This window comes from Trichosurus vulpecula, chromosome 2 (assembly GCF_011100635.1).
Source record: "Trichosurus vulpecula isolate mTriVul1 chromosome 2, mTriVul1.pri, whole genome shotgun sequence".
Classification (NCBI taxonomy): Eukaryota; Metazoa; Chordata; class Mammalia; order Diprotodontia; family Phalangeridae; genus Trichosurus; species Trichosurus vulpecula.
Genome location: NC_050574.1, coordinates 67,739,378 through 68,027,735, shown reverse-complemented (window position 1 = coordinate 68,027,735; position 288,358 = coordinate 67,739,378). Strand labels below are relative to the sequence as shown.

The 288,358-nt window shown below is 40.5% G+C and overlaps 5 protein-coding genes across 11 annotated transcripts; 4 read left to right on the top strand and 1 right to left on the bottom strand.

The window, feature by feature from the left end:
* Nucleotides 1-3,098: 3,098 nt before the first annotated feature.
* On the bottom strand, nucleotides 3,099-34,998 carry ZMYND12 (zinc finger MYND-type containing 12). The gene is made up of 8 exons (XM_036743751.1): nucleotides 34,889-34,998; nucleotides 26,059-26,200; nucleotides 25,143-25,314; nucleotides 18,816-18,985; nucleotides 15,218-15,340; nucleotides 8,296-8,407; nucleotides 4,067-4,212; nucleotides 3,099-3,245 (listed from the first exon to the last, which is right to left on the bottom strand). Exons 1-8 carry the CDS (start codon nucleotides 34,996-34,998, stop codon nucleotides 3,099-3,101), a joined length of 1,122 nt encoding a protein of 373 aa, XP_036599646.1.
* A 1,929-nt stretch (nucleotides 34,999-36,927) lies between these two features.
* PPCS (phosphopantothenoylcysteine synthetase) lies at nucleotides 36,928-47,928 on the top strand. Its single transcript, XM_036744657.1, has 3 exons — nucleotides 36,928-37,489; nucleotides 37,914-38,017; nucleotides 41,771-47,928. The coding sequence occupies exons 1-3, from the start codon at nucleotides 36,973-36,975 to the stop codon at nucleotides 42,092-42,094; spliced, it is 945 nt and encodes a 314-aa protein (XP_036600552.1). The 5' UTR covers nucleotides 36,928-36,972; the 3' UTR covers nucleotides 42,095-47,928.
* A 20,417-nt stretch (nucleotides 47,929-68,345) lies between these two features.
* CCDC30 (coiled-coil domain containing 30) lies at nucleotides 68,346-213,977 on the top strand. Its single transcript, XM_036745742.1, is given in 16 exon segments — nucleotides 68,346-68,425; nucleotides 82,747-82,984; nucleotides 87,257-87,328; nucleotides 92,197-92,309; nucleotides 97,132-97,211; nucleotides 100,903-101,095; nucleotides 158,168-158,347; nucleotides 164,060-164,269; nucleotides 168,191-168,342; nucleotides 171,143-171,305; nucleotides 172,371-172,483; nucleotides 184,276-184,417; nucleotides 189,115-189,251; nucleotides 191,429-191,543; nucleotides 213,296-213,363; nucleotides 213,740-213,977. Coding segments are annotated over 15 exon segments (2,181 nt in total). The 5' UTR covers nucleotides 68,346-68,425; nucleotides 82,747-82,779.
* Nucleotides 213,978-222,279: 8,302 nt separating this feature from the next.
* Nucleotides 222,280-236,511, top strand: PPIH (peptidylprolyl isomerase H). Of its 5 annotated transcripts, XM_036747504.1 has the most exons (10): nucleotides 222,280-222,418; nucleotides 222,885-222,949; nucleotides 224,578-224,601; nucleotides 224,885-224,929; nucleotides 225,039-225,081; nucleotides 226,614-226,706; nucleotides 229,812-229,899; nucleotides 230,121-230,161; nucleotides 230,419-230,508; nucleotides 236,336-236,511. In XM_036747504.1, the coding sequence occupies exons 1-9, from the start codon at nucleotides 222,353-222,355 to the stop codon at nucleotides 230,485-230,487; spliced, it is 534 nt and encodes a 177-aa protein (XP_036603399.1). In that variant the 5' UTR covers nucleotides 222,280-222,352; the 3' UTR covers nucleotides 230,488-230,508; nucleotides 236,336-236,511. The 5 variants fall into 5 exon arrangements, with proteins under 5 accessions (XP_036603399.1, XP_036603402.1, XP_036603401.1 ...); XM_036747507.1 differs by lacking the exon at nucleotides 222,885-222,949 and having other exon boundaries at nucleotides 222,323-222,418; XM_036747503.1 differs by having other exon boundaries at nucleotides 222,336-222,418; nucleotides 222,885-224,601.
* Nucleotides 236,512-238,123: 1,612 nt separating this feature from the next.
* On the top strand, nucleotides 238,124-267,822 carry YBX1 (Y-box binding protein 1). 3 transcript variants are annotated; one of them, XM_036747501.1, is made up of 8 exons: nucleotides 238,124-238,649; nucleotides 239,331-239,394; nucleotides 251,596-251,629; nucleotides 254,898-254,987; nucleotides 255,314-255,616; nucleotides 256,272-256,354; nucleotides 266,353-266,618; nucleotides 267,459-267,822. In XM_036747501.1, the coding sequence occupies exons 1-7, from the start codon at nucleotides 238,484-238,486 to the stop codon at nucleotides 266,585-266,587; spliced, it is 975 nt and encodes a 324-aa protein (XP_036603396.1). In that variant the 5' UTR covers nucleotides 238,124-238,483; the 3' UTR covers nucleotides 266,588-266,618; nucleotides 267,459-267,822. The 3 variants fall into 3 exon arrangements, with proteins under 3 accessions (XP_036603396.1, XP_036603395.1, XP_036603397.1); XM_036747500.1 differs by having other exon boundaries at nucleotides 267,454-267,822; XM_036747502.1 differs by lacking the exon at nucleotides 254,898-254,987 and having other exon boundaries at nucleotides 238,336-238,649; nucleotides 267,454-267,822.
* The last annotated feature ends 20,536 nt before the right edge of the window (nucleotides 267,823-288,358 follow it).

Below are 288,358 nucleotides of genomic sequence, written 5' to 3'. Positions count from 1 at the left end.
ATGACCATGACTGTAGTCCCCAAGTTTAAGGTGCCCATTGGACTGAACATGATTAGGCTCACATGGTGATGAAGCTCAGACTCTCAGGAAAGCAGCACATAAGGCCAATTTGGCAGAGGCATGTGTTCTAGTCCATTATGCAATTTTTATATATGCAACTTGAAGCAAAGAATAACACTGGAAACTCATGTGCTTCCCTGCCTGTTTCTGAACTTCGGGTTTTTCATATCGGGGGGGAAAATCTTAGTTTTGAATCTCAGTTTCTGAACCTACTGAGAAAAGCAACTTGAAGAGTCCAACCTGGGGCCTATGCTACAGTTGAGTTCTCCTTAGGAAAGTTTGAGTTTTGTTATTGAAATACAAACTAAGGAATATGTTTTACCTGGACACTAGAATATCTAATTTCCGAATGGCTTATGCAGCAATAACTTGGTTAACTTCCTTGCAGAGATCGGTTACAAATGATGGCTTGTTTTTTGTTGCTTTTTATTAAAACCACTGCTATGAAACACAACTTTTGTTTTGTCTTTGTTGCCAAAGATGTAGCTGTCTTTCTGTTGCTATTTTTAAATAAGCCTCATAAGCCAAATCTACACTTATTATTCTCATATCACGAGAAGGGGGGAATGCCAAGCAAACTCATGTTTGATGAGTTGCATACCAGCTGCTCTTTGAAAAACAATCATTTTCCATTCAGAGCATGGGTGCACAGGGAATTCAAATAGCTTTCAATTATCTGAACTAATGAAGGTGGGGGAGCATCATTCAAATGATGATAGCCAATGATGACCTGCTCAGGGTACAGCTCCAGAGGACCATTAAAGAGAAGGATATCACAAGAGGGGCCAATGACAGTCTCTGGATAGTATGGTGGTAAGTCCCTTTGTCTACTTGAAAGAATGGCCCCCTTTCAATTCTCTTTTGTACAAGTGGTAATAGCAGAAGGAAGATGCAGACTTTTGACTGATAAGGTGTTTCTGGCCTACATGGGAACATCTGCCCAAGAGACATAAGTGGGTAGGGGAAAAGGATATTACACTAGCTAAGCAGTAATGGAGAGCTCGTGACAAGTCCATAATGTGGATTAATTGTATGTAGACAATCAATGCAGTGGTCACAAAATGGTAGAAACGTGGTACCATGGATGTAAAAGAAACCTTTTATCCAAAAAATTGGTACTGCAAAGATATAGATGGAGACGGTCATGAGCTGACCCATTGGATTCCCCCATTGTCCCGTTGGCTTGTCATTCTCTCCTTTAGCTATATTTGATCCACTGTCCTGGGTTAACCTTGGAAACAACAGGAGCTCATTTAGCCACCACCACCGACTTTGTGTCTTTAGCAAAGTCACAGGAGAGAACAGATTCCAGAAGGCAATGATGCCAGTTGGAGAGAATGGCAGTCTCCCAAAGTTAGCTTTTCATGTCCCTACATTTGAATACAAGATGGGAGAGGGTTTAAGGCTCTTCTTTCTTGCAGCTCTTCCTTCTGATTCTCAAGTGACTTCTGGCTCTAACTGAAGTCACAGGATCACAGTATTTAGAGCTGGAAAAGGGAACTTAAAGATCTATTGTAGTCTGTTTGTTGTACTTGCCCAAGGTCACAATGAGTAGTGGCAAAGCTAAGGATGGCACCCTGGTCTTCTGACTTCCAGTCCAGGGCTCATTCTGTTGTATTGTGCTAAGCTACTCTACGACATCCCTGGCTGGATTAGTGTCCTAGAACTTTGAAGTTCTCCACACTTGCTTCCCAAACAGTCCTCTCTTTACTCTGGGGTCAGTGATCAATCAATCCATATTTATTGAGTGCCAATCACATTTAAGCCACTGCAGGGATGCAAAGATGGGAAAAGACACAAGTTCTAATCCTCATATGCTCTTGGAAAGCTCTGTGTAAAGTGAAATTTGAGGTTGATTCTAATCATCCTTGTACATTGAGGTTTTGGGTTAGGCGGGGGTGGAGAACCTGCTGCCAAACTTGAAGTTTGGATTGGAAATTCAAATTTCCAAGGATCATACTTGAGGACCTTGAGGGCCACATGTGGTCATGAGGCCACAAGTTCCCCACCCCTGGTTAGAGGATAATTTTTTGCTTGGATCACCAACCCTATGAATGCACCTGTGGCTCTTAGCTATGGATCACTGACCTGTAAGAAAAAATACACCCTGCAACACCTAACATTCAAGCAGTGTTGGGAATGGTGCTGCTTTAACAGAAAGTTAAACCTTCAGTATAAACAAAATCCCTGAAATTGCGATGACGGTCATTATCAGGGATTTGTTTAGCTCTTTGAGAGCAGCATCACAGTTCAGAGGCCTCACAAGTAACTCCATCCAAGCCCCATCCATGCAGAATGTCTCGACGATTTCCCTGACTAGTGGTCCTCCAGTGTCTGCACTGCGATAAGGAAGCCCATAGAGAAGGGAAAGTCTCTGTAGAGCCTCTGAAGTATCTTTGGGCTCAGGTCTGCAGCTTACAGAGCTGAGATAGCCACTTGTCAGGGACTTGCCAAGAACCCATAAAATGTGTATGGGAACAATGCTGGTAATGGAATAATGATAATACGTGTGTCATCATCAGCACTTTAAGGTTTACCAATCGCTTCCCTTGTGATACCTCCCTCTCTCACCCCCTAGAAGACTTTGCCATTTTATAGATGAAGAAACTGAGGCCCAGAGAAGTTAGTGACTTGCCTGAATCATACATCTAGTGAATGTCAAAGGCAAACCATTTCCCTAATTTATTGGTTGCATTAACTTGAAATTGCACTCACACTAATGCACAAAATGAGGTATAGCTAGGGGTGTACCCCTAGCCAAATGCCCCATTTTCCTATGATAATGGAATTTACATAAAAGCATGAAAACAAAAGCATAACAATATGCCAATATCCTGACATCCTGTCACACAAATCAAGGCATGGTAGGATTTCTACACCCTCTGCACAAAGTCCAACTTTCCCTCACAATGGGCATTGTCAAGACACATTTGTAGAAGGTAAGATTTCAAAGCTGAATCTCCTAGGCTGAAACAGCAGCTACAATATAGTATGTTATCAGCCCGTCTTCAGCATCCATTCCTGTTCCTCTGATGGCCCTAGTTGGCGAAGAACTTGGACGCTTTCAAGGTCACTGGGTTTTTGGAAGCAATGAGGCCTAGCAGCTCTCGAAGGGCTTCAGATTCATCTTTCTTGTTGGGTAGATCTTTAGATAAAAGGTAGGCTTTCACTGCAAGTTCATGAGCCTGAAAGGAAATGGAAAAAAAATGAAAGAAAATTGTCACAGGACTAGAAAAGCCCATTAAGCTCCTTGAGGGCAAGGAACTATTTTTGGACTCTTTTTGTATTGCCAATGATTAGCATAGTGCCTGGCACATAGTACACACTTAAGTGTTTATTGAATTAAAATTTTAAGATGAGATAGAGAGGGGAACAAGATCGTAGCTGTAGAGCTCCTGTCTCAGAAGGAAAATGGTCCAGAGAGGAACCCGTGTCTCCTTACCCTTCAACCTGCTCCATCTCCAACCCTGGGCCATCTCGTCCCTCCTTACTCAGCCGGGTAGCCCCCAGGGGCTCACCATTCTATACTGGTGTTGGGCTTTAGTCCAGCTTCAGTTCAGAACTTCTGAACTCAAACGATCCACCAGCCTCAGACTGCCCCAGCAATAGTGACAACAGTGTGAACCAAAGCACTTTCCTTTAAGGCAGCCATACTTCTAGCTCTAGGATCTGATTCTGTGATTTTCCAGCCTCCCTTCAAGGTGAAATATCAATGCCCTGCTCTTCAGATGACTCTGCAGAAGTAGGATCACCTCTAACAAGGTACCCAGGCACACCCACTCACCCATATTTTCCCCCAACTAACTCATAACAGACTTTCTCTGTGAGACCAATCCTGAGGTTGAAATAACTGCAGTTGCTTTGAATCTAGGATGTGTGTGTGTGTGTGTGTCTGTCTGTCTCTGTGAGCACACACATGCACAAATTCTAATGCAATTGGGAAGACTGAGACTGAATTTCAAGTTTTCCCTACCCTTCTATATATTATGATGCCATGGAAACTTGCCTCAGATAAATTCATCATTAGGTAATGAAGCATTGCCACCGTTTTCTTGATTTTAAGAATGACCTCTGGCTTTTCATTCTGTGTGTGTTCTCGGATTTCCAAGATGGTTTCCAGGGTGTGAACTGCTTCTGCTTCCTGGGGTTCATCTGCATGGAAAGTGGATTGGTTATGAAAAGCTCTAAAGTAAGGCTCCAGGCACCCCATCCTGGTCCCTGCCACTGAGAAGGATTTTTACTAGTTGTTTGACAGCTCCAAGACCACCGCCCTCTCCAACACCCTAACCTCCTAGGTCCCTCTGTCTCTTCCGTTCCTTTCAGCTACACACAGTGTTGTACACACGCACCCCTTTGATCTTGTCATCACCCACAAATGGTCCACTTCTGTGATCAAGAATTCTGAAATTATTTTACCCAATCATAACTTCCTGTCATTCTGCCTCTATATCTTAATCTTCTTGGACTTACTTTCTTTCTCATTGGGACTTCCAGTCTCTCTAGCCCTCAGACTTGCTTAAGCCATCATCTCTGCTCTGGCTCTATCCCCTAGTTGAACCTGGACAACTCTATACTAAAGATACTGTATTATACTATGCTATACTCTCCTCTACATATACTATACTACATATATTCTCGGTTCCCTGGCTCCCTTGTTCTTTGACTGCTCAGGCCTGGACAAATCCCACCATCTCTCTCTTCCAATCCTGCAGAATGAATGAATGAATAAAGCATTTATTAAATGCTTACTATATGCAAAACACTGTGCTTTGTGTTGGTGATACAAATAGAAAAGCAAGACCATCCCTGTTCTCAGAGAGCTCACATTGGGAAGACATGACATATGGCAGATTTCAGCTGCAAGTCAGATGGAAATGTCCCATTGTACTTAGGGCCCAGTGACAAAGCAAATGGTAATGCTTGTTCTTTTATGTCATTTTCACTGATAAAATCATATCCATTTCTGATGTTGAGCCACTGGATAGTGCCAAGGACTTTGGTGGCATAAATGTTTTTTTTCTGGGTCTTTGATAGCTGTGGCTGCTTCCCTGGATAATGGCTGTGAGGGCTGGGCTAGAAGCAGGGCTGCAGGCTTGCGGGGAGAGGGGGGCGCTGTGCCTACTTGGACAAAGCTGGAGAAGGTCACCACTGTGGTGATTATCACCACCACAAATTTGTTTTATACTCTCAACTGGGCCCTCAATTTAGCAAGGTGATCCTTTTATGCCTTCCAGATTGATTCTTTATCTCATTCCCCACAGAAGCTCTTCCAATCCTTCTATTCTTAAGCCTTCCATGCCATTCCCTTGGCCTGTCCTCAGAGCTGAAGATACCACCTCTTCTCTTCTTCTTTGTATGATATAATCCCTCGACATCATCCTCCACTCTCTCCTTTATTCCAGTAGCTGATAGATGGCTCTTCATACTGAGGCCAATGCTTCTATACACAACTTCTATCCCAACCCTTCCAATCTTCTCCAGCAGACTGCCTCGCTTATCTTTATTTCCTCCCCTATCTACTGGTTCTATCCCTGCCACCTATAAATATGGTCAGATCTCTCCTATCCTTAAAAAGCTGTCACTATTCCCTGCCGTCTCCTCTTCAAGCTATCATCCTATGTTTCTTTTCCCTTTGTCAGCTGAACTCTTAGAAAAAACCATCTATTCTTGTTGCTTCCATTTCCTCTCCTTTCCCTCACATTTCAGCCCTTTGCGTTCTGGCTTCCATGCTCATCCCTCACCTGAATCTCCAAGTGACCACTGATCTCTTCACAGCCAAATCTAAAAGCTCTTGTCAGTCCACATCCTTCTAGACCTCTCTACAGTCTTGCATGCTGTGGACTCCTGAACATTTCTTCCTGTATTTTCATGACACTGTTTTTTCTTGGTTCTCCTCCTGTGTGTCTAATGATTTCTTTTCAGTTTTCTTTGCTCGATCTTATGCAGATCCCCACCCCTCAAATATGGATATCCCATCAGGCTCTGTCCTGAGTGATTTTTTCTTGACTTTCTCCATTCTTTCTCTTGGAGACTTCATTAGCTCATGTGGAGTTAATTACCACCTCTCTGCTGGTGAAACCCAGATCCATTATGCCCAGATCTAGTCTCTCTCCAGAGCTGCAGTTCTATATGACAAACTGCCTTTTCACATTTCAAATGCAACATGTCCGAGATGGAACTCATTACCTTTCCTCCAAAATTTATTTCTCTTTCAAATTTTCCTGTTTCTGCCTAGGCTAGCACTATCCTTCCAGTTACCAAGGTTAGCGGCCTCAGTGTCATCCTCAACTTTTCACTTTCATTCACTCTGCATATTCAGGTGGTTGCCAAATCTTGTCATTTCTATCCCCATGACACTTCTTACATATGTCCCCTTCTCTCTACTCATACATCTGCTACATCTTATCTTTCAGGCCCTCATCACCTGTTACCAGGACCCCCGCATTAACCTCCTAACTGGACTTCCTGCCTTGTGTCCTCTCCAGCCCACTCAGCTGACAAAGTGATTTTCCTAAACCACAGGTCTGACTGCATCATTATGCTATGCAATAAACTACAATATCTCCCCATCACCTCTGGAATCAAATACAAGCTGCCATTTGGCATTTAGAGTACTTCACAACCTGACCCCAACATACCTTCTAGCCTTATTATACATTACTCCCCTTCATAAACTGAATGGTCCAGTTAATAGGGCCTTCTTACTGTTACCTCATACTCAGCTCTCCCTCTCCTGTCTCCATGAATGCCTTGGACTCTGCCCTTGGACCTGCCCTAGGCTCAGATACATGGCCCTTTGCTTTATCTTGTCTGGAACCTTCCCATGCATCACTTCCTGGACAACATTTCCAAACCATATTCTGCATGCATGACCTCCAGATCCCCTATTGTATCTCCCTATTAGAATATAAGATCTTTGAGGACAGGGGCTGTCTTGCTTACTTATATCTGTATCCCTAGCACTTACCATAGTGCCTAGCATCTAGTAAGTACTTTATAAATGCCTTATCTATCTACCTACCTATCTATCAATCTATCTATCTGTAATGGGGTATTGGTGCATGTTCAGATCACCTAACATGGTGTCATTCATGTGGAAGATACCAGGAACCTACTTTCAAGAGACTGGAGTACGTGTGGCCATTCTGCATTGGCCTGCCAAATGGTTGGGGGCAGCCTTTTCCATTGGTTGCATAGCTGGGACTGTTTGAGTAATATCAGGGCAAAGGTGACACCACACCTGACATTTGCCTCCTTCCCCTTTTCCACTGGGCACTGCCCTCTCAGCTTCATTTGCCATAGGGCCTTGAGCAGTGCGCATTAGCTATGCCCTCTTGGGACTGGAATGACCAAAAGGATCAATCCAGGAGAGATGCATTACTGCCTCAGAGCCCACAGCTGCTTAGCAATCTCTTCCCATTGCTCCCCTTCTTCCTGCCAGGACATGGTATTTATAGAACTGCCCATAGACTAACTTCAAGTTTAGGGGTTGACTTACATCAGCCTTGCAAACTCATCCAGGTAAGTAACCAGCCTGCTGTCCCAGCCAGAGGGAGCACCAGCCCTGGGCACAGCCCAGAGGCTGGTGGCCAAGTCCTTCCAGTTCTAAGAAGCTACCATGGCCTGTCTAGAGGCCATGATTCTGTCCCATTTGTGTTTCATCAACTCCCCTCTTCCCTCAGCACCCTGGCCAGCACAGCGCCCCCTGACTCCAGCCAAGCAGACCTACTTACTACCCCTCACAAAGTATTCATTCCTACTGCTAAAGGAACATCTGTGGCTCTGCCACTCCCTCAGCCTGGCTTGCCTTCTGCATTCTCTTTTGTCAATCCATGTCCCTCCCCTCCAGCTCAAAATTCATTCTCTCCAGGCAGCCTTCCTTGATCGTAGCCATCAGGACATCATGAATGCTCAATAAATGCTACTGGGCTGATTGCCTCTGGCTTCAGGAAGGTAGTTTCATTAAAATGTCCAGGATCAACCAATTCCTGGGTTGATCCTTGGCAGACATACTCTGTGGGTCAGTGAGCTATGTAAAATAGACTAGGGTTCTGAGTTCCAGTCTAGATATTGGAAAACTCTATTGACTTCCTGTGCTTCAGTATCCTCATCAATGAAATGGAGGAAATAATCAATATGACTAAACAGTATATTCAGCACAATACTTGTCTTGTTCTCACATCAGCTGAGAATACAATGAATGACATCATTGCTATTTTAACAAAGAGTATTTACCTAAACCAGTGTCATTTTCCAATTCCTTGGCCAAGATATCTGCTGGTTTCTTGCGAGCATGCAGCTGATTTTGAATATGTTGATCTAAAAATGTATGCCAGATATCAGTTACCTGTGAAGAGAAAAAACAGAGATAAGCTATGTAACCATGCCACTTGCCCTTCACCAGTGAATTCTGGACAGCCAGGGAGTTAGTTTTGTATACATCAGCTGCTAGTCACATCTTCTTACAGAGTGGAGATAGCTTTATCCTTAGAAGCTTGAAACTACTGTGCCTGCCCATGCCAGATCAAAGCAGGCATGACTTTGTGTGGGTATCAACAGGCAGTGTAAGCTGCTGATTTAATTTGGGAGTAGCCTAAACTGGGGACAGGGTAGAGGTTCTGGTCCATTTTGTGGTAATCCCAAGGGATTCCCTGGCATCCTGGGGCAACCTGATGTGGCTTGAAGCACTCCTAGGAAGACCTGAAAAGACCAGTGTAGGGGCAGGAAATGGAAAGAGGGGACCTGACTTGGTCATATGTTATAACGCTAAGAATGACAGATGCTTTCTTCATCTGATATTGTTGGGTAATGAACTGTCCCACAAAACTGAATTTTCTAGGTGACAGAACTTTGCACCTTTAAACAAACAAAGTACTTTCATTTTAGAGATTTCTTGTGGAAATCTTTCTAAAAAGTATTACTGACTTCCTTGCCTTCTTTTTTTTGTTTGTTTTTTGTCAGGGCAATTGGGGTTAAGTGACTTGCCCAAGGTCACACAGCTAGTGTCAAGTGTCTGAGTCTCGATTTGAACTCAGGTCCTCCTGACTCCAGGGCCAGTACTTTACTCACTGTGCCACCTAGCTGCCCCATTCCTTGCCTTCTTAGAAGATCTAAGCCTCCCTATTCCTACTGAGGGCATCACTAGCCTCTAGGCCACCCAGGTATCATGATCTTACTTATTAATAAATATTGAGAAGCAAGATGGTGGAGTAAAGCAGGGACTTGCCTGATCTCTCTCCCAAACTCCTCCAAACATTTTTAAAGAATGCCTCAAAACAAATTCTAGAGCAGCAGAAGGATAAAATGAAACGCTTTTCCAGCCCAAGACAACTTATAAGGCCAGCAGGAAAGATTTGTTGCACCAGGGTGAAAATGGAGCGCAGTCCAACAGAGGCTGCGCCAGCACAGACTGAGCCCCAACAAACCAGGAACAGGCCTCGAGGCTGACTGAATCAGTGGGAGTTGTGGCGGTTTCCAGACTTCTCAGCCCACAGAAGGTAAGGGAGTTGGACAGCTGGTCAGAAGGAGATTCAGGAGTCCCTTTGCTAACACCAGAGGCAGGACTCTATTGCTTTGCCCGTACTTGGATCTGGGTCACAATCCTGGGTCTCAGTCCCAGGAAGAGGCAGAGCACTAGCACACCAGAGCTTGCAGTCACAGAGAAGCTGGGACCCTGGTCACAGTTCCAGGGTGGGAAAGTGCTTGTAGTCATTCGCAGACTAGTGCATAGTACAGAGTAGTAAACACACCCCTCCCTAGATCATACCACCTTAGAAGAACCAAAAACTTATAGGTCCCCAGAATTATCTCTGAAAACAGCTGCAAAAAACCCCTGAAGCTTGGGATGGTCCCCCCTCCACTCCAGAAACAGAATCCCATTTTAGCACAGAGTTAAAAGTCAAGAAATGGGCTGGAAATGAGCAAACAGTAGAAAAATATCCTGACTATCGAAAGTTACTGTGGCGACAGGGAAGATCAAAACAAACTCAGAAAACAACAAAGTCAACACTCCTACATTCAAAGCCTCAAAGAAAAAATATAAATTGGCCCCAGGCCATGGAAGAGCTCAAAAAGGATTTTTAAAATCAAGTAAGAGAGGTAGAGGAAAAATTGGAAAGGAAAATGAGAGTGATGTGAGAAAATCATAAAAAAAGAGTCAACAGCTCAGTAAAGGTGGCACAAAAAATACTGAAGAAAACAACAACTTAAAAAACAGAATAGGCCAAATGGTAATAAAAGAGACACAAAAATTCTATGATGAGAAGAATGCCTTGAAAAGCATAATTGGCCAAATGGAAAAAGATATACAAAAATTCACTGAAGAGAGCTCCTTAAAAAGTAGAAGTGGCCAAATGGAAAAAAAATAGGTACAAAAATCCACTGAAGAAAAGAACTCCTTAAAAATTAGAATTGAGCAAGTGGAAGCTAATGACTCAGTGAGACATCAAGAAACAGTAAAACAAAGTGGAAAGAATGAAAAAAATGTGAAGTATCTCACTGGAAAAACAATTTACCTGGAAAACGGATCCAGGAGAGATAATTTAATAATTATTGGACTACCTGAAAGCCATGATCAAAAAATGTGCCTAGATCATTCAAGAAATTATCAAGGAAAATTGCCTTGATATTCTAGAACCTGATGGTAAAATAGAAATTAAAAGAATCCACTCATCATCTCCTGAGATTCCAAAATGAAAACTCCCAGGAATATTAAAGCCAAATTCCAGAGCTTCCAGATCAAGGAGAAAATATTGGAAGCAGCCAAAAAGAAACAATTCAAATATTGTGGCACCATAGTCAAGGTAACACAATATTTACCAGTTTCTACATTAAAGGATTAGAGGGCTTGGAATGTGATATTCTGAAGGGCAAAAGAACTAGGATTACAACCAAGAATCACCTATCCAGGAAAACTGAGTATAATCTTTTGGGGCAGAGCATGGATATTCAAAGAAATAGAGGACTTCTAAGCATTCCTGATGAAAATTCCAGAGCTGAATAGAAAATTTGACTTTCATATAGAAGACTCAAGAGAAGAATAAAAAGGTAAACAGAAAAAAGAAATCATAAGGGACTCAGGAAGGTTAAATTGTTTACATTCCTACATGGGAAAATGATACTTGTAACTCCTAAAAACTTTCACATTATTAGGGCAGTTAGAAGGAGTATGTATAGACAGAGGACATGAGTGTGAATTGAATATGAAGGGATGATATCTAAAAAAATAAAATTAAGGGGAGAGAAATAAGAATGTGCTGGGAGAAGGGGAAAGTGAGAGGTAGAATGATCTCACATAAAAGAGGTGCAAAAGAGCATTGACAGTGGAGAGGAAGATGGGGGAAGTGGCCAGAGTAGGGGGTGGGAAGCACGTGAACCTTACTCACATAGGAATTTGTTCAAAGAGGGAATAACATACACACTCAGTTGGGTCTTACCCTACAGGAAAATAGGAGGGGACGGGAATAAGATAAGGGGGAGGGACAGTGCTAATAGAAGGGAGGACAGATTGGGGGAGGTAAAAGTAAGAAGCAAAACACTTTTGAGAATGGACAGAGTGAAAGGAAAAGAGAAAGTAAGATAAATGGGCAAAATAGGATGGAGGGAAATACATAGAAGTCATTACTGTGAAAAAAATTTATAGTAAGTTTCTCTGATAAAGACCTCATTTCTCAAATATATAGAAAACTGAGTCAAATTTATAGAAATAAGAGCTATTCCTCAACTGATAAATGGTCAAGGGATATAAACAGGCAGTTTTCAGACAAAGTAATCAAAGTTATCTATAGACATATGAAAAAATGCTCTAAATCACTATTAATTAAAGAAATGCAAATTAAAGCAATTCTGGACTGCTACCTCATACCTGTCAGATTGGCTAATATGACAGAAAGGAAAATGACAAATGTTGGAAGGAACGTGGGAAAATTAAAATACTAATGCACTTCTGGTGAAGTTATATACTGATTCAACCATTCTGGAGAGCAATTTGGAACTATTCTCAAGGGGCTATAAAACCATGCATAGCCTTTGACCAAACAATACCACTACTAGCTCTGTGTCTCAAAGAGATAAAAAACAAAAAAGAAAAGGACCTGTATGTACAAAAATATTTGCAGCAGCTCTTTAAGTGGTGGCAAAGAATTGGAAATTGAGGGGATGTCCATCAATTGGGGAAAGGCTGAACAAGTTGTTGTATACGATTATGATGAATGGTGAGCAGGATGCACTCAGAGAAACCTGGAGTTACTGATGCAAAATGAAATGAACAGAACCAGAACATTGTACACAGTAGCAGTAATACTGTATGATGATCTACTGTGAATAATTTAGCCATTCTCAGCAATACAATGATCTAAGACGATTATGAAGGACTTATGATGAAAAGTATTGTTCATCTCCAAGAACTGGTAGAACCTGAATCCATATTGAAGACACTTTACTTTCTTTTATTTTTCTTGGGTTTTTTTGTCTGTTTTCTTTCACAGCATGACTTACAGCATGTTTTGCATGACTACATATGTGTAACCTTTGTCAAATTGCTTGCCTTCTCAATTAAGGGGAAAAGAGGAGAGAGGGAGAGAGTTTGGAACTCAAAATTTGAAAAAAAAATGTTAAAATTGTTTTTACGCATAAATTGGGGAAAAATAAAATATTAAATTTAAAAAATATTGAGAAGTAATATAGCATATTGTATAGAGTACTGGACATGGAGTCAGGAAGACCTGGGTTCACTTCTCACTTCTAACATGTATTCAACTCGCAGGGCAGCTAGATGGCACAGTGGACAGAACAATGACCTTGGAGTCAGGAGGACCTGAGTTCAAATCTGACACTTACTAGCTGTGTGATTCTGGGCAAGTCACTTAATCCCGATTGCCCCGAAAAAAAAAGTGTAGTCATTGGCCAGTCACAAAACCTGAGTCTCAGTTTCCTCATCTGTAAAAAGTGGATAATGCTATCTGTAGTAGCTATCTCCTATGGTTGTTACAAGGATCAAATGAGGTAACACATGTGAAATGCTTCAGAAACTAGAATATAAATACCAGCAATTATTATTTATTTGAATAATGAGTATAATTAAATTAATAAATGCTCTTCATTATCCTGGGCTATAATACAGTCATTCTCTCAGGCACTATGGAGGGGCATGCCACTGTTGACCAGTATAATGAGCCCAGATTTCTGTGTTTTGTGAGCTCTTATCAATTTTTTAAAATAATTATCCCCTTCATGCTATCCATTCTTTTTGCTATGTGCCTATAGAAGGCCTTCTCTTTTCCAAATGTGTTGCTTTCACTTTGATCAAGAGACGAGACGACTCATTTTGTTAGATACTTAAGTAAACTACAAGTCAGCAGATTCTGAATGAGGGCCTAAGGGACATTCTTATAGATGTATGAGCTTTATTTAACATACACAAAATGTGACCCTTGGTGACATTTATTTTTGACAAACTATAGGTCTTTTTGAGCTTACTTCTGAGTAAACATTAATTCATTCAATAAACATTTATTGACTATAGTGTGTTTGGTCCTAGAAGGTTAGAAATATAAATGACATGGTTCCTGGCCTCAATGCACTTATAATCTAATGCAAAGCATTAAAGAGGTTCATAGATAGTAGACAACAGTTGAGATTTCTGGATAAGTAACTTCCAGGTAAGTGATATTATTATAATAAACATTATCTGTATTTTAATATATTATTTTAAAAATTATTATAATATCTTTAATTAAAGGGGCCATCCCTTGACTCACTTCTTAAAGAGGCCTAATCACTAAATGGGCATTACCTCACTCACGGCGAGAACCTGAAAAGACCTTAGCCTGAAAGGGCCAGGGTCTCCCAATGCATCCTGGACCATCTACAATAATCCTGATGAATATCAGGCCACTGGACCCAGATGGCTCTGGAGGAGAAAGTGAGGCTGGTGACCTTGCTCAGCCCTTCCTCACTCAAATCAAAGTCAACTGCAAGTCATGTCATCATTTCCCTGATGTCATGGTCCTCTTGGAGAACAAAGGACAAACACAATTATGATATCTTAAATGTAATATTTCAACATGTAAAAATATCTTGTATTCAAAGAAAGAGAGGGAAATTTGAGCCCTTTCCATTTTTCTTTATCCTTAACAGTTTATATCAGCAATCCTGTTGTTGTTCAGTCATGTCCAACTCTTTGTGACCCCATTTAGGGTTTTCTTGGCAAAGATACTGGAGTGATTTGCCATTTCCTTCTCCAGTTCATTTTACAGATGAGGAAACTAAGGCAAACTGGGTTAAGTGACTTGCCCAGGGTCACACAGCTAGTGTCTGAGGCTGAATTTTAACTCAGGAAGATTCATCTTCCTGACTTCAGGCCTGGCACTCTATCTACTGTGCCATTCATCTACTCCCTATCTGCAATTAGCTACCCCCCAGATTCCTTTCTTCCTCCTAATAGTGGACTCCAACATAATTTAATTACCTTGCTCCTAGGACTGTGACAGGATATGCAACACTGCATTTGGCTAGGATTAATGCTAATCAATCAGGAACATATCGAGTGCCTTCTATTTACCCAATAATCTAACTTTGGTGAGTGGATTTTGAGTAGAATAGCAGTGGAGTCTTGAGATATGAACATGACTAGAGAAATGCCACCTCCACACACATACCTTTCTAGTCTTCTTATACCCCCATCCATGTAATCTTGGACCCAGTGACGTGGGCCTCCTGGCTATTCCTCAAACCAGATGCACCTTCTGTCATCTCTGGGCATTTCCTCTGGCTGTCCCCCATGCCCAGGGGACTCCCTCCTCAGCTCTGCCTACTGACTTTCCTGGCTTCCTTTAAGTCCCAACTAAACATACTTCTTCTACAGGAAGCCCTTCCCAACCCCTCTTAATTCCAGTGCGTTTCCCTCTCTTCTTTCCTGTTTATCCTGTAAATAGCTTATTTGTACATATATGTTTGAATGCAATCTCCTCCATTAGACAGTGAACTCTCAGAGGGCAAGGACTGTCTTTTTTTGTATCCCCAGCCCTTAGCACAGGGCCTGGCACACAGTAGGCACTTAATAAATGCTTGCTGACAAGCTGATCCAAATGATATGAATGCAAATGGATGATGGTGGAACAGGCTCATCAGGACCCAGTGTTTGTCTGTGCTCACTCACCTTTGTGTACAGCGAGTCTGCTATATCCAGCTTCTTCTGGTGAAAGAAAACATTCGCCATGAGGAAGTATGCTCCTGAGGTTCTGATGTCATCTGATCCATAGATACAGCTGGCAAAATAAATCTGAAGAGGGGAGGATAGACAGCAGTTTGGGCAGGGCATCTAGGGGGTTACTGAAGCCTTTGGCTGCTAACATCTTCACTCAGTGACAAAGTGAATCAGTAAGTCTTTCCCGATTCCCTGGACCTAAGCAGGGTGCTCTAGGAACACACACATTAAAAAGTCCTTTAAGACACGGTCTTGGCCTTGAGTGAATCTGACTGAAGATACAAGTCACAGAAAATAATGAGGAAATCATAGCTTGCATTGTCATGTGTCGCTGTGGCCAGAAAGTGGTGGAAAAGACATTAACAAGGACTTTTATGATTAAAAAAAAGAGTGGGCTGGGCTGGTAGCCTGAATGAGAGATGGAGAGCCTCTGAACAAAGACCTGGGTGCATCCTTTATAGAGGTTTTATGGGATGACTTAGACAAACATCAAACTGCTGTGGAAGGACAGTAGAGGAGTGCTGGCTTCAGAGAGAATACAGGTCTTTATAAATAGGTATGATACAGTCAGTCAAAAACCAAGCTTTGTATCAGGGATGGGGAAATGGTAGGGGAGGGATGCTGTCAGCTGCCCTTCCTCCTTTCCCTACTGAGAGCCTGGAACACAGTGGAGATGGCAACCAGACACACGCTTGAGTCCAGAAGTGTCTGCTAGGCAGGTAAGAGATCAGCAGCTAGGGAGCTATAAAAAGATAGTCAGCCTCCTCAGCAACTAACATTATAAATTATACACAAGACATTTTCTGGCAACCAGGTTCCCTTTAAGAGCTGTATTATGGACAGCAGTCCTTCGCTACAGTCCTGTCTTTCCCTTTTGCCGCCTTCCCCTCTCCCAGCACTTTGATATTGTTCTCTCTCCCTGGCATGGGAGCCTCTGAGTCCTATTCTTGGCTAAAGACATAGGCCCCTGGCTCTGGGCAAAGATGCTGTGCCAGGGGTCCTACCGGCCTGCCAATATTCTACAGTGTAGAGGGCAGGTGAATCAGTCAGTTGGAGAAGGAGCCCCCATGAGGGGCTCCTGCTACAGGCTGAGGGTTGAGGTAGTAGCTCCTGACTGTCCCACATGGCATGGGACCTCTGGGCTAGTGCTTGGACAGCAGGGGGAAAGCACTGAGCGTGGGGCCAGGGGCACCTGAGACCCACCTCCGATGCCTGACAGCTGTGGGCCCATGCACAGGACGCTGCCGCTTTCTGAGCCTCCCCTCCTTATATACTTCCATTCTCTACCTCATGGGGTTGGTGTGCAGAAGGCACTTTGTAAACCTCAAAGCGCTACAGAATTGTGAGTTATTGTGATCACTTTTATTAGCTTTAGATCATGGAAATGTTAGACTGGATGATCATACAGAAGAGCCCCACTTCCAGAAAGAATGTCACAAGACTAGCTAGCAGAAGTTTGGTAAGGAGAAGCAGGTGAGTACGTTTGGGAAGATGGTTTTGTTGAGCCTGTAGACACGACAGTCTGGAGCAGGATCACAGATCAAACGAGGGCAGAAGAAGTTTGGAGAAAGGGGAATGGCCTTTGGTTTCTCATTGTAGGAAGGGGTGATTGGGGTTACACTGAGACCATGTTCTGAGACCTGGGACATTAGAGGAGGAGGAGGAGAATGAGATCTGATTTGTGCTAGTGGCCCAACTCATGCATTTTGAGGGAAAATTGGGAAAGGAACTAAAAAGCTGAAGGGGTTCCCTGCCCAGAGAGAATAGAGTGCTAACAGAAATGCCCAGTGACCAAACTACAGCTGGACAATTCCAGCTACTTCCCTGTACCACCTGTAAAAGCCTAGAGGACAGGTGAGGAAATCACTAAGACATGAGACCTGGCCACACGGAAGGAAAGCAACTATGGTGTGTACCCCTGGGTGAAAGTGGAGACTCTCTGCCCTAGGGAGCTTGGTCCAGTGACCTAACCTGACCTCCTGGGATTAAGCCAGGCCAGTTAGCAAAGCGTCTTCCCTCAAGCTTGAGAAGAGGTCTCTACGTTGGGTCGGGGGACTGGAGCAGAAGAAAGGGGAGCAGGAGCGTCGTCCGTGCTTGTGAAATAATAATAGTAACGATAATGAGAGCTGATTTTTTAGGGTGCTTTTAAAATTTACATTTTTGCTGACATTATCTTTTTCCACTTTACAGATGAGGAAGCTGAACCTCAGGGAGGGCGTTTGCTCACGTTCACAGAGCGAGTGTTGAAGGCAAAATTCAAACCCAGGTCTCTCCTGACCCCAAATCATTAACCCTTCTTCTTACTATATAACAGGCCTGCACAACCTGCAGCCCCGCTAAGGATTTCGAGGAGCCTGTGAAAATGGAGAGCATGTTTTCCTACATTTCCGACATCCTACACAGAGGAGGTTTTCCTCTCCATTGTTCGTAGGCTGCCCGAAATCCTTAGGTGGGCCACAGCTTGTGCAGGCCTGCTTTATAACATACTGGCTGTTCCTTTTGGGGAGAAGGTAGAGGGAGGGCTGAGATTTGGAGGAAGGAAGAAGAAAACTGAGTGGGTTAGAAGTGAGGCTCATAAATAATAGATATTTGTTCATTTATTGGATCCCTAAATAGACTGTAACATCCTTCCAATATTCAAGAGATAACAGCTCATACATCTGTAGAGTTTTCAAAACACGTTCTTAAACACAATCCTGTGCAATAGGAAGGACAGGATCTGTTATCCTCATTTTACAGGTGAGGAAACTGAGGCTCAGAGAGGTTGTTTTAACTGGTCATGGTTATATAGCTAGTAAATCTCAGAGCTAGGATTCACACTCAGGTCTTCTGATGCATAATCCATACCTCTGAATGATACTGCCTTCATGCAGATAAGGTATTTTCTCCCATTTAGCAGAAAGGCAACTGAACCCCAGAGGTTTCACTGTGTGGCTTGTCTGAGATCATAGGAACCTACATAGATTTAGAACTGGAAAGGTCCTTAGACATCACTTAACCCAACCCCCTCTCATCCTACAGGAAGCTGAGGCACAAAAAGTTTAGGTGACTTACCCAAGATCATACAGCTAGTAAGTGGGCAAGGCAGGATTTGAACACAGGTCTTCCTACCTCCAACTCTAGGCCCTATACACTATGCCGTGCTGCCTTTCTACTCAGTGAGTCCATGGTGAAGGGGCAGTAATTTCCCTTCTATCCAGATCTCTTCTTATGACTCCAAATTCAAGGCCAGCAGCCACTAGAAGGCTCCTCTGTCCTGGAGGCAACTTTGAATAAAGTAATGAGCCCAGAATTGTACCCCAGATCTTGGCATGAGGACTATGTCCCCTGCTGAACCCTGGACCTTCAAAGAGCACCAGACTGGGAATGAGGAGACCCAAGTTCTATTCTGCAGCTTTGCTCCTAACACCCTGTGTGACCTAGGATGGGGTACTTCCCCCCATCTGGGCCTAAGTGTAGCTAACTCTGAAACAAGGAGATTGAATTCAATGATAGATAGGGTTCCTCCCAGTTCTGACATTCTTAAGGCTTGGCCCACATCTTAACTTACATCATTGGCCAAATGATAGCGTGCGTCTTCATAGTTTTCTTTGGCTGTGTAGAGGATCCCCAGGTTCCGATGTAGGAGAGAACGAATTTCATCAGTGCAATCAGTCGACTTGAGAACAGTCCACTGGGCTTGGGAGAGGTATTCCTCTGCCTGGACAATGTGGCCAAGACCTGACACAAGAAAAAGAAGGCCATGGTATACTTGCTGGCCAATGTATTTATGCGGAATTATGAAATACATCCCTTTACAGTGAATTCATACATCTACAAGCCTTAGTTAGTGAATATTTGTGCAGGAAACATTCGCTTCTATGTGCCTTTGCCCTTTTAATAGAGAAGAACTAGCTGGTCCATGGGAGGCATTATAATGCTATGCACAAAACACAGACGGAGAGTTAGGACATCTAGACTTTAGTTCTGGCTTTGCCATTAACTCATGGTGTTTTCTTCCCCTTGCAGACTTCAGTTTCCCCATCTATAAAATGAGAGGGTTGGGCTAGGTTAGTCTCTATGGTTCTTTCCAGCTTTGAGATTCTATTATTCAATTAAATGCCAAAGACAAGACAAATCTCAATAGAGGAGGATTTAATCCAATTCAGAAAGTGGGAAAGGTTGGCTACCCAGGCCTCACTGTAAGCCATGCCTGAAAGGCCCCTGAATTACTCACGTCAATACAGCAGAAGAGGCCCAATCTCTGCTACTTAGCTGTCTAGTCTATAGTTAACAAGGGCAAAGAAACCCTTTCTGGGACTCTTGGATGACTCAAAATTCACTTCCAGAGCTAGACAAATTCTATCTTGCACTTCTGATGATAAAACATCTCTGGACTTTACTTCAAAAGTGCCACTTATCAGCATTCTTCTATACCTTAGTAGAGATAACATTCACTTTAGAAAAACCCTTATGTGTCCAGCACTTGAGCAGGTTAAAGCATTCTCACAAGCATCATTTCATCTTATTCTCACAGCAGACTGATGAGGGTGGGCTCGTGTGACTGATAGCACTGTTCCCTTTTAACAAATGAGGAAGCTAAGGCTTAGAGGGAAAAGTAACTAGCCCAAGGTCACAGAGAAGCTAGTTAGAAGCCTAGTAGAACCAGCTTTCCTCAGAGGCCCGAAGAGGGCCTCTCAGAACCATTCTGCCAGGTTACATACAACTCTACAGAAAGGTGGCTAGAATCCTTGCCCCTGAAAGGAAAGGTAGAGCAGATAATATCATTCCTATGTTACAGATACAAATTTACAGATAAGGTTCATGAAGCATACATGGCTTGCACAGTCACACAGTGCTAGAACCAGAACTGGAATCTAGGTTTTCTGACTCTAGTTTGGTCCCCTGGCCCAGGCTGCCAAAATGTCTATTTTCTAATGAATGCAGACCAATCAGATGCTCTCTTTAGACTCTGACCCTCCCCTGCCCCTGCCACTTTTATTTCCCTCCATAAACTTCTTGCTTCTTTCTGTGCATGCATGCTTCCTATTTTTCTTATAATCAGAAGATCTCAGAATTGGAGGTGGCCTCAGGAGCTGCCCAGTGCAAAACACAGCTGAGTAAAAATCGGAACCAGAATATGCCTGGCAAGTGGCCACACAGCTTTGGTTTGTAGACCTACAATGAGATTGTAGCCCATTGTAGCCCACTGTTCCCAGAGGCTGCCTGTTCCACTTCTGTTTTGTCATCTGCTGCATTCTCAAAGAGGACCATGACATCATGGAGGTAATGCCATGTAAGTGAATTGGATTTAAGTTAGGGAATGCAAAGTCACCAGCCTCACTCTCTCCTCCAGAGCCATCTGGGTCCAGTGGCCAGAAATAGATCAGGAGGACTGGAGATGGCCCAGGATGCAGTGGGGGACTTTGGCCTTTTTTAAGCTAAGGTCTTTAACGGGTCTTAGTTTGACTTATCTAGAGGGAGAGGGAGAGGGAGAGGGAGAGGGAGAGGGAGAGGGAGAGACGTGTTCTCTACAGCAAAGCTGAACAAGTCTATTGAGAACCCTTCAAATACTTGAAGACAGTAATCATATGTTCCCTCTCCCATGGCTCCTCCAGGCTAAACCTCCTGGATTCCTTCTGCTGATCCTCATAGCTTTTTCTCCATCTTGGCTGTCTTCCTTGGCATGCTGCCCAGCTTATTACTGTCTTTCCTAAAATGAGATACCTAGAACATGAAATGACATTCTAGGTACAGTCTGACCAGTGCAGAATGAGGGATTCTTGCCTCTGCATGCTCTGCCTCTCCTGATACACCCCAAAATTGTTTGTTTTTCTGGCATCACACTATTGATTCCTATTAAACTTGTGGTGGTTCCCCCCCCACCCCCACCCCCACCCCTACATATACGTACAATTTCCCAGTGCTTCTTCAGACTAGTAGCTGTCTGTCCACCCTTTCCCTCATCTTGTAATTGTGATTTTAATATTCTGAACTCAAATCTAAAAGTTTATCTCCACAGAATTTCACAATGTTAAATTTATCCCAGTAAGATCTATCCTTTCAAGATCTTTTTGGATCTTCACTCTCTCATCCAGTATGTTAGCACCCAGTTTTGCATCGCTTACGAATCTGATAAACATGTCATTTATACCTTGATCCAAGTTGTTACTCAGAAACAGCAGAGAATCAAGCACAGAACACTGGGGCATCCCACTAGAAACTTCCCAGTCAAACTATTAATGACTATTCTTTTAGTTTGTCCATTCAACCATTTCCCTGTCCATCTATTTACACTCTTATTGAGCCCACATCTCTCCATCTTTTCCACAAGCATAGCGGGAGACTGCCAAATACCGGGCTAAAATCTAGATAAGCTACCTTTACAGCCTTCCTCTGGTCTACCATTCCAGCAGCCATGTGAGAAAAAAAGGAAACCATCCCAAGGATAGGTATTAAGGTAGCACTTTAAATTTTGTTAGCCACTTCACACCAATTAGCTCACTGAGGCCTCACAACAGCTACAGGTGAGGCAGCTGCTACAGGTACCTCATTTACATACCTTCATTTACAGATGGGGAAACTGAGGCTCAGAGAGACTAAAGTATCCCATCCCCATCAGTCACACAGCTCCAAAGCACCAGAGTCAGAATTTCAACCTCCTCTTCCCGGCTCCAAGCCCAGATATCCATCTACTACAGCACATTGCTAAGGTTAGTCTGGTATGGCTATTCTACTGTCTCTTTGTTATCACCACCTTCCTTTTCTGGATGTTCATTACTATAGGAAACAATAAGAAGAATGTTGTTTCCACAGGATTAAAAGTAGTCCTCCTAGCTTTGAGTGATGGCAGGATATAAGTGAGAGGTGACTGGTTCTAATCAGAGCTATGATCTAGGAGAACCAGGCTTCTGATCAGGTAGAGGGTTAGAGGCTTGTACACATGTTTAACAAGCTGCTGGAGGGGAGCATGACATGGGCAGTTCAGGAGGTTGCCAACAGAGAGCAGGGCAGGAAATTTGAATTGGGAGCAGCACAAAAGGGCTCACATTTGTCTGAGTCCCTATGCTCCACTAAGGGGGCTACCCATTTATTCAGAAAGAATAAATGTAAAATATAATGAAAACCTTCGTGGCTTTCCAATGAGTACTGTTTATTGCTAGACTAAGTATGTTTCTTTTTTGTTGTTGTTTTGGAAGGGGGAGGGTCAGGCAAGTGGGGTTAAGTGACTTGCCCAAGGTCACACAGCTAGCACGTCAAGTGTCTGAGGCTGGATTTGAACCCAGAGCCTTCTGACTGCACCACCTAGCTGCCCCTAAGTATGTTTCTCACAATTACCCATCCTTTAGTGATAAGCCCTAGAATTCTGTCAGGAATCAAAATTAAGATCATGGGTTTATAGTGTTCAGACTCCATTCTCTTTCTGTTTTTTAAATGTAAATTTGGACATTTCTCTTCCTTAGGCCCTGTTTTCCATGATCTCTCAGTATCCCTGACAGTAATCCCAGCAAGGTCATCTGCCTGCTTTTATACGTGAAGACATAATTCTCCTGAGCCTGGAGACCTGAAGGTATTTATAATGGACCTATTTATAATGGATATCACCTCCCTATTAACCATTTTATTTTGTCTTTTCCAGTACAAAAATTGCTTTTCTTGAAAGAAAAAAATGAAGCAAAATCAGCTTAAAAGATTCACTGAATATCCACTATGCAGAGATGAGCACTTGGTGCTATTGAGGGACTTAAAAGATGATTAATTCCTAACTGAAAAAGGCTTTCAGTCTATTAGACGGCAGGACAGACATGGAAAAAATATCCATTCAAAAAATCATGTAAAGGAATAAATAACCAGAATTTGACATACACATAGTTATTTACAGGGGTTGTTTGTGAGAATCAAATGAGATCATGAGTGTGAAAACATTTTGTAAATTATAAAGCACTGTATGCATGTGAATAAATGTTATTTTACTAATGATAAACCTGTTCTGTGCAAGTAGGAATAAATACTGACCAATATGGGGTTGCATCACTTTAAGGTACTCTCCTCTCTTCAGGGTGCTCTGCCCAAAGAAAGGTACATTTCAGGACTGAAAGCTGCCTGGTCAACTTCCGGTTTACTGGCTATAGATTTCTTTCTCAAAGACCAATCCAATCCATTCTGGAGCACATAGATTGGACAATAGGTCCCTGCCCTCCTAGCACAGAGTGAATGTAAATACTACATAGTGACTGTTTCTCTTTTAGCCAGGAATCCTGAGGGGCTTCCCCTCCCAGTTTGATTTTTTTGGGGGGGCGGGGGATTAAAGTGGCCACCCTTGATTAACTTCTTAAAGAGGCCTATTCACTAAATGGGCATTACCTCACTCAAACTGAGAACCTGAAAAGACCTTAGCCTAAAAGGGCTAGGGTCTCCCAATGCATCCTGGGCCAAGAATATCTGGTCACTGGATCCAGATGGTTCTGGGGGAGAAAGTGAGGCTGGTGACCTTGCACAGCCCTCCCTCATTCAAATCAAAGTCAACTGCAAGTGATGTCATCATTTCCCTGATGTCATGGTCCTCGAGAACAAAGGACAAACACACAACTTTAAGGTACTAATGTTTATAATCATTCTGATTTATTTGCCAGGGCCACTGTTTGAGGTAGTGAGAGAATAAAGTGTGAAGGCTTCACAGAGAATATGTGTGTATATATATACATATGTATATATAAAATATTTGAGAATCAATATTTAGAGAAAAAGGAAATGGGATAAATTTGAGTCTGTGGGAATCTTTTTATTTAACCTTTAGGAATGTCTTTCTCCCCCTCCTTCTTTAGATTTATAGATGTCACCTCAGCTGTGAGTGGAATACAAGATTGTGAAAGCTTCCCTATGAATAACTCAGGCAAGGTAATATTCAAATAGAGATAGTATAAATTTAGTTAGGATGTGAACCTCACCAGGCCTAAGTTTCGTTTTCCTGTAAATCATATGATTTCGGGGAAACCAGCTGATATTCCCCTCTCCCCCTCCCCTAGCCTACTTATAAACTGCCAATCTTAGCATTGAAGTTTCTCTATAAGGTAATTCTGTAGTTTCTGTGCTTGTATTGGGTAAAAACTTATTCCTGGTTAGATTGTGAGGCCACTCGTCTCCGCAAATGGGGATGGGGGTCCAGCCTCTGGGGTGGGATTTCTTAGAATTGTTTGTACAAGGGTATATATCTCCCTGCTTGCCTTCCCCACCCCCCCTTGCCTCTCTTCATTGCTATCTCTGCCCTGGTAGTGAGAGATGCCCAATTCTTGAGACTTGATCAAATAAAGCTTCTGGTTTTTTTTCTGCCTTGAGAAACCCAGACACCTCTGTTTTTTGTTTTTTTTTTTAACTTGAGTCAGTGGTCTTTTGACCCACACAGCCACTGAGACAGAATCCTAACATTAGAGCTGAAAGGGACCCTAGGCATTTTACAGAAAAAGAAAATTGAGGCCCAGGTAGGGTCACACAGTGGCTGCTCTCAGGAATTGTTTGTCTTGACATGATTTCAGAAATATGGTAAAAAGACCTATGCAAGTTTCATAAGAGGGTTGAATGGTAACCACAACTGGTATGGTCCTACATGTTGTTTGTTTCCTAATTCTGGTACAATGAACCTGTGATTCCTAGCACTCAGCTATAACCTCCACTGTTATAGATGCCACCCTCATGGATTATTGGGGGAAAATGACCATGCCCAGCAATGTGTCCTTCTCACAAAAGGTACCTTGGTGCTGCTGTTAGAGTTGGAATCCTGGCCTCGAAGTACCATTGGTTTGAACCAATAACATGCTTCTTGTGGATATAGACAATGACACACTAGTCATAACTTTCATTGTTCAGGCCCCAGCTCTGACTTTAAATCTTAAGCACTTACCAATACTGGCCTCAGATAACAGCAGGTAAGCAGGCACTAACTGGACTGAATTCAGGCCATACACATTAATGCGGAAACGCAGTGAATGCAAAGCTGCAGGGACAGATTCTTCATGTTTTCCTTCAAAGAGATATTTCTGAGCTACTTTATAACACAGCTCAATTAAATGCTTCTGTAGAAGAAATAAATACAACATCTCAGAGAAACAGAGAACCTTTTGTTGCAATCAAGTAAAGACCTGAGGCAGACCTGTTCTGGGCAGAGTAAAAGCCCCACTGCCTGGGATCCCTGGTCCAGATAATGATTCTAGGTAACTAAATTTTCTGGATAGTTGAAGGCTTGGTCAGACAAATGCCAAGAACTTAAAAAAACTTAACCATTATGGATTAATGAATATTAATAATTTAACCATTTTGGATGAAAATCTTTCCCAAAATGGATTGCATACGTCTCTGATTTTTTTTGGCAAATACTATCTAATCTTTTCTTGAGAGAGGTGATGTGGTGTAATAAAGTTGGCATCATTCAGAAAATCATATTGACTGAGTTACACTTTATCTTCTTGGTGCCCCAGGCAACTTCCTAAGATAACTCTTTTCTGAGCAGTTTCTAATCTGGGTTTCTGGAATTCCCTACATCTGTGAAATCACAGTTCTGGTTAAAAAAGAAAGAAAGAAAGAAAAAGAAAAGAAAAAAAGATGAGAACCTTTGTCAAATGGACCACATACTTCTATATCTTCTTCTTAACAAGATACTGTGAGCTTCATTTAACCTTTTCTTGATGACAAAGTATCCTCATTGTAAAGGCCTTTTACTGTCCTGTGCTATAACTCAGGGCTGTCTCAAGATAGGTAGGGCTGTTAGCCCCTATCCTCCAGGGCACCGATCTTCCAGAGTGCTAAGGACGCACACACACCTGCCTCTGCAGTAGCTGCTCCCGACCATGCCTCCGTTCTTCTTCTGAATTGTAAAAGGGCATCGTTGTGCGCAAGGGGATCAGGAGCTGGCATATTTTTTCATGAATGCTGGCCCAATCAGCTCTCTGATGCGCAACATCACTGACGAGGAAGAGAAAAACAGACTTCATCCTTCATTCGGTTGTTGAACACATAAAGGCTTTGGTACCTAGCAGGTACATGATAGAGCAGGGCCCCATCAGCTGACCTGACAACACACAGCCTAAGCCTAAAGCAAACCAAACATATACCAGGCCAAAGCAACGGGTTTGAGCCCACTGCCCTTCCTTACTGGTCATGGAAGACTTAAAGTTGATGGCTCAGTACCCCACTGTGGTGGGGAGGAATGAACCATTTCTTGACAACAGCCTGGGGCATACTAAGAACACGAAAGGATCTGCCAGGGTACAGAGACAAAGAGCCACTTCCAAGAAAGAGGCATTATTTACTAGCAATTTGTCATGAAGTGGCAAACCCTTTGAAATCTGGAGGTCTTAAGACAACTAATGTGTCCATGCTTTTGCCCATAGCTAGCCTCTCTGGCTAGGGGTCTCACTGGCCAACACACTAAATTTTTAAATTTTAAATTCTTCATCTGGAAAACGGGGATAACAATATTTGTTGCACTAACTACCTAACACAAGGTTATTGTGAGTCTTCAATGAGGTGAGAGCTGTAAAACCAATAAAATTTTCAATTATAAGGATTCATTTTTTTTAATTCAGTCTAAGAATTCCTTGTTGTACCAGAAGCGAGTGAGACACACCACAGAGTATAAGTTTTAAGTGGAGAATTTATTAGCCGGCAGCCATTGGGGTACGGCACCACAAATCAATGGCAATGTGTTGGGGTGACAGCTTGGCTTATATAGGATATGTGGGGGTACAGGGTGGGGGGGAACAGGAACAAAGGTCCTGGTTGATCAAAAGATTCAGTCAGGTTATTGTACTAGTGGGATAATCTCATTTACATTCCTTGGTGGAGTCACGGAGCCCCAGGGATATCTGCTAGAAAGGGTCTGCCAGGTTATCCTTCAGTGGGATGGTCCTATCTATTGACATTCCTTGGTGGAGTCATGGAGTCCCAGGGGGTTTGCTAAATGCCAAAGATATCTGAGTCCATTCTTTCTGGGGGTGCTTGTCAGTAGCTAGGGGTTTCTCAGGGGTTCCTAATTTTCCCTGTATTACACCTTATATGTTCTTTGTTTATTGGCATGAGACCTGAAAGATGCTTCATTTATGCATCACACCAACCTTTGTAAAGTAGGGACTTTAGGCATTTATCCACATTTTACAGATGAGCAAGTCGAGGCTTTCAGTTAAATGGCTAATGATCACATAGCTCTGAGCCAAGGTCAGCCTGACCGCAGAGGAGGCATGCTGTCCACCACCTCCTTGCTGTCTCTTGCTTACAAGACGCCCCAGGAGACCTGTGTTCTAACCCAGGCTCTGCTGCTCGCTAACCAGCTGTATACATCCCTTCTGATACTCAGATTCCTCTTCTGTAAAATGAGGGCATTTGCGGAACTAGATGATCTCTGAGATTTCTTCCAGGTCTAAAATGCTATGATTTTTGTAACATGGGAAACATTACACTGCCCCCTAGTGGCCACCTTAATCCTCTCTTGCTTTCTCTCCCCTCTTCCCCCACCCCGCAATGTGTTTAAGTCCAAGGAGAACATTGCTAGTGAGGAAAGCCTCTATGATGCCAAGTTTTGGATGGTGGAGGTGGCATGGAGGAAGACGGAAGGGCACCTATAAGCTTCAGCCCTTGATACTGCCTCTCCACGATGAATTAGCAAGTTGAATGAAGTATATTTAACTTGGAAAGGACAAGATCCTCTACGAAAAACATGCTTTGGTGCCTCATTATAGAACGGAGGGCATCATGAATTTTCCAAGGCTATGCCCAAAGAGCTAAAGCTCTGGCAATGAGTCATGAAGACTTCCAGTCCACATCTGGCCAAACATTTTATGCCTATGGTCTGAGGACCAGCCAAGCTAAATGTAGAGTCAGGGTGCCCCAAACCCTAGAACACAGTCTGTGAGCATTTGGGGGCTGTGGTCTGTGTCATAGAGGGAGAAACTAAGCCAACACAACTTTGGATCTTTGGAGCTGGAAAGCAGGATGGAAGCAGCTAACTGTGCCAAAGCCCTGCTACCTATCCCTCCTCTTCTCTCACCCCTCCCCCCAACCCAAATTACCACTTGGATTTTTTGTACTTGTATCTTGTATCTGAAGAGCTTTGGTGGTTTTTGTTGCTTTGGGTTTGGAGGTTATTGGGTTGTTTAAAGTTGAAAGGAGTTCATCTTTTTTTAATGGCAGAACAAAGAACTGTAAATAACCCGATTCTAGTTGACCTTAGTTCAGAACTCTCTTCTCTTCCCCATTTCACCTTTGTCCCCTGTCCCCTCAACACTCACATACTTCTCACAACCCTTCCATATCAGAGGGGTCCCCCGAGGTTATCACCAACCTCTCATTGAATAAATGAGGAAAATGAGGCCCAGAGAGATTGAGTGACTTGCCCAGGGTCATAGAATAAATGGCAGACACAGGATTCAAACTTGGGTTCTCTCATTCTAAGGCCACACTGCTTCCACCATACCGGGATCCGAACACTAACTGAGAGTAGACTTACCCCTGGCCATGTCTCATATACCCTTCTCCAATGTTGGCTGCTTCTCTTCTCTCACTACTTCTGACTCATGAATATTATCTTTACAAATTAATCTCCTCATTAGATCATCACAATATGTAAAACTCTCCCAGACAGCTAGGTGATATAGTGGATAGAGTGAGAGGCCTGGAGTCAAGAAGATTTGAGTTCAAATCTGGCCTCGGACACTTACTAGCTGCATGGGCAAGTTAACCTCTGTCTGCCTCAGTTTCCTCAAGATGTAATATGGAGATAATAATATGGCACCTAACTTGCAAGGTTGTTGTGAGCATCAAATGGGACAATATTTGTAGAGTACCTTGTACATAATAGGTATGTGATATAAATGCTTATCACTCTACCTCTCCCTCCTTCATAGGACAAGGAAAAAGAGTTGCCTGCCATACTTCTTTTTCTCCACTCTAAATTCCATGCTCTTCCTCACTCAGCAAAATCTCCTCCTTTGAAGTTCATTCAGCCCAACCATATGTAGTTGTCACTGTGCACCTCTAGATCAAGTGTCAAACACACAATTGTGGGCCCTGCCCCCTGAAACAATCCTGAGTGTACGTGACTAGATTAAAATGTAATTGGGAAATATTTAACAAAATAAATAAACATACAATAAAATATAGGTAATGTTACATTTTAAAATTGTCACTGTGGCTGCAGGGATCCTTATGTATGTATTTGTGTCTCCCATTTCCGTTTGTGTTTGATACCAGTGGGCTAGATCATAGTACGTTTAAGTTGATTAGAAACTACGTGAATAATTGACTCAAACAGTGGTGGGCTACTCAACTTAACTCAATGAACTTTTATTAAATGTTTAGTATGTACAAGGCACAGTGTCAGATGCTAAGACAAAATTGAAACAATTCCTGTCTTCAAGGAGTTAGCAATCATCTAGCAGATTTGACATGAATATGTGTAAGATAGACGTCATTTGAGTAGGAAGGCTAGCAGCATCTAGGGGGAGTCAGGGAGGAGCTTCAAGCAGGAGAGCTCACCTGGGTTAGGTCTCAAAGGAAGCTAAGATTCTATGGGGTAGAGGTGAGGAAGAAGTGTACTGAAGACACGGAGATGAAAGATGGAATGCTGAGTTTGGGGACAGCTGGTAGACCACTGTGACAGGCACCTTGAGTGCATGAAAGGAAGTAATATGAAATAAAGCTCTAGAAGGATGGTGGAACCAGGTTATAGAATGCTTTAAATGCTAAAATTAGGAGTTTCTATTTTAAGCTTAAGCATGCATATTTTTTTAACAGGGGAAAGACATCGATGAATCAATATTAATTAAGTGCCTATTATATGCCATGTAGGGGCAGCTAGGTGGTAAAGTGGGGATGATAGGGTGATGGGACCTGGACCCCTAAAAGGAAAAGACCATGTCTTTGAAAGCAACCCAGTCTCACACAGTCCAGTCCTTGATGCTGGCCCACCCCACCTTGATACTCAATAATTCTTTTAACAGCCCTTTCACTGTGGTTCTCCAACCACTTAACTCCTTTCATTGTCTGCACCTGGCTACTTACCACTCCTTAATCCCATCAAGATTTTTTCACTGACCCTTTTTCCCTTTTTTATATGTAAATATCAGTCCCATCCTCATCAAATTTGCAGATTCACTAGGAAATATGCCCACCATACTAGTGTTACAATAAACCTCGCAACTTTGACTGAAAGAAGGCTTGAGTGGCTGAATTCTTTCCAGGCATACCACTCCCCCACCCTTACCCTTATATTTTGGGGTTTCAAGCACTCCAAACCACAACAGAGAGAGTGCTGGGCCTGAAGCCAGGAAGACTCATCTTCCTGAGTTCACATTTGGCCTTAGACATTTACTGTGTGACCCTAGTCAAGTCACTTCACCCTGTTTGTCTCAGTTTTCTCATCTGTCAAATGAGCTGGAAAAGGAAATGGTAAACCACTCCATTATCTCTGCCAAGAAAACCCCAAATGGGTTCACAAACAGTTGGAAATGACTGAACAATAAGTGTGCCATGCACTATGCTAACTGGTAGGGATACAAAAAGAGGCAAAAGATGGTCCCTAACCTCAAGAGCTTACACTCTAAGGGAAGAAAAAAAGCAAATGAATATATAGAAAACATACTACATAAAGAATAAATGGGAAATAATTAACAGAAGGCACTAGGATTAAGAGGAGTTGAGAAAGACTTACTGTAAAAGATGGGATTTTAGTTGGAATTTAAAGGAAGCTAGGGAGGTCAGTAGTCAGAGCAAAGGAGGAAGAGGTTTCCAGGCATAGGGGACAAAGAAAATGTCCAGAACTGAGAAATGGAGTGTTCTGTTTCTGAAAGAGCCAGGAGGCCAGTTCTCACTGGATCAAAGATTATGTGTCCAAGAGTAATGTGTAAGAAGACTAGAAAGGTAGGAGGTGGATAGTTTGAAGGGTTTTGAATGCCAGACAGACTATTTTGTATTTGTTTCTGGAGGCAATAAGGAGCCACTGGAGTTTATTGAAGGAGGGGAGAGGGAGGAGTGACATGGTTAGACCTGTGTTTTCGGAAATCATTTTGGTAGCTCAATGGAGGATGGAATGGAGTAGGGAGAAAACTGAGGCAGGCTAACCCTTTAGCAGGCTATTGCAGTTTTCAAGGTATGAGGTGATGACGGCTTCCACCGGCAGGATGGCAGTGCCAAAGGAGAGAAGGGGGTGTGTTTGAGAGATGTTGCACAGGTGAAATGGACAGGCCTTGGCAACAGCTTGGAAATGGGGGGTAAGAGAGTGTGAAGAGTCCAAGATTACTCCTAGGTCATGAGCCTAAGGGACTGGAAGGGTGGTATTGCCTTCTACATTAGGGCTGTCCAACCTTAGGTTTATATTGAAACAATAGACAATATATTTTGATTTGCCATTTCAGTCAGAGCTCTGCGGTAGCTTGGCTTTGTTTACTAAAGCATTTATGTAAAATTCTATGCTTGTAGATGGGTTGCATACTGTGATGGGCCACATTATGGACAGCCCTGTTCTACAGGAAAAAAAGAAAGGGGTGGGAAGGGTTTAGGGGGAAAGATGATGAGTTCTGTTTTGGACAAGTTTAGTTTAAGATATCTGCTGGGCATCTACTTTGTGATGTATGAAAGGCAACTGGAGATGTAAGACTGAAGGTCAGTAGAAAGGCTGAAGCAGGAGAAGTAGATTTGAGAATCATCAGCACAGAGATGGTGATTAAATCTATGGAAGCTGATGAGATCACCAAAAGAAGAGGTATAGTGGGACAGGAGAAGAGGTCCGGGACAACCTTGAAGGACACCTAAGGTTATAGGGTGTGATCTGGATGAGGATCCAGCAAAGGATACAGAAAAGTAGTTAGACAGGACAAGAACTAGGAGTAAATGGTGTCCCAAAAACCCAAAGAGAAGAGAGAGGAGGTGATCAACAGTGTCAAATGTTGCAAAAAGGTGAAGGAGAATAAAGAGTGAGAATAGGTCCTTGGATCTGGTAACTAAGAGATCATTGGTAACTCTGGAAAGAGCAGTTTTGGTGGAAGAGTTTAGGACAGAATGAGAAGGCACCTGTTCTAGGGGCACTTAGAGTAGATAGCCTTTTCTAGTTTAGCTACAAAGGTCAGAAGAGATATTCAACAACAGTGCAGAAGTGGGGATCAAGTGAGAGTTTTTTCAGGATGACTGAGACATTGGCATGTTTGTAGGCAGCTGGGAATGAGCAAGCAGACAGGAAGAGATTGAATAGGTGACAGAATGGGCATGACAGCAGACAGGAAGAGATTGAATAAGTGACAGAATGGGGATGACAGAGCAGTTTGTTGGATTCCTCCAAAGGGAATGGAATGGGATTGCTTGAACATGTAGAGAGCTTAGTTAGATTTGGTAAGAAATAAGACAACTCCATCATGTGAGTCAGAGATTAAGAAGGTGAGTGGCAGAAGGCATCTAAGTGGTAGGAGATAAGAAAAGGGAGCGCACAGCAAATGCCTCAATTTTTCTGTAAAATAGGAGGCAAGGTTTTCGGCAGAGAGGATGGGGGAGGAAGAGCCATGGGAGGTTTGAAGAGGGATGAAAAGATGTGAAAGAGCTACTATGGAGATTGGGATAGTGAGTTGATAAGGGAGGAACAGAAAGATTGTCTAGCCACAGTTAAGGCTCAGTTAAGGTTGTGTAACATAAATTTGTGGCAGACCCAGTCAGAATGTTTGAGTGATTTCCTACTCCTTCATTCAGGAGCATGTGTGTAGAAGCAAAGGTAGCAAATGGTGGGAGTGAGTCAAGGCTGAGGCTTGGCAGGGCAAGCCATACAATAAGGAATCTAAGGATTCAATAGAGGAGGACAGTGTAGAGTTGAGTCAACTTACCAAGGGGTCAAGATGGGTGAGAGAGTAATTAGTTCAGGGGAGATGGTCTGGGAGAGAATTGAGGAGTCAAGGGATTGGAGGTCCCGGTGAGGACAAAGAGTAGGGTTTTGTAGGGGAAGGTAGAGAGAGACAAGGAAAGCCAACAGGTCATGGTTGGATTTCTTGAACATGGAGGTCGTACATTTAGGTTGTGACTATATGTGTGTGTAGCTAAGGTGGGGTAGAGGAGTAGCTCATGATAAGTAAGTTGAGGAGTATTTTACAGCAAGAAAATATTTATGTTAAAGTCTCCTAGTATAAGAGCTGGGGAGGAGAGCAAAATTGTGAGCCATGTACAGAACTCATTGAGGAAGGAAGGGGAGTAAAGGGGGGTGGTGTCTGTAGACAACAATTATCAGAATTTTGATTGGGTGGTAGATATGAATAGCATGATCCTCAAAGGAAGAGAGGTTACTGACTGATGAAGGTAGGGGGAGGACCTCAAAGTGGCAATGGGGAGCAAGGAGTATTTTAATTCCCCTGCCTCTACCAGTGTAAAAGTGAAGTTACATCCAGTTCTAGAAAAGGTGTCATGGGAGGAAGCTAGATTTCAGTAATAGCTAATAGATGTAAGAAGTGGGAAAGAAAAAGATTTAAGATGAAGGGATGTTGTCTATTTGGAATAGGCATTCCAGGCAGTATAGCGGAAGGGCTGAGTTGTGTTTTGGGTGGGAGAGGATGGGAATAAGGAATCAGGTGATGGGGGAGATGAGGAATGAGTGTTTGTATGCTGATCTACAGAGGTTCAGGATCACTGGAATGTGAAGGTATGACCAGGTGTGAGACTGTTCATCACTGACTGGAGGGCACAATTCCTCTTCCCAAGGGAAGTTGGAGATTGGGCTGGAGGCAAGTGCAGTATGAGATGGGAGGTATATGGTGGGAGGCCCTGTTTCACTATTCTGGTCATACTCGTGCCTTATGGAGATTATTTTTGCAGTTGTATTAAGGATGGTTTGGAGAAATGAAAGACTGGAAGGAGACTAATTAGGACTCTCTTATAATAGTCTGGAGACATGTTCTAAAATAAGGTAGGGAGAGTGGTGTAGTGGCAGAGGACTTAAAGAGCCAACCTCCTCTCTCTCTCTCTCTCTCTCCATATACTGTACCTATACACACATTTATTTATTTGTGTAGAAAATGAAAAGGGGAGGTAAGTGTCTTGCCCAGGATCTCTGACTCCTAAATAGAACCAGGTTTTTCTGACTGGCAAGTCCTAGGAGAGGAGTCAGCCTGAGAGGAAATTTCGGGTGAGGTAAGAGGGGGCAAGGCTGGGGTCTTAATGGCTACCACTGGCAGCTAGATGGCCCAGTGGGACATGGAGTCAGGAATATGTGAGTTAAATCCTGCCCCAGACACTAGCTGTGTGACCAGCAAGTCACTTAATTTCTGTCTCAGCTCCGCCATTTGTGAAATGGGGATAATAGCACCTCTCTCCCAGAGTTGTTTGGGGGGAGGGGCCAAATGAATTAACATATAAAGCGCTTTGTAAACCTTAAAGCCCTATGACACGTCGGTTATTATTTATCATTATTCCTTGGGGCCGACCTAAGTTCTCCAGGGGGTGAGGGGGGCGGTGAAGGGAGGGCTGGAGATAGAGGCAAGGCACCTTGGTACAGCAGGTTTGGAGTCTGAAGATCTGGGCTTAAATCTTGCCTCGGTAGTAGCTGGGTGACGCTGGGCAAGTTCCTTTCCCACCCTCCCTGTGCCTCAGTCTCCCCGCCTGCACAGGGAGGGGACCAGGCATCCTCACCAATAATAGGTGACCGTGCAGGCCCCACACACTCGCTCGGCCGGGGCTTCGCACACCTCGCACTTCAGTTTCCGCCCCTTGGGCACCGCCAGCGGGTAGATCTCGTTCATGGTTCCGGCAACACAGTGCCGCCGCCTGCGCGTCCGTTGTCAGGAAATGGAGAGGGCGGTTGCCGAGAATTAAAACCCTCGGCCCGCCCCTTCCCGTCACGTGACAGGCAACTCCCAATCCAATGCTTAAACCAGCAGAGCTTGAAGTGAGCACGCGCTCTTTGCAGACACGCGCAACTGAGCCCAGGACAGCAGGGGGCGCTCTCAGTCTGTCGCTGCCGGTTCTCTCTCGTGCTCTCTCTCCACGTGCGCCAAGGGAAAGAGGTGGTTTCCGAAAGGAGCACTTGCGCTTCAGCATGGGTCTTGCTTCTGGCAACAGGCATGACCTTCAGCGAGTCCCTCCTCCTCCCTGTGCCACAATTTCCTCTGTCAAATGAAGGTGTTGGCCCAGATAATCTGCTTTCACTCCTAGGAACCTTGTTAACCAGAGCTCCAGGAGCACCATGGTGTCCAAAAAAGTTAAGGGGCTTTCCTAGGTCTGGTTGGAGGAACTGGGGACATGTTTGGCCTGGAGAAAAGAAGACAGAGAGGGGAAATCAAATGTGCGAAGGGCTGTTGTGTGAAAGAGGGATTAGATTTGTCCCACTTGGTCCTGGAAAGCAGAACCAGGAACAGTGGATAGAAATTGCAAAGACACTGATTTAGGCTTGAGGTTGTTGAGGGGGAAAAAACCAGGGATTTGGGAATCCCAAAACTAAAGTTCCCAGGACTAGAGTTCCCGGTTGAGGGGGAGTACCCCCTCATGGACCCCAGTACTGGAGAGGGTCAGGGCCGTCGGGAATGAAATCACGATCTCAAGCATTCTTTAAGTCAAATTAGCAAAAGTTTATTACACTTTACAGCAGGCAAGAGTTGTTAGGGTGCCTGCAACCGTTCAGGAATGCAGAGGAATTTTTTATAAAAGGTTTGGCAGGGGAACCGCCTGGTGTTTTGGGGCAGGATTAGGAAGTGGTTAAGGAGTGGTTAGTTCTTAAAGGAACATGCACATTTAGTATCTACTGCACAGGTGTATTACCCAGAGTTCACCAGGAAATAGTGGGGAGGAGTGTTGTTAGGAGGTGTGTTTTTTTTTTACTGTGAGTCACTAAGTTAACTATTGGTCAGGGCTAACAAGCAATCTCTATGTAGCTTCTCATCTAATGTCTTGTTAGACAAAATACTATGTCTAAGATACATATTAGAAAGGTCAGTAAGTAGCAAATATGGTAATAACTCAGTATGCAGTCAATTATCAGTACACTGGGAATCAGTCTGTAGAGAGGCACAGCTGCTTACCGAGGAAGGAGCAGACATAAGCTGGGGCACGCTGCCCTTTAGCTAGAGAGAAACTACCTGGGACAGAATGTGTTTTAGAACTGGGTGTAGTTTTGGAATTGGGGTTCAGGCACAGGCACCCAAGCAGAGGCTATTAGAATTAGGGTCCAAGCACAAGCACCCCATCAAGGTCAGGGGAAATTTCCAAACATTTAGAGCAATTCAAAAGTAGAATGGGCCAGGGCTGCCTGGAAAGATAGTGAGCTTCCTATCCCAGAGGTGTCTGAGCAGAGGCTGGGCGATCCCCTGTCAAATGTTAGGTAAAGAGGATTTTTGTCCAGTTCACTTCCATCCTGGCAGGAATGTAGTAACGAAATGAGGGGGAGAGTAGCACGGAGCTCAGGTACCCGCACAGCCTACCTAAGCTCTTTATAACACCTGACGGGTGTGTGATGGGGAAGAGGGGGTAGGCGGTGCTTCTCTAGGCTGAAATAAAAGGATCCTGGCTCCCTGCACCGCCACCGACTCTCTGGCCAAGAGCCTGGAGGAGTCCCCCGCCCGCTGCGCCTTTTTGGGATCCGGTCCTCAGGTGCCGCGCCGTTGCTAAGGCGACAGAGGCGTCTGCGGGCTCCTCCCCCTCGGCGGCTGCGCAGTAGCCGGGCTCAGGCTGATTGGCAGCGGCGCGCAGGCGGCGCAGGGCCGGTGAGAGTCTCAGGACCGATGGCGGAAAAGAGCCTAGGCACCGAGTTCCCGGAGCCTCCCGGCGTGGCGCGGAGTGCCGCGCTCATGCAGCACTTCGCCGCACGGCTGGGCGCCCAGGGCCGGCGGGTGGTGCTCATCACGTCGGGCGGCACCAAGGTGCCCCTGGAGGCGCGCCCCGTGCGCTTCCTGGACAACTTCAGCAGCGGGCGGCGCGGCGCGGCTTCGGCCGAGAGCTTTCTGCGCGCCGGCTATGGGGTGCTGTTCCTGTACCGCGCGCGCTCCGCCTTCCCCTTCGCGCACCACTTCCCGCCGCAGACCTGGCTCGCGGCGCTGCGGCCCGCCCGGGGCGAGACCGAGGGCCCCGAAGGCCGCCTGCTCTTAGAGGCCGAGGCCGCCGCGCTGCCGGGCTTCGCCGAAGCTCTGCTCAGCTACCAGGAGGCCGCCGAAGCCGGCACCTTCCTGGCCGTGGAGTTCGCCACCCTGAACGACTACCTGCACCTGCTGCAGGCCGCGGCCCAAGCGCTCAGCCCGCTCGGTGCGTGGGGAGGATCCAGAGCCAGCCCCGCGCCGCCTCCCCCGTGACCTTGACTCCCCGGGCCGGCGTGCTCCCTGCCCGCCGCCGCCAGCGAGCCCCCGGGGGGCCGTCCCCTGCCCGCCTCCTCCCTTCCCTGCCCCTCCTCTAGCCGCGCAGCTCCGGAGCTGGAAGGGACCTTGTAGGCCCCCCGGCCCGCTTAATAATAACCACAGCTAGCATTTATATAGCGCGTACTCGTGTGCCAAGCGCCGTAGGGACTGCCATCATCCACATTTTAGAGATGAGGAAACCGAGGTTAATCGGCCTGCCCAGCGTCACATAGCTAATACGTGTCCTAAAAGCAGAATTTGAACTCACACCTTGACACCCTCCCCCCCAGGTCAGGCCTTGTATCCACTGTGCTTCGTCACTGTTTTCTTTGCAGGCTCCTCTGCAATGTTTTACCTTGCTGCGGCTGTGTCGGATTTCTACGTGCCTGCCAATGAAATGCCTGAGCATAAGATCCAGTCCTCTGGAGGCGCTTTGCAGGTGTGTAAGACTTATTTTTGCCATCGAGACCATGGTCCCTGTGTCTGAGCATGGACCAGCTTGCTCTCTGCTTGAATTATATCTTTCTATGGTCAGACTGTGATATATAGGCCAAAGCAGTGTGGTCCAGGATGCTCATAAATCTAGAGACTCCAAAATAAACTATCTAAATCGGCTGTACATTGTGTTAGTCCATAATATGCGTGTATTTCTTTCAAATCTGGCTTATATAAAATCCAAGGACCATTTATAATTAGTGGTATTTTAAATAATATAACTGTCTTGTTTTATTTTAGGTGTGTGCTCTGTGTTTAGAATAATGTATTAACTTCTTTTGTGGAAAGATAATAAGAAAATTTTATCTATTCTTTTCACATAGACATATCTTTCTTCCCAAGCTTTAAATAAATTTATGTGTTAGAGTACCTCATGAATTAGAGAAGCATTTTCAGTTAAATAGCATTTATGAAGCACGTACTATGTGCCAGGCATTAAAGCTGACCTTTCTATCATACCAAAGTAATTTTTGCATACGACTTCCTATTTATCCGTTTCCTCAATGGTAGAATAAAGGACCAGGAAAAGGGAATAATCATTTATAAGTACCTGCTGTGTGCCAGGGGCTATGCTGAGCACTTTTCTACTTCCGCAGCTATCATTGTTTATTTTATCTGCCTGCCAAATCTCATTTTTAATGACTTTGGAAAATATAGTGGCTGTTGGCAATACTTAAAAGCCCATTCTGCCTCTTTTCCTGCCTTCATGCGCTTCAAGCAATGTGCCAACTATTGTGCTAGGTATTAAGATTACAGAGCCAAAAATGAACATCCCAGTGCTCAAGAAACTTGCATTCTGTTTGGGGGAAGACAAGGTGTATGATATACACGTATAATACATATGTAAGTACAAACAAGGTAACTTTGGCACTAGCAGCAGGGGGGATCTGGGAAAGCCTCATGTAACAGGTGGCATTTAAGCAGATAGTTGAAGGAAATTTGGGATCCTGAGAAACAGGTGAGTTCCTAGTGCCTTCCCTGCCTGGGGGACAGACAGCCAATTTGGCTGGACCAAAAATTGCATGGGGAGGAGGAATGTATGATAAAGAAGGAAAGAAAGATTGGGCTCAGGTTGTGAAAGACTTTAAAAATTACCAAATGAAGGTGTTTGTATTAGATTCTAGAGAGCTGTTGGAGTTTATCTGTCCAGCAGGAGAGTAACATGGTGAGACCTGTGGTTAAGGAATATTTTGGCAGCTGTGTGGAGGATGGATTGGAAAAGAAAGGGACGTGAAACAGGGAATCCAATTAAGAGGCTGTGGCAGGAGTCTGGGTGGGAGGGCTAAGGGCTAAATTAGAATGGTGGACGGGGAGGGGTGGGGAGGGAGAGTGGGGCATCAAGGGTGACTCTCAGGTTGTGAACCTGGGTGAGTGGTGGGGGAAGTTTATTAGAAAAGAGGTGTATGTAAAGAGAAAGCTGTTGAGTTTGAAATATCTGTTGTTCAGCCATGTCCAATTTTTCATGACCCCACTTCGGGTTTTCTTGACCAGGATGCTGGAGTGTTTGCAGTTTCCTTCTCCAGCTCATTGTACAGATGCAGGAACAGAGGCAAACAGGGTTAAGCGGCTTGCCCAGGGTCGCACACTAATAAGTGTCTGAGGCTGGATTTGGACTCATGAAGATGAGTCTTCCTGACTCCAGGCCTGTTGCTCTGTGCACTGTGACGCCACTCAACTGCCTACAGGATGTAGATTTCACAATGATGATCCATCAAGTGATGGTGCAGGATTGGAAACTTGGTAGAAGGACCACTGCTTGGTCTGTGTGTCATCTGGGAGTCATCCACACAGAAACGATAAATGAAACTCATGGGAACTGGTGGTTCTTTTAACAATGCTGAGTAGGAGACGAGTGCTTAGTGAGAAATAAAATAAGTACCTGAGTTCTTGGAAAGATGATTGGTTGGTTATAGAGGGAAACATGAGCTAAATTTGAATGCTAGCATGAAGTCTTATCTTAATCTATCCTTACGAACTTGAGATCTGGCAGATCCTACTTGGAAAAGCTCTTGGTAATTTAGTATGGCTCTAGAACAGACACTAGGCCTGTCATCCAAGAACATGCTTGACTAAACTTACAGCCATCACCAGGTTAGATTCCATGTGATGAATGTTTTTTCATGTGTAACTAGGGAAAACTATGTCAAGGTTATTTAGACATGTCAGGAGCAAGAGTAGTCATACCAGCAAGATCACAAATCTTTGAAGTAGTAGTCTACATAGTAGTCCTGTTTTCTTTTGAATGTTGGCCATTATCTGTTTTTTTTTTTTTGGAATAACCCCCTATGACATTAAAGAGCAATTAAGTTTAGGGAATCATGCTAATTAATTTAGTTTTCCCCTCATTGTTCTTTGACAGGTTTAAAATTCAGCCCAATCCACAAATATTTAGAAAGCACCTACTATTCAAGTCATGATGTTCAGCATTAGGGATATGAAGATAAATGGAAAACTGTCCCTGCCTGGTATAGTCTTACATACCGCAGAGGTGTATACCATGTGCCAACATAAGTTTATACATGATCACTTGAGAGTGAGTGAAAGCCTTTCCAGAGGAGGTAGCATACAGTGGGAGGCTTGATGTACAGTTTCTTCAAAGACTGGGGGTAAGAAGTGATACTGAGCTCAGTGAACCACTATTGGGCCAGTTTAGATAAAACTTTGCTTCCCAAACCTTAACGTACTTTTAACAAACTTAAAGGGGACCGTGGAATTAAAGAGCATGTGTTAATGTTTCATGTAGATGTTGGTAAAAAAAAAAAATTCTCAATTAAAAATAGAAATTTAATGTACTTTAAATTCCCCAGGAAAAGTTTTGTTGGTCAACGATGTCCATCTTGAAGGTTGCTACAAGGGGAAATTTTGAGGTTACCTTGGACATGGCCACTCTTTTAATTCAAGAAATCGAGGAATGATTGTACTAGAAGAGAGGTTAAAGCATGTCTGATATTCAGTTCATTGCCCACCTGCCAAAAATTGTGGTGTATTGATCAGTCTTCTGTAGTTAATTATAAAGCTAGATTAGAATACAAGGGTGAAAGTCTGGATAAATATAATAATGGAACCTCTCTCACGGGCTGGTGCTAGGAGGACAGGACTCACATTTATTGAATGTGTAACCTGACCTTGTATTGGGCTTATACAGACACAGACTTCAAGGCACATGATTGGCACAGACTATCAGCATCCTCACCATATACATCATAAAAGTTCTGCCGTACTTAGTCTTTTCAGCCAGACATCCAAACAGCTGCATTTTGAAAGAATGCTGTTATGACTTCAGTCTAGTGGGGAGGTGTTCAGCAAACCTGAACAGATGTGCGGGTGCAAATTAGCCAGTTACGCTGACAAAAACATGGACCTTATATGTGCCAGCCCTTGATGGTCTCATGTGACCTTATGCTCTTAATGGCATTTTCATTTCTCTTCAAATCTTACTGTAATGCTGGAGATACTAATCAGAAAACCATTTTCTCCCCTAGAAATACACTGATGAGATTAATAGGTGAGCTGCCTCATTTAAATGATGATATTCTGGAGGGTGAGGCTAGATGCCCTTGAAAGGCCCATCCAGTTCTAAGGATGGCTGAAATTGGCAGTGTCTTTATGAGCAGGAACCTCATTCCAGACGGCCTTGGTTGTTGTTGACAGGGAACATTTTTTTCCCCTTGTGTTAAACCTTTCTTTTCCATTGCAGATAACAATGAAGATGGTGCCAAAAATGCTTTCTCCTCTTGTTAAAGATTGGGCTCCCAAAGCATTTGTAATTTCCTTTAAGTTGGAGACAAACCCCTCCATTGTAATTGATCATGCCCGGAAGGCTCTGGAAACTTATCGTCATCAGGTTGTAGTGGCCAATATCCTCGAATCTCGGAGGTCCTGTGTGGTTATTGTAACCAAAGACTCAGAAACACAGTTGTCTCTTTCTGACGAAGAAATGGAAAAAGGTATGGAAATAGAAGAAAAGATTGTGAGTAACCTACAGTCCCGACACATAGCTTTTATAAATGAGAAAAACTGAGACAAAGAGTTTGTTTCCCAAATCCAAAGCTTGAATAACAGGGTGGTACAGAGAAATGGAAATCATTTCATTAGGAAAAGGAAAATCTGTAGGAAGGTGAAAAGAATGTTGGAATAGAAAGGGAATATTTAATTTCAAGACAATTTGATTTTTGTCTTTTGATGGTATTTGATGCTTATTAAAAATGAAAATTAAGGCAGACTAGTTCTGGTTTTATATGACTAAACTTGCCACTTCAAGTGGGAAAAGGAATAAAGGGGATATAGTTCTCATTTTCTATATAAAATATTTTACTGCAAGCTAAGTAACAGTCTCAACAAAAAAAAAATCCAAGGACAGAAGGAATAAAAGCCCAGATAAAACCATAAACTCCAAACTTTTTATATTTTGATTAAAACGTGTCCATGTACATAAACTTTAACAAAGTAATTTTTTTTGTTCTGTGTTCTTTTAGTGTCTTCCATCTGTGTAATTAAAAGTTTTGTTGCTTTTCAAATATGATAGTGATTGATATTTATTATATTAAAGTGAGGTGAGATACCACCTTATACCCATCAAAAATTGGCAAAAATAGTTTAAAATTATAAAACTCAATATTGGCACAACTGTGGGCAAACAAGTATGGCATTAAATTGTAGATATCACTGTCTGCTCTTTCCATGTTTCTTTGTATTCTTTAATTCCCGCTCCCTCTGGTCTCTTACCATGATTTATTCCACCATTTTCCATTTGGTTATAGAGGAGATTTTCAGTTAAAGTACAGTTATCCCTTCCACATTGAGACTTTCCCCATTGAGGTTTTGATATATTGGGGGTTGGCATAAGAAATTAAATGGGAATTTTGGGGGGAGTTTTGCAGAAGTCAGCAGATGACACAGAGCCTGTCACCAAATACTTAACCATATTTTACAGTAAGGTATTGTAAACACCCCATAAAAGAAAAAGAAAATATTCAAGTTTTTTATCTGCCATGAAGGGAGGGCCAACAATTCTTATGTGGATTTTCCAGATTGCAGGAATGCTGTCCCCTTACCCTCCACCTTCCTGCGTGTGGAAGGGATAGCTGTAGTTATGAATACTTTAAACACAACCATAATTTTTTTTTCCCTTTTAATAATGCCCTTAGGTATAGTTCTTGAAATGACACCACTTGATCAAGGGGTATGATCCCTTTTGTGAGTCATACTGTATATATTTTTAAAGTAGTATTTTATTTTTTCCAATTACACATAAAGACAATTTTTAATATTCATTTAAAAAAATTTTGAGTTCCAAATTTTTTTCCCTCCTTCTGTCACCTCCTCCCCCCTTAAAATGGTAAGCAGTTTGATATAGGTTATATGTGGCATCACATTGCAATTGTTTTTGCAATATTAAAACAAGATTGCACCAGTTCACAGCTCTGCCAACATTGTCAGTGTTTCATTTTCTCTGCAGCCCTACAAACATTGAATTTGGTAATTTTTAATGATCTTTGCTAATTTGTTGGGTACATGGTGGTATCCCTTTACACTTCTATTTTCAAAAAGGTTTAACTGGGAATCAATCGTTTCCCCTAAAAACACACTTTGTCCATCTTACAAACAAGGAAGCATTTGATTCATGAGTGGTCACAGTTTCATCAGTGTGTGCACAAAAGATAACCCAGTTGTAAGTGTGGCATTTGGCAGAGCTTGTTTCATAGAGCTATGATGTGAGAATTCACCAGTTATTGGACCTTTTTATTTTGAAAGTAACTTTTTCCGTCCCTGAATCCATCACTGAGCACAATGTCTCAAAAGCTATTGATGCTTTATGTTCAGTATGTCTCATGCACAGAAACTGTTAGCCAGCCAAGCAGGCAGCTGTGACATCAGTGCCCTTAGAGTTACACTTTCAGGATCCTTTAGCTTCAATCACTACATGCTGGAGTGTCTGGGGAGGAGGGGAGGCCCTACTAAAGTTATGGGGCTTTGGCCTGGGCCCTAACCGGGCCTGGAGCAGGGGTTTAGGATCATCAGACTTAAAGCATTCCCTATGTAATCCAGCTCACAGTAGTAGTCCCAAGTGCAAGGCTCCCAGAAACCTGAAACTATTGCCCTGATTTATAAATTGGGAAATTGAGGCTTCTGTGAGATGATTATGTAAGTGTATTTTTTTTTCTGTTCCTTAATTCAATTTTAATTGCAAAGCAGGATGATCAATTCTTAACTTTGGTTATACATTTAACCAATGACTTTGAAAGAAAGTAGTGCTCTACTGATAATCTTTCCATCCCTACCCACCTTACCCACCATTAAAAAGTTGGGAACGACTTGAGCACCTGGAGTTGGTCTGGTTACATCTGTGCCCAACCAAAACTGCAGTGTGGCCTAGAAGCAGGAAAGGATTCAGCAGGTACTAATCAGAGCCGAGAGGCTTCGTGTAATGGCTGGAGAGAGAGCTGGGTTCTGGTCTTGCCTCTGACACATGCACTTTGTGGTTTGGGACGAGTTATTTGGTCTCTCAATGCCCTGGGCCAGACTCCAAGACTATTTGCAGAGAAGGTGGAGGACAGTCAGGTGCTCCCTCTGCCAGTGAAATCACAGATACATTTTTTTTTAATTGATCACCTACTGTATGCAAGGCCTTATACCTGGTGCCATGTGTAATACAGGGTGGAGGGAGCCTAAAGCCTAATAGAAAAGAGAAGCCTTGATGTCAGAGTACATTGAGGCACAAAATGGGGTGGTTTCAGGAGAGGGACTGCTGGCTAGCTGGGGACTTCATAACTAATTGACAAGTTAGTTACAGGTTGCTAGGCTGCTGTTACAGGAGGGAAGGACAACACATTTCCCAGACCAGCATCTTCTTCTCTCTAGACCAGCTTGGGTCGGTAGTGTCTTATCCACATACCTAGTTTGTCTTATTAGTTTGCCTATGTTGCCCACTGTTGGCACAAGAATTAGAGGACCATTTCTGGCCACTACTTCTTCCAAAGTAGGGTTTTAACCCAGACTCTTAAAAAGTGAAGGCAGGCTCAAGTTAATTTTTACATTTTAAATTTGCTTGAGGTTGCAAAAGCTTGCACATAATTGAACCATGATTGCTTGGAACCTTAGCATTATTCCTTGGAACCTTGGAAAGGACCTTAAAGATGAACCAGCCCAAACCCCTCATTTTACAGATTAGGAAATTGGGGCCTAGAAAGGGAAAGAAACTCAGCACAGTGTTCATGTCAGATCTCCTAATTCCCACTTAAGTGTATGGTTTATACCGGCTACCTCCCCTAAGCTTTTATTGAGCTCTCCGAGGAAATGGATCCTGAAATTCTAAGACCTTCGGATGTAAAACCCTTCCCCAGGAATGTGGGCATGCACTGTCTTTTGCCATTGTTCCACCTATTTCCAACTTGGTTGCCATTGCCTCCAGGAAGCCTTCCCTGAACCCTGTCCTGTTATAACGAGACTTCCCACTTGGACTTTGAATAGCACTTTGCACCTCTATTATGCACTTTTTGTGTAATGTGTGTTGTAATTAATTACCTGTGTCCTCTACCTGCTAGACTCTGGTCATAGAATCTGAGTGTGAGTCTTGGCTCTGACGCTTTCATTTTGTGACCCCGGGCAAGTCACTCAACCCCTATGTGCCTGAGTTTCCTCTTTTTCTAAATGGGGATATTTGTATTACCTACCTCACAGGGTTGTTGTGAGGAAAGCCCTTTGTAAATCTTAAAGCATTATGTAAATTATTATTCTCATTACACACAGTACTACATGCTCTCGGGGCCAGGAAAGAGCCCCTTGGAGAATCCCCTGAGCACACTCATAGATTTTCTTCCCCTATCGGGGACTTAGCCAACTTGCAAGTATTTATTAAGCAACTACTCTGTGCCAGGCACTATTCCAGGTCTTAGAGATACCAATATTAAAATGAAAGCCTCACTCCCTGGGAGCCTTTTATTCTACATAGGAAACAACATGTATACATGTAAGAAAATAAAAACTACAAACCGAGTAGTTGGATGGCACGCCAGTTGCTGTTGCACATCAGGGAGAATTTTGAAGGGAGCTGGGGATTCTAAGTGGGAGATGAGAGGGGAATGCGTTCCAGGCGGGAGTGAGAACCTTTGCAAAGGCCAGGTCTGGACCTCACAGAACCAAATGACCCTCACTTGGGGTTTCCATAACCAAAGGGCCTTTGGCTCCTCCCGTTGCTTGCTGTCCCATCCCTTTTCCACCCACTCTACTAGAATCATCCCATACCAACTCCTCCAACTGCCCCTCACTATACTTCCTTTTATAGGCTCACATTTCTGCTCATGAGGCTGTTTGCTGGTCGCAGTTCTGTGAAACCAGCTCCTAAGCATCTCTATTCTCCTCTCTCCTCTTCCTAGTAATTACTATTTACTCCCCACCAGTTCTGACCCTGACCTCTTTGTAATCTCCTGCCCATTTACCAAAGGAGCAAGCAAGGCCAGGAAAAGAATTGGAAGGAGGCCCAGAGTTACTACCACTCCTTGATCCAGATGGATTACAATGCTGTAGCCACCCCTTTCTGCCTTCTTGTCCTATGCAATTTCTTCCCATGACCTTCTATAAATGCAACGTGCACCCAGAGCACTGGAGGCCTTTCTCTGTTAGGTTATTCCTCCTGTAGTATATCTGCTTATTGGACAAGGATATCACTTGTATACAGAACCACACAGTGTCATAGTTGGAAGGGACCCTGATGATTCTTACTTGAAAAAGAACTCCATGCAAAACCTGTCCCTCTAGTGGTCAGCTAGCCTTTCTTGGAGACCTCCAATGAAAGGGAACTTGCTGCCGCTGTGGGAAATGGCCCATTTCACTTTGGGATAGCTTTCTGTTGTGATGCCTACATTTGCCTTTCAGTGTCCACATGCTGCTCCTAATTCTGACCTCTGGAACAAGTCAAATCCCTGTTGTAGGTAACAGTACTTAAAATACTTCAGAACAGCCATTAAGACCCCCAAAGCCTTCTCTTCAAGATGACCAGTTTCATATTAAGTGCCTACTGTGTGCAACTCACCTTTATAATTCTTTACATCCCCTGCTGTAAAAAATTTCTTGATCTCAGTCCCCACACCCCAACTCTCCTATCCATTTAACCCACCATCATTCCTGTCCTGCGTTGTCTAATTACTATTTTTCCATTCTGTAGCTAGGTCCGTATCCAAGACTCCCAAGGTAACAGGAACAAGAAGGTAGACTATGAGTTTAATTTGTATTTAAGACAGTTGAAAAAAACTGGGCCTTATCACTGTATTGAATAGATAATTGGTTTGTAATAATGCTCATCGTGTGGTGCTGCTGTATGTATAACATGCTAAAAGTACAGCAGGAACTGTGGAGAAATGATTGAAACATGTTTGAAAGGACCAGGATGTTGGGTTCTAGAGAGACTCAACTTAGTAAATGTTTGTTGAATGAATGAATGAATGAATGTATTAGCTCCATAATGGCCCAGAAAAGTCACTCAGGCCAAGGTGGCAGCTTGTCCTGAAAGTCATTAAGTCCAAAGCAGATTGTACCTCAGGAGACAAGCAGATGGGTGTCTGTCTCTAGGTGGCTTTGTAGAAATCCTACCCAATGAACAGCCGAGGGACCAGTAGTCCAAATGGGAGAGCACCCACCTTTAAAATGCCACATAAACAATATCCTTTCAATGCTGCAAAAGCTTTGCAATCAATGCTGATGTGATAAAGCTGTCTATAGCTTTCCAGTGAAATGGCAGAATTCTTGTTATATTACTATAACCCATACTTGTATCAAAAGCTTTCCAGTGTCATGTGGATGATACATATATGCCTTGTCTTATTCTGAGTCTCTAATAAATGCCTTTGAGATTTGAAAGTGTTTGCATTTTTATTTTTGATAAGAGGAACCTCAGTAAGAAGTAACTACCAAGACAATCACGCTTTTTGCTATTACTGGAAATGAAAGGGGGTGGGGGATGGGTTCCCCAGTGGGTTACTCTAGGCAGTTTTGTACTTGTATCCCTTTCATTGGTCACCGTGGCCGGTTCATCTCGTGGGGGTCAGCCTTCTCCTGGCCAGTATGGCCCTATTTAGGCCTTTACAATTTGGTCAGCCAGCTCAACACTGGCAGGGCCTTCATTCATCCCGGCCTGAAATGAACTAAGCTTCTGGTCACTTTTGTGCTCGGAGGCCTTGTGAAAGGGTCGGCAGTGACCGGGCACTAGAATCACTCTGGCCTTATTCTGCCAACCTTCCCATCCTGTCACCTGCAGACTTGAAAATCACCATCTAGGTGATCGCCATCTAGGCTTTGCCCCAAGTTAAGGATTTTTAAAAACCCGTACGGGACAAAGGCTCCTTAAGGCATTTCATGATGACAAGAAGACAGCTGGAGTCAGAAGACCTGGGTTCTAATGCCGTCTCTGCCACTTACTACCTTGGGCAGGTCACAACCCCCCTGGGCATCTGCCAAAATGAGAGGTTGGATTAGAAACGGGGGATCTGAACGTTCACCCCTAAATCCTATAACCTAAAACCCTTCCAAAACCTCCAGATATCCGTGAGCCCGGATGGTGTCCCCCGCCCCCAGTGGGTTCCACCCACGCGAGAACGAAGACCGGGGCCCTTGGGCCAAAATTCTCTCCCGCTCCACCTGCTTTCTCAGCCTCCCCTCCCCCCCTCCTTCTAAGGGCAATGGTACGCTCCGTAACCATGGCTACCGCCAGCCGAGCCCCGGGACTGGAGCGGTTGCCATGACTCCCGCAGAGCCAGTCGGCCGCTGCAGTTTGGAGTCGCCGACAGTCCTCCGGGAAGCCTCTGCCGGACTTCGGTGAAGGGGGTGTTTTTCAGCCTTTCCGCAGAACCAGAGCCGCTCGCAGCCTCGACATCTGGGAGAGAGGCGCCTTCTCTTATCTCTTCCCCTTTCTTTCCCTCCCTTCCACCCTTTCTCTGGCCCCCAGCCCCTCCCCCCACCTGGTGGAGTGAATGAGTGCGTGAGGAGAGAGGCCTTCCAGGCTGCAGGGGTGTGCGCGCGTGCCCTCGAGCCGTGCGTGCGCGTCCCTGGCCCCGCGCGCGCCCCGAACTGTGTGTACGTGCGCGCGTGCCCCGAGCTCTGTGTGTGTTTGTGTGTGTGCGCGCGCGCCCCGAGCCCGCGCCTGCCCCTCGTCTGTGTGTGCGCGCGCGCCCGGCACCTCTCTGGTCAGACTGGGTGTCACCTCGGCCTGGGCGTCCTTACTAACTCCCCGCGGAGATGGGCGGCCGAAGCCGAGCAAGGGGAGGCCCTCTGAGGTCCTAGGTTCTCCGGCCACTGCCGTCCAGTAGGCTTTTAGCACTACCCCCTCTCGTCTAGCAAGCGAGGGACCCGTGGCCGCTTTGTCCTCCTCTTGGCCCTAGAAGCCATCCGGCCTTCTGCATTTTTCCAGGCCACCACCTTGTCCCTACGAAACTGTTTAATGGACGTCTTTTGTTTTTAGTCATTCCACGAATCTCCTCCCTCCCCCCAATCTTGTCTTCTCCCTGTGGAGTCCTCCTGGATCATTCTTCTCATCTGTAAAATGAACTTGGACTAGCTGGCTTCCGAGGTCCCTTCCAGCGCTAGAGCTGTGACCTCTTTGCAGGCCTTATTATCCATCTTATTGGGGGCTTTTCCCACCTCTCCTGGGCCATAGTACACTGTCAGTGTTTATTCATGGAACCTCAACCCGTAAAACTCATAGATTGTCTCACCCCGCTTTCCTGTGGCTGGGCTGTGGTTAGCGGTTTATTTATTTCCCAGGATTATTCGGAACAGTCAATCCATCTATTACTCTGCACCATCATGGTGATGCTGTGTTGGGTAAACTAGAGCCTAAAATGGAGAAGTCCACCCTGGTAAATACAAACATTAAATTACATCGAGTTAAACGAATTAGAAAAATATAGAAAAATAATCGCATTTTCTTGTTATTTAGGACTTGTGTTAAGAACTAAGTTTACTCCTCATGCAGAATATCTTATTGGGGTGTTTATTTAATTTTGAATGCTATTTTCATCACCTAGCACATTCAGTAAACTGGACGTAGAAATCATCTGAATGAGAATTGCAGCTAAGGGATAATACCTATGTTTAGTAATAATTAAACTTTATGTTTACTTTTAGAGACTAACACTACTTTCAGTGAACCAAGAGAGAAACTAGTAGGAGGCATATAAGAAAATGTATTCTCCTGGGCATCATAGCTCTGTTGAATATAGGCCAGGTCGATCTCAGTGAGGTTAGTAAGTAGGATACAGTAGGAAAGCTTTAATTTTTTTTTTCTACTAAAAGTGCTTTCCTGAAGTTTGTTAGAACCTTTATATGTAATCTTCACAGACCAAGGACTTAACTGTTTTTTGAAAGTACGTTTAAAAGCAATTGTTCCAGATTTCTTTAGTTTTCAAAAAATTGACAACTTGGTTATTTTAGTTTTCAGAGTCAGTTGTAATAGATACCTGTGAAGTCATGCTGAGTTTTAGCCAAGTTTACATGAAAAAAAAAATGGAATGTTGATTTTTGCAGCTTCCTCTTCTTAATCTTAGATTGGAGAAGGAAACTTTCTGCTTTTTCAGTTTCCAAATTAAATGCTCATCATTTGTAAGTTGAAAAAGCTGGAGTATGTAAGAGTATTGAATTTTAAAGCATTTATTAAATGCCTCCTTTGTGCCAAGAAGCATGCCAAGGACTAAAGATACAAATAGAAAATCCAGACAGTCCTTGTGCTCAGCAAGCTCGTGTTCTAATAGACTTTTAATGTTTGTGAAAGTTTTGAATTATATATTTGTGTCAGTGTCTGCCTCAAGGAGGCAGGATTGTGGAATGGAAAGGACACTGAATTAGTTAGAAGACCAAGGTCAAATCCCACTTCTGCCACTTTCAGTTTGGCCTTGAGCAAAGTCATTTAACCTAATTGGTCCTTAATTTTCTCATCTGTAAACTGGGGAGGGGTGGACAAGATAACCTTAAAAAGGGACTACCTTCAGTAAATTTGTGATCCCAGGGACTGTCAAAACTCTGATGCCTCTTTGACCCTTGGTTTGGTCCTTAGGACATGCTATTACAGTATTTGTTCCCTCTTTGACCACAGTATGTAGTACTGGGCAGCATATTCTCCTTCTCTTGGGCTTTGGTTTTCGAAGGAGAAATGGTGTCTAACGAGGTCTAACCCTGGCTGCCTCACTGCTGTTCAAAGTACAGTTGGGTTTTTTTAACCTTCATTACCCCTTTGCTTCCAGCCAGCCTTAGCTGTTTCTGTCACTTCCTTTCTTGCATCTCAGGAACCCTATACATACAGAAAACTAGTTGTCTGATTCGTAATTATTTTAGGGTCTTTATTTTCAGGGAGGTTATTTAGTTAATAAGCATTCATTTAGTAACTGCCATGTATAGAGCATGTACAAATGTACTTTGCTATGTAGAAACTACATATGAGAATTACACTATTAGAAAATTTGTCTCAGGACACTGATTTTGTTATATATTACTTGAAGATTCCTATTTCTAATTCCTTAAATCTTATGTTAGTTTACTTTTCAATTCAACAACTAAATATTAAACATTTGCCGTCAGCAAAGCTTCGTGCTATTTGTGGGAATTTTTGTTTATTTTGAAGGGACCTACGATTTTATTGGTGTAGGGAGCCCTGGGTGGGAAAACTTCTACCCATATGGATCAATGGATAGTCTTAGAGAGTTACCTGGAGCAGTCAAAAGGTAAGACATTTGCCCAAGGTCACCCAGCCATTTGTCATCACTGGTGGAATGAGAAACCAAGTCTTCCCGCCTTTGAGGCCAGCTCTCTGTGCTCTGTGCTTCTATGCTTCTTAGGCATAGAATAAGAAGCAGCCCTTGGCTTTGAGGAGATTTCCTTCTAATCCAGTAGATGAGGCATATCCTTAAAGCGAAGTTAAAATATAAGGAGAGGTCCAAGGGTCTTGAAAGATGGGAATAGGGGTGATTAGGACACACTCCATGGAGGAAGTGAGCTTGGAAAGATGATGCCAGTTAGTAGATGAAGGGGAAGGAGCTATGGGAAACTTCAGTGTGTGTTATTAGTTCAATTTAAAAAACAAACATTAAGTGCCCACTGTCTCATTTGTGTTTTATAGTTGCTAATTGTGCCCAATACAAAAATGCACTTAGAGTTCATTCTACAAAAATATATCTTATTGACAACTTTGCTTGAATTTATCAATTCTGTGAAGTTAAATATGCCTATACTAAATGCTTTGGTATAAGCTCCAGTGGACAAGAACTGTTTTCTTTGAACTGGTGTCTCCTTCAACACCTGTAATGGTGCTATTGGCACGTATTATTACATGTTTAACATTTGTTGAAAGAATGAGTGAATATATATAAGTTAGAGTGGGGGAGGAAGGAGAAAATGTTTTACCTTTCAAAAGAGAGAAAAAAATCTCCAGAAACTAGCACCATCCCCATTCTTTGAGGAGTTTACAATTCAGTGGAAAAAGGCAAAACTTATCCATAAAATGACTCAGGAACAGTTACAATAGGAGAAAACACTGGAAGATTAATTTAAAATAGTCCTTTGGAAGGCTGGTATGGAAAGTAGAGAATGGTCAATTGGCCAGTAGGTGCAAGGAGCCATTTAATAGTGTTATCCTTCCACAATCAAAAAAAAAAAAAGCAGACACTTCTGTACAAGCTTAGGACAGATAACAGAATGATTTAGAACAGGGCTGTCCAAAATATGGGGGGCTGCATGCGGCCCGCAGTGTGATTTTATGCGGCCCACCTGTAGGTTTTAATTTTCAAGAGCGAAAAAATAAAATAATAATTTGCATGGAATGCGATTTCAATTTTTAAACTCCATCACTAATAAATAATCTCGTTGTTGTTAATTTTCTTTGGTGTTTTTAAGCAGTATTACGGACGGACCATATCTCATGGAATTTTCAGTCAATCTGTAGGATGCAGACTAGTCAGTGTGCACCTACCTTTATACTGTTGTGTTGCCGCTTTGTTGTTTTGTATTTGCATTTGCACTTTGCGCCTTCACCTGTCGTATTGATGACGTGCGTCCCCCCACTTTCTGTTAGTGTACTGTATTTTTTATTCTGGGCGTGGCTCTTGAATAATTATTTTATTTTAATGTGGCCCTACGATAACCTAAGGTTGGACAGCCCTGATTTAGAAAGTCATTATGGTTATATAAAGCCAGAGTGCTATAATTGCCTGACAGTGATTAGGATGGAACAGGGTCTATGAGAATGAATAAAAAAACTCTAGCTTCTAGGTAGTTACGATGTATTACCCATTTTTGTATCCCTAGAACAACATCTTGCACACAGATGCTCAGAAGTTTGATGAATTGAATTATCTTTGTTTTTTTATTGGAGAGAGCGAAGAACTGAGGACCATAGATTTATACAAAGGAAACCTTGGTGATCAAGGCTAAGTAAACCCTTCAGCTGCAACTAACAATACCAGACACTATGCCAGGGATATAAATACTACCTTCCCTCCCCCACCCCTGCCCTACCCAACCCCCCCAAAAAAACCCAATCCTGTCCTTCATAAGTTTACATTCTAATAGTGAAAGACTTTACATATAGAGTATTTTCCAGGGAGGAGTGAAGTCATAGGGATAGTGAATTAGGGTCATAGGACAATGTAAACTTACCTTGTAGAAAGGATTATTGGAGTGTTTTCAGATCCTTAAAATAGTATTGTTCAGAGTTGGACATGTAGATTATGTGATAATTGAGTGGGTTATAATATGTAACATAATTTCATCAGTCAATTTAGTTGGCATTGTACAGCCTTTATTCAGCTGCTTATCAGCAGCTGTTCACATTTAGAGGGGGAGACAATTCCTGTGAATTTGTAACTGGTTAAGTGAAGGGTAAGTATGTAATGGTCTTTATGAACATTTAACAATCCGGAAATCGAACAATCTGGGGTGCATGCATTCAGGATTTCCTATAGCTTGAATTACTGTAACCTTTAAAAAAATCTTATTTGTTCTTTTGCTTTCCTCTCATTAAGGAAAATGTTCGGTTAGAAGACATACTTCATTTTCTTGAGAGAGAAGGAATTGATTCTCTTACTACTGCAGAAGATCAGCTTTGTTATGTCTGGCATTTATTCCAGCATAGTGAGGAGAGGCTGAGAACTGCTTCTAGAGACTTGGAGGAGCTCAGAGTAAAACACCTGGAAGAAATGAAAGAAGTAAGAGCAAATATAGAATTATTCCTTTATACAGACTTACTGTTTTCTATGAGCAATGTTTGTTTATAATTTGTTTAAACTGTTTTTGTTTACTCTTCTCCATTTTTCAAAACGACAGCTTCCAAGAAGAATACATGAAGGATTGTTTTCAGAATATCCCTCTGCCATCACAGACAAATCAATCTCATAGCAATTTCAGGAAGTATATTATTATTTTGATAGGGTTTACAGCTAGGCTCTTGTCAAGCATATTTGAAATGACCATTTTTTTAAGGCTATCAAAATTAACCAGAAACTACCAGAAAAGGAAGTCCATAACTTAAAATTTCATATTTTATAAACATTATTAACCTTGTACATTGGACAGACTCCTATATTTCGTGATAAGATTGAGTAGCATGATCCGCTTCATTGGTAAAGAAGGTAAGTCTCACAGCAGTGTGAAGGATGAGGTGGCGGCAGGAAGACCAGTCAGGAGATTATTACAGTGATCAAGGAGGTGGTCATATGAGCCTGCATTAAGAGGAGGGGCTCTGTCCAAGAAATGCTGTATTGAAGAAATAAACAGGACTCAGAGGCATTTGGGTCCACAGTCTTTCTGCTAACAGATTGTGTTTGTTCTTCATTTTGGAAGAGGACCATGGCATCAGGGAAATGATGACATGACTTGCAGTTGACTGATTTGAATGAGGGCACTTCTGATCAAGCCCTTGAGGTTTTTACTCTGTCTTTTTCTCTGCTCTCGTAGTAAAGAAATTCATGTCTCCATTGAATACTGCACTAATCTAATGACGTACTAAACCAGGGGTGGGGAACCTACAGCCTCAAGGCCATATGTAGCCCTCTAGGTCCTCAACTGCGGCCCTTTGACTGCATCCAAACTTCTGAAAGTGAAAATTGAAGTTTGCATTCAGTCAAAGGGCCTCACTTGAGGACCTAGAGGGCCACATGTGACCTCGAGGCTGCAGGTTCCCCACCCCTGAACTAAACATATAAACTGTACCTTTTATAAGTAACAGGTTACTTGATAGCTGACTGAATTTATTTCAACAGAATTTTCTATAATTCTCTCCACTGGTCATTATTATAACTGACATTTAAATGGTGCATTAAGGCTTGCATAGTGATTCATATACATTATCTCATTTGGTGCTCACAACTACAGGTTTTCTCTATAATTTGTATCTGATGAAATTGAGGCTCGGAAAGGCTGAGAGCTTTTTAGTGTTGGTGTTCCCAAGCTTGTTACTTGTCTCAGTTTGTTCCCTCAGTAACCTGTAAACATAGTGGGACTCCAAAGGGACAGTAGTCTCCCCATTTTAGGATGTGGGCATAGGTTAAGTGTTTTATCTCTGGTCATATAACTCATGTCAGAAGTGTAATTTGAACAAGGTCTTCTTGCCCTTATACATTATTCCATTCTATCAGAGTGTACTATTTCATGCAAAGTAGGACAGTATAAATATCACCAGTTTTTCTCTATTGACTTTTCACACTGCTGTTCTAGCCCTAGACCTGGTCCACTTGGAAGTCACCTACCAGGGGTAGAACAATATTCTGTGAAGTTTGGATTCAGTGAAAGGGCTGCATTTGAGGACCTAGAGGGCCATATGTGGCCTTGTGGCTGCAGGTTCCTCACCCCTGACCTAGACTGATCTATAAACTCTATAAACTTTCAGTGTTCAAGGATGTATAAAAGTGAGGGCTGATTGGTAGCACTTGGCTCAGGAAACCTTCAAAATCAAGGACAAGGTCTGATTAGCCACCCAAAATCTCTGCCCAGACAGCAGAGTGGTATAGAGGTGACCCTTGATTCTTAAAGGCTTTGCCAGTGGAGTGCCAACTCAGGATAGGTCCTACCTTGCTAGCCTACTCAATAGTTGGCATGTTCTTGATAAAAAGAAGACAATACAACTTTTTACCCTGTCATCTGACCCTACTAGTCTTCTGTTTTTTTGTAATTCCTACATATGGATGTTGTACCAGGACTATACATCCACTATGTCCCTGTATTTTTCTGGTGGTAATAAATTAGTAATGACAATTCATCATTAAGGAAGCTTTTGAGGATGACTTAGAAAAACTGAAGCCTCCCCAAATATCTTACTAGACTGAAAGGTCCAGTAAGGAAAGGACCTGTGATCCTATAACTTGCATAACCTAGAGCTGGTCAAAAAATTCCACCATTGCAACCCTGCCTGACCAGGAGAGACCCTCCGGGAATAGACTTGTCATCGTAACTGACTTGGTGTACAGCTGCAATGCATTAATAAGAAAGGGAAGGGGAGAGTGGTATGGCCATCCATCTTCAGTATAAGCAGATGCTGCTACTGACTCGCTAGTCCTTCAGACTTTCAGATCAGGCATCAGTGAATTCTTGGGGCTCTTACATCTGATTTTTTTGCCTCCAGTTTGAGGTAGCTAGGTGGTTTAATGGATAGAATGGTCGGCCTGGAGTCAAGAAGACCTGAGTTCAAATCCGGTCTCAGACAATCAATAGCTGTGTGACTGAACAAGTCACTCAACCTTTGTCTGCTTCAGTTTCCTCAGCTGTAAAATTGGGATAAGAATACCTCCTACTTCCCAGGGTTGTTGTGAAGATCAAATGAGATGATGTTTGTAAGGTGCTTAGTGTAGCACCTGACTCATAGTAGATGCTTAGTAAATGCTCCTTTCCTTCCTTCCACTCTGGTTAATTGCATTTGACTTTCTAATTGGTCATTAGTACTTTACCCTTGCTGCTATTTTTTTCCCCTGGGAAGGGGAAACCTACTTGGACTCAGACTGTACTAGGTTATTACTTCTGATTCATACCACAGGTAAGGATTGGATCCAGATCCCCTTTCCTATCCACCCGTTACGCCGATCTCTGGGAGCCACTCCACCCCTGAAACCTTGGCTTGGATCATTCTTGTTCCCAAGTCAAAGGGTCTGTCTTTGTACCTGGTGAGCCCAACCCGCTGGCGTAGGGCAGTATGATAGCCACAATTGCACTGTGCATGTCTAACAGATGAGCTGTGAGACTTAAGTGAGGTAATGGGTGGGAATGGGGGGATTCTTTTCACGGATGGACGGCCAAGTCCCTTTGATCTCTCAAATTCTGATCCTATGAAAATACTTCACAGAATGCCAGATATTGCTATCATCGTCACCCCCACTGAAATCGAATAGTAGAAGCCACCCAAAGCTCTTGAAAGCTTTGCTCATGAAACATGAGCTTGAGAAGGCAGTATTGCTTTATGGATAGAGCACTGGACTTGGGGTTAAGAATACTTGAGTTTGGGGGTGGAGCCAAGATGGCAGCTGTGAAGCAAGGACTAGCATGAGCTCCCCGCCAAGTCCCTCCAAAAACCTATAAAAATGGCTCTGAACCAATTCTAGATCTGCAGAACCCACAAAATAGCAGAGGGAAGCAGGGCTGCAGCCCAGGACAGCCTGGATGGTTGCTGGGTGAGGTATTTCGCGCACAGAGCTGGGATTGGAGTGGAGCGAAGCAGAGCCCAGCGTGGGCCATGCGGACCAACCAGACCAGGAGCCAGGCGGAGTGTGCCCTTGCGCCCTGAATCAGTGAGCTGCAGCAGTTACCAGACTTCTCAACCCACAAACACCAAAGACAACAGGGAAGGTTAGTGGGAAAAGCTGCTGGGGACAGGGTGATAGAGTTCATGATTCAGCCACCACCCCGGGGCAGCAGAGGTGGGGCAGCTACAGAAGTACAGCTGCAGTTGCTTCCGGCCCCAGGCCTACCTGGTGGGAGGAATTAAGTGGCAGATCAGAGCAGGAGTGTAGAGCCTGCTGAAGATCTAAGTCCAGTCCAGGTTGGGGGTTCTTGGGGAAGGAGGAGTGCTGGTGTGGCAGACCTGGCTGTAATAGCTCTGAAATCAACAACCCATCCCCCCAAGCTTGGAACATAGTACTCTTTACTCTACAAGCAGTCATGCCTCGCTGAAAAACTCAAGGTTAAAGTAAGTTGGCTGGGAACATGGCCAGGCAGTAAAAACACACCCAGATTCAGTCTCAGACTTTGGAATCTTTCTTTGGTGACAAAGAAGACCAAAACATACAGCCAGAAGAAGTCAACAAAGTCAAAGAGCCTACAACAAAAGCCTCCAAGAAAAACATGAACTCGTCTCAGGCCATGGAAGAGCTCAAAAAGGAGTTGAAAAAGCAAGTAAGAGAAGTAGAGGAAAAATTGGGAAGAGAAATGAGAAGGATGCGAGAAAACCATGAAAAACAAGTCAATGACTTGCTAAAGGAGACCCCAAAAAATACTGAAAAATATACTGAAGAAAAATAGACTAACTCAAATGGCAAAAGAGCTCCAAAAAGCCAATGAGGAGAAGAATGCCTTGAAAGGCAGAATTAGCCAAATGGAAAAGGAGGTCCAAAAGACCACTGAAGAAAATACTACCTTAAAAATTAGACTGGAGCAAGTGGAAGCTAGTGACTTTATGAGAAATCAAGATATTATCAAACAGAACCAAAGGAATGAAAAAGTGGAAGACAATGACATATATCTCATTGGAAAAACCACTGACCTGGAAAATAGATGCAGGAGAGATAATTTAAAAATTATTGGACTACCTGAGAGCCATGATCAGAAAAAGAGCCTAGATATCATCTTTCAAGAAATTATCAAGGAAACCTGCCCTGATATTCTAGAGCCACAGGGAAAAATAGAAATTGAAAGAATTGACCGATTGCCTCCTCAATTAGATCCCAAAAAGAAATCTCCTAGGAATATTGTTGCCAAATTCCAGAGCTCCCAGATCAAGGAGAAAATACTGCAAGCAGCCAGAAGGAAACAATTTGAGTGTTGTGGAAACATAATAAGAATAACCCAAGATCTAGCAGCTTCTACATAAAGGGATTGAAGGGCTTGGAATACGATATTCCGGAGGTCAATGGAGCTAGGATTAAAACCAAGAATCACCTACCCAGCAAAACTGAGTATCATGCTCCAAGGCAAAATATGGATTTTCAATAAAATAGAGGACTTTCAAGCTTTCAGTGAAAAGACCAGAGCTGAATAGAAAATTTGACTTTCAAACACAAGAATCAAGAGAAACATGAGAAGGTAATCAATAAAAAGAACAAGAAAAAGAAATCGCAAGGGACTTACTAAAGTTGAATTGTTTTGTTTACATTCCTACATGGAAAAATGATGTGTATGATTCATGAGACCTCAGTATTAGGGTAGCTGAAGGAAATATGCATGTATGTGTATGTGTGTATATATATATATATATATATATACATACACACATATATGTATGTGTATATATATGTATGTGTGTATGTGTGTGTATATATATGTATATATAGAGAGAGAGGGGGGGGGCACAGGGTGAGTTGAAGATGAAGGGATGATATCTAAAAGAAATAAAATAAAATTAAGGGATGAGAGAGGAATATATTGAGAGAGGGAGAAAGGCAGAGATAGAATGGGGTAAATTATCTCACATAAAAGTGGCAAGAAAAAGCAGTTCTGTAGGAAGAGAAGAGAAGGCAGGTGAGGGGGAATGAGTGAATCTTGCTCTCATGAGTTATGACCTGAGGAAGGAATACCATACACACTCAATTGGGTATCTTACCCCACAGGAAAGAAGGAAGAAGAAGATAAAAAGGGGTGTTAAACCTGAAAATTTGGTTGAAGGAAACAACAGAGCTAGGTGATAGAAAAATCCATGTTGTTTATTATTTTCCCTTAAAGCATAGCAGAGCTAGCTTACTTGTACGTACAAGGAGTCAGAGTATAAACTCTGGCTGCCTGAACAAAGCAATGAGAAAACTTATATACGTTATTTTAGCAGAGCTAGCAAGCCTGTATGACCTCATTTTTATGACCCCCATGTATATTTAACCATGATACAAGAAGAGGATTTTCCTTAATGGAATAGATTGTAAATACAACAAATTAGATAGTTGTCAAAGTGTCAATTGGATTTACAACCCCAGGATCTCTGTGTTTAATTGGCCATTAACATTCCACAACATAGTATACGCCCATAAAATATTAGGATAAGGAAAAGTCATATAATTCAAGATAGTGTCTGGGGTCAAGGTTTTCACCCTTAATGGCCATGGACAGAGCAAGAAATGCTCCATCTGGATTTGTTGATACAAGAGAACAAAGAGACTGTTAGGATCAGGCTTTTCTTCTGGTTAAGTAGTTCAGGCCCTGAGTCTTATTGAAATTACAAAAATGATATAAAATAGTATAATATTTTCCACAGGGGGGATGATAGAAGGGAGGACAGATGGGGGAGGAGGTAATCAAAAACACTTTTGAAAAGGGACAGGGTCAAGGGAGAAAACTGGATAAAGGGGGATAGGTTAGGAAGGAGCAAAATGTAGTTAGATAAGAATACTTGAGTTCAGATTTTAACATCGAATATGTATTAGCTGTGTGACAATCTCCCCAACCTTCATTCTCCTCACCTATAAGATGAAGGACTTGTTCACGTCCTCTGATGTATCTTACAACCTTAGTTCTGAGCTTTTAAAAGCTGGCAAAGCTTGGCATGGGCTCAACAAAGGACTTTGTTAACTGAGAACCAACCTAATAACCAAGTTTGGTGAGGCTTATCAATGGAAGGCTGTTTACTAGGTGATGAATTTTTTTGGATATTCCAGTCAAGGATGCCATCCACCAAAGTGTAGTGTGTGAAAGTGTTTGGAGTGCCACTTGACATAAGGAACAATAGTTGTCAAAACTTCTCTCTGCAGTTTGTTTGACTGCTTTATTCGAGATGTGTTCAATGGTGGCTGCCACTTCTGTTGCAGGTGGGACATTATATCACTCATGTGCGTCAGTTAACAGAAGAAAGAGAAGCCTTAACTCATGATGTGGAAAAGGAGAGTGAGCAGCTTCATCTTGAATTTAAGGAACTGCAGCTTCAACAGGGTAACTTTGATCTTTTATTTAAACGTTTCCAGTGGTTTGTTCTTTTAACTGCATCAGGTAAAAGTACATGGTGATCAAATGTGGGAGAACCCTGTGACTGTGGGATTTGTAGCTGTTTAGTCAGACTGCTTTAGAGCTCAGAGGTTACTGGCATCTCTTCAAATTATCAGAGGGTCTCCAAGTCTAGATACTCCAGATTCTGGAGTCAAGAGTGTAAACTCTTGATAAATATCATGGCAGTGTTTTTGAATCTCCAGTGCCTTATAGAGTGCCATATATGGAGTAGGCATTGAAAATGGCTTTTTGAACAAATCAGTGACCATGAGCAAGTCACTTAGCCTCTCTGAGCTTCAATTTTCTCATCTCTTAAGTGGGGATACTAATAACCATGATACTGTGTGATTGTGAGGATGAAATCAGATTTTATGTATATATGTATCTATATATATATATATATATATATGTAAACCTTAAAGCTGATATATAAATGTCATCTAATATTAGTAATAAGGGCATGAGATTAATATTTCTGTGATATTTAACAAGGTAAGGAAAGAGCAAAGACCTAAACTGGACATTAGGGCTGAGTTGGGCTGGATTCTAGGGTTGTCTGAAGGATATTATGGGAAAATAGAGAACAGTCAACAAGCACTTGGTCTGAGCAACTTAAGTGAGAGGTTACCTATACTTAGGAGGCAGAATCAGCTGCTTATTTTTTTTTGGAGGGGGGAAGGCAGGGCAATTGGGGTTAAGTGACTTGCCCGAGGTCACACAGCTAGTAAGTGTGTCAAGTGTCTGAGGCCAAATCTGAACTCAGGTCCTCCTGACTCCAGGGCCAGTGCTCTACTCACTGCGCCACTTAGCTGCCCCTGAGCTGCTTATTGAACTTGTAATTGCCAAAAGGTTATGTAACTCATTAAGAAAAATCTAGCAAGGAGCAGGGGCCCTGGGCACAGTTCCAGGGCAAAGAAGAGTGTTAGTGCTTGCAGTTGCAGGAGAACAGGGGCCCTTTCTGGTTAAAGACCAGAACAAATACCAGAAGAGCAATGACCACACCTCTCTTTGGATCACCCCACCTTCTAAGCACTGAAAATGTGCACACCCCCAGAACTAGCTCTGAAAACAGCATCATGAAAATGCAGTGCCTTCCCACCCCCAGGTGGGCAGAGCCCAACTTTTAACAAAGTCAAGAAATAGCCTGGAAAAATGAGCAAATGATGATAACAACAAAAAAACAAACTTGACCATAAAAAGTTATTACAGTGGTAGGGAAGACCAAGACACAAACTGAGAAGAATACAATAATGCAAAAAACAGCTACAACCAAAGTTTCAAGGAAAAATGCTAATGGGACACAAGTCCAACAAGAATGCCTGTGAGAGTTAAAGAAAGAGAAAAGATTGGTAGAGGAAAAATTGGAAAAAGAAATGAGAGTGATGCAAGAAAATTATAAAGAGAATTAACAGCTCGCTAGAAGAAGCACAAAAAATATTAAAGAAAATAACACTTTAAAAAACATAATTGGCTTAATGGAAAAGGAGGTACAAAAATTCTCTGAAGAAAGAACTCTTCAAAAAGCAGAATTAGCCAAATGGAAAAACAGGTACAAAAGCTCATTGAAAAAACTAATTCCTTGGGCAAGTGGAAGCTAATGACTTCATAAGACATCAGTGAACAATAAAATAAAGTCAAAAGGATGAAAAAATAGGAGAAAATGTGAAATACCTCATTGGAAATACAACTGACCTGGAAAATAGTTCAAGGAGAAATAATTTAAGAATTGTTGGGCTACCAGAAAGCCATGATTAAAAAAAGATCCCAGATATCATAATTCAAGAAATTATAAAGGAAAACTGCCCCCAAAATCTTAGATACAGAGGGTAAAATAGAAATGGAAAGAATCCACTGATCACCTCCTGAAAGAGATCCCAAAATGAAAACTCCCAGAAATATTATGGCCAAATTCTAGAGCTCCCAAGTCAAGGAGAAAATATTGCAAGCAGCCTGAAACAATTCAAATGTCGTGGAGTCACAATAAGCATCACGCAAGATTTAGCAGCTTCCACATTAAAGGAACAGAGGGCTTGGGATATGATATTCTAGAAGGTGAAGGACATAGGATTATAACCAGGAATAACCTACTTAGCAAACTGAGTATAATCCTTCTGGGAGGGGAGGAATGGATATTTAATGAAATAGAGGACTTTCAGGCATTCGTGATGAAAGGACCAGAGCTGAATAGAAAATTTGACATCCAAACACAAGACTCAAGGAAAGCATAAAAAGGTAAACATGAAAGGGAAATTAAGGAACTCAGTAAGGTTAAACTGTTTACATTCCTATATGGGAAGATGATTCATGTAACTCCTAAGACCTTTATCATTATTAAGGCAGTTAAAAGGAGTTTACACAGACATAGGGCATGGCTATGAGTCTATTATATTGGGATGATCTCTAAAAAAGAAATGAAGGGGTAAGAAAGAGGAATGTACTGGGAGAAAGGAGAGATAAAATGGGGAAAGTGTGCCCACATAAGAGTTACACAAAGAAGAGCTTTGAACCTCCCTCTTATCTATCTTACCCAATAGGGAACTAGGAGGGAAAGGGGATAAGAGAAAGGGGGGATGATAAAAGGGAGGGTAAATTAATGTTAGTTAGAAGCAAAATAGACTTTTGAGGAAGGTCAGGATAAAAAAGAGAAGAATTAACAGAAGAAAATGGGTTGAAGGAAATACACAGTAATCATAAAACAGAAACAGATAGCAGAATGGATTGGAATTCAGAATCCAACAATATGTTGTTTATAAGAGACACACTTGATACAGAAACACACACAGTTAACCTGAGAAATGCTCTAAATCACAATTGATTAGAGAAATGCAAATTAAAATAACTCTGAGGTACCACCTCACACCTCCTGACACATTCAGGAGACGATGAGGGAAAATAGGTACACTAATACACTGTTGGTGCAGTAGTGAACTGGTCCAGCTCTTCTGGAGAACAATTTTGAAATGTGCCCAAAGGGCTATAATACTTTAACCCAGCAATACCACTAATAGGTCTTTACCCCAAAGAGATCAAAGGAAAAGGATCTGTAGGTACAAACATATTTACATAGCATCTCTTTTTGTGGTGGCAAAGAATTGGAAATTGAGGGGATGCTTATCAATTGGGGAATGGCTGACCAAGATGTGGCATATGATTGTGATGGAGTACTATTGTGCTGTAAGAAATGACAAGGAGAGTGGTTTCAGAAAAACATGGCAAGACTTATATGAACTGATGCAAAGTTGAAGCGAGAAGAACCAGGGGATCATTGTGCATAGTAATAGCAATGTGGTAATGATGATCAGCTGTGAAAGACTTGGCTACCTCTGATTAATACAGTGATCCAAGACAGTTCCAAAGGATTCATGATGAAAAAATGCTATTCACCTCCAGAGAGAGAACTGATGAACTGAGTGCAAACTGAAGTATAATTTTCTTCCTGTCTTTATTTTTCATTGCTTTTTTTTTCAATATGGCTATATGTTTTGCCTGATTTCACATATATAATTGATATATTGCTTGACTTCTCAGTGGGTATGGGAGGAGGTGGGAGAGAGGGAGAAAATTTGAAACTCAAAATTTTAAAAGAAAAGAATGTTTAAATAAATAAATGAATGAATGGATGGATGAAAAATCTAGTAAACCACCACTTTGCTACAGAGAATATTTGAGGAATAGAACACCTTGTGCCTTGAATCAAATGCATCATTCCCCCAGATGTTGCTAAACACAGAATGTCAAATTTTAAATTCTGAATTCTCCTTTTCCAGTCTCCATTCCAACCTTCAGGCATTTCCTACAGTCTTTGTCTCCACCTCAATCTTTTACTCTTAGATCAAATGCCTTTGCAAATGTATATTGTCATTTTTTCCCTGACGGACACTAGGCCATAGCCAAGTTTTGTTTATCAGTTAAGAATTCAATCTCATTGCGAATTGAGCCTGTTAGCAAGAAAATGTGCCGATGATTGGAAATAGGGTATACATTATATATTAAACTTTTTAAAAAAGGTTATAGCAAAGTATTCTCAAGTACTAAACGGTCCAATTCTTAATTCATAATCATAACTGTGACTAACATTTAAAGGAGAAGTTACTTTATGTAGGGATTTTTAAACAAAAATAATTTTGTTTTATCCACTGGATAATTCTTTACAAGAATGGGGGACTGGCTTTGATTTTATCAAGCCCCTCATAGTGTAAGTATAGCTGTAAAAATGTAAAGTTGTTGTAAAAACTGGTAGGCTATATTTGAAACCGCCACAAGATGCTGATATTATTCCATGGAAATCTGTTTCTTTATATCTCTGTGTGTCTATCTCCTGATAAACATATGGCTGTATCTTTTTCTATGTTTCTGTTGCTTTATGTCTCTTTGTCTCTCAGTCATATGTGTTTTTACCCAGGTGTACCTTGCCTAGTGTTGCCCCAGTCAACCTAATGTCTCAAAAACATGTTTAAGACATTATAACTAAACTCCTTCATGATGTCCTCAACCCTGTTACTATTCTAAACCAGTAATCTGAGGTCATCTCAAACCAGCTCCCTAACCCGATGCCCTTCCTCTTTAGCATGATGTTGACCTGGGCAGCTTTTCCTCTGCTCTTAGAATGGATAACTGTGACTTGTCTAGCTGTAATGGTGACTCTAGCTCTGCTGTGTTCAGCCTTGTTCCTATGAAACTAACTGCCCTCCTCCTCATCATCAACCTGCTGTTGCTACCAGAAGCATTTTAGGTTTAACCTGAAATTATTTTCATGAAACCAGCTAATAACATTTGGCAAAGCCTGCTCGTTATACTGTCTGATACAGTATCCCCCTCCCCTTTTTTTATGAATGACATAACTTGTTACTAAAAATAACCTTAAAATAACTAAAAAATACAAGGTATTTTTTTCATAGGAACTTGCTTAGTAAATTCATTAACTTCAAAATTTATGAAATTCAATAGTATAATTTAAATAAGCAAAATAAATGAACCCTGGTAATATCATGCCAACTATATTAGTTATGTGTGGGTGTGGGTGTGGCTATGGCTTTGAAAGGTACAATTGGCTGGTGGTACTCCTTCTGCCCCTTCATGCCTTGTATGGGGAAAAAGGAAAGCAGAATCTTTCCCAGGCCTTTTCTATCTCTTGTAGAGGGTGTGATGTAGGGTGTCACCTTTTCTCTAATCATTGTCCTCTCTAGTTTGTGGAATTTTTATCAAATGAATTTATATTAGGCAAAAAGTTTGTAATACAATCACAATAGCTCGGAGCTCCCAGTTCAGAAAATTTCTAACAGTAAGGCAGAGGTTTGGCTTTCTACTTCAATTTAAATTTATTCTTATCTTTAGATAATCTTTGGCTTCTATGTGTTTGAGGCCAAAAGTCAGGATACAAGAAATGTTTAGGCAAGAGAAGCAAGCAGAATATATTACAGTGTCTATTATGGACGGCCATGGAGTGGGGGAGCTGAGAACAGAATAGAGCTTTGTTTAATACGTCCTCCAGGCCTTAAAGGAGTTGCTGTTCCAGGAAGCTTGAGCACTGAGATACCTGGAGGGGTCTAGTGGCCCTTCTCAATCTCATCCTTTTCTACTGCAGTTCAGCCTTCCTTTTAATTTCTCCTCTCCATTTGTCTTTTTCACCTGTTTGCTCCTGCGCCGCTAATTCTTTCCATTGCAGCTGGTTAAGTTCTAAGCAGAGGTTGGCATGCTGTCTCCCCACTGCTTCCCCCCCACTCCTACTTGAAGTCCCCACTCCTTCTTCTGAGTCTAGGTCTCAGAAACAGTTTCTGTCCCTTGAAGAGCTCCAGGACATAACTCAAGTCCACCTTTTGGGCTCCAAGATTGTAATAGCTTCAAATTGCTTTCAAAACTGAGAGAAGGAGTATTTGTTCCTCTGAATTGTAAATGCCAGGAAACCAATCAGTTCTCAAACACCTATTAAAATAAGATTTTAGAGCTGGAAGAGACATGGTATTATCTAGTCCAGCCCTCTCATTTCATAGATGAAACCCAGGGAGTTTAAGTGTCTAGCCTAAGGTAACACAGCTAATGAATAGCAGAACTGAAGCAGGTCTCCTAATGTCCAGGCTAATTCTTTTACTAGCATGCTGTACATATTACTGCTCAATTTGGGTCTGCATTTTAAAATTTCATAATGGTCTTTTTGACCTACTCTCGATGGCAAATTAAACAGCAGGGAAGACTTCAACTTATTGTGTGGATCTTTTCTATTGTTCCCCTAGAAAGTTAGGAAAAACCATGGACAGAATCGGAATGGGGAGCTGGGAGGTGGGAGGGGAGCTATGCAGCTTTTGTTAGGTGCTAAACATAGACTCACTCAATCACTTTGAACAGGGATTAAATGTCATGAGATTTTGAACTACATATATTTTCTAACTGTATAGTTCTTTTGTTTTTATAATTTGCTCCTCCCAGAGATTGAACTTAAGGAAATTGAAGGAATGCTGGATCAGGAGGGCTTATCAGAAATAGCTCAGAGCAGTCCCAGTGAACAGATTGCATATTTATTGGTTGAGAGAACAACACTGTTGGAGAAACTGGAACTGGCTGATCCCAAGTTAAATTCATATAACTCTGTGAGTCATGGACTTCAGGAAGTTCGTCTTAAGGTATGCCAGGATTAACTTTGAACCCAAACAATAAATTAATGGTTAAAAATAAATGCTCTCCTCCCCCCCACCTCACCAAGATAAAAATGTAGCCACTTTCTCAATTATCTGTGCCAATAGAAGAGAACAATAAATGAAAAAAAAGTTTTTGGTTTGCCTTTGAAATGTTTCATTTATATGAAATTGTTTTTTATTGTAGAAGAACTATCCTTATAATTAAATTTTGTTTAGGTTAATGATACAGTTGCTTTGTATTCCTTGCTCATAAACTTACTGAGAAAGTCATTTTAACTATTAAAGGTTAGAATATGACCTAGGAATCCTACTTTGGCAAGATTTAACTTATGTATTCAGACAAAATTATACTTTTCTGCCTTTATGATGCATCAGCAATGTCTAGAATGTTACCACCATTGATTTATTTATTTGGGTCCAAATAGCATTCTCCCTACTCCCAAAAGATTACTGACATTTGTTTCACTTAATTCATCTTTTGGTATCAGGATGAATTTGAACAAATCCAGACATTAGAAGATGGACTTCAGAAACAACAGGAATCCTTGCAGTGGCCAAAAGAAACTCTGAATAAGGTAAAATGTTTTTATAGTTTTTTTCCTTTAATTTCAGTATAACAGTTCTAAATTGTCTTTTACCTAAAAGTAGATTAAAATACAAAATCTGACTATAAAATAAAAATGAATGATTTTTTTATAGATGGACCATACTTCACATCTGAACGAATATTGTCCTTTTTTCAGTATTATTCCTTTCAAAGCAGTTTCTTTGTGAAGTTTTGCATTTATTCCAGATTCTGCTATTTCTTAAAACATTTTTGAACTACTGCTTGGGAATGACTTCAAGGCCTGGGCATATCTTTTGAATATCCTCTATGACTGTAGTTCTACATGCTTGTAGGGCGGATTTGAGTTTTTGAAAGAGCCAAAAAAAATCCTACAGAGCAATATTTGGTAAATGAGTTTGTTGTGTCCTGTTCTCCTGTGGGAGCTGAGAGAGAGAGTAAGCACAAAACAGAGACTGAGGCGAAAGAGAGAAAGTAAGTCATAGGGAAATGGAGGGTTAATGTAAGTCAACTAAGAGTGTCCAAATGAACAAACTGAAAGCCAATCCAGAGGTCAAAGACAGACATCCACAAAGTAACAGCCCCAGGGAGCTGGGCAGAAAAATTTAGTTTGAATTCTGGAATTAGGTCCAGAGTCAAGGTCGGAGGTGGGGGTGTGCTGAAGGACAGCTTCACAACAAGTAGAATCAGGAACTTATCCTGAAAGGAGAAGCACAAGGCTTTGAATAATGACAGTTTGCTTTATGCAGAGAATCTGCTCAAAGCCATGGCTTTTTATAGCTGTGCCCTACTGTGGCCGTCTTCCCACCCCAACAGGAGGCAGTGGGGTGCGTAGAGAAGATGGAGAGGGTGAGCGGGAGAGAGGATTCTGCCTCAAACGTTGGCTAGCTGTGTGGCTCAGGACAAATCATTTAAGCTCCATGAAGCTCAGTTTCTTCAACCATAAAATGGGGAGAATAATAGCACTTATTTAGTAGGTTTATTGTGAAGACCCAAGGAGATGTTAGTGAAGTGCTTTGTAACTGTCAGCTATTATCCTTCTCCCCAGCTCAGCTGAACACAGTACAGTGCACTTGGATATTGCCCCTCCTCCTAGAATATTTCTGTAGAGCCCGAGGCCATGACTTTGTAGTGAAAGGCTTCCATCGACTCAAGTTATTAAAGATTTGGTGGGCTGCAATATCAGTTAAGTTGGGACTTTCTTGCTGTTTTAAAATGATTGTGTCTTTGAGTCTTACTAGGTGCTAAGCCTCAGGCCCAAACCCCAATTAGGCGCTAAACCTATGTGAGTGTGAATTGCTAACCAAGGTGGGACCCCAGGTGGGGCTAACTAAGGGAGGCCTGATTAGATCTTTGCTCCTAAGCTTGCACCAAATCCCTAATTACTAGGCACTAAGCCTGTGTGGGTGTGAAGCTCCCAGGGTCCTAAGGGGAGGTACTAACTCCAAAGCCAATCATAAGAGCCTAAGTTCTGGTCGCTCAAATGATGTCTGATGCTGTCTGAAACTGTATAAAGAAAGGAAGACAGAGCCATTTGCTCAGGGCTCTCACTCTTGGTGGTGTGCTGATACGGAGACTCCAGGCAGCTGTACTTAAGAGCCCTCCAGCTTGCCCGGATGTCCATTCTTGGTTTTCTTGGTAACTGTGAATTGTATTTGGTCTGTTTGTGATTTGTTTGTATTTGCTATGAAGTTCAGGATGCTGGCTTTTTCCCCTGAATTAAGTGACTGATATTTGTATGCTGGGTTAAAGTAAGCTTGTTAACCCCTTAACATTGCTTTCCTTAGTAAAACAGATCAAAAGAACCTGGACTTTGGAAGCATTCTTGTTGTTGGGCTTGTATTGGTCTTTCCCCCCACAACAGCTGCTAGCAAGACTGTGGAAACATGGGCCCAGAATCCACCAAACACCCAAGACAGCCCTGTCACCTCTATGGTTCCAAGATGTCTCTGGGTATTACATCATTGAGGTTAACTTACTGCAGCAAAGACAAATGGAAAGTGGGACTATTGTAGAAAGATGTGTAATCTTAGTAAATAGGCCAAAGGGATCATCACCTACTCTACATGATCAGGAAGGGACCTATCGACCAGTGTGCAATTTCCTGGAATCTCTGTACAAACATTGGGTACCTAGCCAGACTCAACCTTTGACCTGGAAAGAAGGAAGGAAGGAAAGATGTATTAAAGGATTAATATGTACCAAGCAATGTGCTAAGTTTTAAGGATAAAAATTTCAAAAGTTTCTGCTCTCGTTCTACTTGGGGTACATAGCACATATAGAGAGTTTAGCTGCAAGGTGGATGCCAGGACCTGGAGGTCCTGAGGACATAGCTGCAGGAATGATGGCAAGGCCCCAGAGTCCATAGGATGCCTTAGCAGGTCAAATGGCCATGCATGGAAGACATGGTGATAGGAAGACTGAGTAATACTTAGAACAAGACATAGGACGAGGTCTGCTAGTCCTCAGTCTTAACCAGGATTGGAGTTGGTGACTCCCTGCTCTTCCAAGAGGTGTGAGTGGCTACGTTCAATAGGAAAGGCAGAAATAGGAGGTGGAAGAACTTGGCCTGCCACTATTAGGACATGAGTGGTCTGGAGGGTTGGACTGGAGCAGGGACTCTTAAGTTCCCTCCTTAAGTGGTAAGGATGGGGGCAACAGTGGGTGAGAGATCAGCATCTTGCAAGAATGGGGAAAAGGGAAGGGAATATTGGCAGCAAGGTTGGTGGAGAATCATTTCCTGACATACCTGCTTCTTGTTGGGCATACTAGATAGTGTCACCATTGATTCGTAGCTTTGGCTACCTACCATGTTATAACTCAGCCTGGGCAGCCTTCAAGTTCTGAACATGGAGAAAATCTAGGTGATGCACTCATAGTGAGTATAAAGGGTTTGAGGTGAACAGAATTCAGCCTTGGGCAGTAGGTTGAGTCAGTTATCTTGGTGATATGATATATTGTTCTTAAGATGCTACTTACAAATATGATTGGTTTTCTATTCATTGAAGAAGAATGATGTGCTGTGGAGAGGTAAATGTTATTTGTAGGGTGGTGATCAGGATATTGCAAAAGTATGGGATAAACTGAGGACCCTGACTGGAGGGAATGTGTGAGGGAAGATTATAGAGCCAGAAAATGAATTAAGGGAACAGATGAGTAGCTAGCTTCAATGAGGTTGAAAGGCCTTTGACAGGTGAAAATATGGATCGTTATAGTCAGATGTCCTTAAATAGACTCACTTGCTCTGAGGATTGAGGCTGTCAAACCAGCCTTATTCCATCATTCAAGAATTAGTGCTTTAGAGCAGCATTTTCTTAAGCTGTGGGTCATGACCTCATATGGGGTCCCTTAACTTAATGTGGGGGGGTCACAAAAAATTTGGCAACAGTAAAAGGTTTCTGAACACACAATGACCAAAAATTAATTCAAAATCAAACATGTAATGAATCCAGGGTGTTTCTGGTAGCATTTGCCCATGTTGCACTGTGTGACTTCACTGCAGCCTTAGCTCTGAACACCCAACATGCACACTTTGCACTGCGCATGCCATCGCACCACACAATACCAATGAATGCTGCCAGAAACACCTTGGCTCAGATTTGAGACTATTGAATGTTATGAATTGCAGTGTTTTTACTGTACATACAAAGTTTTCTACTCTTACAAAAACATAACAGTTTAATTCTGGAAAATAAAGACTTTTAATATTTTCCTACCAGCCTTTCTCAGCATATAAGTATCAAATTAGTATATCTTTAGATTGTATTGTGTTAGAATGTTTGATTTTTAAAATTGCTGTTATCTCCTTCTTTTACAGAAACATAAGTGTTTAACTGCAGCAAGTAAAGACAAAAGCCCTTTAATAATATTTATCCACTATCAATGCTGTATGTGTATGTAAGTGTGAACATCAATTTTTTAAAATTAAGCACAAACAAATGGAATTTCATACAGTAAAGCCAATATTTATTTGAGAAATTATTAGCAATATTTATATTTTAGGACAAAAAATTTTTTGGTTATGGATAAGTGGCTAAATCTAGAAGAGATAAAAATACTGGTGACAATGCAGTAGAGTTTTCGCTACCAGGTTGTATTTAACCTAAGTTGAGAAGAAAAAGAAAATGTGTCAAATCATTTTTGCAATACGGATTTACTTCTAATAATGATGATGGTGTGGAAAAACCTATTTGCTTAATTTGTAATGAAGTTTTGGCTGCAGAGAGCATGAAACCAGCCAAACTAAAACAGCATCTTAATACCAACAATGCAGCAACTGCAATAAACCAAAGGAATATTTTAAATGACTTTTAAAATCTTCAAATAAAGAAAAACAATGTTTTGAGAAATTTGTTACTGTCAATGAAAAGGATTTACTTGCATCTTATGAAACTTCTTATTTAATTGCAAAAACTAAAAAGCCCTATGCGATAGGAGAAGATCTTGTGTTACCTGCTATTAAAATGTCAAAAATAGTTCATGGTAAAAGTATAGAGATGAAATTCATAAAATTCCTTTATCAAATTATACTATTTCCAGAAGAATTTCTGAAATTGGTAATGACCAATTCCAACAGCTTATTAACGAGGCTTAAGGGCAGCCCAAAGTTTGCAATTCACTTTGATGAAACAACTGATATTCTTAACATGGCACAACTGTTACTTCATGTAAGATATGTTTATGAAGGAAGCATACAATGAGGAATTACTGTTTTGTCACCCTTTGGAAAGGCACACAAGAAGGGAAGATATATATTTTAAAGTCAATGAATTTTTCACAAATGAAGGTTTACAGTGGAAAAATTACATTGGACTCTGTTCAGATAGAGCTAGAGCAATGATAGGCAAGAATGTTGGATTTGCACTATGGATTAGAGAAATGCAAATCACAACAACTCTGAGGTACCACATCACACTTATCAGATTGGCTAACGTGACAAAACAGGAAAATTAGAAATGTTGGAGAAGTGGGAGAACTGGAACACTAGTGCATTGTTGGTGGAGTTGTGAACTGATCCAGCCATTCTGGAGAGCAATTTGGAGAGCAATATGCCCAAAAGGCTATAAAACTGTGCGTACTCTTTGACCCAGCAATACCACTTCTAGGGCTATATCACAAAGAGATCATAAAAATGGGAAAAGGACCAACATGTACAAAAATATTTGTAGCAGCTCTTTTTGTGGTGGCGAAGAATTGGAAGTTGAGGGGATGCCCATAAATTGGGGAATGACTGAACAAGTTGTGGTGTATGAATGTGATAGAATACTATTGTTCCATAAGAAATGATGAGCAGGCAGACTTCAGAAAAACCTGGAAAGACTTACATGGACTGATGCTGAGTGAAGTGAGCAGAACCAGGAGAACATTGTACACAGTAATGGCAACATTGTATGAAGACCAACTTTGTTAGACTTAGCTCTTCTCATTAATTCAAGGCTCTAAGACAGCTCCAAAAGACTCATGATGGAAAATGCTATTCACATCCAGAAAAAGAGCTATGGAGTCTGAATGCAGATTGAAGCATACTATTTGCTCTTTTTTGTTTGTTTCTTCTTTCTCATGGTTTCTTCCATTGGTTCTAATTCTTCTTTACAGTGTGACTAATGTAAAAATATATTTAATATGAATGTATATGTATAGCCTCTATCAGATTGCATACCATCTTCGAGAGGAAGGAGGGAAAATTTAGAACTCTAAAACCTTATGGAAGTGCATGTTGAAAACAACAAAAAAAAAATAAAAAAAAGAATGTTGGATTTATGGCAAAAGTTAAAGCTGGTGACAATGAACATATCCCTTTTATTTACTGCATGATCCATCAGGAGGCACTCATAGCCAAAAAAAATGTCACCAGAGTTAGATGTTGTACTTCACGATACTGTGAAAAGCATTAACTTCATTAAAAGCCATGCTCTTAACAGTTGTTTGTTTTCAAACCTTTGGAAAGACACGTAAGGTACCTCTCAAGAGGGTGAAGTTCAAGCAGATTATTGAAATTGAAAGATGAAGTTGTTATATTTTTGACTGAGCAGAAATCCAATTTTGTTATTTTTTTTCATAATGACTTATGGCTTTCAAAAGGGTTGTCAGAGATTTTCTAAAACCTCAATAATTTAAACATGGAGAAAATTGTAACATTTATGTTGAAAGATAAAGTTTTTACTAAAAAAAGTTAACATATGAAAGAATAGGGTAGAAATGGTTCTTCAGATATGTGTACAGCTACAGATGATTTTATAATTGAAAATAACCTTCCAAAAGATTTAATTATAAGAGTTATAATTGATCATCTGAAGTGCCTGGAGATACAGTTTCAGAAATACTTCTCTTCAAATTTTGATTCTAAAAACCTAAGTTGGGTTCATAAACTATACTCAATTGAAATAAAAAACCTCAGTCATCTGCCATTAAAAGTTCAAGAATTTGCTGAGTTATCAAGTGACACAAGTTTAAAACTTGAGTTTCCTAAACAATCATTAAATGAATTTTCGCTTGGGATTAGGACAGAATTTCCAACAATTTCTGAAATGGCCCTAAACATACTTCTGCCATTTTGTACTACATATTTATGTGAAGCAGCTTTCTCAGCATTGATTATAAAATCAAAATATCAATCAACTCTGAAAAACATTGAAGATGCTCTACCTCCTGCATTATCAAATACTCTGCCAAGATTTAATTCTTTATGTAAAAATAAACAAACACATTCATCTCATTAGTATGCAAATTTGCTTTTGCCTTTAATAAATGGTGAAATTATATGTATACCAAAGAATTGTTTTAAAACAAATTTCTTTATGATTTATTATCAGTAAATGTTTGATTTGTATAACCCATTTTATATGCCTATATACCCAGTGTCACATAAAAATTTCTTGGGCGAAAGGGGGTCACTAGTGGAAAAAGTTTAAGAAGTTCTGCTTTAGAGAATGGTCCAGAGCAAGTGGGAGAGCTGAGCTTGCTGCTTACTGATTTGATCTCATAGGTCTGGCTGAGGCCAAGTGCTTGTACTTTGTAGTTTTCAGGTGTATGGATCTGAGCAAGAGTTGCTGAATTAGCAAGAGATTATAGGGTTTCCCCAGGACCACACAGGGCATCATTGCCAGTTCAGTATGGAGCAGTCAAGCCTCCAGAATAAAAAAAAAAAGCTTTAGCTTCCAGAAAAAAAATTTAAGTTCAGACAATGCCTCAGTTCCAATGTACTTCTTGAATTTTGGCTCCCTAAATTTTGGCAGAATTTTTTTTGGCTTTGGCTCTTCTCTTAGCCCCTTGCTTATTGATGTTTCTAATTAAATTTAATTCAACAAACATTTATTAAATGGCTACTTTGTATAAGACTTTGTGCCAGAGGAGGTAAAAAGACAAAAATTTTAAACACAGTCTGTATGCTCAAAGAAATTGTATTTTGTTTTGTAGCCACGATGGTTACTGGCTGTAGATCAGCCTTCTCTTGTGTCTCTCAAGGTTCAGCTTCATCTTCCCCTGAAACCAATATCTTTGTCTTTACCTAGGAATTTCCCTGATTACCAGGGATGATCTTGTCTCAGGCAGGGCATGTCAGAAGGAGGGTCTTCTGAGGTGGCTGATCTGCTAGGTGTTGGAACTCTGATTTCAGCAGTAGTGCATCTGCCAGTTTGTTTCATTGCTTTGGCTTGTAGAAGGTCATAAGGTTAAATCGACTAAAACAAATAGTGCCAGCAAATCTGATATCAGTTGGGCAATTTAAAAGTATTCTAGATTTGTGTGATTTGGATGATAATGGCTGTTGATCCCATTGAGTTTGTGTCTCTTGAAAGTGGCTTGATCACCAGGAGCTCTGTGTGCCTTTCATATGGAGCTTAATAAATGCTTGATGACTGATTTCTCACGTACAGCATAATTTTTCTCCACCAAAGTCATATTGTGAAAGAAGTATTCATAGCAATATTATTGCGTGTATAAAGGGATGGCTTCTTTTGCACTATGAATTTTTTCATGAGCATCTAGATAGACCAAGATGAAGCTCATTTGATACAGTATTTATTTTGAGTGTCAGTGAGATGCTTTGGACGTATGAGGAGGTTGGTTTAAAGCATCATCAGACATGAAAACCTTGAAATGAAATTGTAACTTGTGCCCCATGAAACTTAGGAGCTGTTGTAGGCCTTTTGTCAATCTGGAGATGCAGGGGTTCCTAATTGTAGTGTGGTCTTTACCTTACATGAATATTCCTGCCTTTTGGACCAGTATGTACCTTAGGAATTCCACATCACCCTTCTTGAATTGGCAAACTTCTCTAGTCTGATGAGTAGCCTTTTCTGATGTAATCCTTGGACAATGGCTGAGATGAATTCTTTGTTCTAGATGGAAGTCTAGAAACAGACAAGAAGGTTGTTGAGAAAAACCTCCATCTCATTGTCTAGTTCTCGGAAGATAGAGATTATAAACTTCTTTAAGACTGCTGAAACATTTCATAAACTGAATTAAAATAGGAAATTTATCTGAAATGATATTTTTCCACCAATCACCTTTCCATATATAGATCAGATTCTGTACATACCTACATTCAGTTTTGTGTATCTCACCAGCCCAGTCTGTTAGCACAGTAGATTCCTGGTCCTGGCTGCTTGCAGCATATATGTAATCCTATCAAAGCCACAATTCCCTGTGCCTCATTCAACAATCTATTAAGCACCTGCTATGGATAGATCATATACTAGGACCCAGAAGTACAAAGACAAAAATAACTGCTTTCTCACAAGGAATATTCAGCCATTTTTAACAGAAAATAAGTTCCAGGACCCAGGCGAAAGAGGTAGCAGACTGGATTAACCCCTTTCACTAATTCCTATCCTGAAATTCCTACAGAGCCATGGCTTTATGCCATTTAAATTTGGCTGATCAGAAATAGCAATCCCAGCACCAAGTTTTATCATAGTCATAGGGCCGCTAGATTAGTAGCATGTCTACCTTGCTTGAACTGAACTGTATGAATGAGCCCAGAAGAAAACATGGCACCTCCCTGATCTTACCAGTACGTTGGTGTAACAGGAAAGAGGGTAAAGAAAGCCAGAAATCAAGATGGAGGCTTTGGGGAAACATATTGATTGTAGACAAAAATTAGCCCCCAACTATTTCTGCAGATAGCATCCTTATCTGTTAGGGACTTTCTGGCCTGTATCTTTTCTATACACTCTGAATTTAAATCATCTTGGCTTTTAGAATTATTTCTCACTTTAGCCTCATCTCTTCTTTGGGCTCATGTATGTAGGGACATATACTCCCTCTGAGTGGGAGAGGGCTGGAATTTTTCTAGGTGGATATGAGTGTTGCTTGACTCTCAAATTGCTTGTAGTCGATAATGGCAGTTGCTGTACTCCAGGTTCCCCAGTAGAGGGCTCCAGAGACCTTGGGAGAAGCTGCTGTCCCAGACTGCTGAAGAGTATGCAGTATATGAAGGCAGAAAACTTATTTACTTGGTAGTTAAAAATTGTCCCAGGTATCATGTAGTATCTAGAATCCCAGATGTTTTCACTACATAGGCAGGGATCCCCTCAGAGCTCCTGGACTCCAATACCAGTTCTTCATAGGCTTCCTCTCCTGGGATTCCCCATGCACCGGGACAGTTTGAGTTTCGTGGTCTCCATCCTAGCAAGACAGATTCTCCAATGGGTCCCCATTACCTCACTGGAAATAACTTCCTATTGGACAATGTGGAGGGGTTTCTTTAGGAGCTTGAGGAAACTTTTGACCTCTCTTGCCTTAGGGTTAAAAATAGGAATCAGTATGTTTGCTGGCTGTAGCAGAAACAAAGGACCACAATAGGATATGTCACATTTTCCTGAAGTCTAAGTCAAGTAAATGCCCTGTCCTGAAAGATCAGGTTTCTGGGGACTTAGCTGCCCATATGCCCACAGTAGTGGGATGGAGCTGATTAGGCTCTAGATTTGGAATCAGAAGAATCCACATCAGACACTTTCTAACTGTATGGCCTTGGACAAGCCACCTAACCTTTATGTGCCTGCCTCTTTTCCTTATGTGTAAAATGAAGGGGTTCGATTTAAGGTCCCTTCCAACTCTAAATCTATGATTCCTGTGATCATAGGTCAAGGGCCCCTAATAGATCAGTAAGAAGTCCACATGGATCCACCTGGAACAAAGCCTACGGTTCCTCAGCTTGGAGGAGTGTTAGTCCTGCTGCTGTATCCCATTCTACAGGAGCATGTCAGAAGTTTCCCTGAATAATTTGAAGAACTCCTCAATATTAACTAATAGAGGGATGGGCCCTATGGAGAGGGGATGCCCCTAGTGGGTGCTATCAGATTTTATTTCACAAAGGCCATTTTGGTCAAGGATGTGAAAAATTTCCGTAGGTGAAGGTATAGAAATAGTTTTGTTTAGCAAAGAAACTTCTGGAGATTCTCTGCCAGACCTGCAAAGTAATTTATGAAACTCACTGTTGTGATGATGATCAAGGAAGTCAATTCCACGAGCTTCCAGAGCTATCCACTCTTTTCCTTCGTTGCCTTTTAACTTGACTAGATGATGACAGTTTTCTTTGTGATTTGGCTTATTTGTGGCTCAGCATTCCTTGTTTTTGACTTCTAGGTTCCTGTCTTACTACTGGTAGTGTCAGTCTATCAACAAGCATTGAATAAGTGTCTCTTCTGTGTGCCGGGCACTTTGCAAGGTTCTGGGGCCATACAAAGACAAAAATGGAACAGTTCTTGCCCGTGGGAGACAACATATGCACATAGAGTTATGTTCCAAACAAATACAAGCTTATTGGGGGGCAGGGAGCACAGGATGAGAAAATGTCTCATATTGAAGGTGGTACTTGAGCTGAGATTTGAAGGAAACTAGGTATTCTAAGAGAGGCAGGGGAGGAAGGAGTACATTCTCATCAGTGGGGGCCCCTTTGCAAAGTCAGGGATCTGGGAAGTGGAGTATCATGTGTAAAGAACAACCAGCAACCCAGCTTGGTTGGAAAAAGTAGTGAGATGAGAATGTGAATGATAGCAAATGGTGTGCCATGGTCTGGACAAGGACTATGTGTTTGTCTACATGTCATGTCCCACTTCCTTATGGGCAGAAAAGGAGGGCAAAGCCCAGAGTGTGCTCAGGATTAATAGGAGAGAGCATTCTTCAGTATAGTGCCTTATTCCAGATCTCACAAATCTCTAAGATAGAAGATCCAGGGTGTTAGGAAGGAAGTCAAGTCAGCAAGCATTTGTTAAGCACCTACTACATATTAACACAGCATTAAGCACTGGGATACAAAGGCAGGCAAAAATAGTCCCTGTCCCAAGGAATTCAGAATTTAACAGGGGAGGCAATATGCAAACTACTATGTACATGCATGATTCTATACAGGAGTAATTAGAGATAATCACAGAGAAAAGGCACGAACTAGCATTAAGAGGAACTGGGGAAGGCATCTTGTGGAAGGCGATATTTAAGATTTGAAGGAAGCCAGGGAATGCCTGAAGCAGAGAGGAGAGAGAGTGTTCCAGGCATGGCGGACCACCAGTGAAAATACTTGGAGTCAAGAGATGGGGTGTTGTATTAGAGGAACGGCAAGGAAGCTGGTGTCATTGGATCAAAGAGTATGTGGAAGTATAATATGGTCTGAGTTGAGGACTAATGGGTCTAAAGTCCAATGCAGTCTCCACAGAACCAGGTATAAGGGAACCACACTGAACACAGTGTTTCAGTTAATGACAAGTCACGCAAAGTATGAACCCAAAGCAGCGCATGTTGTAGCCAACAACATAGGTTATCTCTTTCTACAGCGATGCTATGCCAGCCACCACACCAACCCCTGCCAACTGAAAGTTATACAGCTAGACAAAGGTGAACAATGAAAATCAGTGATACTGTTTTTCTGAAGGTAATTTTAGAAGAGTTCTGAACGTTTCAAACAATGCCAACATCAGTGAATAAACGTATAGCCTCCTTTACTTGTAATATGACTTTGATAAAGAATCTACAGTTAGGTAAATTAGGAACTGGTTGAACCAGATCTAAAATGGGTTAAGAAGTGGAAGTAGGAGGGTCTTCAGTGGAATTTCATGGGACTTTGAACTTGGCCCTGTTCTCTTCAGTACTTTAGCCGGTGACTTGGCCGAAGACATAGATTAAGAAATAAATCTATGAGGAATTAGCTAACACATTGGATTTCATAATTAAGATTCAAAAAGATCTGGACAGGCTACAACAATGGTCCAAATCTAATGATGTGATATTGATAGGAATAAATGTAAAGACCCTGGTTTAAACGTAGGCATGGGAGAGATATGGTTAGAAAATTGTTCATGTGAAAAAGTCTCTGAGGATTTTAGTGGACCTAATGTCAATCAGCAGTGTGATGTGGCAACCTTCTTCAGTACTTCAAAGATTTCTCATTTTAATGTGGTGTAATCTGATATGTTGATATGATTACAGCTTTTTTATAACTTGGCAGTAAATAGCCCTCAAAAGTTACTGTGGCTGAAAAGTTCTTTACTCTATGGTCACTAGATAAGCCTTCCCAAAATTAGCTAGGCTAGTCCTCAGACAGCAGACACACAACTTGTCCAGCTTTTGTAGGCCTTTCCAGGGCTTGTGTTTCCCTGGCCTAGTATTCCAAAATTCAGGGTCATTGCTGTATCATAATGAGGCCTTGGAATAGTACTTTAGTGGTCCTACTCTCTGTTAATTAGCATAGACAGTCTTAGGTAGAATCAATAGAAGCAAGGTCCAGATATTCAATTCAGTTCCACAAACATTTATTATAGGTCTTTTGTATGCATGGCACTGTTCTGGGTTTTGGAGGATACAAAGAATAAAAATGACACAATACCTCTCCTCAAGGAGCTTCCAGTTTAATGGAAGAGTTCACATTCTAATAATTAAGGTTGTCAATGCATTTGCCCTGGTCACACCATATGTGGAACATTGTATTCTCTTTTCGGTGCCACCTTTTAAGAATGGCATTAACAAGCTGGTGGCCTATCCGGAGGAGGGTGACTAGGATTGTGAAGGACCTTGATGCCATGAAATACAGGGATCAGCTGAAGGGTCCTAGGCACTTTTAGGTTTCCTAAGTTACCATGTCATCCTCCTGGGCCCCCAGCGGTGTGGCCCCAACTTACCTCTGCAGCCTCATCAAGTTATCCCACAAGCACAGGCTGTATCAGGTCCTGAGCTAATTGGAGTGGGGTGCAAGTGTGTGAATAATGAAAAGTAACAAGAGGATATATGGGATATATGTGCATACATAAATAAATTCATGATACATGTAGAGTAGATGGAGGGATGCAACCTTTTCCCATCTGCTTGTCACTACTCTCTGCCTCAAATGTATTTATTTATCTGTGTACATGTTATAGTCTTCAGTAGAATGTAGCTCCTTGAGAATAGAAACTTTTGTTTTTTATCTAACTCCTGCTTGGACACCTGCATTGGTAACTAAGGTGGGGCTCCAGGTGGGGCCAATGAAGGGAGGTCTGATTATATCTTCACTCCCAAGCAGGTCCCAAACCCCCTAGCTACTAGGTGCTGAGCCTATGTGGGCATGAAGACCCCAGGGTCCTAAGGGGAGTTGCTAAGACCAGAACCAATAGTGAATTTAAGTTCTGGTCACTCAAATAATGTTTGATGACGGCTAAAGAGTGCATAAAAAGAGATAACAGAGATATTTGCTTAGGGCTCTCACTCTTGGCAGTGTGCTGATGTGGAGACTCTGGGCAGCTGTAGTTAAGAGCCCTCCAGCTTGTAAACCCGGATCTTCAGACTTTGTTAAACTCTGGTAACTATGCATTGAGATTTGAATCAGACAAGGTCTGTCTGTTGATGTTTGTAATTTGTTTGTATTTGCTCTGAAGTTCAGGGTGCTGGCTTTTTCCCCTGAACTAAGTGAATGATATTTGTATGTTGGATTAAAGAAAGATTGTTAACCCCTTAAAGTTGCTTTCCTTAGTAAAGCAGATCAAAAGAATCTGGGCTTGCAGCATTCTGTGTGCTGGTTGTTGTTGGTTTTACACAGCCACAGTAGCTGCTAGCAAGATTGTTGCAACAGCACCGTATTTCCTACTTAGTAATCCTTAAATGTTTACTGAATTGAAAAGAGAGGGAGGACACAAAGTAATGAATGGCTTAAAGGGGGTTCTGCTCAGCCCCAGAGGAGAGAACTAAGAACCAGGGGAGGAAGATTTGAGGTGAATTAAAGGCCAGTTCCAAAAAGCATGGGCTGCCTTAGGAGGCAATGGGTCCCTTTTTTCTGGAAGTATTCCAGCAGAGACTAGATGTCTTTGTTCTATGGGCAGAATTGGTTTTCACTTAAACACATGTTTTTCTTCCTTTCCTTTCCAGACTACCGAGCACTGATAGAAGAAATACTGTACGATGAAAGTAAATTTGCTTTTTGTTCTGCTCTTAAGAGTATCTCTATTTCAGCCCCCTAATGAAGAACTGGAGAAAGAGAAAACAGTGCAAGGGAACCTCAAGAGGAACATAGACGAAGAATCTAGAAGGTTACAGCAAGCGCATGAAGAGATCTGTAGACTGACCAAAAAAATAGATATGAAGGAAAAAGAACACAATAAACTTGGTAAACTTGGAATTTATTAAAAATCATCATCTCTGACTGTTGTAATGAAGCTTTGTCAAAATCATTTTCATTTTACAAAATCAAAATGGAGGGAAAAGTGTCCTCTGATAAACTGAAGACAGCTTGTAGGCTGCCCTGAGAGCCTGTGCTCATGGAGGCCAAGTGCTCTGAGGGCTGCCATACACAGCCACACTCATCACGTCTTTGGGAGCTGCTGGGAGTTGGATTTATCTCTTCCACTCACTGATTTCTGATGTTTTGAAGCAGCTCACTTAATGTGACTAAGCTTTTTTTTCTTTCCTAAGTTCTTAAAGTTCTTTTCCTATTTATAAAGTGTCTCTGTAAAACAAGGATACTAATTTCGAGAAGCCGTGCACACAGATCTATCATGTTCTTTTACAGACAGATCTTACAAATTGATTTTCTCTAGGCTTCTGTTTTGGACTAAAGAACTTTTCCAGAATTGGGGCCTCTGATTTAAACTCATAAAATAGGTTACAGAAGAGTCCACATTTTGTATCCCTGGAGTAGACCTTCACATAGGTCACAGTTTCTTTCCCTAGAGAAAAGCTGCCATGTTCATGTTGCTGAATTCGAGAACTATCCATGTAGACCGTTCTCCAGAACAGTTTTAGCGCAGAGGAGAGCGGGATTTCCTTTCAACTTCATTTGAAGTTGGAGGTTTCAAGGGCATCCTTAGTGTGGAGGATTTCATGTTAAAGTGCCTCTATGTCAAAAGCGATCGAGTGTAGGGTTAGAGTGAGTGGGGTTAGAAAGACCTGGGTTCAAAGCTTCTCTCAGAGGATCCTGAGCCCTGGGCAAGTCTCTGAACTTCTCAGAGCCTCAGTGACCTCATCTGTCAAATGGAGATAAGAACAACACTTATCTTATAGAGTTGTGATGAGGATCAAATGAGATAATATAAAGTGCTTTGTAAACTTTAAAGCATGTACAAATGCTAGCTGTTATTAATATTAATAATAATTTCCACTATTTAATAAATTATAAATGATTTATTTCTTATTATAATATTATCAATAATAAATTTAACGCCTAACTCCCACAGTTGTCCTGAGGATAATATTTGTAAAATACATTGCAAACCTTAAGGAACTATATAAAGGCTAGCTATTATTATTATGATTAATGCAACAATCTTTGACCTGTATTGACTTTGTGGGTTGAGATAATGACAAGTATACTTTTATAAAAACTGCTTTGAGATTTCTGCTTTACACAGAGCTAAGAAGAATTTAGCTTTTCTTTGGAATTTTTATTTTTTGAAAATAATTTTATTTTCAGTTCCAAATTCTCTCTCTCTCTACCCCATCCCTCACCTATTGAGACGGCAAGAAATATGATATCTATTATGCCTAGGAAGTCAGGTAAAACATATTTCCATATTAGCCATGTTGTGGGAAAAATAAGAAAAATGAAGAGAAAAAATATGCTTAAATCTGCACTCTGTCAGTTCTCTATTTCTAAGTAGATAGCATCTTTTATTATGAGTTCTTAGGCATTTTTAAAGCAACTGATACAACATTTTAGTTGTTTTTAAAACTACTAATTTTAAAAAATATTCCAATTACTTATTTCTATTCATCTTTTGCCATTACAATTTGATTTAGAATATATTTGTTACAAAACAGGTTTATTTTAACAATTAAAGAGTAGGATAATAATGTGATTTGAGAGATTAATTCTTGAGGTTATCTGATTCTTAAAATCAGTGATAACTATTTCCTGAACTACTTGTCATTTTTTCAGACTGAACCATAACTAATGGGTTTTTGCATATTAAGATTCTAAATAGTTACTCCCCCCAGTTAGTGACGACCTACCTTTCCCCCTCTTGGACTTCATATAGCCCTTCATGAGCACTTCTTGCATCATGTATTATTTTGTGTCATAATTGTATATGTATATGTGCATGTGTTTATATATACATATATAACATATATACATATATATGTGTATGTATATATACACACAGATACACATATATCTGTGTAACCATAACTATAGCTATACCCTTATACCATACTACGCTACAAGCTCCCTCATGGAGCTACAGGGACTGTTTCTTAGCTAAAAATTTTATCTTCCCTATCTGCAAGCACAATCAATCAACGAGCATTTATTAAGCCCATACTGTATGCCAGCCATATCCAGGCTTTGGATACAAAGACAGAAATGATGGCTCCCAGCCTCCAAAGAGTTCACTGTATAGCAATCAACAAGCATTTATTAAATGCTTACTATGGACCAGGTACCACAGGGGTAGGGAAAAGGGAGAGGGGATACAAAAAAAGGGCAAAAACAATCCAGGCCCATAAGGAGCTTACATCATAATGCAGATAGACAACTTGTACTCATATAAATATATACAAAATGCTCATGAGGTGGCTTTGAGAGGGTTGCAACTTGGCAGCTGGGAAGATTAAGGAAGGCTTCGTGTGTCTCAAGCTGATTCTTGAAGCAAACTAGGGTTTCCTAGAGACATAGGTGAAAAGAGAATACACTCCATGCATGGAGGACAGCCAGTACAAAGACTCTGAGATAGAAGAGGGAGAGCATGTGTCCAGAGCAGTGAATAGGCCCGGAGAGCTGAATCACAAGAGTATGTGGAAAGGAGAAAGGAAGGAAGGAGAGAGAAGACTGGAAAGTAGAAAGGGGCCAGGTTGTGAAGATATTTCAAACTGACTCAGTCCATTGTTCAATTAAATTAGTTTACCTGATGTATTTTATTTGTTTTAGTCTTCAAAAGTAAAGTTTTAAAATGCTTTCAGTTTTTTCATAGTCACATTTTTTTCTGCATCTTGAGCCTAATGGTCTATGAGACTTCTAATGACTATAATAGAAAATTTGCCTTCTATATGCCATAAATTGTGATCTTGCTTTGAAAGATGTGAATGAATGAAAAAACATTTATTAATTAAACTTATACTGTGTGTTAGGCACTGTGCTAAGTGCTATGGTATAAATGAAAAAACAAACAGTCCCTGTTTGATGTTAGGGAACTCATATTCTAATAGAAGAAGAAAGCATATATAGGGCATGGTGGCCAGGGAAGAGAGTTTTGGTCTGGGTAGTCATAGAGATGGCAAGTTGTGACATAGGACAGTCAACTTACATGTGTTTTTTAGAAGCAGTTGGGGGTGGGGGCAGGGTGGGAGAGAATAGATTGTACACTCCAATGGCAAGATGGCCTGAATGGATGACTGGATGGGATATGAAGGTGATGGATGGTCTGGTCTGGTGTCTGGAGCCAGCTAGATGTAGTCGGCTAGCTAAATTTGCACCCACTCTGTCCCCAGGCAAGATATCTGAGCCCCAAGAGAGGACTTCCAAAATGGATGGATACAAATTTGATGTTTATTCTAATTTTTTTTGGATGGAGATAGACTAATATATAAGCTGATTATTTCAGTCAGTCATTTATTCATTTAACTAGTATTTTTAACACCAATACACCAATAGTAATAATAGAATATATTTAACGTGGCACTTTATGGTTACAAAATGCTTGACAAATATTATCTCATTTGATACAATGTGCTCAGGCTATGAGATATGGGGGACAGGAGGAGAATATAAAAAGACTGATAGTAGAAAAAGTGCTATCCTTGGAGTTAGAAGACTGGGTGTGTATCCCTCCTCTGACACATAAAAAATTTTTCTAAAACTCTTATAACTGTGGGCAAGTCAGTTCTCTGAGACTGATTCTTTATCTGTAAGAGAGGGGTTATATTGTGTATTATTGACCTCACATAATTATGTAGAAAACAAAACTTTATAAATCTTAAAGGCCCACGTAAATATGTTGTTATTTTTAAAATGATACCTGCCTTTGAGCTCAGAATTAGTTAGATAAGACATATACGTATGAAACATTTAAATATGAAAAAAATAATACAAGGCAGTGCTTAATTAAATTCTAAGGTCTGATATAGTCTGAAGTTAAGAACAGTTTCATTTTTTGTCTTTGTATACCCTGTGCCTATTGCAATCCCTGGCACATGATAGGTACTTAATAATGCTTGTTAAAGTTATTTATTTTTAGTTTATTTGTGGTTTTACAACTTTGTTTTGTTATTCTTTGTGCAATTCTGAATATTTAGCCCAGTTTAGTTAAAGACTTTTTGTTTGTTTAAAGTCTACATTGGAGCACTTTACATTTTGCCTTTGAAGATGCAAAGGAATGAAATTTGGTGAATAAACATATACTAATTTGATATATAAGTAAGTATGCAGTATTTCTTTTTCTTTTAGAGCTTGCCTTAGAATCAGCCCAACTGGAAATTGAGGCACTAAAAGAAAATTTGAGAAGACTTAAAGAAAATGGTAAGTCGTTTTAATCATTGTTAACATTTTCAGATCACATAGGTACAGTATTTCATTTTGGCTAGATATCTTATATTTCCAGTCTGCCAAATGTCTCCTCAGCTTCAATTCCTTCACTAGTAACAGAAATTTATAATTACCCAGATGTGAATTTGTGAATTTACTACTAGGATTACATATGTAGAAATCTTTGCAGTTAAATCTCACAATCAGGACATCTCATTGTTAATAGAATAACTGGGTGACTCAGTGGATAGAGCTTGGGCCCTGGAGTCGGGACAACTTGACTCCAAATCCAAGTTCAGACACTTATTAGTGACCCTGGCTGGGCAAGTCACTCAACCTCATTTGCCTCCATTTCCTCATCTGTAAAATGAGCTGGAGAAGGCAATGACCAGCCACTCCAGAATCTTTGCCAAGAAAACCCCAAATGGGGTCACAAAGAGTTGGACGTGACTGAAACAACTGAATGATAGAAATAATTGGAAATATGAACACATATGACTAATTACAATTTATGTTCCCTGCTTTAAGAAAATCAATAATTTAAAATAAAAAAATTACAAGCCAAATAATTAAGGGATTATCATTCCCATAAAAATTTATTTCAGGCATTATGTAACATGCCTTTGATCTTTGCTGCCTCTAATCCCTACTACTAGAGATACTGAGGCCCTGGAGGCTAGGCTGATTGGTTGTCCACACTAAGTAGGTTTTGATGTAGTGAGCCCTTAGGAGTAGTAGGCTGCCAAGTTGCTTAAGGAAGGGCAAGCTAGCCCTTGTCAAAAACAGAGCAAATCACACTTCTGTGCTGATCAGTAGTAGCCCCTGCCCTTTCAGCCTGAGTGAGATAGGGACACCCCATCTAAAAAAAAAATGTTGTTGGTTGTTGTTCCAGTACTTAGCACAGTACTTGACACTTACTGTTTATTGACTTAAGTCATTAATTGACTTAATTAATACTTAATGTTTACTGACTAATGGAAAGTTATGAATAGGTAATTTATATAAGAAGAAATCCAGGCTATAAATTGCCATATGAAAAAATGCTGTAAATCAGTGAGGTTAAATTCAAATAGAAATGATCCCTGGGGGCAGCATATTGACTTAGAAAAAGCACAAATTAACATCCTTTAAATTGTTTTGTGGAACATTTCCCAATTACATTTTAATTTGGTTGATCCTGGGGAGTTTGACACCTCTACTCTAAACCATTATTAATCAGAGAAATGCAACTGATGGACCACCTCCTCATTAACTCAGCAGAGTTGACAAAAAAGAAAAATGACTAATGTTAAAGGGCTGTGGGAAAGCAGAAATATTAATGTACTGTTGGTGGAATTGTAAACTGATTCAGCCATTCTGGAAAGCAATTTGGAACTATGCCCCAAAAGCTATTATACTGTGTGTACCCTTTGACCCAGGTCTGTGCCCCAAAAAGATCAAAGAAAGAGGAAAAAAGACCCATATGTGCAAAAATATTTACTGCAGCCCTCTTCGTGGTGGCAGAGAGTTGGAAACTGAAGGGATGCCCTTCAGTTGGGGAATAACATAATAAGGTATGATATATATATATATGTATATATATATATATATATACACACACATACATATATGATATATATTTAACATATTTTATGTGTGAAAAGATGAAAGGGATGGTTTCAGAGAAACCTGAGAAGACTTATATGAACTGATACAGAGTGAAATGATTAGAATCAGGAGAACAACCTATGCAGTAATAGCAATATTGTGAAGATAATCAACTTCCAAAGACTCAGGAAGCGTTCAGCACAATGACCAACCACAATTCCAAAGGAATCATGATGAAAATGTTCTCTGTCTACTTCCAGATAGAAATGTGATGTACTCAGAGGAGAGATTGAGACAGTTTTTGGGGGGGGGTGCATGGCCAAAATGATGATATGTTTTGCTTGACTATACATGTTTTTGGTAATGGACTCAGAATGCAAATTGAGACATCTTTTTTTCTCTTCTTTTCTTTCTTTCTTTCTTTCTTTCTTTCTTTCTTTCTTTCTTTCTTTCTTTCTTTCTTTCTTTCTTTCTTTCTTTCTTTCTTTCTTTCTTTCCTTCTTTCTTTCTTTCTTTCCAAAGCAATACAGGAATTTGTTTTGTTTGACTACACATGTTTGTAATGAATTTTGTTTTGTTTTGTTTGTTTTCTTAACAGGAGGAGAAGAAAAGTAGAGGTGGTTAGGAGAGAATGTGAACCTGAAAATAAAATACAGGGTGTCCCTAAAGTCTGGACACATAGGAAAAATGCATATTTTGAAATATTTGAAATATTAACAGACCTTAGTTCCCTAGACTTCCTTTTCTGGAGTATGCTAAAGGAAAAGGTGTACTCAAAGAAAATCACAGATGCAACACACTTGATTAAACACATAAAGAGTGAATGTGCTAAAATTGATGGCAGCGTGGAGTTATTGCATTGAGTTCACGTGAATCTTGCAAAGCATATCAACCTTTGCATCACAGATGATGGAAATCATATTGAGGATGTTATTTGTTAATATTCCAATTAAATAAAATGTTGTTGAAAATTTCACTCATTTCATTTCTTGAAAATAGGCATTTTTACCTGTGTGTCCAGACTTCAGGAACACCCTGTACAACTGAATTTTTTTTAAGTTTCAGAGAGGCCAAGATACTTGAGGACTAAGAAAAGACCATTGGATTTAACAATTAAGAGATTATTGGCAACATTGAAGAGAGAGTTTTGGTTGAATGGTAGAGTTGTAAGTCAGATTGTGGAGCAGGACATGAGGAATTTTCTTGTAAAAGTAAGGAAATACAGGATGAAAATATGAGGTGTTTGGAGGGTCCAGTGAAGATTTTTTTTTAAGATGGAGGAGACCTGAGCATGCTTGTTGGCAACAGAGAAGTAGCCAGTAGCTCACGAGATAATATATATAAAGCACTTTGCAAACCTTAAAACTTTGTGTAAATGTTAGCTATTATTATTATAAGAAGAGATTGCAGATTGGAGAGAGGCATTGATTGAAAGAGAAACTTCTAGAGAAGAAGAGTGAGAATAAGATGGAGGCTATGAGTAAGGGTTGACTTTAGCAAGGAGAAAGACCACCTACCTCTTTGTCAAAGATTGGAGTAAAAAAGGAGAGAATGGGTGATGATGGAAGAGTTTTGAGACTGGTTTTCAAGTTATTTTTAGCCCGGGTGTTGAAAAATATTTCAAGGACAACAATATCACATTTAAGGCATTACTGATTTTGTATAATATTTCATGTCATTCAACTACATTTAGTTCATTGTATGGGAATGTGAGTGTGCAGATTCCCCAAGACGTGGATAAAGTTCTAACCCTTCCTTTCTTTCTTCCTTCCTTCACAAAACCTTAAACCCAGTTCACTCTGAAGCTCTTATGGACATATGCTACACAGGAGAAACACAGATATCCTGGGATCATGATTTCCAGTTGACGCTTTGTCAATTGTCTTGTGTTATTGTATTTATGGCTTAATTCAGCTAAGAAATTTCCTTTCTCATGGTATGGTTAAACACATATGGAAACCATAGATTTGAGTAACATAGACTTCCTGAGTTGGGATTGTTCTAAAGTGTATTTAAGCCTGGTCATTCTTTTTTCAGTCACTCAGAAGTTTCCTTCTGGCTCCATGATCATGTATCTGTTAGCTTTAAGGGAACAAAACAATATGAATTTATATGTCACCTAGACTGTTTACCTCTTTTAACCAATCTTTCAGGTCAACATTACTCATGTTGCAAGAGAAAAAAAGGCAGGAAAAAGAAATAAAGTGAAAATAGTGTGCTTCAATATGCATTCAGAGTCCATCAGTTCTCTCTCTGGAGGTAGATAGAATTTTTCATCATGAATCCTTTGGAATTCTTGTGAATCATTGTATTGATCAGAGTAGCAGTTTATTTTCATTACAGTATTGCTGTTTTTTGTGTACAATGTTCTCCTGATTCTCCTCACTTAACTTTGTATCAGTTCATATAACTCTTTGCAGGTTTTTCTGAAATCATCTCCTTTGTCATTTCTTATAGCACAATAGTATTCCATCGCATTCACATACCTCAGCTTGTTCAGCCATTTCCCAAATGATGGGCATTCCACGATTCCCAATTCTTTGTCACTACAAAAAGAGCTGCTGTAAATATTTTTGTACATATAAGTCTTTCCTTTTTTAAAAAGTCTCTTTGGGATACAGACCTAGTAGTTGTACTGCTAGGTCAAAAGCATGGGGCTGGTCAGACGGCATGTTACTAGAAGGAAGTCAAGAGGAAAGGGACTTCCTGGCAAAGATATCCATCTTGGGTGGTTGTTTTATTTTTCTGAGTTTTTTAAAGACTTTTAGGGTGAGACAGGCAATTTCTAAGCTCTGCTCCACAGAAGTTACTGTCCCCCTATCAATAACAACAACAATTATTTATATTTATGTAAACTTGCTTTGAGGTTGGAAAGTATTTCCTCAAAACAGCTGTAAGGTAGGTAGTGCAAGTATTAATATCCCCATTTTACAGATGAAGAAATGGAGGCTCAGAAAACTTTTGACTTGCCCATGGTCACAAAACTAGTAAGTATCTGAAGCAGTGATTCTGGAATCCAGTAGTGCTCTTTCTACTCCACCCGCCTCACCTCAGAAGCCCCCCTTAGTGGCTTGGTACTATGAAGATTGGCTCCAAGGAAGTAGTTCGTATGGCATTAGCTGCTATGATTCATTTTGGTATGTGGAAAAATACCATTTTGTGAGATTACAGGGATGGAAAAGTAATAGACGTGGCTTAAATGTCAATGATGGCATCACCCAAATTGTCCTTAGATTCAGTTTTGTCAATATATTTTGTTACTTCCCTTGTTTTAGAATCAACCAACCTGCAGGAAGCAAAGCAACACAGTCAGAGACTGGACAGAGAGACTCTGGCATTAAGAAATCATGTCCAGAGAGACTCAGAAAGAAAATTGCATGTGGAATTGGTAAGACTTTAAAGAACTGCTTTGTAATTAATAACTTCAATATTATTAATACACTGTACTACCTTCGTAGATGTACAATTGGTGCAAATTATGTCCCAATTAGTACAAATAATGAATCCCACTAATGTGCTGCATTATTCCAATTCACACTTTTTGTAGTTATAATTATATGTAAAATATGGCTATTGATTCCAGCCCAATGGAAATATGCAATGAAAAAATTTAAAATAAAATTTTATCTGTTTATTCACATAATAACAAAGGATAAGAAAAACATTACTGATTTAAGCTAGGTAAAAGAGTAGTTAAAGAAAGTGAAATTAAAAAAAATTTTAAATGACTGAACATTGTATCTAAAATAAAGCCTACGTTGATGATATGATGAAAACAATGTCGTTTAAAATATTTTAGCAGCACAGACTGAACTGTCTTCTTTCTTTAAATCTTCATACATACACTAGTAGGCACAAAGAACTTTATCCACGTCTTAGGGAATTTGCACACTCACATTCTCATACAATGAACCAAGTGTAGTTGAATGACTTGAAATATTATATAAAATCAGTAATGCTTTAAATGTGATATTGTTGTCCTTGAAATATTTTTCAACACCTGGGGTAAAATAACTTGAAAACCAGTGTTTGAAAACAACTTTACTCACCCATCCTTCATATTTGCCTGCCAAAAAATGGAAAGCAATCAATATGCTTTAGTGTCTCTGAGCTTTTGAGAACAATTAACAAGAATTGGTTTTAATTTAAAATCTCCTTTGGCAATACCTCCCAAGAAAAGTTTGAGGCAATCTGTAGACACTTTAAATCCAGGTTGAGTTTTTTCTTTCTTAGAACTATAAGTTCTGGAAGGAAGCCTTTTCTAGAGCAAGCCTATTTTATCCGCATTAAAATGTATTGATCAGTGTATCCACTTTCTTTGATTTTTTTTTCTTCAAGACATTGGCATATTTAGCTTCATCATCCTTATCTACACTTGCCACCTCTCAGGTAATTTTAATGTGAAATTGAATAGGATTTTAAAATCAGTTGAAATCACAAACATTTTCTGTAAATGTTTCTTTACTATCTACTTTATTTCCATTTTCCTTCACTGCCTTAAATAAGCTTGAAGCTTTTGTCTAAATAGCTGTTCTGCCAAGGAGAATGCATTTTTTATTTATTTTTATGGTATAATAGTATTATGTTCATTGGAATAGCTCTAATTTAAAACCACATGGTAGCAGCTGAAAATATGGCAGGGTAAAGGTCACAGTTTCTTTGGTACCAGTCCTCAACCCAGTTTATTAATAACTTGGATCTCAAGATCCCTTCTGAATCACTCAGCTTGCCTGAGGAAGACTTTCCTTAAGCTTAAGCAGAATCTAAGCTGCTTTATGCAGGAGAGGTAGTGTTTCTAGGAATATGTGGCCTTAAGGAGACCTGGACTTAGATATCCTGAAGTCCCTTTCTATGCAGGTAAAGAATTGGGGGTATCAGTCTAGAAACTATCCATAAGGAAAAGTTTATCTCCTCTTACTCCACTGCAGATATACACATGTAGCATAAACATACTAACATATGCACTGACAGATTATTTATACACATATCAGTTACAAAATATATCAATATATAGGTCACTTACAAATGTGGAGATGAGAAAAAAATAAATAGATGAGACACAGAGATCAGCACAGGTACACTAACACCCAGGATGCAGCCAGGTGGTGTCATCCTCAACACTTACTAGCTGTGTAATCCTGGGTAAATCACTTGATCTACCTCAGTTTCTTCATCTGTGAAATGAAAATCATAGTAGTAATCCATGTCCCAGGCTCATGAAGATAAGATGAGATATTTATAAAACCCCTTGCAAACCTTAAGGCACTATATATACATGTATAAGTATATGCAGAAGAGAGGCTTCTGTGCCTAGCATAGTGCCTTTTACATAGTAGACACTTAATAAATGTTTGTTGAATTGAATTTCCAAGTATTCAAGCACTCAGAAAGTTAGCTGGAGTAGAAATTAGAGAATATTTATGGAAATACTAATTAATCAGTCAATAAATATTTATTAAGCACACATTTTGTGCCAGGCACTATGCTAAGCACTTTAGAAATATTATCTCAGTTGTTCCTCACAATTATCCTAGGCAGTAGGTGCTAAAATTATCCCCATTTTGCAGTAGAGAAAACTGAGGCAAACAGAGGTTGTGACTTGCCCAGGGTCACAGAGCTACTTTCAGGAACTGGATTTGAACTCCAGTCTTCCTGACTCTAAGCTCAACACTCTATTCACTGAGCTACTTAGCTGCCTCCATATGTGGACATAGTAATATTCCTTTTTTAGAATATACATAGGCAAGAGGATGTGAGTATGAGGGAAATTTGAGGGAATGACATAAAAAATGATTACAGGATGAGACAGAGGAGTACAGTGGGCACAGAAGGAAGGAAGAGGTAGAATGGGGTAAATTATTTCGCATGAAGAAGCACAAGAAACCTATTATAGTGGAGGAAAAGATGGGAGGGTGGGGGATGGGCATCACTGGAACCTTACTCTTTTCAGTATTGGCTCAAAGAAGGAATAATATACACAATCAGTTGAATATAGAAATCTATCTTACCCGACAGGAAAGTAGGAGGGGGGGAGAGTAGTAAAGTTGGGGGGAGGGCCTGACAGAACGGAGGGCAGATTGAGGGAGGCAGCAGACAGAAGCAAAACTGGTGAGGAGGAAAAGGGTAAAAGGAGAGAGAGGATGGTGGGAAATACACAGTTAGTAATCATAATTGTGAATGTGAATGGATGAACTCACCCATAAAATGGAAGCAGATAGCAGAATGTATCAAAAACCAGAATCCTACAATATGTTGTTTACAAGAAACATACTTGAAGCAGAGAGATACACAGACAAAGTGAACGTAAGGGGCTGGAGCAGAATCTATTATGCTTCAGCTGAAGTGAAAAAAAAAAGCAGGAGTAGCAACCCTTGATCTCAGACAAAGCAAAAGCAAAAATAGACCTAATTAAAAGAGATAAGAAAGGAAACTACATCTTGCTAAAAGGCACTATAGACCATTAAGTAATATCAAGACATGCATTCACCAAGTGGTATAGCATACAAATTCTTAAAGGAGAAGCTAAGTAAGTTACAGGTTTATGACCAAAGAAGAGATAGAGGGCATTATGAAATGTAAAATAGATAATTTTGATTATATTAAATTAAAAAGCTTTTGCACAAACAAAACCAATGCAACCAAGATTAGAAGGAAAGCAGAAAGCTGGGAAAGAATCTTTATAGCAAGTGTCTCTGATCAAGGCGCCCTTTCTCAAATATAAAGAGAACTTAGTCAAATTTATAAGAATATAAGCCATTCCCCAATTAATAAATGGTCAAAGGATATAAACAGGCAGTTTTCAGATGAAGAAATCAAGGATATCTGTAGACATATGAAGAAGTACTCTCAATTACTTTTGATTAGAGAAATGAAAATTAAAACAACTCTGACTTGCCACCTCACACCTATCAGATTGGCTAATATGTCAGAAAAGGAAATGATAAATAATGGAGAGGATGTGGAAAAATTGGGACACTAACGCATTTTTTTAGTTTAATTTTTTTTTCTTTTTTTGGAGGGTGGAACACAGGGCAGTTGGGGTTAAGTGACTTGCCCAAGGTCAGCTAGTAAGTGTGTCAAGTGTCTGAGGTCAGATTTGAACTCAGGTCCTCTTGACTCCAGGGCTGGTGGTGTACTCACTGTGCCACCTAGCTGCCCCCACTGATGCATTATTGATGGAGTTGTGAACTAATCCAGTCATTCTGGAGAGCAATTTGGAACTATGTCCAAAGAGTTAACAGTATACAGTTACCCTTTGATCCAGCAATACCACTACTAGGTCAGTATCCTAAAAACTCATAAAAAAGGGAAAAGGACCTACATATGCAAAAATATAAATTCAATTAGTATATATTAGATTCAACCATGAAGTAATTAACCTACTTGCTGCCTTTTGTGGTTTTTTTAAACAAACTAAATTTACAAAGCCAATGAGTGTTGGGCTTCAAAACACTCATTAAAACTCCCCTACTAGAGATGCTGTCAGAGATCATTTACTAGCAGCACACAAAAGCTAGTTTAATTACTTTATTTTTAAAAACAACACAGTATTACTCAGATTATGCATCAGATTTAACTATGAACAACCTCTAGTTATTTCTAAAAGCCCCTCAAAAGACAAAAGTTTTCCACCATTGAGCATACAGAGAAGAATATGTGAAACTCCCTGAAGGAAATTCCAATGAGGTGTTCCCCCACAAAAGTTTTGAATATTATAAGTATTATAGAATTAATTGGGTGTAAGCTTCCTCAGGGACAGTTGTGAAAAGGATAATATGTGAACAATTTCTGGTGTTTGCTAATGATCCCTTACATTTCTTTAGAGTTGCACTTAATATAGATGTAATTATGTATATGCAGCATGAGATTTTTTTCTATAGAATATCCAGAAAGGACATGAACATCAAGAGCTTTTCTTCACAGGATTTATGGATTCTTTGTGGTCCAGAGAATGAGCAAGTGAGGTCCTTATACAGAGTGATGTAGGGCATTAAAAAGAATCTTCATTTTGCATTTATTCTGTGTGTTTATGTACAGACTTGTACTTCTGATAAAATGTAAGCTCCTTGAGGGTAGGGACTGTTTCTTCTTTTTAATCTTTGCACACCTAACAGAGTGTCTGACACGTAGCATATACACTATGTGCTTGGTTAATTTGTTTTATGACAGTCTGTGCTGCCATAACTTATCATTTTAAATGTACTTGGCAGGATAAAAAGAAAGAAATAGCGGCCAAAGACAACGGCAAAGCAGAAAGAAATGAAAAAAGTGATGAGACATTCCATGAAAGGTGAGCTTTGTGATCAGAGACAAGAGCAAACTGCTCATGCTCTTTCTCCCCCATCCCATGTTGCTGCCAGTAGCCAGCTGTGAAGAAGGAGGGGACTATCGGTGCCTTTATTTCCTTTTGCTCCATTACTGACTGCTGGGGAAGAGGATGCCTGGGGGGAGTAACCTCTTTGCCCTTCTCTTCTTGCTCCCTCAGAGGGGCTCCAGTGCCTAGACCAAATTAATGAGTAACGCCTCTAATCACGCTTGCAAATTCCATGCCTTCCCACCTATCATTCAGGAACGTTGTAGAGGATGTCTGAGCAAGCAAACTGTGTTCCGGATTGGATCGCACTCTTATTATAGTTTGGACTCACTAAGTGTTGTCAGGGCCTCGTCCACAATCAGGCATTATCATTCAAGCCTAATAATTAAAAACCCCATAAATTTATGTTTTTAAAAAATAGTAATGGCTCAAACTCCTTTAACACTTTAATGTTTATAAGACACGTTCCTTATAATGAACTCTGTATTATTCTGACTTTACAAAGCTGGGGTTCATTGAAGGGAAAAGCCTGCATGGCTGGCCTGAGCCCAAACTGCTAGCAAGCATCACCTTGATTTCCTGACTCTCCACACTGTTTTATTGTAACAAGAGAGAGTGTGCTATAAATGTTACATTTGGGGACTTAAGGAAACCCTGACTGGAACCACTTCCCCCTTTAATCCTTATCTGTTAAAGTAACACTGATTGCTGCTGCTGTTTGTCCTTCATTCTAGAAGGGGCCAGTGATATCAGCGAGGTGGTGCCTGCACATGCAAGTGAACTGGATTTAAGTGGGGGAGGCCTGGTACAGTAAGACAGAACACCATGATGACAGAGTGACTTAGGTGGTTTGCTTTTATTGTAATAATTATTCCTTATCTTTGACGGTGGATGGACCACTATATGGCCATTCTCCATTCTCTCACCCATTAATTTCCCCAGAAGGTCAGCCGCAGCTCATTCATAAAATGCTGAGACTAGACAGCCCTAGGAGAGATTATTCTAGTCCAGTTCCCTACTTCTAAAGTAGGTGGCATCTAAGCCCTGGTGCATAAATGAGAATATTTTCCATTTTCAAAGACTTTCCTACTAAGGAACAGCTTTCCTTAGTAATCTTTTTAATGTTTTATTTTCTTCATGGTTAAAAAATTCTCATCTATTTTCTCATATTTGTCACCATCTTCTGAAATTTAATTAAAAACAATAAAACAGAAGAGCCCCTCATATTGACTCCCCAGTCGCTGTGACTGGTTTCATTTTGGTCACAGAGAGGAATAGATTTGCTAAACGATGGAATAAGTATTAAGAAAATGGCTTTGTTACTTCTCTATGACTCTTTAAAATTAGGATAGCATCTCTCTTGGAAAAGTCCCATGGCTCACAATTTTAGGGTCAAAATAAGCTTCTTTGTTCTTAGAAGCTAGGACAGGGAGAGCCACTGATTGACTTACAGAGAAATTTCTGTGACACAACTGGGCTGTCAATTTCCAGCTAATACCTATGGTATAAAATGAAGAAGGAAAAAATGAAGGGTAGTAAGTCTGGATCACAAGTTTTTATTAAGTACAAGTTAACAGTGTTTCATACAAGGAAAGATGAGGATGGAATATACTGTTCTCAGATAAAATTCTGTAAGGTTCCTTATAGAGCTAAGAGGAACCTTGGTGATAAGAAGCACATAGTAGGCAAGAAAGGCCTAAAGGTAGGTCTGAATGCAGAGGAGTGGGCGTGACTGGGCATTTTATACCGAAATGGAAGCTGGCCTAGGGATGGAGTCACTCATGTCACCAAAGAGCGCTCACTTGTCCCTGAGCCTGCTTGGGATCAGGAGGCTTACAGTGATCCTGCTTAAAGGCAAAGGCATGGATTTGAACTAGATAACCTTTTCAGATCCAATTTGTCCCGAGTAATAGGGGAAGTAATTAAAACTATCTTGGATAAAAGACTCTTCTTTACACTAATGCTTAGCTATGAGTTTTGGGGGTAAGGAGCTTGTTCTATATCTATAAGTGGAAACTAAAAGTCATTAAGGAATCAGAAGTGTTAATAATGTCAAATGAATCCAGTGAAAATATTGCTCAGCTTGGCCACATAATATACTGTACTATATACCCTCATCCTTTTTTCTCACTTTTTCCTTGGAATATACATGCGGCTTTTGGGGGAGCACTCAGATGCCTAATGCTCTACCTCTGTTACTTATCCAGCCTTTGTTTTCTAGGAGAGAGATGCTCGTATTTTGTATTTTAGGTAAAGTATACATATGCCCCCAACCCTCATGAAGTCAAATTTACTGTCGGACAGATGGCCCAAATGCCATGACAAGTTAAATTCTACAGATATGAGTGTACAAATATGGATATTAGACTTGCTGTATCATCCTAATTAGGATCATCCATTGATTAGAATTTAAAAGTTGCCATAAATAAGTCAGTAAGTAGCAAGTATTTATTGATTACTATTTATGTGACCAGTATTGGGTAATAATACTTTACATGACTAGTAACTGGATAACTAATGTATACCCACATAGCTAAGAATTCACTACAAAGTTATTGTTCTTGATTATAGTCTCTCCAGTATCTAAAATAATTTGATAGTAATTTAGGTGTTAGGTGCTGCACCTTGAAGAACACTACTAAATTGAAGACACACAGTAAATGATGTTTGAATTGAATCAAAGTTGGGCACTAGCATTCAGTATTATGCAGTGAATTACGGCTGTATCCCAGACACTGGAAAAAGTGTACATATTAGTACACATAGTGCACTATGCAAGTGTACTAAACACCTGACAAAATACAAAAGTTTCAGAGCCTGGATTAGAAATAAAGGCCGCTTGATTTTCATTTGGAAATCTGCACTTTCTGTAGTTGGACAAAGGCTCATTTTGACATATGGTGTCATGTTGTTCTTACTGAAGATGACCACAAATGTTCCGTGGGGGAAAGGCAATGCCATGCTTCCATATAATTAAATAATGGACTATGAGGTACCTTTAGTAGAAGATGCAACAAGTTTTTGTGTTGAATTTTTTTATGGAAATAAAGTTTTTATTTAAAAATCTTGATATCATAATAGCTCTAAGCTTATCTTCCATATAGCAGAGATCCTATACAACTTGAGCTACCTCTGAATTGTGCTACTAAGCAGTTTCATTCTAGCCTGCTATCTGAAATGGTTGGCTAATCATTTAGCCAACTACCTGAGAAAGCAAGGCAAACATGGAGACAGTGGCATTCTACTACCCGTAGGGTTTAAGTTGATGACCACCGTAAATTCTTATCTGATATATAATTACTACAGAAGCTTTTCCAGATGATTCTGAGCTTACCCCCATACTTGGGGCAATTGTGGACTTTCTTGGGATGCTATTCTCTGAATTTAAAATTCCAAGATTCCAGAGACTCTAGGGACAGAAAAGCCACCTGAGACTTCTCTTACTTAGCCATTTATCAGTAATAAGCAATAATGAATCTGTAGGGTAATATTAGGTACCCTTAAGGAATGATTCGTTGTCCCTTCCCCAATGGGAAGTGGAAAGGATGGCTGCATTATCTTTAGCACATAGTAGCATTTATTACATTAAAAACTAGGCATTTGTGCTTGATATGAGGCTACTTTGTTCTTGGTGCAACTTCATTAGGTCTTTCCATTTGTTTTATAGATGTAAAAAGTTGGTTGGAGACCAAAAGTGCAAGTGCACAGACCTTCTTTATAAGTTCCAGAAGCTTGAGCAGGAACATGAACGTTTGGTAGAATGGAATGAAGAATTAGAACTTCTTTTGGGAGAGACTCAAAATCAAACCAAGGAAGAGAGAAAACAGTTTGAATATCATATTGAAAAACTTCAAAGGAAAGTATGTCAGAAAAAAGAAAAATGCACATATTATTTTCAGTTGACCCACTACTTCTATACCCATTGTCTGAAAGATCACTGTAGTCTTAAGGCCTGCTGAAGACCTCAGCTTTCTAGGGAATGAGCTTCTTCACAGGACCTGAGAGAATTTTGCCCAGGGCTCCTTAATTAATGTATTCTAAACCTTGCTGGTCTCTAAACTTGGGCTCAAAATATTAAGCCTTCAAGGATGATGGCTGTATCCCATCATGCTTGTGGTCCTTCGGCCAGTTTGGGTTCAGAGATCTAATGTACCTAATCATTTAATTACTTTTTCACTGCCTTTTGCCACTGCTAATATCCCTGGGTACCCTTAAACCAGTGCCTATGCCCTTTTCTTTTGTTCCTCCTACTGCCATACACACTACACCACAGGTGTGTGTATTTAAGGTTTATTCACAAGAAAAAATACTAACGGAATATACAGGGATAAGCTAATCAAATATACAGGTATAAGGAACCATCCAATAGAAATTGGTGGATTCCATAGCCTATTAACTTCTCCTGTTCTGTGGTGCCTATCTGAATTTTTGGTTATAATCATGGTTCTTCCTGGTGCCCTGGAGTATCCTCTTGCCTTCGACATGAAAGTGTCATCTTTTTGACTTGAACACTCCCAACCAATTTGGTATTCTAGACAGAACTCAGTTACCCGTTGTGTAATCATACTCACAGCTAATTAACTTCCTAACTGCTGAGTAACTTATGGTGTCCAAACCACAGGGAAGAAAAGAAAAAAGGCATTTATACACACACACACACACACACACATAAATATATATGCACATATATATTTCAAGATTATTTGTCTAACATTCATAAAAATTTTTAAGTGCCAAATTCTCTCCCTCCTTCTACCCCTTCTCCAACTTTTGAGAAGGTAAGTAATATGATACCCATTATACATGTGAGTCATACAAAACATATTTCTATATTAGCCATAGAAAATGAAATGAAAAATAGTATACTTCAACCTGTACTCCATAATGTAAATTATTACACTGTTCCCATAACCAAAAAAATAGTTCAACCCCATACTCATGGATAACATGGATAACAGAATGGTTAACAAAATCTCATGCTGGAGAGACACACAGCACCAAGTGCTCAGGTTAACTTTGGAAGCTTTGCACTTATGAGTCAAACTGCACCTAGAAATCTGGGAAAAATCTCTTAACTGGACAAGCCATATCTACTCCAGTTCTTCAAACACCTGTGATTTCATTGGTATACTTACTCTCTCCCCAGACACAGAGGTAGGACCTCAATAAACTTAGTGGAGATTGTTCAGGGAAGTTTCTGTAGCTTAAAATTCATCACTCTATGATACAAATAAGCCTACTGCCTTAATATAGCAAAAGGAAGGTTTATTAATAAGGAAATTGTTGCCCAAGAAATGTCACCATGAAAGACGATGTAGTCAAAAATCACTTTTTCCCCTTCCTTTTGGTGGTGGTGGGGGGGGGAGGAGTTGCAAGGATGTAGGGACCTGGAGCCTGGGGAGTGGGCAGGATGGCTGGAAATAATTCCTCCTGACCTTGTGTCAGTCTCAGGAGGTGGCCTTCTCTTAAGCATCCCACCTCTATTCCCTCTCCCCTCTCTCCTGGGTGGAGTAGAGAGCAAGAGGAGGCCAAAGGTGCTCATATTCAAAGTGACCTGGGAGGTTTCTAGTTTTTAGTAAGCTAGGAGATAAAGTGATTAGCTCAAGAAATTTTAGCCCAGAGCAAGGGTACTAGTTTCATATGGCTTATTTTCTCCACAAAATTAGAAGCTTAGAAATACAGATTATTAATAAAACTCATAAAAGCTCTGAGCCCCCAGGTGATCTTTTTGATCGCCAGGCAGGAAATGTTTTCCAGCCAGTTGAATTCTATATAGCCAGTTATCCATCAGCTTTCCCCCTTATCCCTCCCTATAGCAAAGATTAATTCAGGATGTAGTAAAGTTATCTTTATCTAGTAAGTCATCATTGAAATATAAGCTACCAGTTGGCAAATTTAAAAGTGCGAAGAAACACTTAACATTAAACAATGCTGACTGTGTAGAGGCAGCACTATCATCCCTGCAGCTTTTCTGAGTGGACAGGCACAGCTCTTGGATTCCCTGCCGGATTTTCTTCATATGATGAACAGCAAGCTAGTGAAAGAAAGAAGCTCCAGCTGCTACAGGGACTAGAGTCAGTCTCCCAGAAAACATCTTCCATCTGTTGCTGTCTTTATGCTCTTATTTTCCTTCCAAGTAGTTAAAATACTTCCTAGACTGGTGTAACCCTGCACGGTCCAAACCCAACTACATAATAGTTCTGTCTCTTCTGAGACTAGGAAAAGACAACTCCCAGGGTCCTTAGCAAAGTATTCACCCTCACAGGACAGCCAGTTCAAGCCTTTCTCTGACTATTACATTCTCCACCAGGATTTAAAATTTACAATCCCTTACAAATCAGCTATAGTAAACTTGGAATTTGGAATTATACAGCAGAGCATCAGAATATATAGCAACCCTTAATAGAATAAAGATGATTAACTCAGCATCAGGGTACCATCAACAAAACATGCAATAGACAGCCCAATGCAAAACATCACTTGACAGGTTTCCTTACTAACTACAGATCCAAATTATATTAAGATATATTTCATATACATATGTCACAGAAGTACTTGGATACCCATATATCACAAATATATGTAACAAACAAAATTAAAGCAATAGAAAAATTAGTAGGTCTATAATAGGAATATCAGTAGACCTACAAAATAATAAAATATATAAATGTAATTAACATGCAGAAATAAACAACAAAACTAGGCATAATTAATAGAGTAATATAGCTATAATATATACATTATATCAAAGCAAAGCATATTAACATGATTAAGAAAATCATAAAAGCATACTTAAATATGCAGTTATTAACATGTGCATTAATGAACATATACAGTTACATGCATGTCACTCATTCTATGGGTGAATATTAGCATTATCATATAGTTACATTTGTAATGTTTCACTAGTTTCACCCGGGACGTAAGTTAATCTGGTCAGTGATCAGTTATTCCCTGTTCTCCTACAGTCTGCTGACATGTCTTTTCCCCCATACCTGCTCTAGTTGATAGTTGATAGTATGGACTGATCATAATTCTCATCAGAACTATAGTCTTCTCTGTCTAAATCTAAACTTGTAGAGGGCCAAGGCTGGCTGAGAGTGGTACTCTTTACTGAAAGGTATATCTATATCTCAGGGGTCTCTATAGCTAAAGAGCTAGGCAGAAAATGTATTGACTCTTGGATCTGCCCTCTTTCATAATTTGAATTGTTGTGGGCTATATGTACTATAGTACATAGTCATCTTCATGTGAAATGTCTCTTTTAAGGGTTTTTTGTCTGGTTCAAGCAGTCTCCTGTTTAGTGTCTGCCAAGCTGAGTGTCCAGAAATCTCCAACTACTGATCAAGGACATCAGTTAGCTCATTAATTGGTACTAGGTGACTATGGTGGATTGTTTTTGAAGGGCCCCATCAGTCTGGGACCATTTTGCAAAAAGGCAAATTATGCAGTTTCTTTACAAGTAGATATGGAGTTGCTTTCCAATTATTTGTTAACTTGTGTGTCTCATGAGCACCAAAATCTTTCAGCAAAACTCTGTCACTTTGTTCAAAGTCTTGACAATTTGGGTATTATATTGTAATTTATTTCTTCTTCTGGGCTGAAATTGTAGCCAGGTAGTAAGCTTCCTTCAGCTTCCTGATCAGTTAAGAGATAAACTTATTATGAATGACTGCAGTTCCTCCATCCTCAGAAACTCCAAAACCCAAACATTAGCAGGTAGGGTGTAAAGTTGGCGGCATCATTTCTGATGGAATGCCTTTGTCTCAGTGGATCCTGAGAAAAATACTTCTCTCATAGTACTTTAGCAACCATGGAAGCTTTCTGATTCCTGTTTAAGTATGCCTGTGCATTTATGAAGTCACCACAAATACATGGCTAATGTTCTTGCTGTTTCATTCCGGAGACAGGAAATAAATGTAGACAAGTTTCAAAGGTTCACTAATTTTTCTATTCTCTAAATATTCATATGAACCCGTAGTACTTTTCTTTGCACACAACTAGCATAAGTCTTACACTTCTATTTGATATCTATGGTCATCTTAGGCCTATAAAATCTATTTCTTACCAGCCCTAGAGTCCTTTCTTAACTCATTTGACCAAAGTCGTCATGCAAAGCTTTCATTACTATAGAGTTATTTTCTTTGAGTAATACTAGCTCCTTCTTGATACCGTATTTGGGACCTGTGACAGACTGGTATATTGCACAGCTCAAACTTAGGTCATTGTCTCAAAGTCTAACACTCTGAAATTTTGTTTCCAATTTTACTGCTGTCATATTGAGTCTCTAATGGCAAGTCATTGAATTTGTCCTGGGTTTGAGCTTAATAGAACTATGAAATTCAAGGAATTGTGAACGGTTGAGTGGCAAACACCAAAATTAGAGCTGAAATGTATGTCATTTTTTAACTTTTATTTTTAAAATAAATTGATACATTTTGTCTTAATGCGATACTTCCTAACTAATGCCCCCATAAACCCCTTTACAAAGAACATTCTCCAAGAAAATATTTTGGTTCTGGATTATTAACATAATGAAAGAAAGAGTCCTTTAACTTCGGCAGTTTCTACAGTTGATCATTGTATTTGACGAGAGTTTGATTGCCCCTCCATGCTGCCTTTGATTATATTAGTGCAGTCACTGTATATATTGTTCCCTTGGTTGCCTTTCACCACACTGCATCCGTTTGTCTTCTTATGCTTCTCAGACTATTTCAAAATAGTTCTGATATACAGAATAGTTAGACTGCATTGAGTTCATATACAAATAATTTATTCATAATTCCTAAATTGTTGGTCACATATTTTCTTTCTTTCTCTTTTGTTATCTATGAACTTTTTTCAAAAGGCATGGAGATTATTTTTAATGGCTGTAAAAAATTTTCTTGGGATATGGCCCCAATAGTAATATTTCTTTGTCAGAATAGCAACAATTTAGCATCTTTTCTTGCTTAATTCCAAATTGTATTCTGGAACAAATGAGCTGGTTCACAGCTCTACCAGTGTGCCTGCCCACAACCAGTCCAACAATAAATTTTCTCATTTTTTAGCTTCATCGATAGCTTATAATGTAGCATAGGGTTGAGGTTTGGTATTTTAGTGTTGTGTTTATCCATTTCTCAGGTTATTTGTGATCTTGAGCATTTTTTTCAGGTGGCTATGTATAATTTGTGTTTCCTTTGAAAACTTGTTCAAACCCTTTAACCACTTCTCTATTAGTGATTGTCTCTTTTCTTATCTATCTGTGTCAGTTTCCTATAGATTTTGGATGTCAGACATTTACCCGAAATCCAGCTCTTATATTTGACGGTGCTATTTAAATGTGGCTTTCTTGTTGTAGGGATGATAGTCTCAGCTTTAACAATGTTGTGGCACCAGAGTCCTTATTCATGCCCCCATAGGGGACGTGTGTGTGTGAGGAAGGACAGTGGAACATTCAGAGCATAGAATTCTGATCTGTTATCCTTTCTCTTGAGCCGTTGGTGTCTACCCCCAGCTGATGAGACAAATTGCCCAGCAAGGGCACTGACCCTCCACTTTGTTTGCTCTGCTGAAAGGTGAGGTGGGCTACCTTCAGCTACACTTCAGAAACTATGATAACCCACTGCTATCCATTCTTTGCTGCCCTTTTGCTAAATTTTCCTGCTTTATCCTTTGGCCTCCTGAAGTATAAGTTGCTTAAAATACACCTGTTCTTGGTGTGTCAAAGACATCTGTTAAATAAGCTTTCTTTTTTCAAATTTTTCCTTTTTTAGGTCAGTGTTTCCCCCATATGTTCTTCATGTGTCTCAGTCAGTATAGTGATGAGATTGAGGTAGATATAGGTATTCATTGAATATCTAAGCAGGGATGGGAAACCTGTGGCCTAGAGGCCACATGTGGCCTTCTAGGTCCTTGAGTATAGCCTTTTGACTGAGTCTAGGTTTTACAGAACAAATCTTTTGTTAAAGGGATTTGTTCTCTGAAGTTTGGATTCAGTCAAAGGGCCACGCCTGAGTACCTAGAGGGCCACATGTGACCTCGATTCTCCACCCCAGATCTAGAGTGTGGCCAAGATGGAGCAAGAACTAGGTCTAAAGAACCTAGATAACTAGAACTAAAAAAACCCCTGAGGTCATCTAATTGAATTCTCTTGTTAAAGAGATGAGGAAACTGAGGCCCACAGGATATAAGTGAATCACCTGAGTTTACACAGTAAGTTAATGCCAGAGCTGAGATTAGAACCCATTTAACCCACTATAGATATGCAGAGGCATCTCCCAGTACCTCTGCTATCTGATATGGGGGAAAAGTTGTCACAATGAAAATATATCCTCTTAAGTATCAAACTAATTGTGTAGTATACGTAGGACATCAGTAATATTTCTAAATAGGCCACTTGGCCATACCACTGGCTGTTCTAAGATAGTAAGATTTTTACATTTGTAGCTTTTATACTTACCTTTTAGTAACAGTTTTTAAAATAGTACTTTTTAGGCGTTCACTTTTCCACATGTCCTCATTCATCAACTGAGAATTCCCTCCCCCGTCTTATTAATGCTGAATCACTGCTGAAGTCTATTCCATTGCCTCATGGAGGTGACCTTGGGGGTCTTGAAGGCTATTCCAGGAGATTACGAACTGTGTCAGGCCCCATCAAGCTGGATAGACTTTGTATGTGGGCCTGGAGGCCATCCTAGCTAAGGTTCAGAGAGGCCTATCACCAGAAGGTTGGCCGCCAGGTGAAGGATTGTTTTGGCCACAGCAACTCCATGAAGACCATCTACTAAGGCATGGAGAGCTTGTAATCTTTGCATCCACACTGATGAAATCATGGATCCCTGAAGTATTATTGCTGAACATGAGATTCTGAGAAATAGCAGCTTGTGCAAAGCTACCAAAGTCTGAGTTGGGATTAGAATGCAAAGATCTGGCCTTATACTGATGATAGCATATATTGTTCTCATGCTTCATTGGTGATCCTTTTCCACTCCTTCCCTTTGGGTCCCAGCTGATAAGTGGCAGCAAAGACTGCAGAATTAGACAGTCTGGGCCCCAGAACACATCAGCCAAGGCTCCAATGCCAAGCAGGAGACAGGGTTTGCTAGTAGGAGGGAATCTCTGTGGAGCAGCCTAAGATCAGTCAACAGTTAGAGAATGTAGGTAGCTTTGGATCCCGCCTCATTTTCTCCAAGTTGAAATGTAGCATGTGCTCAAGTACTGCTTATGGAATTTAAATGACAAATGTACGTTATTTTTACCTGTGATTTATTTGGGTCAAGATCTCCAGCTTAGAGACTGAGTTATCCAAAATACAAGAAGGCAAAAGTGAAACCGTTATGAAAAGTCAAGAAACTGTTACAAAAGCGGAAGACTTCCAAGAGGTAAGAACGGCGAAGGTTTATTCCTGGCTGAATGTTAGAAATTAGGAAAAAGAGAAAATGGGGTTCTGCCCTTCAGTCAACAATTCACCAACCTCTGTGGAGAACAGCTCACTGAAAACATACTTACTTTACAGAGGGGTTTTGGAGGTGTCCCAGTAGGGTGCACGTAGAGAAATGGCAGGGCTGGGTTTCAGTGGAGTCTAGAGAAAAGTGTGGTGTCAGAGTTCATGGTTGTGTCCTTCCTTGCACTTGCCTGCATCATTGTTTGATTTACTTGACAGCTGTGTACTGGGATTGGAAAGGGCTATTTCATTGGCTCTTTGAATTTAATGAAAACGTGCTCTAGGCCTCTCTGGCTGTCTTTGCTCTTGTTCTATATATATGGAACAGTCATTTAATTAATTAATTATTTCCCCAAGTACCTTTTCCAGTTGGGGAGAGAATATTGGGCTCTCCTGACACAAAAATTAGGTCCACTTGGCAATTTTTTTAAAAAAATTGTAAATTAATTTGGCTTTATGATACAAATAAACTTGGGTAGTAAAATAGGCCAATTTTTTCTTTGAGAAGCTGATTGTGAAGCTTAGGTAGTGTGTGTTTTATCTTCAGTGTTTGTTGGAAGAAACTTGTGTTTTGTGAATAGAATTCATGATGAAAGATCATTTTTACAGATAGTGATAATGAACCAAGAAGAAATTGAAGTACTTGAAAGTAAGTTATCAGAGGAAAAAGCATGGAGAAAACAATTGTCGTCTGACCTTAAAAAGGCACAGAAGGTTTTGCAGGCTGAAAGTCAGGTATTTTGTCATTAAGTAGATTATTGGACATATCACATTTTCTTGCTTAGAAAATTCACTGTTTTATTTCTCTTGAATGAATCATAAAATGAGAATGATATGGAAGATTATTGTTAGTAACAACAATGGACTGGATCCAGTATTCTTTAACTTAGTTCCCCGATCTGCACAACTGCACAACAGTCCATTAGGTGGCATGCTCTTAATTATTATAGTAGTGTGTTGGTGTTGCCTACTGCCCTGTATTAATAGGGATACTCCTCCTTTTTTAGCATTTTGTCCTGCCGTCTTGGGAAAAGTCTGTCAGGATGAATGATCTGCATTTGAGGAGAAACCAGGAAATGGCTTCATTTAAGACAGAGTCTGAGAAGTGTCTTTTGAAGCCAAACCTGATTGATTTCAGGATGACAGCCCCAGATGCATCTTCCCACCTAGAGTCTATAGATATAGTGCTAGTAATGCTGCTGCCACATCACCTCCCCTACAATTTGCCCTAGCACTGCTCACTGATCTCAGAATTTCAGAGAAATTATAAGTTTCTACCCCAGAAATGTACATTGTATATGCTTGTGAAGTTCTGATATTCTGATACGTAACTTTAATCAACCTTATTATTTTCTTAAGCTCCACCCCCACCATAAAGTTGGTATCCCAAACTGACCTGCCCATTGTTACCCATCCACCCCACCTGTCAAGCATTATATTATTTGCTGCATCACCATAGAAATAGGGGACTATAATGAAACACCTGAATGGAAAGAACTACAAGGGGATGTTGGTTGAATTCTGACAATTAAATGAGTTTAAATGTTTTGTTATTTTAGGATAGCAAAAAAAATTAATAACATATCCAGGGCTTCAGGCAATCTTTTCTATAATTTATAAGTTTTGAAAACTTAGGAAAATAGCAGTTTTAATAATTGATTTTAAGTGATCCTTGAACCAGCAATTAAGAGAGGGCTTTGCCAGTAAAATATGTTGGAAGAATAATAAATCTCTGCGGTAATTTTAAGAATTGTATTTTATAAAACCTTATATATTATATGTAGGGAAATAGTCTTATTTTATTCTACTAAATATTTTCATTTCTTAATCAGGAATTAGAAAGATCAAGGTCAGAGCTTTTGTATCTTTTTAATAAAATTCAAAGTCTTCAAGGGGAAAGAGAAGACAGACATTTTTTTTTCACAGCATATGAAGTACTACAAAAAGAGAATGCTCTTTTAGAAACAAAGGTGAGCTCTAATGAACAAGTATTTGAATGCTCATTGTTTGACACAGAACCCCTTATTTCCATTTCTTTGGAGTGTAATAACAGTCAGTAGTCTATAAACATTTAATAAGCACCACTGTGTGCCAAGCACTGTATTAAGTTCCGGAGATACCAAGAAAAGCACAAGAGGGACTCTGACCTCAGGGACTTTACAGTCGGATGAGGAGACAAGACATAAAAAAGCAGCTGACAAGGGGGAGGCAGGCAGGTCACTGGCATGATGAAGTCCTGAAGCCCAGCCAGCCAGTGTGGGAATTTATCTGAGGAGGTGAGAGTTTCCAAGTTCATTCCATCTTGCAGAATGATGGGTTTCTGGAGATGATGAAGTCAGGAAAGTAGCAGGGTGGGAAATGATGAAGAGAATTCCCCAGATAACTTCCTTAAATGGTGAAGGATCTGGGAGGGATTCTCCTGTCTGTTCTCCCCCTTCTCCAATCAGGGGCTAAGATACTAAGGATGTATGTTCCTGCTTTCAAAAACCTGTATTCTACTTGGGGAAGGGGGTAGGATATAACATTTATAACTGTAACACAGATTACCCTGCCCTTTAGGCAGTGGCCTAAAGACCAGATAAATTTTATTTTCACCCCACCCCTGGGGTTCTCCGGAACAGTTAAGGGGATTGGGGAGTGTGTAGGCTCTCTGCAAATGGCTTCAGTCGCTACCAATGGTGTTCTCTCGATTGCAAGGGTGATCCCCTGCACCTCAGTTCCATGCCATTTACGCTGTAAATTTTACAGTCAGATTAGCTTTTACATGAAAATATTTATTTCAAAAGGTATAATCACAAATATACAAACTTATCTTCCCAACATGTGGTAGGCATAATCCCTTCCCCTTTGACCACCTTGGTTCCTATAGATCATAGTTCCACTTCCAAGTCCAAAACTCCTCCTGGGTTCAAGTCCCAGTCACCCTCGCTTCTCAGGGTTTCAAGTTTAAATTTCAGCAAATGAGATTTAGTCTAGGAATCAGAACTATCTTCAAGCATGAGGAAGGGATAATGTGTTGTGTATTTTAGGATATGTCAATTTGAATTTTTCTCTATAAAATTCAAGATTCAATCTATACTCACAATGAAGGTTGAATCTCCTAAAAATCTTGATCTCAGATTAGTTCCCCACTGAACTCATTTTGGGAAGATTACTAATGTAAAAGGTTGACTCAAATATCTCTAGTTTAAAAGATTCAGGTTAAAAGCACAAGGTAATTGGGAAATGTCTAAGTGTATGATTGTGCCCAAGTTTCTTCTCAAAGTTAAAAAATGGTGCTAGGAACAGAGCCAGAGCCAAGTCCATGTTAAAGGCTGATTTCACAGTATGATTTCAGGGGTTCTGTTTTTTAAATTTTTTTGTAGGATTACCTTTTATTTAGTAAGCAAAACAGTTTTATGCTCTTCACAGAGTTTTGTTCCCAGTTCCTTAATGTAGTTTAATTATCCATAAAATATCCACATGCAAGTGGTTATAAAAGAAAAAGTTTCATGTTATAATGAATATTTTGCTAATAGCATTGAAAACTGAAGACACTAAATAAAAACTAATCCTACAAAACAAAAACAAAACTTTGAACTTGAAGCCAAGACATTTCTTAAGAACAAAATTCCTTTCATTCCTATCTTTTTGGTTGAAAATATTCAGATCTCAATAGTACAGGTCACCCATTATCCTCCTCCTCAGCAGAGGCAGATCTGAAAGATCATAACTTCCAAAGACTGTCTGTGACCAGACCCATACTTTTCTGTTCCATTTGGCCAGCTCTAGGCAATGTTGTCTTGGTGGTATAGCTTGTAGATGCTAGCCTATGCCCAGACTTTGGGGAACCTCATGGAGCTCATGAAGACCTCCATGAAGGCAGGGACCATATCTTTGCTAAACTGGATTTCTCCCAGCACCTAACAGCTCTGCACCTAATAAATGATGTTCCTAGCTAATCCAAGCCTACTGCTGTGATGCCTGCATCCAGACCTGACCAACTCAGGACAACATCTCCTGCTTTGAACCTTTCCTCCCACCAAAACATACTTATTTACTGCCTATCCTCCTTTCAATTCTATGCGCTTTGTTTCTAAAGTGACAACTAGATAACCTACTAATCTATGCTGAAGTAATCATGAATAATAATATTTTGATGGGGAAACCTCCTTCCCTCTTTTATTTTTCTCCCTTCTCAGATTGCAATATATTTTAAGTTCTTTTCTATCACCTTCCTGTGCTCTCTAATCTTTTTTTGTCCTCAACTAAGAGAAAGGACCCTAAGACATGGAATTTTAGGCCAGGTAGGCAAGGAGGATAGTGTCAGAACAGATTGATATGGATGAGCTAGTTGGGGAAGGCAGGGCTTTGTTGGCATCACTGAACATTTTGAAGAAGATGATGGATACTTATAGCATTCCCCCCACCCACCCAATGGCACAAATCACAAGGGGAAAATAAATAAATAGAAAGCGTGGTGTGAAACTTAACTAAACCAGATCATTCAAAGAGCATTTATAGATTAAGTTATTAGGAGGGTAGCTAATGGACAGAAAATGGCACAGAGTAGCTAGATTTCTGTAGTAATATTTTCATTGAGTAATCCACTGATGACAATGCAACTACCACTGAGTTTGGACTCCAATACCTTAATACTCTGTATTTTCTGAGGAAGTGGGAATGGCATATGAGATGAAGTTGGGAAGAGCAGGTGGATCAGCCCAAGAATACCCAGAAGAAACCCATGCTGGATCAGATGTAATTTTGAAAGTACTGTAGGTTTGGTTATCCAAATACCTGAAGAAGTAGTTACAAAAAGGAATAAGAAAAAAGTCATGGATGGCATTCTTGTTACCAGAGAAATCATAGTAATAGCTCACATTTACATAGTAATTGAAGATTTGAAAAGCATTTTGCACAAGTAGCTAAAGTGGGATTCAAACCCAGTGGGATTCACAATTCCTGAACATCCAATGCTCTATGCACTGTGATATTACGCTGCCTTCACAAATAATTGAGGGGACATCAGCAACTACCAAGCCATACTTTCTCATCTCTCTCTTTGAAAATGTGATTATATCCTTGGATATCAAATATATTGGTTATTCTTGAAGAAAAGATGAGAAACATTCAAGCAGACTTTTGCGGCTTTTCTCATTTTTTCCAGTTAGTCCAATCTTCATAGTTACAAAATTAATTGAGAGACATGCTTTGATGTATTTGTCAGTGATTGCAAAATTACAAATAAGCATTTGACTCATAAAGAAAAACTCAGCCAGCTTTCTTCCAGCAATATGTCTCCCATACATGTAGTAAAATAATACAAGAGTCCTTGATAAATGTAATCACAGAAATGATTTTGTTCATTCATACTCTTGACTGTTATTATCAAATGAGGCATGGCACAAAAAACTATTTATTTACCAAAAGAGTCCACCAATATCATGGAAGATGTCTTATACATAGAATCTAAACAAGATTATCTATAAATGTAGAACCACTACAAACCCCATATTTTAAGCACCAGTCATCTTCCTGTGATGCTATATAGCTGTGAATTATGGAATATCATAATCTATGAAAAATGAAAATTCAAATGCAAAGGGCAAAGTTAAGACATATGGTGAGTGTAAATAGGAGAGGTGGAAGACAAGCATTTATTAAGTACCTACTAAGTGCCAGACACCTTGCTAAGCACTTTACAAATATTATTTCATTTGATACTAGTAGTAGACTAGGCCACAATAATGTGGCCCATTACTAATGATGCCTTATGTACATAATATGACATAAAATATGCTATCCAGGAATTTTATAATTGAAAAAGGAAGTAGGCCAGTCATGGAGCAAGAGTGAGAGATAACAAATGGGTAGTTGAATACTTGACTAGTACCTACAAAATGTTGAAAGGCCTCCAGCCTGTTGGGGTGATTTTTTTTGAGAATTTATGGGAAAACATGAACAAGAATGAGACAAGAATGTGTAGTAAGGTTGCAATTCACGTTGTTGAAGATAGTACTCACACTGCTAAAATCATAGTCACAGTTGAATAAAGTATATTGCAGTATTTTTCTATACCCTCTTTCATGCAAGCTGGTTTACTTTTCCCTGGTATAAGTTCAAGCATATTGTTTTCAGTTCAGTTCAGTTGTTTTTCAGTTATATCTGACTTTTCATGACCCCAGTGGGGTTTTCTTGGCAAAGATACTGGAGTGGTTTGTTATTTCCTTCTCCAACACACTTTACAGATGAAGAAACTGAGGCAAACAAGGTTAAATGATTTTAACTCAGAGGCCTAGTACCCTGTCTACTGTATCACCTAGCTGCCCTTAAGAGCAAAGAGTTCTTAAATGCTCCAGTGGGTCTCTGATCTCATAGATTTGGAAAGTTCTTCCAGTGATGGAAATCAGAATCCATCCATGCCTTCTTATTCTGATGTGACCCCATAAATTCTCTCCAAGTGAGTGGAAATTCTCTACTCAGCATGCTTAAGGACAGCTTCACTTTCTCCTGAAAATTACAGGGTACCTGTATATGCATATACATTGGCCAAAAAGCTTTATAAAATTGTCCATCTAAATTGCATTGTCATAATCTAGACCAGGGCTGTCTAAAATATGGCCTGCAGTGTGATTTATGTGGCCCACCTACAAGCATACAAATTTACATAAATGCTTTAGTAAACGAAGCCAAGCTACCACAGAGCTCTCACTAAAATGGCAAATCAAAATATATTGTCTATTGTTTCAGTAAAAACCTAAGGTTGAACAGCCCTGATCTAGACAATAAGCATTCTTCAACCACTTAATTTTTCCTATGTGGACCATTAGGCTAAACTCTTTCTGAACATAAATAATCAGATAAAAGCATAAAGCAGGGAAACATACCACAAATCTTTTCCACTGTATTGGAGGAGGAACGCTTCAAATGCCTCTTTTTTCTTTTTTTTTTAATTTTTTTTATTTATTTAATATATTTAGTTTTCAGCATTGATTTTCACAAGAGATTGAATTACAAATTTTCTCCCCATTTCTACCCTCCCCCCCCACTCCAAGATGGCATATATTCTGGTTGCCCTGTTCCCCAGTCAACCCTCCCTTCTGTCTCCCCACTCCCCTTCCATCCCCTTTTCCCTTCCTTTCTTGTAGGGCAAGATAAATTTCTATGCCCCATTGCCTGTCTATCTTATTTTCTAGTTGCATGCAAAAACTTTTGTTTTTGTTTTTGAACATCTGTTTTTAAAACTTTGAGTTCCAAATTCTCTTCCCTCTTCCCTTCCCACCCACCCTCCCTAAGAAGTCAAGCAATTCAACATAGGCCACATGTGTATCATTATGTATAACCCTTCCACAATACTCATGTTGTGAAAGACTAACTATATTTTGCTCCTTCCTAACCTATCCCCCTTTATTGAATTTTCTCCCTTGACCCTGTCCCCTTTTGAAAGTGTTTGTTTTTGATTACCTCCACCCCCATCTGCCCTCCCTTCTATCATACCCCCTTTTTTATCTTCTTCCTTCTTTTTCCTGTGGGGTAAGATACCCAATTGAGTATGTATGGTATTCCCTCCTCAGGTCAAATCTGATGAGAGCAAGATTCACTCATTCTCCCCTCACCTGCTTTGTCTTCTCTTCCTACAGAACTGCTTTTTCTTGCCACTTTTATGCGAGATAATTTACCCCATTCTATCTCTCCCTATCTCCCTCTCTCAATATATTCCTCTCTCATCCCTTAATTTGATTTTAATTCTTTTAGATATCTTCCCTTCATCTTCAACTCACCCTGTGCCCGCTCTGTGTGTGTGTGTGTGTGTGTATACACACACATATATACATAAATACACATTCACTTATACATATATATATACATAAACATATATATATATGCATATTCCCTTCAGCTACCCTAATACTGAGGTCTCATGAATCATATACATCATCTTTCCATGTAGGAATGTAAACAAAACAGTTCAACTTTAGTAAGTCCCTTGCAATTTCTTTTTCTTGTTCTTTTTCTTGATTACCTTTTCATGCTTCTCTTGATTCTTGTGTTTCAAAGTCAAATTTTCTATTCAGCTCTGGTCTTTTCATTGAGAAATCTTGAAAGTCCTCTATTTTATTGAAATTACACGTTTTGCCTTGGAGCATGACAATCAGTTTTGCTGGGTAGGTGATTCTTGGTTTTAATCCTAGCTCCATTGACCTCTGGAATATCATAGTCCAAGCCCTTCGATCTCTTAATGTAGAAGCTGCTAGTTATTCTGATTGTGTTTCCACACAATTTTGTGTTTCCACACTCAAATTGTTTCTTTCTGGCTGCTTGCAGTATTTTCTCCTTGATCTGGGAGCTCTGGAATTTGGCGACAATATTCCTAGGAGATTTCTTTTTGGGATCTATTTGAGGAGGCGATCAGTGGATTCTTTCAATTTCTATTTTGCCCTGTGGCTCTAGAATATCAGGGCAGTTCTCCTTGATAATTTCTTGAAAGATGATATCTAGGCTCTTTTTTGGATCATGGCTTTCAGGTAGTCCAATAATTTTTAAATTATCTCTCCTGGACCTGTTTTCCAGGTCAATGGTTTTTCCAATGAGATATTTCACATTGTCTTCTACTTTTTCATTCCTTTGGTTCTGTTTTATAATATCTTGATTTCTCATCAAGTCACTAGCTTCCACTTGCTCCAAACTAATTTTTAAGGTAGTATTTTCTTCAGTGGTCTTTTGGACCTCCTTTTCCATTTGGCTAATTCTGCCTTTCAAGGCATTCTTCTCCTCATTGACTTTTTAGAGCTCTTTTGCCATTTGAGTTAGTCTATTTTTTTAAGGTGTTGTTTTCTTCAGTATATTTTTCAGTATTTTTTTGGGTCTCCTTTAGCCAGTCATTGACTTGTTTTTCATGGTTTTCTCACATCCTTCTCATTTCTCTTCCCAATTTTTCCTCTACTTCTCTAACTTGCTTTTCCAAATCCTTTTTGAGCTCTTCCATGGCCTGGGACCAGTTCATGTTTTTCTTGGAGGCTTTTGTTGTAGGCTCTTTGACTTTGTTAACTTCTTCTGTCTATATGTTTTGGTTTTTGTCACCAAAGAAAGAATCCAAAGTCTGAGACTGAATCTGGGTGCGTTTTCTCTGCCTAGCCATATTCCCAGCCAACTAACTTGACCCTTGAGTTTTTCAGTGGGGTATGACTGCTTGTAGAGTTTAGAGAACTATGTTCCAAGCTTGGGGGGATGTGCCAGCTCTGCCACACCAGCACTTCTCCTTCCCCAAGAACCCTCAACCCGGACCGGGCTTAGATCTTCAGCAGGCTCTTCACTCCTGCTCTGATGAGCCTCCCACCAGGTGAGCCTGGGGCCGGAAGCAACTGCAGCTTTAGTTCTGTAGCTGCCCCACCTCCGCTGCCCCCGGGGCAGTAGCCGAACCACGAACTCCTTCCACTCCCGCAGCTTTTCCCACTAACCTTCTCCACTGTCTTTGGTGTTTGTGGGTTGAGAAGTCGGGTAACTGCTGCAGCTCACTGATTCAGGGCACTAGGGCACGCTCTGCCCGGCTCCTGGTCTGGTTGGTCCGCGCCACTCAAGCTGGGCTCTGCTCTGCTCCCAGCTCCGTGCAGGATGGACCTCACCCAGAGACCATCCAGGCTGTCCTGGGCTGGAGCCCTGCTTCGCTCTGCTGCTTTGTGGGTTCTGCAGTTCTAGAATTGGTTCAGAGCCATTTTTTATAGGTTTTTGGAGGGACTAGGCAGGGAGCTCACACTAGTCCCTGCTTTCCAGCTGCCATCTTGGCTCCGCCCTCCAAATGCCTCTTTTTTCACTGATGATTAGACTCAGTTTTGCAATTTGAGCTTTTTTGCTTTTCAGACTATGTAATTCCATTCCCCTCTAAGTTTCTGGTAGGTGCAGAATAGTCTTGTGTTACTTGAATTTATGTTCTATTAAATTTGAAAGGTTTTTTTGATAGCATGAAAAATTTGTTGTTTGTTAATGGTTAAATTTCACTATGTTTCTTGGAGTTTAAAGAATGTTGGGTTTTTTCCCCTGGAGGCAATTTGTGGATTCTTTTGATTAATACTTTTTTTCTGTATGCAGTAGTTATGGTCAGCTTTCTTGTAATATTTCTTGCGTCATGGTGTTCAGGTTTCTTGACTTGCCATGTTCTTCTGGAAAGTATGTGATCCTTAAGTTGTCCCTTTACATTCTGTCTTCAAGATCAATGTGTTTTGCTTGTGTAAAGATTGTGTATGTTCTTTTCACATATTGCTTTACATCAATATGTTTCTGTTCCCAATCTATTGTTCTTTCTTTCACTTCTTTGGAGATACTCTCCACTGTGGATTCAAGTTTTTTTTTCTATTTTACTAACTATTTATGCTGTACAGACTATAAATTCTGCCATTTGTTCCCATCTAAATTCTCTCAAGGTTCTGATTTCTCTCTTGAACCATTCTGGAAATTCTTGCTGGGGTTCCACACTTTCTTGGGAATTCACAGGGTTCTGTGTTTCATCAAGTGTTGGTTTCATTTTCTTTGCCTTGCAATATTTATTAAGAGATATTTGCACTCTTAGATGTCTTGGTAGTCATCTTCCTTTTGATTTTAGTATCTGCCTTGTTTATTTATCTGTTTGCTCTAGCTTTTTAACTGAATTTTCTCCCTTCTGTGATCTTTTATAGTTTTAGTCTTTTCCCCTTTATGTTTCCCTACTGCTTACTTTCTGGCTCCTTCCTGTTTGATAGTGAGTTTACTTCTCAGGGTTGGACCTCAAAGCTATATCCTCCCACATTAGGAAATTCACTTTTCACTGGCCTCATTCTGTGCCCCAAGCAACTTCTGAGGGGATGGGACTGATCCCATCTGGATGTCACTCACATTTCCCTTAGGCCCAGTAAAGTCTCACACAATGGGTCCCTGCCCTGGTTCCCTCTGTTTTTTACTTCTCTGCCTTAGCTTAGTCAGTGTCTGCTATTTTCCGCAGGCATGGGTATTCTGAGCAGGGTATTCTGGGCAGAGTAGCTGTCATCTTGAGGTTTCCTAACATCCAGGCAGAATCTAGTCCTTCACTCTTATGTATCTCCTCCTGCACACGTGGCTAGGTAGAACTGAATTCCTCCATTTGTTATAACAGAATACTGGGGAAAAGTTAGGGGCAGTATGTGCCAGCAGAGACTTCAGAAGGAGCGAAATCCTTAGTTGGTCCCAAAGTATAGTTGGTTTGTCCACCCTGCCAGAGCATGGAGGCTAGTGGAGAAGGGGTACCGACTGAGTGAGTACTATGCGATAGCATTCCCCACTGTTAATTTATAATGCTGTTACGTACTTGAGCTTCTTGCTTTTCTGTTCTGTGGAGACCACTGTAATTTCTCAGTCTCTGGTGCATAATTCCTTTTTGGGTTTTTTTTAAGAGTTAGTTGGAAGTGGAGAAAACATTTAGTCATCCATCTTGATGGTCATGTGACCCAGAAGTACACTATGAAGGAGGTGAATACAGAGTCAAGTTGAAGAACAATTCCTGTGGATGGTAAAGTCATCCAGATATTCCTCTTTGTGGGTGATGCTGTGCAATTGCATCAAGCCCTAGAACTTCATAGAACTTATTGGAAGTCATCTTAAATGACTTTGGAGCAGAATATAGAGCTCTTAAAATGTTTACTTGGAAGGGGGTGGGGCCAAGATGGCAGCTGGAAAGCAGGGACTTGCATGAGCTCCCCCCAGATCCCTCCAAAAACCTATAAAAAATGGCTCTGAACAAATTTTAGAGCTGCAGAATCCATGGAATAGCAGAGGGAAGCAGGGCTCCAGCCCAGGACAGCCTGGATGGTCCCTGGGTAAGGTCTATCCCACGGAGCGGGGAGTGGAGCTGAGCAGAGCCCAGCATGGGCTGCGCCCGGACCAACCAGACCGAGAGTGGGGCAGAACAGGGTCCTGAATCATTGAGCTGTGGCAGTTACCAGACTTCTCAACCCACAAACACCAAAGACAACAGAGAAGGTTAGTGGGAAAAGCTGCAGGGACAGAGTGAAAGGAGTTTGCAATTCAGCCACTGCCCCGGGGCAGCGGAGGTGGTGCAACTCTGAGGACAGAACTACAGCTGCAGTTGCTTCTGGCCCCAGGCCCACCTGGTGGGAGGAATTAACTGGCAGATCAGAGCAGGAGTGCAGAACCTGCTTAAGATCTGAGTCACAATATGGGTTGTCAGTTCTTGGGGGAGGAGGAGCACTGTTGTGGCAGAGCTTGCTGTGTAGAAATAGCTCTGAAAACAACAGTGTAACCCCTCAAGCTGGGGACAAAGTATTCTCTACTCTACAAGCAGTCATACCCTGATGAAAAAATCAAGGGTCAAGTAGTTGGCTGGGAACATGGCCAGGCAGCGAAAATGGACTCAAGTTCAGACTCAGACTTTGGAATCTTTCTTTGGTGGCAAAGAAGACCAAAACATACAGCCAGAAGAAGTCAACAAAATCAAAGAGCCTACATCAAAAGCCTCCAAGAAAAACATGAACTGGTCTCAGGCCATGGAAGGGCTCAAAAAGGATTTGGAAAAGCAAGTAAGAGAAGCAGAGGAAAAATTGGGAAGAGAAATGAGAAGGATGCGAGAAAACCATGAAAAACAAGTCAATGACTGGCTAAAGGAGACCCAAAAAAATACTGAAGAAAATAACACCTTAAAAAATAGACTAACTCAAATGGCAAAAGCGTTCCAAAAAGCCAATGAGGAGAAGAATGCCTTGAAAGGCAGAATTAGCCAAATGGAAAAGGAGGTCCAAAAGACCACTGAAGAAAACACTACCTTAAAAATTAGTTTGGAGCAAGTGGAAGCTAGTGACTTGATGAGAAATCAAGATACTATAAAACAGAACCAAAGGAATGAAAAAGTAGAAGACAATATGAAATATCTCATTGGAAAAACCACTGAACTGGAAAATAGACCCAGGAGAAATAATTTAAAAATTATTGGACTACCTGAAAGCCATGATCAAAAAAGAGCCTAGACATCATCTTTCAAGAAACTATCAAGGAGAACTTCCCTGATACTCTAGAGCCAGAGGGTAAAATAGAAATTGAAAGAATCCACTGATCGCCTCCTCAAATAGATCCCAAAAAGAAAACTCCTAGGAATATTGTCACCAAATTCCAGAGCTCCCAGATCAAGGAGAAAATACTGCAAGCAGCCAGAAAGAAACAATTTGAGTATTGTGGAAACACAATCAGAATAACTAGCAGCTTCTACATTAAGAGATCGAAGGGCTTGGACTATGATGTTCCAGAGGTCAATGGAGCTAGGATTAAAACCAAGAATCACCTACCCAGCAAAACTGATTGTCATGCTCCAAGGCAAAACGTGGAATTTGGATAAAATAGAGGACTTTCAAGATTTCTCAATGAAAAGACCAGAGCTGAATAGAAAATTTGACTTTGAAACATAAGAAGCAAGAGAAGCATGAAAAGGTAATCAAGAAAAAGAACAAGAAAAAGAAATTGCAAGGGACTTACTAAAGTTGAACTGTTTTGTTTACATTCCTACATGGAAAGATGAGGGTAGCTGAAGGGAATATACATATATATATATACCTATATACATACATATACATACATATATGTACATACATACATATACATGTATATGTATATATATACATACATATATATGTGTGTGTATATATATGTGTGTGTGGGTATATATATATATATATACATATATTATATATATATATAGACAGAGGGCACAGGGTGAGTTGAATATGAAGGGATGATATCTAAAAAAATAAAATCAAATTAAGCGATGAGAGAGGAATATATTGAGAGAGGGACAAAGGGAGAGACAGAATGGGGTGAATTATCTCACATAAAAGTGGCAAGAAAAAGCAGTTCTGTTGGGAGAGAAGAGGGGGCAGGGAGGGGGAATGAGTGAATCTTGCTCTCATCAGATTTGACCTGAGGAGGAAATAACATACACACTCAATTGGGTATCTTACCCCACAGGAAAGAAGGAGGAAAGAGATTAAAAAAAGGGGGGATGGTAGAAGGGAGGGCAGATAGGGGGAGGAGGCAATCAGAAACAAACACTTTTGAAAAGGGACGGGTCAAGGGAGAAAATTGGATAAAAGTGGATAGGATAGGAAGGAACAAAATATAGTTAGTCTTTCACATCATGAGTATTGTGGAAGGGTTTTGCATAATGATACACATGTGGCCTATGTTGAATTGCTTGCCTTCTTAGGGAGGGTGGGTGGGGAGGGAAGAGGGGAGAGAATTTGGAACTTAAAGTTTTAAAAGCAGATGTTCAAAAAAGTTTTTTTGCACGTAACTAGGAAATAAGATATACAGGCCGTGGAGCATAAAAATCTATCTTGCCCTACAAGAAAGTAAGGGAAAAGGGAATGGGGGGAGTGGGGTGACAGAAGGGAGGGTTGACTGGAGAAAGGGATAATGAGAATATATGCCATCTTGGAGTGGGGTGGGAGGGTAGAAATGGGGAGAAAATTTGTATTACAAACTGTTGTGAAAATTAATGCTAAAAACTAAAAATATTAAATAAGTAATGATTTTTAAAAAATGTTTACTTGGTCCACTTCTTTACACACTTCTCCTAGAAGCCAAACAGTTCTAAGAATTGGTCCGTTTGTATATGTTGATACTTGAAAAAGCTGTAATTTCACAATTGTAGACACTTCCTCCCCCCAAAACAGATTGCAAAGCCTATTAGACTTAATAGAGAGTCTTTATAGGTTTCAATGGCCAAAATTACATTACCTAATGAGTAGTTACCTGATGAGACTCTCTGAACTTAGCTAGACTGGTGCCTGAATAACACACACAGATTTAATCATTGGGCTCAGAATCAAAGCCTATTGAATTTGGCAGAATTTGGCAGAGGTTCCACCATGGCCTAGCCTTGGAAAATTCATGGTCATCATCACATCGTGATTAGACACCAGTGGAGGCTTGGTTGTACAAGTCCAAATCAGCTTGAAAAGATCTCTGGTAAGACAATGACATCCATGGGCATTCTGTTCCTTGTAGCTTAAAAGTATCACTTCTCAAAGCAAGAATTGCATAGCTTTTAACAGAGGGTTTAATTGCATAGTTTATTAAAGAGTGTAAGATAAAATTGCTAAAGTTTTTACTTTAACTCTGCAGGTCTTGAAGCTTTCACGACAATGTGAGCACTTAAATCAGTTAGCTATGGGGGTAAAAGCTGCAGATGCTAATGCAGTGATAAATCCAGGAGTGTCTAAAGATCATACACTTGAAGAGCCAAGTCAGAGCCTGAGGGGAGAAAGACAGCAACCATGGTAAATTTAGTAAATTGTATAGTATGATCAGCATTTTAAAAATTGAATTTTATTTGAGTGAATCATTTCTGGAGTTTCACGTTTTTCTTGGATTTTACAAATGCTATGAATGGACCAATTAGTTATAAAATCTACCCAAATATTTTTTGTCTAAATTTTCAGAACCATTTTTGTAACTATCTTTCCTTCCTCCAGGGTTTCTCTATTTTCGTTAAAACCCTAGGTCCAGTAGCAAAGGTTTTTGTTTTGTTGCATTTTACCTTTGCTAAATGCTTGGCTATGTTTTAGGGTCAGTAAGACTAACATAGGCAAAAGATATCTAAGCCACAACTAGGTTATAACAAGGTAATGGGATGATTGAGGCTCAATCTAATTTAGCTTTTGAATTCTATACCACATGAAATTGAAAAAGTGTGGCCTACAGGCAGCCCCAGAGGACATACCAACTAATTTTCAGGAGTGGGAACTGATAAAAAGGCAACTATGGGTGTTGTTAGTCATGTGACTGACCAAGTGCCACTGCCTAAGATCTATTTAAAAAGTAAATCAACAGTTGACTGTGATCATGGAATATTTTGATGACAAGACAGATTAGTGCTTGGCATCTTATCAGAAAAATCTCCAGAGAAAGATGCAATTTGAAGTAGGCTTGTGATAGGTAGAAAGGAAGAAAGATCAGAAGGCATTCTTGAAAAGAACAGGATAAATAGCACAGGGCAGGTTCAGGGTACAAACCAGTTGACTGGTGTGGCTGAAATAGAGGTTTCCCATGGGGGAGGGGGTTAGTGGGAGAAAACTCTGGAAAGGCAGATAGATACCAGACTGGGGAATCTAGTCTTTATCCTGTAGGCATTCCGAAGGAGAGGAATATTTATTTGTATCCCTTGGTTTAGTTAATATGAGTCTATATTGCCCTTTCCAGAGAGGGAGGATGATATAGTAGAAAGACCATTGCACCTGAAGTTAGGAAAGAGCTAGGTTTAAAGTCCAGTTCTGTTGCTTACTAGATGTGTAACCTTGGGCAAGTCACTTAATCCCCTTGAGACTCAGTTTTCTTATCTATGAAATCAGGGGTATGGTGTATTTTATAGGATTGTTGGAAAATTGCTTTGCAAAACTTAAAGAATTATTATCATTGTCATTATTATTGGTATGTTTGCATCTTAAACCTTTTCTCTAATTGTGTATTAGAAGGCTTTGCCTCCTGTTTTTAAAAAATGGAAGGCATCATTCAGAAAATGGGAAATTTTGCAGAGCAGGGGGCCCCCTGAAATCAAATCACATAAGCAGTTTTCTAATGTAAATCACTGAGTAGCAGATGTAAAATTGTGAAGGAAGATGAAAGGTTAAGTTATAGAGGTAGTAGAGGCTTAGGGATGAAGTTAATAAGAGCTTTAAATGTTGTTAATATTAGTTTCTTAAGTCCTGGCATTATGTGATGAAACAGTATTTGAGGAATATTGGTTTAATACCAGTGTATTTAGATAGATTGGTGTGGGGAAACAGTACAGATAGAATAAGGCTGTGTGCAAGCATTATGTACTAATAGGACTCCACATTTTGAAGTCTGATAGTGTCACTGGATAGCTGGGCTGGTTTTAATTGATTATCTCTTTGCAAACAGTCTGGTGCTAGAGGGCAACTGGGCTAGAGAAGGGACTGGTTACCATCCCCATGAGGATTGGTTGAAAGAACTGGAGAAGAGGTAAGAGCTATCTACAAACATTTAAAGGGCTGTCGTGTTGAAGAGGGGTTAGACTGACTCTTCTTGATACCAAAGGCAGATCCAGGAGCCCTGGGTGGAAGGTCCAAAGAGGCAAATCTAAGCCTGATAATATTTTCCCAACAATTAGAACAATCCAGTAGTAGAATAAACCACCTTAGGACATAGAGGGTTTTGCTTCACTGGAAGTCTTCCAATACAAGCTGAATCATCCCTTGTAGAGGATGTTGTAGAAACAGTTCATGTTAAAATATAAATTGCACTATTGAACTCTGAGATTTTGACAGTCTTAGTCAGCCACCACCAAGGGATGCAGAAGATGCTGAATTTAGCCTCATTCTCCCCTTATTACGTACAAAATGGTCCCAAGCCCAGCTTAATGATGCAGTATCCACAGCCCTGGGTGGGCAGGTGTCCTCTGGCAGCCGGATCTCCACTTGCTTCAGTACAGCCCAGGGCAGTCAGTCATATTCTGGCTGCCAGACCTGCAGGTGCTTCAGCACAGCCCAGGGCAAACAGGCATCCTCCAGAGGCCAGATCTCTACATGCTTCAGTGTAGCCCCAGGGAAATGCAGAAAAACCCACCTGGCCTCAGCACTCCAGACACCACCACTAGGATCCTAGTTCAGCGTGAGGTAAGCTGCCAGACCCTACAACCTCCACCTGCCAGCACCTGAGGCCTCAGCACACAAAGCCAGTGACCAGGCCCCTGGCCCCCAGCACAAGAAATTTGGGACAGTGCCCCCTGTGCTCCAGCAGGAGAGCTTTGCTTTAAAAGCCAGGAAATAGGCAAACAAGATGAGCAAAAAGCAAAAAAGACCATAGAGAACTTTTATGGTGACAGGGAACTCAAGAGGACAACACTGTCAATTTACCTACATCTGAAACCCCAAAGGGGAATATGAATTGGTCTCAAGCCCCAAAAGCCTTCTTGGAAGAGCTTAAGAAAGATTTTAAAAGTCAAATAAGAGAGGTAGAAGAAAAATTGAGAAAAGAAATAAGAGGTAAGCAAGAGAGTCAACAGCTTGGAAAACGAAGAACAAAAATTGAAGAAAACAATTTCTTAAAAAGTAGAATTGGCCAAATGGAAAAGGAGGTACAAAAGCTAACTGAAGAAAATAATTCTTTAAAAATTAGAATTGGGCAAGTGGAAGATAATGACTTTTTACGACATCAAGAATCATCCAAACAAAATCAAAAGAATGAAAAATAGAAGAAAATGTAAAATACCTCATTGGAAAAACAACAGACCTGGAAAATAGATCCAGGAGTAATAATTCAAGAATTTTTGGACTACCTGAAAGCCATGATCAAAAAAAAAGAGCCTGGACAGCATCTTTCAAGAAATTATCAAGGAAAAGTGCCCTGATATACTAGAACCAGAGGGCAAAATAGTCATTGAAAGAATCCACCAATCACCTCCTGAAAGAGATCCCAAAATGAAAACTCCAAGGAATATTGTAGCCACATTCCAGAAAAGAGAATGCTGCAAGCACCAGAAAGAAACAATTTAAATATCGTGGAACCACAGTCAGGATTACACAGGACTTAGCAGCTTCTGCGTTAAAGGATTGAAGGGCCTGGATTATGATATTCTGGAAGGCAAAGGAGCTTGGATTACAACCAAGAATCAACTACCCAGCAAAACTGAGTATAATCTTTCTGGGGAAAAGATGGATATTCAGTGAAATGGGAGACTTTCAATCATTCTTGATGAAAAAAGAGAGCTGAACAGAAACTTCAATCTTAAAATACAGGACTCAAGAGAAGCATAAAAAGGTAAACCGAAGAGAAAAAAAACCACATTATTCAATAAGGTCAAACTGTTTACATCCCTAAACGGGAAGATGATACTTGCAATTCTTGAGAATTGTATCTTTATTATGGCATTTAGGAGGGGTATACATAGACCAGAGGGTGTGGGTATAAGTTGAATTTGATATGATGATAAAAATAATTAATTAAATAAGAAGCGAAAAAAGGATTGTACTGGGAGAAGAGGAAAGGGGTAGGCAGAATTGGGTAAATTATATCACAGGAAGAGTAGCAAAGACTTATTACAATAGAGGAAAAGATTTGGCTCAAAGAGGGAATAGCATGAACATTCAGTTAGTTATAGAAATCTATCTTACTCCATGGGGAAGTAGGAGGAGAAAGGGGAAAGAAAAGGGAGGGAGTGGATAGAAGGCAAGGAGGAAGAGAGGGACAAAGTAGGGGAAAAGGGAAAGAAAAGGGAGGGGCTGATAGAAAAGAGGGAAGATTAAATGAGGCAGTGGTCAGAAGCAAAACACTGATGAAGAGGGAAAAGGTGAAAGGAGAGAGAGACATAGTAATCATAAATGTGAATGTGAATGGGATGAACTCTACCATAAAATGGAAGTGGATAGCAGAGTAGATTAGAAACTAGAATCCTACAATATATTGCTTACAAGAAACACATTTGAAGCAAGGAGACACACACAGAGTAAACGTAAAAGGCTGGAGCAGAATATATTATGCTTCAGCTGAAGTAAAGAAAGCACAGATAGCAATCCTGATCTCAGACAAAACAAAAGCAAAAATAGATCTAATTTAAAAAGATGAGGAAGGAAACTACATCTTGCTAAAAGGTATCATAGATAATGAAGTAATATCAATACTAAACACATATGTGCCAAATGGTATAGCATCTAAATTCTTAGAGAAGTTAAGTGAGTTACAGGAAAAAATAGAGAGCAAAACTGTACTAATGGGGGACCTCAACTTCCCCTCTCAGAACTAGATAAATCTAACCACAAAATGAGAAAGAAGTTAAGGAGATGAATAGAATTTTAGAAAGATTAGATATAGAAGATCTCTGGAGAAAATTGAATGGGGATAGAAAGGAATATACCTTTTTCTCAGTGGTACATGGCACCTACACAAAAACTGACCATGTACTAGGGCATTAAAAACCTCACAATAGAATGCAGAAAGGCAGAAATATTAAATGCATCCTTTCCAGATCATGATGCAATAAAAATTACATGTAATAAAGGGCAATGGAAAGATAAACTAAAAATTAATTGGAAACTAAATAATTTAATCCTAAAGAATGACTGGGTCAAACAACACATTATAGAAACAATCAACTTCTTCAAAGAGGATGATGATAATTAGACAACATACCAAAACTTATGGGATGCAGCCAAAGCAGTTCTTAGGAAAAATTTTATATCTCTAAATGCTTAAATAAAATAGAGAAAGAGGACATCAGTGAATTAAGCATGCAACTAAAAATGCTAGAAAAAGAACAAATTAAAAATCCCCAATTGAATACCAAATTAGAAATTCTGAAAATCAAAGGAGACATTAATAAAATTAAAATTAAAAAAGCTACTGAACTAATAAATAAAATGAAGAACTGATTTTATGAAAAAACCAATACAATAGATGAACCTTTGGTTAATTTGATTTTAAAAAAGAAAGAAGAAAACCACATTTCCAGTATCAAATATGAATAGAATGAATTCATCACCAATGAAGAGGAAGTTAAAACAATAATTAAGAGCTATTTTGCCCAACTATATTCCAGTAAATCTGAAAATCTAAATGAAATGGAGGAATATTTGCAAAATATAAATTGCCCAGATTAACAGAAGAGGAAATAAAATACTTAACCCAATTTCATTGGAAAAGAAATCAAACAAGCCATCAATGAACTCCCTAAGAAAAAATTTCCAGGGCCAGATGTATTTTCAAGTGAATTCTACCAAACATTTAAAGAACAATTCCATTGCTATATAAACTATTTGGAAAAACAGGTGGATAAAAGGAGTCCTACCAAATTCTTTTTATGACACAAATATGGTGCTGATAACCAAATTGGGAAGAGCCAAAACAAAGAAAGAAAATTATAAACCAATTTCCCCAATGAATATAGATGCAAAAATTTTAAATAAAATATTAGTAAAGAGATTATAGCAACTTATCATAAGGGTAATACACTATGACCGGATGGGATTTATACGAGGAATGCAGGGCTGGTTCAAAATTTGAAAAACCATCAGCATAATTGACCACATCAATAAAAAAATTAACAGTAATCATATGATTATCTCAATAAATGCAGAAAATTTTTTCGACAAAATACAATACCTATTCCTATTAAAAACACTAGAGAGCATAGGAATAAATGGAATTTTCCTTAAAATGATAAGTAGCCTCTATCTAAAGCCATCAACAAGCATTATATGTAATGGAGATAAGCTAGAAGCATTTCCAATAAGTTCAGAGGTTAAATAAAGATGTCCATTATCACCGCTGTCATTCAGTATTGTACTAGAATGTTAGGTTTAGCAATAAGAGAAGAAACAGAAATTGAAGGAATTAGAATAAGCAAAGAAGAAACAAAGCTATCACTCTTTGCAGATGATATGATGGTATACTTAGAGAATCCTAGAGAATCAACTAAAAACTACTTGAAACAATTAACAACTTCAGCAAAGTTGCAGGATATAAAATAAACCCACATAAATCATCAACATTTTTACATATTACTAATAAAGCATAGCAACAAGAGATAGAAAAAGAAATTCCATTTAGCATAATTTTGCCAAGACAAAGCCAGGGCCTCTATGAACACAATTACAAAACACTTTTTCACACAAATAAAATCAGATCTAAATAAGTGGAAAAATATCAGTTGCTCATAGGTAGACCAAGGTAATATAAAAATGACAGTTCTACCTAAATTAATTACTTGTTCAGTGCCATACTAATCAGACTACTAAAAATTATTTTATGTAGCTAGGAAAAATAATAACAAAATTCATCTGGAAGAAAAGAGGTCCAGAATATCAAGGGAATTAATGAAAAGAAATGCTAGGGAAGGTGGCCTAGCCATACCAGACATTAAACTGTATTATAAAGCAGTAATAATCAAAACTACTTGGTACTGGCTAAGAAACAGAGTGGTGGATCAGTGAAATAGGTTAGGTACATAAGACATAGTAGTCAATGACTATATTAATCTATGGTTTGGTAACTCCAAAGACTCCAGCTTCTAGGATAAGACTCACTATTTGACAAAAACTTTTGGGAAAACTGGAAAATAGTATGGCACAATCTAGGTATAGAACAACATCTTACACCACATACCAAGATAAGGTCAAAATGGGTACACAATTTACTTGTCAGATCTTTGGAGAATGGAAGAATTTATAACCAAACAAGAGATAGAGCATGTCAGAAATGCAAAAATGGATAATTTTGATTACATTAAATTAAAAAGGTTTTGTACAAATGAAGTCAACGCAATCGAGATTACAAGGAAAGCAGAAAGCTGGGAAAGAATTTTTACAACCGATGTCTCTGATAAAAGCCTCATTTCTAAAATATATAGAGAACTGAGTCAAATTTATAAGAATACAAATAATTCCCCAATTGAAAAATGGTCAAAAGATATAAGCAGGCAATTTTTGGATGAAGAAATCAAAGCTATCTATAGTCATATGAAAAAATGCTCTAAATCATTATTGATTGAGAAATACAAATTAAAACAATTCTGAGGTATACATCACACATATGAGATTGGCTAACATGACAAAACAGGAAAATGATAAATGTTGGAAGAGATGTGGAAAAATTAAAATGTTAATGCATTGTTGGTGGAGTTGTGAACTGATTCAATCATTCTGGAGAGAAATTGCCCAAAGGACTAACTGTGCATACCCTTTGATCCAGCAATGCCACTACTAGGTCTGTATCCCAAAGAAATAAAAAGGGAAAAGAACCCACATATACAAAAATACTTATAGCAGCTCTTTTTGTGGTGGCAAAGAGTTGGAAATTGAGGGGATGCCCATCAGTTGGGGAATGGTTGAACAAGTTGTGGTATATGATTGTACTGGAAACTATTGTTCCATAAGAAATTAGAAACAGACAGATTTCAGAAAACCTGGAAAGATTTATGTGAACTGATGCTGAGTGAAATGAGAAGAACCAGGAGAACATTGTACACAGTAACAGCAACATTGTGTGATGACCAATTTTGTTAAACTTAGCTCTTCTAATGCAAGCATCTAAGTTACTTCCAAAAGACTCATGATAGAAAAATGCTATCCACATCCAATGACAGAACTATGGAGTCTGAATTCAGATCAAAGCATATTATCTTTTTTCCCTTTCTTGTGGTTTTTCCCTTTTGCTCTGATTCTTCTTTCTTTTTGGGGGGGAGGGAAGAAGGCAGGGCAGTTGGGGTTAAATGACTTGCCCAAGGTCACACAGCTAGTAAGTGTGTCAAGTGTCTGACACCAGATTTGAACTCAGGTCCTCCTGACTCCAGGGCCATTGCTGTATCCACTGTACCACCTAGCTGTCCCTTTGATTCTTCTTTCACAACATGACTAATGTGGAAATGTGTTTAATACAATTGTACATGTATATCCTATATCAGATTGCTTGATGTCTTGGGAAGGGGGAAGGGGAAGGAGGGGCTAAAATTTAGAATTCAAAATCTTATAAAAGTGAATGTTGAAAACTAAAAATTAATTAATTTTAAAAAACACCCAGCAACAATGGATACTACTTTTTCCTTCTCCTCCCACATCACCCACTAATTGGAGAAATTTTTAGCTAAGGTCTGGGCATTTTCACACGGTAAATGTATTATGATTAAAACTGAGAAGAGGAGACAACCATAAGACTTTAGCAATGATCCAAGCATGAGACTCTGAGGGCGTGGTTTAGAGTAGTGGCTTTCATAACAGAGAAGAAAATATTATGGAAAATAAGAATGAGCAAAAATCTAACTCAGGAATATGGCTTAGAGCCATGGTCCTTCAGAAGAGTTGTCAGGGAGTCTGTCTTAGCTCTGAAACTGCTGGGAATCTAGGAAATCCTGCCATAAGGACTGTCTCTGCTCCCCTCTAAAGAGGTCATATTGTCCATCTGCTTTCTGTGGCCAGGTCCACAGTTGGAGCTCTGGCACTATGTAATACATCCTGATGCAACCTTAGCCTTGGACTCTTTTAATACTTCACCTGCCTGTTCATCTCCTTCTATGCCCCCAAACAGAACTTCATTTCAGGCTCACAGGATCTAGTAAAGTGCCTTGTCTAGAGGGGGCTCTCTGTAAATATTTATTCATAGAATACTTGGATCCTCATAAACCTACAAGGATAAGCCTACTCATAGTCCTGAAGCTGGAAAACTCCCTCCTCTTCAGTATCTTCACAAATAGCTATTTGCTCAGAAATCTTCCCACTGCCTCCAAAGACAGGGCATTCCACTTTTTAATAGTGCTGATAGGAGAATGTTCCTAACATTAAGCCTAAATTTACTTCTTTGCAATTTCTACCTACTACTCCTAGCTCTGCCCTCTTGGGCAGAATAAGAACAAGTCTTAATTCCTGTGCCTTGTGCCAGACTAGAAGACAGCTATTATATTTCCTTTAAGTCTTCTCATTCTTCAGGCTAAGCATATTGTTGATTGATTCTTGCAGTGCAACTCATTCATTGGCTCTCAGGGATTGTGCTTTGAGTTGTTGCTTCTTTGCTATTTATGATGCTAGACATATTCAAAATGTCTTGGTAAGGCTACTATCCCCAGGCATGGAGAAGAGATAAGGAGGTGGATGACTCAGAGACATTGAAATAGCGAGTGGCTCAAGGGAGAGGGTCAAAGACAGTTGGCTGAAGGAGCTAACCTTAGCAGAAGTGATGGGCTTTGAGAAGAATGAGGTACCTAGCAAGTGTGAGTTTGGAAGTAAAGATTTATCTGGGAAGAGGAACCTGGCATCGGACAATTTCTTCCCCAAGTATGAAGAGACGAGCTTGGTTCAGGTGGTTTTCTAAATGGCTATGAAGAAATAACCATTAATTAGTTGTAATGTACAAGTGTTAACACTGGTCAATTAGAGCAAGGATGGCAAGTGCTCTGTCAGGCTGTAAGGTTGATACACAGAAATCCTAATCCAGTTAAGGAAAAGGCAAGAGTAGGTCAGGGAGCTGGCATGGGATGAAGGTAGAGGCAAAGGAAGCAGATACAGCGGAAGTCATAGATGAGAACCCATGCTGGCCAAATAGACAGATGTACGGTCAGCAGGCAAATTGGAGTTAGAGCTACCGAGGATTGTGAGGGAAGGGGCCAGATTGGTAACATGGTGACAGCCAGATTTTCTCCCTGAAGGACAAGTTGTATTAACAGATGCTTGTAGCCAATTGAACACCTTTTAATCAGGGACTCCTTTTTTTTTAAGTAACCCTGGTTTATCTAAAGAGGCTCCAGGGCAGAGGTCTAGCTCCACTAGGACAGTAGCTTCATCTTCTTCAGTCTGATAGTAGGCAACAGTTCCAGCTGGATGCATAGTCTCTTGAGTCTGTAGGGTCATTACTGTCTAATTTGTCAGCTGTGGTTGGAGGCCTTTCAACAGGACTTTTGCCCAGGGCCTGAACAGGAGACACTTGTCAACCATGCTAACATACATGGGCTGCAAGGTGCTGGAGCTCTGGCAGTGATGTGGGAGGTTGGGCTAGAGGCCTTTAAGGGCCTGTCTGCCTGCCTGTCTATTTATCAAATCCCTGATGTGTGCCAAACCTTGTGCTAGGCAAAATGGACATGAAGACAAAAGTAAAGCAGTCCTTCCCTCCTGGCACTTGCCTAAGATTTTATGATAAGTGCTTTTTGCTGACTTCCATATTCAACTTAGAACTCTGTATTTCTGCTACACACTACTTGTTCCCAATTTGTCTTTCCTCAATGTTTGTCTGTTTAGTTTATCTTTGGTCTTTAAGTGTTAGAACTGAGGTTTTATTAGGAGTCAGATGAAGAAGACCAGAGATGTCTAGGGCTCAGAAGGAGGGCCCACCAGAGCAGGGCAGGACAGGACAGATATTGATGATTGATCCTAGCAGCAGGCAGGTCCAGTAGCTATGGCGATTGGGAAGGTCTAAACCTGGGGTGGGGAACCTGTGGCCTCAAGGCCACATGTGGCCTTCTAGGTCCTCAGATGCGACCCTCGGATTGAACCCAAACTTCACAGAACAAAACCCCTTAATAAAAGGCTTTGTTCTGTAAAACTTGGACTCAGTCAAAGGGCTGCACTTGAAGACCTAGAGAGCTGCATGTGGCCTTGAGGCTGAAGATTCCCCACCCCTGGAAGCAGTGAATAACAGGTGCATGTCTGCATGTCTCATCAGGTGGACAATCTTGGCAGTCGGTCAAGTTCAGACAAGACAGATGTTTAGCATTAGTAGTGGAAAGGGTGAGAGGAGTTTTGTCAGCATCTCTCAGAAACCAAGCCACAGGAACTAGACTTCAGAGGCAGGACTTTAGGTGAACAAAGCTGAGCTCCAGGCCCAAAGAGCATGAGACTAAGAAAGGGATTTGGATATGAGAAAATAATATAGTGTTCCAGTTTGTTGTAATTGAAGTATAATGCTGTGCATTGATTATAAGGAATGAGACAAGAGCCTGGTTATTAGAATTTGGACTACAAGATTACAGCAAGCAGAAAGAATGACTTGAAGCTGAGCTTTGGACTATGCATCTTGGTCTAATCAATATTTCCTGTGTTAGATTAATCCAATACTTTAAAGCAAACCTGTAGGTGGGAATTATGGTGCCAGGTCAGTGATTTTGCTAGGTATAAAAACTAACATTTATTATAATTGAACTTTATCTTTTGGGGTTTTTTAATGACTTGTTTCCCTATCAATATTTTGAATTAAATTCTTCTGCTCCAAACTGAATTTGTAGATTTGAAATAAATTCAGTTCTCTTCTCTATGGCACTTTAGAAATTATTAAATGGCATCCACACCAAGACTTATTCCTCGGGAACCTCATTCTTATACTTCTAAAAGTTGATACTGAGACATTAATAGATACCTACTGAATGTGATAGTAGAAACATGTCTGTCTATGTCCCCACTAAATAGAAGTATAGTTTTAAAAATATAATCTTTATTTGTTGAGTGGTAGTCAATGGGATAAAAACAAAAATGGAGATAGAATCCCTGTGTTCCTTCCTTTCTTTCTAACCTTAAGGAAAGACCTACTGTCATTGCATCATAAAAGGAAATTTACTTGCTCTGTAGTGATACTTCATTTAGGAGGATCCATTGATTTGTGACTTCAAAGGGACCTTCCTTAGCACCTGATCCACAATTTTATTAAAGTGGCTTCCTTTCCCTTTTAAAAAGATGAGCTCATAATGTAAGTAGCTCATATTTTCTGTTCTTCAAGGACATATGTATCCTACGTTGGGATAGGAGGTTGAGGGGTGGAGAGTTAATAAGTACATGTAGACAGGGGAGAGAGAGGGTTTAACATGAGAATAGAACCAGTACTAGCATCTCATGGCTACTTCACTAACCATTCTGGTTCCAAAACTACCTCCACGTGGAGGCTAGCAATATTTATAGATCTAGCAGTATTTTTTGTGAATGTGTATTTAGAGGAACATGTGTATCAGCCTATGAAGTATTTTCCCCCTTGTGGGTATGTGCATATTGGGCCTGTTTAGGAAGCCTTATAAAATTTGAAGTCCTTGCCCTGTACTTTAGAACCAGAGGGCCCTAACCAACCTCATTATCCCCATTTCCTCTCGCTCCGTTTTACATCATCTACTTATCTCAGGGACATTTGCCCCAAAACGTCTGGTACTTCATCTCTCCTTGGCCATAAAGCCATAAATGAAAGTGTCATATGCCCAGATCACCCCTTACCTCATAGCCTCTTATAGCATATAAACAGTTCCTAAAATTAATTAATGGAAAACTATTAAGCACTCACCAAGCACTGTTGTAAGTATTGAGAGGCAGAAAGATAATTCATACTTCCTGTACTTAGTGGGCTTTTAGTCTAATGGGGGTTATGACACATATACAAAATAGAGTATTATATAATGGCTATGTAATAGCTCTAGTGAAAAATAAGATATAGTCAGAGTATGACATGTACGAAGTACTATAAGAGGTCAGAAGAAAGAAAATATTGTCTTCATAAAATCTTTCAGAGGAAAATTAGCTGTTTCCTTTCTCTTTGCCCAGTGAAGACTAAGAACCATAGTTAATATCTTTAATTTTAATCCAAGTGATATATTGTCTGTAACCCTTCATCCCTTTTACCATAAGTTATGTAAACCCTTATATGTTCATGTATAGGCATGTCTTACATGCATATTCACAACAGTATGTGTGGCTTAGATTGTGAACTTCTTAGAGGACTGGAATCCAGTCTATTTATAGCACCAAATCACAGTTCTAGAACTAATCAACACTGCTTTATGGTGTTGGGGATGAAAGTCCCGTGGGTTAATGCTTTGAGGAAAGCATAAAATTTCTCACTGTGGAAGTGCAGCAGCTCCTTACACAGCTGCAATAGTCCTAGGTCCTATTTGGATATACACCGAGCCCTAGATTAGATATTCTTGGGGACGGTGTGAATAGCGTGAAGGAAGGATAGTTGCAATCTCTAACAGCCCCCTATGGTCATTTTTCTCTGCATGCCTCCCAGCTCTGTCTGCACATGCCCAAACTGCCAGCTTGAAAAGTAGAAAATTCAGCCAAATGTATTATTTAGTGTCGCACAGACCAAAAAAACTTATTATTTTGCTGAATTTAACTTTTTTAAACAAGTGCCTTTTCAAAACCGGCATTCTCTACTTGCCTAGAACATAAACCTGGTTGGAACTGAAAACCTTAGAGAGGGCACAGGGACTTTATCTGTTATCTCCTACAGTGCATGGCTGCCCTTTACATAGTTGGCATGGGAGAATCACACCCATTAAAAAAGGGTATCTGCTTTGTTAATACATCTAGTTAGTAAATCTTGCTTCCAGTCTTTACTTTAAATTTTTTTCTTTATCCGCTGCTACAATAATGAACATTTTGAATGGTTTTTGTTACATTTGCATCAAGTTCTGAATTAGCAGAAGGTAGCAGACAGATGGACATGCTAAAGGAACCAATGAAGGGGGGCACTTATCCAAAAGAGATGGAAAGGGAAGAACATCCTCAACAGGAACAAGATGTAAATTCTGAGAGGCAGCAATTTAATAGCAAGTCTGAGGACGCCAGGCTTAGAGAAGAGTTGAACCAGCTGAGTAAACAATTTCTCCATTCTCCCAGTTCTGGAGATAGTTCAGATGACAGTAGCAAACAGGTATGTTGCACCACTAGTGAGAAAAACATAACTCTGTAAATAAATGTCACTACTCAATTTCTCATAATCAGCTATGGATATGTTATTTTGACATCATCACCACCACCAAATATTTATTGAGTAATACCTGTGTATATGGCATGAGTTAAAACATTTGGAGTGATGATGGCAAGGGATAAGGAAGAATGATCAATTACAGAAAAATTGCTTTATTTATGCTTTTCCGTAATTAAGCTTTCTGGACACGTTAAATTTGTCTTACTAATATATCGTTTCCATAATTTGCATGGCATCTCCCACAATTTCATTTATTTATTTGTATTTATATGATGATATCCTGTCTCCACAACTAGCTCCTTGAGGTCCAGCACCATGTCTCATGCCTCTTTGTATCCTCTCCACTTAGTTCGATGCTTTGCACAAACTAGACACTCAATAATTATTTGTTGAGGATGATGATATTGGCATAAATTTCCAATTGTTTGCTATGAAATTACCCCCTAAAGACCTGAGAGAGAATTGTATGTAACAAATCGTTTTCTCTAGAGAGCAATAGAGTCTAGAATTGGAAGGCACCTCATAGGTTATCTGGTCTCACTCCTGATAGAAGCATGACTCTTGTCTACAACATCTCTAGCAAGTGATTATCGAATTGTTTTATTTGAAGATCTCCAGTGACCAGAAAATTCATTACTCTAGTGCAGGCCTGTACAACCTGTGGCCCACCAAAGGATTTTGGTAGGCCTGTGAAAAATGTAGAGGAAAACAGTTGTGTAGGCCTGCTCTTGTGTATTTGAAAGAGCACCGGATGTAGAGTCAAAAGTCCTGGGTTTAAATCCTGGTGTTAACTGTATGACCTTTTGAATATGTGACTTTCTCCCTCTTTTCTCATCTGTAAAATGTTGATAATAATTCCTGGTTATTGTGAGGAAAGTACTTTATAAATCTTCATCATGCTGTATAAATATCAGTTGTCATCATTATTAGCTTCCAGCACAGCCCTTTCCATTTCTGATTTACCCTGAGAGCTTTCATCATTAGGAATGTTTCCTTCAGTTAAGCAGAAAGCTTGGTGTGAGACCCTACCTAAGCCAAATCACCTCCAAAGCATTTAGAGTTGAAATGGGGAGGAAACCAATAAACCAACAAAAAATGGATGTGATCTTACCAGAATTTCTAGGGACAAATTAGCTCACTGATTGGGGACAGTAGAATCACCACGTTTGTTCCCCAACACTTCAGCAACATGGGGCTCTAGAGGAGCTGGAGATGGTAAGAACAACTGGACTAGAATGGGACTCTCCTAAGAAAGAAATCTGGAGGTGGAGGAGACACTCTTTCAAAAGCTCTGAGGGACTGATTTCCAGTGTATCTGAAAAAGAAAAAAGACACCAAACATTTAGTGGAAAGTCCAATTACCAATGATGATAATCATTGACAACAGCTGACATTTATGTAGAGCTTTGCAATTTGGAAAGTACTTTATGCACATTATCTCCGTTGAATCTCCCAACAACCTTATGAAGTCAGTGCTGTTGGTGTTATCCCCGTATCAATAAGCTGAGATTAAGGAATGAAACTAAGCCCCTGCTATGTGTCTGGAACTGTGCTTTACATATATTATCTATAGGTATTACACATGTATAAACATATATTATCTAATTGGATAAATGATTTCCCCTGGGTCACAATGGTAGAGTCTGAAACTTTGTATCTCTAGCATCTTACATGGTGGCTGGCACATAGTATATACTCAATAAATAGTTATTGAATTGAGACAGGATTTATATGCAGATATAGCCTAACAACAGGTCTAGGGCTTGCTCTTCTGCTCTTTTTTATGTATTTTTAAATGTTTCATTGGTACTCTCTGCTCCTTTGGGGGCATCACTATTTGTACCCACTTTCTTCCCTGTGATTCTCACCCTCAAAATAAAAGGCACTCCTTTGTAAGATATAAGTATAGTCAAGCAGAACAAATTCATATAGTGTCTGTTTCTACAAATGTATGTGTCATTCTGCACTTCTAGTCCATCATCCCTCTGCTGAAAGGTGGGAAGCATCCTCATTAGGTATAGTCTGTCCCAGTCAAAGAGCTCATCACTTCTGAACCTTAAACCTTGATCCACACTTTCAGATCTCATTTTTCCTGATGTCTTTTTAGCCTGCTGTTCTTCCCTCACCTTCTGAAGTCTCTACCTTTTACTGGCAGAAGTGATAAAAATGGCCCCTGTGCCCTCCAGACCTTCACTTTAATGCTGAGAACTTCATCATTCTTAGGGATTCTTTCTAGGTTCCTTCCGATGATATAATTTGTTCCCATCTATATTGTCATAAGTGGGTGATGGACATCATATCTGGTAAATATTTCAAGGCTCACTGTCACATTCTGAATGTGACATGCTCATCTTCTGATTGGTCACGTCACATTGATCTATGTATGCGTTCATGCCTCTCAGCAGAGAGTCACCTGCCATCCATATGCGTCTCTTCTTCCCAGGGCCAAGAACAGATGTCCTTAATTATGATGACGTCCATGTATCTGTATCATTTCATGGAGCATAAAGAGCTCTTTAATTCATTGACAGTAATGAATGCAACATATATTTATTAATGTCTATTATTAATGTGCTAGGTATTGGAGACACGTAGATGAAAAAAGTCATAGTCTCTACCCTTGGAGACCTTACAGTACTGTAGGGATACGAGACGTACATAAATAACTGTGATGGAAGTTAGAATGTGAGGAATGTTTAGTGTAAATCAGAGGGATAAAATGTTGGGATGTTAAGCTTTATTTAAATCACTGGCTGGCTGGAGCAAGGAAGGCTCCATGGAAGAGATGCCATATTTTAAAGAAAGAGAAACATAGCAAAAGTCACAGTTTAGAAGGGGATCATAGCAGGAATGGGGGCATGGCTTACACAAATAAAATTTCCTTGTCATTAAAATGGGAATAATAATCCTTGCGCAACCTCTACCATAGGGTTATAGTAAGAAAAGCACTTTGTAAAATGTACACCCCAATATGTATGTAGGCCATTTGGCCACAGAGATAAGTTTTTCAGCCAAAGCAGTGTTTTGAAGACTATCTCCTAAGTTCTAGAAGGGTGGTGATCTGCTTTGGTGAAGCAAACATCCGCATCAACAAAATGACAAATCCCTGAAATATTAAAGAACCCATTTTCGTTAGAGTTATTTTAATTTAAGATGTACAGATTGCGTTCAAAATCCTTCTAGTCTGTTTTGAAACTCCTCTTCCTTTTGTTGATTAATTCTTGATATTTGTTTGGATTGTGAATTTATATGTTTATTCTCAGTTATGGGTGGTTTTCATTTTTGTTGTTTGCTTTAAACTAAAGCTTATTTTGATTTGGTTATTCAGAAGTAAAATCTATTCAGTTTTTCCAACTTTATTACCTTTTTTAATGTCATCCCTCACTTGAATCTTTCCCTTTCTCTTGACTCACACTGCTAACACCCTAATTCTACCTCATTATGTCTTGTAGACAATAGTGAGAGTCTTCTAATTGGTCTCCCTGCCTACAGCACCTCCCCTTTCCAATATGTATTTTACATGACTGCCAAAGTTATCTTCCTAAGGCCTTGGTCTGACTATATTACCCTCCAGTCTAGTAGCTTCCTACTATAGGATGAAATACAAATTCTTTAGCCTGGCATTTAAACCCCTTTGTGGTCCAGCTCCGACCTACCTTTTCTAGCCTTATTTTCACATCACTCCTCTTCATGCACTCTGCATTCCAACCAGCCTAGAACTCAGCATGCCATCTCCTACCTCTCTGCATTCCTGTAGATGGTTTCTGCTGCCTAAAATGCCTACCTTCCTCATCTTTGCCTTTTATCCTTACCCTCCTGAAAGGTTCAGCTCAGGCATCACTTTATTTATGGAGCCTTCCCAGATTTCCTCAGCTGAAAATGTTCTCTAGCCCCTCTAATATTCCTAGAGAACTTCGTCTGAATCCCCCCTTTGTCCATCACCTCCACTTTATATTTTATAGACAAGGGGAAATGCTGGACACAAACTTTACATAGATTTTACAAAAGTATTTGATGAGGTGTCTTCTACTGTTCTTGGGGAAGATGGGAAGATCAGCCTTAAGTGATAATACTATGATCGATGGATTCAGAATGTACATGACAGTAGGCGCACAGAGAGTTAGTTATCAATGGTTCTGGATCAGTGCAGCAGGGGGAAGTTCTTCATTGCCTTAAGCATCTATGGTTGGCCATCTGTTCTTTCACATTTTAGCCAATAACTTGGATAAAGATATAAATCATATGCTTATTAAATTTGCAGATGACCTAAAGCTGAGAGAAATAGCCATCCCAGTGGATGACAGAATCAAGATCCAAAAAGACCTTGACTGGATCTCTGGACTGAATCTAAAAAGATGAAATTCAGTAGAGATGAATGTAAAGTCTTCTACTTGGTTACAAAATAACCAACTTCACAGCTATAAAATGGTAGAGGTTTGGATAAACAGCAATTATTATGAGAAAAGATCTGTCCCATAAGCTCAGTCAGTGTGTGTCAGCAGTGAGATGTTTCAGCCAAAAAAGCTGACAATCTTGAGCTCTGTTAAGAAGAGCATAACTTCCAGGACATTGATAAATAGAGTTTTTGGAGGAGGGCATTCCAGATGTTGTGAGGACTTTGAGTTCATGGCAGACAAGGACTCGTTGAAGGAACTGGGGCGGGGATGTGATAGCTGTCTTAAAGTGTCTAAAAGGATTAATGTGTCCCATTTGGCCCCAGAATTGGGAGCAATGGGTGGAAGTTGCGAGGAGGCAAATTTAGACTTGAAGCCAGGAAAGATTTCCTAACAGTTAAAGCTGTCCCAAAGTGGAATGTGTTGTCTTAAGAAGTGGTGAGTCCCTTTTCCTTGGAGGTCCTCAAGCTGCGGATGTATGGCCACTTCTCCAGAATACTTTAGTGAAGATTCCTTTGGTATATGTTTTGGACTACATGGCTACTGAGACACCTTCTGTCTTTCAAATTCTGTAGTTCTGTGATTGTGTGATATATGTCCTCCATCTTCACTCTAGTAGAATGTAAGCTTCCTGGGGGCAGGAGTTTGTGTCATTTGATTCTTTGAAGTCTTATACATAGTAGGTCTTTTATAAATAGTGGTTGAATTGGAAGACTCTATAACCTTTATATAGCTATTAATTAAATACATATGTATATATATATTGTCTTTAATAATGTTGGTCTAGCTACATGGTAGGAAGCACACTATTCTTATGCTTTTATTCTGAGTACTAGGTAAGTTATCATTGCATATTGTTTAATATTTGTGGTGTGGGTGTTACATCCTTCCTTTTAGACTGTAAGCTCCATGAGAACAGAGACCGTGTCACAATTATCTTTCTATGTTCCATAGAGCTTAGAATAGGGTTTTTTCACCAAGTTGGTACTTAACTGGTTGGTGAGTGAAAGTGTGGAACAGAGGAGGTGTTGAGGTGAAGGAGAACTGGGTCCAGCGGGTCCGAAGTGCAAAGTGTGTGCAAGGGCGTTAACTAGAGATTAGACCAGATAGGAAGCCTTGTGGTGGGCCTCAAATGCTAGAATAAGGAGTTTGCTTTTTATCCTTTAGGCAATGGTGAGCCACTGAAGGTAAAGGAGTGATTTAAACCTGCGAATTAGGAAGAATATTGTGACAACTACATGAAGGAAGGATTGGAGAGGGAAGAGACTGGAGAAAAGAGAAACCAATTAGGCTATTACAGTAGTCCAGGTGAGAGGCAATGAGGACCCAAACTAGGGTGGTGGAAGTATGAGCCACAGGGGCCAGATGTGTGATGTTGCCAATGAGTCTGGACTGGCTCGGAAGGGACAGATTTCCCAACCACACAAAGACTTACCCCCTTTATTACTTCAGTGATTCAGCATATCTTCTCTCCTTCTCCTTTTCCTGTTCCAATCTCTTGACACTGGTTTGAATTTTCTTATTCATTTTCACAGTCTTTTCCCTTCTTTCTTGTATTCTTGAAACACATCTCCTATTCTTTAGTGAACACTCACATCCTGATGATCTGAGATATACCTCTTGCCCTTTCATAGCTCATTCACATTGAGCACACCCACAGTTTTCTCCTGAGAGAGACACAAAGGCCATTGAAACAGAAGTGCCAACTAAACTATCCCAGCCCTGCCCCCTCCCTTCATCACCAGAGAAGAGAGAGGAGCACCTCTTTGTTGTCCTTGTCTCTGTATTCACTGACACCCCTAATAATCTCTCTCACTATGCATTTCCCTTTATTTTCTGTTAGTTGCCTGCTTGCTGTCTTTTCTAGGAAAATTATTGCTAACTAAAAGACTCCTAGTAATAACTGCTAAACCCTTCCCCACCTGCCATCCCCAACATGCAAAAGGCAGTGTGCAGCTACAATCCACAATTACCTGGGAAAGAGCCAATCTTCCCTTGCCTATCCCTCTTCTTACACTTCCCCACAGAAAATGTTGGCTACTGGTTGCTTCCCTGTTCTACTAGCTTCTGCATGATGAACCTATAGTTGGGCATCCTTTTATAAGGTCAGTCAGTCAACAAGTGTTTATTAAGCACCTACCGTGTGATGGGTACTGTGCTGAGTGCTTGGGCCCTACTAGAAATGTACTTGCCTCCAAGAATCACGGATTTAGATCTAGAAAGGATCTCGGGAGTTATCTAGTCCAACCCACTTCATTTTGTGGATGAGGAAATTGAGGCCCAGGGTGGGCCAGACTTGTTATGATGGCGGGGATTCTGCCATGGAGGTTCTGTCTCTAACCTAGTCTTCTTTCAGCTGTACAATGGGCTTGTCCCTGAGCTGACATTGAAGGTAACTATAATAATCTGCCCCTTGGCTTCTTGGGAAGAGGCAAACACAATAACTACTGCTAGTCTAGCCTTAACATATTTCCTTTATTGGAAAGTGGGATAGGGCTGGGCTGTTACCACAGTTCTGTTTGATGTATAGCTGCACATGATGAGAGCATCGCAGAGCTAGCTTCTCTGAGAACCTTCTGGTAGGAAGTGTGCCTCTGATTCTTGTTCCCTGTGTGACCTTAGGACAGTCACTGATCCTCCCTGGGCCTTGGTTTGCCCATCTATAAAAAGAGGAGATTGAACTAGATGGCCTCTGAGGTTCCTTCCAACTCTGTGCTGCGTTCTCTTCCACCTCTGCACTCCTGTGCATCCTCTTGCAGCGCAGTGTTTCCAGCCTTCCAATATGTTTAAACCTCAAACTGAAGATGAACTTGGCTGGTATACAGAGATGAAAGATGATGTAATTGGAGAATGTAACAAAAATGGAGGAGTCATCCCATATTTAGATTGACGAAGATTCAGCTCAAGTCAATGTGTATGTGAAGGGCCCCTCACTTTCTGCAGCCACTGCCCAGGTAAACACAGTGACTAGAAGATGGGTTGTTGGCAAAGTGATCGCAGCTGCTGCTATACTGCCTCCAGAAATCACGGTCTCTTCTCTCGTTCCGTGACAGCAACACAATGACTGGTTCTCAGTCAAAGATACGATAGGGGAGGATTTAGTCCCTTAGGTACATAGCCTTTGGGGGTTTTTCCCCTCTATGGGTCTATGATCCTAAGGTTCTTTATAGCCACATTAAAAACAGACTAGGATTCTGTCAAGAGCATAATTCCATTCCAATTTCCAATGAAGAGAATACACGGGAAGTGTTTACTCTGATGAATTCAATAGGGGCGCTAGCAGTAGCTATCATAGACAGCTTATCCCAAACAGCCAGCACAGATTTTTAAAGAAGTATACTATTATATTTTATTACTATTACTATTATTCAATCTGAGCTTGTGTGAATGCCCCAAAGGCAACAATGTACAGTGGAAAGAACCTTGGATTTAGAATCAAAGGACCTTGGTTTAAACCCTTGTGTATTTAAACTTCTTATGTTCCACATGATATATTGGCATTGCGATTATTGAATTATGTTATATAATTGATCGTTGCTACTCAATTTGTACTTTTATACCATTTGAAACATCCTCAGAAAAGTATAAAAGTATTTTTGTTTCTTTTGTTAAAGAGTAAAGGTATTTTACTGATATGGTTTTTTTATAGCATAGTCTTTTTCCAGGTTCACTCCACTTTCTTCCCTATGCCCTAGATCCAATGAGCCTTCCTTTGTAATTAATCATTTGTTAGAACCCTACGTTATGCTAGGCAGTGTGTGAAGCACTGGGGATAAAAAGATAATAGTGAAACAACTCAAGGAACTTATTGTACCCTGAAGGAGGAGACAACATGTAACATATACAAAATTAACATAAGGCATTGTGGGGAGAGAGGATGCTAACAGCTATAGATTCAGAAAGGATTTCCTATAGAAGGTGGCACTTGAGCTGAGTTTTTAGGAAAATCAGAGATTAAGGAAAGCTAGTACGAAAAAGCAAAAAGCAGAGATGGAATTTGGAGCATTGTTGTGTGAGGAAGAGCAAACAGGCTAGTAGACCCCATGGAAGGGAATAATGTGACAAAAGGCTGGAAAGACTGGAAGGGAGCAGATTATGAAGAGCTTTAAACACCAGAGTAGTTTACATTTGATCCTAGCGGTAAGAGTGAGCCATAGAACTTTAGTGAGTAGAGAGGTTACATGGTCACAATTACACTTTAGGAAGATTACTTGGGTGGCTGTGCAGAAGATGGGTTGAAATGGGGAAAGACTTGAGACTGGGAGAACAGTTAGGAGGCTATGACAATAGGGCAGGCAAGTGGTGATCAGAGCCTGAACCAAGATAGCGCCTGTGTTAGTGGAGAGAAGAGGACATGCACAAGAAATTTTGTGATGATAGAAAAGATAATGGCACCAACTGGATGTGTGGGATGAGTGTGCGATGATTGAGATTATGGATTGTATTGTTTGGTGTTATAGCTGTAAGCGATAGGACTCCAACATGGAATCACTTGGGCCAAGTGGTCCTAATGACCATAAACATGAAAGCAATAATAGACAACCTATAGTTTTCCACTGCCCTGGCTCATTCTGATCCCATGCCAAACATGTAAACCACTTCAGTCTCTGATTAGACAAGGCTCCTGGCTGACTGTAGTAGCCATGCATTGATACTCTTGGAGTCCCCATTGATCAACTTAGACCTCAACCCACTTTCTAGTCCTGATTAAGAAACCCTTCCACTTGAGTCTGGTATCAATAGGCCATCCTGTGGAATTTCTCCATCACATCTGGTGATGGGGATATGAGTGACCTGGCCCTGTATGGCAAGATCTTGGTCTTTCTGTGTTGCCATATTGTGTGTGTTACTTTTGTTTTTGCTTGCTTGCTGTGTAATAAAGCTCATGTTTGTACCAGCTTCTCGAGTACCAGTTTTCTGTGGATCCTTAAATCGAGGTAGTTGTTCTAAACCAAGCTGTGAGACCAAATAGAAGAGTGAGGGTTGAGGAATCAAGGAAGACAAAGGATGTGAACCTGAGTATCTGGAAGGATAGTGTCAAGGGTACCCTTGACAATAATAAGGAGGTTCAAAAGAAGGGTAGGGAAAGATGAATTCTGTCTTGGACATAATGAATTTGAGATATCTATAGTATATCCACTTTGAAATGCCCAACAGGCAGTTAGTTGGTGATGTGTGACTAGAGCTCCGGAGAGAAAATAGGGTTAGTTGTGAGACATCTGTGTAAAGATAAGAGAACGCATAAGAGTGTGAGTAGGTAGAAACAGGAGAGAGAAAAGGGCACGTAACTGAACTTTGAAGTATACTCACAGTTAAGATGGTAATCCAGCCAAGAAGACGGAGGAGTGGTCAGACAGGATGGGAAAGGATAAGAACAGTCATGAAGCCTTGAGAGGAAAGAGTAGGTCGGAGGATTGAGTGCTTAGCATTGTTAAATGTTATGAAGAGAGGTCAAGAAGGATGAAGTCTAAGATAAGTCCTTTCATTTGATTTGACACATCATTATTGGTTTTGGTGTTTTAGTTGTGTGATAAAAAATAGTTAAGCAAAACCCATGAACTTAGGGTCCATATCCGATACTGTACACAACGTTCTACATGCATAGTCTTCCACCTCTCCAGAGAAAGGAGACAGGTGTACTTCCTCCTCATTGACAAGGTCTATATTGGTCATTAGTTACACAGCATTCTGTTTCGTCTCAGTGCTCATTTCATCTACATCATTGTAGTAATTGTGTGTGTTTTCCTTATTCCGCTGACTTCACTCTTCATCCATTCATTCACATTTTCTCATAGTTCTCTGAGTTCTTTATGTTTGTCCCTTCTTATGAGGCAGTAATATTCCAGTGCAATCATACATTACAATTTGTTCAACTATCCCTCAGTTTTACAAGTTTTACAGTTTTGCTACCACAAAAAGCCTTGTTATGAATATTTTGATAAGTGTAGGCCCTTTATTTCTGTCTTCTCATCTCCTTGGGGAATATGTCCATCAATGGCATCTCTGGGTAAAAGGATTCAAACAATCTAGTGACTTTTCTTATGTAATTCCAAATTGTTTTCCAGAATGGTTGGACCAATTAACATCCTCACCCCCAGTGTGAGAGCAGTTTTTAAAAAGTTATGTCTGATTCATATTGGGAAGTGAAAACTTCACTTACATTACATTTTGTATAGCTTTTATTATTACAAGGGAAGTTCATTGGATGGTAATGAGGCTTTTCCAAATAAAAATGTGTTTTTAGTTTATTAGGGTTATAGAAAAATGATTTGGGACTATAAAAGAAATCAAAAGAAAAGCTTTCACATAACCATTGTTTATCCACTAGCATTATCAAGCCTCTGGATGTTCTACTACGAAGGGAAGTTCTGTTATTAATAACTAGAAAGCAACAGAGGAAAAAAGTATATGCTTAACTGCTATAACTGTCAAGGTTTTTCACTGAGCAATATCACTTCGTAATACCCTCTTCCATTTTTCAGTCATAGCTAGAGGAGGGATGTCTTTTAGGAAAGGAGAAAATTATGTGAGTAAACTTGGTTGTAATAATTTTTTGGATACCTTTGGATACACCTTTTTGGATAAATTCAAAGGAATTTGGGGATGTTAAAATATAACCTTGACTCCTCCACAGCATTGAAGGAATGTCATTCTGGAAAAATGATTTGTTATTCAAACTCATGTTCATATAATGCTTTAAGATTTATAAGCTATTTCCTTGTGATAAATCTTTGAGGTAGGTAGTGCATGTGTTATTATCCTTATTTTGCAGATGAAGAAACTGAGGCCCAGAGAAATGAAGTACTTTGCTCAGCATGATCTAACTAGGTGCTTTCTGAGCCCCAGGGTGCTTCTCACTCCAAGTCCATTGCTCTTTTCAGTAGACCACACACTGCATTTCTGTTAAATAAGGGAGCTTACTTAGCCTTAAAGCCGTAAGACTTGTTTTATGTTAACTTAATTGAATAAACATCTTTCTGAAATGCACCGCACACTTCCCTGTATTCTTTAACAGAAATTGTTGAACATAATTTAACTTGGAGTCATCATTGTGAGCATCAAATTTTATAGAGTAATACCTTATCTCCCCATAAAAAGGGTTCTCTAGCTAGGAAGTCCTTCAGATGCTTGTGTTTGCAGATGACATTGTGCCGACTACATTTAAGCCGAAGAACGTTGCAGAACCTTCTAAATGAAATCCATAGCCATTCAAAAGAGTTTGACCTTATGGTCCTCACAGGAAAAACCAAGTGATTGAAGAAGGCCTATTGTCTAGACTCTGATATTCAGTTTTATGGATAGCTCACAGAGCTGTTCTGTCATTGCATGTATATTGGACAACCACTACAAATGGACAGTGGACTGGCTCCAGAATGTTTTTTATTATATATTTAATTTAATTTAAGCAAAAACAATCAAATAAAGGGCAAAATCTTAACCAAATTAGCAACAAAAAAGTGTCCTTTTATTCTGGCCTTCCTGAACTTCTGCTGTCGTCTTTCATAGGGTCATAGGTTGTAGAACATCTTTGTTCAGCCATTCTCCAGTTGTTGTATATATGGGTTGTTTCTAATCTTCTGCTATTAAAAATAACAGCTGTCAGTAACTTTTATAGTGTTTTGGGGATCAAGTCCTAGGAGCAGAATCACTGGGTAGAGATGGAAGGGGACTTTGAGATTATTGAATCCTACCCCCATCTGGCCCCTCCATTTTGAAGATGAGGAAACTGAGGCAAATAGAGGTAAAGGGACACATCCAGAGTCCCACAGCTAGTGAATGGCAAAGACAGGATTTTAAATCAGATCTTTCCAACCTCTAGTCCAGCTCTCTGCCTTTGGCTGTTTTTCTTTATTCCTTTTCTTTTCATCTAAATAAGACAGTTGGTGTATATATAGCTCTTTTCTGCTGATATTATTCTGCACCATCTCATGTAGGTTTTAATGTAATTCTCATGTGCTTCATATTTATCATTCTTATGGCACTGCATTACATTTGTGCCCCACAGCCTAGTGAGTCCCAACTTGAGAAGGGTCTCTGAGCTCATGGGGTCATAGATTCATCCTGAGACAGGGCCTAACCCCAAAGAGGGTGTCAAGTTTTCCTCTCTCTCTGGTCCTACTCCCTCCCAGAGAAACTCCAGGCTTAATCATGAGTAGAGACTTCCAAAAATGTCAATAACAAGATCTCTTGTAGAAGAGGTATTTGGTGTACGTTTTGGGTATCAAGCATAGGATGATTATTTTCTTCACCAAAGAAACTGTATAAGATGTAAGAAAACTCAAAAGCATGTATAAATACAGAAATCACAAGATGTTTCACATGGTATTACACAAATTACACTTCCCAAAAGGTAAAGACATTTAGTGGGATGGACTGCTAAACATCCATGAAGCCATGCCCAGCTCACAAGGCCCAGATCTTCTGCCCAGCTAGGACATGGCTTCCTTTAATCCTTCAAATATATATTGATCCTGACAGTGGTTGTCTGCTCCTCCAGGAAGGATGCTATTGCAGAAATCCGCTTCCCTCTGCAGAGTTAAAACACACATCTGGATCTCAGGGAAGGAAATAGGCAGCTGGGCCCTTGAGGTGCATCTCAAGCTTCCTTGTGCTTTTTGGAGGAATGAAGGTGGTTCTTCAAGTGTCTGTCTCCCTGAAATTTAGTCAACAATCATCTTCAATGTGCCCTACTCTCCATCACTGAGAACTAATCAGGAATACACTGTGTCACTCCAGCAAGGTGCATGTCCAGCTGCATGGGAGATGGCCTCATAAGTTCTGCTCACTCTTGCTACATCTTTGTTCAGCCATTCTCCAGTTGTTGTATATCCAGGTTGTTTCCAATCTTTGGCTATTAAAAATAACAGCTATCAATAACTTTTATGGTGTTTTGGAGATCAAGTCCTAGGAGCAAAATCACTGGGTGAAGATGCATGATCTCCAAAATTTATATCAGCCTATGGTCATACCAACAATGTTTTAGAGTCCCTATTTACTTGCAGCCCCACCAAAACTATTTCATATTTTTATAATGATATGATTTTATCTTTTTTAAAAAATTCTGTTAGCCATTCTATATTTGTAAGGTGATCTCGTCTTTTTTTTCTTTTTTGGTCAGGCAGTTGGGGTTAAGTGACTTGCCCAGGGTCACATGACTAGTAAGTGTCAAGTGTCTGAAGTCAGATTTGAACTCTGGTCCACCTGACTCCAGGGCCGGTGCTCTATCCACTGTGCCTCCTAGCTGTCCCTGTAGTTCTTTTAATGTTAAAAGTTTGATCATCCTTTCATGTGGCTATTCACAGTTTATGTTTCCGCCTTTGTAAATTATTTGTTTATGTCTTTTGGCTATTGCTCCATTGGGTAGAATATACTGATAATCTTCTAGCTATGAATTAATTCCTTATAAATTCATTCTTAAAAAATTGTTTGTTTGTATTGTGGAAGGGTTATACATAATGATACACGTGTGGCCTATGTTGAATTGCTTGACTTCTTAGGGAGGGTGGGTGGGAAGGGAAGAGGGGAGAGAATTTGGAACTCAGAGTTTTAAAAACAGATGTTCAAAAACAAAAAAAAAAAGTTTTTGCATGCAACTAGAAAATAAGATACACAGGCAATGGGGCATAGAAATTTATCTTGCCCTACAAGAAAGGAAGGGAAAAGGGGATGGGAAGGGAGTGGGGTGACAGAAGGGAGGGTTGACTGGGGAACAGGGCAACCAGAATATACGCCATCTTGGAGTGGAGGAGAGGGTAGAAATGGGGAGAAAATTTGTAATTCAAACTCTTGTGAAAATCAATGCTGAAAACTAAATATGTTAAATAAATAAATTTAAAAGAAAAAAAAGGAAAAAAAAAGAAAAAAATTGTTTGTTTTTGCAAGGTTATGAAGTTTTGCTGCAGAATTATTAGGGGCTTATGTATTTAAGATTCATATTAGAACTGCTATCCTTAATTTCTCTTCCTACTTTTTAGTTTTAACTAAACTTTGTCTGATGTATCAGTGCTGTTCTAGCCTTTCATTCTGAATTTATTCAGCTCCTGCTGGATTAAATATGCTCCCAAGAAACATATTGCTTGATTCTGCCTTTTAACCCATTTATGCCTCTCTCTTATTTTATTGGGGAGTTTAGGCTATTTGTGGTCCGCATAACAGATGTTAGGTTTGTTGTTTTTTTTCCTTTAGTTATTCTATCAGAATGGAATACAAGTTTTCCCAATAATTCTGTCATTAATCAAGACTTAACCATCCTTAACAACTATATAAGTAGCTTTAACTAAATCAAAGAATAGGTACTTTTCCTTGTGATTACTATTCAATCTCTCACCTTCCACTTTGAGTTTTTTCTTATGTTTTTTTGGAAAGCCTTTCAGTAGTTATTTAGCCAGTACAGTATTCTGAGGACTCTTGTGTTTTGTTAAGGGCTGTTTTATTTTAGTTGTTTAAAATGTTTATGTCTATGGTAGAGAGGCTTATTTGCTACTTAAAGATTTCTTGAAGTGGATCCAAGTCTGCTATTCAAATATCCATTTTTTCCCCTCACAAAACATGCTAAATTTTGCCAGGTAATTCTATTTTCATAGCCCAAGTTTCTTAATTTTGCATATATCTTTTATATTATAATATTATTAATATGTAATTATTATATTATAAATTATAACATGTATTATAATGTATAATATAATAAGTATAATAAAATACATTATGATACAATAATATAAGTAATATATATTCTGCATCCTCACTCATTCTCCTTGAAAAGTCTGCTATGATCCTAATTATTCTTCCTTGATAAGTGGTTTTTAGGCAGCTAGGTGGTACAGTGGATAGAATGCCAGGCCAGGAGTCAAAAAGACTCATCTTCCTGAATTTAAATCTGGCCTCAGACACCTACTAGCCCTGTGACTCTTAAGAAAGTCACTTAACCTTGTTTGCCTCAGTTCCCTCATCTGTAAAATGAGCTGAAGAAGGAAATGGCAAACCACTCCAGTATCTTTGCCAAGACAACCCCAAATTGGGGTCACAATGAGTCATGAAAATGACTGAACAACAACAAAGTGATTTTTAAACTATTTTTGGTAGCTCATAGTATTTTTTCCTCAGCATTATAGCTTTGGCATTTAATATGATATATCTAAATATGTCATATCTCAACTTTTCCCTTGCAGGTATCCTTTGGATTCTTTACATTTATGTTTATACTTACTGGTTTTAACAAATTTTGTAAATATTTCTTTGACAACTTCCTGAAATATGGTATCTAAATTCTTTTAGGCAATTAGGAAGAGTGAAAAAGATCATAACCAAGAAAGGTAATTTTGACTCATAAGCATCACTGAGATTTAGTGGGATAAACCCCATAATTATATGTTCTAGATTAATATACCTTATTCAAAAGAAAAAGGATAAGCAAAAAGAGAATAGGGTAATAGTGTATATTAGGAAGGCATAGTCATGTCAAGAAATTCAAGAATCAGAGCAAGAAAACAGATTGGAGGGCATTTGGGTAAAGATCAGTGAGGGAAAAGCAGAAGTGATTTTGGCATCAGAGTGTACTCTATAGCACCTGGGCAGAAAGAGGAAATAGGTGATACAGAGGAGAGGTATAATAGTGAATAGAGACTTCAGTTATCTCGACACATCTGTTGGAATTCTGCCTCTGCCAAGAGCAGAACAGCTGATAACTTCTTGATTTGCCTTAATGATAATTTCAACCTTCTACAAGCTATTTATGTTTGGCATAACAACTGTTAGGTTTGTTTTTTCCTTTAGTTATTTTATCGGAATGGAATACAGGTTTTCCTAATAATTCTGTCATTAACCAAAACTTGAATTAAAACAGCATATTTTGTGCTGGGTTCAATTTTCATCAAAAGAGACAAATTAGTTGTTGGAGGGGAAGTGACCATTCCATCCTATAACTTTTGATAGGGGAGAGGAAACCTGGACATTATCTGGAATTATAGGTAAGCATATTTCAAAAGGTTCAGAAGAAATATAGGTAGGATCCAGTGAATTAAGATTCTATAGGGAGGGGTAGCTAGGTGGCATACTGAGTAGAGCGCCAGCCCTGCAGTCGAGAGGACCTGAGTTCAAATCCAGCCTCAGACACTTGACACACTTACTAGCTGTGCGACCTTGGGTATGTCACTTAACCCCAATTTCCCTGCCTCCCCCCCTCCAAAAATGAAATAAATAAAAATTTTTAAAAAAGATTCTATAGGAAAAATTAGCCCAAGAGGGGTTGGAAACTCCCAAGAATGAAATTCTGAAGAGACAGAGAGAAACAGTTCTATTGTGGTAGAAATACAGAATTTATCTTAAGCTCTGACATTGAAAAGTCTCCAACCAACTTAGATTTTAAAAGGATATATGCAGAAGGTGGAGACAAGGGCAGGTAGCAGAGGATGAGTAGAAGTGTGGCATATTCCTGTGAAAATCTCAGGAGTACCAACGCTTGACATAAGCTGAGAGTGGTGAAAAAAAATATGGTTTTAAAATGTATTGAGGGAAAGAGGAGGATCACTACTTCTGAGAAATACTGTGTGACCTTGGGCAAGTCACTAGACATCACTGCATCTCATTTTCTTTGTCTCTAAAATACTGGGCATGGACTTCTGATATGGCTTTTGAGATACCTTCTAGCTCTAGACTGTAATTCTGTGACCATAGAAAGGATCCAGTTGCTGCTTGGGGTGGATGGGATAATGATATCTGACCAAGGAAAGGCCAGACAGAGCTGCTCTATTCCTCTTAAACTTCTCTTTTCTTTGCTAAGGAGAATGACATTTTTGCTACATTAAGAACTTCCAGGATAATGGCTCCTCTATACTCTGCACTAGTTAGATCACATCTACAGTATTGTGTTCAGTTCTGAGTGCCGCAGTTTAGGAAGGACATTGATAAACTGGAGAACGTCCAAACAAGGCAAACAATATGATGAAAGACCTCAAGTCCACGCCAGCTGAAGATCTGTTCAAGGAACTGGAGCTGTTTGAAATCTGGACAAGAGAAGACTGGGCCAGGAGAAGGAGGGGTCAGTAGGGAGGAGTCCTAATTAATAGCTGTGTTTAAGTCATTGAAGATCTGCCTTGTAGAGGAGGGCCTCAACTTGTTCTGTTTGTCCTTAGAAAGTAGAACCAGGAACAGTAGGCAGAAGTGGCAAAGGGGCAAATATGGGCTTGATATTAGGAAGGTCTTTAAACAAGGAGTAGGTGACTGCTTTTTATATGTGTCATAGTGGATATTTGTTATGGTTATTGACTGCTGAGATCCCCTCCAACTCCAAAATTCTCTAATTCTGATTATTAGTATTTTTGGTGTGGTATGTCTGTAGTCCTAAGATTTCTGCATCATGATCTATCCTTCAGATTTGTGTGCTTCCTAGTGATTTCCTGAGTATTTCTTTGCCTTGAGAGATGAGCAAAAACTTCCAATCACAGCAAGCTATGCAAGTTCAGGCCTTTTCCCCCCACTTCCCCTCTTGGCCTCCTCCAAATGTTACAGAAGGTTTCAGTCTGTACCCTATTCCTTTGCCCTAGCTTGAGGCGAAGAAAAGAGCAAGTTTATAGAGTAGACTGAGGAACTAAAATTGTAGCAATTCTTCCCTTGGACCCAAAAGTACTTAAGCCCCAAACCTAAAATTTGAAAAGAAAGGAAGTCCTAAATGAGAACATTACCTTTAAATCTCTTTCCACTCTCTTCCAGTTAACCAAAACTCTCCTTTTGTCTGTCCACCTACATTTTCTGTGCCATTAGTCTAGACCAGATGTTGCAATTTGGCATCTGTGCTTATAGATTAAATGATTGTATATGTTAATAATGTTGAGTTAATTAAGTTTTGATGATTAATGGCTCAGGAAGACACTAGAGTGATTAGACTAAAGTGTTGTGGGGTCCCAGGAGAACTCAAGAAAGAGTAAGGCTAAAGCAAAGGAGAAATCAATAAAAGCTGAGACTCATATTAGTTTACTGCGACTCATAAGAGCTTGGTTTGAGGCAACACTGTATTTGAGCAGAAGTATAAATTATAATACAAAGAGATTTGTCTTTGACCAAGAAAAGAGGCAAAGTAAATAGAATATTTAGGGGCAACTCTGTGTGGTGCCATGGTGCTCAGATTGTCTCAGGAAGGCTTGAGTTCACCTCTGGCCTTAGATACTTCTAACTGTGTGACCCTGGACAAGTCACCTAACCTCTATTTACCTATTTTCCTAACCTCACAGGATTGTTGTGAAGATCAAATGAGATATTTGTAAAGTGCTTAGCACAGGGCCTGGCACATTGTAGTGCTATATAAATGTTTATACCCTTCCCCCAATATAGACTTTTGGAGGCCTAGGGAGAAAAGGAAATGGGTTTGGAATGGATTCGAAGAGTGCTAAAGGATATCTGAATGTTATCTACAAGGCATGAAGTTAGACATTGTATTGTGGATTTTGCCTGTGATATTTGCCTGCCTAAGCACTGGTCTGTACACTCTTATAAATCCTCATGTCTGTAATTAAAAATTATATTTTTATTATATAATTATATATACAATATAGCATATTATATATATATGCATATATAATATGTTATATTGTAATTGTTAATTATATTGTATTCAGAACAATTGGTGTGAGTTAATGACTTACTGCTAAAGAGAAAAGTACAGGTTATAAAATTAGGTGTTTGTTCCCAAAACCTTATCCTTGGTGGTAGAAAGGCAAGTGACCAAGAGCTTGAGTCTGCAGTTCTGCCACATGGACACACAATCTTGCATTCTCTTACCTTCCTATGCTCGTTCTTTCTTAGACATACATGCACACACACACAGTCTCTGTTTTAATTCCTTGCTTATGTTTCTTCGCCCATTTGAAAATGAAGGTGCCTCTGCTAAAGTCTTTTCCTACTACCTCATCATGCTGTGGGCATGATCCTGGGTTCTCAAAGGTTTTGCCAGTGGAGCAGAGGCTCCACTAGGGTCTACTAAGCTGGAAAGGCTTCGAATATTGGCTCAGTGACAGACCATTTTGTCTGTTGCCTGAGGATCAGCCTAGCAAAAGTAAGAGATGCTTCATTACCAAAGAGTGATGGGTTTTTTGTTTTTTTTTTTTTTTTTTTTTACCATTGGGACCTTTGAAATCATCATCTACTTAAATACAGTTTCAGTCTGATTCAGTGGAGGGAGTATCTCTACCAATGAAATCTTAGAAGTAAAGTAAGGTGAAGATGATGATAGATTAGGGGTCTACCTGCCCCTATAATTTCCTCATTTCTCTCACTTTAGGGTGAAAATATTAGGGACAGAATAAATACCACAAATGGCTATAACTGTCCCTTTCCATTTTTCCATACTAATAAAAGGGATCAGAAGTATGGTTAATTTTAAATGGTATCTAATCCCCCCAAATTCACCTTTTGCTCTGAAATGTGTTTTTGTGCTTATATTGGAATATTGGTGTGTCTGATATTATGCAAATTTACTTAAAAAAATAAGGTGTTACCATTGCAGATCTGACTCAGGGGCTGAGAACAAGGGCATTTTCTTCATCCTGTGCCCCTTCTCATCTCTCACTCACCCTCTTAGTCTTGACCATTTCCTCTTTCCTCTCAGACTTCCATAAGACTTACCTTTCCTTAGAATATACCAGGAAGGGCAAGCTGGAAAGGGTTACTTCTCTGTAGGAAAAAGAGAGTCAAGACATAAAAAAAACAAACAAACCTTTAAGAGTAACAGGTGCTACCTAACAATAAACTTGAAAACAATGTGGTTTTAAAAAATTAACAAACTGAAATGTAAATGATCCAGACGTAGATAATCATGAGATCGTTTAGTTGGACTATGGTTGTCTTAACAGATGGCAAGCCAGCCTACTTGTTTGTGACCTGTGCTTGCTTATTTACTTTTTACTCCTTATTTCCTCTGAAAAAATTTTCCTTTCTTTGTGCAGAGTTCACTAGAGAAAAAATTAAGATACCAACAGCAAGAAGAAGAGCTGAAGAAGCTTCGACAGAACTTGCAAAGAGTGCAGACTCTGTGCGGCTCAGTTGAAAGAGAGCTTCAGTTTGAGCGGACAAAAAACTTTGATTTAAAGCAGCAGAATAACTTACTTCAAGAAGAGAACATTAGGGTAAGCAGAGTTCCCTTGCTTAACTACTAGGAGTATAAGTGCTACTCAGCCAGTCAGCAAGCACTTATTAAGCACCTACTGTGTGCCAGGCACTGTGTGCCAAGTTGTGGGGAAATAGAGAAAGACAGAAGACAGTCCCTGCTCTCAAGAAGCTTACAGTCTAATGGGGAGACATCATATAAACATCTATGTGCAATCAACATGCATCAAGGATAAGTTGGAGATGATCAACAAAGAAGAAGGTACTCATATAAAAAGGGATCTGAAAAGGCTTCTTATAGAAGAGGGGATTTTAGCTGTTACTTGAATGAAGCCAAGGAAAATACCTAGAGTCAAGAGATCAATTGTCTTGTGTGAGGAACAGCAGAGAGGCCTAGTGTCACTGAATATCAGGGTACGTGATGGGGAGTGAGGTGTAAGGAGCCTGGAAAAGTAGGAGAGGGCCAGCTTATGAAGGGCTTTGAACGCCAACTAGAGGATTTATGTTTGATCCTGGAGGCAATAGGGAGCCACTGGAGTTTATTGAATGGGGGTAGACTGAGTGACATGGTCAGACCTGTGCCTTAGGAAGATCAGTCTGACAGTTGAGTAGAGGATGGAATGAAGTAGGGAGTGAATTGAGTCAGGGAGGCCAACTATAGAAGGCTGTTGTAATAATCCAGGAGCAAGGTGATAAGGGACAATAAAAGGGTGGTGGCATTGTCAGAAGAAAGAAGAGAGTGTACAAAAGATGCTGCAAGTGTGACTTGTTTGGGCATGGGAGATAGGAAGGAGTGAAAAAGACATGTAGGTCATAAGCCTAGGTGGCCGGGAGGATGGTAGTACCCTTGACAGCAGTAGAGAAGTTGGAAGGGGGGAAGATATTAAGTTCAGTTTTAGACATGTTGAATTTAAAATGTCTATGGGACATCCACTTTGAGATGTCTAGGAGGCAGGTGGAAATGTAAGACTCGAAGTCAGAAAAAAAGGTTAAGGAAGGTGGATAGTACAACTGAGAATTATTACATTCTCAATTGTTACATTGTCATTACAGATGACAGTCTAATCCAAGAAAACTGATGAGATGACCAAATGAAATAGTGTGGAAGGAGAAGAGGAGAGAGCCCAAGACAGAGCCTTGAGGGATACCCACTGTTATTGGGCATGGGATGGGTGAACATCCAGCAAAAGAGAAGAAGTGATCAGGCAGGAGGGAGAAAAACCAGGAGAGAATAGTGTCACAAAAACCTAGAAGGAAGAAAGTATCAAGGTCTGGTCATTAGCACCAGAGGTTGCAGGAATGTCAAGAAGGGTGACAAATGAGAAAAGACCATTAGATTTGGCACCTAAGGATGATTAGTAACTTTGGAAAGCAGTATCAGTGGAAGAATGACACGGAAAGCCAGACTGAATAGAGTTAAGGAGAGAGTGAAAGTAAAGGAAGTAGAGACACCTCTTGAAGACAACTTCTCTGAAGGGAGGAGAGATTTAGGATGTTAGCCAGCAGGGATCAGCCAGTCAAGTGAGGAGTTTTTAAGAATAGAAGAGCCATGGGTGTATTTCAGGAGGGAAATAGCCAGTAGATAAAGAGTGACTGAGGAAAAGTGAGAGAATACGATGATAGAGGGAGCAATCTGCTGGAGAAGGTGAGTTGGATTGGGACCAATTATGCGTGGAGCGTTGTTTGCCTTGGTGAGGAGAAGGGCCACCTCAGGGGTAAAGGAAGAAATAAGGGTGGAAGGTATGTGAGTGATGTGAGATGAGGAGAAAGGGATAAGAGGGACCACTTAGTAAATGGTCTCAATTTTTTCAGTGAAATAGGCAGGGTTCTCAGCTGAGAGTGTGAGAGGAAGAAGGTATGAGAAGTGGTAAAAAGGTTTGGAAAATCCTCTGTATTGAGTGGAGTTGCAACTTTATTAACGAGGCATGAATGGATTGAGGGTCCAAGTGAGATTATGTAACATATTTGTATGGACCCAGTTAACATGGTTTTGTGATTTTTCCCAGCTTTGTTCAGTGGCAAGTGTGTAGGAATGAAGGCAGTGTATGGTGGGAATGACTGAGGTCTGAGGCTTGTCTCAGAACAAGGGTGGTGATAGAGTAAGTGGGCAGGGGACTTGAGAAAAGAGGATGATTTAGAGTTGAATTGATTCACCAGGAGATTAAGATGGGAAAGGGAGAAGAGTATCTCTTCAACAAATCACCCCCTCTCATCCCTACTTCTCTCACTAGTCTTTGATCATGTACTATCTACTGGTTGCTTCCCTAATACCCACCAACATGCCCATGTCTTCTCCATCCTCAAAAAACCCTCACTTATTTCATTCATACCTGCTAGCTATCATCCTGTATCTCTCTTCCTTCTGGAGCTAAATTCCTTGAGAAGGCTCTCTACAATAAGTACCCCTCCTTCCTTTACTTTCACTCTCTTCTTAACTCTATGCAATCTGTCTTTCAGTCACATCATTCAATTGAAACTGCTCTCTCTAAAGTTACTAATGATCTCTTAAGTGCCAAATCTAATGGTCTTTTCTCAGTTGTCATTCTTCTGGACATTTCTGCAACCTTTGATGCTGATGATCAGTCCTTCCCTCTGAGATTATCCCCAATTTATCCTGTTTATGTCTTGTTTGTATAAAGTTGTTTGTGTGTTGTTTTCCCCATTAGACTGTGTATGTCCTATATAGAAAGAGACACCTAGAAATTTTGTCCAGATCCCAGTTTGGATGGCCTAGTGCACAGAAGGAATCCTGGTTTTTCATGAGGAGATGACTTCTCATCAGCCACAGACCCTAAGTCCCTCCCCTAGTAGGGGACAGCTTCACACTCTGGGAAGCTCTTCCAGGCAAGGTTTCCTTCTGGAGAGGAAGCTGGATTTTCTTTGTCTTTTCCTTAACTGCCTTTGGGTAATGCCATTTCATGCATCAAGACAGGCTCTTGTTAAGCAGGAACCTTTGATAAACAGTGAAATGCTCTTTGTTAAATCTGCATAACTCGGTGGACAATTGTAATTTTCACTTGTACATTTGAGATAAGATCTGTGTGACATTGACTGTTGTTAAGACATTGTATAGCATTGGAGGAGCAAGTAAAAAGGACAATAATTATGCTTCCCTAAGCCCCCAAAAGACTTTTGGATTGGGGACATGGACACCCTGGCTGACAGTTGCTTAGCAATGTCTTCTTTGAATTCTTTGAGTACCCCAAAATGTGGTTCATCTGATCTGTAGGACTTGAATTCATTAAAGGCAATGAGGCACTCTCTTACTGTCTCTGTTTGTCCTGAGTGTCAATTTCCCCTTGGCCATTTTTCTTCTGATATCTGGCAAGGAAAAGGGAAGCGAGATAAAAACCGAGCCCCTCTGCCTTCTCTCTCTGGTCTGTTGTCATCAGATGCTCCGTAGTGGAGGGTTCTGTCCTTTCTTGGATCCTTGTCTTCCTCCCCAATAGGAAAAACAAGAACAAATTCTGCCTCTTTTGTTGTCCCTAACTTAGCCCTCTCCAACTTCTTTTATAACTATTTTCACGGTTGGGTTGGGTTCTTAGTCATTCCATTTCTTCCATCCTCAGTATGTAAACACCAGGTGGCGCTGATGAGCTTAGCCCACAGAGCAGTCAATCATCTATTGAGCCTGGGAACAACTGGGCATGCTCCTCCACCCCGACTTCCCATCCCTTCCTTTGTTGCTGAGGCTTCTTTAGTCCATGGTGCCCTTCAAAGGCATGATCTCCAGGCTTCCAGTACAAAAGAAAGAAATGAAGGCTATTTTTCACTGCTGCTGCTCACATGTATAGGATGTGTAAGGACTCTCTGAACCTGGGGCTTGTTCTCATTCTCCTTCAGATAAACTAGTGACTCTCCTAATACTTAGCCAGAAATCTCACTCTGGATCTTTGAATTAATAGTAATAACCTCACAATGTTAGAGATTTCCTCCGAGATTTCCACTCAGTCATCCTCCTTCAAATTGTGTCCAGTATTAATTAGTGCACACATTTTAATAGCTAACCATGGATTTTAAGCATAAAGATTGAAGCAAACAGAGACAAAAGAAACCTCCAAAAACCTGGAACAGTGTAGTCAGCCATGGAGCAACAACATCATTACTGCATTTCAGGAGTTTATTTCTTTCAAAGGGAACTTTGTTTTTCAGAAGATGCGGGTGAATTAACTCCTAGCTCTATCTTGTGCTTTGGCACTCCTTGAGCACAGCACATATTATCAGATCTTTCCTTTACTCTATCTGGCAAAGTAAACTAAGATATGTGTCACTAGGGAGTAGTAGACTGAGATTTTTTTTTGGCTTAAATTCAAGAAAGACATAGTTGAATTTTTGGGGTGTTTTTCCCACTTTAAAATTTCTGAATTTAACAAACATGAAATAAAATAAAATGAGTACTTCTACAGAATAGAACAAAAAGAAAGGGTTGTAAGCAAAATGGTGGATTTCTATTATGTACAGCTTGCATCTCTTTTTAAATATATAATAAATTAAACATGTTACTTTCAAAATTATCCTACTTACCTGTGATTCCTTCGGGCCTTCTTTCTGTTCTCTTTTGTGCATTTCAAAAAACCGGTTTTAATGCATTAAGCCCTTTTTTTGTTTTCTTTTTCTTGTTTGCAACCCTGTCCCTAGCTCCTGTCCCTCCCGGTTACCCCATCAACCCAATTGAGAAAAAAAGAGATACAAACCCTTGTAACAAATATATGTAATCTAAAAACAACCAGTATGTATTGTCAAGCAAAACAAATTCCTACATTGCTTATGTTAACTTGAGTCCATTCTCTCTTTGTCAGAAGGTGGGTAACACGCTTCATCACCAGTTGTCTGGAATCACAGTTGGTTAGAGTTCTTAAGTCTTTCAAAATTGCATTGGTCAGATTTCTTACATCTTTCAAAATTGTCTTTATAGTGTTATAGTGTTATATATAAATTGTTTTCCTGGTCCTGCTCATTTTACCATGCATCAGTTCACATAAGTCTTTCCAGGTTTCTCTGAAACCATCCCTTTTTTCATTTCTTCTAGCACAAAAATATTTTATTACATTCATATATCAGAATTTGTTTAGCCATTCTTTAGTTGATGGACATTCCCTTAGCTATACCAAAGAGAGCTACTTATAAATATTTTTGTACATATGGGACTTTTTTCTCTTTCTTTGAACTCTTTGTGTTGTAGCCCAAAAAAGTGATAGCTATAGTGCTATCATGGGGTCAAAGGGTATGCACAAGTTAGTGACTTGGGAGGCATAGTTTCAAATTGCTTTCCAGAGTGATTGGAACAATTCACAACTCCATCAGCAATGCCTTTTTCCTTGCAGTACATCCAATAATCATTATTTCCTTTTTGGGGTTCTACTTTTCCAACTTGCTGTGTGTGTAGTAGAACTTCACAGTTGTGTTCATTTGCTTTTTCTAATTGTTAGTAATTTGGAGCATTTTTAATATGCTTGTTGATAGCTTAGATGTTTTCTTTGGAAAACTGCTTGTTCATATCCCTTCACCACTTACTTGTTAGGGAATGGCTCTCGTTTTTATAAATTTGAATCAGTTCCCTATATATCTTGGATATGAGACCTTTCTCCAAGAAACTTTCTGCAAAGATTTTTTTTTCTCAGTTACCTGAGGAAAGGTATATTTGATGCAGAGTAGATTCATTTGCAAGATTTTTCTTGGGACACTGAAATTTAGTCTGTGCTAAGATTGTCATTTTTATCCCCCAACCCTAGATCAAAGCTGAATTGAAGCAGGCCCAGAAGAAACTATTAGATAGCACAAGTATGTGTTCTTCCATCACAGCAGACTGGGAAGGTAGTCAACAGAAAGTAAGAGAGCTTGAACAAGAAATACTTAAACAATCTGAGAATATTCAATCACAGAACAATTTATGTGAAAAACTTGCTCAAGAGAAAACCAGAGTGGCTTATGCAGAGAAAAAGGTAAGTATGACCATTGACATTTGGCCCTTTCCAATACCTAGGTCCTGGAAACTATCACTGAAATCCTCTTTCTCAAGATTCTGGTAATTGTGAAGGTCATACCACGACTCAAATCAATTCTGGGTATTTGCAGGAAAAAAGATACTTAGGATCTGACCTCTTCTTCATCTCCCCATACTCCACAGCTTCTAGATTCTGAGTGGGTTTTCCTTTCTCCCTCCCCCCCACCCCTATAGTGTGAATTTAAAGGGAAGGGGTAGGATCTCTTAAAGCCACAATGTGACCTTCATGGGATCACAGAATGTCATAGGTGGAAGGGTCCTCAGTTGCCATCTTGTCTAGCCCATACATGAAAAAGAAGTCCCCTCTTCAACACCTCAGACAAGTGATTGTAACCGCTCCTTGAAGACCTTGGATGTGGAAGGATCCGCTATGCCAAGGCGGTCCATGTAGATAGGTGTAATTGTCAGGAAGTTTTCCCTGCCTCAGGCCTCAACTTTCTGCTCTGTAGCTTCTCTCCATTGCTCCTAGATCTGCCCTGGGTGGCTTAGTAAAATGAGTCTGGTGTGTCAACCATCTGACAGACCTTCTTACAGATTGAAGAGTCAGACTGTCCCAAAGCTATCCCTTCATGTGTTTTGTTTTGCACTTTCACTTTGAAAAATATTTTTTCAAGTATACTGTAGTCAGCCACCAGACTGAGAGTGAAAGGAGCCTCAAGCTCAGGTAGAGCCCCAACCTTCAGGAGCTCTGTGACCTTGGACAAATTGCTTAAACTCTCCGGAAGAATCTTAATTTATTCATCTGAAATTTGTACCACCTGTATCATAGGGTTGGTTGTTAGATAAGTACTATGTATCAAAGGCTTTAATCTCACCTCAAACATTTACTAGCGAAGTGGGAATAATAATACCCGCAAGGTTGTTGAAGATCAAATAAAATAATATATGTAAGAGTCTTTGCAAGCCTTAATGTTCTATCTATATAAATGTCAGCTATTATTATTTACAATAATTATATTAAAATTTAGATATAGTGCCCCCAGGTGGTTGAAGTATGCCACAGTAATATGTTCCAAACTAGAAACCAGTTCTTTGACTAAGATTGAAAGGTTTAGTTCTCTATTCAAGTCCACCCAGATTTCATCATGAATTTTCTACAATTTATATTAAATATATATATACATATATTAGAAGAGCTTGATTTAAACAAACGTGAAACATCAAGCAGATAACATTTATAGGTTCAGTCAACAAGCATTTACTAAGCATCTACTATGTGCTGGGCATTGTACTAAATTGGGGATACCAAGAAAGGTAAAAAAAAAACCAAAACAATCTTTGCTGTCAAGAAGCTCACAATCTAATGGGGGAGACAACACACAACTATATACAAAGAAAGATGTAAGTAGAGGATAGTCTGAGAGGGAAGGCACAAAGCCTAAGGAGGATCAGAAAGGGCTTTTCTTAGAAGGTGGAACTTTAGCTGAGACCTACAGGAAGCCAGGGAAGCTGGAGGTGGAGATAACAAGGAGAGCGTTCCAAGCATAGGAGACAGCCAGTATAATTGCCAGGAGTCAAGAGACAGTGTTTTGTGCAGGGAACAGGCAGGAGGCCAGTGTCACTAGCTTGCAGAGCACCTAGAGAGGACTAAGGCCTGAGAAGGCTGGAAAGGTAGAAAGGTTAGTAAACATTTATTAAGTAAGTTCTACTGCTAGGCACCATGCTAAGTGCTGACGCTACAAATAGAGAACAGACAGTCCGTGCCCTCGAGGAAACCACAATCTAAAGGGGGAGACAATACTTCAAAGGGAGGGTAGCTAGGTGGAGAGAGGGCTGGCCTGCTCCACGAGGAAGCATGAATCCCAAAGCTGGTTCGATCTTGAAGGATGATGAGCCTCCTGAGGGCCAGATGGAGAAGTCTGAAGGAATGGAGAAGACTGGGAAATGACAGGTTGGAAAGCTAAGCAGCACTGGAGGTTAACGGGACATGCAGTTTGAGATGTCCAGAAGACAGCTGGAGATGTAAAACTGGAAGTCAGGAGAGATGCTGCTGTTGTTGTTTGGCTGTTTCAGTCATGTCCAACTCTTTGTGACCCCATTTAAGGCTTTCTTGGCAGAGACACTGGAGTGGTTTGCCATTTTTTTCTCTAGCTCATTTTACAGATGAGGAACTGAGGCAAAAAGGATGAAGTGACTTGCCCAGGGTCACACAGCTACTAAGTGTCTGAATCCAAATTTGAATTCAGGAAAAGTCTTCCTGCCTCCAGGGCCTGCACTCTACCCGCTGTGCCACCCGGCTGCCCAGGAGAGAAGTTAGGGCTGGATAAGTAGATCTGAGAGTCATCTGCATAGAAATGATCATTGAAACCTTGGGAGCTGATGAAATGAAATGGTATATCAAAAGAAGAGAAAAGCCCAAGACAGAGCCGGCTTGACATGAACAAAGGTCCAGTAAAGGCAACAGAGAAGGAGCAGTCAGACAGAAGAAAAACCAGGAGAGAGCAGGAAACCCAGAGAGGATAGTGTCAGAGGCTACAGAGAGGTGAAGAGGGGTGAGGGGCAAGAAAAGGCCAGGAAATGTGGCAATTAAGAGACTACTGTCACTTTGGAGAGAGCAGTTTTGTTTGAATGATGAGACTGGCAGCCAGTGGGTAGGGAGTTAAGAAGAGAGTGAAAGGAAAGGGAGCCAAGCAGCATTGTTTCCAGCAACACTTAAAGGTAACTAAATGATATAGTGGAGACAGTACCAGGCATAGAAGCAGGAAGACTGCTTCAAACCCAACTCCTACACTTAAAAGCTATGTATCACCCTCTTTTAGCCTTGGTTTCCACAGATACGTAATAGGGATAAAAATGGCACCTACCTGGTAGGGCTGTTATGAGAAAGAAATGAGCAAGTACAAATAAATTACTTTATAAATTTCAAAATGATCTATCACGTTATCCGTATTAGCTAATATTAATGTTACTATTTAAACCCCAAGACACAATTAGCTCTCTTTCTTACCAAAAACTGATATCATGCCTAGACTTGTACATGTTTATCAAATAAAGGTTTTAAAGCAAAATTAATAAAAAGTGTTTTAAAGACATTGTAGTCAGTCTTCAAAACATCCATGACATCCAGAGTAGGAGTTGCTGGTACCTAATTTGAGACAATACCAAATATTTTCTTTTTTAAAATGTTTTATTGTATTTTTGTTTATTTTGTTAAATATTTCTTTTCTTACTAGAATATAAACTTTTTGAAGCATTTTAAATTTTTTTTTATTTTCAGTTCCCAGTTCTCTCCCTCCCTCCACCCCCTCTTCCACCTATTGAGAAGGCAAGAAATGATGCCCATTATACATATTAAGTCAGGCAAAACACATTTCCATATTACACATGTTATGAAAAATAAAAAGCAAGAAAAAATAAAGTGAAAACCAATATGCTTCCATCTGCAGAGTTTATCAGCTCCCTCTCTGGAGTTGGAGAGCATTTTTCATCACAACTCCTTTGGAATTGTTATGGATCATTGTATTGATCAGAGGAGCTAAGTCTTTGATAGTTCATCATCGTTATAATATTGATCTTATTGTGTATAATGTTCTCTTGGCTCTTCTCATTTCACTTTGTATCGGCTCATATAGCACTACCCAGGCTTCTCTGAAACCATCCTCTTCCTCATTTCTTACAACACAGTTGTATTCCAATCGCACTAATATACCACAGCTTGTCCCCCTATTCCTTCCAAATGCTTTCTCATCAGTGCAGAGTGTAGAGAATTCTGAACTAACTTCTGGATTTCCAGCTACGCTTGACGTTAGGCCAGAGTGCACAACAATACTGTTTGTCTCAGGGTTTGTCCAGGATTTGTCTGATTTAAAAGCAGTTTGCAATCTTCTGAGTGTTACTTTCTCATCATTTTCTACTCAAGGTCTTGGAACTCCAGGAGAAGTTAGAAGCTGCAAATGAGTCTTGTACCAAAACCTGCATTTTAGATAAAAAGCAGCTTGAAGAAGAGGTAAAAGAAGCAAGAAAAAATGAGACCAAACTAAAAATGCACTATGAGGAAGAACAACAGAAGAGGTAATAGGAACAACAATTGTCATTTTCTATAAGGAGGAGAGATTGCATTCTAGGAAGTAGATGTCTGGTACCATTAACATAACATTAGAAAGACTTGTGGACCATCCCTAAGTTAATCTACACATTCATTGTAACTCAATTGTCTGAAACTTGCAATATTTTTTTACCAGGTTTGCTTCCTAAGTGCCCCCACAGAGGCCCACTATCCCAAATAGAACTGAGCTATAGCAATAACAATTAGGATTTCTTTTAATTTTTATGGGTAAACGCGTTCATCCGGGAACTTTGGCTGCAGGAACACCTCTCTACCCTGCTGCAGTCACAGTCTGTAAAAGAGAATTCCTCTTCCCTTAGCCTCCTCCATCTCTTCCTCTACTGTCAGAGGTCATTGCGAATTATTTGCCCCAACTCATGCGCACCCCAACTCATGGGCACCCCAACTCATGGGCGCCCCAACTCATGGGTGCCCCAAATCATGTGTGCCCCAACTCATGGGCGCCCCAACTCATGGGTGCCCCAACTCATATGCACCCCAACTCATGTGCACCCCAACTCATGGGTGCCCCAACTCATGTGCGCCCCAACTCATGCGCTAGGATCAGGCTCAGAAAGAGGGACAACCAGAGTCATGAGATGGGAGGTGAGTATTCTGATGGAAGCTCCCCAGAGTTGTGGGTGGGGATAGAAGAGGTTAGGAATGGCAACATGGTCTTGCCTTGGTGGAGAATGGGGAGAAGAAGAGATAATCTAAAAAGTCTATGAGATGAGATTGCTAATGAAATTGTATGGGAGATTACAGGAGGTAGGATGGGGGTCAGCTCTCTGGTGAGGGTCAGTGGTATGAAGAATAGAAATACAAGTTATCTCTGGCAAGTAAGCATATGGGAAGAATTAGGGGTGGTTGGAAGGCATTATTCATTGAGAGATTAGAGGATTTGCTTTCACTAAACCATCTTGGGTGGCTATTAGTATATGAGTAATGTTTACAAGTCATTTGTTAAAATATTTGTATTTGTTTGTAATTATGTAGCCCCATTCATCTTAGACCCATAGGCTATAAATTGCGATAGCAGATGAAATAGTGAGCACTGGGTGGCGTAGTGGATGGATAGTGTGCTCGGCCTAGAGTCGGGACGATCTAGATTTAATCTGGCCTCAGACACTTACTAGCTGTGCGACCCTGATCAAGTCACTTAACCCTGTTTGCCTCAGTTTTCTCATTTGTAAAATGAGCTAGAGAAGGAAGTGACAAACCACTCCAGTATCTTTGCCAAGAAAACCCCAAAGGGAGTCACAATGAATCAGACACGACTGAAGTGACTGAGCAACATATGAGATAGTAATCTCCCAAACTTGCATAAAACAAAATTCATATTATTCATGATGTTTTATACTTATCCAATGTTTTCCTTTAAAGGGGTTCATTGTACCTTGGACCATCTCAATCACTCTACAAATGTTATTTTAATAAGATATATTGATGGCTAAGTATATTGCAATGTTCAGCTACAGAGAGAGAATGATAATGGCTTATATCTGGGCCTGCTGCTTTCTAAAATGTTGATCCAGTAGAACAGGTCTTTGGTCTAGAGCTGTGCTGGTAGATGTTTAATAATTGGCTGACTGAGAAAAAAAGTACACATGACACATTTCTATGTTTAATCTTCATTATTAACATTTTCTCCATCACTTTTTTAATTGAAGAAAATCAAAGAAACCAAATGAAACCCTGATTTGTAGCTTTGCTGATTTCCAAGATGTTAATGCTCACACTGAAAGTTTAGCAATCAGCTCTTACTCTAGCATGCCTCTGCCTTGGTCCTACAGAATGTTCAATTCTAGACAAGTCGCCATTATGATGGTTAGCTTCCTTGCATTTTCATAGTTGTCATACTTTATTAAATTCCTCTGACAAAGATAAACATATTTTCATGTAGGATTTTATGATTCAGCCAAATGGAGCAAATCATGCCAGGAAGTTGCTATTATTTTTGTAAAATAGTATAACTTCTGATTTATGAACCAGAATTTGTTCATTGATTATTATGGACTATCTCAGCACATCGTATATCAGTTATTTTCTGAAATGTTCTTTGGCTATAATTCAAAATTTTTGAGTTCTCATTGAGTGTTGTCCTTGATATAGTTAGCATATAGGTCACCGACTTGCAATTTAACACAGACCAAAGTCTTGCTCTTTTTACCAGACAATGAGAATAGAACCACATGGAAGAAAGAACCAGTGGTAGTGGAGAATAGTTCAGATTTGGACAGTTAGGTAACAGATAGAGTGCCTAGCCAGGAGTAAGGAAGACTCATCTTCATAAGTTCAAATCTGGTCTCAGACACTTCCTAGTTATGTGAACCTGGGCTATGATTTAACCCTGATTGCCTCAGTTCCTTATCTGTAAAATGAGCTGGAAAAGGAACTGGCAAACCACTCCAGTATCTTTAGCAAGAAAATCCCAAATGGGGTCACAAAGATTCAGACATGACTGAAAATGACTCATCAACAACAAAGCACAGAAGTAGGAGGAGTAGAGATGGGAGGGAACCAAAGCAGTACATTGTATTTACAAACCTGCTGTTTGCAAATAGAAGCAGAGACATTGGAGAGGTAGAGTATACACAGGCTTACCAAGCCAGCTAGAAGTCTCTCACAAATATTGCTATGAGACTCTTGTTTTGGGGGAATGGGAAACCTATTTGCCCACTCTAGATACCTGTGCCCCACGTCTGTGAATGAGTTATATAGTCATAGTTACTTTATCATCATCATAATGCTTTAACCTACCCACAGGAAACTACTAGATCAAAATATAGACGAACTGCAACAACACATACAATATTTACATGCTAAAGAGTCTCTTATGGAACAGTCTAATTGTAAGCAACAACTTAAGATTGAACAACAAGAGGCCCAACTTCAGATGTTAGGAGATGAAAAGAAAAGATCTGATGAGGTAAGAGTAAAAAGAGAATGCCTTTCCTTGCTTTTGCATTTCTTGAAGACTTAAACTCTGATGAAATATGGAAATCAATAGAAGATTAATAACATTATCCTTTAGGTCATATCCAACATCTATCCTATATTCTGCAAGTAATAATGTACTATCACATATAAAAATGGTGTCATTAGCCCCTTGGCAATGGGACATTTCCTCTGAATTGTTTTTCTTATAGAGTGAATGAGTCCATTAAAGTCTTCCTCAATTGCATTATCATGGTGTGGCAGTGACTTTGGGTTCTCAAAGGCTATGACAATGGAGTACAAGCTCCGTCAGAACTGGAAGGGTTTCCCAGTGGTGTTTCTTGTCCAATGACTGGCCTAGCTAAGTTCAGAGAGGCTCATCACCAAGCTGGTGATGAAGTTTGAGTCACAGTAACTTGCAAAAACCATCTGTTAAGGTACAGAGGGGTTGTGATCTGTGCTGGTTGAGGGAGCATCTACACTAATGAAATCATGGATTCCTGAGGAAGGTCATGGTTTGCAGTGAGTCATTGACATGATTTCACTTGATTCCTCCTTCGTGTCCAGTGCCCCAACAGTTAAGGTCCTTTGTCTTCTGTTCTCTTCCAATATAGCCTCCCTTATCTTTCTTTTTAAACTCCTCCACACTTATATGTGTGTGTGTATAGAGAGATGTGGATGTGGATATAGATATGGATATATAGATATAGATACAGATATAGATATGGATATGGATGTAGATATGGATATAGATGTAGATATAGATATGGATATGGATATGGATATGGATAAACATAGAGATCTCACCAGATTGGGTCATTTGTCTTTTGTCTACCATACCACCTTCATTTCTTCCTTCTCTTTGTGGCTACATAACTTACTTTGAATGAGCCCTGTTGGCCATTGTTTGATATTGTTCTCCTCTTCCTCTGTGCTTCCTCTTTATAGTTTAGTTTATCATTTAAATATCTTAATGATCTATGTAAGTAACCATTAGGATTAATTTTTACCAAATAATTTTCTTAAGTTCTGTGTACAAAATTCTTCTGTTTTCCAGCAAGTTAAGAACAATCAGGAACTTTCGGAGAAGCTGTCTGTGTTACAACAAGAGAATGATTCTTTAAGACAAGAATATAGACAATTTTTGAAGCAGCTTGGTGTCCTTATGAGGTAAATAAGAGGCAGCAGGATGCAATGTAAAGATGATCCACTCAACTAGAAGTCAGAAGACCTGAGTTCATGTCCAGGTTCCCCCACTTCTTAGTTGCAAATCATTTTGCTCTGTTTTCTCTATAAAATGTGAATGATGATATATTATCTATTTCACAAAGTTATTATGAAGATTGAATCAAAAGAGATTTTAAAGGTGTAAAACACTATATAAATGTAAGGTATTATTATAAATTCATAGAATTAGGAGTTCAAAAATATCTTAGAGAACATCTCACAAGATCCCATTATTTTACAGAAAAGGAAATTGATAAATAATTGTAGCATTAATAATAATTCCAGTAATAAATCCAGAATCATAATTCATCCAGAAAGCAGATCTATGTTAAATCTAACTCATAGAATAATTGTTTTGGGCTAAGTAAGAAGGGATATATATCCCTTCCAATATTCAATTAAAAACTGTTATGGGGCATTCAGATTGTCAGATCTGAGAGCTGGTGCTTCCACCTCTGTCTGGACTTCACCCTATAGTTATGTGTTTGCCCCGTGATACTTTTACCTCACTACTGTTTGTTTTTCTCTGGGGCAGGAACTCTTCCTGAGTCCATTTAGACTCTATCAGTAGTTATTTCAAAGACTAACCAGTCTCTGCTTGTCTCCTTAGCTAGAAATATGGTCTCCTTTTCTCCTTTCCCAGTGTCTGGGCAAAGCCTCTTCCAGGGCTTTCAGTTTTTATTCCTTTCTGGGTCAGAAGAAACCTCTCTCTACTTTTTGGCCATCTGTCCTACTGTACTCCCCTACTCCAGGGGATCTCTGGTTTCATCGTGGTGGGTATTCCCACCAACAATGGAGATCACACCTCATCTACGGTTGTCCTTAACTCTTTCCATAAGTTTGCTGCAGGGGGCCTTCCTCAGGTTCTTTTAGCATCACAAGAAGATCAGTAGAGAATAGAGGCCATCTAAGAGATCTCTCATTTTTACTACATGACCAGTCTTTTTTTTTCCAGTCATACATTTCTTTCATCCTTTACTCTGTTTCTATGTAATTCCTTTTTGTAATATGTTGCAAATACATACTTCACACCTTCTCTGTATTTCCTTACTGTCCTTTATTCTATGATCAGTATTCCAAGGAAGAATCATGTTATTTAAAACTTGAGGTCATTAGAAAAGCTTTACAGTTTCCCAAAGGCAAGTCAGCTCACTGTTCTCTTCCTCTTCAATGTTTGGCTCAGGTCACTGTTCATTTGCCATGTCTGTCCACGTATAAATATAGAGTGACAAGTTTACAGATACGTGTACATATGGATATGTAGCTAGAGAGACAGATATGCCCTCTAGGCTGTCTATCCAGCTGCACATGATAGTTTGGATAGTTGGTATTCTTCATCCACTTGATTTTTTTCTTCCTTAGTTAAGCCAAACTACTGTATGTGGGATCTCCTTAGGATTTTCTGCAGTGTTCCAGGGTTTGATACAACAAATCTAATGTCATCTACAAACAGGAGCATCTAGCAGGACAAGCTAAACTCACCATCCCTTTGACTCTGCATTGGCTCTTCTCCATGCTAATAGGAAACATCTTTGACAGGCATATGTTTCCCTGTCTTATGCTTCATTTGATAGTAATAATCAGAAAGTTGTCATACAGCTGCTTCTACAGTAGAGGAGATAACATATGTAATAATCATTGCAAGCTATGAAAGCATATACAAATGTCAGCCATGAATGCTATCATTATTGTTGCTTATATCTTTCCAGGAATCTGAACTACTTTTGACATGTGTAGGAGACTCCTTATTGTAGAGGAGCCTTTAAGGTGTCATTTTACTCTGCAAAATATGTTTTTTATAGTCAGCAAACAGTAAGCATAGTGGGATCTTGTATTCCCTATTTCAGTTCATTTTTAGTTGGTAAAAATGTCATCTACTGCAGAATATCACTTGCGCAAGATAGCCTTTTCCTTTCTAGCATCCTCATAAAGGATGCCCTTGATATGTATGTAAGTTATTTTCACAAAATTTTATGAAATGAGAATCCGTTATATCGGTAGACCCCCATCGGCTTGCTGATGTGCATCTCCTCTAGGATACTAGGAGGCTGCTTCCAAGAAAATCTTGATGTTATGCAAGGGAAATGCCTTGGAGAGATTGGAGCAGGTATGGATGGTGTCTGGGAAAAGAAGAAAGCAAGCCTTTATTAAGCACCTGTTATGTGTGAGGCACTGTGCAAGGCCCTTTATAAATATTATCCCATTTGGTCCTCACAACAGCCCTGGGAGGGAAGACTCTTATTATCCCTGTTTTACACATATGAGGTATAGAATGTCCATAATATTCCAGTCCTCATAATTCTCACAGAAACAGCTCCCTATTATCCTCCATGTGAATGACACCATCTCGGCAAACTGGTCATGTCTGCACATGCATCAGATCCCCGTTACATTTATAGAGATGAGAAAATAGGTATGAGTTGATACAGTAGTTTTTGAAGTTCTATCGGTTGCCTTTTTTAAAAATACACTTTAATGATGTCTTTTATCTTTACAACATAGTCATTTCCTGACTCTGCCCCCATATTGAACCCTCCTTTGTGACAAAGAAAACCAGTTAAACAAAAACATCTGATACAGAGACTGTATCTGACACCATACCCAATAATGTCTTCATAGTCTCCTACTTTTCTATCATAAGGGAATTTCGTTACTTCTTCTCTGGGAATTTAATGGCTTTTCCATTACTTCAAAAGGAAGTTGCACAAGGGAATTCAATTTCCTTTTAGGGATCTTTTCATTCACGTCATTGTAGCTATTGTGTATTTTTCATTCTTTTGGCTCTAATTTTGCTCTGCAGATGTTCATACAAATTTTCTCTGAATTCTTCACATTTGTCATTTTTTTACAAATTCATATGCCATAGTTTTTTCAGCCCTTTCCTAGATGATAGACACACATTTATTCTAGTTCTTTGCCACCACAAATTGCTGCTATGAATATTTGGGTGTATATTGGACCCTTATTTTCTATTTCATTTCTTTGACGTCAAAGAGTCTAGACCATTTAATTCATTTCTCTTATAAAATTCCAAACTAAAATCCAGAACAATTGGTCTAATTCACAGCTCTACCAACAATGCATTGGTATTTCTGTCTTCCCATCTGTTGAACTTTTTTTGGTAATAAAAAGGTACAAAATTTTTTCCACACCTTTGCTATCTTCCCTCACCACAAATACTTTGAGAATTGAGCCCTCAGCACCCTCAATATTGTATCATTTACAGCATGGACCTCCTCTACAGAGTTGGCCTCATATCCAGTTGCTTTTCCCTTTTTTGTTTTCCTCTGTGCCAGTTTTCCTTCTTCAAGCAGCACCAGCACATTTGTAATTGTGAAGTTCAATAGAGTACAAATGCTGTAGCCACACTGTTTTTGATGATGAAAAGACTTTGTTATAAAATCTTTTTCTTTTCCATTTTTCATTTGGTGTCCTACTTCTGATTTCATCTTTAAGTGCCTTCAGAGCTACTTTACTTAATTGTAAGTACCATACTTCCTTTGAACTTTAATCCTTCCATTTTCCTCTCTGTTTTATGAAACAGTTTACTTATATTTAACAAATTAATCAATTCTGAGCTATCATTGCCCTTGGCTGCCGAGTCTCTCTATTTAGCAATGATTAAGTTTCTTCACTTAGGCAGTTTTTAGGCTTTTTTGACACCCTCATTTATTTACATTGTATTTATTTGCATTGATTAAATTTCTGTAGGAAATTGTTATGACCATTATTTATATCCTTTCCTCCATTCATTTCCCACTTTCCAGCATCAATTATTTGTTTAAATAGGTCATATGGAAATTATTTTAATTGCATGTCATATATTTTTCTCATTTTTATTCTTTATTCTAGTTTTGTACTAATTTTGATTTTTTGCTATCAGAAGTGATTTAGGAATGATCCACTGTAATGAATCATTTCCTGTCTTTTAAATTGTAATCAGAAGAATGATACATAATGAGGGCATTCTATCCTTCAGGGTGTTCCTTCCAATAATTTTAAGTGAGACAAAAGGTGCTGAGAAAAAGCCTGAAAATCAAAGAATTGTAACCATGGCAAAGTCACCCAATAAAGTAGGAACCAGGAGCTACAACACTGCCAAGGTGGACACTTTCCTTGGAGCACATATGTCATCTGGACATCAGCTTAAGGCACATCAATGTCCGAAACATTGATGTCACATGTACAATAGGTCGAGCATCCCCTTCTGTGGAAATGTTGAAAGAGATGAATAAAGCTGGAATGCATGTTGCTTGTCTAAACATTTCCCCAGAAGTCGTGAGCACCAAGCGGAGATCGTTGCAAATGTACAAAAAACCACAGAGAACTTAATTTCTAAAGCCATTCTTCACCAGCTTATGGCTATAGCACTGAGAACCAAAGGACCAGATACTGGACTCATCATGGGCAGCGGCACAGCTGAAGTGGAGTGGAAGAGGGCAGGACTCTGAAGATCACCATGGACCATGTATGCATGGAGACATGTGATGACAGTATTCCAAAAATATTTATAAAGGGGTGGAAGCTGGCAGCAAAATCTTGGTGGACAATGGCTTCATCTATTTGTAAAGTGAAAAGTTAGTGGTTTCCTTGTGACCGAGGTGGAGAATGGGAAGATTTTGGGCAGCAAGAAGGATGTGAACCCTCCTAGGGCAAGTGCAGACTTGCCTGCAATTTTCTGAGGAGGATTTAAAAGAGTTATATACTGTGGAACAGAACAGATGTGGACACGGTGTTTATATCTTTCCTTTGAAAGGCAGTTGTTGTCATAAAGGTCCTTAGAGAATGAGTAAAAAACATTAATATCACCAGCAAGGTTGAAAGCCATGAAGGAAGTCCGAAGATGCGATGAGATACGGGAAGCCAGTGATAGTGTCATGGTGGCTCTGGAGACCTGGATGTTGTGATCTGTGCAACAAATATCTTTCTTGCTCATACTACAGTCATTAAAAGATGTAATCAAGTTGGAAAATCTGTTATTTGGGCCACTCAGGTACTAGCTAGCATGAGTAAGAAGCCACACCCCGGGGGCAGCCAGGTGGCACAGTGAGTAGAGCACTGGCCCTGCAGTCAGGAGGACCTGAGTTCAAATCTGACCTCAGACACTTGACACACTTACTAGCTGTGTGACCTTGGGCAAGTCACTTAATCCCAATTGCCTTGCCTTCCCCTCTCAGAGAAGGAGAAGGAGAAGAAGCCACCACACCCTGCATGTCCTAAGAGCAGTGATTTGTCCTGGATGGAACTGATTGTGTTATTCTCTCTTGGGAGCCTGCCAAAAAGACTACCAAGTGGAGGCTATGTGAAGCAGCACTTTATTACTGGGGAGGCTTCCATCTTTTACACATAGCTTGTGGGGCTTCACCACCAGCCTCTTAACCAAAAATCCCACTGACACTGCTGCCATGCATGCCATGGAGGCTTCCTTCAAGTGTTACAGTGGGGTTATTGATATCCTCATCAAGTCTGGAAGTCTGCTCTTCAGGCAGCTAGGTACCATCCTTAGACTTCCACCATTGCTTTGACTCATAGTAGCACCCCCAGGTTCATCCATACTGAATATATACTATATTTCCTGCGATGTGTGGGGAGCCCATCTATGAGACCTAGACTGAAGATGTGGAATTCAAAGTTAACTTTGGTATGGAATCTGTAAAAGCTTGTGACTTCTTCAAGAAAAATAACTTGGTCACTGTACAGATCCAGTCTTCCCCAACATTATAGTTGCACTGCCAGTTTCATCCGAGGGCACTTGGCTCTCCACAAAACTACCTTCCTCTCTTCCTTATCCCTGCCTACATCCATTAGGCCAGCAGCTCTTTATAGAGTCCATTCATGGCTGTTGGTGATGTTAGGTTGCTAAAACACCAGAGAAAGATTAGAGTTTCTTCTTAAACTTTGTATTAGAACTTTCTTTCCCTCCCAGCAACCCTTGGTGATATAGAAAGGCAGAACAGCCATGGCTTAGCTTGTGGCCTCAGTGCCCTTTCACCTTCAAATCATCTCTGATAGAAGGGATTAAGATAAATGCATATCAATGTTAGATTTTAAGTTAGTTTGGACATCTTTCTTGAACACAAAGTAAGCAGCATTCTTAGTCTATTTGTGTTCAAGTACCTAGGGTAACTGGATGCCTTCATCTTCCTGACCAGAACACCTTCCCTTTCTCCACTGCCATCATGTCTTGGTCTCACACATTAAGTTAAAACTAAATTGAAATTGCATTTAGCTTTTAAAAACTAATACATCTTGGTGAATAACATGATGGCCTACCTTGCAGTAAAGAAGTAGACAGGCTTCCACATGTAAGGCACTATTTTCCCACTGGAGGGCCTGGGTTATAGAGGGAATTCTGTCTTGACTAAGTCCCTCCTGTCCCAGGCTACAGGCCTCACTACACTCCTTACTACTGCTACCCACCCTCAGCCTCTCATGTTGTGAGTATCTATGTTTCTCCCAGACCTCTTTTCTGTTGTCAATTTTGAAAAAAAAAGAAAAGCAAAAAACAAAAAAAAGAACCACACCTCACACTTTGTTGTGATGGATCTGGCTATAGAACATATCATTTGCCAGTAAACAAAAGCTGAAGCACCAAAGTAATATCAGGTAATATAGTATAAATCTTTTTTGTAGTGGTACTTGATATTTGCCACAAATAATAATTCTTTTATTGAAATATATGTAACATATAGTTAAGAGGCTGCTGTGTAATCAATAAGACTTTGACCTTTCTCATATTTTCCTACATATTTTTCACTTTATTCACCTATTGCCCATCTTTGCAAAAAACATCAATTATCAAATTATATATTGATTTAATTTGATGGGTCTAAGATAGTTATCAGGTGGTACAGTGAATAGCATGCTGGGCCTGAAGTCAGGAAGACTCATCTTCCTGAGTTCAAATCTGGTCTCAAACACTTCCCAGCTGTGTGACCCTGGGCAAGTCACTTCACCCTGTTTGCCTCAGACTCCTCTTCTGTAAAATGGGCCTAATAGTATCTGACAGAGTTATTTTGAGGATCAAATGAGAGAACCTTTGTAAAGTGTTTTGCAAATCTTAAAGTGCTATATAAATCCTAGTTAGCTACTATAAAAGGGAAGAACCCAGGCTTCATTCCTCTGTGTTAGAGCTCTGTTATGGCACTATCATTATTTTTTTTTTTGCCAGTAGCTCTATTCCATGTCTGTACCATATTACTTATTTGCTAAAAGCTTTCCACCTCTCTCTCTTCCTACTGAATCACATTTTTTGCTTTGTTTTGCTGTTTTCTGTTCTAGTTACTACTCCCCAGAAATTGGTGTGAGTCACTTCTAAGGTCTAGGTGTTGTACAGCAGGCCTATTGATTATATGGTATATCTGGTATATACCTGGTAACCAGACTGTCATCTACCAGGGTGTCAGCTCTTCCATGTCTCTAAATCCAGAATCAGTCCACTTTCTCTATACTTTCTGCTGTTGAACATCTGAGTCCCAATCATAATGTCACCCTTCATGCAAAGGGTCTTTTCTAGTACGTTTGGGAATGACTCTTTCTTAGACTACCACATGTCTGAATCTTCTACTCTGGGTTGGCTCACGATGAGTCCGTCCTGTTTATCTCCTCCCTCCTAAATGGCTGGACGGTGTGCTCAACCCCTGGTTAGCAGCTCCCATTAGGTCTTTGGGGAGTTTAGGTAGGCACTCCCACTCTCTTTCCATTTGTTTTTCCTCAAATATAAACCTAATTCTTCTAACTTTAACTGCAAATGGATTAAACAATCCAATAAAGTGGGGGCAAAATGACAGATTGGATAAGAAAATGAAGCCCTACGGTCTGTTGCTTACAAGAAACATATTTAAAAAACAAAGACACAAAAAATAAAACAAGGCATGGGACAAAATTTACTATGCATCAAATGAATCCATAAAAGCAGGACTGACAATCATGCTGACAAAGCAAGAACAAACATTCAAAAAATAGAGAGATAAACAAGGAAACTATATTATGCTTAAAGGAACCATAGTCAACAAACCAGTATCAGTAATAAACTTATATTTGGATGCCTTAGCATCCAAATTCACAAAGGAAACGTCATCTGAACTTCAAGAAGACATACACAGTAACACAATCGTGACAGGAGACGTCAACATCAACTTTGTTTTACTTTTCCCTCTATTCTTCCTGGATAGCTGATCCAGGTTATGCAAATTACCCTGAACTACTTCTCATAGCTCTCCACAACCAAGGAACTAGGGGCAGAGCTGGTGGCTGCTTGAAGATGTGCTGGGACCCAGAGAGGAGAGAGAAGCCCTCCCAACAGGAAGACAGGGACACCTTTGTTGATCCATGGCTGCAGACTGCCAGTTCACTCTCAATCAACATAACCACCAGAGAAATTTTCCTTCGTGTAGAAAGAGCTCCCCAGCTGTCCAGCCCAAAATAGAGTTACAGTTTTGAGTGAGTGCTGACCCACAGACCCCTCCGCAACTTGGTGTAGATTTTCTGGGGGCTTATGCAATAGGGGGTCCTCCAGAGACTGCATATGCAAGTGAGATCAAGTTCAAGTGGTTTAACAACAGTTTTGAAAGGCAAGAGAAGTCACAGAATGGTAATTCTCTGTAGAAGCAATCAGAATCGGTCAAATTCATGAACAGCAAATATTTATTAGGCATACGTAACTGCTGTGCAAAATCCAAAAAGGGTTAGATTTATAAGGGTAGGGAACCTGAAGCCTCAAGGCCACATGTGGCCCTCTAGGTCCTCAAGTGCAGCCCTTTGACTGAATCCAAACTTTGGAACAAATTTGTTCTGTGAAGTTTGGATTCAGTCAAAGGGCTGCATTTGAAGTTTGGATTTGGATGGCGTTTGAGATAGGCTTTAAAGGATAGGTCTGAATTCACCGGGGTGGGGTGGTGGTGGTGGTGAGGAATAGGGAATAGTGTGACAAAGTGCTGAGTGTGTTTGGTGGACAAGACTATCACATTTTGGCTGTATTATGGAATATGTACAAGACCTCTATAAGATGAGGCTAGTTTTAAAGATAAGGTAGCACCATATTATGGAGGGCCTTAATGCCAGGCAGTGACTTGTCCTAAAGGCAGTATGGAGCTACTGAAGACTTTTGGGCAGAGGAGTGGGATGACCGTCCTTTAGCTTTGTGTATAAAAACCTCAGTTATTTTTTAAATCACTTAATGGGGATACCATATAATTCTTCCATGAGCAGCTACTTGGGCATTTTTATAAAGGATTTCTTTTCAGACACTGATTGGAGTAGATGCTCTCTGAGGTCATTTAAGGATCAGGGATCATAAGATTCCATTTTCTGAGTCCCTGCTGAGTTGAAATAAAGTCAGACCTGATTTTTGAGGTGCCCCAGTAGTAATGGTGTGACCCCTTCCCTGTGGTCAGATCATCTCTGTGGTCGTATTTTACTGCATCCAGGGTGACTCTGCCCACACACAAGTCTCTGTCCTTTCTGCTCTTTATGCACACATGGAGGTTACTGAGCACTAAACTCTTTTAGTTCCTATGGTTTAGGCTTTGGTCACTTTCATGGCTCTGTAATTTCCTAGATCAGGCTCCTTCTCTGACTGATAGAGATCAAAACCAACCCCAGCCTTTTCATCCTATGTGATTCTTGTCCATGATTTCCTATGAATAGCTGATCTTTCCAAAGCCTTGAAGGCTTTCCCTTTGTTCTCAACAGTACCACTGTACCCACTCACGTCTTCCATCTGTTATCTCTCATTCCTTGTACCAATTTGTTCTACTTCCTTGTTTGTGTTCCTTGATAAAGGGTTTTCCACTACTTTAGGTACACGTCATTGTTGGGGGTGTGATGTAGACACAGACATCTTCCTATTTCCTTTTAGGTTATTTGTAATTTTTGTTTCTCTAGAGACTCTGCTCTATAATTACCACTCATGTAGCATCACCAGCAGATTAACTGGTATTAAAGACAGGGGCTTTTGCAGCCGTGGGTAGTTTCAATTCAGTCTGATAAACATTCATTAAATGCTTCCTGTGTTGTAGGAGGGTAGGTGCTAGGTGCTAGGAATACAAAAACAAAAAGGAAGCAGTACCTCTCTTCAAGGAGCTTACATTCTACCTACGGTGACAGGTGGGGAGGTGGGAATAATATGAATATAGATAAATAAATACAAGATAATTTGAGAAGGAGAGAACTGCCAAAGAAATCAGAGATGGCTTCACAGAGGAATGATAGCTGAGATGTGCCTTGACAGGAGGTAATAAGAATTCTGCAAGGCAGCATCAAGCAAGGAATACATTCCAGGTAGGGGTGATTGGATCATTGAAAGCTCTGTGTACTTTGCCAAATGAGAAATCAAGGGTCCAACCTTATTGCTTCCTCCTGCTCAATTTTGAGGTCAACCAATTTTCCGTCTTTAACAGTTGTCTAACATACACGTATTGATCGATTGATTTGATGGCCTGCCTGTCCAGCATGTCCAAAACCTGAACAATATTAGTTAGTATTATATTCATTTTGTTTTTCTATTCAGTTTTTTGCATTATTATGATTTCAGCCTTTGTGTAGTGTAGGGGCTTTATTCAATTAGTATCATGTTCTTTACAAATAAAAACATTTAGAGGACCTCAAATCTAATACGCAAAATGAATAAAATGTACACTGGTATTTTGCTTAATATAGAAGAGGCAACCTAGTATAGTAGAAAGAAGACTAACTCTGAAGTCAGAGGACTTGGGTTCAAATCTCACCCATGATACCTACTACTCGTGTGACCTTGGACAAGTCACCTAACCTTCCCAAACCTCAGTTTCTTCATCTAGAAAATTATGGGGTTAGATTAGGTGGCCTCCTTGATCACTTCTACCCCCACATCTTTGCTCCTTTGACGTTTAGAAAAAGTGACAAAGGCCAATTCATTGAAAGAGTATTCAAGCCATTAGAATATCTTTTAGAGGCAGTGAGGGGCAATGAAGAGTTCTGAATTTAAAGTCACAAGGCTTGAGGTTGAATCCTATATATGCTGTATGTGTGACCTTGGGCAAGTCACCTAACTGAGAAGGTTGAACCCTCCAACCCCTAATATGACCCCTAATATTGCTTCCAATAAGTCTATGATTTAGCTGTCTGCTGTAGAACATAATTTGTTGTAAAGGTCTGTCTCAGACCCCATGCAAATGGGTTTTTGCTCCTAAAGCCCCAAAAGGCCATTACTTTATTCAGTTGCAAGGAGTCCAGCATTATAATAGGGTTCCAAGGTACTTAAGAATACACAAAATGTTGCGGTTTCAAAATGAGCTCCACAGATTCATCCACACTAGTAGTTTTATAGGATTATGAGATTTTGGATTTACAATTGGAAGGGACCTTAGAGGTCATCTTGTCCAACTCCTTTATTTTACAAATGAGGAAACTGAGGCACAAAGCAGTTAAGTGACATCACTCAGAGGTAGGAGATGAGAGTTATCCGACTAGTCCTAAGTCAGAACAGGGGTCGAAGTAAGTGGTAGAAACCAGAGATTCTTCAGAATGGCACATCCCAAGCAAACTTTGAACTAACAAAGTGCTTGAACTTTCTGCCCCCAGGGGTTCAATTCCTCATACCATTTTGGGGCAGATGTGAGGGAAGCCAAAGGTCAGTACCTGCCACCAAGATCTCCCGGACAGAAAGATAAAGGCCAATCAAGGAGATGGGTGAGGAAGGGCAAGGTAGATCCTGATATTGTGTTACGGTTATAAACTTGTGTTTATTTCCACAGAAATTATAATGAGAAACACCATCACCATAAAGCCAAGCTTCGGAAAGCCAAGGAACATTTAAGAAATGAAGTAGAACAACGAGATGGAAGGATTAAACAACTTGAAAATGAAGTTGAAAGGATGCAGATACTGATGGAAAAGGTAAGAAGAAAACACAGTGGGTAGCGCCCTGATGGCATGGGTGGTAGGGATAGAGGATTGTGTAGAAGAGAAAAGCTAGTTATTCCATTTATTAGGTGCCTGCTAAGTATCAGCCACTGTGGTAGGCACCAGGGGTACAAAGCCAAAAATGAATTTATCATGGGCTTTATCTTAAATTATATTTAATGTAAATATTCCTGCTGCAGGTCAAGCCCAATAACCCTTATTCTCAGTGGAGATGGAGATCAGGCGATTATTATTCTTTATATAGTTACTTGTCTGTGTCAGATTTCGGTGTTTTCCTCTCTCTAAATAACCACAGCTTTTTTTTTCACTGCCTTCGTGGCTGTCATCCAAGCAATACAGTTGAAACTAAAAAGAGAATAGACTTCAGGAAGCCTATAAAAATCCAATATAGTTTGTCACTGTAAACTATGGCTTAGAACCACAGGTCTAGCCTTACATGGAACAGGTTCAATCTGGGAGTCTTCTCACTACCACACTTCTTTGGCTCATGCCTCCCCTCAGATTTTCCTCTGGGAATAGCAAAATTTGGCTTGTGTCTAGGTTTCCCTGGGGTTAAGGATCCTTCTTTCTAAAGAGCTCCTGGATCTACACAGACCATATGTACCCGTGAAAGGAAAAATAGTCTGAATTTGCTCCTCTGCATCATGACTCTGTCCCTTGTTGCTTCATGGCTCCTAACTTCTATATAATCCAGGACATCTTCTGTTTGGTCAAGGAACTCGTCTGTTCTACACTCCTGTCTCAAGTTCCTGCAGTTCCTGGCCGTGCAGGTATACAGGCCTCCGCTCTGGGGATCCAAGTCCATATCTCCGCATAATCTTTCTTCTGTCTTTGTCTTGATGTTGAACTTTTGCTCTGAGTCTCCTCTTTGTTCCCTCCATTTCAAGGCTAAGTACAAGGTACAGATCTTCATTGTCCTCCCTCCTCCTTACCTTCCCTAGTACCACATCTCCTTCCAAAGATATTTGAACTGACCCTGAATTAATCGGTCATCCTCAGCGTGGTGTCCTGGGTGACTCAGGACACCAGTTCATAGTAAGAGTTTCATTTCTTATTAAGGACATTTCACACCTTTTTCAGGAACTAGTCAGCGTCAGAGCACAGTCTTCTTCAGTTAGCATTTTTACACCTCTATTGAGAAATTTCTTTAATGTAAGACAAGATGTTTATCAATAAAGTCAGTGGAGGCACAGGAGAGTACAGTATATGGGCACATCCACTACATTCTCCCCCTTAATTAAAAAATGTATGCTTTTTGCAGATTATGTAATTGTGCCTTTGATCATACTGTCCCATAGGCCTAGTTCTGGGGATTATTCCAGGAATCTAGGAACAATCATAATTTACATGGAAAACTATACCCTATTTAAAAGATGCCACCAACATCATAGTACCAACAGCAATTTATCTAAAACATGATACTTTCCAGGAAGCCCCTTCTGATTCTGCCTAGCCTTAAACATATTATTCTTTCTCCTAAAGTATCTGCTTGTGGCTTCCTAGTTAAAGATGAAGGAGCTATACCAAAGCATCTTATTAATCGCTTGATTGATGTACACGATGACATTAAGTTATAAAGATCCACAGAAAAATATATCCCATAGCTTCTCCATCTTTTAGAACCTTTCTCAATTGATGTTAAAATGTCATTTGAACTCAGTAAGAATAAATTTCTTTATATCCTCTAAGGGAAGATACAGATTAAAGACTATGAGCTTGAATCCAGAGGCTAAATTGAACCAATGGATCATGGCGATCCCTACAAATGCCTTATTTTTCTCCAGATAAAACACATCAAGCATAAAGCTATCAAGAAGAAAGCTGTTGCTATGCATAACAGGAGACTTGTTGGCATCCTAAAAGCAAGGCTGAGTGGGAAGAACACATTTAAAGCAACTAGCAATACCAGTCTTGATATATACTTTTGAAACTGTAAAATGAACTGTAACAGATTTGGAAAGTAGCCTAGCAAAAAATCACATAATTTTAGTGAAATGCAGGACTCATCACACTGAGGTGGCTATGGAAAGATGAAAACTTTTTCTGTAAAAACAAAACAAAAAATAAGGAATAGGATTGATAGACATCTCAGAATGCATAATAAATAGGTTAAAAACTTAGAGAAATATTTTTGTTATAAGCAGCCATCACTTCGCCAAGCAAGTGGTGATGATAGGCACATACCTGTGAAATTGTCTAATGTTAGCCAGAAATGGTTTACCCCCAGATGGAGCCTAATGAACACATAAGATCCAAGAATGAAATCAAAAAGCCCTCTATGAGTGACATTCACATGAATTCAACCAACCAAAGACACTCTTCTGGCTGAGCAATACACACTTTTTATAGAAATAGAAGGGTCCAGCAATTGAGGACTGAGCCACCATAATCAGAAATTTCAGGACCCTGGGTACAGTGATCAATGCAGATTCTGTAAGGAAACAGTAGAAAGTATACAATGTTTCACTGCAGGTTGAAAAAAATTAGCACTTGACACAATACTACCTGGTGGCTGGACTAATATATCAGAAATTCTCTATCTTCTGTAAATAGATAACCAGCTCCCAGGCTACAGACACAAACCTCAAAATATTCTGGAGAATTCAACAAATAAACTATAATATAACAACCATGATCATGGAACAGTTGCCCACAATCACCAAAACACAATCTGCATGTTCTGGAGCCACAATTTCACATACAATTCCCATTATTTGACTTTTGTTTATGGAAATGTTTGTGTTTTTGATGATTTTCTAATTCATAATAAAAGTTTGAGGGTGTTTTTTTTAATTGGTGGGATCAGGAAAGGCTTCCTATTGGAGGTGTCCTCAGAACTGAACGATTTTGAAAGGTTGTATATTCCAGGTGCAGGAGATAACTTGTGTACACATTAAACTGGGCAGCTATATAAGAAGATGTCTGAATAAATGTTCAGAGAGCTGGGAACACTTTCCCTAGAGAAGATTAAAGTATAAATGAGAGCTTCAATTGAAGGGTGACATAAAAGACATAGCAGTTAAAGATTGATCCTTTCTCAAGAGGAAGTTTTCCCTTAGGCTAAAATCTATCCTAAGTTCTACAGAGCAAATCCTTTTGTTAAGGAGATTTGTTTTGTGAAGTTTGGATTCGGTCAAAGGGCTACACTTGAGGACCTAGAGGGCCCCCTCTAGGCCACAGGTTCCCCACCCCTGTACTAAGGCCTACTAGAGCTATGATCTCACTTGCACCTCCCTGTCCTTCACCTTTGTTCACTCCCCCCACTTACCCCCAGCATATCCAGTCTGTTGCTAAGGTCTGTTATTTGAATTTTGTAACATCTCTTGATAACAAACCTTACTTCCTTCTGATACTGTCACTACCAGTGCAGGCTTTCATAGTCTCATACCTAGCCTATTGTAATGGCCTGCGGGTTGGCCCCCCTGCCACAAATCTCTCCCCAGTGCAGGCCATCCTCCCCTCATCTATCAGAGTGATTTTCCTAAAGTCCAGATCTGACCATGTCACCCCTGCTCCTTTAACTCCAGAGGCTCCCTATCACCTCCAGGATCAAATGTAAAATCCTCTCTGTGGCATTCCAAGCCCTTCATAACCTAGCTCTCCCCTCTATCTTTCCACTCTTAGATTTTACTCCCTCCTCCCCTTCCCCATGCATTTTTTGATCTAGTGGCTTCCTTAATGTCCTTAAACAAGATGCTTCATCTCAACTCTGGGTATTTTCATTGGCTGTCCTTCATGCCTGGAATGCCCTTCTTCCTCATTTCTGCCTCCTGGCTTCCCTGGTTTCCTTCATATCCCACCTTCACCAGGAGGCTTTTCTCAGTGACTCTTAATGTAGTGCCTTCTCTCCATTGATTATTTCGTTTATTCTGAACTTGGCTTATATGTATGCAGTTATTTGTATATTGCTTCTCCCATTAGACTGTGAGCTCTTTCAGAGCAGGGGCCACCTTTTCCCTTTCTTTGGATCCCCAGAAGTTAGCACAGTACCCAGCACATAGCTGGCAGTACCTGGCGCATAGCTGGCAATACCTGGCACATAACTGGCAGTACCTTGCACATAGCTGGCACTTTAAATAAATGTCTGTTGACCGACATTGGTAGAAGTATGCAAGTGAATGAAATCATGGATCCTTGGAACATAAGTATAAGTGGGAGAGAAAGATTCAAAGTCCAAACAGTACCTAAAGTAAGAAAATTAGTGAGGAAGAATGCCAAAATCAATCTAGATTTTCTCTTCAGAATAAAAACAGAAAACAACTCTGGAAATTCTAAGAGCTATGGTATACCTCCCACTATCCCTTCCCATCCTAGCCTGTGGTATCTGCTAGACATCTCCTTAGCTGAAGCCTTTCCTGCTGCTGCCCATTGCCTTTGTGTGACATCTGTCTTCTTGATGTGACCATGAAAAAATGCAGCAGACCAAATGGAAACCAAGCAGTGTCGCACTAGACATAGGGAGAGACCAATCCAAGTGAATAAAGATGTATTCTTTGCCTGTTATGTGCAAGGCACTTTGCAGGGGATACAAAGAAAAAATGAAAAACAGCCCCTGCCTTCCTGGAGTTTATATCCTACTGTACGCCAATGTAGCTAAACCCACAATTCATTCTGTGACAGTGATTTTTGACAATGACACGTTTGCTATCAAGAAACTTCTTTTTCCCTAGAAGAAGGAATTCCAGGACCAAGTCACCATGCAGAATGAGAATCTGCAGCTTGAAAAGAAGCAACTTTTAGAGAAACTAACAGAACAAGATGAAACTATACAAGGCAACATATGTATGATCTCTTCAGTCCAGAATAGGTGAGGATTTATTCCCAAAGAATATGGCTCTTTTCTGTCAAAATGTCTCCACAAAAATGATACTACTAATTAAGCAAAAAGAAAACTGAGACACTTTTTCAGTTCTTTAAAATATTTCACAATTTGCTGTCCTTGACAGTCTTGTGGGGTCATAGATTTAGAACTAAAAAAGGATCATAGATTTAGAACTAAAAAAGGGATGTTAGTGGACATGTAGTCTAACCCTCCATTTTATACACAAGGAAGTTGAAGCTCAGAGACACAGTGAGTAAAAGGCAGAATTGAAATTTGAACTTAAGTTCCCTGACTTCGGATCTGTCATGGTGTCCGCTAGAACCCACTGGTTCATAGTGTGGCTATAAGTAGTGTCCATGAGCTAATCCCCAAACCCCTCCTTGGGAAGTGAATTATCTTCAGGAATAGTAACATTAATGAGTGTCTTATAACTGTTGTCATGGATTGACCTGTTGTTATTAAAATGTCCCAGGGATTAAACTGGATTGAAGGCTGGGGTGAGATATTCATAACTTATAATTTGTTAGAATTGGCATCTCAGAGATCCTCTCTATTCCAGCTTCCTTATTGAGGCCCAATCACCTCAGTGAGTGATACTACTGGACAAGTACCAGCTATGTTTTCTATTGTTACAAAGACAAATGTCATGGTGAATAGTGGAAAAAGAACCCATTGGCATCAAGCCAGGTTGGCAGGCATTCCTGGAATTATTCTTTCAGAATTCCTTGAATAACATGCCTATGTCTGATAACATAGCTGGTAGCTTAAGGGAAGATGGGAAGATTGATTTTCTGATCCCTCCCCACCCTGCTTACTGGGAAAAATAGCAACATTCCAAAAATTATCGATTATCTAGTACTAGTATAAACGTAGTGAAGGAAGGGATGTGAAAAAAATGATAAAGAATTATGGTAACTGCTTAAAAGGCGGGGGGGAATTGGTCCCCTCAGGAATGCTTTTTAAAAAAAAGAAGTACTCTTCTACTCTGCATATCATCTGCATGTGAACCAAAAGAGACGATTCAGGCACATGTCCAAAGTAATCTAAAGTTACAATCATAAATAGTAGTCATAACATTTAATTTCCCTTGGTTTGTCCCAGTGACATAATGGTACAACTACAGTATTAGAAGGGGTGCCGATGGTAGAAATTAGGCTTAGACCAACATCTTATACCACACTCCAAAATACATTCTAAATGGATTCATGGTCTTAATATTAAAGATCTTACCATTAAAATTACAACAGAAACAGATCACATACCTCTCACAGTTGTGGGTAGGAGATGTATTCTTAACCAAACAAGAGATAGAGGCAATTATAAAAGATGAAATAGATAACTTTGATTACTTGAACCTGAAAGGCTTCTGCACAGACAAAATTAATGCATATAGGATAAGAAGGGAAGTGGTCGAACAGGAAAAAAAATCTTTGTATCAAGTTTTTCTGATAAGGCTTTGGTGTTAAAAATATGGCAATAGTTAAATATATATATAATTATATATGTGTGTATATATATATATAAAAGTGTATGTATATATGCATGTGTATACACACCACACACACACACACACATATATATGTAACCTGAATAGTAATTCCTCAATAAATAAGTGGTCAAGGGCTATGAACAAACAGTTCTAAATAGAATGCCAAAGTATTTACAATCACATGAAAAAATGTTTCAAGTCACTAATAATAAATGCACACCAAAACAACACTGAGGTTTCACTTCACACACTAAAAACTGGTAAAAATGACCAAAAATGGTAATAGTTAATATTGGAGGGGGTGTGGGCTACACAGAGGCTACATGTGAAAAATGCCATAGAGAATATTTCCATTCAGGTTCGGGTTAGACTGGGTGGTGTCTCAGGTTTCTTCCAACAATGACCTCCTATGATTCTTCTGTTTCTTCCACATTTCTTGGTTATACCTAGCACACTTGTACACTTAAGAGCTATGTGTTTATTAAATTTCCAGTCAGTCGTTGTTTATTCTTATTTAGTGAATCCGATGGAGGTACTGGAGAGTTGTCCTGCCATATTATGGTTCCCAAAATCTGGGCGAGAATCTGGGGCACTGGAAAAATGGGAACTCTTGGAATTACACAGGATTCAGACAAAGATTTGTAGTTTCACCTCTGGTTTATGCTACCCATAGAGTGCTTTTCCTGGGTGAAGAAAACAAGCTACTGCAGGAAAATAACTATCGGCTTACCCAGCAAGTCAGCCAACTAGAACGAATCCTCAAGAGTATCCAGGTTCGAAGAGGGGAGGTAAGAAGCTTGCTTCCTATTTAATCTTCAGTTTTCAAGATTGCATCTTATTCTCCTGTCATCTTTGCTGTCCCACTCATCTCATGGTGGGCAGTAGGGGAGTAAAACCCATTGGCTGCAAACCGGAGTGTCAGGCACTTGTGGAATGATTCCTGCAGAATGGCCTTCTATTCCAAATCTTTCTTCAAAGAATTCTCAGCACCTAAGTATGCCTAGTGGGACACTGCTTGGTTTTCACTTGGTCTACTGCATTCTTTCATGGGTGCATCAAGAAGACAGATGTCACACAAAGGCAATGGACAACAGCAGGAAAGGCTTCAGCTAAGATGTCTAGCAGATACCACAGGCTAGGATGGGAAGGGACAGTGGGAGGTGCACCACAGCTCTTCATTCTAATTCACATAAAAATCACAGAATTCCAAAGACAGAAGGGACTCCTGACATTTCAATCCTTTCTATGAGATTTTTCGTAAGTGTTTATTCAGGTTTTTCTGTAAGATATTTGATAAGTTTTTCTTTGAAGATCCAAATTAGAAATCCTAGTTATGCCTCGGATTTATAACATATTATAGTGTCTTTACTAATGAAAAGCCCAGAGTTGAGTAGGGAGGTAAGCTAAGGAAAGCAGCAGCAATGTACTTCAGAGTCCTTCAGGCTAGAAAGTCAGTTAGAATGACACCAATGAGTAGGGAGTGGACTGTTACCTTAGGGTAAAAATTGGTTGTCATCATCTTGCCTTTGTTTGCTACCTGTGGGCAGTCTTAGGCTGTAGGTGTTGATTTGAGTCAGAAAGGGGGTTAAAGACAGAGATGAATACTGACCCTGGGAGAGATATTAATCAATCAGTCAACATTTATAAAATGCCTACTATGTACAAGGCACTATGCTAAGTACTAACACTACAAGAGGCAAAAGACAGTCCCTGCCATCAAGGAGCCTGTAATCTAATGGGGGAGACAACATGCAAACAAATACATACAAAGCAAGCTATATACAGGATAAATAGGAAATAATTAACAGAGGGAAGGCACTAGAATTAAAAGGGGTTGGGGAAGAATTCCAGTAAAAGATAGGATTTTAGTTGGGACTTAAAGGAAGTCAGAGAGGTCAGTAGGCAGAGTAAATTAGAGAATTTCAGGCATAGAAGACAGCCAGAGAGAATGCCCATAGCTGAGAGAAAAAGTGTCCTGTTTATGGAACAGCTTGGAACCCAAAGGGTACTTGTCAGGGAGTAAGGTATAAAAAGACTGAAAAGGGAGGATGGGGCTAGGTTATGAGGGGCTTTGAAGGCCAAACAGAGCATTTTGTATTTGCTACTGGAGACAATAAGGAGCCACTGGAGTTTATTGAGTAGGGGGTTGAAATGGTCAGACCTACACTTTTCCTGAAGGATTTTCCTGAAATCACTTTAGTGTCTGAACAAAAGAGGGCTTGGAGTGGGAAGAGCCTTGAGGCTGGCAGCCCCACCAGCGGCAATGGTACAGACATGAGGTGCTGAGGGCCTATAGCAGAGCGGTGGCAGTGTCAAAAGGGGGTGTGTTGGAGAAATGTTGCTAAGGTGAAACTGGCAGGCCTTGGCATCATGTTGGAAATGGGAGGTAAGATATAGTGATGAATCTAGGATGCCTCTTAGGTTACACACCTGAGGGACTGGGAGGATGGTGTTGTCCTCTATAGTAATAGGGATGGTGGGGGGCGGGGAGCAGAGTTTAGGGGGAAAGATAATGAGTTCTGTTTTGGATTTATTGAGTTTAAGATGTCTATTGGACATCCAGTTCAAGATGTCTGAACAGCAGTTGGAAATAAGAGATTAGAGGTCAGCACAGAGGTTGGGGCAGGAAAGGCAGATCTGAGAATCATCAGTATAGAGGTGGTGATTAAATCCATGGGAGCTGATGAGATCAGCAAGTGAAGTAGTATAGAGGTGGAAGAGGAGAGGGCCCAGGACAGAGCCCTGAGGGATACCTACAGTTAGAGATTATGATCTGGAGGAGGATCCAGCAATGAAGACAGAGGATTGATCTTAGAAACTGGGAGAGAGTGGTGTCTCAAAAATCTAGAGAAGAAAATACCAAGAAGGTGAGAGTGACTACAGAGAGGTCAAGGAGAGTAGGAATTGAGAAAAAGCCGCTGGAGATCATTGGTAACTTGGGAAAGAACAGTTTTGGTCAAAATAATGTTGGGAGCCAGATTGTAGGAAGAAAGAAGAGAGTGAGAGGAGAGAAAGTGGAGGCACTCATTGGAGATGACCTTTGGGAGGAGGTTATCTACAAAGGTCAAAAGAGACACAGGACGTAGCAGAGATGGAAGCATCAACTGATGGATTTTTCAATATGGGGGAGATATGGGCATGTTTGTAAGTGGAGAGAATGAGCCAATAGACAGGGAGAGATTGAAAATAAACGAAAGAATAGGGAGAGGACAGTCTGTTGGAGGACACAGGATAGAATGGGATTGCTTGAACAAGTAGAGGGCTTAGTCTTGGTAGGGAATAAGGTCACTTCATCATGTGAGACAGAGGTGAAGGAGGAGAGAGTGGCAGAAGGCACCTGCCTGACAGGAGATAAAAAAGAGGAGAGAAGACGATGCTCATAGCAAATGAGCTCATATTTTTTTCTGTAAAATATGAGACAAGGTTCTCAGGTGAGAGAACTTGTCAGGGGTGTGGGGAGCCATGAAAGGTTTGAGGAGGGATGAAAAGGTTTGGAAGAGCTCCTCTGGGGAGTGGGATAGTGAGCGAGTTTAGATAAGGGAGCTACGGCAGGATTGCCTAGCAGCAGCGAGGGCCTAGTTGAGGCCATATGATAAATCTGTAGTGGACACAGTCAGGACAGTTGTATCATTGTCCTCTTCATTCAGCAGCACATGTGTATGAGCGAAGGCAGCAAGTGCTGGGAGTGAGCTGACACTGCAGCTTGGATGGGAGCAATCAGTGATGTGCTAAGTGGTCTACGGATTTAAGGGAGGACAATCTAAGGTACAAGTGGGTCACCAAGGGGTCAAGATGGGTAAAAGAAGAAAGTGGTTAGTGCAGGGGAGATGATCTACAGATACTTAAGAGGATAGGACTAGCCTCTCATTTACTCTATGAAGGTTATCACTGACTGGCTGCTTAGATTTCTTAAGAGAGGAGCTCCGGGTTAGATTGGGCTACCTGAATGATAAGAATATACGCCCTTAGTACTGCCTTTCGCGAATTTCAAACTGTGCTTTGCAGATGCCACAGCCACATTCAGAAGTGTTTGACTCAATATATACTTTGCAGATTTCTTTGCCTAATGAAAAATTAGTGTGTGAAAGAAAAGGGAGGGAGAAAAGCAAGGAAATTTTGAGGTCTATCTCAGTCAGTCAATGCACAGGCATTTTTTAAAGTGCCCTCCTATGTGTTAGGCCCTGAGAATACAGGAACAAAAGTTACAGGAGCTTATATTCTTTTGGGGGAGGGAGACAACATATGTATTTAAGATATTTTTTAAAAACAAGGTAATTTGGGGGCAGCTAGGTGGTGCAGTGAGTAGAGCACCAGCCCTGGAGTCAGGAGGACCTGAGTTCAAATCCAGACTCAGACACTTGACTGTGTGACCTTCGGCAAGTCACTTAACCCCAATTGCCCTTCCTCCCCTGCAAAAAAAAAAAATTAGGTAATTTGGAGAGAGTACTAGAAATTGGTAGTCAGGAAATTGACCTCTTAGAGAGTGGCACTTGAGCTGACATTTGAAAGAAACCAGGGATTCTGTGAGTCAGAAAGGGGAGAGGGTATGTTACCAGCGTGCTAGGATAGTCTGTTCAAAGGCACAGAGTCAGAGGAGAGAGTCAGAGATGAGCTGTGGAGTGTGGGAAGGGGAGTAATGGTTAAGGCAGGCTGAGGAGGGCTTTAAATGCCAAACAGAGGAATTTGCATTTGATCCTAAATTCAATAGGGACCTCACAGTTTATTGAATTGGGTAGGGACATGATTAGACCTGTGATTTTTCTACTTCAAGGCACATCTTCTGGTTTTATCTTTCTAGCATTGGGTGACCATACATATATGCATATATATGTATATATTTAGGCTTGATGACTTTATTCTTCACACCTGTGTTTTCCTTCACACTGTTAACCTCAAAGTTCTTATCCATTATTCCTCTATGTGGTTGACTCCCAAATCTCTGTTTCCAGCACTTACAACTCTCTTATGTGTTTCTGTTTCTTGAACATTTCCTTTGGAGAGTCCCACTGTCGCTGCCATTCCCTTTCCCAACAATATATTTTCTTAATGGTACCACCATTCCTCCAAATGAGAGAACTTGGAATTTAATAATTTTTTATAAACTAAAGAATAAATGAACGAATGAAAAGACATTTAGTGAGTGCATACTCTGTGCTATATGCTGTGCTAAGTGCTGAGGACACAAATAGAAAACAGAAATAGTCTGCTGTAATTGGAGGAGACATTAGTTAGGTGGGCTCAGCCACAGTGTGGATGTCAAGGTCCAGGGGTCTTAGGGCACAGTATCAGGTCAGATGACAACACCCAGGGGTCCAGAGGGTACAGTGGCAAAGCACAATAGCCCTCTATCTCCCTGGAAGGATTATAATTGGTGACTCCCTGCTCATCCAAGTGGTGTGAGTGGCTTTTTCTGCTCTGCCAGGGGAGAAGAACCCTGTCATTGGGAAGTAGACCCGGACTTGAGGCTTGGGATGGGGCCAGGGCTTCTGGGTTCCCTCCTTTAGGCGTTAGGAGGAGGAAGAGGGAAGAGAGAATTAGCAGGAAGGTTGAGAGGAAGGACTCCCTCTAGCACCTCTTCTTCTTGTGTCCTCTAACACTCTCAACAAATACAAAGAGAACTTGAAATCAAACACTAAGTAGTAACAACATAAAGTTTGCCCAGCATTTTATATGCATTATCTCCGTTGTCTCCTTTCATCTCTTACTATTCTCATTTTATAGAAAAGGAAACTGCAACTCAGAGAGGTTAAGTGACTTGCCCAGAATTACACAGCTGGCAAGTGGGTGAGGCATGATTCAAATCTGGGCCTCCCTGACCCGTGAGTGCAGCACTTTTTCCAGGGTCAGATATAAATCAGTACTGGAGAATCTTATCACACATATCCCTTATGATCAAGCACGATTATGTGTAGAGTGCTTTGCAAACCTTAAATTGCAATATTAATGTTAATTGTTATTACCCCCAGGGGCTCCCCAAATATCGATTAGGCATAACTCATAACTAGGTGCCCCGCGTGAGGGTAATAACCAAGTCCCAAACTCCACATACGCCCTCAAGGTAATAAAGTGCAAAGTGGATGTGGCCCAGCTTTGATTTCACGCGACAGAAAATGCGCAAAGTTACTCAGAAACAGAGAAAACGTGTCCAGCCCTGCGCCCATCAAAACTGAGCAAGCAGCACCTCTTCCCTTTGGGCCTGCCGTGTTTATATTCCTCACTGTAACAGCAGAGGATTGTTTCTCCAAACCACAGGGCTCCTCGCTCACTGGTCTTCCATCTTTAGAATGACAGTTTCCCAGATTTTTGAATTTGGGAACACTCCAACTGGAGGTCCACAAAGAGGCAGCTCTCTACTCCCAGGCCGTAAGCTTCCTTGCCCTATCTGCTGTGCTCCGCCTGGCCTTTAAACAAGTGTGACACTAGGTGTTACTGCTCTTGGTCTAATGAGTCAGATTTCAAGGCCCAAGTTTGTAGTAATTCTGCCTTTGGAATTGCAGCTATGAAACGCATGCTTCAACAACGGGCTGCGGGTGAGGGGGATAGGTTTGGGATCCTAGCCTTGCCCTAGGAAAGATCACTCTTCTTGTGTGTCAACCAGCTCTGTCCTGTGCCCCAGTGACAGGAAACAAGGGACACAAGGAAATGCAAAGTACGTAGGTAGCCATAGGTATTTATGAGAAATAAGATTAGATCAGCCAGATGCAGTCTTTAACAGAATAAAAAGACCCAGAAAGGACACACTTAGAAATGGGTGTCAGTCACATCTAGCTGAAGTGAATCAGTGGAAAGGGGATAAGGATGACCAGTTACTTCACTTTTTTTTTCACTCAGTGATCCAACCGCCTGAGATAGTGACTATAACTCTTTGCCTGCCCCTTTAGCTTCCACCTCTCCAGTCTTCTCAGAGGTGTGGCTTTGAAGAGGTGTTGGGGGAGGGGAGGAACCACCGCCTTCTCCAGATGTTCTCCACCCTTCTTTTTCATGGGTTCTCCTTTCAGTCCGCCCCAGTCCCAAAACAAGTAATATTTCCTTGCCTCAAGAGATGAGCAAAAAATCTTGGATATCTGTGAAGATCCAAGCCATTCTTACCCCCTACGGAGAAGGCATTCATTACACAGGGAAAAGGTAAAAAAAAAAAAAAAAAGCAAAAGGAGTGAGAACAATCTATACAGTCATAGCTTCTATATCAAGAAACCATCCTTCTGAGTCCTAGGAAGGTAATCATCACCTTGTGACTCCAACTCACTGCAAACCAATCAGGAATTATCAATTGTCTGCCTAATTATAAGTGTGGACAGCATGTTTCATTAGGGCATGCACCCTGAAAGTTTTGTTGTTTAATATGAATGTTTATTGACTACTTAGATATAAAGTACATTTTTATCAAACTAGAAAAATAAAACAACTTAATTTTTTAAATTAACAATTACTTTTAAAATGAGATACAAAATACACCCCCTCCAAAAAAATCGAGACACTACAGTGTGCCTGGACATGCTTTGTACAGCCTGAATGTATGCCTAGGCTTGTAACAAGGTGCCCATAAGCATGTCCATACTATCTAGGTGGAGAGGATATGAGATTCCCCTTACCCTTGTCTCTTACATATATACATATGTGTACATATATGTATATACATATATATGTACATACATACATAAAACTCACCTTTTGGAATTGCTAAAAGGCTTGGAAAGGAGCAAGTCAAGTCAAGAAGCATTTATTAAACACCTATTTATTATATGCCAGGCAGCCAGACACTATGCTAAAAACTCTGGGGATACAAAGAAAGGAAAAAAAAAACAGTCTAAAACAACTCTGTATAAACAAGAAGGTTAATTGAAAATAATCTCAGAGGGAAGGCATTATGTGAAGAAAAGTGGTTGTTGCATGCATTCTTCCCAGTTCCTTCATCTTGAAGGGTTTTCACAGCTGACCTAAACTCATTTCTAACTCTCACTTCTAACCTAATCCTGACCCCTAAACTTGACTTCCAAGTTCACCCCTCCTTTTGGAAAGAAAGAAAATAATAATCTTTGTGTAGAAGAGGGGAGGACAAGAGGATATGGCCTTGTTGGACTAAAAGCATGGTGGAGTTTGGAGCAGAATAGCTGGAGTCTGTATGCTTAAATTTGCCATGGGGATTCAAATGAGGGCCAACCACCTCACCATTCCCAAGATAACAAGAGTGAGGCCCTGGGAATAGGGACAGACATTCCAAAGATTGCTAACAGCCATCTGAGAGGCTGGAATGGAGTTGTTGGAGAGATGCCTTGGGCTTTCCTGGTTGAGATCCAGTCAATCAATCAGTAAACATTAAGTGCCAGTTATGTGCCAGGCACTGTGCTAAGCCCTAGTCTCTACCCTCCCTCTTGTCTGCCCTGTTTGCTTCTTTGCTCTGCTGTTTGCTAATGGAGAGCTGGCCAAAAGAGGAATCAGACAGGCTGTTCCTCCCCCTCCCCTCTTTCCCCTTTCTTCAGGCTGCCAACCATAGTTGCCTTTAAATCATCTACGTTTTATAAATGGTACTGTTTTAAGTGTTTTCTCAGTATGCTTACAACAATGGGTTAAATCCTCATGGCCATTCAAATCTATGCCTGTTCAACTTATTTAAATACTAACATTGACTGGTAATAGAGGAAAGTAAAACCTGGAAGAGAAGCAGATTTAAAATATTGTTGTTGGGTTGTTTCAGTTGCATCTGATGCTTTGTGACCCCGTGTTGAGGTTTTCTTGGCAGAGATACTGGAGTGGTTTGCCATTTCCTTCTCCAGCTCATTTTTCACACAAGGAACTGAGGCAAACAGGGTTAAGTGACTTGCCCAGGGTCACACAGCTAGTAAGTTTCTGAGTCAGGATTTGAACTCATGAACTCATGAGTTTTCCCAAGTCCAAGCTCAGTGTTCTATCACTGTGCCACCTGGATTTAAAAGTATTGAGAAATCATAAGCCCCCTTTTGTGCTTTCCCAATGCAAAACTTGCTGTAGGTTCAAGCCATATATTTACCTGGCATTACAATGCATTAGAAGGAGAAGGAGAAGGAGACTAACATTCATTGTCCAGACTCCTCAAAGACAAGAGCCAGTAAGAAGCTGAAGGTTGCAAGTGGGCAGATGGCCAATTTTCTAACTACTGGAGGGAGGGGCCCACTAATGGCTTCTCAGTTTTAAAATCAAGCACCACTCTTGAGGGAGCAGTGAGCAGAAAGAAAGACAGCCTCCAAGAAGGGCAGAAAGACTGGGCTACCCACCAATAGCTCAGCTTGCCTTTCCGTGTAAGGCTCCACTGGAGCCAGTCCAAACAAGTCCTAGAGAGCTGGTGGATAAATTTTCAGAGTCAACATTTTCATCTCATAAATCAGCAAATGCTACGTAGCTGGATGTCCTGTTTTGTTTTGTCTGAGCAAAGAAAGTGATGCAGAAAATGTTAATAATGTAGGTTATACTTTTAAAAGTGTGTCGTGTTCATTCTTCCCAGAGAGCCCAGTTAAATATTTGCCAGCACACCCCCGCTTATCCATATGTATATATACATATAGAACACATTATTAAACAAAATAATAATTTGCTTGTTCTCCTTCCCCTTCTGTTCTCGTTCTTGTTGTTTTGCTATTAGGTTTCTCTGATATATATGAGATTGTAAATTTAGAGCTTGAAATAACACATTGTTTTTGAATTTCTTAACTTTTATTGAATAATTCCTTTCCTCAATATTTTGTAATATTCCTCTGTTCTTTTCCAGGGATCTGTTTTTCTGTTTTTATTCAGAATTAATTTTTTATAATTACTTTTTTATGGTATATTTAAAATTGTATATTTAAAATTTTTCATGGTCTCCTGTAGGACTCTGTCTATTTTCCCATGTAAATGCTGTTTCATGTAATTCTTAGTGCCATAAGCAAGGCAGGCATCTGAGCTTTTCCCCAGGGAGCTAAAATTTAGATAGTGCTGATAGTACTTGGCAGAATAGTTAACTATTCCTTTAATAGTTAAACCCATTGTTCCATACCCCTGCAGTCCCACTCAGGGATATACTGGAACCAACTCTTGACAGGCTCTCCAAATTGTTCCATTTCTACCGTGAGCATTCGCACCTCAGAAATCAGCAAATGCTAGAAATCAAGGCTTGATTTATTGTTTTGTTGCTTGTCTAGGTTTAAGAAAGTGATGTAGAAAATGTTAATAATGCAGATTAAACTGAAAGGTGTGTTGGTGCATGCATTTCCTCCCCAAAGAGTGGGGTGTTAAACAGTCACCAGCATGCCCTTGTGGCCACACTCCAGGTAAGGCCCTCATTCCCCTCAGAAGAGGCCTCCCCAGAGGCAGGTTCTTGGTTTCTTTGAGTCCTCCCTGCTGGGCCTCCCTTCCCCCAGGCCTGAGATCAATCAGTTAAACAACAAAAATGTATTAAGAACTTATACTGTGGGACCCTCTGCCCCCAAATCGCCCCAAGTGTGTTTGGCCTTTTGCCTAAATGCCAAAATGCCCATTGCATTTTGATTGATATTACATTAAATCTATAAAATAATTTGCAAAGTGTTATATTTTTACTTATATTAGCTTAATTTACTCACATATAGGTATAGCACCCTAATTATTAAATTCTTCTTTTCTTGTCATCAGAATTGTTTAAATGTTTTCTTTGTGCATGTTGCTTATGTTTTTTCTAGGTCAGAATATATTTTATAATGATTGTAAATGACATTTTATTCTGATCAGTTTTCCCCAGTTTTATTGGTGACATGTTGAAATGCAGATGATTTTGTGGATATCTTATACTTAAGCAAGATCTTGCTCAAGTCATAAATTATCTTAATCTTCATTGAATCTTGAACTTTTTAGTTATATAGCTGTTATTTGCAAACAGAGGTATCTTCCTCTTTCTATTGCCAATAGTTATTACTTTAATTTATTCTCTATATCTTTGAGCAAATAACATTTCTTGAAACACATCAAATAGATGTCATGACAGTAGACAAACATCCAGTTTTGTTTTTTAATGAACTTCACTGAGAAGTTTCTCCAGCACATGTAATGTTAGGTCCTGGTTTAAACCAGATAATTTAAAAAAATAATTTTAATTTAAAAGTTTCCTATTGAACACATTAATACTTTATAATATTTCTATTAATATTTTAACATAAATGAATGGTTTGTTTTATCGAAGATTTTTCTGTATCTGTTGATATAAACAATACCTTAAGAATTTGGTTGTTGTTTTATTGTACTGATTATTTTACTAATATTTAATCAGCTTGCATCCAGTTATACATCCTACTTGATCATAAAGTAAAATGAGTACTTATGTTCAGGCTGGTATTTTATTTACCAGTTAATTTTTAGTCCAATCATGAGATTGGACTATAATTTTATTTTTCAGTCAGATTTTTGCCAGATTTGGGGATCAAAACCATATTTGCCTTATAGAAATATTTTATTTGTGAGAATATCCAGGAGTCAGAAGGAGAAGTCATGGGTGAAAACTTGGGTGAAGCTCAATGGAGGCAGAAAAAGAAGCAGTATTGTCATCACAGTATATTATAGACCACCTGGACAGAAAGAGGAAATAAATGAGGAGTTCAGGAAATAGCTCACAAACCTGGCACAAGGGCATGATGTAGTATAAGGGTAAAGGGTCCATTGATTACCCTGCCCCAGTTAAAAGTCATCGCCTTAGGGAAGAACGTTTCTGGATTGAACCAATAAATCGGAATGAGGTACTAAGGGCTTTGGACTCTACCTTCAGAATATCTCTCCTGGATGCCCTCTTCTCTTTGCTGACATTACCACTGTCCTCATCACCAGCTACATAGACTTCTACAATACCCTTCAGGTTGGTCTCCCCATGGCAAGCGATTTCCTTTCACTCCATTGTCTACTCAGCTGTCAAACTGATCTTCCTAAAGCACAGATGTGACCATGTCACCCCTATTCAATAATCTCCAGTGATTTCCCATTACTTCCAGGATCGAATATAAAATCCTTTGTTTGTCTTTTAAAGTTCTTCATTATCTAATACCTTCATACCTTTCTAGTCTTCCTACACTTTATGCCTCCCTCCAAAATATTGCTTCCTCAACTCTTCCATCCAGCAACAGTGGCCTCCTGGCTGTTTCATGTACAAAATACTCCATTTCTTTTCTCTGGGCATCTTCTCCAGCTGTCCCCTATGCCTGGAATGCTTTCCCTTCTCCTCTCTACTTCCTGGCTTCTTTTAAGTCCCAATTAAAATCCTGCCTTCTACAGGAAGCTGCCTTTCCTGCTCCCTTCATGCTAGGGTCTCTTGATTATCTCCAAATTTATCATAGCTCTTGGCAAATGGTCTCTCCCATCAGCTTGTGAGCTCCTCAAGAACAGGGACTGCTTTGCTTTGTATCCCCAGCCCTTTACTCAGTGTCTGGCACACACCAGTAGGGGCTTAATAAGTGCTTATTGAGTTCATACCTTCTCCTGCACTCTGGTGAATTCCAAAGAAAAGTCTCTGCTCTTCCCCCAACTTCCCCTCCTGGTGTCTGTCTACTAAGAATAATGTATTCTACTTCTTTATTAAAACATTTCCTGCCACTTGAATTTTGCTTCAGCCACAAAGGGTCTTCAAAGAGTTAGCTGGAAATAAATATAAATTTCATTTAAGGCAGAAAGCTGAACCTTGGCCTGTTAGGCTCTAACTGGGGACTGGATATGATTGTGACTGTAATCCTAACTTTTTATCTAATATAAACCCATTAAAGTGGCAGGAGAGGGAACCACAAGGATCTGAAGGGCTATTATACTGTCTCTAAGTTTCAAACAAACTAATTATTGAAGCAGTGTAATATCCAGATAATTGAAGGTCCCTCATCTGTAGAAGCTCTCCGTCAAAAGCAGAGTAGCTAAACATTTCTTGGTATGTCTTAATAATTTAATCTTTCAAAAGCTGAAAGAACTAATAAAGGGAAATTTTCTTCTTGATCTTACTGACAAGGAGAAATTGGTGTTTGTGTAGAAATGATGGGGATCTTTGGGGAAAAGGAATCTCTCCATCTTAGAATTTGTGATAAAGGAGTGAAAAACCTGTAATCCCACATACAGTTTGGATTTGGTAGAATAAATTTCAAAAGTTCAGAGGAAGAATAGATGGCGATCCTGTGAAATAATATTCTAACAGGGAAGTAAGCTTAGAAGGAATAAATAGGACCCTCGGAAGAGTGAAATTCTCTACCCTGAGATCTCTCTGGGAGCACGAGAAGCTTGGGAGCACAAGAAGCTTGTTAAGAATTATGGAAAATATCTGACAAACAAACTATATTATCCTGTTGAAATTAGTCCATTTTATTTCTCATGTATATATGCATGGTTAACTCTAGAATGTATTTCCTTTCATATTAGGGGGTATGGAAAGATTTACTGAAAACCAAGGGTGTGAAGACAAAAAAATGGAGGCCCCTGTTGTAAGGGGTACAAGTGCGGGTAGTTTTTCTTTCTTCAGAAACACTTGTTGTTAAGTTATTATTGGCTCTGGGAAAAACAAACAAACAAACAGTTGTGGGAGCAGACCAGAGGGGTAGGGGAGCTTGCTCAGAGTGCAGTCTCTGCATCAGCCGCCAGGTGGTGCTCTCAACTCAAGCTACCTGCTTTCAGCCTCAAGTCAATCTAAGGGCAGGAGCCTGTCCTGCATAATCCTGAGTTCTGTATTTATTCCACTGGGCCAGTGGGACCAGCCTGGGATCCCCACAATCCAATCTTCCTAGTATCTGCCCAGTTTCTGTCTCATCTAGCCTAGGTTTAAAATGTAAAGATTATTATGTAGTATTTGATAATTTAAATCGCTTACCCACCCATTCCCATTGAGTCTTATCTGCTTCCCAAAACTTTACATGACCCCACCCCAAAAAATGCACACTTGCATTATAGACTAGAATATATTTTACTAAATGAAATCAGAAAAAATTTAAAAGATACAATACTAAAACTCCCAGAAAAGTTTGGAGTCTTGGCTTCAGTTTTGCCAATGGAACAGCTGTAGGCAGAGGCTGTTGGTTGAGTGGGTCTATCAGGCAGTCCCCCTTCCCCTATGCCACTTACAAAAAGGAACCCTGTAACAGGCAGCAGCCCAACTGTGCCACCTTTAGATATAGTAGCCACTTCTATGTGATTAGCTAGCAAATGTCTTCACCTAACGGTCATCAGAGGTTCTCTCCCCTGACGTCTCCAACATCAAAACAAGCTGCCTCTGTGGGCCCTGATGTTCAGATAAACACATAGGGGCACTGTCTCTGTTCATGCTGCATCTTGAGCCAGCTTCCTGTCTGTCATCATCTGGACCTCTTCTGGTATGCCTTCTAAGGACAGCTACCTGCAATTCAAAAAATATCAATTCCAACCCATAGTGACTCCCCAGCTGGAAAGTCTAGTATTCATACTACATCTTTTTCTGGGATGCCTGGCATTTTAACCAAAAGGCAGTCAACTATCCTTGCTTTAAATTTACCAGTTTCAGACAATTAAACAACTTTTTGGCAACTCTCCCATTGGGCTACACAAGCCCCAAGTATTTAAAGTTTCAAGAGCATGCTCAGAATGGAAAGAATACAGGGAAATACCAAAGAAAAGACAAGGCTGACATAGGGCTGTTACGGTTTTTGTGAATGGAGAAGTTAGTGAACATCTAGAAAAGGAAACAGTGATCACAAAGAGCCAACACGGCCTTTTTTGTTACGTGAGGGGCAGGTCTGATTTACTTAGATTTTAGTAAAGCATTTGATGAAGTCTTTTATGTTATTCTTGTGGAAAAGATGGATAGATATGGTCTAGAATAGACAATAGTAAAATTATGTAGATGTGGTACTGATTGATCAAACCTGAAGAGTGGCCATTAATAATTCACTGTCATCTTGTTAAGAAGGGTCTCTGTTGGAGTGCCTCAGGCATCTGTGTTTGGCCCCTGTGCTATTTAACATTTTTATCAATGACTTACTATAGGCATTATCAAGTTTGCAGATGGCACAAAACAGGGAGAGATAGCCAGCATATTGAATCATTGAGTTAGGATTGAAAAAAGTTCTTGACAAGCAAGAACTTTAGGCCATATCAAATAATACAAAATTTAGTAGATGTAATGCAAAGTCTTACACTTGGGTTAAAAAAATCAGTTTTATCTTTAATAAGATGGGGGAAGCATGGTTAGATCATAGTTTGTCTGAAAAAGATCTGGGGGTTTTAGTGAACTGCAAGTTCAGTGTGAACCAAAAATATGATATGGCAGCCAAAAAAGCCACAAGTATCACAATGGTGAAGGGCCCTCAGTCCATTCCTTATGAGGACAGGCTGGAGGAACTAGGGATATTTAGCCTGTAGAAGAAAAGATTTCTGGGGGAGAGGGAGAACATAATAGCTGTTTTCCAATATTTGAAGGGTCGTCACATGGAAAAGGACTTGTTTGGCTCGACCTTAGAGGATAAAAGTAAGATCAATGAGTAGAATTTGCAAAGAGATAAATTTAAATTTGATGTGAGTATAAGGGAATTGATCTCTCCTAGACCTAGTCACAGAAAAGGGGCTAGATAACAAGGTGTTAAACTAACTGTAAGAATGCTGCCATTGCCCGCTGACCCCTTCATGAGGTACAAATTAGTTCCCTGAGTGAATCATAAAGGAAGCAAAAATAATAAGATGAAGAATGAGAGGTCACACCTACTCGGTGGCCCTTGAAAGTCATTCGATGAATCCAGGGGAGAGAACTAAAGAAAAGTAAGCCAGGTCCTGATGAGCTGTGCAGAGGTTGAGAAGGAAAGGCCATGAGAAGCTTCTTGGAGATGGGAAAATAGAAGCCGAAGCAGAAATAGGCACTACAGAAATAGGAGCCAGGAGTCTCAGATTGAGGCTGTTTAAGTCAATCAGGCACAAGGAGTGTTTGGACAGATGTAGCAATGTTACTGAAATCAGGCCTGGACTATGGACCTCGTGGTGGTAATCCTGGATCTCCTTTCTCCCCTTGGGCTGTCTCCTGGAAGACTGAAATCTTTCCTCTGGGTGTAGAGAAAGTCTGCTTACCTTTCTTTGTTTTAGATATTTACTTTGATTTTATAAAGAACATTAACTATAGGTCTTTGCTAGTCTGAGTGTACTTATTGGAAATGCAGTTGGGATGAGATAATTGAAGACAGAGCATGTTCAAAGGAGAAGGAGACCTAATACCAAGGTATTTTGCCAGAGCACTCTCTCTGGATGGGGACTTGGAGCTGGGAAAAAACAAACAAGATTTACAGATCCTGTGATCGGAGTTAAAGCAGAAAAGGAGGGAAACCCATCTCAGCAATGAGTCAATAGTGGAGTGGGAGAAGGGGCAAAGAGGAGTGGTGAAACAGTCTTGGTCTCATTGCCGACTCCCCCACCACTGCTACAAGGGGGGAGGGGGTTGTCTGGAGATATTTTTTCCCTATTTTTATTTGCTTAAAAATTTAAACACTGCTTTAATTCTTCCTTCCTGCTTAAGCAGAATTTTCTTGCATCATTGCTTTTCTTCTCCCTCATGTATAGCTGCCTCCATTACACCTACTCTGTATTACTGTATTAAATTTACACATGAAAGGCTACATTTAATACTAAGAGTTATTTTGTTAGCTATCAGTGTGCAAATAAAATGCTATTAATATTATCACTTTTGATTTGCATTACTATTATTCAGTATCATTTGCTTAGAGCACCATGTCACAGTATGATTGTGGTATAAGCCTATGTGGATGGCTAATTTTCATAGTGCTGGCAGTTAAGTATTATCATTATGGATAAATACTTTTAAAATATGAGTATTATATGTAAAATGTATCATCGCTTAATGAACATTAATATCTATGTTGGATGACTGATATTTGCAACAGACTTTATGAAGCTGAGGACATCACAAAAATATTGAAGGACATAGTAAAAGAGTCAGGGATTCTAATTCTAGTTTTTAGTGCAAAGTGGCCAAGAGAATCCACTAAGGATATGTTTTGTGAATTGCTAGATCCATTTGACCCCTCAAATTTGTGACAAAATCCATGTAGGGGACACCCTCCAGCAGCCTATTTAGAAACTGACTTGCAGTATTCTGTCTAAAGTGGAGAAGTTCTGTTTTATTTTTTAAATGCAACATCAATGAGTAAAGAGGGAGACAGCACAGCAGTTCAGGTACAGATGCAAATCTTTCCTCTAGGCTGCATTTATAGAAGAAACTGAGGTGGGATTTTCACCCTCAGAATCTTGTCTGTAGGTCAAGCTGATTCTGTATTCTCCATGGCAGAAATTAAAGCTCTGTCTATTCATGGAAAGTTCCCCCTAAGCTAGGGGTGGGGAACCTGTGGTTTCGAGGCTACATGTGGCCCTCTAGGTCCTCAAGTGTGGCCCTTTGACTGAATCCAAATTTCAGAGAACAAATCCTCTTAATGAAAGAATTTGTTCTGTAAAACTTGGACTCAGTCAAAAGGCCATACTCAAGGACCTAGAAGGCCCCATGTGACTTCAAGGCCACAGGTTCCCCACTCTTCTCCCAAACCATGACGAGGAGCCTCTCTTAGGAGAAAGGTCAAAGTTAGGTCCTCTGCAACAGAGGTAACTTATTTGTGCTCAAGGCATGGAAATATCCTCCTAGGTGGCTCAAGGATATTTAGGAACATGTCTAAAACCTCATTGCAGACAGCAGTAAATAGGAACTTCCTCAGGAACATACCTTTGCCCTCCTAGAGAAGATTCCGTAGAGGTCTAATGCAAATGTGTGACAGAACTTTGACATGGCTCAGACAAATTTGTCCTCAGAGAGACTTGTAGGATAAAACCCATGACTGGATTATGGCTCTTGAGGAGGATATTTTTTTCAAAATAAATAGGATATATAAAGAGGGATGGATACAACATTGTGTATTAAGAAAGTATATTCTTGTGAGGAAATCCAGGAACCAGAGTAGAAAAGCATGATGGAGAGAGAGCATGTGGTTAAAGGTCAAAGGAGAGAAGAAAAAAGGAATGATGTTTTCATTGTAATATACTGAAGACCACCTGGACAGAAAGAGAAAAATATGTAAAGATCTAGAAAACATATCACAGCTTAGCACAGAGGCATAATGTCCTAGTGGTGAGTATAGTAGTAGATGCTAGAGTTCTCTATGCCCAAAGCAAGGCAGCTAAAACTTCCTTTAGTGATACTTACTGGATGGAGCTGGCAGCTGGGGTGGAAATAATGGGAACTTTAGGAAGAAAGAATCCGTCCAAAAGTTTGTGATAGAAGAAAGGAAATCTGAGCTGAGTTGAACATACACCCTGGATTTGGGGAAAGTTGATTTCAAAGTGTTCAGAGGAAAGATAGATAGGATTCAATTGATTAAATGGTGCAGGCTTTGAGCATACTAGGTATAATGGAGATGCCAGACCCAGGAAAATCTGTTTGGAAGGGGCATCCCTGCAAAATCCATCATGATCCAAAGTTCTAGGATTCAAATCTAAGGACATTTCTAGGATTTGAAGGTTATTACTGCAAGTTTGTTAAGAATGATGCAAATGACTGGATGACCCCACTCCTGCCTATATGATCAAAAAGAACCATAAGCAAAAAAAGGATGATTTTTCTTGAAAGTCATGCAATTCTTTGGAAACTGATGGACAGAAAGATGAGAAAAAGCATCAACTACCTCACACATGTAGTAGTATTACCCTGAGCAGACCCCATAAAAAGCCCTTTTGTCATGCATAAAGATACCAGTGTGGAGAATCTAGAAGTTCTATACCAAGAGAATGATGATCACCAGAAAACAGTTGCATTTGCCAGCAGAGATTTGAGTGACAGTGAAACTCATTATCTCATACACAAGCTAGAGTTCTTGGTTTTAAAGCAGACTGTCACTGAGAATTTCAAAGATTACATGTATGGAGCTAACATATTCTGACCAGTGCCAAGTTAGCTATGGCTTGCCAGAAATGAAGAGAAGCACTATCCAACCATAAATTCAACCTATATCACTGGCCAGGGAAGGCTAATATGGATGCAAATACCCTGTCCTAAAGGCCATGAGATACCTAAACAATTGTAATTTAACCTAAGAAAGGAATGACCTTATGTGACAACCAGGGATCCGAGCTACAAGCAAACAGAGGAACTGCTGAGAGATTGGAACTCCTATCAGATTGTATGCCAATAGCACCTATATGCTTTGTTTCATTGAACCATGCTTCTCAGTCTGAGTTGTCTGCGGATGACCATGATTGAGAGAAGATTGCTGATGAGGGACCGTGAGGAGTGATACAAGGCAAAGAACAGGGCAGTGAGGTTTGAATCCCCTAAAGGTACCCTATTTTTGAGATAGTGGCAGAAGTTAGAGTATGCAATAGAATGCTGCTCTAGATTGTTACCAGTTTCCCAGATGGAAGCAGCTGGTGCTACCCAGAGCACATTGGACTATGGTTTTGCCACCTAGTAAAGAGAAGTATACTTGACTCTTATCTATGGCACTCTCAATCTGGGGCCCCCTACTCTGATCAGAGAGCTCCCTAGGGCCTTTTCAGGTGGGCCCCAGTCATGCTTGACTCTGCTCTCCTGCCATGTTTTCACTTGCTGCCTTGACACTACACATATGCCCTGCCACACCCCTTTCCAGTTCTGGAACCATAATCAAATCAAAACTGCCATTACTTCTGGAAATGATGTGACAGTCTACTTCCCTATGATTCCCCTTACCAAGCTAGTGACTTTCCAAACTAAAATAACCTTCTCTGACTGTCACTCCCCTATATGTCTTGTCTCTTAGAATGTAAGCTCCTTGAGAGCAGAAACTATTTTTGCTTTTGTGTTTATATCCCCAGTGCTCAGCATAATGTTTGGCACGTGGTAAGTATTTAATAAGTGATTTTTTTGTTTCACTTGGAGTTGGAAAGATCTTGGCTCTGGAATCCTACCTCAGGTGCTTACAGGCTGTGTGACCCTAGGCAAATTTCTTAACTTTTCAGCCTCAGTTTGCTAATCTGTGAAATGGAAATAATAACACTTGGAGTACTTACCTTACAGGCTACTGTGAGGATCAAACGTCTGTTATTAAAATTTCCCCTCCCTGGAGGTCTTCAGACCAAGAAGGCCGGACGATCCCTTACTTATCATCTCTGTTGTGGAGGGGATTTTTAAAACAGTGTCGATTGGATCAGGCGGGCTTCCAACCTGGAAATCCTATGATTTTATGGTAGCACAATTTCTTTATAGTTCAAAATTATCTTATGCAATATTTGAGGGGTTTTTTTTGAAGGCTTGGAACATTTTACTATAAGTCTATCTCATTCTGGTGCTTTTTTAAGGAACGATCATAAATTACCTGGTTTTACCCTTTGCTAGATGATATAGTGGATAGTGTCACCTGAAGTCAGAAGACTCCTCTTCCTGAGTTCAAATCTGGCCTCAGACACTTATTAGCTGTGTGACCCTGGGCAAGCCCCTTAACCCTGTTTCCCTCGGTTTCCTCGTCTGCAAAATGGGCCGGAGAAGGAAATGGCAAGAACAGCTTTAGTATCTTTGCCAAGAAGACCCCAAGTAAGGTCATGAAGAGTCAGACACGACTAAAATGCATAAACAACAACAGGTCCTTTGCAGTTGATTGCTTAAGGTTCCAAAGTTTCCTGCTTTGTCAGTTTGGGCACATTTTTGTAGATATTCACTCAGTTGTTTCAGTTTCTCCAGTGTATTCACATCAAGGCATGTAGAGTGTAGAGTAATCTCTGATCATTTCATTTTCATTCATTGTGGTTTTTCCCTTTCTTATTTCTAATTTTGGTAATTTCAAGTTAAGTCTTTTAAAAATTTAATATAGATTCAATCTTGACCTACAGGAAAATAGAAGGGGAGGGGGATAAAGTGGGGGTGTGATAGAAAGGAGGGCAGATTGGGGGAAGGGGTAATCAGAATGCATGCTGTCTTGGGGTGGGGGGAGGGGAGAGATGGAGAGAAAATTTGGAACTCAAAATCTTGTGGAAGCGAATGTTGAAAATTAAAGCTAAAAATAAATCTAAAAGGAAAAAAATTTTAATGTATATTCAACTCATGGTTTCTTTTTCTCTCCTGTAACATAAGCATTATAAATTTAATTTTGAAAATTACTTTGTCTGAATTCTGTAGAGTTTGATGTGTGGTATCTATATTGTCATTACCTTTGAGGTTATCTGTAGTTAACCCTAATTCTCCCTTTCTTCTTTTTTCCCTACATCTAATTACTGGATGATTCAATATAACCTTTCAAAAGTCTCTCAAATCCACCTTTTCTGCTTCATTCTCACTTTCATACCTTAGACCAGGATTTCACTACTTTACACCTGGATCATAGCTGTATCCTAATTGATTTTCCAGTGTTTTCCCTGTTCTTCTTATATGCTGCCAACAAACTAATCTTACCAGAACACTGCTTGTATGAGCTCAGTCTTCATTCCCTCTTCTACCTTCATTCCCTACCCCCACTTGCATACATGATAAAATTCAAACTGTTCAATCTAGAATTCAAAGCCTTACACTATCATTCCAGCCCCATTATTCCCCAGTCTGCTCCAGGTAAACTAGTCTATTCACTGGTAATTCAGTTCAACAACAAAAGTCACTTAGGCACCCATGATGTGCAAACCTTATGGGAATAGTGGAACATGCACCTTAAATTTTGGGCCTAGTGGACAAAGTGCCAGCTTTGCAGTAGAGGACTTAAGCAAACTATGGCCATCTGACACTCTCCCTTGGTGACCTCGCCTCTCCATTGTAAAATGAGGGACTTAGACTTGACGACCTCAGAGTTTTCTTCCATCTCTAAATCCGTTATCTTTGATCCTTTGTGAAGGACTGTGGGAGACAAAAAGATAAATTGGGCATTTCCAGACCTTAGCGAGTTTATAGTCTAGTGATCGGGGATACTAGCACATATACAACTCATGATAATTCAGACAAGAATGTGATAAATGCATATGAGAGGTACAAAGTGTTACTATACCTCGTGGTTTTCTATCCCTGTACTTTGGCTTATGGCATTCCTCTTCCCTAGATGGTCTTCTTCTTTCCTCCCTGAAAGCTACCCAACTCAAAGCTATGACAAAGCAACCCTTGGGCCTCTCTCTCCTCTCCTGGTTGCTTCTGCAATTTCTTCCTCACCTCCATTATGGAGCATGCCAGTGTTTTAGACCTGCAGTTCTAAAAGGACTGGGCCATATTGTGTGTATCTCTTTTAGTGCCTAGAGCAGTACTTTTTGCAGAAAGTGCTGGGTTTCTTGATTGAATGAAATGCTTCCCAAGTTCTTGGCTTTAAAAACTGGATGGAGACCTGTAATATATTTGATTCTCAAAAGAGAACTAGTTACAGATTTCTTCCTTACTGTCATAGGGCTTCAGATACATAGAGGTTTAGGCAAGGACCTGAAAAAAAAATCACAAGTAAGCCTTTGGGTGACTTTGAAGGACGTTTCCCCCTCAGGCAGGACTGAGGTTGATAGAACAGACTAATATTTTACTCTAGCGGCTTATCTTCAGTATTAGAGACCGTCTTGAGAATCTCTCTCTTTTCTTTCTTTTCAGGAGATGACAATAAATGAGCAGTCTGAGAATGAGCTATTGAATAAGAAGCTGATTTTTCCCACCTCAAGGTCAGTAACATAGCTGGGAAACAGCTTCATGGTCAGGAATCCTGATTCTTTGAATCATCCTGAGCTACAGATGAGGAAAAGCAGGGCCCTTTCCTTCTCCTTCACCATTCAGATTTTCTACCAAATTCATGGACTGTTGGAGGGAATTTGCAGGGTCCTGATAAATAGTAGAAGAAAATCAACAAATACTATTCCAAGTTGAATTTTACTTGATTTTGTTTGTACTTGATAACTCTGAAGAATTCCGTGTAATCTCATAAATTTTGGAAAAGTATGGTTTTACAAATTCCCTTTAAAAAAAAACCTCCTCCCAAATACTTATACAGAAGGAAAATGATTATATCTCTCTAAATCCTTACACATTCCCCTTTCTCAGTTTTTCGGCAACAGGTTTGGCAAAGTCAAATGAAGATCTTAAAGTGACTGAAGAACAGAAGTCTGAAGAACTACTTGGAAGCCCCAAGTCTTCTCCTTCTTTTTCACATTCACAGCCTCCTGAAGTGGGCAACTTAAACGTGACTTCTCTAGGAGGCAAACCCAGCAGCCCTGACCAAGACCAGAATCAGAAGGATGGACCTAATGACATCTAACAAGGGCACCGAGAAAAGCTTTAGACAGACACCTGGAAGAAGAGGAGAAGGAACAGAAGAATAGGCACCTCAAGACATGAGCCAGAATTGCTAGGGATTGCTGATGAAGTCATTAAACTGCTTAGAGAAACTGGAGTATGTTTCTTTTGTTCCTCTTTGTTCATTTTACACAAAATCTCACAGTCTGAAGAGAGCTTGGAGGTAACCTAGTCCCAAACAAGATTCTCTTATGCAATATCCCAAGAAGTGGTTCACCTGAAGACCATCAGGAATGGGGAGCTCAGCATCTACCTAGATAGCCCGATCCACTTTTAAATCATTATTATTAGGAAGTTTTTCCTGATGTCCACAAAAAAATCTTCTTCCTACTGCCTTCTAGGGTCACAATACAGTGGAAAGAGCGCTGGAAAGGCCTGAGTCTAAGCCTTCACTAGGATACTTACTAGCTGTATGACCAGAGGCAAATCTCTTCCTTGAAACTATCTCCTTAGGCCTTGGAGTCTTTGGGAAGTACCCTCTCGCTGAGAATTGGTCCCCATCCATAACATACTACCAAGTACCACTGTAAGGAAAGCACTTTGTAAATCTTTAGTTATCATCATTTCACAAAGCAACCTCTTAAATACTTTAAGTCAGCTATCCTGTCTCCTACCCAAGTGTATCTTTTCCAAACTAAATATATCCACTCCTTTAATCAATCCTCATATTGCATGACCTTCACTCCTCAATGGCCTGATCACCCTTCTCTGAACGTGCCCCAGGCTGTCAATGTGCTTCCTAAAATGTGACATCTAGTGCTAAACACAGTCCCACCAGTGCAAAGGAAAGCTAAATTATCCTAGAGAATAGAGAGTACATTACTGTTAATGGACATAGGATTAGATTTTTGGCTGCTCTGCCACAGTATATTGATATCTTCAGGTGTTACTGCCAATGTAATGACCTATGCTAGATAATTTATGTTCTACCAGTATAATATAGAAGCTGGTAGATCAACATTCTGTCTCTAGAGGAGGGAACAGCTAACTATGGGCCTGCCATATTTAGTTGTATGGTCTGTGAGCTAAGAAGGGTTTTTTATTTTTTTTTTTAAATAAAGCTTATATTTTAATATTTTACATCTTAAAAAATGTAAACACCCTTCTTGGCTCAGGAGAGATCCAAAAACACTCTTCAGGGACTTTGCTCTCAAGCCATAGTTTGCTGACCCCTGCTCTAGAACACAGTGATTTAAAAGTGAGGTGGAACCCTTTAGCTTAGAGGACATTTATCTGTTAAAAGAAAGTGGATCAAACCAATAAAACACAAACTGCACAATGGAACAAAACACTGATTTAACAGACCAACTTAACTTCTCATCTGCTGTCAGATGAACCAGTCTGAACCTTTATATTTTCTGAGCTGGAATATCGAAGTATTTTCTGACCTGAACCTCAAATGAACTGATAAAAATATCAGTCAGCAAGTATTCGCTGAATGCTATTGTGCTTAATTCAAATCCCGGGTTTATGCCCTAGCTGCCATGTGCTGACAGCTGCACCCTTCAAGGGATCACACATAAAACATTTATGGAGCTAACGCTGGGTTTGCAGAATCTCTAGAATATTAGGGCTAGCACTTTGAAGAAATGTGAAGTCATTTATACTTCGCCCTGTCCTAGCCAGTCAATCCACTCCTACCCAAGTGCTCAAGTCACCACCACTGAAAATACTATCACTTATTCTAGACATCAGAGGAAACTTAAGATTTAGTACTTTCTATGCATTGAGGCAGTGCCTAAGAATCTGTCCTGATTCCTTGTAATAACTTTTAAATTTTATGCAATATCTTATCTGCTTCTTTGTAATATTCTAATTTGCTCCTTTCCCCTCAGAGTACATTTTTTTCAAACATGTGGCACTTGATTTTGAAATTTGCTGTACAACTTTTATCTGTAGAAAATTGCAGAATATTAGAATTGGGGAAAGGCCTTAAAATAGGTTATCTAGCCACTTCACTGTACAGATAAGGAAATGAGTTCAGAGAGACATGGAGAGAAGGAGAGAGAGAAAAAGACAGAGAGAGGAGAGAGACACACAGAAACAGAGGGATGGGGGTGGGGAGGCACAGACAGAGGAGAGATCATTAAGCACTACATTTGAAGCATTATGCTAAGGGTTTGGGATACAAGTGGTTGTGGTGTAGGTCTTCAGTCTTCTTGTCTGAGTCTTCATGATGCCACTGAGGTTTTCTTGGCAAAGATACTAGAGTGGTTTGTCATTTTCTTCTCCAGCAGATTAAGGCAAATGGAGGTTTAAGCAACTTGCCCAGGGTCACACAGCTAGTGAGTGGCTGAGGCTGGATTTGAACTCACATCTTCCTGACTCTAGGCCCAGCACTCTTAAATACTAAGCCACCTAACTGCCTTCAGGGATACAAATATAAGGAAATATTCTCCATGGTTCTGTACTCTCAGGGAACTTACATTCTAATGGATGAAGGTAAAACATAAGGGGAGTTGGGAAGGGGGTAGGAAGAGTCCCTGTGCCCAGTGAAGCTGCTAAGAAGGTAAACTTGAATGAAGTGAGCAGGGCTTGGGCTTCTCAAGAAGGGGCCAATGAGGAGCTCAGGACCTAAGGAAGAAGTCATCCACGGAAGAGGTAAGCGTGAAGCTGCTGAGGAGATGAGGCCATCCAAAGATGAGCAGGGAGTGTTGACTACAAACTACCTACAATACTTTGTAATTTGATTTGGTTGCATGAGACTGGGACTGTAGCAACATGTCACAAACCTTACTGCACCAGGTGCTTGAGATGCCAGTACAAAGAATGAAACCATTCCTACTTGGAAGTAGTAGATTTTAACAATTACCCCTAGGAGTAGAGGTAACATAAACACAAAGTGATTGACTATAAATACAAACAAAGTAGTAAAATACGAGGTTGTTTGGGAGGGAGACCATTAGCATTTTGGGAGATCCTGAAAGGCTTCATGAAGAATGTGGGGCTTACTCTGCATCTTGAAGGGAGGGAGTACCTCCATCCAAGAGGCAGAAGGGCAGAAGGACAGAGGAAGTTCATTCTAGGCATGCGGCATGGCCAATGCAAACACATAGAGGTAGTAGGAATGTTGTGTGTGAGGAGCAGAAAGAAGACTAGTTTGGCTGAATCCCGGTGGGGGAGGGGAAGGAAGTAATGGGCAATGATGCTGAAAATATGTATTGGTCGAAGCCTGATCGTGCAGGGCTTTAAAAGCTAAACACTTTATATTTGATCCTAGAGGCGATAGGAAACCACTGGAGTTCATTAAGTGTCACATGGTCAGATCTGTGCTTAAGGAAAATTACTTTGGTGGGTTGAATCAGTAAGAAATCTGAGATAGACTAATAATAGCTATCATTTATATTTAAGGTTTGCAGCGCCATTTTGTAGATAATGTGTGTAAACGTGTTATTTCATTTGATCCTCACAAACAACAACCCCTCGAAGTGGTTGCTATAATTATCCCCATTTTACAGATAGGGGAGGTGGACAGAGATTAAATTACTTGCCTAGGGTCACAGGGCTACTAAGTGTCTGAGGCTGGATTTGAACTCTAGCCAATCAATCAATGAACAAATCTTCATGACTCTAGGCCCAACACTCTACTATGTCACCTAGCTGTGTTAGTAAAGGAGGATGAGGACTAAGAGACGACTATTAGATTTGGCGATTAGGAGATCACTGATAACTTTGTAGAGAGTATTTTCAATTAAGTGATGAGGTCAGGAGCAGTTTGTAAAGCACTGAGGAAAGTCAAACAAGGATTTCTTGAGTGCCTACTATGTGCCAGGCATTGCGCTAAGCACTGGTGATACATTGAAAGGCAGAAGTCAGTCCCTGCCCTGAGGAGCTCACAATCTAATGGGGAGACAGCAAACAGATTATGTACAAGTAAGCTATACATAGAATAACTAGGAAATAGTTAACAGAGAGAAGGCACTAGAATTAAGAGGAGTTGGAAAAGGCTTCCTCTAGAACAAGGCTTCTTAAACTTTTTCCATTGGGGTTCATTGGTTTTTCGCAGTCTGAGGGCATGCACAAAGAGCGCATGCTTTGTGTTCAGAACCAAGGCTGCAGTGAAGTTGCAGGATGCAACACAGGCAAGCAATGCCAGAAACACCTCGGATTCATTACAAGTTTGATTTTAAATTAATTTTATGTCATTGTGCATTCAGAAACCTTTCTTTCACTGTTGCCAGATTTTTCACAACCTCATATGTGGGTTCTTAAACCCACAGTTTAAGAAGCACTTCTCTAGGAGAAGAGATTTTAGCTGAGACTTGAAGCTAGGGAAGCCAGTGGGCAGAGAGATGGATGCCAAGCATGAGGGGATAGTCAGAGAAAACACCCAGAGCTAAGCAAGGAGTCCGGTGTCACTGGATGGAAGAATATGTGGTGGGGAGTAAGGTGTAAGAAGACTGGAAGGGAAGGAGAGGGCTAGGTTATGACAAGCTTTGAAAGCCAAACAGAGGATTTTGTATTTAATCTTGGAGATAATAGGGAATCACTGGAGTTTATTGAGTAGGGGGTGTGACATGGTCAGACCTGAGCTTTAGGAAAATCACTTTGGTGGCTGAGTGAAAGATGGATAGGAGTGGGGAGAAACTTGAGCCAGAAGAATCAAATATAGGACTGGTTTTTCAAGGAGTTTGACTTAGAAAGGAAGGAGAAATATAGGATGATAGCTTGAGGAGTTGGTAGAGTCTAATGAAAGTTTTTATGGGTAGAGGATCCTTGGGAGTGTTTGAAAGCAGTAGGGAAAGAAACAAGTAAATAGGGAGAAATTGAAGATTACAGGAAGAGAACAGATGCACTCTGCTGGAGAAAATGGGGTCAAATATACATCTAGTTCTGTGACAATGTGACATATGCATTTCAAAAAAATCACCATAATATGCAAAATCATGCAAGAAAAACCACAAGACTTGTGGGGGAAATGGGATTAGGAATAAAACACTCAAAAACTTCATCATGACACATAAAAAAGGAACCTATTAAAAATAGCAAAGTTTCACATGTTTAAAAATAATTAAGAAACACTTAAACACTACAATAAACAAGGTCTGTAACTTTGGGCTGTTCAACCTGTACCTTGGTTCCCATTGGACATAGGCTGGCAAAGTCAATGGCCATGGCCAAGAGGATGGCTTAGAAGGATACAATTTCAGATGTGAGGGGCCAGCAGAAGATGGAAGGGAGTAGGGATGGAGTTCAGATCAGCCTTGCTGTGACCACACCCCTACTACACCAGAAAATATGCAATAAATATGACACTTTGCCTTGAAAAAGACCTGAAGTTTGCTGCAGGAAGTGGGCATCAGAAAGGTTTCTGCTTGTGTATCATTGTGAAGTGGTATAATTTTCTGCATTCTGTTTCTTGTGGATAAAATTGCGCATAAGTAAAATTGAAAGCTCAAATTGTTCCCTAATACATCAATTCCCCTTTAACAAATTTGAATTTTCAAAGCAAGGGTTGCAGCAGAACTGACTATACACAAAAATGGCTGGCCTTAGCATGAAGGGCCACTTCTTTGTCAGAGTTTTGGGGGGAAACAAGAGAGGATGGAAAATGGTATCAAAGTGTTTTTAGATGAAGAGAATATGAGAAGAGAGATCTCATATCAAATCACTTCCTTATTATTAGTAGAGGCAAGGGCTCTAGAAAGAATAAGGACTGCCTTGCTGAAATGAAGGCCTAGTTTAGATTGGATAATCTAAATGTGTAACATAGAAAGCACAGTTTTGACTTCCTGGTGACCTGGAGCAGAGGAGGCAGATAGTGGGAGCAATCCAGGGCTGTGGTTTGGCAAGAGACGAGTAATATGACAGGGAGACCAGGGAAAGAAAGAGAGAGGCTAGAATTGATTATCATATGAAACTCAAATTCCAGTTGTGTGGGTCAAAAGACCACCGGCTCAAGTAAAAAAAAAAACCAGAGGTGTCTTGGTTTCTCCAGGCAGAAAAAAAACCAGGAGCTTTATTTGATCAAGTCTCGAGAATTGGGCATCTCTCACTACCAGGGCAGAGATAGCAGTGAAGAGAGGCAAGGGCAGGGAAGGCAAACAGGGAGATATATACCCTTGTACAAACAATTCTAAGAAATCCCACCCCAGAGGCTGGACCCCCATGCCCATTTGCAGAGACGGGTAGCCTCACAATCTAACCAGGAATAAGTTTTTACCCAATACAAGCACAGAAACTACAGAATTACCTTATAGGGAAACTTTAATGCTAAGATGGCCATTTGTAAGTAGGCTAGGGGAGGGGGAGAGGGGAATATCATCTGGTTTCCCCGAAATCATATGATTTACAGGAAAATGAAACAGGCCTGGTGAGGTTCACATCCTGACTAAATTTGTACTATCTCTATTTGAATATTGCCTTGCATGAGTTATTCATGGGGAAGCTTTCACAATCTTGTATTCCATTCACAGCTGAGGTGACATCTATAAATCTAAAGAAGAAGGGGGAGAAAGACATTCCTAAAGGCTAAATAATCAGATTCCCACAGACTCAAATTTATCCCATTTCCCTTTTCTCTAAATATTGATTCTCAAACATTTTAGATATAAATATATATATATATATATATATATATATATACACACACATATACCCTATGAATCCTTCACACTTTATTCTCTCACTACCTCGCACACAATCAAACTGGGTTAGAAAAGAGCACCTTTTTGTTGCATGCTTTCTGTAGAATGTGATTCTGGACTGGTAGAGTGCTAATGTGACCCTCCATGATGGCTTGAGGGGCAGATTTGGTTTGACAGTTTTGGAAAGGAGTAACATCCTTGTAGGGAAAACAAGTGTGGTTCCAGATACTCTTTGAGACCAATATCAGACAGGAAAGAGAAAAAAGACTTTGGAAGCAGCAAAGATGTAGGAGAAGTTGACTTTTCAACATGTCCCTGATTTCCAGATTGCATCCCTAGAGACTTCAAGGCATTTTCCCTTCAAGTGAGGTCAGAGTCTCTCACTTGATGAAACTAAGATATCTTCATCTTATCTAAAGAACTTATTTACTCTTGCTCATTTTCTGGAATATTCTAATCTATGTAATTTATGCGATTTCCATTTCCTTTGCTTGGATCAATGGATTTACTCATTATTTGTTATTTGTGATGGTCTTTCATGTAACTAGCATTTGGTGGGAAGGAGTCAAGTCAACAGGTTTCAGCCTGGGGTACCTTCCCTCTTTCAAGGGGGAGTAACCAGGAAAGCTAACATTTTAGCAGCTTTTGAGCCTAAAAAAATAGGGCCCCAGACCAGTAATATTTAGTGGCATATATAGATATAATTCTATTCCAGGATCCCTCAGTCGTTCATTAAGCATTTATTAATTGCCTCTGTCTCAGGGGAGAACAATGCAGCCAACTTCCTGGCCCCTTCTCTTGCTCTCTTCTAAGAGGAAATAATGGTCTCTCCCTTGAAGAGGCATATACAAGATTCTAGAGCTATCCGTGGCTCCCCTCCAGTCTCTTGTCTATACATTTATACACCCCATGTCAATATATAACGGGACTTTTGATTATCTTAATTTTTTTTATGGACATATACTATGTTAAGGCATGTTAATCTAAAGAAAACATAGAAATCCCGGGTTGTAATTTCAATTGACACTTTGTCAACCTTCTTATTGTATTTGCCACCTATTCAATTAAGAAAATTCCTTTTAAATAATATGGTTAAACATACAAGGAGATCATACATTTGGGTGACATAGAGACCCTGAGTTGGGATTGTTCTAAAACGTATTTAAGGCTGGTCATTCTTTTATCAGACAGTCAGAACTTATGCTCTGACTCCTTGTACCTAGAGGTTAAGGGAATAAACAATATGAATTTATATGCAACCTAGGCCGTTTGCCTCTTGTAACCAAACTTTCAGGTGGACAGTTGGTGTTTCAATTCCTTCTAAACAGGTGAACCCCGCACCTCCTCCAGTACTGAAGCCCAAGGCTTCAGGTACATGCCTGGGGCTTCATTTTCAGGGTTTGTCGAATGCTTTGCACACACTAGGCAAGTAATAGATGTTTTATGAGTTTATTTTAAGGTCTGAGGAAGCATATGAGTGGAGGTGGGGCGGGGTAAAAAAGCCAAGATGGCAGCAGCGGCTCGGACCATCACAAAAGAAATGTGAGACACGTGTACAGCACTCGTCCTTCCTAGGTCCTGGGTCTCCATGGCCATTGGGCCACCGGGCCTCCGTAGCTCCTCCCCTTCTTCCTCCGTAGACTCGAGGCCCTGCCCGACCTCGGCCTCGGGGGCGGAGCCGAATGCTCAGCATCCAGCACGCGTGCGCCGCTGCCGGAGCAACTCCGCGACCTTAGAAGCTGCGCCGGCCCGCTTCCGCTTCCGTGTCGGGATCATGGCCGTGGCAAATTCAAGCCCCGTCAACCCCATCGTCTTCTTTGATGTTAGCATCGGTGGCCAGGTGGGACAGGGGTGGATTCAGGCAGTCCAGGGTGACTGGGGAAAGGGCTGAAGGGGGTTGCTGCCCGCTGCGCGGGGGGCGCGGGGGAAGCACGTACTTCTCGCGAACCGCATGGCGAAGGGGGTGAAGGCTGAAAAACGGGCGGGACCAATGTGTCCGGAAGACGGGGGGCGGGGGGAAGAGGGCGGAGGAACGGGCGGGACCACGGGCAGGACCAAGAGGCGGGAGGGCAGCGGGTGGGACCAAGCGGTTCGAAGATGGGGGAGAACGGGTGGGACAAAGAACAAGGAGAGGGGTCAGAATCCAGGATGGGTCAGACTGAGCGGGGACCTAGGCACTTGAAGCTGGGGACAATGAATTGGCAGAACCAATTATGGGGGGTGGGGGGAATGGGAGGGACCAGTGACAGGGGAGTAAGAGGAGGGGTGACGTCACCGGCACGCCCTGGAATTGCCCCGCCCTGCAGGAGGTTGGCCGAATGAAGATTGAGCTCTTTGCGGACATCGTGCCCAAGACAGCGGAGAATTTCAGGTCGGGGACTACCCCACACCGTCCTTCCCCGAGTTCAGTGAGACGGGCGGGGCTTGGGGAGGTGGGGGAGGGAAGGAGTCTTCGCCCATGTAACTGTGTCCTTAACATTGTCGGTGTCTGGTCTGTGCCGGCCTCTGTCTTGGAGGACGTAGCATCTTTCCCCCGCTGCAGTCTAACTTTTTTCCGCTACCCTGCTTTAGGGTATAAGCCCAATAATGGGGTTTCTGGATCAAAGAGTATCATTAGTTCTGCAGCTTTTCTTGCATAATTCGAAATAAGTTGGGCCAACTCTAGGTTTTACTCGAAGTACATTAGGGATCCCGTCTTTCCCGGCATCTTTGTATTTTTCCATATTTGCCAATGTGATTGATCTCACATTTTCTTCATCTGCATTCTTTTGGTCATTAGTAAATTGGGGCAGTTTTTCAGAAGAGATATGGATGACTTACATATCTTTGAAAACTGGCATCCCATGTCCACGCATATGTTGGAGTCATAGATATGTAACTCCCTAATCTTGGCTATTTCTCTTAAGATTATGACTACGGAGTCTTGGTGACTCTTAACATTAGAAGTTTGCAGTACTTCTCTATAGATTTTGGATGTTAGATTCTCATAAGATAGGTTTAATGAAAATATTTTTCCCATTCATATCTTTTCCTTTTTTCTAGTTGCATTATTTTTGTTTGTGTAAACTTTTTTTAATTTTACAGTTGAAATTGTCCATTTTGTTTTTTTTAATATTCTGTGTATATTGCAGCTGGTTACAAATCGATTCTTTAATCCACATTTGTGAATGATGACCTTCCATGCCCCTCTAATTTTTTTTTGTGCAACATTTTATATTTAGATTTTTTTTTAGGATCAGGTTTTTGACTTGAAAGAAACTTCAGTGACCCTTATTTTGCAGATGAAGAACCTTATCTGCAGGGAGGTTTTGTGCCTCAGGTAGTAAGTATCCAAGGCAGAATTTGAACACAGGTCCTCTGACTTGAAAACCCGTGATTTTTCCTACCAGACTACTATCCAATTTTCTCAGTGCTTCCTGTCAAATAAAGTAATTTGTGTACATGGATTTGTCAAACATGGGATGCTGTACTGATTTGATTCTAGGTTTTGCTTAGCTAAGCTTTTTCATCATTGTACTTTTTTATATTGTCTAGCACCACATAGTTTTGATGGTTACTGCTTTGTGTAACATAACTTGAGACCTAGTTATGCCAAACACCCTTCACTCCTATTTCTTTCCATTTTCCTCCAAGGTGGTGTTTTTTGTTTTATTTTGTTTTGTTCTGCTTCTCTCTCTGTCTTTCTATTCCCAGTATCTGGGGACAGGGGGAAAGAGCAGAATCCCTATTGTTGGGTACCTGCCTATAACGTTTGTGATGATTCTGTTATTGTCATCTCTGTATATGTGATGGCTTGTAAACAGTGTCTGGTGGTACGTACTTAAACGCACACACACGCACGAGACCCTCTGTTGCTAACACATCCATGTATGTGTATGAGCATACGAGAACCTCTGTTTATAGATGGCTGGTGTATCTCCCTTACCCCCACTCCCAGATCAAGGTCCTATGGTCTCTCAGTGTATATGGTTTTGCAGGTAATTTTTTTCTTTCTTTCAGGCAATTCTGCACAGGAGAATTCAGGTTGGTCTACAAAATGCTGATTTCCCTCAGGCATGGCTTGGATGGGAGCCTCCTGCCCAGAGCTGGAGTCAGTTCCCTTGGGAAGCTGCCATCAAGGCCTGGGGAGCTGTTGGGATCAGAGATGCAGGCCCTGCCTGTCACTTTTCTCTTTTAGTCAATCACCCCATCAGAGGCAGTTTGGGGAGTTAGTGTGGTGGGTCTTTCTCCAACTTAGGGCTGCTTTACAGATGGGCCTGGGATTGTCTGCAGTCCCTCCATTTCTCATCTTTCTCCTTGGTTGTAGGAAAGATGGAGTCCCTATTGGATACAAGGGAAGTACTTTTCACAGGTAAGGTTTGGGGCTGTCAGTCACCCCTCCTTGGGTATGCCAGGGATACCTCCCTCTATACCATGAATCACTTTCTCCTTTCTGATCCTTCTGTTTGTCCTGTTTTTAGGGTTATAAAAGATTTCATGATCCAAGGAGGAGACTTTGTAAATGTAGGTACTGTGTAAGTTTGTCTTGTTTCAGCTTTGCTAGAGTTTTGCTTTATCCTCTCTGTGACTCACTGTCTGATATACTAGAGAGGCAGTTGTGAAAAGAGTAATTGGGAGGAGGGGTGGTAGAGGCGGGCACTTTCTGTGCTGCTCACTTCCTTACCAAGCAAGTGAGCAGTTCTGAGGACATACTGAATCTATTTCTCTTAATCAGCATTTGTTTAGTGTTATGATACACTGTCCTCAGTAGTGTTACGATGTAGTCCTTTCAATCATTTCTCTTTTCTCTACAGTAATCCACAGACCCCATAGCATCAAGCCAAATTCTTGGCACTGCTTTGCCCCCAGGCAGACCTCCCCCTCTCCCTACCCTCAGCGCTGTAGAGCAGGATAGAATGGCTAGGGAAGTCCTAGAAGGGAGGCAAGATTGAACAGACACTTTCTAGAGTCTGGGATGAGAGTGGTTGGTTTGGTTGTCTTCTCTGCCCTCACTTCTGGAGAGGAATGGAATATGTAACTGTGGGGATGGGGGGGATGGGAACTACTGAGGAAATAATGGTGAGGAGCTGATTTTTCTCTCCTTATCCCAAATATGAGCATGTGTGATGGAAGAGAGGCTAGAGAGCCTGAGTGGAGATGCTTTTAACCCAATGCACACGGAGTTTTAAACCCAAATAGCTCTTACACTGCTCTGGCTTTAATCCAGATGCTCTCGTATTCATTTAGTTATTCATTTGTTCGTTCATTTCAGAAAATTAAGTTATGACAAGCTAAGATAAGGCATGGTCACTGCCCTGGTAGAGCTGACAGTCTAGTGGTAGATGAAACACAACAAACCAACAGATAATTGTCATATTCACTGTGGCCTGATGTGCACTAGAAGCATGACACTTCAAGTGCTAGCCTGCATTGTGTGTGCATTTGAGGTGAGCTTTAAAAGATGGGTACTTCTCGTCTCCGTCAGAGGGCACACTTCATTCTGGCCTAAGGTCTGTGGTGACCCTTCCTGATGTGTATGTAGGACCCAGTCTATCTATATCCCTAGTGGAGTCTTTAATTCCTGGGGTTCTCATTGCCTCTAGGGCCCAAGCTCTTAACTCAGGCTCTATCTTCCCTGCTTCACATGCCCTTTGATCCATCAGATTAGAAGCCTAACTTTGACCCTGAGTTTTTATTTGTGATTCTGTGTGGTTGGTGCCCTGGCCATTGGCGTTGTCTACTAGGATGCACTGTGTTGGGTAGAAACTGATTGGCTGTTGGGGAACTTCTAAGGTGAAAGCATCCAATGGACTTTAAAAAGTTTTATTGAAGCCTCTGGTTTTTATAATTCTCTACCCCCCACTGAGCCCTGCCTTGTAACAGATAACAGTTTTGGTCACTTTATATAGCTTGTCTGTATGTGCAGCATTCCCTACCTGTGATCCCCCACCTCTTTCCTGAGAGCAGGGAGGTGGTAACTTTAGAAATGCTTCCCTTTAGGTGAAATTTGATGTCCTTCCCTTTAGGTCTTTCCTCTCTTTTCTCTCTCTGCTTAGGGAGATGGCACTGGAGTTGCAAGCATTTACCGGGGACCATTTGCAGATGAAAATTTTAAATTGAGGCACTCAGCTCCAGGTCTGCTTTCCATGGTATGTAGATCCAGTAGAGGTGTTGGGGGGCATTGTTAAACGCTAGTAACCATCTGAGCCCAGATTGGAATTCTAGTTTTCCTGACTTCAGGCCAGCCTGTGTTACTCAGCTGCCTCTTGTCCTTGGGGACAAGCTAGCCTGCCACATAGGCAGTTCTTTTGTATGGACCTGTGCTCAAACTCATCTGAGTAAGGTGGCCTTGAAAGAGTTGTGGTGGAGAACAGTTTTCTTCTTTGCTCTCCCATGTGCTTTCTTTGAGTCAGAACATATCGTTGGTTCGTTCTCCTTGGAGTCTCCCAATAGGAAAGGATGTCCTTGGGCCCACCCCTGCTCATGCTGTCCCTGGTGTCATATTTATAAGAGCTCTGCAGTAGCCAAGCACTGCAAGCAACCTGCCAGTCTTCCCTTTGTGGAGTTGGGTGGAGGTTGTCCTGGCAATGCCTCTCTTGAGGTCAAGTGCTAGTGATGCCAACAGATACAGCCCAAAGATGGTTCTAGACCCTGTTGTTGAGTATCAGCTAAATGGATGCTACCCAGTGAGCACCTACTGTGTGCCCAGCCCTGGGTCTGGAACTATGGAGAATGGCTGTTCAATCCAGCAGGTTAAATGACTTTCCCAGGGTCATACAGATAAATAAATGTCTCGGGCAGTCTTTGAATTCAGGTCTTCCTGACACCAAGTCCAGCATTCCATCTACTGCACCAGCTAGCTGCCTCTGAGGTTTAAGGGGGTGGGAATCAGAGAATACATCTTAGAAGAGGTAGGATTTGACCAGGGCTTAAAAGATCAGAGGGGAAACCTAATCACTAGAGTGAGGAGAAGGACATTTTAGGCCAAGAGTTTAGAGCAACAGGAGAGTGTGGGACACATACAGTGGACAGTGAGTGGTCCTGATGGGTAGGAGTGTTGGCTATGTGAAGGGGTGTGTTATAAGCTTGGGAGAGTGGCATCGAAGCCAGGTTAGGCTGCTTGAACTTGGTACCATAGGTCCCGGGGAACTAGTGCATGTTTTGGATGGAGAGGTGAAGTGACCAAAAGTAGATAAGTCCTAAGTCTGATGGCAGAATAAAGGGCAGACAGGAGGCAAGGAGAGAGCCCCAGAGGGGAGTGGTTACCTTAGGAAAGATGCTGGTGGTGAAGGCCTGTATGAGGGTGGTACCAGTGAGAATGGAAGGGGCAGACAGAGAAGAGAGGAGAATCATTAGGATTTGGTTATTGATTCACCTCGTGGGGTGAGGAGGAGGAAAGGATCAAGGGTAGTCCCAGGATTGAAGACACGAGGAACCGAGTGTCAGCACAACACACAGAGATAGTAAAATCATAAGGACAAAGCAGGTTTAGAGGAAAAGATGACAAACTCCATTTTGGATATGTTAAGGTTGAAGTGCCAATGGGGACATCCCTTTAGAAATTCCCTTTAGGCAGCTGGGCATGGAAATCTGGAGTTCAGGAGAGAGTCTGGGCTGATGATCCAGATTGGCAGTCATCTACTTGATCCATAGAGTGAATGAGATTTATCAAGGGAGAGAATGTAGAGAGGGAGGGAAAGGAGGCCAGAGTTTTAATCAACTAACCAAAAAAGTTTATGAAGTACTTCCTGTGGGCCAGGGGCTGTGCTAAGCACTGGGGATAAAGAAGCAAAAAGGAGCCCTGCCTTCAAGAGCTTATGTTCTAATGGCCCAGGAGACTTGCATACATAAGTAAACATAAGACCCAGAGGAGATGGAAAGTGGCCTTAGGGGGGAAGTCACTGACAACTGGGAGGAGCAGAGGAGGGCCTGGGAAAAATCACCTGTAGAAGTTGGTCCTTGGCTTAGTTTTGAAGAAAATCAGGGTTCTAAGAGGTTAGGATGGGGAGCATTCTATGCACTTGGGTGCAAAGACACAGATGAAAATGCATCCTATGGGGGGAATAGCTAGGAGGCCAGCATTACTGGACCCTGGGGTCCTGGGGTGTGTCTGGGAGCGGGGGGGGGGGGGGGGGGGGGGGAAGGAGGGGAAGGAGGGGATGTGTTTGAAGGCTGGAAAGGGGAGGAAGAGGCTAGATCGTGAAGGTCTTAAGAGCCAAACAGAAGTTGATAGTTGTTCCTAGAAGGAGCCATTGGAGTTTACTGAGTAGGTGGGTGACCTGGTCAGACTTGAGCTTTAGAATATCCCTTTGGCAGCAGAATAGAGAATGGACTAAAGTAGGGAGACCAATCAGCAGTAGTAAGTCTAGGCCTGAGGTAACTGGGAGGCCTGAACTGTGGTGCTGGCTGTTGAGTGGAGAGAAGGGGACAGTTTTAAAAGTTGTTGTGGAGACAGAAATTATAAGAATCTCAGGAAACACTGACCTGAAGATGCCAGGAAGAGGAGCCAGAAAAACAGATGGAATAGTTAGAAGAAAAGGAGTAGAACAAGGAGGCCTGTAGCATCTTTAAAACCAAGGGAGGAGGGGATATCCAGAACAGGGTCAGGAGCCATGATGTCTGACGAGGCCCTTGAATGGCCATTGGATTTGGTGATGAAGGCATCCCTGGTGACCTTTGAGAGAGTATTTCAACAGATTTGTAGAGAAAGCCAGTCTGCAAGGGGTTGAGGAGAGAGCGGGTGGGGAGGAAGTGAAATTTCTTAATATAAGCAACTTTATCAAGACGTTCACTGGTAAAGAGGAAGAAGGAGATGGAGCAGTTAGTGGCTGGATGTAGAGGAAGGATCCAGAGAAACCTTTGGATTCAGGAGATGTGTCAGTGTTAATAAGCTGATGGGAAGGAATGGTTGGAGAGGGGAAGATTGCTAGAGGCAGGTCCTGGTGGAGACAAGAAGCAAGACTGAGGAAGAGCCCTTTCTTTGAGATGGAGAGAATGGGTGATGAGATCGGGAAGTTCTGAGGAGAGAGAGAGGGAGGTGAGGGAGCATCTATCCAAGGGCCTCAGATAGTAGCAAAGTGAAAATACGGCATGAAGCAGAATGTGTGGCCTCTGCCCTCCAAGAGCTTACAGTCTAGTTGAGACATCAGAGCCTAAGTAACTCTTCTGCCTTAGGTCCACAGATGCCCGGCCCTCCTTGTAGGAGGCCTGTTCTCCTTTGGCTTCTCACTGCAGCTTTCCTTAATTTAAACCAGGCAAACAGCGGCCCCAGTACCAACGGCTGCCAGTTCTTCATCACCTGCTCCAAGTGTGACTGGCTGGATGGGAAGCACGTGGTGTTTGGTGAGCTCAGGTTCTACACCCAGCTGCCTGCTGGCTTGGGCTTCCAGGGAGGGGGCTGTTCCTGGAGCTGTCATTTGCCACCTGCTCTATTGATAGGCTCTCTCCACCTCCAGGTCCTGAAGGGGCCTGAAAGCTTCTTCGGAGCCAGCTGCAGAATGGGGGGAGAGACGCGGAGAGAGCACACAAGAAACAATATCATTTAGCTCTGATTCTTTCCGCAGGAAAAATAATTGATGGACTTCTAGTGATGAGAAAAATTGAGGTGAGTGCATTTTGGCTTCTTGACTCGAGGGTACCATCAGGTCACTTTGTGTTTTAAAGCTGATCCCAGAGTGCCTCAGTTTCCTCATCTGTCAAAAGGGAAGTTTACATCTTCCTGGTCGAGGCCTCCAGCCTAAATTGTCTTTCTTAAATGTGAGGGTATACTCTGTACAGAACAGTTCACGGTTCAGTGTCCTTAGGACCAGAACCACAACACAACAGGTGTTGGCTCACTCGGACTATGCTTCCTTTCCCTAGAATGTTCCTACTGGACCCAACAACAAGCCCAAGCTTCCTGTGGTCATCTCCCAATGTGGGGAGATGTAATGGAGATCGGTGCTTAATCAGGTAAATAGCACTTTTTTTTTCCAGCTTAGCTAGGCTGAACCAAGAAGGTAGAACACCCCCAGCCCCACCCCCACGGAATTCAGAACCCCCACCACGAGCAGAAGAGGGAAGGAGACTGCCGAGAAGAGAGTGTAGTGAGGAAGCAGCCCTTCTGCCTTTAGTGCTGTTGTCTCTCAGGAGAGGGCAGCCAAGGCTTCTGGGAGTCTCCCTTGCCCCAGGTCTTTGAGGTGATAACCACAGTAGCTGACCTTTATATAACATTTTCAGATTGAAAAATACATTAGTTTATCTGGGTCTTAGAACACCTCCAGCAGGCTACAGGAATTATCCTCATCTCAAAGATAGTAACAACTAGCTATCATCCCCATTTTATAGACGAGGAAACTGAGGCAGACAGCGGCGACTTGATTTGCCCTGCTAGTAAGTGAGGCTGAATTTGAACTTAGGTTTTCCCAAGTCCAGCCCCGGGGCTTTGTCCATAGCACCCCAACTGCCCACATGAGGCATTTGAGACCAAGAAGTTACCTGTGGAGGTTCACATGGCTTAGTAAGTATCAGATATAGGATGCAAATCCAGGTTTTCCTGATTCCAAGTTCATCGCCCCCTCTTTGTAGTTTTCCCTAGTACCCCTACCCCTCTGAGAAAGCTATCCCATATAACAAACAGTATTTTGTTTTAAAGACAAAAAGAAGAAAAAGAAGGTTCAATCAATAAAAAATCAACAAAGCCCATCAATAGTATTGAAAACACTGGATTCCCGGGCAGCTGAGCTGGCCAGGCCACAGCCAGGGCATGACTCAGTGGTCTCCCTGTGCACACGTACCTGTGGTTTCTTTCTTTCTCCCTCTCCTGTTCCCTCTCTAACCTCTCTCCAGCCTCTAGTCTCCTGTCTTCAGCTGCCTTTTAGGCATCTCAAAATGGATGTTCTTTAGACATCCTAAACTCAACTTGTTCTCTTTCTCAAAACTGAACTTGTTCTCTTTCTCTCCCAAACCCCGTCCCCCCCCCCAACTTCTCTCTAGTATCAAGGGCATGGCCATCCTCCCAGTCACCCTGGCTTGCTAAACAAGGTGTCCTCCTTAACTCCTTACTCTCTTACCCCCCCCTCCACTCCCCCCCACCACTTATGCAATGAGCAGTCGGGTCCTGTGTTTATATCTTTCTGAGGGCTCTCTCACTCCTTCGACACTGTGGCCCTACTGGGACAAGCCCCCATCCCTCACACCTGGATTCTTGCAGGAGCTGCTAGGAATTTTCACTACCTCAAGTCTCCCCATTGCATCGCATCTTAAACTCAGCTGTCCCATTGATCTTCCTAAAGCACAGTTCTGACCGTGTTAACTTCTCTGGCTCCCTATTGGCTTTTAAATTCCTTGATTGCTTAACCCCTACCTGCCTTTCCCCCCTTCTTACACCTTCCTCCCACACCTGCTATGTGTAATCTTGGATCCAGTGACACCGGCCCTCTGGCTGTCTCTCAAACAAGACTTTCCATCTCCATTCCTAGTGTTTTCACTGGTTGTTCCCATGCCTGGAACACTCCCTGTCCTCATCTCCACCTCTGAACTTCCTTCAAGTCTCAGCTAAAATCCTACCTTCTACAGGAAGACTTTCCTGACCCTGCTTCATTCTGGGCCTTCCCTCAGGTGATGTTTTGTTTATCCTCTGTATAGCTTGTGGTACATGGTTGGTTGTATGTTTTGTCCTCCATTAGATCTCGACCTAGTTGAGGATAGGGACTGTCTTTTGCCTTTCTTTGTATCCCCGACTCTTAGCACAGTGCCTGGCACATGGTAGATGCTTAATAGATGCTAGTCGACTGACTAGCTGTTCTCTTCAGTGGCTTGTGCTCAGGGCTGGAGATAGATCAATGTCTTCCCTTCAAAGTCCTGATCATTGAACAGAGGTCAGGATGAGAAAGACAAATACACAAACAGTGATGTCACAGAGGGGAAAGACATAGGTGTCCAAGTCTAGGGAGAGTGGGAGAAATGTGAGAAGGGAACCATCATTTGTGTGTTCATGTGTCTGGGTATTGGGGGCAGATATCAGCGAAGGTTCCTGAGGGGAACTTGCATCTTTAATTATCTCAGTAGTCTCTAATATTCCTATCCAACCACTGACCTCTCTGCTGGCTCCCTATCTTGCATCTTCAACTTCCCTTCAGACAACTTAGAGTTGTATGTCCAGTAGATGTCTTAAACTCAACATGTGCAAGACAGAATTCATCATCTTTTACCCTAAACCAAGGGTGGTGAACCTGCGGCCTTAAGGCCACATGTGGCCTTCTAGGTCCTTGGGTGCAGCCTTTTGACCGAGTCCAAGTTTTACAGAACAAATCCTTTTAAGGGGATTTGTTCTGTGAAGTTTGGATTCAGCCAAAGGGCTACACTTGAGGACCTAGAGAACCATATGTGGTCTCAGGTTCCCCACGCCCGCCCTAAATCATCTTCCCTTTCAAACTAACCTATTAGACTCAGACTTCCACCCTAGGAGTTGTCCTAGACTCCTCACCATCTCACAGTCCTCCTCCCCTGCCACATCCAAGCTATTTCCAAGGCTTTGGATTTCACCTTTTCGACCTCTCTTTCAATATGCCTTCTTTCCTGTCCTCTGATACTGCTATCCCTCTTAGTACGGGCCTCATCACCTCACCTGGACTGTTGCACTAGCCGCTGGTGGGTCTACCTACCTCAAGTCTCTCCCCACTCCAGTCCATCCTCCGTTCAGCCACTAATGTGATCATGTCACCTTCATACTCCACAGGCTCCAGTGACTGCTTGTCATCTCCAGGATCAAATACAAAATCCTCTTGTATTCAGAGTATTTCCTAAGCTAGCCCTCCCCCCATTTTTCCAGTCTTCTTCTGTCTTACCCACCCCAACCTGTATTCTTCAGTCCAGTGATGTTGGCCTCCTGGCTATTCCTCAAACAAGAAGCTCCATCCGTCTCTTAGCTCTGGGCATTTCTCCATGCCTGGAATGTTCTCCCTCCTCATGTCTACCTACTGCCTTCCCTGCCTTCTTTTGGGCTCCGGCTAAAATGCCAACTTCTACAGGAAGCTTTTCTGAACCCCTCTTATTTTTGGTGTCTTCTCACTTCCCGTTTATTCTTGTTTGCTGCTTGTCTCCCTCATTACATTGTGAACTCTTTGAGAGCAGGAGACTGTCTTTTGCCTTTCTTTGTATCCCTAGAGTTTAGCACAGTGCTTAATAAGCACAGGCACTTGATAGATGTTTATTGACTGACCTCAGTTGGGCCATGAAGGGACAGGGAGACCTTGGGCAATATGATGGCTGACATTGATATATGCAGTTCACATACATGATCATGTTTGAGTGTCACAGTAGCCCTGCTAAGTTTTACAAGTATTAGGTTCATTCTGTAGAATGAAGATCTTTATCTGTAGATAAAGAAACTGAAGTTCTGAGTGAGGTTAAATGACTGATCCATGATCACAGAACTAGCAAGTGTTGAAGTGGGTTTGGAACCCCAGTCCAGTGTGGTTTCAACTTGGTAAAGACTTCCACAAAGCAAGTCCTTTTCCCTCTAGAGGACTCAGCTTCTTCCTCTGTCAAAAACAGGGGTTGAGAATAGAAGATCTCTCACATACACTTTTTGTCTAGATCCTAGGAGCCTGGGATAGTGTAATTGTTCTCCATGTAGGCTGTTGACCATTCTGCAATTTAGAGGCTCATCTCCTATCCTGGGCCCATTCTAAAGGCCTTACCTGCAAGACTTAGCAGGTCTGAGCCCTTGGGCCAAGGGGCAGCTTACTGAGAGAAGGAATGCCTTAATTTTTCCAAGAATGAAAAAGCTTGCCAGAGGCATGGAGGTGCTGTCTGCTCTCAGTTGGCATCCTGAGTTGCTACGAGAACAGAACTAATGCCGGCAGCACCTTGTTTTGAGGGACTGGAAGAACAAGAAGACAAGCAGCCTTTGGGGTGATGGTAGCAATGTTCTCTTATGCTGCCAGTCTGGGCAGATTCCCTTCCATTTACCTTTCTGTACCTGCCTCCTACTTCTTGGGGAGAATGTGAAGGTAGCTATAGGGCCTGAGGTGGTGTGGGTTTCATGTGAAAATACTGGTCTAGGGCACACTGGAGGTTGGGTATTTGTTCAACATATACTTGTTTGCCCAATGTAGAATTCTAGAATGTAAGAACAGGAAGAAAGGTCATCTAATCCTATCCTTTGTTGTGCAAATGGGTAAACCAAAGCCCAGAAATAGGCAATGACTTTTTCAAGACCATACATGTAATGGGGGACAAGATTTGAACCCAGGTCTCTTGCCTCCTGGAGTAGAATATTCTTTTTAATGGTTCCATTCCTCTTTTTATAAATTTATTTTTTATTTTTAGTTTACAACTCTTAGCTCCACAAGTTTTGGGGTTCCAAATTTTCTCTCCCTCTCCTCTCCCCTCCCCCCCAAGATGGCATGTGATCCGGTGTAGGTTCTGTATTTACCTTCACACAGAACTTATTTACATAATAGTTCAGTTGTAAAGAAGAATTATCACCAATGGAATGAATCATGAGGAAGAAGAAACCAAAAAAGAAGGGAAAAAGAGAGCAAATAGTTTGCCTCAATCTGCATTCAGACTCCATAATTCTTTTTCTGGATGTGCATAGCTTTTTCCATCATGAGTCTTTTGGGGCTATCTTTGAACCTTGCATTGATGAGAGGAGGCAAGTCTATCAAAGTTAGTCCTTACAGACAACCATGTGTCTGTAATCGTGTATAATGATCTCCTGCTTCTGGAGCAGAGAATTCTTTATGCTAAACTGTACTGCCGCATAGTAGAGAGGCCTGCTTTGTTGGAGACCCCGAGTCAAGGGTCTGCTCCCAGAGGTTATTTTGGGTTTAGGCCAGGCCTGCTGGGTGGGATAGGATCCAAGAGGGCTTAGCCTGACCTCACTTTAGGCATTATCCAGTTCAAAGTCAACAAATATTTTCAAAATTCTGAAGCAAGAGCAGGAATTTGGATCCTGCCACAGGCCTAGCCTGTGCCCCAGATCCAGCCAGCCCCACCCAAGAGACTGCCTGCGGTGTAAATAGTAGCCATTATCGTGGGGCCACAGATGTTTGTCCTGCATTTTACAAAGGCTAAAGGGCCACTTTATGGCCCACTTGCTGGGGGCCCAGAATTCAAACCTGAACCTCCAGTTATTCCAAAGCTGTTGGAAGCTGGGTGGAGGTGAGAAGGAACTGATTTAGGCGTGTGCCCTGATTGAGCAACTGCAGGGTGCAAGGCCACCTGGGGTTAGGGAAGGGAAGGGTGGGGCCATTCCTTTCTCTTTTCCTGCCCCTCCCACAGGATCTAACTGACTCCAGTTCTGGGGCTTTTTGCTAGTTTGCTGAAGTTCTTATCCTAAGCCTTGCCAAGGTTTACCCTAATTCAGCCCTGCCTAACCCTAGGATTTCTCTCTGGCAGGAATACTTCCCCTACTTTCCATTTATTTCTCCTACTCAAGCAGGTCGCTGAGAGGTGTCTGATAATAGTTGTTAATAAATAATCCAGGGCTCTTAAACAAGAACTCCAACAACATACATTATCCCACTTGGTCACCTACTGTGATAAATGGTGTCCCCATTTTACAGATGAAGAAACTAACCTTAGACAAGTTTGACTTGGCCAGGGGCCATAGTGATTTAACAGCCAGGCTAGGACTGAGCCTTGCTCTTCCCACTCCCAAGGTCAGTAGTCTTTCTTTTGCACCACTTCACATGGGCACAACCCTCAGAGCTGGCCAGGTTCATCCCACCTGTTCAGAGGTGTTTCCTTCCTTTGGCCCCCACAGAAGTCCATGTTTCTCTTGTTTTAGGCCTCCTTTTACCCTGGTGATGCCTCTGAGAAGATGGGTTGCCCTCCCACCTTGCCTGCCTTTGTGATCAAGAAATAGGACCTGCCATGGATTCAGGACCCCAAGCCTTTTATTTTTTAAGTTACCAACTGTAAATAAAGCTTGTGTTTTGGTTGTCTTTTTTTTTTTAACTCTAAGAGGAGTCTCAGTCTTTTCACTCAGGCTAAGCTAGACCTGCTGGGATGACTGTGGTTTCACCTCCTAGCCAGTGTTTTTCTCTCTTTCCTAGGCAGTGCTGCACATAGCTATGGAACATAGCTGAACTGAGGAACAAGACTGCTGTTAGAAATGTGTCGCCCAGGCACAAGGTTTTCAGTTTTCTTCCTACTGCTTTTCTCCAGTTTCATCCTTTAGATAAGGGACCATGAGAATAATAGAGGAGGATTCAACAGAGGGATGAATTCTAAAGGAAGGTGGTTAGCTTGGGGTTTAAAGTTGTCAAGTCCGCAGTTGTCCTCCAGGCAAAAGAGAGGCAGTTTCTTTATGGATTCCTTTAAGACCACCAAGGAAAAGGGCCAGGGTCTGAATAAAGAAGCTGCAAAATTAGAGTAGATTGCAAGGCCTTGGCCCCATCAGTCTCCAATAAAAGAACTAGGTCAAAATTTAAGCATTGGGCTCCTGCTGTACTTGGGGTACAGTAACTCACCAAATTACTAGTGGCTGGCATTGTCAGAGCTTGGGCAGTTAAAAGTCCTTGGTCAGTCTTTGGACTTCTATTTCCAAAAAGTGGAGCTAGATTTTAGCTAGTAGGCCATTTACAAATAAATTGGCCTTTGCTGATGTGTGCCTACTCCAACAAGGCTTCCCTTGTTCAAAACTAGTTTGGATCTCTAAGAATTGCCTTGGGGGACCTGTTTTTGAGCCACAATCATCTTCTCTTTATGGATGCACCTTGTGCATGAACAAAAACAGCATTGCCCTGCCACGCCCCCCTCATTCACCAGTTTTGCTGCCAGTAACAATCAGGGTTGGGGGCTTCCAACAAGCCTCGGAAAGAGGTCCACAATTCTATATACAACATACTGGAGCTCCAGTGTGGGCGAGCCCACGATCTCGGGGGAAGCCTTTTCATCTGCTGGATCATTGGTTATTAGGAAATTGTCCCCTTAAATCCGCCACTGCGCCTTCCACCTTCCTGCCATGCTGGGCTAGGCAGAACAAATCTCGCTCCTCCACGTGACAGCCATGAAGGCAATCGCCTTTCTCTTTTATTTTGGCCATTTTCAAAAATTAAGTTCGTCGTAGGTTTTCTCTCTTACTAGGCTGATCCTTCTATTTGAATATTTTCATAATATGATAAAAAAGGAAAATTGCTGCCCTACTCCGGATAGTAAAGGGTTCTGTGTCTAATACGACCCCTTGTTCGTAGAACAAGATAAATGCCCGAATTAGAAAAAGAAATCAGATCCACAATCGGGGGCCCCCAGGGTGCCCGAAGCCGGTGTGGGGCCATGTGGACCCCGGAGGCGGGGTTAGCGAAGGTGTCATTTAGCCAATTTCAAACCCTCCTCCCCCCGCTCCCCACACACACTCTCTCTTCCGGGGAGGGTGGGGTGTGAACCCGGGGCAATCCTTTCTTCTTTGCCCTCGTCGATCCCGAGAGCTATCCCGGCCCAGCAAACCCAGCTCGCCGACCAAAGAGCTAGGGACCAGGGCTGGGTTCGCACTACAGTGGGCCCCAAGTCACGTACCCTCTGCCCGCCCTCTCGGGTATACTCTATGGTTCAGCGGTGGCTTCCCTCTAGTTCTAGTTCCGGTCTCGGTGGCGGCGGCGGAGGCTGGAATTGCTAGTAAGTCCGGACAAATTACTCTTCTAACAGCCAATGAGAGCGGGGGAGTGATGCGCCCCCAGCCAATGAGAACTAGCACTTCTGGTCAGGCGGCGGATTGATGGCATTTTGAGCCAATGAGCGGAGCATAAGGCGGGTCGCTCGGAGGGCTTATCCCGCCCGTCCCGCCATTCTCGCTAGTTCGATCGGTAGCGGGAGCGGAGAGCGGACCCCAGAGAGCCCTGAGAGCAGCCCCACCGCCGCCGCCGGCCTAGTCACCATCACACCCCGGGAGGAGCCGCCGCTGCCGCAGCAGGCCCCAGTCACCATCACCGCAACAATGAGCAGCGAGGCCGAGACCCAGCAGCCGCCCGCCGCCCCCCCCGCCGCCCCCGCCCTCAACACCGCCGATACCAAGCCCGGCATCACCGGCAGCGGCGGAGGGAGCGGCGGTCCCGGCGGCCTCACATCGGCGGCGCCCGCCGGCGGGGACAAGAAGGTCATCGGTGAGGGGCATGGGCTGAGCCGGGGCCCGGCGGGGGTGCAGTGGGGGGGGGGGACCGTTAGCTGAGGGGGGTGCGGCGCGCGGCATGGATTCCGCGCGCTGCCGCCGCCCTCATCTCCTCCCCTTCCCCTCCCTCCCCCCTGCGCGCGCCGGCCGAGTGTCCTCGTGCCCAGGGCGACGCGCCCGCGCGCCGCCTCCCGCGCCCCCTATGGACCCCCGCGCGCCGCCGCTGCCGCGCGCCCACCCGCCGTCCCCTTGCCTCCCTTCCCTCGCGCGCTGCCCGCCGCGTGTGTAACGGTTTCCCGGCCTCGGGGCCTCCGGGGCGGCCACGCGCCCCACGGGCGAGCGCCGTTGTGTGGGTTCCCTCCCCTTCCTGCACGCACTCCCTCCCTTCCGCGTGTAGACCGAGGGCGCGGTGCCCGCCCCTCCCGCCGCCTGCCTCCGCAGGCCGGGCGGGGGCCACCGCGCGCCTTCCCCTCACGTGCTCGCAGGGATCCTGAGGCCTTCCCGGCGGCTGCCCGGGCGCCTCCCTCCCGGTGCCCGCGGTCCCCGCCTTGCCCCCGGGCCCCAGCCGGAACCTCTGAAGCCTACGGGGAGGGCTGGGTAGGGGGGTGGTCCAGCCTCCGCGGGGTTCGGGGAATTTTTTTTTTATAACCTTGGATTCCTTCCTTTTTTCTCCCAGCAACGAAGGTTTTGGGAACAGTAAAATGGTTCAATGTAAGAAACGGCTATGGTTTCATCAACAGGTGAGAAAACGAGCTCCAGCAGCTTCCGCCCTGCCCCTTGCATGCTTCCTGGCCCACGCTTTCCACGGCCTCATGTAGCAGATTCATTTGTTCCAGTGGTCCCTTCGGAGGGAGACGATCTCCCGAAGGGTGACCCAGAGCAGCTGTCTGCGCAAAGATAATTGAATAGGCCTTTTCTTTCATGGTTTTGTAACTAAGTTCTAATCTCAACACTGACTACAACAGCCTTAAGGTGTTTTGCAATTAGAGGGGTAAGTCAGTAGCGGTTAAATGAGCCCTCATTTGAGGAGAGTAGTTGGCAAATTAGGAGGCTAAACAAAATCTGCACAATAGAAATCCCACCCAGGTGAAACATCAAAACATTCTGAAAAGTCTTCTAGAGGAGTCCCTATTGTTTTGATTTCAATAAACATGTAGTAACCACGATGCTTTTTTTTTTTAACATAACCCTTGTGAGGACGGTGTTCATTAACATTGCATCCAATTAACCTTTTTGGGTTTGTGGTGCAGTGATGTAGTGAATTATAACTGTTTTGCTCTCTGCCTAGTCTGAGGGTAATTCAGTTTGAGGCTAGCCAAATGTGATGTGTTTTTGTTTTTTTTAGTTTTTGGCTTTTCCATTTTATTTTTGTTTCCTGTGTAGCAGCAGCATACGTTGGGTTCTCTTGTGCCCTTTCTTTGTATGACAAGCAGCAGTGTGAAATTGCTAAGGAAAATGGCAAAATATCCATTCCTTCCAAAACAACAAGTTTTCTAATTTTGCAGCTTGGGGAAGGTGGGGGTGGGGCAATAAAATTTTGGTCTGAGGTATTGTCCACTTACTATACAAAGATGGAGAGATTGACTTGTTTTGGGGCAGTTAGGTGGCTCAGTGAATGGAGCATCAGGCCTGGAATGAGGAAGACAGAGTTAAAATCTGACCTCAGTTTAGCTGAGTGACCCTGGGCATGGTCACTTACAGCCTCAGTTTTCCTTATCTGCAAATGGGAGTAATGATAGCGTGTACCTGATAGGGTTATTATGAGGATCAACTGAGGTAATTGTAAAGCCCTTACACAGTGCCAGGCATACAGTAAGCACTATATAAATGCTAGCTATTAACTGTTGTTTTCATTATTGCTGTTAGTGTGGGATTTCTCTCGAATTTTTTCTGGTAGTGGAGGCAGGTATTATGTAGTAGAAAGGCGTTGAATTCCAATGCCATTTCTGCTACTGTGTAGCAATTTGATGTGGGGGCCCATTGCCCTTTCTAGGCCTCTTATTTATTTATATGTAAAATGATAGGGTTGGATTTGATTTCTAAGATTCCTTCCAGCCCCCAAATCCTGTAATTTGCCTTCAGTCAAATGAAGTGTCTTTTACAGTTTCCGTTGTAATCAATGGAAGCCTTTTCAGGCTAGTAAAATAGCCATGAAGCCAATGGAGTCTTGGTTTATTTTTAACTGGTCACTGATAGAAGATATAAATCTATTTTGACAGACTGGGCAAAATTAGTGCTTCTCAGGTACTCATCTTGCCCTGGTAGCAAGGATGTATCCAAAAGAACTTGAGACATAATCTGCAAAATATATAATATGATCCCTGGGAAATATTTTGACAGATTCCAGGGAAAAATGCAAACCATGTGATAGGCTAGAAAAGGAACAGTTCAATTAACCACAGACAGGTTATTTTTGATTTTTTTTTAATCTGTATGTCATGTACCTAACTTAGCTATAACTTCCTAAGATTTAGCTCTGAAAGGTAGAATATTATCATAATTACAGAAGTACCTCTGTAAGGTTGTTCTCACCAAGGGCACAGTAGCTTGAATGACTGTGTTGTAATCAAACCACACCGATGTCATGTAGCTTGATTGAATCTATTTGTAACATTTTTCCTTTGGGACTAACTATCCCATAGTGCTAGACATTCTACTTTAGTTCATAGTGTGCTCATAGCAAGTGTTATTTAACTTCCTATTTTCTTGCTACTGTGCCTTCCAGGATGTTTTGACTTTTTACTTGGTTGGGATTTCTATTTTGCAGATCTTATATGGGTTATAACCTTCCCAAATGCAGTTGGATCCAAAGGGCAGTCTGACCTAAACTTTTGAGGTTACAGTTTTAGGGCTTTTCCTGAATCTTTCCTAGTGATATATCTTCCTCTTTTGCTCTAATCATAATCCCTTACATATTCTTTTGAAGCTTTTTTGTTAGTTCACCACTTTTTAATGATTACACTTTTATCAGTGGTTGCAGGATTTAATGTCTCTGGTGCTTTTTCCCCCCACTGTTGGGGACAGGGTTCCCCAAAATGTTCCAGTGATGGCCTCTGCCTTATCTTTCCATTGTTTGGGTTTTTTTCCTTCCTTATCTTTCACCACAGCTAATTGATGACAAATAATTACGGTATTCTTTCTTTGCACTTATTCCAGTCCCAAAGGTGTTTTTTTTGTTTTTTTTTTTTTTTAGATGATGGGGGAGAGGAGGTCAGGGTTTTGTTTTGGATTTTTTGTCTTTTTAACTGCTTCCATGGAGTTTAAAACAAAACAAAACCCTACAGTACTGGAACAGCTAAGTGGTGAAGTGGGTAGAGCCCTGGAGTCAGGAGGACCTGAGTTCAAATGTGGCCTCAGACACCTAACTAGTTGTGTGACCCAGAGCAAGTCACTTAACCACAGTTGCCCCCCCAAAAAGGTTGCTTCAAACCTCTGGCACCTACCTTTCATCTATCATTTTCCATTACAGGACAACTTCATGTAATAAGTAAAATATTAATTCATCCCTGAAATAAGAAATAAGCCTTTTTCTATTATGAGCAAATGAGACCAGCTTTGAAACCTTACTTTGAAAATCACTTCCCTAGCCTGCGGTTGACTTCTGACTCAATTATCTTCTATTCCACTACCCAACTGACTCCAGCTTGGATACAAAAGGAGGAAACTCATTGCATTAGAAAGCCAAATACAAACTCTCTTGATCCTTTTATTTGGATTAGTTGGACCTCTGCTACTACTAATGCCTTCATTTTCCCCCCATTTTTGGAGAGTTAGTCCAAATTACGATTTGCTTTTTTTTTTTTTTTCTAAGAAATGTATTGAGTTTCACAAGGTCATCCATCCTAAGAAAGGGAGACAGTGGCATAGTGAAAAGAGTACTGAATCTGGACTCAGGAAGTTCATATTCTGACTCTGACATTATCTTTGACTATAAGGACAATAACCCTGAGGCTCAGGTTCTTCAACTGTAACTATTACATAGCCTGCCTCACAGGCTTGTAAATAAAGTGCTTTTTTAAATCTTGAGGACCTAGAAATGGTACTACTTAAGAGCACTGCGCTGGTAGTTGAGTTCTGGATTCCAGTAAAATTTCAGCTTCTAATTAGCTGCGTATGAAGTCATTTCTGTTCTCTAGGCCTTAGCTCTTTAGGAGGAGGAGATTTTCTTAATGTCTGATCCTTAGGACTATTGATAATCAACATGCTTATACATCAAGTTAATGGCTTCTAAAAAGCTTGAGGGGGCTTAATGTTTTAAGCACCTACAGTGTACCAGTGCACTGTGACTACAGAGATGGAAAGGACCCTTCTTGCTATTAATGAACTTGAATTCAGTGGGAGAAAGAAAAGTAAACCTTTTGAGTACAACCAATAATAAAAAAACACTTTACGAAGAGTTTTTGCTCATAAAAGCTCAGGCCAGGTGATAGTAATGATGGTGATAAAGTTCATCTGGTGCTTTACATACATTATCCTATTTGAGCCTCCCAACTTTATGAGGCAGGGAATAAAACTTTACCCCTTTTAACAAACAAAGAAACTGAGGATCATAGGCCAAGTGACTTGTCCCGTTGTTACCCAACTGGTGAGTATTCCAAGTCCATCGCCTCAACTTTTGAACTGACAGTCTGAACTAATAGGATTCGTGATATTAACGCAGTTCCTTTTACAGTTGGAATTGCATTTTGTTAGGGACAAAATATTCATAAAGCTTTAATTAACTGTAAGTTGCCAAGTAATCCAGGATATGAGAGCTTGGAACTTTAAAGCAGCAAGCACTTAACTTTGCATTTATTAGTAATAGTAAGTTTGTGACTCAGGCAGTGTGGCCTAGTAGAAGATAAACTGGATTTGACTCAAAGCTGGATTGAAATCATACATCTTCCATTCACTAGCTGTGTGACTGATCACAAAATGACCACATAAATGTTGCTATGGTAGATTCATAGATTGTTAGAGGACAGCACCAATTTGGACATGACTTACTGGCATTTGACATATTTTGGGCATGTCTTCAACTAAGCATAGATTTGCTGAGAGTCCCCTAATTTGTGGTTCAAGTGATTTTTCCTGGGGATGTATTGGTGTGGCAGGGTCACCCTCAATCTGGTTTAGTCTATGCTGAGATAGTTTGTTGGGGTGTGGCTGATGAACAAACTACAGCTTCTTGAAGCCAGAGGTGAAAGTTAGATGAATTAGGTGGACACCAAAGGCAAATGAGCAGCCCTATAAAGAGCTCTGCAAGCCCTCCCACCAAAGGTGCTAATCTTCTCTGAACACAGTGTCTGAAATTAAATTTGAACTCGGGGTCTTCCAAGCCCAGTACTGTATCTACTGTGCGGCCTAGTTGGCCATCTTGCTGGGCTTAGAATGTTTACTGAAACCAAATCCTGTCAGGGAAGGGAACTATATCCTAAATATTAGACTAGATTTCAGTTTTTATAATGAAAAAATTAGGTGAATCTCAGCAGATTGGATTGTTCCTGCAGTGCAATGTACTAGATAGTGTAGAGTTATTGAACTGAGTTGTATGGAAGTATGGTGTTCTTCACAGCAGAACATGAAAGGAGGTTATTCATTAGAAACATTAATATTAATATTTCAATTTTCTTAATGTATTTTAAGTTATTAGGTGTATATGGAACATTCTAGGACATCTGTGGGAGTATACTTGGATTTATGCGAGAGTGGTTGTGAAATTGGAGTGTAGAGATCAGGGTATTAGCCCCAGCAATTAGTTTGGACTGAACAAAGACACTTTTCTGATGAATCTTTGGCTTCGTGGAAGTGGAATTTCAGGAACTCTAAGGTTTTTAAAGGCATTCAGTACATTTGGCAATCTTGCTTCAAAGGTTTGTTTTTTTTTTTTTTTTATAAGCAAGTATGATTTTCCGTCATAGCAGTAAGATTTTTTTTCTATGGATCTGTACCTGGCTATGATTTGTTTAGGGCTCCTGGTTTGTCCAATCCTGCTGAGGACTGAATAGATGTATTCTGTGACTGACAACTAAAGAGGATTATAGAAATTACATGTATTTTCAAAGCTTTGTGATCTCCAAGAGACCCACCATAGTGATGATTTGGCCTATATGTCTTTGAATAGTAACTCTTTGTTCCATGTCTAAGGAATATTCTTCCTTGTTAAGTTTATCTAGTGTCGGGTAGGTGGGTGTGTGTGAGAGAGAGAGAATTACTCTTTGTATGAGTTAACCAGAAGATTTTTTAGCCAAGTTGTCTTTGTGTCTTTGTAACAATTTAGATGCCTTTATCTGTTTCACAAGGCCTGGATCTTAGCAGAACTGGTGTTGCACAGCATCAGAAAAGCATGCATGATTGCACCTTGAGAAACCTACATACTTAAATCACTAGACTAGCTGTTATGCCTATGCTCTTTGAAAGAGGTTAAACCTCTTTACCTTCCTAATTCCTCCAAATTTTTCTTTTTCCTTAAAATGTATTTTACAATGGCGCTCTTACTGTCTCTAACCAGTTAATATCAGCATAGTTTTGTCACTTGTCAAAGGTTATTAATTGTCTAATTAGGCTGCTGCTGAATAAATGTGAAGGTGATAGATTAGTACACCTCTCAGAGCCTGGATTATGAGGGAGTGATTTCTACACATTATGCTACCATGTCCTGTGTTCATCCTACCTGCTAATAATTGGGGAGAATGAGAAAACAGGATAAAAGCATACTATGTAACCATACTATATGGATTATTGACTTTAACACACAAATCTTAATATGTTGAAATGTGAATAAGACATTACAAGCAAACCCATAGATCGATCTGGTTGAGTACACTTAGCATTCTTAAAAATTTGCAGAGTAATCCTAAAGATAATCTCTTAAAATCATCGTGTACGTAAGAAACCTACAGAATATGTTTTAAAGTGAATGGGAAGATTGTACTTCAGATGGGAACAAGTGGAAACCAAGTGAGGCAAAAGGGAGAGTTAGTGAGAAGAAGAAATGTGGAAGGTTTGGTTTTTTTCCTTTTAACTCTTGGGATTATTTTAAATACAATTAAAGATAGATTATTGACAAGTGGAAACTGAGTCAGGAAACAGTGAGAAGGGTATTAGAAGCAAAGTATAGTGGAAAAATCCCTTTACTAAGGATCTGGAGGCCTGCCTTTGTTGTAGCCACAGTTCTACCATTTGTTAGCTTTGTTGCGCTGTAGTACGCAGAAGGAGCGCTGGATTTAGAGAGTCTTAATTATGTAGGTTTGTGAATTTTGGTACTTCATTCAGGTGATCCCAGTTTCTGTCATTTATTTTATCTTTGTGACTAGCTCATCCTCTTTCCCAGTTGTGCACTAGTTACCATTAGGAAACACTTCACCGCTCTAAGCCTGTGTTAGTTGTAAAATGGGGAATCATAACAGCACTTACCTCCCAAGATCAAAGGAAATAATGTTTGTAAAGCATTTAGCACAGAGCCTGGCACATTCATTGTTGGTACTCTTGCCTTTCTGAGAACAGAATGTTAAAACTGAGACCTCTTTGTAGGGAATGGATGTTAGTCTAAACCCCTCCTTCCTCTGATAAGTAAACCGCCCCACATGGTGTTGAAAAATGTGGCTTATTACTAGGGCAGTCAGAACCATAACTGGGTTTCCATTCTAGTTTATCACACACAGCCTTTTGGGAAGTTAGAGATGGGATCGATGTTACTACCAGTGTCTCTGAAGAGGAACTGAGAGCTGGCAAAACATCTAAGCTCCAGTCAACACCTTGAAAACAAGTGTTGCACAATAGGTTTCTGGGTGTAAAATTGTTTAATCAAGGGGTTTCTGGAATCTCTCCCAACTGCCTTTTAGTAGATGGAACACAATTGCCCTCAACTGGGAAGGGTTAAGAAAGCTGCATGCTTGACGAATTGTAGATCAGACACTGTGGTGACAGTTTTGCCTGCTACTGATAGCTTAAGTGCCAAGGCTGCACAAAGAATTTTCATCTACAAACCTTGTGACTTGAAAAATTTCCGTGGCAGTCAGAGATAATGCAAAGGAAACCACCATATAACCTCTTCAGTCCATTTCAGGTACCTGGGCAAGTTGCTGTCATCTGGCTCTGCACCTTTGTCCTCATATAAAGTGTTCATTTAGAAATCCTTTAGATGTCACCCTAGGTACACAATAATGTGTGAAGGGTAGGAAATTATGTGGAATAATGGTGGCTCAAGTAGCAATTTTATTAAAATTTGATTTGTAAATGGTAACAGTTAGGAAGCTGTTGTAAAAATTGGTGACACAAGAGTAAATTTATGGTGGTATGCTCCGTCAGCATTCTTATAGGCAGTTTTGCTTTGTTTTGAGGGAATGTACTTTGGGAAATGTCTTTGTTACAATGAAATTAACATTTACATGCTAGTGAATAGGAATCATGAGTAGTCTGTGTTTAAGCACTTGAGCTTTATTGAACTGCTTGATTTACTGGAAATAAATTATAAAGCTTGATGATATAGGATGTCTGTTAAGTTGTGTTAATGCTTATTAAATCTTCTTTAGGAAACTAAGAAAATGAGCAGTTACTATAAAGTGGTGAGTGGCAGAGCTCTTGCACTGTTCCCCTGGCCCATAACCCGCTTCTCCCCTCCTGTCCTTTTTTTTTTAAAATAACGAACAGAGATTTGTTACAAAGATCATGCAGTTGAAGTTGGATTTTTGGCATCCAGATAGATGGTCATCTGCCTGTTCTTAAAGACCCCCTTACTGACATGAAATTCTCTTCTTCCCCCCCCCCCCCCCCATTCTTTAGTTGAATTTGGCTAAGTTAAAAGACCTTTGCATTTTAGAATTATAGTTAGTGAAAAATGTGTCCTTTTCTGTACATACATTAAGCATAACTAGTTTATGTATCATCTGCCGACAAATTTTAATTCCAAGCAAGTTTTCCCTTGTCATTCAGCCAGTACAGTATGAGGAATGTAAGTGAATATAGTTACAAAATGAGTGGTGTAAGAAAGTGCTGTTGATGCTGAGAAAACTGATCACAGAGATGGTTGGTTTTGTGCTAGACTTTCACAGTAAGGAAGTTTTGAAGTGGAGCATTCCCTGGTGGTGGAGATTCCCTGAACAGCTTAGATGGCTGCTGAGGTCAAAGGGGGCAGGATGCTTTATTGAGAGAGTCATGAATAGACAGGTTTTCTTGAACCTAGAGAGTTGGTAGTTAGGTAATGAGATAGAAGAAATAGAATAGTAATCTGGGCCAAGCAGTGGACGGAGGGACCTTGAATGAAAGACTAGGTAGTTTCAGTTAGCTGACTGGGTAATTTTTTAACTAGAGGAATGATGAGATCAAAGGATATTAAGTTCAGAAGACAATGTTTAGGAATAGAGGAGACCCTTAGTAGAAATTGGTCAAATTAGAAGACTGTTGTAATCAAAATCCAGAGGGAAGGTATGGAAATGCTGGACTAGAATAGTGTTTGTGGGGATAGAGAAGATGTATCTGAAGAAAGTAAGGATTGAAAAGAAATGGTGGATGTGCCATTGACAGAAACATTTTAGATGGGGTGGTGAAACTATAAATAGATGGAACAGAGTTATAATTAGGTGAGAAGGTGTTACAGACGAGTGTTGTTTGTCCTTTGTTCTGGAAGAAGACCATGACATCTGGAAGGTGATGTCCTGACTTGCAAGTGAATTGGATATAAGTGAGGCAGGGATGTGCAGTCACCAGCCTCATTCCCTTGTCCAGGGCCATCTGAGTCCAGTGGCAAGATCAGGACTAATGGAGATGGACCTGTGTGCAGTGATAGACCTTGGCCTTTTTAACAGACACGTGTTGAATAGTAAAGAAAGATGTGATTATGGGTTAGAATTGTTAAGGGAGGCTTTTTGGAAAATAAATTAGATTGGAGTTGTAGAACAGAGAAGAGAATGAAGGATGTAAATTTTACCTCGTGCTTATAGTATTTGTCAGCTTTATGTTATGACCATTTGCAGTCATTCTTCGTTAGCCATTATTATTACATTACTATCTGGAGTAACTGATAATTTTCTGCATTTACATAGTAATTAATAGGACATAAAAAGTCTGTTCCTCTCCTTCCAAGTAGCTGAAAACAACTATGCTTAGTAATGAGCCTGATTGTTTTATTTCACCCTTATGGGACTCACTACTAACCTTCAAAACCACAAGGAGGGTTAAAGATCCTCCATTAGCAGCCTCCCTTGTAATGTTTTCAAGCCTCATAAATTCAAAGCTACCTTACTTTATGATTCTACCTCATCTCTGACCTACAAATTGTAACTTTGGGGAAAATGTTCATGACTATCTGTTGTTTGCTTGTCCATCCATCATATAGTGTAGAAGCTGTTTCATATGTGCAAAGCGTTGAACTAGGGGCCTAAGAGTCTGTAGATCTCTATTCCAACCTTCCATTAGGAGCAATACAAGGATCTTTTTGACCGTATCCACTGAGAGATTATGTATGTTCATTCTTTCTTTAGACCCTTCCAGTAGTGAGAAGTTCACTATCTTACAAGGCATTCAATTCCGTTTTGGAACAGGTGCAATTTTTAGGATATTCTTCATCATACTTAGCCAAATTCTGCCTTCCTGCTACTTCTCTATTACTTCTAATTTAGTCTTTGGAACTACATGTCTTTGTTCTTTTGCTAGATTCTTTTTCAAGTCTGAGTTGGGCTTAAATGGTCTCCGAAGTCCCTTTAAACTCAGAAATTGTGATTTTACTATCAACTTGTCTGTAGGCTTTCTGTTGTCTAGGGATAGTGCCTCATAAGTTATGTGAGCTCTTTAGATGATAATGAAGGGTAATAATTGAGATACTCCCTTCCTAATGTATTATTACCAGCCTAGATTGTGCAAATTTCTGGCCAAAGAATTTCTCTTCATCTACACATGCCTCATCTCAGTGCTGTTCCTTACCTTACTTTGTTCATACTGCTTAGGCACCACTGTCACTCATTGAATGTGTTTCTTTTTATTTCTGCTTTTGCAACAAATTCTTAACTTTGCTAGAGTATGCCCAGTTGAGTATCTGCTAGGTACATAGATGACAGCTAGTCAATGAAGCCATTATAAATAATGAAAAGTTTGTATACCAAACTCTTAGGTCCTGTAGGGAAATTTTAAAATTACGTGAAAGATGAAAGCAGTGTTCCTGATTTGTTATTGGTGGTTCAGTTGTTTTTCAATTGTCTGACTCTTTGTGACCCCATTTGAGGTTTTGTTGGCAGAAATGCTGGAAGTGGTTTGCCATTTCTTTCTCCAGCTCATTTTACAGGTGATGAAACTGAGGCAGAGTTAAGTGACTTGCCCAGGGCCACACAGCTGGTGTCTGAGGCCAGATTTGACTTCATGAAAATAAATCTTCCCAATTCCCAGCCCAGTGCTCTATCCACCATGCCACCATTGGTTACACACTTTGAAATGTGGCATTTTCTGGTCTACTATAAAACCCTTGTTCTGTAAATGAGAACATTAAGGTGCAGAATTGAAATAACATGACCAAATACAGCAGATTAGTAGCAGAGTAGATTGATTTTAGGTCTCCTTCTTTTAGTCCAGCCATGCTACTTCAATGTTTCCATGAGAAATGGGAAGATGTAAGTCTTTGTTTTTTAGGGAAGGGATCTCAGCAACCAAAATGGTTTAGTATGTGTCCCCCAAAGAATTGACAATACAGCACAAGGCAGAGTGATGTGTGCGTGATAAATAAAAGACTTGGCCTTGAAGTCAGTATGACCTGTGTTCAAATCTCCTTTCCCTCCCTCCTGTAAATACAGGCAGCTGTATAACCCTGAGCAAGTCTTCTAACTTGGAGAAGGCACAGCTGTGTTCCTTACTGGGAGCTCATTCAACATGCCTGACCTGAGTGGTCATCCAGCTTGACATAGCTTTTGGCATCAGTGTTGGAACAATTTAAGTAGTATGCGTGCATTGAAAAGGCACCAGTGGCATTGGAAAGAGCAGTAAGTAGGATATCAAGAGAATTGGATTCTACTTCAGTTAGCTGTTGCTTTAGCCTGTGTTCCTCGGTTTCCTAATCCATAAAATTGGGATAATTCCTATTTTGTGTACTTGTAAAGATGCTTTAGTAGGAGGGATTATTTTTTTTTTAATTCGGGGTAGGCAACCATTATCTACACTTCACCAAACATAATGAAATTCAAATCAAATCATCATTTGTTTGTGTCTCCAGTTAATCCAAATGCCACTTCCTCATATATGTAGTTTCCCCTTATCAGAAGTAATCGTCTAGAGGTCAGAGACTGTCTCACTTTAGTGTAGTACACAATAAATGTTCTCATTCTTTCAAGGATTGAGCTGATGGGACATAACTTGGAGCTAATTTTTCAGAGCCACCTCAGCCAATCCTTCTGACTTATCTCTGCAAGTCACGGTTCCTCATTCCGGTTTCGTTTTCTTCCATTACTTAAGGCAATAATTTGTACTGTTTTTTTATCACCTACTTTAGAAACGTTCATCTAATTTTCAACCTTTGTGAGATCCATTTGCTACATTATTCTGACTTAATTTTCAAGCGGACAGCTTTGGGTTGTGCTTTGTTTTACTGCAAGAGACTACATTTACTTTTTGTTGGTACCTTTGGGTGGCTTGATCGAGAGAATCCAGGGTAAAGCCAGGCACGCATAATGAAGAACCCTGGCTGGGTAAGCAAATGGTGCTTCTCCCATAATACAGGCTCATAAGCTTCATTGGTCTTATCCTTCCTGGTGGATTTTACTGTATCTCTCACTTGGCTGGGATTTTTCAGAGGAAGCTGGCTCAAGCATGTTTGAGTCCTGTTTTATTTCCTGGACTTTACTGGTCCTTTTTTAAACATAGACTCCTAAGCACAGAGCAGCCACTTCTCCATTTGAATAGAAGTTGCAAGTGGCTCCAAAACCCATCTTTTTTCATCACAATGCATTTCTGACTCAACAAACTTGGATTTTGTCTTACAGGAATGACACCAAGGAAGATGTATTTGTACACCAGGTGAGTGATTGTGCAGACATCTACACTTCTGCCTGAAGTGCTATAACCTGAAATCCTGGATTGGTAAATAACCTCCAAACTGACTCCTGCTTACTTGTTTTCTGAAGTTATAGTAATGTATTTGGTATAAATACATGGGTATTTTGAAGCATGCTTTGTCTTTGCTTTTGTATTTGTATCCCCAGCGCTTAGCACAGTGCTTGGCACATAGTAAATGCTTAATAAATGCTTCCTCATTCATTCATTTTTCATTCAAAATACCATTAGAACAATCTCTGTGGTAAGAGACATCATATTCTAGAGTAAATTGAAGATGGGGAGTTGGAAGAAATAGGACAAAATTCCAGAGTCAAGTGTGCTTTTTTAGTGTTTGAAACCTGAGATAGTCAGTTCACTTTAAAATGGATGTTTTAATTGATAGACAAATTGTCTTTTCAAGAATTGTGTTAGTATTGAATTAGGCATGGCAACAACCTTTTAAAAGCTTTCTGAAGAGTCCCATGCCTAGGAGGCCATGTAATTGTTGAGTGTATGAGTTAAAAAATTAAGAAATTTTGATCCTCTGAAGGTAAGTAAAGTGGAAAAGGAATAGTGGGATGGATAATAGTTTAATAACTTTCAGATTAGGTAGTCCTATTTAAGAAAGAAAAATTGCATTCAAGGTAGATGTAGTTTGCTCAACTTTTACCCAAGTAACATTTTTAGATTAGAAATAGCTTTGGAGTAGAGCAAGCATCTGAAGCTAAAGCATAATGCTATAGTTGTAGTTTGCTGTTGGACTTGAGGCTTCCTAAGGGCTACAGCCACATGTATAAATAAGCCTTGAAAAACTGGATTCGTGTTTTGCATGTGCACACACTGACAGGTAATGGAATTACTCTGGATTTTGCAGCTTAGAGCCCAACAGTCTTTATTGTTGATCTTTATATCACCCACTCTGCTTAATTATTTGATCTTACTCTTGTGTTTATAGCCTATAACCTAGCAAAAACCAAAACACTTAATAAATTGCCTCTCTTCTTCCCAACCCCAGGGAATGTGTGAGCCAAAAAGGCTAGTGGACTTAGAAAAGGAGAATAGACAGTTTCGTTCAGCTTGCTGCTTTGTAGCAGTAAGAATAGGGCTCTGTATATTTAGTATGGAGTTGGGAAAGAAGGGGACAGGGTGGGGAGGTGGGGTCAATTTGCAACACCTCCAGAAGTATCTTCACAGAATGGTAGGATATGAATTCTCAAAGCCTCAGGTGTGCCCTTGACCAAATGTAAGTACAAAAACATGTTCCAAAACCAAATGTCAATAGCTTTTAATCCATATCATTGCTCCTATCCATGGCCACAGTCAAGTTGACTGTAAAAATTGAGGGTTTGACTCATTTCAGAACAATATCTCATTTTATAGACTTGTAAACAGTTTTGTTTGAATACAGCCTACTCTTGGTTATCTGATTTTCTTGCCTGCCCTTCCATGTGTAGACCTTATTTTACCAGTCATTAGCTTCTTTATAATAATATGCAAAGGAAAGGCAGTAGTAAAAACTGGTCTGTTTTGCTATTTGTCAGCAGCTTTGGTGAAAAAAATTAAGAGAAGAGGTTGGGACTGTTGACCAAAATAAGGGCTTGGTGTTATTTGTGGATATGTTATCCATATGATTGTTAATCTCCCACAGCTTCAGGTAATGTAGTTAGCTGTATATGAAGAATTAAAAGCTCAGGGGATGGTTTAGATGACACATTGTTTGAGCCCTGATTGTATTTTGCTGTCATAATATTCAGTTGTACTGATCCACATGTTGTCTGGTGGTGTTTTTTTTCCCTCTCTCACAGGAGTGTTGATTGTTTCAGCCTTTAAGTCTTGGCTCATTTCTTTTCTGGATCCTAGGTTTTAGGGGTGGGAGTCCAAGATGAACATAGAAACTTTGGCTTTCAAAGGTTCTAGAGTAGTGGTTAGGCCCAGATGACCTCACACTTTGTTCCTAGTAAGCCAACCTCGGGGCAGCTAGGTGGCGCAGTGAGTAGAGCACCGTCCCTGGAGTCAGGAGGACCTGAGTTCAGATTTGCCCTCAGACACTTGACACACTTTACTAGCTGTGTGACTTTGGGCAAGTCACTTAACCCCAATTGCCAGGCCTTCCCCCCTGCAAAAAAAAAAAAAAGAAACCAAACAAACAGAAAGCCAACCTCATTTGCAGGCAACTAAAATGTTTTTAATTATGTAATGGAGAAAAACCACTCACTTCTTAGGGGGCATATGTTGTTTTTTTTCCCCATGACCTAACTCCTTAGTGCTACTTACCCAGTGTTGGAGCCCAGGGAATGGAATCCTCATTCACAGTCCTTATATTACTCTGGAAATGAGGTGTTAGGAAGCTTCTTAGAGTAGGTTTAAGTTGCATGTTAGCCAATTATGGTGGGCAGCAGGCTGAAAATATTCTAGTGAGTTTCAGGGAAGGAAATAACCAACCTGGCTGATGATATTAAATAACGAGAGGGGTACTTCACTAATATCAGCCATATCGAGGGTTCTCTACAGTGCCCCAGAAACACAGGAGGAGAGAGGTTTCAACTGATACTTGTGATGGCTTGGTGGGATAAACCTGAGAACCGAGTTGAGACTTGGTCAGTTTGTAAGTGGATAAACTAAATTTGCCTGTCATCTAAACCAGCCCTGAATGGGGAGATGGAGTATCATTTTCTTTACAAACATTGGATAACTGAACTTGATTTTAGGAAGCAAACACAAGGGTTCAGATCTTATGTCTTTCTAACGTTTTTGACATAAATTAGTAGGAAAGCTGAGAGGCAACGTGGCATAGTGGATAGAGAAGTAGCCTTGGGAGTCAGGAAGCCCTGCCTCTGACACTGTGTGACCCTTAGCAAGTCACTTAACCCTTCAGTACCCCAGGTCACTCTCTAAGATTGATGCACAGAAGGTCTCTACCTTAATTGGTAGAAGGAACTTCTCACCAGGAACTCATTACACAATGAAATCACAAGTCTGGTTAAAAAAAAAAAAACAGTGGTAAGCACTGGGTAAATTAGGGGTAAAATGTGTAAGATTATAGCATCTAAGTATAGTCTATGGATATAGGCCTTTTTGTTGTCCCTACCTTCCTAAATTTAATGAAATTCTGGTTTCGTTTCGATTCGTCTTTAGGTCAAATGTATATCCAAGTATATTCAACATAATAAATAATAACTCTGGTACATTTTAAATGAAAAAGCACATTATTCACCCCTGTTAATCTAATTTTGGAATGTGATATTACTAGACTGCCATAAAGAAGAATAACCCCAGGAAGTACCTTCGCAGTGTAGGAGATGGAGAGACTGTGGAGTTTGATGTTGTTGAAGGAGAAAAGGTGAGGATGTTTTCTGTGTAAAGGTTTGACTTCAGTCCAGAAATAATGAGTTTTGATGGTGACTCTAATGTAGATGGGTCAGATGACCACAAATACAGGTTCATCAAGCTTTATAGCTTCCCTATTGTGTGCTGGCTGCAGTTAGTGTGCAATCTCTTCAGAGCCGTGATGAACTGATACATTTCAGTCACGTGGTGTGTGTATGCACCCCCTGGCCACAGCAAACCTTTTTTTTGTTTGTTTGTTTTTTTAATTGTGAATTTTGTGAATACAGTTATGTTTGATTTCCTTTGAGTGTCACTATCAACCTGTAATGGCTTTTGTAGGGTGCGGAGGCAGCTAATGTTACCGGCCCTGGTGGTGTTCCAGTTCAAGGCAGTAAATATGCAGCCGACCGTAACCATTACAGACGTTATCCACGTCGTAGGGGTCCTCCACGGAACTACCAGCAGAATTACCAGAATAGTGAGAGTGGGGAAAAGAACGAGGGATCAGAGAGTGCTCCAGAAGGCCAGCCCCAACAACGCCGTCCCTACCGCAGGCGGCGGTTCCCACCTTACTACATGCGGAGACCCTATGGGCGTCGACCACAGTATTCCAACCCTCCTGTGCAGGGAGAAGTAATGGAGGTAATGTTATGGGAAAGACATTAGCTACAGAGATCACACAGAATTGATGTAATGTGCTAGCTTCTCTCTCTGAGACCTAAATGTTTTGAGGACTCTTCTTATGCCTGTCTTTGAGGTTGATTTCTTTTCTTTAAAAACAGTCTTTCTCATAACCAATGTAAAATTAACGTATAATAATTTTCCTACTTGAGGTAAACTAAATTCTAAGAGAATAGGACCAGTTAACAGTTCTTAATGTAATTAGTACATCCATTACCTATACTGAATTAAAGGTTAGTGATAATGAATAGAATGGTGTACTTAGAACCAAGAAAACCTGAATTTATATCCTACTTCAAATAGTCATGTGACCCCAGGTAAGTCACTTAACTGCCTCAGTTTCCTCTTCTCTAAAATGGGGATAATAGTAGCATCTACCTCCTAGGGTAATGTTAAGGATCAAATGTGGTAGTGTATAATAAAACACTTTGGAAAACTTAAAGTGCTATGTAAATGCTGCTTACCAGCTTTAGCGGTCATACTTATAATTAAACTTTTTATTAAGTGAACTAAGGTACCAGGTGATTTGCTTTATACTCTTGCCTCTTTGAAATGATCAGGTTTTAACCTTCCATTACTGGTTTTAGTAGATTTGATGTGCTTTTTTTTTCCCCAGGGTGCTGACAACCAGGGTGCAGGAGAACAAGGTAGACCAGTGAGACAGAATATGTATCGGGGTTATAGACCACGATTCCGTAGGTATGTTCTATATTGATGTGTCTTCTGTATTGAAATGCTGCCCCAAGTATATGCCAGGTAACACTTATTAGAAACACAATATTTTCTACATGTGGCCTTTTCTCAATCTGTCCAGGGGGAAATTAATCCTTCTTTTTGGTTATTTCACTAGTAACATATTTCCTTTGATCAGATAGCAAAGTAAAAATTGACCTAAAAATTTCTTTTATCCTTTGGTGTGTATCAGTCAGTGAGCAGGTGTAATTTCCTTCAGTTATGTCTAAGGTAGGTTTTTACTATTTGCCTTCTTTTACATTGGTTAAAACCACCTTGTTAAACCAGGTTAACATTGTTTTGCTAAAACAGAACAAAAATGGAAGTTGAAGAATGGTAAGATTACTATACTTGAGGCTAGATAAGGATAGTAGACGTGTGGATAGTGGGAAGGAGAGGATATAATTTTTAAATGTAACAGCTTAGGTGGCAAATTAAAATGTAGGGTTGATATTGAAAGATTTTTTAAAATGATAATGGATATCTATGAACTGTGGCTCGATGTGAAGACTCAATGGGGAGATTGGGGTAGCATCTGTAAGGAGAGGCAGGGAGCTTATGTTGTTAAGAGAAAGACAAGTCTGATACTGCCTAACATTTTAGAGCTCTTGGAATAGCTGGCCATTTATATTCCTTCTCAGTAGGAATTTGGAGGTGATAGGTAGTTTTAGCAGGGAAGACTAGTGGGTTAGCTCAGGACTGAGGATGATGCTTTACCAACCCTAAGTAACAAACTATCTCGTTTCAGTATATGTTGATGTTCTATTTTTCTCCCTATAGGGTACTATAATTTTAAAGCATTGGTTCTAAAAAATGTAGTTCTAGACCACTCGTGGTTTTTAAGGATCACCTCAAGTAACTAATATTTTCTGCATACCCCTTCCCCATAGGGTTTTATTAGATGACCATGGAGGGAAAGGGAAGGTTCTTCCATTTTCTACATTTTTTTTGTTATGTATTAACCAAGCCTTTTCTTGGGGTTCCCTGAAGTTTCCCACTCTAAATGATCAGTTATCCTTCATTTCTTTAGTCTCTATTTCTAAGAAACTTTGAATCCGTCTTCCTTCACCTTGGTATTTTTGGCATCTTGCACATAGCGGGCCCTTAATGTATGTTAAGCGGAATTGCCTAGGCTAGAGGTAAACTGCTTGAAGCAGTGGGAGGTGGTGGTTCCTTGACAGCATGGGACCTCAGAGCATTGTGTCCATGCAATGTTTGCAGGTGCAGATGGGCTCTCTTTCCTGGAAAGGTAAGTTCTTTATTGCACTGTGCAACTTACGTAGTGTTGGGCTTAAATCTTCACCCTGAGCATATCATATCTAGCTGGTATAAACACCAGAATCCTTCTTTGTATCAATTTCTAAGCTTTTAGAGAACCAAGTAAAAATGGCCATTTGTGTACCCCTGTGTACATAGTAGGTACCTTACAATATGTTGAAGGTTCTGCTTTCACAAACCCTACAATAATTTTGGGGTGGATTATCAAGCAAAGGCCTCCCCCAAAGATGACCTTTCATTATCAATACCAGCCCTGAAGTTATAGATCTTGGCTTTGGGCTGGTTTGTTTGGGTTTTCCGTAAATCCTTCATCCCACTGAAATGGCAGTAGCTAATCTCAAAAATCCGGACTGTATAGCCAGAGGTAAGCAAAAGGCTTCTAATCAATAGAATAGATGTCTCAAGACAAAACTGTTTAGAAGCTGGGTTATCTGCTTTCCCAAACGACATTGGAGGGGAAGACACAGGGACCCTGCTAAAGGCAAGGACTTTTAACTGTGTAGTATATCTTGTCAGCAAGGTATGAAACACAAATCTTTTAACCAAAAAAAAAAAAAAAAGAGCAGAACTTGTCTAGGGCTATTTATTATGTGAGCAAACCTCACTCCTGAAGACAGTGTTGTAGTACATCCAATAGTGAAACTTCATAAAGGTTGAGTCTGAATTGGTAATCCAGAAAAATTCCAGCTCCCAGGATAATTCACTTGTATAGAACAGCTTGTTCTTTGACATTGGGGAAGTGAGATACTAGTATATACTTGCTATTGATGTAATGGTACTTACTGGATGTTAGTCGCTTAATTGTGGAAGTAGAGTAGCAGGAAGCTGCCCCTGGAGTCTAGGATATCTGGCTCTAGGTCCCACCTCTGGGCTGACTGGCTGATGCCAATCAACACTGGTAAGGGAATTGCTTCACCTGAAACTCCTTTCATTGATGAAATCACAGGCCTAGGTCCCAGTCCCCATTCTATCCATCTCTTGCTGTACCACATTCTCCCCCCCCCCCCAAAAAAACCTGATCCTTAAAGTTCTCTGCCATCAGCATCATTAGTATGTATGCTGTCTGTATGTATGCTCTGTAGTACTGAGAAATATGTGCTGAGGTCCAAGTACGTCTGTATGTCACTATTTTCTAGAGATAGGCATAGATAGATAGGTCTGTGACATGTTGAGAAATACTGAATCTCAGTCACCATAGCCCACTGTCTCGCTTCTTCTAGCCTTTTCCCACGTTGGGTTACACTGTTGGTACCTCAGTTGACAGGTCTTTCTGGCTACCGTTGCCCGTGTCACTCTTTGTCTCATATCCTGGGCGTATAGCAAGGTTATATTAAAGAAGATAAACTCTGAGGTGGGTAGCCTTGCAGTAGTGTTGCCTGGCTTCAAGTTCCTTTCTTGGCACATGCTGAGAGTCAAAACTTTATTAAGTAACCTACTATGTGCCAAGCTAAGCATTGTGCTGGGGGATACAAAGAAAGGTGGAGCTTATAATCTGTTGATAGAAACAATGTGTCAGTTACTATGCAAAGAAGCTACATATAGATAAATTGGTAAAAATATCAAGAGAGAAGATGCTAGAATTAATAGAACATAGGATTTTTATCTGGAACTAAAAGGTAAGTGACTTGTGTCACTCTGGGCACATCGTTATCCTCACAGTGTTCCTAGCAACTCTGTTATGCCAAAAACTGAGTGTGGCAAAAGTGGCACTAATCTGCATTGTTTCTGCATTGGGAATTCTGAGCCCAGTTAAAACAGGAAAAGAAACCAAACTAAGCATTTTTTAAAGTTACCAACTGCTATGTTTTTATAAAGATGTTAGGATTAATTGCCTTTAAAGTTGAACATTTCTATATTAGTGGAGTTGCTTTAAACTTCTGCATTATTTCACTGACAGTGCTTAAAAAGAAAATTCTACAAGAATCTATCTTGTCCAGGGTAACACTGAGGTTAATTTAGCTTTGTAGTAGCAAAAAACCCAGATTTTTCTCTGAAAAATGGTACTCATCTATTCTCCCTCTCTCCCTCCACACACGCAGACACAGACACACACACACACTCTAAAAAGAACTGCTGATTAGGCAATGGGTTTTACTCTTGATTGTGTATTAATCTGACCCATGAACTTTGGGCTTCTTTTCTGGACTAATTTTACCTAACCTTGACTTTTTGGGGGGGAGGGGGGGATAGATAGGAAAAGGTCAGGGGGATAGCAGTTTGAAAGAAGTGTATCCTTTGATTATGTAATCCCTGTGTGCATTATTTAAGACCTTTGTTTTGTTTTCCTCGTGGTCTTCTGGCTTTTCCTCAGCAGAGTGCAGTGGACTTTCCACTGGATTGGAGGAGTTAAGAGCCTGAGCTCCATCCTGCTTTTACCGCTACCTGTGGGCCATGAGGCCTCTAGGTCTCATTTTCCTCATCTGTAAAATGAAGGCTCTTGAGTCTAGATGACTCTTTAAGCTCAGCTCTCAATGCTAATCACTATTGGTTCCAAGGAAAATTCAGAGAGAAAAAAGATGAAATTAACCCTTTTAGTTTGCCTACTTGTCAGCAGCTTTGGCAGAATTGAGGGGCAACAATAGGTAAGACTAATGATTAAAATTAATGATTAAAATTTGGGTTCATTTTTTGTATATATATCTCAAATGGTGGACATTGGGCACACATCAAGTCATTACCATGATAATCCATTTAGGTTTTTTTTTTTAAATCCTTTGGAGGACTTGAATCTATGGCCTACCTCATTCCTTGCTGTCTTTGTACTGCTTCTCAATCTGAATTTTTTCCTCCTTAAGAGAAAAAGGGAAGGAAAAGGAATAAGCATTTACATAGTGCCTACACTACATAGTGCCCAGGTACTTTGTAAATATATTACTTAATCCTCACAAGTCCCTGTTAGGTATATGCTGTTATTATCCCCTTTTACAGTCGAGAAAACCAAGGCAGACAGCAGCTAAGTGGTTTAAACCCAGAATCATACAGCTCCAGTCTGAGGCTGGATTTGAACTCAGGTCTTGCTGACTCCAGGCTCTGTACTCTATCCACTGTGCTGCCTAGTTGAAACAAGAAGAGAATGACTTAATACAAGCGCTTTCTTTGGGTCAAACCTACTAAATTTTCGTTCAGAACTTGACCCCTGAGAGAATGAGTCAGTACTTAATATTGTGTTGATCTTCCCACTGAAGTATCTTCTAAGGAATTAACTTTCTTTACCTTGGGGTGGAGGGCTCTGAATGACTGACAGCCTTTGTACTTTCACTTTGGATAGAGAAATAACACCACTTAGGCAGTTTCCCCTTGCTGACATTGCCAACAAGCACCCAAATCAATTCTAAGTGGGTATCTCCTTGTCTCCCTAGCCCAGGTGTGATCCCACGTGGCACAGAAATTGCTCCATACTGACTTGTCAGAGAAATTATGAATTTCTAAGTCCCAGCAGATGTATGAAAAAGATCCCCTGTCACAGCTGTTCCCTGGTGGTTTTTGCAGTCAGGACTACAGTGGAAAGCTGAGATGTACACAGGAAAGCTAACATCTTTTTGGTGTCTAAGGTAGCTCCTCAGAAGCCTTGGGGAAGGTAAGGGATAGGCTTTCTGAAGTTGAAGTCCCAGACTCCATGGTGATTGTCAAATCCTTCCTGGCTTGATCAGATGAATCATTCTTTATGAGCCATTCGTTAAGGTAAGGAAAAATGCGAATATCTATACTGTATAGGTGAGCCTCTGAAGCAACAAGTCTTATTAGTATATTAATATGGGAGGGGCCAAGAGGCTCAGACTTGAAGATGGATCCTGGTTTCTCCAGGGAAACTGCTTTTGCTAGATATAGGACACATCTTCTTGGTCTGTGGGAAACACCTCATTCTGAGATTTATAACATTAGGGTGCCCATGAGTGTTGGGAGTATTATTGAGGAAAAACAAATATTTTATTTTCCTTGCTCCTCCTTCCTCTTAAAGTGACGAAAAAGTTTGATCCTTTAGCATGGTGGCCTATATATATATGACTGTCCTAGGATCATACTTTAAGTCTGCTTTTCAGAGAGTGTTAATAATACAGGGGAATTTCTTCCGGGTCATCTGAAAATTCAAGGGTTAACGTTAAAAAGATGAATTTTTGCTACATACTCTCAACTTTTAGTTCACAGTTTCAGGGGAGAGGAGTGTTTATGAAGACCATCAAGTTGCCGTGTTTCCTATCAACAAGCAGATAGGGTTTGCCAGGTGGTCAGGATCCAGAAACTCTTAGCTTTAGTATGTGTATGTCCTTAAGTCTATTTTAACCATCCTGATCCTAAAGTAACCCATCATCTGAATTTGCCTGTCCTACTGACTTTTCCTTTCCATTTCCTTCTGCTCTGTCAGTCTTTGTTTTCTCATGAATAAGCTGTACTTAATTTTTAAAGTACATTAACTACAGACCATATAAAAAGTTGACTTTTAATAGGACTTCTCTGTTAAAGTAAGTGTTTTTGTTAGGGCAGTGACTTAATCAACAAGCATTTATGAAATGCCAGGCACTCATGAGATACAAAGAGAAATAAAACAATTTGCTCTCAGAGAACTTACATTTCTGTCTGGGAGATTTGGATGTATGTCTATATAAGTATACAAGTATATCATACAAGAACACAATATAAATATACAGAGAGAATAAATACAAACTAACTAAGGAAGGAGAAAACTAGCAGTTGGGTTCAAGAAGGAATTCATGTAGAAAGTAGACTTGCTTTAGCCAATGTTTGAGTCTTGGAGGAAGTAAGGGATTCTGTGAAGTGAAAGTGAGGTTAGATTGAATGCCAAGCAAGGGGGGTAGCCAGTGCACAGGTATGGGGCCGAGAGTATTACATGTAAGAAGGCAGAGAAGTCCACTTCTACTAGATTGTAGAGTGTGGGAAGAGGGGCCAAAGAAGTTTCTATTTTATCCTAGAAACAATTGGAAGCTACTGAAATAGATTGGATAGAGGACTGATGGGAGCAAATCTACGCTTAAGGAAAGATAACATTCTGTAGACAGATGAAATAATCTCATGACACATATATATTCTTGAATAATAATCAAAATGGGAAATTATACTTTTATTTAATGTGGCCATATTTGGACTATTTCTCCTTCTTGAAATGCCAACAGGATCTATTTAAGATGAAGAGTATTTCTTGTAGCAAGGGGGTGTTTTTGGTCACTGGACAGAATCCTAGAGCCCTAAAACTGAAAGAGGACTTTTGAAGGCATTTAGTCTCATTGTTCGATGGCTGCATCCCTGCAACAATATTCTCAAAGTAGTCATCTCACTTAGACTCAAACACTTGCAGTGATAGAAACTCAGATGAGTGTATTCCTTTCTATTATTAGTTCTCACCAGTTCAGGGTGAAAGTAACAGTATCACAAAGGGACTTCAGAGTCAACTTGGAGTTTTGCTTCATAAACTGTTGAGAAGCAGGAAAATGAGCACTTAAAGCTGGGGGTTTGGAGATCCATGTTCTTGTTTGAATGTCATTAGCTATATTACTACAAGTAGTTGAAATTCTCAATCTATTTCCTCCATAAAATGAGGAAGTTGTACTACAAGAACTTATAGCTGTACGATGCAGTGATGCTGTATTTTTCTATGTATTATAAAGACAATATTTTGATTTGATATTGAAAAACTTTGTGTTTGGTATGCTGTTCACAAACTTGGGTGAATTTTGGCAAACTGTTCCAGCCTTGAGAATGTACAGACATTAGCATAACTGTCTTTGCCTGTAAGAGAGGAATACAGAATAGACTTGATGACATACTCAAAGGGAGAGAGGAGTGCCTCTTGTCCTACACAGGTCTCCTGATGGGCTGTATCCTTTTTTTTCCTCTTTTCTCCCCCATCTTCACCACTAAAACTGGTTATGTATTTTGTGAAGTATGCATGCCCCAGGGTAGCCTTTTTATGAGATACTTCTGAAAATGTTTTCATTAACAGTGAATGATAGCCTTAGAAAAGTCATTATGGTCCTTCAGACCCTTGGACAAAAACCGAAGTGAATTTGAGAAAGTAAGCATGTGGCTGACTTGTCTTGCAGGTAGATCTGTCTTCATGAGTTTCAGTGGCCATCTCTTACCATAGGATAAGGACAGACCAAATAAGTTTTTGCCTTTAGCAGATGTATTAAGTATTTACTCTGTAGAGATATTAGGGAGACACGAAATTTAGATAAGATAAGGAATGTTATAGGAAACGACACTGACGGTAACTCATACGTGTTTATTACGTGGTGACAGCATTAATTCATGCACATCTAGCTATGTTTGGAGAAGCTCGTTATCAAGGTGGTCTCGGTGACTTAACTTGTGAAGGATTTTGCAATAAGGTACTTAGAATTGAAAATTGGAATGTGATGCAAAATTTTCATGGAGAAAATGGTATTTGAAGTGGATATATTCAAGAGATAAAGGGAAGTGATAGAGTTTGGGGGTTGACAGATGAAATGCCATAAGCTTGGAAAAAGTAGGGAACCAGATTTTGGATCGCCATTGTTCTATAAACAGATTTTTTTGCTCAGAAGAGTAACATGACTAGATCCACACATGAAACATCAGAAACTTAAGGTGTAAAGACCCAAGGACTCAATTGTTAGTAATGAGGGCCTGTATACTAAGCTAATACCATGGGAAGGGATGGGGATATGAGAGGATCTGCTGAGTTATAAATGATAACAATTCTTAAAGAATTACGAAGTGAGGAAGAAGGAAAAGTCAGTAGAAGTTCATGTTGGGAGAAAGGATATATTAGTTTAGGAGTGTGTTGAATGGAATATAAATGTGGAGATATGGGCAAATGTAAGGAGAAACCAAGGTTGTTATCTCCTTAACCTATAGAAAGCCAAAGGGTGAAATGGTTAGTGCTTTTGATAAATAGCATGCTTATGGTGGTAATACTGTTCCTACAAAATAGGCTATGTTTTGTAAAGCCTGCTGTGTGAGGTCCATGGATACGCACTTGGAGTCATCATGGCACATGAGTTAGAACGAACGATGTTTCTCTAAAATGATGGGACCAGAAGAGGAAAAAAGAGAACATTGGCTGGGACTTTTAGGACAATAACCATACAATAGAAATGCCTAGGTTGGACAAATTGTTATATTATTAAAGTATAATTATTTTGTAAATAATTTTGTAAAATCTTAAAGAGATAAGGGATTCCTGAATGTTATTGACACTTTGTTTTGAGATGTGATCTTGATCTTAACTATTGAATCATTTTGTCAGTTCAGAAGACTAATTGATTAAGTCTTTGGGAAGGAAAGCAATTATTCTAAGTTTCAGTATAGAGTGCCATCAGTAATATATATAAGAATATCTGTTAACTATATTGAGTTGGCCTGAAATATGAAGAAACTAAATTATGTGGATTGGTAGAGGAATGAAGCTGATATTCAGAAAAAAAGTTAAAAGCAGGAAATCAAATGAAACGTGAATGATGTTGAATTTAATGAGAGGGTTTAGAGAAGAAAGCTTAGGGATTTGAAAGAATGTGAAAGGGCTCTGTTAAGTACAGGGTACGAACTAGCCAAATTCTTTGGTGTCTGATTAGATGTACAATTTTGTGGTTCTATTCTAGGGAATTCATTAACTCCTTGCTTTTTACTTCCCTTCTTCTTGTCCCCCCCCCCCCCCCCAGTTCCTATCCTATGTTAATGAAATTCACATTGGAGACAGTTGGCGCTTTCAAAACTGGGATGTGGCTAGGTATATATTGGATTTGTACACCTTTTTTTCTCTCTTCTAGTGAGAGTCATCACTGCTGCAGAGGAAACATAGTGTAGAAAGCAGTGTAAAAATTCTGAACTCAAGGATTAGATTTATATGAAGGGGAGAAAAGTGTGGTGGTACCTCTGAGTGGAAAATGGCATTTCCTCCTTGAGGAATAACCTTCAAAAGGTAGCCAGGAAGATGATGAAGTGGCACTGATGAAAATTTCTGGTGACTGTTAAGGTGTATCTGAACCCAGGATTATGACATTCAGAGCTTTCTTTTACTTAGTGTTGCTTCCATAGCAGATTTATTCACCTTTAGTAGTGTTTGTCCTAGTTCTTGACCTTCCTCTGTCTTCATGGTTTCTGCCTTATGTAGAATCCCCAAATAAAAGTATGCTTGATTCATCATCACTCTCCCTTGCCCTCGTCTTCTAACTGGCATATTGTTTGGCTCTATCAAGTTAAGTTGAGCATTCTGTGTAGTGTAGCTAGAGATTATTTTCAGGAGGTGGAATTTAATAGGATTACCATTTCTGTAGGTCTGACAGCAGTGTTCATCTATGTTTTCTCCATACCACTTCTGTTGTAGGAGAATTAATCTGGGTCAGGTCAGATGCAACTGCTCTCATCTCTCAGATTAAAGCTGGTTTTTCTCCTCCCTGAAATTGAAGGCTAGGACACTTTCCATGGTTAGGGCAGTTCCATGGGGGAAAGTAGGGCTTTTTTTTTTTCTTCAAAGAAAGGCTGAAGGCATAACATGGAAGTGTTTAATCTTATTGAGAAATTAGCAGAGGATAGTAGAAAATTGAAATCGGTTAAGTTCAATTGGATATGCAAAATGACAAAAAATTGAACCTCAAATACTGGATTTATCGACTTTCCTCCAGGAAGTAGCCTCCTGTTATACTTGAACTAAATTGGTTGCATCCTTCCAACTGTTAATAACTTGATTTCAGGGGCCCTCCTCGTCAAAGACAGCCTAGAGAGGAAGGTAATGAAGAAGACAAAGAGAACCAAGGAGATGAGACCCAGGGTCAGCAGCCACCTCAACGTCGGTACCGCCGTAACTTCAATTACCGACGCAGACGCCCAGAGAACCCTAAACCACAAGATGGCAAAGAGACAAAAGCAGCCGAACCACCAGCTGAGAATACGTCCGCTCCCGAGGCTGAGCAGGGCGGGGCTGAGTAAATGCCGGCTTACCATCTCTACCATCATCCGGGTAATTGTTTTGGTGCTTTTGGAAATCTGAGCATAGCGAAGAGCAGCCTTGCAAATTGATTTTGGCTCCATTTTGAGTTCTGGTCAGGTAGTCCTCCTATGTAGATTCCTCTCTGTATATTAGATTTTAATTTTAAAAAATGTGTATTTGTTGCCTAAAAACTTAAGAAAAGCATATATAAGATCTTAGGTGGTGGGCAAAAGCCCCACATGGTCTTATCAGCCCAGTCATTGGGAAGACAATCTGTTATTGAGTGTTTCCTGTTCTATTTGTAAGGCTGATGAGATAGTGAAAACTTGGTAATTCCAATTTTTTTGTTTTTTGATGATGAGTGTATGGTTCCTTGAAAATACCTTATGCACCATGGATTCTGTAGGGTTGCATCATTCCATTGTTTTGTTGCCTTACCCGTGGATCTAGTTACACTGTTGGTCAAACGGTGACCCATGTGACTTTGCCACTTTAATATCCCTTGAAACCAGCATTCTAAAGGGGATTTTGCTGCTTCATTCTCTTCCCCTTATAAATGGGGAAATGAGGCATTTGGTCTGGTGAAAAAGGTTGCTTAGCATGAAGTGTGGGCCTCTGTGTTTGCCTTGAACTTATCTCCTGAGGCTACTCTGAAAAGATTGCTCTCTACCTGGGACAACATTGTAATGGAGTACAGGAATTAGGAAATGAATGGTCCGCAGCTTTCTCTTAGGGGGATGTTCAGATAACACAGTCATAGGTGAGATTGGGATGGGATGAGGGGTAGACTTTTTATCAATGTGATGTTCTTATAATAATGGTTATAATGTTCTCATATGTAATCTGACATTTGTTTCTTTTCTAGTTTAGTCATCATACAAGAAGAAAGAATATGAAATTCCAGCAATAATAAGAAATGAACAAAAGATTTGGAACGGAAGACCTAAGTGCTTGCTTTTTGCTGTTGACCAGATAACTAGAACTCTCTGCATTATCTATGCAGCATGGGGTTTTTATTATTTTTACCTAAAGAAGTCTCTTTTTGGGAATGACAAACATGTTTTTTAAAAAGCCTGGTTTTCTCAATACACCTTTAAAGGTTTTTAAATTGTTTCATATCTGGTCAAGTTGAGATTTTTAAGAACCTCATTTTTAATTTGTATAAAAAGTACACCTGATTTTTTCAAAAATCCACAAACTGCAAGCACCTGTTAATAAAGGTCTTTAAATAAATCTCTGTGCGTGTCCCTGGCTTCTTCTGATGATGTTGATGTTCACAACTTTGTGTTGCAGATGGCTCCTTCCAGCCATTGCTTGTGCGGAAGAGATCTTAACCTGATGAAACTTGTAAAATATTTTGATAGCCATATTTCAGTGTAATTGCTTTCCTTTGTATTTCTATTTATTTTATGCATTTAAAAACACTCTGAGACAAGTCTCTGGGCTTCCCTGAACACACTGAAAGTGGCGGGGGGGTGCACAGGGAGTCTCCCTGACACAATTACTCTGCAGTCTTTTTTTCCCCATGGAATCATGATAATTGATCCACAGACTTGAAAGTGAGATTGTATAAGGAATCATTTTTTCAAATAGAGGGTAGGGGGTGCAGGATATCTGCGTGTATCAGATTTTTTTAATTACCCAGAGTCCTGAAAGTCTTCAAATATTGGTAAACCATACAGAGAGAAAGAGGGAGATCTTATTTTTTATTGGTCTGGGTATTAGTGTCCACATTTTTTGTTCAATCGTTTCAGTCAAGTCCAACTCTGGGGTTTTGTCGACAAGGATACTGGAGTGATTTGCCATTTCTGGCTTCAGCTCATTTTATAGGTGAGGTAACTGATGGTTAAGTGACTTGCCCAGGGTCACACAGCTATTAAGTATCTGAGGCCTGATTTGAACTCCAGTCTTCCCTGACTCCAGTCCAGCATTCTTTCCATTGCACCACCTAGCTGCCCAAATGTATGTTTTTTCCTACATCGTGTCTGGATCCTGAGAGTACAGTGGAGAATGTCGGTAAGATGAATCTTCATCTTATGACTGCTGGCAGTTTTGAGTAGTACTGTAAATAACGTTGAAATTCTGAAAACAGAACCACAAAATGAATTGGATTTCAATTCTTATGTCTCCCCTTCAACACCCACCATAAAAGCAAAGTCATTTTGTATGACTTAAGGGTGGTAAAAGCAGACTGGAAATAGTCAGTCCCTAGTCTATATGGTGGTCAAAGAAGATTTAATTTAGTCATGGTTAATGGAAGTGTGGTGTTCTGAGTGAGGAGATGATCTCTTCTTGCATCAGAAGCATTCAGTTTTAGGTGCTGTGATTTAGGGAGCCCATCTTGAGGTGAGTAGTCCAGGTAAGGGGAAGCAACGCAGAATGAGGACTGACCGATAGAGGGTGTTTGAGCCTGCAGAAGAGTCTTCAGTGGGGACTGGGGAAGAGGGGAAGGACATAATCACTATCTTCAAATCTATTTGAAAGACTGTCTTAAAGAGAAGTTGGATGGTTTTGGCCCAGCAAAAACAAGTGTTTCAGGAGCTATCAGGTGATGAGTGGTGTTGCTAGAGGATGACCACTTGTCAGGTCTAAAGGATATTGTGGTTCGTATAATGGTTAGACCAGACCTGAAGTTCCAATAACATGATTTTACAACTAGATTTGTAATTTCCAGCTCCGGTATTCCATGACTGAATCTTATTTTTCAGTTGCACATAATGACTGTGTTGTTTTCCTTTTATTGCATCTAAACTTGTTTTTGATGATGATGGGGCTGCAAGAAGCACATAGGAAAAAGCCCTGTTACCTGTCTCTATTGTTGGTAGCAGTAAAAGCCCTTAGAAAACTTTATGCAAAATGACAAAAAATTGAACCTCAAATACTGGATTTATCGACTTTCCTCCAGGAAGTAGCCTCCTGTTATACTTGAACTAAATTGGTTGCATCCTTCCAACTGTTAATAACTTTGTGAGACTGAAGGGAGGGAAAGAGAGAAATCCTGATCAATGAAAAATTTGGATAGCAGCTGAGTCATTGGAAGAGTTAAAGGAAGCTGGTGGAGGTAGGGGATTGTCCCAATTCTGAGAGGTATTGCCAGTGTCCCCTGTTGAACACACTGGACCTGCCAACAGCCGCTTGGTGTTAAATGGACAGCTGGCTTGAAGTGCTCACGATGGGATTGCTAAGGATGCTTTCTATAGGGAAATGCAACCTCGGTTCCAGATTAACTGGGCACCTGTTGGGTTGAACTGGGGTAGGTAGTATGGTAAAGGGGAGAGAATGCTGGACCTTGCATCGGGAATTCAAGGTTTGTTTCTGCCACTTCTGGCATGTGTTGTTGTGTGGTGTCACTTGAGAGGTGACACAGTGGATAAAATGCTGGGCCTGGAGTCAGGAAGACCAGACTTCAAATCTAGCCCCAGACACTCACTTTGTAACCCTGGGCAAGTCATTTATTTTCTGTTTGCCTCAATTTCCTCATCTGCGAACTGGGATAATGGCACCCACCTCCCAGGGTTGCGAGGACCAAGTAAGATTTGGAAAGTGCTGAGCACAGTAGCAGGCAGTATGTAAATGTTATCTATGAATGGTAATCTGGGTCTCTAAAATGGCGACAACACTTGGACTACTGACCACACGAGGTGCTTGTGAGGAGAGCAGTTTATAACGCACAAGATAACTTTTTTTTTTTTTCTGTTTTGTTGATAGGAAATGAGTTTTCAGTGGTTTCTCGGACTTTTGCGTTCCTACTTTGGTTGACTCATCTTGGGCATGGGAGTGACACATTGTGCTTAGTAATTTTGAGTCTAGGTTACTTACACTAGGGTTCTCTGCAGGGCCCTGTCGTGGAATGTCTAAGTAAAGTCATTGCTCTCCAGAAGTTGGGAGAATAAGCTCAATTTAAGCTTTCAAACGCCTTCACCCAGTGTCACCACCAACTATTAAAGGAATTGCTGCAGAAACTAATGGAGGAAGTTATGCCAATAATTCCTGACAGTTTCCCCAAAAATCAGATGGGTAGAGGCAATTGAACCTCATCAGTACCAAGCAGACAAACCTTTTTTTTCTTTTTTTGATAAGGAAAAAATAAAGTGATGTAAAGCAAATGATACTGCCATTAAGATAGCTTCAGAACCACAAATGGCCATTTACTGCCTGCTACGTGTGGTATCCAGATGCAGTATTTGCACAAGAATCCAGATAAAAGTGAGGCAGGCCCTCTCTGGGAGCTTGTTTTCTACAAGAGTGGGAATATTTTAACCAATAAGTCAAGCGATGAGGGTGAGGGTGTGGACCAACAACTGTGACAGTAAGGAAGAATTTGAGGGTCCGTTTAAAAGGAATCTAGAAGGAGCCAGAGATTCTAAAAAGTGGCTGGAGGAGCAGCATTCTAGGCATGGTTTGGGGAGGTGTTTCAACAATCTGGCTAGCAGCTGCTGTGGGGGTGTAAAACCAACAACAACCAGCACACCGAACGCTGCAAAAGCCCAGGTCCTTTTGATCTGCTTTACTAAGTAAAGCAACATTAAGGGGTTAACAATCTTTAATCCAGCATACAAATATTCACTTAGTTTAGGAGAAAAAGCCGGCACCCTGAACTTCAAAGCAAATACAATCAAATTACAAACAGACCAAATGTAATTCGTAGTTACCAATATCTGAGTTCAGCTGGGGAGCTCCACAACGGCTGGCTCAGAGCCATGCGTCGCTACTGCTGCAGCTCAGAGCTCCGAAAAAAAGCCAACCCCTGGTTTTGCATGTCTTGTTCAGGGTCAAAGGGGAGTCACACACTCGACTTGTCCACGTGACCTAAAGTAGTCACAAAAATGCAGCTTAAACCCACATGGTCTAAAAGCCTCTGATGTCACATGTCACTCAAACCCATTTTGCTCGCCAATACAGGAGGTACACATAATAGTTTGTGTAATGCCAGCGAAAGGACAATATGCCTTAGTTATTATAATACCATATGTGAGAAGAAAGCAGACCAGTTTGGCTGGACTGTAGAGTGTATGAGGAAGAGTAATAAATGTAATGAGTCTTGTAAAAAAGGCCAGGACCAGATTGTTGTGTGCACTAAATGCCAAACAGGCAGGTGCTTGTGTTTTTCCCTTAGGGAGGGGAGGGCTGTGGTTAGACCTAGGCTTTAGAACTGTCCATTTGGCAGCAGCTTGAAGAGAATGTATTAGAGAGATACTGGGGCAAACGAGTGACTTGCCAGCATCTCCCAGCGTCTGAGGCTAGATTTGAATTCTGGTCTTAACTCCAGGCCCAGCATTCTATCCACTGTGCCACCAGGCTACCACCCATTGGTGGTCAAAGAATATGATTGACTATCAAATGCAAGATTGCTCCAAATCATTAATGACATAGACGCAAATAAAAATAACACATCTAGCAACTTGGCAAAAATGACAAAAGATGGAAGTAGTCCAGTAGAGAGGGACTATAGAAAGGCATGCTAATACACATTTGGTGGAACTGTGATTGGTCCAAGGATTCCAGAATTACACTTTTTTTTTAAGTGACTGAACTTCATAAGTAATATTATTGTGCCTCGAGAAATGATAAATAGGAAAATTCACAAAATCATGGAAAAACATATATGAATTTGGCTACTCTGATCAATATAATCAAGACAATTCCGAAGGACTCAGGGTGAAAAAATGGATATAATCTTCAGAGATTCAGTGTTCAAAGAGACCACTACCTCTGAGAGACAGTGTTGTGCCTCCATGGGCAACAAGCATGCTGTCACAAGAGAAAGAGGACCAGAGTTCCTGGGGGCACCGGACCTCCAGAAGGTTAGTTGGCATGCATCTAGAGAGGATTTCATGGCAAATAGGAAAAATTCATCATGAGGAGGGCAAGAGTAGTAAGGAACTGTGTCATCAGGGACATGGTAAAATGGGAGTTGATCCTTAGGGGCAAGAGGGAATTCCAAATAGGTACCTTAGAACAGTGATATCAAACTCATATATAGAAACACATCCTTTAGGCCACATATGGACTTAGAAAGTCAGAAATTAACATATTGTATTATATTTTGGTGGGGGGGAGGGGGAAGTCGGGGCAATTGGGGTTAAGTGACTTGCCCAGGGTCATACAGCTAGTAAGTGTGTCAAGTGTCTGAGGTCGGATTTGAACTCAGGTCCTCCTGACTCCTGGGCCAGTGCTCTACTCACTGCTCCACCTAGCTGCCCCTTGTATTATATTTTAAAGGTCTATTATTTTTTAAAAAAAGTTTTAATCTGGTTCAGCAGCACTTGCGGGCCTACAAGCCACAAGTTTTATACCTCCGCTTTAAAAGCTTTAATTCCGTGAGAAACGAGACTAAAGGAAGAATAAATGAGGATAAGGACTATGAATCAAAGAGTAAAGTTTAGAATAGGAAGAAAGGGAAGAGAATTAGCAAAAAAAGATGAGGGAAAGAAATCCTTTCTCAGAAAAATATAGAAAAAAAATTTAATACCCAATAAATTTCAAGAGAGTTTTTGGGGAGGGGTTACTTAATTACTTAAATGAGAATAAAAAAAGAGGGGAAGAATTAGATAATTAGATCAAAGGAAGAAATACGTAAAACTACAAAACTAAGGGAAGGGGGCACAAATAGAAGGGGCTGTTTGAGGGCAAGAGATATGAACCTATGGAAACAGGGTCGCCTTAAAGCAGATTAAACAAAAATAACCAAAGAAACTATCATTACAGGAGAAAAGCAACAAAAATATTCCAATTTTTAAAAGAAATAAATGGAGAAAATAGAAACTAGCAATTTAAAATATGAATGAATGAATCCCCCCAAAATGAAAGAGGTTAACAAATAAGAAAACAAAACCCCCCAATCTTTTCTTTGAAAGAAACACATTTTTTAAAACGAAAATATACACAGAATAACAATAACCAGTTGGATCAAAATTTATTATGCATTGGGTGAATCCAAAAAAGCAAGAGTTGTAATCATGCTATCAGACAAAACCAAACCAAGAATTTATGATGTGCGAACTACATGATGCTAAAAGAACCATAGACAACAAACCACAGTCAGTATTAAATGTATATGCTCCAAAATCCTTAGCATTTAAATTCATAACACCCTTTTTTACCAAAAAATTAACCATTAGGCCACAGATATATTTCAAATAAATGTTAAAAAGCAGAAATAGTAAAAACGTCCTTTGCAGACCATAATAAAAGAAAATAATAAATTCATGGGGCAAAAATAAAAGGCTCAGAGATGACAGTGACATCCTAAATATACAAATTCATCAAAGAGCAAATCACAGAGATAATTATGAAAAAAAACACGCCAAAATTTCTGGGTTGCAGCTAACGCAATCCTCAGGGTCAAAAAAAAATATATCCCTAGAAACATACACTAACAAAATAGAGAAGATAAATGAATGTGCATTTTAAAAAAAAAATTAGAAAGCCAACAGCAAAAACCAAAACAAGCACAAAAGAAGAGATGTTGAGAATTAGAGAAGAAATAGGTAAACCAGAAACCAAAAAGACTATAAAAATAATAAAAACTAGTTCTTCGAAAATAAAATTGATGAAGCCATCTGCCTAAAAAGAAGAGGACAGAAAATCAAATCATCAAAATGGCAAAGTGAAATCGCTACAACATTGGAAGAAATGAACATCTAAACCAACTATGCACAGCTGTATGCTAACAAATAGACAAATAACTTTAAAAATATAAAGTACTCAAACTAACAGAAGACCAAATAATACACTAAATAATATATTCTCAGAAAAGGAAATAGAACTATTTTTAAAGCAATTAGCATGATTATAGAAATGCACATTAAAACAATGCTGAGGTACCACCTCACACCTATAAGAAATAACAAATGCTAGAGGAGATAGGGGAAAAACTGGTACACTAAAGCATTGTTGGTGGAGTAATGGACTGGTCCAGCCATTTTAGAAAAAAACAATTTGGAATTATACCTGAAGGGCTATAAAACATTGCATACCCTTTGACCCAACAACACCACTGCTAGGGTCTGTATCCCAAAGAGATAAAGGGAAAAGAACCTATATATACAAAAAAAAATTAAGCAGCTCTTTTTGTGGTAGCAAAGAATTGGAAATAGAGGGGATGTCCATCAGTTGGGGAATGGCTGAATAAGTTGTAGTAAATCATTGTGATGGAATACTATTTCATATATATATATGTATATATATATATATATATATATATATATATATATATATATATATACACATTATATGTGTGTATATATATGTATATATACATGTGTGTGTGTGTATATATATATATATATATATATATATATAGTGCTATAAAGAATGATTGGGGGGTGGGTATGTCAGAAAAACATAGCATGACCTATGTGAACTGATATAAAGTGAAGTGAGAAGAACCAGGAGATCATTGTGCCCAGTAACAGCAATGTTGTAATGATGAACAACTGTGAAAGACTTAGCTACTCTGATCAATATAATAATCTAAGACAATTCCAAGGGAATTATGGTGGAAAAATAATATTCACCTCCAGAGAGAGAACTGATGAACTCCGAATGCAAACTGAAGTATAATTTTCTTCCTGTCTTTGTTTTTCATTCCTTTTTTTTAAAGAAAAGGCTAATATGGAAATATGTTTAGCATGATTTCATATGTGTAATTGATATGGAGGGTAGGAGGAAGTGAGAGAATTTGGAACTCAAAATTTAAAAAGAAAAGAATGTTAAAAATAAATAATAAAATTTAAAAATAAAGCAGTATCCAAAGGGAAAAACTCCTGGTACCAATAGATTGAAAGGAAAATTCTATCAAAGTTTTAATGGTAGAAAAACTAGAATTTAAGAATATTTCAAAGCACCAAGCAAATTTTTGCTTACATATATTGATGCTCTGGGTCTTCCTAAGAAAAATTAGTGCCAATACTACATAAATTATTCTGAAAAATTATGAAGAAAGCACTCTACCATACTCCCTTTGTGAGACCAAATAGCATCCCAGCACCTAAAGAAGGGAAGACTTATAGACCAATATCGTTAATATTCCCCCCAAAATTAAATAAAATTCTGTCAGACTACAGCACTTCATTGTGACTAAGTTGGATTTATACCAAGAATACAAGGATGGTTCGACATTAGGGAAATGGTGAACATAATTAATCATATTAAAAACAAAATTGTCAAGAACCTCTAAGAAAAAGATCTATTTGTGGACCACAGGTTAAGAAGACCTGCTCTAGAGAATGGGATGGTAGCATTTTGTAATTCAATCCAATGTTTATTACGCATCTGCAGCATGCCAGGCACTATGTGAGAGACTCAAGATACACAAACAAAAATAAAGTAGCCCCTTGTCCTCAAGAGGCTTATATTCAACTGGGTGATGTGGACTGATAGGTAGCATTAGAAAAGAGGCCATCTAGTAATGGTCATAGAAAAAAGACATGAGGAGTAGTGGTTGGTGACTTCTTGCCAAGAAGGAATGGAACAGCTATTTATCACCCTGACGTTAACCATATGGAAGAGTATTACCTTCTCAAGGCAATAAAACATGGCAGAGAATCTCTGGGAACTTGTAAAAGCTGAGGAACACTCATTACTATTGGTAATTGACTTGAGGAGAACTTACACAATTGGAAGAAACCCGGAAAGTATTGCCAGGGATTATTAGGTTCTAGGCTAGAAATAATATAATATTAATATTATGAGATATATTATTATAATTTATGTATTATAAATATTATAAGAAATAATAGCATAATACCATTTATATATCACTTTATGGCTTGCGAAGTTTGTTATATATGCCATCTCATTTGATCCTCACAACCTTGGGAGGTAGATGTTATTATCTCCTTTTTACAGATGAGGGCACTGAGGCCAAGAGTGGTTAAGTGACATGCCAAGGCTCACACGTCTAGTTAAGTGTCTGAGGCTGGATCTGACCTAAGGTATTCCTGATTGCAGTTTCAACTGATATCTTACAGAACAAGACAAAGTAAGATATTTAAAGAATCCATTGGTTACTTCAAAAATGAAAACTCCACAGAACATTATAGCCAAAATCAGGGGGGGAAATCAGGTCAATCCCAGGTTATGTGTGTGTGTGTACATATAACACACATATACATATATGTATCTGTATACACACATATGTATGTATATGTACATATATGTATATAGATATATATCTACATGCACACCTATACATATACAGATACAGATATAATATAGATGTGCGTGCGTGTGTGTGTGTGTGTGTGTGTGTGTGTGTGTGTGTACTGCAAGCAGACAGAAAAAAAGAATTCAAGTACTAAGGAGCCACAGTCAGGATCACACAAGATTTAGCCACCACTACTATAAAGAAGTGGAGACCTTGGAATATGATATTCCAAAAGGTAAAAGAGCTAGGCTTACAATGTAGAATAACTTACCAGCAAAATTGAATATAATCCTACCAGGGAAAAATAAACCTTTAATGAAATGAAAGACTTCCAAGCACTCATAATGAAAAAAATAAAAGCTGAGTAGAAAACTTGACATATAAACACAAGAGTCAAGAGAAACATAAAAAGTAAACATGATTGAGCAATCATAAGAGATTAAACAAGGTTAAACTGTTTACATTCTTAAATGCGAAGATGATGTATACGTACCCTCAGAACTCTATCATTATTAGGACTCTTAGAGAAAGTCTAGTTAGATAAAATCCTAGGATTGATTGCTATGTTTTGATGATATTAAAAGAAGAATGTAAATCGAGGGAAAGAGGAAATCCCTGAGGGGTAAAAGGAGAGGTAGAAAGGGACAATTATTTCACATAAATGAGGTGCGCAAATAGAAATTCATACCTTAAGGAGGAGGAAGTTATAAGGGAGGAGGAAAGCAGTAACACAAGCCTTGCCCTCATCTGAACTGGTCAAAGGAGAAAAGAAAATACATATACACATAGTTGGGTAAAAAAAAAAATACATTTCACAGAGAAAAAGGAGGAAAAATGATTAAGTGAATGAGAGCGAACAAGAAGTAGAGTAGATCAAGGGAGATTAGTCAGAAGTAAAACAACCTCTTAAAAAGAGGGCAGGAAAACAGAGAGAAGGAAAAGTAAGAGCATAGGACAAGGGGAAATACGCAATTAGCAATCATAACCATGTATGTGAATGGGAGGAAATCACCCATAAAATGGAAGCAGACAGCAGAATGCAATAGAAACCAGAATCTAACAATATGTTGTTTACAAGAAATACACTTGAAACAGAAATGTACGCATAGTTAAAAGTAAGGGACTGGACACAAGACTGTTATGCTTCAGCTGAAGTGAAAAAAAAAGGTAAGGGCAACAATCATGAGATCAGACAAAGCAACAGCAAAAAAAGTGACCAAATTAAAAGAGAAAAAACTTGCACTTGTTTCTGAAAGATACCATAGATAATAAATTAATGTAATATTAATATGTGTACCAAAAGGCATAGCATTTCAATTCTTAAAGGAAAAGTTAAATGAGTTACAGAGAAAAATAGACAATAAACGTATAAGAGACATCTGTTTACCCATCTTAGACCTAGATAAATCTAACCTAAAAATTAACAAAAAAACAAATGAAGGCTCTGAATAGGATTTTTTAAAGTTAGATATGCTACACCTCTGGAAAATATTGAATAGAAATAAAAAGTGGTGTGCCTTTTTCTCAGAAGTGCATGGTGCTTTCACAAAAAAATCTCTATGTATTAAAGCATAAAAACCTTAGAAATGCAGAGAAACAGAAATACTAAACATATCTTTTACTGACTATAATATAATGCAAATTATATCCAACACAGAGCCTTTGAAACAAAGATTAAAAATTAATTGTAAACTACATAATTTAATCCTAAAGAATGGGTGGCCCCAAAGAACAAATCATAGAACCAATTAATAATTCCATTAAAGATAATGCCAAAAATGAGACAACACACCAAACTTTTGGGGATACAGACAAAGCAGTACTTAGGGGAAATTTAATACCTCTATAAATGCTTTTCTCAATAAAAGAAGTAAAGAAAAGATCAATGAATGGGTGTGCAACTGAAAAAAAAAACCTAGAAAACCAGCAAATTTAAACACGTCCAATTAAACACCAAAGGAAAAAGCCTAAAAATCAAAGGATAAATTAACAAAATTGGAAGCATAATAATAACTTATCAATTAATAAAATTAGAAGCTGCATTTTTTTGGAAAAAAATTTAAAGAGCAGACATTAGCTTAACTTTTAAAAAGAAGAAAATAAAATTACTAGTATCAAAAATAAAAAAGGTGGAAGAGCAGCGGGGCAGAGCCAAGATGGTAGCTGGAAAGCAGGGACTCGCTTAAGCTTTCCCCCAGGTCCCTCCAAACACCTGTAAAAAATAGCTCTGAACAAATTCTAGAGCTGTGGAATCCACGAAATAGCAGAAGGAAGTAGGTCTCCAGACCAGGACAGCCTGGATGGTTGCTGACGAGGGTCTATCACGCCATGCTGGGAGCAGAATGCAGCCCAGCATGGGCCACACCAGGACCAACCAGACCAGGAGTCAGGCAGAGCAGGCCATAGGACCATGAATCACTGAGCTGTGGCAGTTACCAGACTTCTCAACCCACAGATGCCAAAGACCATGCAGCAGGCTAGTGGGAAAACTGCTGGATTGGGGTAAGAGGGGTGCACGTCTGGCCCCAGCCCTACGGGTGGCAGATGTGGCATTGCAGCAGCAGTGGCGGTGGGGATGGGGGTGGCAGCAGTGGTGGCAGCGGCAGCAGCGGGAAACTCCTGTGGCTGCCTCCAGGGCTCCAGGTTCAGCTGCTTCCAGAGTCCCTGGCCCAAACGGTGGGAAGAATTGAGCAGTGGATCAGAGTGGGAGTGCAGAGAGAGCTTTGCTGGTGCAGTGGCAGCATTCTCTTGCTTTGGCCTGCTTGGACCTGGGTCATGGTCCTGGTTGGCAGTTCTTGGGGGAGGAAGAGCGTGGGTATGACAGAGTTTGCGGTGACAATGTAATAGAAGTGGCTCTGAAAACAGCAATGTAGCCCATAAAGCTTGGGACAAAGCACTCTTCTCTACAAGCAGTCATACCTTGACAAAAAGCTCAAGGGTCAAGTGGTTGACTGGGAACATGACCAGGCAGTGAAAACAGACTCAGATTCAGACTCAGACTTAGGAATGTTTCTTTGGTGACAAAGAAGATCAAAACATACAGCCAGAAGAAGTCAACAGAGCCAAAGAGCCTCCATTAAAAGCTTCCAAGAAAAATATGAATTGGTCTCAGGCCATGGAAAAGCTCAAATAGGATTTGGAAAAGCAAGTAACAGAAGTAGAGGAAAAATTAGGAAGAGAAATGAGAGTGATTCAAGAAAATCATGAAAAACAAGTCAACGACCCCCCAAAAAGACCCATAAAATACTGAAGAAAATATCACCTTAAAAACTAGACTAAACCAAATGTCAAAAGAGCTCCAAAAAGCCAATGAGGAGAAGAATGCCTTGAAAGGCAGAATTAGCCAAATGGAAAAGGAGGTCCAAAAGACCACTGAAGAAAATACCACCTTAAAAATTAGATTGGAGCAAGTAGAAACTAGTGACTTTATAAGAAATCAAGAAATTATAAAATAGAACCCAAGAAATGAAAAAATGGAAGACAATGTGAAATATCTCATTGGAAAAAACATTGACCTGGAGAATAGATCCAGGAAAGATAATTTAAAAATTGTTGGACTACCTGAAAGCCATGATCAAAAAAAGAGCCTAGATATCATCTTTCAAGAACTTATGAAGGAAAACTGCCCTGATATTCCAGAACCAGAGGGTAAAATAGAAAATGAAAGAATCCACCAATTGCCTCTTGAGAAAGATACCAAAAAGAAATCTCCTAGGAATATTGTCCCCAAATTCCAGAGTTCCCAGGTCAAGGAGAAAATAATGCAAGCAGCCAGAAAAAAACAATTTGAATATTGTGGAAACACAATCAGGATAACACAACATCTAGCAGCTTCTACATTAAGGGATCAAAGCTAGGATTAAAACCAAGAATCACTTACCCAGCAAAACTGAGTATAATGCTCCAAGGCAAAACATAGACTTTCAATAAAATAGAGGACTTTCGAACTTTCTCAATGAAAAGACCAGAGCTAAATAGAAAATTTGACTTTCAAATACAAGAATCAAGAGAAATCATAAGGGATTTACTAAAGTTGAACTGTTTTGTTCACATTCCTACATGGAAAGATGATGTTTGTAATTCAGGAGACCTTTCTCAGTATTAGGGTAGTTGAAGGGACTATGCATATATATAGACAGAGGGCACAGGGTGAGTTGAATGTGAAGGAATGATATCTTAAAAATGAAATAAATTTAAGGGGTAAGAGAGGAATATATTGAGAGAAGGAGAAAGGGAGAGATAGGATGGGGTAAATTATCTCACATAAAAGTGGCAAGAAAAAGCAGTTCTGTTGGGAGGGAAGAGGGGGCAGGTGAGGGGGAATGAGTGAATCTTGCTCTCATCAGATTTGACTTGAGGAGGGAATAACATACACACTCAATTGGGTATCTTACCCCACAGTAAGGTAAGGGGAAGGGGATAAGAAAGGGGGATGATAGAAGGGAGGGCAGATGGGGGAGGAGGTAATCAAAAGCAAGCACTTTTGAAAAGGAACAGGGTCAAGGGAGAAAATTGAACAAAGGGGGACAGGAAAGGATTGAGAGAAATATAGTTAGTCTTTCATAACATGATTATTGTGGAAGTGTTTTGCATAATGATACATGTATGGCCTATGTTGAATTGCTTGCCTTCTTAGGGAGGGTGGGGCGGGGAGGGAAGAAAGGAGAGAATTTGGAACTCAAAGTTCTAAAAGCAGATGCTCAAAAAAAGTTGTTTTTGCATGCAACTGGGAAATGAAATATACAGGCAATGGGGTACAGACATCTATCTTGCCCTACAAGAAAGTAAGGGGAAAGGGAATGGGGGAAGTGGGGTGTCAGAAGGGAGGGCTGACTGGGGAATGGGGCAATCAGAGTATATGCCATCCTGGAGTGGGGGGAGGGTAGAAATTGGGAGAAAATTTGTAACTCAAAATCTTGTGGAAATAAATGTTGAAAACTAAAAATATCAAATAATAAAATATTTTTTAAAAATGAAAAAGGTGAATTCACAACCAATGAAGAAGAAATAAAAGAAATCATTGTGTTGCAGTTTCATGATGTGTTGTGGTGGAACCATCGCAAAGAATTCAGAGTCAGACCACCTCTAATCCAAGTATAGACATTTATTGATGTTGACACCTCTCATGAAGTAGGCTAAGTTCCAAGAGGGACCAGCAACTTAAGAGAAAGTAAGATGAATTTTTATAGGTTAAAGATGCAATTACATAACAGAAATGACTATTAAAAAGGCAGGAGGAGTTTATTAAAGGATTAGGCAATAGGGGAGGGGTCCTAGCCTCAGTGGAATGGTACATATGATTACCCACCATGAATACAGAAAAGCCCATCAGGGGGTATGTATGTATGATAATGATATTATAATAAGCCTATGTCATAAATTTACTTAAAGGACAGCTTTTGCTATTACTGCACAGGTGCCTACTTAGGGAAAGTCCCTTCTATTGTTTTAGGGGTCTACATCCTACTTGAGCATCCTGGGGTGCTGCTTTCTGATTGGCTGAGTATTGTGGTCCTGTCTGAGATTAGATGGATGTGATTGTGGCTGAGTGCATGGACATGCCTGCTGTTTCTGTGGGGAGTATGAAGAATGGGTCTGAGGCTAGCTAGAGGCAGTGGCTGGGATCCCATCACATGGACACACCTGCTGTTCTAGTGAGCAGTGAGGCATGCATGAAGAAGTTAGGATATTGAGTGGAGTGGGGGTGGGGGGCAGTAGGCCTGCTGTTCAGTGGAGCCTATAAGGAAGTTAGAATATTGGGGATGGGCGCAGCTTTATTCAGATTCCATCAGTTGAACTATTTTGGCCACCTATATGCCAATAAAACTGACAATCTAAATGAAATGGGTGAATATTTACAAAAATACAAATTGCTCAAATTAATAGAACAAGAAAAGGAGTCCTTAACTAACTAGAAAAACAAGAAAATGTTTAAAAATTAGGAAAAGAAACGTAATAAGCCATAAATTAATCCTGCTCCCTAAAGAAAAACCCCAGGACCTGATGAATTTACAAGTGAATTCTTCCAAACATTTAAAGGATAATTAATTCAAGGACTTCTGGTGCTAAGTTGGTGTAGTGAGGAGGGAGCCCTCTGAGGCCCTCCCAAATTCCAATCCAAACAACTTGAAAAACACCTCAGAACTGATCTAGGAGCAGGAAAGCAGCTTACCAGCACAGCAGAAAAAGTCTGTCTCACTTGGGTGGGGAGAGGAACAAGATCCAAGAGCAGCAGCAGCCAGCTTCACAGTAAGGGGCCTGCAGCCAGGATCCAAGACTAGGGCAGTCCACCAGTGAGGCCCACCCTCCTGTAAGCCAGCAACCCCCTACACAAGCTAGCAGTTACATGGGCAGGGCCTATTCTAATTCCTTTAATTTCTTTTTCTTCTCTTACTGCTATAGCTAATATTTCTAGTATAATATTGAATAATAGAGTTGATAATGGGCATCCTTGCTTCACTCACAATTATATTGGGAAGACTTCTAGCTTTTTCCAATTAATATAATGTTTGTTGATGGTTTTAGATAAATTTTATTTATCATTTTAAGGAATGCTCCATTAATTCTTATGCTCGCTAGTGTTTTTTTTAATAGGAATAGGTGTTTATTTTGTCAAAGGCTTTGTCTGCATCCATTGAGATAATCATATGATTTCTGTTGGTTTTGTTATTGATATGGTCAGTTATGCTGATAGTTTTCCAAATGTTGAACCAGCCATGAATTCCTATTATAAATCCCACCTGACCATAGTACATGATCTTTGTGATGAATTGCTGTAATCTCTGCTATATTTTATTTAAAACATTTGCATCAACACTCATTAGGAAAATCAGTCCGCGATTGTAGTGGCAAGCAAAGTGGGACTTTTTGTTGTCTTTTGTTTTGGAGTGCTTCTCAGCACTAAGGCAATCAAGTGCCTTTGAGTCTTGCCTTTGTTTGAATCAAGAGTCATTGATTAGAAACAATATATATAACGTAGTGCTAGTGGTTAAAGAACTTTCCTACACCCTTTTCCTAAGTAGATGGTAAGCCTCAGGCCTACACCTTTTTGCTAAGTAGACGCTAAGCCCCAGGGCCCTAAACAGGGTATATATGCTCTGAGATTAGCATTTTGCTTTGGGGGCTCACTCATTGGAAGAGCGTTCCTGTGACTTGGCCAGAAGGGACTCTGGGTAGCCATTAAGGAGCCCCCCCCCCCCCGCTTTAAAAACCCAGATGTTGGTGCTTCTCTTTCTGGTAACTGTGTATAGACAGACAGAAGCCCTGTCTGCTGATTTGTGTTGTTTGCTCTGTTTATGTAATTTCTGTTTGTGTTTTCTCTAAAGTTCAGGGTGCTGACTTTTGCTAAGTAAATTATATATGTATATATATATATATGTGTGTGTGTGTATATATATATATATATATATATATATATATATTTAATTGAAGTAAGATCATAAGCCCCTTAAAATTGCTTTCCTTAGAAAAGCAGATCAAAGAAGCTGTGCTAGCAGCCCTCCTCTGTGTCCTGGTGTTATTGGCCTTACACCTCCACAGCAGCTGCCAGCAGCATTGTTGTTACAATGATTTTCTTTCTCTAGCCATTGACCAATATCTCATATATCAAAAGAAGCTCAAAATGGATATATGATTTAGACATAAATAGTAATATCATAAGCAAGTTAGAGGAGCTTGAAAGAAATCATTTGTCACATCTAGACACAGAGAAAGAGTTCATTACCAATCAAGAGACAGGTTCACGGATGGTAAAATGATCAATTTGATTATATGTTGGAGATGGCCATGACAGCAGCAGCTGCTTGGGGGGCTCTCAGTCAAGAGACAGTAAAGGAGTCAGAAAGACTTTAAAGAGGCTTCTTTGCTTGCACTGGATGCAGCTGGAACCAATTGGTGATTTATTGCCCATAAGCAGATCAGAATTGGTAGTCACAGGAAGGAGAGGGAGCAGGGGCCTTGATCACAGTTCCAGGGCCCAGAGGAGCATTAGTACTTGTGGCTGCAGAGGAGCAGAGTCCCTTCCTGGATAAAGATCAGTGCAGAGACCAAGAGAGCAGTGACCACAGCTCTTCCACCATAATGCCACCTTGGAAGCTCTGGAAACTTGTAGAACCATAGAACTAGCTCTGAAAACAACAGCACAAAAAAGCCTGAAACTTGGCACAGTGTCTTCTCTCCCCCAGGTAACTTTTTACAAAAAGTCCAAAGTGAAGAAATAGACAGAGAAAAAGAGCAAACAACAAAAAAAAAGAACTTGACCATAAAAAGCCACTATAGTAGCAGGGATAATAACTAAGACATAAATTTAGAACAAGTTAACAATAAGAATACAACTACAAGCCAAGCCTCAAAGAAAAATGCTACTTGAGTTCAAGGCCAACAAGAATTCCTGGAAATGTTAAATAAAGAGATTTAGAGGGGAAATTGGGAAAAAGAATGAGAGTAATGCAATAAAATTGTGACAAGACAATTAACAACCTGGTAAAAGAGGCACACAAAAAATATTGAAGAAAATATCACCTTAAAAAACAGATTTGCCTTAATGGTAAAAAAGGGCACAACAATTTATTGAAAAAAAGAATTCCTTAAAAAGTAGAATTGGCCAAATAGAAAAAAGGTATGAAAGCTCACTGAATAAAATAATTCCTTAAAAATTAGAATTGGACAAGCTAATGACTTCATGAGGCATCAAGAAACAATTAAATGAAGCCAAAAGAATGGGGAAAATAGAGGAAAATATTAAATATTTCATTGGAAAAACAACTGACTGGAAAATAGATTGAGGAGAGATAATTGAATAATTATTGGACTACCTAAAAGCCATGATAAAAAAATAACCTAGACAATATATTTCAAGGAATTGTAAAGGAAAACTGCCCTGAGATTTTAGAACCATAGGGTATGATTGAAATGGAAAGAATCCACCCATCACCTTCTGAAAGAGACCTCAAAATGAAAACTCCTAGGAATATTGTAGACAAATTTCGGAGCTCCCAAATCAAGGAGAAAATATTGCAAGCAGTCAGAAAGAAACAATTTGAATATTGTAGAGCCACAGTCAGAATAACCCAAGATTTAGCAGATTTGACATGAAGAACTTGGAATATGATATTTCAGAGGGCAAAGGAGCTAGGATTACAACCAAGAATTGCCTTCCCAGCAAAACTGAGTATAATCCTTTGAGGGGGGGAAACGGACATTTATTGAAATAGAAGACTTTCAAGCAATTCAGATGAAAAGACCAGAGCTAAATAGAAAATTTGAAACTGAAACAGAAGACTCTAGGGAAGCATAAAGAAGAAAACATGAAAGAGTAATCATAAGGGACTCAATAAGGTTAAACTTTTTACATTCCTATATAGGAAGAGGATATATGTAACTCCTAAGAACTTTCTCATTATTAGGGCAGTTAGGAGGAGTCTGCATAGACAGAGGGGACAAGTGTGAGTTGAGTATGTTGGGATTATCTTTAAAAAAAAGAATGTAGGGACTGGGGAAGGGAGAAGGGAGAAGTAGACTAGGCTAAACTCTCACAGAAAAGAGGTATACAATGAAGAGTTGTATAGTGGAGAGGGAAATGAGGGGTGGGTGATGGGTAATGCTTGATCCTTACTTTCATTGGAATTAGTTCAAAGAGAGAAGAATACGTGTGTGTGTGTGTGTGTGTGTGTGTGTGTGTGTGTGTGTGTGTGTAGTTGAGTATAGCAATCTAGCTTACCCAGTAGGGAGATGGGGCTGGGGAGGTGGATTGGGGGATGCAGTGAATGGAAGCAAGACAGGCTTTTGAGGAGGGACAGGATAAAAAGAGAAAGAGAAGGACAAACAGAGGAAAATAGGATGGAGGGAAATGCACAGTTAGTGATCATAATTGTAAATGTGAATGGGATGAGCTAACCCATAGAAAGGAAAAGTATAGCAGAGTGGCTTAGAAACCAGAATCCAATAATATGTTTTGTGAAAGAGACCCATTTGGGACAGAAAGATACACACAAAGTTGGAAAGAAGGGCTGGAGCAGAGTCTATTACGCTTCAGCTGAAATGGAGAAGGTTAGGGTTAGGGTAGCAATCATGATCTCAGACAAAGCAAAAACAAAAATAGATCTAATTGGAAGAGATAAGCAGGGAAACTGCATTTTGCTAAAAGGCAGCATAGACAATGAAATAATATTAAAAATTTACAGCATGTTTCTCTGATAAAGGCCCCATTTCTCAAATATATGGGGAACTGAGTCAAATTTATAAAAATAAGAGCTATTCCCCAATTGATAAAAGGTCAAAGTATACGAACAGGCAGTTTTCAGAAGAAATCAAAGCTATCTATCATCAAATGAAGAAATACTCTAAATCACTATTGATTAGAGAAAGGCAAATGAAAATAACTCTATACCACCTCACAGCTATCATAAATTTAAAACTGCTGAAGGGGATGAGGGAAAATAGATACATTAATAAACTGTTGGTGTAGTGAACTAGAAAGCAATTTGGAACTACATGCAAAGGGCTACAAAATTGTGCATACCCTTTGACCCAGAAATCGCACTACTAGGTCTGTATCTAAAAAAATTTTAAAAAGGAAAAGGATTTATATGTACAAAAATATTTATAGCTGCTCTTTTTGTGGTGGCAAAGAATTGGAAATGGAGGGGATGCACGTTGATTGAGGAATGGCTGAACAGGTTGTTCATATGGTATATGATTGTGATGGAGTACTATTGTGTTCTAAGAAATGATGATGGGGATGTTTACAGAAAAAAAAAGACATGGCAAGGCCTATATGAACTGATGCAAAATGAAGTGAGAAGATCCAAGAGATCATTGTGTACAGTAACAGCAATGTTGTAATGATGAACAACTGTGAAAGACTTGATTACGAGCCAGTGAGTGGGGCTGGGAGAGTGCTGGGTGCAGGAGCAAAAGCAGGCCCAGTGTGAAAGTGTTAGCTACTGTTGCAATCCCCAGGCCACTCAGCCCAGGACAGGAGTCTGTTGGAGTTATGGGAGACACCAGCGCAGAGCCCGTGGCCAAGGGAGCAGCTACTCCTGAGGCCTCTAGGCCACAGTATAAAAGTTTGAAAGTTGCCTTCTTGAACTTCCAGGAGCCATGATGTCCAGGTAAAGAGGCTCTCATCCCTCCCTTCCTCCCCCAGATAATACTTCCATGGGAGAAGGCGTAGAATAGAAGAGTCAGAAGTGGGGCTACAGTAGCCTTTTAGATCGGGAAGTTGGGGAGAGGGCCTTTCTTGTGGGGGCGGAAGGAGACTAGGGCAGGAAGAGAGGGGTCCCAACAGGCCCCACCTCAGCAGAACAGTGGGAGTTCCTGAGCCCCAGGGGGATGGAACCAGCAAGCATCAACACCAGGACCCCAGATGTGTCTTCGCACAGCTAGGGGAAGTGGCAGACACCAGCGCAGACAACGGCTGAGATTACCTATGCTGTAGCACAGATGTAGGGGAAGAGGAGATGTCCATCAGCCAGACTACCCATTCCCCACACCTCATGAAACCAGAGACCACAGCACACAAGGCCAGTGAGCAGGCCCAAAACTCCCAGCACAAGAAGCAGAAGCAGAGATCTACTTTAGAAGCCAGGAAAAAGACAAACAAGCTGAAAAAGCAATGCAG

Excerpts from the sequence above, each read along its gene's own strand:
- ZMYND12 (XM_036743751.1), bottom strand. The coding sequence starts at position 34,998 with ATGAACGAGATCTACCCGCTGGCGGTGCCCAAGGGGCGGAAACTGAAG. Across the intron at positions 26,201-34,888 it reads TGCACGGTCACCTATTATTG|TGATGTTGCGCATCAGAGAG; the intron begins GTGAGGATGCCT and ends CTTCCTCGTCAG. Across the intron at positions 3,246-4,066 it reads TAATGATGAATTTATCTGAG|GCTCATGAACTTGCAGTGAA; the intron begins GCAAGTTTCCAT and ends ATTTCCTTTCAG.
- PPCS (XM_036744657.1), top strand. The coding sequence starts at position 36,973 with ATGGCGGAAAAGAGCCTAGGCACCGAGTTCCCGGAGCCTCCCGGCGTG. Across the intron at positions 37,490-37,913 it reads CCAAGCGCTCAGCCCGCTCG|GCTCCTCTGCAATGTTTTAC; the intron begins GTGCGTGGGGAG and ends TTTTCTTTGCAG. Across the intron at positions 38,018-41,770 it reads CCTCTGGAGGCGCTTTGCAG|ATAACAATGAAGATGGTGCC; the intron begins GTGTGTAAGACT and ends TTTCCATTGCAG.
- PPIH (XM_036747506.1), top strand. The coding sequence starts at position 224,634 with ATGGCTTGGATGGGAGCCTCCTGCCCAGAGCTGGAGTCAGTTCCCTTG. Across the intron at positions 226,707-229,811 it reads CTCCAGGTCTGCTTTCCATG|GCAAACAGCGGCCCCAGTAC; the intron begins GTATGTAGATCC and ends AATTTAAACCAG. Across the intron at positions 230,162-230,418 it reads TAGTGATGAGAAAAATTGAG|AATGTTCCTACTGGACCCAA; the intron begins GTGAGTGCATTT and ends TCCTTTCCCTAG.
- YBX1 (XM_036747501.1), top strand. The coding sequence starts at position 238,484 with ATGAGCAGCGAGGCCGAGACCCAGCAGCCGCCCGCCGCCCCCCCCGCC. Across the intron at positions 238,650-239,330 it reads CGGGGACAAGAAGGTCATCG|CAACGAAGGTTTTGGGAACA; the intron begins GTGAGGGGCATG and ends TTTTTCTCCCAG. Across the intron at positions 256,355-266,352 it reads TATAGACCACGATTCCGTAG|GGGCCCTCCTCGTCAAAGAC; the intron begins GTATGTTCTATA and ends ACTTGATTTCAG.